The 288358-nt window shown below is 44.8% G+C and overlaps 1 protein-coding gene and 2 long non-coding RNA genes across 6 annotated transcripts; 2 read left to right on the top strand and 1 right to left on the bottom strand.

Annotated features, from left to right (window-relative positions):
• Positions 1–110251: 110251 nt before the first annotated feature.
• Positions 110252–178018, bottom strand: LOC141097661 (uncharacterized). The gene is made up of 3 exons (XR_012234024.1): positions 177678–178018; positions 112900–112962; positions 110252–110744 (listed from the first exon to the last, which is right to left on the bottom strand). It is a non-coding gene; the product is annotated as an uncharacterized lncRNA (long non-coding RNA).
• On the top strand, positions 177424–235716 carry TMEM161B (transmembrane protein 161B). 4 transcript variants are annotated; one of them, XM_073584696.1, is made up of 13 exons: positions 177424–177624; positions 183407–183480; positions 203139–203242; positions 204523–204609; positions 208111–208208; positions 212221–212377; positions 212622–212773; positions 222268–222328; positions 228657–228797; positions 229681–229794; positions 231441–231615; positions 233928–234024; positions 234911–235716. In XM_073584696.1, exons 2-13 carry the CDS (start codon positions 183478–183480, stop codon positions 235177–235179), a joined length of 1458 nt encoding a protein of 485 aa, XP_073440797.1. In that variant the 5' UTR covers positions 177424–177624; positions 183407–183477; the 3' UTR covers positions 235180–235716. The 4 variants fall into 4 exon arrangements, with proteins under 4 accessions (XP_073440797.1, XP_073441023.1, XP_073440941.1 ...); XM_073584922.1 differs by lacking the exon at positions 177424–177624 and adding an exon at positions 177670–177708; XM_073584840.1 differs by lacking the exon at positions 177424–177624 and adding an exon at positions 178706–178774.
• A 2429-nt stretch (positions 235717–238145) lies between these two features.
• LOC141097422 (uncharacterized) lies at positions 238146–244112 on the top strand. The gene is made up of 2 exons (XR_012233960.1): positions 238146–243027; positions 243221–244112. It is a non-coding gene; the product is annotated as an uncharacterized lncRNA (long non-coding RNA).
• The last annotated feature ends 44246 nt before the right edge of the window (positions 244113–288358 follow it).

Genomic DNA, 288358 nt, shown 5'->3' with positions numbered 1-288358 from the left:
AAGACTATATCAGCACTCAGGTAAATTTTGAAGACAGAGCAAAGAGACAAACTAATCAGAGACAAAAATGGAACTCAGCACACCCCCGACCGGGGATGGCAGAACTCCAAAAAACAAGGTAAACAAAACAAAACTAATAAGTTCCATAGCAGAGCAAAAACTTATCTTTGGGAAGCAGGAATCAGATTGGTCTCCAAGAATCCAGCAGAGAAATCACCAGCGACTCAGAAGGGCATCGGCTGCCTTATATCCAGTCAGAATTTCCTGTTACCCAGTCATCATCTACCAGATCAGGTGTTTGGTAATCAGCCTCACTACCTTCCTTCAACAGAAGAGGGAGTTCATCAGACATCGACGGTGAAGGGGAAAATGAACTCACAACACTACCTTATGGCCAGGGTGAACATTGAAACGGCGCATGGCACCGAGTCCCATGAAGTTGGCATCGTTCGGGACTTGTTGCATCCAATAATTATAGGCCGGGATTTCAGTGGGGTAAGGGTTCTGAGATTGCTAGCAAGAGCAGGGAACCCATGAACCCTAATAAGGTATCACCACCATCAGAGGCAGACGGGTTTCCTTTATGTGTCCTTGTTGGGGATGAGGAGGAAGGGTCCCCTGTATCTGACATTCCGGAGTTAGGGGTGACCGGTAAGAATTTTGGGATGGCCCAACATAGGGACCCCATGCTGAGGGAAGCCTTCAACAATGTCACCATCATTAATGGGGTTGCACAAGAGCCGGGATCAGACACAAGATTTCCATATTTTATGTTGAGTGGGGAATTGTTATAGTGCGTCATGAAAATAAGGGAGGAGGTGGTAAAGCAGTTAATAGTACCAGGCCCCTATAGGTGACAAGTGTTGGACATGGCCCATTCACACATCTTGGGGGGACACCTGGGGGTGGAAAAAACACAGGAACGGATTGTACAGAGGTTCTATTGGCCTGGGAGTCACCGGGAAATAGCAAACTATTGCAGTTCCTACATGACATGTCAGTTAACTGCCCCCACATCTCATTTTCAGAACCCCCTTGTGCCACTGCCCATTATTGAGGTGCCATTTGAGAGAATTGCCATGGACTTGGTTGGTCCCTTAGTTAAATCAGCTCGGGGCCATGAGTATAGATTAGTCCTGGACTATGCCACACGCTATCCTGAGGCAATTCCCCTGAGAAACTCTTCTGCGAAGAGTATAGCCCGCTAGCTGGTCCATGCGTTTTCCCAGATGGGTTTGCCGAAGGAGATCCTGACCGACCAGGGGACACCGTTTATGAGCAATGTGATGGGGGAATTGTGCAGAGTCCTGCAAATCTCCCAGTTGAGGACTTTAGTATACCATCCGCAGTCAGATGGCCTTGTTGAGAGGTTTATCAAGACACTGAAGAGCATGCTAAGAAAAGTCATAGAGAACGATGGTAGAGACTGGGATTGTCTCTTACCGTATCTGCTGTTTTCTATCCGGGAAGTCCCCCAGGCCTCCACAGGGTTCTCGCCCTTTGAGCTTCTGTAAGGCCGACATCCGCAAGGTCTCCTAAATATAGCCAAGGAAACCTGGGAAGCCAAAGTCATGCCCCACAGAAGCATCACTGAGCATGTGGCACTGATGCAGCAGAGGGTTGTGAAGGTGATTCCCATGGTTAAAGAACATCTCCGCCAGGTACAAGAGGCGCAGGCCAGGGTCTACAAGCGGTCAGCAAGAGTGAAGCAGTTCAATCCGGGGGACCGAGCTCTCGTGCTAATCCTGACGGTGGAGAGTAAGTTCCTGGCCAAGTGGCAAGGGCCGTATGAGGTGATGGAGAAGCTTGGAGACGTAAACTACAAGATCCACCAACCCGGAAGACGGAAGCCATACCAGGTTTACCATGTCAACCTCATCAAGCCGTGGCTAGATAGAGAGCCAGCGGTAATTCCGTGCCTGCTGGGCAACCTAGAAGGGGAGGTTGGAGCGGTTATCATAGCGGAGACACTATCGAAGGCCCAGAAACAGCAGTGCTGGGAGTTTCTCCAAAAAAACAGGGACCTGTTTTCAGAGTTGCCGGGGTGCACGAAGGTTGTGGAGCACGAATTTCTGACTGAGCCACATGTGCGGGTGAACATGAAGCCTTATCGAATTCCTGAGGCCCATCGAGAGGTAATCTCCAAGGAGGTGCAGCGTATGTTGAAGCTCGGGGTCATCGAGGAATCCAAGAGCAGCTGGTCGAGCCCGATTGTCCTGGTCCCAAAACCTGATGGTGAATGGAGGTTCTGCAACAATTACTGGAAGCTGAATGAGGTCTCCTAGTTCGACGCTTATCCCATGCCACGCGTTGATGAGCTCATCGAGAGACTTGGACCTGCCAGGTACAGAACCACCTTGGATCTGACAAAGGGATATTGGCAGATCCCCATGGTACCGTAAGCCAAGGAGAAGACGGCCTTTTTTTTGTACACCAGATGGGTGCTTCCAGTATGTCCGGATGCCGTTTGGCCTGCAGGGAGCCCCGGCAACCTTCCAGAGGGCTATGGATAGAATCCTTGCGCCTCATAAACTATACACTGCTGCGTACCTGGATGATATCGTCATGTTTACCCCAGACAGGGAGTCTCACCTGGAAAAGGTCCAGGCAGTGTTTGACGCTAGAGTTGAATGAAACGGGTCAGTAAAATTGATAAGTCGCCAACTTTCACTAAAGTCGGGTTTCGCCGATTAAAACCCGACCATAGCGTGAGGTCAGCCATGAGGTCGCCGACACACGCGCCAAAGTCGCGTTTCCCATGATGCTCCCAGGGCCTTTTCTCATCCAATCATCAAGGACGCACACTGTGGGCAACGCGATGACATCGGCAGCGGCCACCACCATCTTAGAGAGGGGCATTCGTGTGATTGGCTTGCTTTGTGTGGCATCACAGTGGCTATAAAAGCCCTGACCGCCGACCGCCATGTTACTTCTGCTGATCTTAGCATAGGGAGAGGTTGCTGCTGCTGATTCTCAATAGGAAGAGCATTAGACAACAAAGAAGAAAAAAACTGTGCTTCTTCTGATAGCGATTTCAACTGTACAGTTAGTGTGCAGTGACAGAGGAGGATTTTTGTGTGTGCAGCAGCGCTGGTGGTTATTAGGCTGCCTTATAAGGCTACCTGATAGCTGCATTGCTGTGTGCACTGCAGACTCCTGTGCAGACTGCTTTTTTAATAGCAAAAAAACTTTTTTCTGATTTTCTGCACAGATACAGAGCATTCATTTTTTCATACACCGTATAGAGGTGTACACTCCTCACACACCACCATGTACCGGCTGGTATCACGGACATATACATGCTATCTTTGTGTGACTCCGTTAAAAAATAGACGGAGATTTTAAACTTTCCATACATACACCGTATAGAGATGTCCGCTTCGCAAACAGTATCGTATATCTGCTGTTTGAATTGCGGTCAAATCTATACAGAGACAGCGTGTGTGTGTGAGACTCTGTAAATACATATATGGACATTTCAATTTTTCCATACATCGTATAGAGCTGTCCGCTTGTCAAACAGTATCGTATATCTGCTGTTTGGATCACGGTCAAATCTATACAGAGACAGCGTGTGACTCCATGAAAAAATAGACGGAGATTTAAAATTTTCCATACATACACCGTATAGAGCTGTACACTCCTCACACACTACCATGTACCAGCTGGTATCACGGACAAATACATGCTATGTGTGAGTGACTCCATAAAAAAATAGACGGAGACTTAAAAATTTCCATACATACACCGTATAGAGCTGTCCGCTTGTCAAACAGTATCGTATATCTGCAGTTTGATTACGGTCAAATCTATACAGAGACAGCGTGTGTGACTCCATAAAAAAATAGACAGAGATTTAAAATTTTCCATACATACACTGGATAGAGCTGTCCTCTTGTCAAACAGTATCGTATATCTGCTGTTTGATTACGGTCAAATCTATACAGAGGCAGCGTGTGTGACTCCGTAAAAAAATAGACAGAGATTTAAAATTTTCCATACATACACCGGATAGAGCTGTCCGCTTTTGATACAGTACCGTATATCTGCTGGTTGGATTACGGTCAAATACATACTGGGAGAGCGTCTGTGACTAAGGAAATATATACATATATATATTTTTGCCTACACCTTATACAGCTGTACGCTCCTCATACAGTACCAAATACCTGCTGGTATTTTTGTTACATTTTCACAAACATGAGGAAGTATGGTGGAAGAGGCCGTGAACATGGGTGGGGGGGCAGCTGGTACTGATAGTGGTGGTGGTGCATCTGCTGGTTATGCCAAAAGCACAATAGCAGCTAAGGCAGGAGGTGTTGAGCTTGCGTCATCGTCTGCCATAAGAAGGCCTGTAAGGTTCCCTTTTCTGGGAGTAGGAAAACCGCTTTTAAAGTCAGAGCATCAGGAACAGGTTTTGGCTTACATTGCTGAAACAGCCACCAGCTCTAATGCCTCCTCTTCTGAACTTTCAAAACCTGCAAGCACTGAGTTGTCAGTGCAGGGTTCTGGTCAGGAAAAACACCTTTCCTTGTGTGTGCTTCACCCCCACCAAAAGTGAAGGATGCGGCAGCCCACACTTCAGATTACTCCATGGAGCTCTTTTCACATACCATGCCTGGGATATTCAGTCAAATCCTGAATTTCCAAGTCCAAGATGAATCTGACATGGAGTGCACTGATGCACAGCCACTGCTAGATGATTCTGCTGGTACATTGATCCACATCACTACATTGCCCTCGCAGTCTACTGAGCCAGAATCTGACCCTGATGAAACTCAGGTGACCCTTCCCGCATACTATACCACCTTACACAGTGACACAAAGGAATGTGCAGATGAAATTGAAGAGGAGGTGACGGATGACCCAGTTGTTGATCCGGATTGGCATCAATTGGGGGAAGAGGCTGCCGCTGGCAATAGCTCAGATGAGGAGAAGGATCCGCAGCAGGCATCGACATCGCAGCAGCGGTTATCTGGCAGGCCTGTAGCTGTCCAAAAACGTGGAACAAAAACCAAAAGAGGTGCAGGACAGCTTGGCCACACGGTCAAATTAGCAAAGCGTGCAAGCCCATAAAATTTATACCATAGTAGGAAGAGTGCAGTGTGGCACTTCTTTGTCCAAAATCCTACTGATGAGGCAAAGGTTATCTGTAAGAAGTGCGGAAGGACCTTTAGCTGAGGGAAAAATCTCAGAAATTTGAATACCAGTTACATGCTTAGACATTTAACCACCATGCACTTGCAAAAGTGGACAGACTACAAAACCACAGGCAGCACATGTGCACCTGCTCCAACTGAAGGTAGCCAGACATGCTCCATTGCTTCCCCCACTGAAAGGCCACCGCTAAGCACACCACCAGCAAGAAATGTTGAGGTTTCGTCGCAAGGCCAAAGAAGTCAGGGAATCACAATGTTTTTGTAAAAAAAGACTGAATTTAGGCCATCACAAACACAACCATCACCAACCCCCTCTCAGTCCTTAATGTCCACCCCTAGTTCCCCCTATGCAGCTCTCAAGTCCAGCTCACCCTAGCACACACTCTGAGTAGGACAAGTATTCATCCTCTCATCCGCGTACGCTGGCTTTAAACGCCTACATTGCCAAACTGATCTCATTAGAGATGATGCCCTTCCGTTTGGTTGAAAGCAAAGCTTTCCGAGAGCTCATGGCATACGCTGTCTCACACTATGACCTACCCAGTCGGCTCTTCTTTTCTCGAAAAGCCATCCCTGGCCTCCACCTGCATGTGAAAGACTGCATTGTCCATGCACTAAAACAATCAGTGAGTGGAAAGGTGCACCTCACAACAGATGCATGGTCCAGTAGGCATGGCCAGGGCCGTTACGTGTCCATCACTGCGCACTGGGTTAATGTGGTGGATGCAGGCTCCACAGGGGACAGCGATGGTGGAACAGTGCTGCCTAGCCCACGGTATAAGAAACAGTTGGCTGTAGGCGTTCGATCCTCCTCCTCCTCCTCCTCCAGATGCGAAAGATCGTCGACAGAGCGGAGTCGCACGAGCACTCCATCCGCGGCTGCCAGTGTTGCACACGAGGTGTCCCACTATCGAACAGCTAGTGGTAAGCGGCAGCAGGCGGTTTTAAAGATGATGTCTTTGGGCGACAACAGACACCACGGAGGTACTGGCCGACTACTTGCAGTGACCAACTGAGTCATGGCTGGGCAGTCTACATCTTGAGCCAGGCAAGGTAGTCAGTGATAACGGCCGGAAATTTATGGCAGCCAGAGCCCTTGCAAAACTCACACACATACCTTGCCTGGCTCACACTTTGAACCTGGTGGTGCAGTGCGTCCTAAATAATTATCCGGAGTTAACAGCCCTGCTCCAAAAGGTTGTGCTCGCACATCCATCGCTCGCCCGTACAATCCAGTCATATGCAGAAGATGCAGCGATTGCTCCACCTCCCCAAGCAGCGCCTAATCATAGACATTGCAACAAGGTGGAACTCCACCCTACACATGGTTGAGAGGCTGGCTGTAATGCATTTGTGGGAGGATACACAGGCAGTTTGAGGGCAGATATGGAGTTGTCGGGTGTGCAGTGGTCAAAGCTGAAAGACCTCTGTAAAGTCCTTCAGTGTTTTGAGGAAAGCACATGGCTGGTAAACGCAGACGACGCCATCAAAAGCATGAGCATCCCACTTATGCATCTGCTCATGCAAAGTTTGACACACTTTAAGGATCAGGGGTTTGCAGCGGAGGAGGAACAGGAGAAGGAGGAGGAGGGAAGCCTTGATGACAGTCAGCCATTGTCTGGTCAGGGAACTGTCCTGGTCAAGGTGGAGGATGAAGAGCAAGAGGAGGAGGATGGGGGGATGATTATTTCGGGGAGGAGGATTCCTCTCTGGGAGCAAGAGAAAATGTTGGTGTGGCAAGGTCAGGTACAGGGTTTGAGCGTGACAGGAGGGATGTGGAATTGCCAGAAAGTGCTCCTCCACCCACCACTGCCAGTGCATCATTAACACCTGGAACATTGGCCCACATGTGTGATTATGCCTTGCAGATCCAAAAAAGGGACCCCCGCATTGCCAAAATGATGAAGGATGACGACTACTGGTTGGCCAGCATCCTCGATCCACGCTATAAAGGTAAATTACACAACATCATGCCACAGTAGAACCTAGAGATAATATTGGCTAACAAACAAGCAACTCTCCTGAACCGTTTGTTTGAGGCTTTCCCAACACACAGCAGCGGTGCTGGTTCTCCCACGAGCCGAAGTGTGCAAAATGGAAGAGGTGTTCGTGGTGCACACAGCCGAAGTGGCGTTGGAGACAGGGGTTTCATGACCATGTTGTGGACTGATTTTTCAAGTACCGCTCACACGACTGCTAATACTGCATCGATTGCAAGTGACAGGAGATAGCAGTTGTCAACTATGGTTACAAACTACTTCTCCTCCCATATTGATGTTCTCCCTCACAGGCCATTCCCCTTTTACTATTGGGCCTCTAAACTGGACACCTGGCCTGAATTGGCACAATATGCCTTACAGGTGCTCGCTTGCCCTGCTGCTAGTGTGCTATCTGAAAGAGTCTTCAGTGCTGCTGGATCAATCCTGACAGAAAAAAGGACCCGTCTGTCGACCCAAAATGTTGATGATCTAACTTTCATTAAAATGAACCATGCATGGGTTTCAAAGGATTTTGTCCCACCTTCCCCTGATGACACATAGGTTGCCAGAAATTTGGCTCGCTTTTGTCCTCCTCTTCCTCGGACTTGTCAAATTCCTCCATTTGCAGCTGCTGAATGCACAGCCTATACATCAACATATGCCATTTTTTTAAACCTAACTGGGCTGCCCCCCCCCAAGGGCTGAGGTCACCACCTGGCGCACCCGGGCAAGTGCCGTTACTCTGAACAGGTGGGTGGGCCCACTTTGGCCGATGGCACTGGCACAGGGCCCCTCATAGTACAATACAGTGTCTCTAATGGTGAGGGGGCCCACACGCCGTCAGACACACCGGCGTACTATGAGGGGCCCTGTGCCATTACCGTCGCCCACGAGTGGGCACCCCCTGCTTGCTCATGGCCACAGCACTTGCAATTTGCAATACTTACCTCTCCCTGCTCCACCGCTGTGTAGTCTGGGCAGTTAAATCCTTCACAGGGACAGCCACTACAAATTTTGTGACCTGATCGATGATGGTTAAGATGTAGCTATGGCCTGTCCTGTTGGCCTCTACCTTCAGATGATCAATGGCTACCATTTGTAATGGACATCAACTCACAATCGGATGCAGGGGTGCTTTATGATCAGCTTTGACAGTTTTCCCAGTCACAGACGTGTGACATTCCTGCCACCATTTTTCAATGTCTTCTCTCTTGCCAATCCAATAGAATTGCCTACGGCCTGTGGCTTCTGTCTTTTGCTCTCCAAAGTGACCAGACACATCATGATAGGCAGTGAGGACCATGTCTACATCTCTCCCTGTGATCACAATTTGATGGAGATGAGTAACGGTGATGGGATCCACGCTACTGCGATACAGCAATCCTTTCTTCACAAATAACCATTTTTGCTGTCTCCACAGACAAAGTAATTCAGGGTCAGCATCGCCTCTGCGAAATCTACCGGGAGGTTTTCCTGTGATCAGTAATTCCCACATTTCTGCAAACACTCGACTTTCCGTCCGCACTTGTATCCATCTAGTTTCCAGTAGCGGAGAGTCTGGACTGGCTTACTGAGACAGAAATATATACGAAGATTTAAAAGTACCCCAACAATATATGCTGCTGTATGCTTCAAATACATTTCCCTTTTTCTACTTTTTATATTCTGGTGTAATCCATATTAAGCCTGTGAGTGTCTGTGTCTGACTCCAGAAATATAGACGGAAATTTACAATTACCCCTAGACTGGATACACCAGGTATCTGCTGATACAGTACCTTTGTTCTAAATTTTTTATTACGGTGATGTGGATTTTTTGGTTGGGTGAATTTACCCGTGTGTACTGTGGCCTGTCCTGATTAGACAGAGTCTTATTGAGCGCTCAAGGAAGGAAAGACGCCACACATTGTTAGCAGCAATACCTTCCAGCAGAACTCTGCAAGTTTATTCATATTCATGGTCTTTTATCAGTTCGTATAAAGGAGTGGTTACTCATTAACATAAAGGCTTTACTTCTTAGCTAATTGGTCAGTTTAAATGCATGAACATATATGGGTGTCCGACCTGGGGTTACTTAGACACCACATGATTTACTGTCCGGAGTCTTGCACTTGTCAGCAAGTCTCCAATATCAGCCGGACCACCTGGCCTGAGTTCCTCATTCCCTATGTCTGCTAGATATTTCTCAAGTCACAAGACAATGAGATGACTGGGTAGCAGGTTATTTCCACCAACTAGTTATAAGGTTCAAACTGTGAATATGTATCTGTGTGCATATAAGAATATATAAGAGTACATAAGTATATAGCAGTATATGGAGTATATAGCCTCTAGCAGGCAAGTGAGATCTATATGAAATACATATACATTTCCATAACAATCCCCACTTAGATATCACTTGCCCTAAAATCCTGCTCCTGGCCCAAAGCGCTGAAACTCTTTTATGCTGCCAGTGGACTAACATATGTCTAGTGCATACATCCTCCTCTGTACAGACTTTCGCAAATGGGCGGTCAGGAGATCTGTCCCTAAAGGGGGTGTGGTGCAATGTGATCAAAGTCTCTTAGTCAGCAGTCCATGCAGTCAGTGCATGTGTATTCTCCATCAGGTAGGTAATTTATTCAGTCAGGGAGGTCATCCACAGCATCATTCCAACTCAGGTGCATCTTCTGGTATGAAGGCCTTTTCCTGCAATGCGATGCGTGGATCCAGGTGGGGTTTTCCCTCCAAGTCGGTGGCATCAGCACTTGGAGAAGGGCCATCGGATCTGGGATTGAGCGCTTCTCTTTACGGACTTTTTTCACCAACACTCAGCAGTGTCCTGACTTCAGGACGTGCATACCAGGCACCGAAACTGGACCTGGCAATGAAGGAGAAAACTCGAGAATGGATATTAGCAAGATTCTTGATAAATTCAAATACACATGCAGACAAAGTATCATATTGCATAGTCAACTGCTAAGTAAAGAATACCCCTAAACTTGTTTTTTTACCCAAATAAAGTCTCATATTGGTGACAGCTTTTTCCTGAGCCTACGGGAGTGTCTAATGCCAGGGTTTGTCTGTCTCTTGGGCAAATTTTTTAGCATGCTGCTCTTAAGTGTCCCACCTAGTCTATGGTGTGGGATGGTGAGTAGTGTGTAGGCCTAAGTCTGACCCTACTGCTGATCAGGTCTCTTGTGTTAGGTTTGCTGTGTATGCGGGTCCCTGATCACTTGCTATTGCTTCTGGAAACCCCATATCTGCACACTATTTTTGAGAGTAGCTTCTTTGCAGTAGTCTTCGCCAACTGGATCCTTACTGGGAAGTATTAAGGCCAGATGATATGGGGGAACTTTTCCCGCTTGTCTGATGTTAAATTTGTCGGAGGCCAAACAGCTGCTGGGAATTTGGTTGTTAAGGTGGGAGTCCAGTCTAATCAGGTCATTCATCTGTGTCTTCAATTCTGTGTGGGGGCCATGTGCCCATTGAACCACCGTAGGGTACACACTTTGAGATAGACTGGGTCTGTCTTGAGGTAGACGTTTTGAGGTAGACGGTTTCTTGGAGCCCAGTGCTTTTGGCCTTAAGCATCTAGCTTTCCTTCTCCTCCTTCCGAGTCTGATCCTGTTACTTCTTGTACAGGTTTCAGGAAGTCATTTTGTCAGGTTTAGTGACTGGGTTGTGGTAATTGACATTCTCTGAGCTCATTGTGGGATTTTAGCTGAGGTTCCGTCTATGTCCGCGCCTCCCTCTGTATGAAGACTCGGGTTAAACTGTGTCAGAGGACTTGGGACTCTTTGCATTGGTACAGATCCAGCCGACATTCTCCAGGGATGAGGGGGAAGGTCAAGCTGTTGTAGCCTTGGGATGCCTTCGGACTCATGCAGGTCGTCTCACAGGGACGGGGTAAGTGTTGCCGTGGACTGCTGACCGTAGGACTGTGCTGGAGAAGAAGCTTCCCCACGAGAGGGTGGTGGAGGACAATCTTCTGGAATGTTCTCCATCAAATACGTCCTTTCTGGAAAGGTAGGCACCATTCTTCTGCCTCAGAATTCATATCCACGTCAGAGTCTTCGTCCTGGAAGTGATTCAGCTTGTTGGCTGGTGGAGGAGGAGGCAGCACTTCTGTCCAATTCAGAGATGGCATCTTCAACGGTTTTCCCATTGACTTCTGTTTGCCAGGTTTTCTCGCCTTCAGTCGTCATGTTGTAGCCGTCGAGCTCTACGAGCTCTCCCATTTTCCATATTGTCTTCATCTGGCTGCTTTTTTTTTTTTTTTTGCTGCCACGTCTGCCATGTTGATGCCCCGTGTCTCTACTGTGTTCAGTTTTCCGTGTGCCTTGACCTTCAACACTGCCACCACTTTTAGTAGTTGAAGAGTGTCCAGCAGGTCTCTGATGGCTCCATGGTGCTTCACGGTCGATACGCTTGCTGTGATGAAGTTTCTTGCAGCCCGGATGGGTCCGAAGTTGGGTGCCATGTCATGCTAGTACCTGGAAGTTTTAGTTCTTCGCAATCTGGCAGGTCTTTTGTCAGCTCTATCAGCTCCGCTTCTTGGGCTCTTGGGCTGACAACCTTCTGGACCATAGAATGTCTTGATTGCTGGTCGCTGCACATCCCGTGTGGAACCTTCCTTCATCATTTGCAAAACTGCAGCCATCTACGGTATCTTGCAGATTTTTCATCTGAGGGCTTTCCATATGGTCTAAGCGGAGGCCCGGATAGCTCAGTCGGTAGAGCATCAGATTTTTAATCTGAGGGTCCGTATCCGCATCCCCCCTTGGGAGTGGGAGTAGAGACAGGTAACGGCTGAGAGCACTGAAGAGTGGTGGAGAGCAGCCTTATCAGGAGGGCGAGTGCTGCAGGTATTGTCTTCATGCAGGAGGGCCCCCCCCTTGCAACTGGATCCAGGCCGGCTGAGAGGTAGTCTAGAGGCCTCTGGTTTTCTTCCTCCATGGGTCTGTTTTAAGCCTGGCCAGTAGCATGACCTTCTCCATCTTGGTCCTTCTTTTTCCATTTGGTCAGGACGGGATGGCTTCTCGTACTCAGTGAGGCCTAGAGTTGGCGCAGGGACTATGAAGTCTTTCAGTTTCCTGTACGAGATGAAGGTTGCAATGCGTTGATGCAATTGTACAGAGGCTGCATTAAGCCTGGAGCACCAGGGATCCAAGTTCTGCAGTACGAGACTAGACTAAGGAAGGACTGCATCTTCGGAGTTGTTGAGGGAGCCATCTTCTCCTCCGTGGCCCTCCGGTTACCTGTCAAGTGTTTCGTCTAGTGGGTGATACGGTGTCTTCAGGAACTTGCTTTTGACACCACTGGACTCTGTTGTGCAGAACTTACGTTGCTGCACCATCAGGCAGAGAAGAGGAGGCATAGAAAACGCTGTGTGGGTAGTGGTGTCGATGACTTCTGCATACTCCGCAATCCAGTTGATGGGGACGGAGGGCAATGCTCTGGCGAGCTGTGAAAGGCTGTTCCGGGCCCTCTTGGGCCTCACTGTCCATTTGTTCTGCACCCCCTTGTGCGTTTTCAGGAACTGGTCATCCAGGTGAGGGGGAACATTGAGGGGAGCTTCGGGCAGACCCATTGCCATGAGCACCGTTGCTGTGGCTGGCACGTTTGTCAGCAGAGTGTGCAGATCTGGCACAACTGGGGTTTCAAACACGGTTGCTTCGCTCACAGCCCTCAGGTTATGCACCATTCAATCTGGTCTGGTTCTCCTTTCACAGTCTTCCTCTTGATCGAGAGAAGCTGGGACCGCATGATGATTCCCGTGGATGAGGCGGCTCAATCTTGCCTTGCTCTTCACAGTGCCATGAGTGACTCCCAACTTCTGGCACAGGGCCGGTAGGAGAACAAACCGTTTGCTGGGGTCCTTTTTCGTCAGAGGTGACGTTCAGCTGTGCTTTCTTGCTCTCACAGGGGGTCTTTTTGCTGGGGTGTCTTCTTTACCAGCCAGCAGCAGTTCCTTTCACCCAGCTTGATTTCAGGTCAGCATCTTGTTAACCAATTTGAGGAGCTGAGTGGCTGTCTTCTGGTCCAGGGCCTGGATTAACTTCAGGGAGCACCTTCAGAATCTTGTCCAAGATGTTCCTCTGGCGCTGGAGCCGGAAGCAGTGCAGTCATTTCACGAAGCGGGTGTGGTCTCTCTGGGTTGAGAGTTTTCCTGGCCCATGCCAAAGTTCTTAGGCTGTTTCTTGAACAGCAGTTCCACTTAGACCTTCAGTTGGTCAGAGACAGTTTAGCTCTAGGCGAAGAGCAGCGGATGCTGGGCCTTCTGAGCGCCCAGGGTTCCAGACTTGAGTGACACCCGCACTGGCGCAACTTGAAGTCTCCCTTGGGCCATAGGCTTCTGGGTGCTATGTCCAGCACCTCCTTGGATAGGCTTGCACCGGTTATTCGAGCGAGGCTCTTGTAGGGCCTCCAGCATGATTGATTCTTCTTGGGTCTGAGGTGGAGAAGAGGTCAAGGTCACATCTTCATGGGACCCTTTGGTCACCTTCAGTTCCTGCAGTAGGTCTGCGCTCATCAGGTGGGGTGGGCAGGTCTCCACCGTAAACTGGAACAGGATGGAGTGTCCTGGCTGTGTCCACATGCTCAGGTGCTTGCGAGCTGGGGAACGTCTGTCTTGACCTTTAATCCCCATACAAGACAAAGAGTGTTCTGATAGACTGGTGGTGTCGGGGATTTTCACTTCAGACTGCACCAGTGTCCACAAGGAAAGATATGACAGCCCCCAGTGATTTGAGGTATTGGGTCCGCTGATGGAGTTTCACATGTCAGGGGCGTGACGTCTGGCGGACCTGGTTTGCCTCTGTCCTATGGACAGGGTTCTTCATTGTCTTCTGTGTTTCTTTCTTGGCCTATTCCTCTGTGGGATGACCTGGGTTGCCGGGGTGCTGTGCACTGGTTCCAGAAATGGCCAAAGTTGCCACAGTTGAAACACTTGCCAGCTCTCCTAACTCTGTGTGATAGTTGCTCCTCCATGTCAGTGGCCACCACAGGAGGGCCTGTCCTCCGCACTCCTGGGAGGGACTCAATTCTTCTGGCTACTGCAAGCAGGACATCCACTGCTATTGTCCTGTACTCAGGCCTGGCCACTATCAGTAGTTTCTTGATTGGTTCTCTTAGTCCATGCACAAAGGCCTGTGCGAACATTTGTCCGTGTACCTGATCATGAATAGTGAAGCCTAAAATTTGGAATACTTGCCTCACTCTGCCATGAAACTTGTCTACAGACTCTGTCTCGGCTTGTCTCATGTTATGCAGGCTGAGTGCTTGTCTGGCGTTGGCCCACTCTCTAAGCTGTTCAATTAGCTTTGATCCTGATTCCCAGGAATGCACATCTAATTCTGATGGAAGCTTGAAGTGTTCCTTCATGATTTTAGAATACTGAACACCTGACTAGGGGTGAAGGGCACATAGTGTAAGAGTTCTGGCTCTATCTGCCCCTGCCTTCTTGGTGTCTGTGAGTTTCCCCTAGTACTATGCAGCATAATCTCCTATTCATGTTCATCAGAGGAGGAACTGTGCCACAGTGTGATTGTCTTTCTGTGTGTGTATAGCACTCCCCCTTCTGAGACTGCAGCTCCGTGTGGCACATAGGATCTTCATTCTCAGCAAGTGCAGTGTCTGATGGCCCACACCTCCCTTCTGCTATCCGTTGTATCGGGAGGGCACCTGTGTTGTCATGTGTGGGGAGTGATTCACTTTCTTCTCCCGGTGTTATAACTGTCTCTTTAGAGAGAGTGCCCTGTGGAACTAGGGACACCTCATTGTCTAGATCTGGCACTGGGCCAGCGGGTGACGATGAACTGAGAGGTGGGAGAGGAAAAGAAAGAGAGGGAAGGGTGGAGGAGAGATTTGGAATAGGAGAAGTGAGAGATAGTGGAGGAGAGTGGGGAGGAGACAAAAAGGGAGGAGATGGTGAAGACAAGGAGGAGGGAAGAGGAGAGGGATGAGAGGTGGGCGTTGGTGTTGAAGATGGAGAGGGAGGAAGAGAAGGGATAGGAGGAGAGATAGGTGAGAGAGGGGAGGAGATTGTGAGAATAGCAGAGAGAGAGGAGAGAGATGGGAGGAGGGAAGAGTGAGGAGAGAGGAGATGGGGGGTGAGTGGACTGCTTCCCCTCTGCCGTCACAGAAGGCATTCTTAGACCTGTGGTCCTTCTCAGACGGCACAGATTAGTATGCCGCTGAAAACACTTTTCCTACACGTAAAACAAAAAAACAATCCTGTCTTGTTCACACTATCTTCTAGCACCTTCTGCGCTGTTAAATCCTCTGTCACTTTAACAAAATGCAGACAGTAATTGAGCTCAACTAGCTACTTCCCTTTTCTTTTCAATACATCATGTCATGCTACAGCTTAAAGAAAAAAACTGTTCTGGCAAAAGAAAAAAACACGTACTATGTCTGTTTTAAAACTGAAAAAGGTGATTAAAACTTTAAACACTTTGCAACCCCTTTTAACCTGCTTAGGCCTGTTTCACACTTCCGTTTTTGTGTCCGCCAAACGGATCCGTTTCCGATTTTTTGACGGAAACGGATGCCAACGGATCCGTTTTTAAAAAAACGGATCCGTTTTTTTGACGGATCCGCGGTAACCGTAATGGAAGTCTATGGGACAAAAAAAACGGATCCTGCAAAAAATGGCGGATCCGTTTTTTTACGGAAAACAACGGATTTTGACGGATTTGAAAAAACGGAAGTGTGAAACAGGCCTAAAAAGGGAACAAAACAAGAATATTTAGTGAATAACCCAAAGCAGGTAAAAATTCTCTTTTTAACAAAACTGAAAGAAGTGAAAACTAAACCTAAAAAACTGATAAAATGTCACAAAAAGTGGAAGAAAACTAAAAAGAGATAAAAAGGGAAAAATGATTTTTCTTTCTTTTTTTTTCCTTAAAAAGATTTTTAAAGGATGAAACCCAAAAAAATTGATAAAATCAAAAAGTATATAAACTTTAAAAAAAAACCACTTAGAAAAATTAAAAAAAATCAAATACAAGTACACTTCCAATAATAAAAGGGTTAATGCAGAATGCAGGCACCCAACTTCCTCTTTTTATGCCTGCGTCTCTGTAAAATCTGAGAACAATGGAAAACCAAAAAAAAAACAGACTGTGACTATGGTGGTATACTCAAAATGACCCAGCTTTCCCGAAAATTCTCATACTACAGTAACAAAAACCACTACCAAAAATGCAAAATAAAACATAAAATAGGGAAAAGCAGAGTACAAAATATGACAATATGAAAAAAAAAAAAAAATATATATATATATATATATATATATATATTGTGAGGTAGCGCTGTCATGTAAGTAAGGGGTTCTCGCTTGCAGCGATCGAAAAACACATCCGGCACAGGATTTTCCAACAAATCATAGTCTATGAGGTTTATTCATCCTTCATAAACCTCCAGCAGCAATATACACAGCATTACAGGAGAGCGTCCATTATACAGGCTATTTAGCCCCAGGGTTATCTCACCCACGTCAGGGTTCCCATATGGCTGTTTCTCCAGGCCGCAGAAGTCCACTCACTCCTCAGGGACTCTCAGATACTGGCCGCCATTACACACACAGCCGCTCCACAGGCTGCTGTTAGTGAGGAGATCCTTCTCCTCACGGGACCTTCCAAACTGGACCAATCAGGTCCCAGCATTCACTCCATGTGACCTAACCTGGCCACATTATATGGTCCATAGCCACGCCCACCGGGTCACATGACTATGACCTCACCACAGGTCCTTCACACAGACATATATACTTTACAATAGCATTCATAAACATACATATGTCTCTATCTCAAGGTCACCCACCTTGAGATACATAATGGCTCTTCAACCACTCACACTCTTGGGACATCCACACAGCGCCCCCTCGTGGACACAGTGGTCATTACACCACATACCTCCCCCCTATGTTCAAACTTGTGGGGTTGAACACACAACATCACACCAGGGTCTCGAGACCGGGCACGTATTGCACCTTGCCCCACAGGTCGAGAGAACTGTCTCCATTTGTCATACGGCCTCATCTCTACATTAGGCCTCCCCCGCCCCCAGCGGTCATAATACCGGTCATTGTCTTTGACCCTCCAGTCACGGTCTGTCTGCATCATCAGACACTGTTTAGTCACCACACTGTTACAGTGCCCCTTGTCACCTGATCTTTCTCTCATTGACCGTCTCTCTCGGTTGGTGCGGTCATAAGTCTTAGTCGATCCTGCTGTCTGGCACGAGTCTGACTCAGTCAACGTCTCACAGGAACTACAGCCCTTCAACCTCGTACGGTTTGTCGAATTGCCACTCGCTGTCATTCTTCAGCCATCTGCCATGTCACTTCTTGGCGGTACCCCTGGGGTCCTTACATCTTGGTATGAAGGCGGCCGCCACCTGGTATTCCGCACTTCTTTATTAATCCGCTGGCGGTCCAGCTTCAACTGTTCAATCTCTTGCAGGTACCCCACTCTATACTCCAAGAGCAATTGAAAGTTCCTCAGGCTTTCCATGGAGCCAACCACCATCATGGGAATCCTTCCCACTTCACCAGACACCTGGTCTTCGTCATCAGGAGGGATCCTCACCCTCACCACACCGGAGACATTCACAAGGTCCTGCATCACCTTCCCGGACCTTCCAATGATTCTCCCAATCAGAGCTTTGGGTACCGGAACCACATCTTTCCTCAAACCCAACCGATCCATAGCCTCTCTTGCTATCTCTAGGCGTCGAGCAGCCTTCATATTACTCCGCCTAACCAATTGTTTGACACGTAGACACTGCAAATGCATCTCTTTCAGGACAGCTACTTGGTTTGATGTGTTTTCCCTAGCTGATACTATCACCAACTGCCGAGTCTCAGGTGCCCAGTGCACCTTACACGCTTTGACCGCCTCTTTGAAAGCCTCATGCACACCTTCCTCAGCACAGGCTTCTTGCATGTCTTCTGGTACATCAATTACAACCTTGAAGGTCGTGGACTTGCTCTCATCCTGGACAGATGGCTCTGGGTTCCCCACGGACACTTCCCTCAAGATATCTGTCATGACCGGGTGACTGTCTTGTGCAGCTCTTGGCTCACCATCTTCCTGAGATTTACAGTCTTCAGGACCCTTTTCCAAGATGGGCTTTGGCAGTTCTGCCTTGCTATCAGTCGGGCAAGGCCACTGTACGTCTTCGCCCCTCCACTTCTCCTGCAGAAGACCTTTTACTACTCCACTGAGTTCTTGCAGAACTTTATCTCGCTCCTCTGCCAGGTAGCGACGCTGATCCTCTCTCCTGAGAATCTCCTGTTGATGCTTCTCTTGGGCCTCTCTGAGCACCTCCATATCTTCCAACAGGGTCTTGTTCATGGTTTTACACGCTGACAGGTGACCTCTGAGCTCAGAGACTTCCTTCTCCAGCTCATCCACTCTGTGCTCAGCTGCTTGCCTTAGGACTCTTTCCCGTTCGACATGTTCTGTTACAGTCTCCTTTATAAGCTGTATCTCACGATCTTGTTCTCTTTTGGCCAGCACGTGTCTCACCACTACCTCTTTAATTATATCGTTAAAGGGTACCACTGGGTCAGTCACCCCAGTCGAGTGATCCCTCCAGTTACCGTCCAGCACCAATGTGTCTAGTCCAGTAGTCTCATCTCCCAGCCCACCATCTGTCTTATCACGAGACGTCAGGTCCGTCAGTTGGGCAGATGTACTTCTTCCTCTGGTCAGTTCTACCTCTGACCTGTCCATGTCAGGAGCCGTCACTGTCTCAGTGTCTGCTTGCCCGACAGTCGAAACATCTCCACCGTCCGACCAAACGTCATCAAACAAAAGAAAGTCCCGGCCCCTCTCCCAGGCATAGACTAAGTCCCGTGGTATTCCTCTACCTTGGCACTCACCACCTTTGGTCCCCTCAAACACTACTGTGTCTACTGCGTAGTTCACCGTGACCCCGTGTTTACAGCGAACCCTGACGTTTTTCTCGGTCAGAGAGAAAACGAGAGGCGTTCCTGTCAGAGTCACCTGACTCTCTGAGTCCAGCCGACCAAAGGCTCCTTCCTGGTGCAGCATCACTGTACACATCTGTGGCCCATCATTACTACCTGGAAAGGATATTCCACATTCTGAAAAAGACCTGCACATACACTGCGGTACTCCAGACATACCTACTGAGTCCCCCAGTGCTGTCACTTCTTCACACTTGGCCACTTTCTGGACCACCACCCCACTTTGGGTTGCCACTCCAATTTGGGTCACTGCCCCCTTTTGTGACTCCACCCCTTTTTGGGTTATCACTCCAATTTGGGTCACCGCCCCCTTTTGGGACTCCACCCCTTTTTGGGTTACCACTCCAATTTGGGTCACCGCCCCCTTTTGGGACTCCACCCCTTTTTGGGTTACCACTCCCTTTTGGGTCACCGCCCCCTTTTGGGTCACCACTCCCTTTTGGGATTTCCCCATGTCCGTCCTGCAGAACCTCTTAGGCCACAGTTCACACCGTACAGTTTGTCTTTTAACGATACCACACAAGTCTTTGCTGGCACCACCACAGCTCCTGCTGTCACTGATCACCAGCACCTCCGGCTGCTGTTCACACACACACACAGCGGCTGGTGTCACTGCAGCTCCTGCTGCGCCATCTTCGTGGACCCGCCTATCCACCGGAAGCCGCTTGTCACCTTCGCAACCCCGCCGGGTTACTGGAAGCCGCTTGTCACCCTCAAAGATAAAAAAAACCACAAAAGCGCACCCATAGGGCCTTACCAGTGTAGGTATAATGGGTTATGCAGCAATAATACAGGGTACTCACCCTTAATAGTTGTGTAAAGCCACAACTACTGTATCCACTTAGTCACATGCAATAAAGCTGCAGCAGGATGGTGTAGACAGACAGCGTCTGCTACCAATGCTCCCAGGGCAGATCCCTTAAAGAAAACACCAGGTCCCTGTGCTGCGAGACCTTTGTGACCCCACTGAGCCGCAGCAAGCACCGTCTCTGCCCGAGACCGTCCAACACCCAGGGCACACCGGGTGCTATTCAGGGAGCAGACCCTCCTCCCAGGGTCTCCCAACACTCCGGCTTCACCAGGTCCAAGGTCATATCACGTGTTCCAGGGATCCGATTCCTCTCCCAGAACCTCCCAACACTGACCCTCCAGGACCTTGCTCACTGACCCAGGTCAGTACAACAACGAACACCTGTCGTTACCTGTGTCAGCCACACAGGTCCTCGGGTACCTCTTATCCGCAGAGGCGCCCTAGCAATCACCAGTCTCTTTCACTGAGCTGCTGTCAGTATACGGCTTCCGCAACCGTCAGCCCTCCAGGCTCAGCGTTGCCAGCACTGCAACATGTGCTGTTGGAACCGCAGCCCTTAGCAACAAAGTTTTTTTTTTTTTTTCTTTTTTTTTTTTTTGGCAGTCCTTTTCCGTTGCCCCCAGCAACAAGGCTACTATATTGCCCGCATTCTCCACCATATGTGAGGTAGCGCTGTCATGTAAGTAAGGGGTTCTCGCTTGCAGCGATCGAAAAACACATCCGGCACAGGATTTTCCAACAAATCATAGTCTATGAGGTTTATTCATCCTTCATAAACCTCCAGCAGCAATATACACAGCATTACAGGAGAGCGTCCATTATACAGGCTATTTAGCCCCAGGGTTATCTCACCCACGTCAGGGTTCCCATATGGCTGTTTCTCCAGGCCGCAGAAGTCCACTCACTCCTCAGGGACTCTCAGATACTGGCCGCCATTACACACACAGCCGCTCCACAGGCTGCTGTTAGTGAGGAGATCCTTCTCCTCACGGGACCTTCCAAACTGGACCAATCAGGTCCCAGCATTCACTCCATGTGACCTAACCTGGCCACATTATATGGTCCATAGCCACGCCCACCGGGTCACATGACTATGACCTCACCACAGGTCCTTCACACAGACATATATACTTTACAATAGCATTCATAAACATACATATGTCTCTATCTCAAGGTCACCCACCTTGAGATACATAATGGCTCTTCAACCACTCACACTCTTGGGACATCCACACAGTGCCCCCTCGTGGACACAGTGGTCATTACACCACAATATATATATATATCAGGGGCACACCCTGCAGGCAAAAGAGGAAGTTTACAATAAAAAGGCAAAACTCTTTCTGCTACAGATCTTTGCGGAAACCTGCAATGAATTCACATATAGACGTCCGGGGAGAGAGATCGAAAGCCCTTCTGTGACATGTCAAACAGCTGCTGACAACCGGTAACTGCCAATCACCCGTGGTGCTTTGGTTAGCACCGGGATGTATCACCCTCCATCTGCTGGGAGACGGGCGCCGTGATATCCCACTCGATTATCACCCCTCCGTGTGCACTCGGGGACCGTGGTAATCTCTCCAGTGATCAGTCTGTGATATCCCTCCAGTCTGCCAGCCTCCGCTTGATGCGGGGACGTGTGACAGCCGAGGGATTCACCTGTGATACCTCCCTTAAGCTGACACCTCCGTGTATGTGTGCGGGGACCGTGACAGCCGTGGGATTCACCTGTGATACCTCCTTGAAGCTGACACCTCCGTGTATGTGTGCGGGGACCGTGACAGCTTTTTCAGAGGAATTCACCTGTGATATCCCGTCTAAGTCAAAACCTCCACGTGGTGCGGGGACGTGATCTGACTTAGTCAGAGAGACTCAGTCTTGTTATCGGTGTCTCAGCAGCCACAAATCAAGTCACATTCTCCACCAACTCTCACCCGGATCTCAGACACACAGGATCACAGTAGACACTTAGCTTATCCCAGGGTTTGGATTTGCGCGTGGACTTGCACATTGGGCACCAATTGATGTGGATTTTTTGGTTGGGTGAATTTGCCCCTCTGTGTACTGTGGCCTGTCCTGATTAGACAGTCTTATTGAGCGCTCAAGGAAGGAAAGACGCCACACATTGTTAGCAGCAATACCTTCCAGCAGAACTCTGCAAGTTTATTCATATTCATGGTCTTTTATCAGTTCGTATAAAGGAGTGGTTACTCATTAACATAAAGGCTTTACTTCTTAGCTAATTGGTCAGATTAAGTGCATGAACATATATGGGTGTCCGACCTGAGGTTACTTAGACACCACATGATTTACTTCCGGAGTCTTGCACTTGTCAGCAAGTCTCCAATATCAGCCGGACCACCTGGCCTGAGTTCCTCATTCCCTATGTCTGCTAGATATTTCTCAAGTCACAAGACAATGAGATGACTGGGTAGCAGGTTATTTCCACCAACTAGTTATAAGGTTCAAACTGTGAATATGTATCTGTGTGCATATAAGAATATATAAGAGTACATAAGTATATAGCAGTATATGGAGTATATAGCCTCTAGCAGGCAAGTGAGATCTATATGAAATGCATATAAATAATAATAATAATAATAATAATAATAAATTTTATTTTTATAGCGCCGACATATTCCGCAGCACTTTACATTTCAGAGGGGATTTGTACAGACAATAGACATTACAGCATAACAATAATCACATACAGTAGATTATAACAAATACCAAGAGGAGTGAGGGCCCTGCTCGCAAGCTTACAGTCTATGAGGAAAGAGGTAGACACGAAAGGTGGGTGGTAACAGTTGCCCTGATTGTATGGACCAGCCATAATGTTAAGTGTGTAACAGTACAGACACAGAGGGCTAATGGATGCATAAAGCATGTGGGAACATGATGCTGGGAACCTGGTTATGGTAAAATTTTTGGCTCTGCCACACAGGGATAGGTTAGGTTAATGTGTTGAGGCGATAGGCCAGTCTGAATAAATGCGTTTTCAGGACACGCTTAAAATTGTGGGGATTGGGGACTAATCGTATTGACCTGGGAAGTGCATTCCAAAGAATTGGCGCTGCACGTGTAAAGTCTTGGAGACGGGAGTGGGAGGTTCTGACTATTGAGGATACTAACCTCAGGTCATCAGCAGAACGGAGGGCGCGGGTAGGGTGGTATACTGAAACAAGGGAGGAGATGTAGGGTGGTGCTGAGCCATGGAGGGCTTTGTGGGTGAGGGTAATAAGTTTATACTGAATTCTGGAGTGGATGGGTAGCCAGTGTAATGACTGGCACAAGGTAGAGGCATCGATGTAACGATTGGTGAGGAATATGATCCTGGCTGCAGCATTCAAGACAGATTGGAGAGGGGAGAGTTTTGTAAGAGGGAGACCGATTAGAAGAGAGTTACAATAGTCGAGACGAGAATGAATAAGAGAAACAGTAAGAGTTTTTGCAGAGTCAAAAGTAAGAAAAGGTCGAATTCTAGAAATGTTTTTGAGGTGCAGATGACAAGAGCGAGCCAGTGATCGAATGTGGGGGGCAAAGGAAAGCTCGGAATCAAGTATGACCCCAAGACAGCGGGCATGTTGCTGGGGAGTAATAGTGGAACCACAGACGGAAATGGCAATGTCGGGTGTAGGTACATTAGTAGCGGGAGGAAACACAAGGAGTTCAGTCTTTGACAGGTTCAGTTTCAGATATAGTGAGGACATGATATTAGACACAGCGTTTAGACAATCGCCAGTGTTTTCTAGAAAGGCTGGCGTGATGTCAGGAGAAGAAGCGTATAATTGGGTGTCATCAGCATAGAGATGGTACTGGAAACCAAATCTACTGATTGTTTGATCAATAGGGGCAGTGTACAAGGAGAAGAGGAGGGGGCCTAGAACCGATCCTTGAGGAACCCCAACAGTAAGGGGAAGGTGAGAGGAGGAGGAACCGGCAAAAGAAACAGTAAAGGAGCGGTCGGAGAGATAGGAGGAGAACCAGGAGAGAACGGTGTCCTTGAGGCCAATGGAATGGAGCATAGTGAGGAGGAGCTGATGATCCACAGTGTCGAATGCTGCAGAGAGATCCAAGAGAATTAGCATGGAGTAATGACCATTTGATTTAGCTGTTAGCAGATCATTAGAGACTTTAGTGAGGGCAGTTTCAGTGGAGTGTAAAGAGCGGAAACCGGATTGGAGAGGGTCGAGAACAGAGTTTTCTGAGAGATAGCGGATAAGACGGGAGTGGACCAGGCGTTCCAGGAGTTTAGAGATGAAGGGAAGATTAGAGACAGGTCTATAGTTAGTGGCACAGTTTTGGTCGAGGGATGGTTTTTTAAGTAGTGGATGTATGATGGCATGCTTAAATGAGGAGGGAAAAATACCAGAAGAGAGAGAGAGGTTAAATATTTTAGTTAGGTGAGGGGTGACAGCAGGGGAAAGGGACTGGAGGAGATGTGACGGAAATGGGTCACTGGTGCAAGTAGTTGGGCGAGAAGATGCAAGGAGCCTGCTTACTTCTTCTTCTGTGACTGGTTCAAAATCAGAGAGTGAGTTAGATGCAGTGGGGGAGGGAGGACAGTGCATGGTATGAGGGGATTTGGAGATAATTTCCTGTCGGATCTGGTCAATTTTTTCTTTGAAGTAATTGGCCAGATCGTCAGCTCGGAGCTCAGTGGTTGGGGCCTGTACTCTTGGATTGAGTAGAGAATGAAAAGTGTCAAAGAGACGTTTCGGGTTATTGGACAGTGAGATGATGAGGGTGTTGAAATAGGTTTGTTTGGAGAGGTGAAGGGCAGTGTTGTATGTTCTAAGCATAAACTTAAAATGGATGAAATCTTCGTGTAGATTGGATTTTCTCCACAGACGTTCGGCGCACCTGGAGCACCGCTGCAGGAAACGTGTTTGCACCGTGTGCCAGGGTTGTCGCCGTCTGCGTTGTGGTGTTCTATTTATAGGGGGTGCAAATTCATCCAGGGCAGTTTGAAGTGTTTCATTGTAATGCTTCAATGCAGAATCAGGACATGAGAGGGAGGAGATAGGGGCCAATGAAGACTGCAAGTTCTTCAGAAGTTTCTGGGTGTTAATGGCCTGTGTGTTTCTATAAGTCTGGACAGTGGGGGTGACCTGAGCAGCCTGGCAGTTCTTTATAGAGAATGAAAGAAGATTGTGGTCAGAGAGCGGGAGAGGGGAGTTTGCAAAATCATCCACTGCACAAAGCCGAGAGAAGACCAAGTCGAGGGAGTTTCCGTCTTCATGCGTTGGAGAATTAGTAAGCTGCGAAAGGCCAAATGAGGAGGTTAGAGATAAAAGGTGAGTAGCAGATGGGGAGAGGGGAAGAGCAATGGGGATGTTGAAATCTACCATGATGAGGGTAGGGATGTCACAGGAGAGAAAATGTGGAAGCCAAGTGGCAAAATGATCCAGGAACTGATGGGAGGGGCCGGGAGGACGATATACCACCGCCACTCGCATGGAGAAGGGGGTGTAGAGTCTGACGGCATGGACCTCAAAAGAAGGGAAGACAAGTGAGGGTACTTGAGGGATAACCTGAAAGGTACATTTTGGTGATAGGAGCAGACCAACGCCTCCACCAGCTCTATTGTCTGATCTTGGGGTATGAGAGAAGTGTAGCCCCCCGTATGAAAGAGCAGCAGCAGCGGTAGTATCTGACTGCTGGATCCAGGTTTCAGTAAGAGCCAGAAGGTTAAGAGAATTAGAAAGGAAGAAGTCATGAATGAAGGAGAGTTTGTTACACACTGAGCGAGAATTCCAAAGTGCACAATTAAGAGAGACAGATGGCATGCAGGGAATATTAATAAGATTAGAGGGGTTTCTGAGTGTAGCAGTGGGGGGGTTTGACTTTCTATAACATGGGGGACCAGGGTTGGGAGCAATGTCTCCTGCAACTAGGAGAAGGAGGATAGAAAGAGTGAGCAGATGGTTAAGTGATTTGTGAGAGCGTCTCTGGTGTTGAATGGTGGGACTGGCTGGATCTGTATATACATATATATTTCCATAACAACGGTGTAATCCATACTGAGTGAGCGTGTGTGGTTTCCTCCTTCTATATGTACGGAGATAAAAATGTTACCCTATACTATATACAGCTTCTATGTTGTTATACAGTACCTTTGTTCGACATTTAGTGTTATGGTCAAATTCCATACTGAGTGAGCATCTGAAGGTGACTACGGGAATATCTATAGGGAGATTTAAATTGTACCCTATAATATATATACTTGCTATCTTGTTATCCAGTACCTTTTTTCAACATTTTGTATTATGGTCAAATCCAGACTGAGTGAGCGTCTGAGGGTGACTCTGGAAATATATAACGAGATTTCACATTTGCCCAACACTGTATACAGCTCTACGCTTCTGATACAGTACCCTTTTTTGCCATTTTGATTCTGGTGTAATCCATAATGAGCCTGTGATTGTCTGTCTGTTACTCCAGAAATATAGTTGGAGATTTAAGATTACACCAACACTGTATACAGCTGTACGCTTGTGATACATTACCCATTTACTGCTTTTTGTATCTTGTCTAATCCATACTGGCCTTAGAGCATTTGTGTCTGCCTCCTGAAATATATACGGAGATTCAGAATGTTTAAACTATACTATATATACCTTGTATCTGGTGATACTGTACCCTTTTTCAACTTTTTATATTATGGTGTAATCCATACTGAGCCTGTGAGCGTCTGTGTATGACTCATGAAATATATACGGAGATTTACAATTATCCCTAGACTGTATATAGCTGTATGCTTCTGATACAGTACCATATATCTGCTGGTATTTTGGGTACATTTTCACAAAAATTAATAAGTATGGTGGAAGAGGCCACGGACGTGGGCGTGGGGGGCCAGCTGGTACTGATGGTGGTGGTGGTGCATCTGCTGGTAGTGTCAAACGCACAATAGCAGCTAAGGCAGAAGGTGTTGAGCCTGCATCATGGTCTGGCTCCGGAAGGCCTGTAAGGCTCCCTTTCCTGGGAGTAGGTAAACCGCTTTTAAAGCCGGAGCATCAGGAACTGGTTTTGCCTTACATTGCTGAAACAGCCTCCAGCTCTATCGCCTCCTCTTCTGAAGTTTCAAAAAATACAAGCACTGAGTAGTCAGTGCAGGCTTCTGGTCAGGAGCAACCCCTTTCCCTGGGTCCTTCACCCACACCAAAAGTGAAGGATGCGGCAGCCCACACTTCAGATTACTCCATGGAGCTCTTTTCACATACCATGCCTGGGTTCATTCTAAATGGGGCACATTATATGTGGAGCATTTTTGGGCCCATCATACACTGGAGCATCATCCATGAGGCCCATGATATACTAGAGCATTCCAAATGGGGGCATCAGACACTGGAGCAGCATCTATGGGGCCCATTACACACTGGAGCATTAGAAATGGGGCCCATTATATATATATAGCATTTTTTGGGCCCATAACACACTGGAGCATCATCCATGGAGACCATCATATACTGTAGCATTATGTGGAGCTCATCATATACTGTATGGAACATGATATGGGACCAATTATTCTGTATGAAGAAATATAGGGGGCTCATTATTCTGTATGGCGCACCATGTGGTGGCCATAATACTGTATAGAGTTATATACGGTCCCTTTTTTGAGCTATTGTAGAATTTAAAATACATATCAGTCATGTCATGTAAGAAGTGAAGTATTTTTCATTGTGCTATACCTATATTTCTGTGCCTTATCGGAGCATCATGAATTGTTGTATGTGTTAAAGGGGCCCACTGACACTCTTTCGCCCGAGGCACACGAAAACCTGGAGCCAGCCCTACCCCCCCACAACTTTAGCCAAATAACCCCCAGTTTTCAATGCGTAACTATTATTATAAAGTAAATTAAGGTTGACAAGCTTAAGTAATAAGAATTGATGTTGTTGGCATTGAAATGGGCACTGTAGGTGTGTTTACTGTCCTCCACTCCCTGCCGACTTTGCTTCCCCATTGACTTGCATTGGGTTTCGTGTTTCAGTCGGACCCCCGACTTTTCACTATAGTCGTCCGATTTCGGTTGACTCGACTTTTGAGAAAGTCCGGTTTCATGAAACCCGATTCGACCCTAAAGTCGCTTATCTCTATTTGACGCTCTAAGGGAGGCTGGGTTTACAATAAACCTGAAGAAGTGTGCCTTGGGTAAAGAAGAAGCCAAGTACCTCGGATATGTAGTGGGGCATGGCGAAATCAAACCCCAAATCAATAAAGTGGAGGCAATTCAAACATGGCCGAGGCCTCTATCAAAGAAGCAAGTTAAAGCCTTCATGGGGATTGTGGGATATTACAGGAGGTTCATCCCAAACTTCACCACAATGGCTGCACCTCTAACTGATCTGCTTAAGGGGACAAAGTCAGTGATGGTCAGATGGTCTGAAGAGGCAGAGTCAGCCTTCCACGAAATGAAAGGAGCTCTATGTAAGCAACCCATTCTGGTGTCCCCAGACTTTAAAAGTGAATTTGTCCTCCAGACAGATGCCTCAGATGTCAGGGTAGGAGCAGTCCTTTCCCAAGAGATACATGGGGAGGAGCATCCTGTTCTCTACTTGAGTAGGAAGTTGTCTTCTTGTGAGAAAAATTACTCAGTTGTAGAGAAGGAGTGTTTGGCCATAAAATGGGCAGTGGATACATTACGGTACTACCTGGTGGGACAGAAGTTTAAATTAATATTCGACCATGTCCCACTCAGAAGGATGAGGGAAACAAAGGGTAAGAATGCTAGGGTCACCCGCTAGTTCTTAGCCCTACAAGACTTCAACTTCCATGTAGAGCATAGGGCCGGGAAACTACATGGTAATGCCAATGCCCTCTCACGAATCCCTTGCCTGGTAGGTGAAAGTACCAAGCCCCACAGCTTTAGGCAGAGGGGGAGGTATGTGGCATGGCTAAGGGTTGTATAATTGATGGGAGATATGTGTCTCAGAGATGGCTGGTCTCCATAATGTAAGGCATAACAGATATTGCTGTATTATTATTGTTTTGCAAGGACCTGTGGTGAGGTCACAGCCACGTGACCATTCAGCTGCTGCTGAACCAGGTAGCTGTATACAAGGAGGGAAGAGCCTCCTGTATGTGTGCTGAGGCTCCAGGACTGAGCCTGAAAAATGGACATTTATATTTTTCCTTTCGAGCTGAAGGCTGTTTTCTTTTGGTGACCTGCTGCTTTGATTTATGATGCAAATAAACCTCTTGAATTTAGGAAGAACTTGCCTCCTGATTGTCTCCCGCTGCACCTGAGCAAGTCGAATCCCTACAAACCCTAAACTTTTGAACGGTAGTGTATAAAAGACAAATATCATATTTGGGCAATATAATATAGTGATGTTCTTAGGATAATTTCAAAATTTACAAAATTATAAAGACCAGGTGATAGAAATTATATTGGCTAGAATACAAGCATACCCATAAAGACACGATACAGTAGCATGTAAAAGTTTGGGCACCCTTGGTCAAAATTACTGTTATTGTGAACTTTGAAGCAAGTTGAAGATGAAATGCTGTCTAAAAGGGCTATAATTAAACACTCCTGCACATCTCCAGTCAGTTCTTAACTCTGCTGCCCAACTAGTTCATTGGCTTTCAATTTCCCAGCGTATCCAGTTCAAACTACTAATATTGACGTACAAAGCTATCCATAACCAGTCTCTTCCATACATCTCTGTACTAATCTTCTGATATCTTCCTTCACGTAGTCTCTGGTCCTCCCAAGCAGGGCAGTTTCTAGGGAATTTTGCCAACAGGGTGAACATCAAAAAAGAGCCCCCCCGAACATTAACATGCTGAATACCCGGACAAATATCGTCACACCATGACCAGACCACATATTACCACCACATAGTCACCGAATAATACCACATACAAGGAACAAATAGCGCCGTACCATGGCCAGACCACATAGTCACCGATTAATACCACATACAAGAAACAAATAGCGCCACACCATGACCAGACCACATATTACCACCAGATAGTGACTGAATACTACAATACTGATCATTAATTAAAAACACAATACTAAGTGCAATTGTATACAGGAACTCTATATTTACTGTCAGTGTGCAGGTAACACACTGACTCACCAGTGACGTCTCTAGCTGAAGTCCTTCATCTTTGCTTTTCTTTTTCATCCAGCACAGACCGGCATCACTTCTTCCAGCCAAGACTCGTCTCTGCATGAAATAACACAGTTACCTAGAGCACGGCTTCCAGAGCACATTCCCCACTTTTCCCTTCTACACTACACATCTGAATACAGACGTGCACCCACCATTAATACATAATTGGTTATCATGCAACCCACCATTCCAAATATAAATTATAAACCACCACTGTGCACCCACTAACTATAAATGTCACTTTCCCCATTTAAAATATAAATTAGCACCTGTACTCTTTCCCCCAATTCATTACCAGGCACTTCAACCTCAACGCCCCCCACTATGTACCTCCCGCTCTAACCCTAACACCGATTCATTATATTTACATGCCCCTCCAGCCTCAATTCATTGTCATGTCTTTCTCTCCCACCCTCTATTCATTATCAACTGCTCTACCCCACATTCAATACATCACTTACTCCCCCACACTCAAAATTCTTCATTTGTTCTCCAGATAGATCATTTGCTCTCCTCTCCCCCCACCTTCAATTAAATTGCTGTGCCCCGTCACTCACACTGAATTCATCATTTGCAGTCCCCCATCCTCTCCCCCACATCATCATTTGCAGTCCCCCACTTTAATTTGATGTCCCCTTCATCCGTTGCAGTCCCCTATCACCCCTCACTTCATCTGCAGTGCCCCTTCATCATGTGCAGTCTCCCTTACCCCCACTTCATGATGAGCAGTCACTCTTACCCCCACATCATGTGCAGTCCCCTTTACCCAATTCATGTGCAGTCCCCCTTACCCCCAAATTCATCCTGTGTAGTCCCCCTTACCCCCCATTTCATCATATGCAGTCCCCCTTCATCAAGTGCAATCCCCCTTACCCCCCATCAAGTGCAGCCATTCCATCATGTACAGCCCCCTCACCCCCCTCCATCATGTACAGGCTCAGCCCCCTGTACCGCTCTCCATCATATGCAGCTATATTCACCCCCCTCCATCATGTACAGGCTCAGCCCCATTCACCCCCCCTCCATCATGTGCAGCCATATTCACCCCCCTCCGTCATGTACAGGCTCAGCCCCTGCACCCCCCCTCCATCATGTGCAGCATATTCACCCCCCTCCATCATGTACAGGCTCAGCCCCCGCACCCCCCTCCATCATGTGTAGCCATATTCACCCCCCTCCATCATGTACAGGCTCAGCCCCCGCACCCCCCTCCATCATATGCAGCCATATTCACCCCCCTCCATCATGTACAGGCTCAGCCCCATTCATCCCCCCTCCATCATGTGCAGCATATTCACCCCCCTCCATGTACAGCCCCCTCGCCCACTGAATTCATTAAAAAAAAGTTTCCCATACTTACCTCACAGCCGCTCCCCAGCAGCGCCTCTCTGCAGCCAGCGTCCGGGTACATGTCGGCGTCTGCGTGATGACATCATCGCGCAGGCCCGACACCTGACCAGGAAGTAGAGAGGGAGCTGCGCAGCTGTCAAGGTGATGGCCGTACACAGCTCCCTGCACGATACACTGTGACGCGGGCGGCTGTATGCTGACGGCCGCATCACAGAACAGAGCGCACGGCCGCACAGTACCGGATCGCGGCTCTGAATCTCCCCGGTTCGGGGAACCGCCAAAATCCGAAAAGTTTGATTTTGGCGCGCACGGCGCACCGTCAAAAGTGCGCAGCGCAGGTCAAAGCGCAACTAGCGCACGGCCTGCGCACGATCTGCGCACCCTATGCTAAAAATAGGGTGCGCCGATCGCAGGCGCCGCTGTGCGCTAGGAGGCGGTGCTACAAGCAAGGGGCGGGCACGCCGGGCAGAGAGCCGGCTCGGGGGCGGAGCTACCCCCGGCCGTGCGTGCGCTTAAAAAGCGCTAATGTGAAACCACCCTTACAGTCCAAATTCAGCTTACTTGGGGGAATCAGCAGTACTGGTGGAGCGGGGTCACAGGAGATGTTTGGTGGTCCGTCAATATGACTCCCAATCCAGGCTGGTGTGGCAGGTGCGTTGGCCTTCGGGAAATCCCATCCCAGGCTGGTGCAGCAGGTATGGTGGTGGTGCTTGGTGCTCCATCAGCATCTTGGGAAAGCCCGGAGACCCCGCAGATTCATTGCTGCGATGTGGTGGCCTCTCGGAAAATGGCCACAGGTGGTGGCGCATGGTCAGATTAAGATCTTGGCAACGGTGTGCAGGGCCACCGGGCTCTCACAAAATGCTGGCGGAGCCCCCCCCGCACCACTGCCGAACCTGCCTCACTTGCTGCACCAGCCTGGAAAGGAAGTGTGGCCATCACCTGCCAGCGTCAGATTGGGACCACCGCAGAATCGCCCGACTCCTGCTGCCCCACAGTATTTATAAGTATATTCCGACTATAAGATGCATCCTCATTTTACCCAAAAAATTTCTGGGAATAAAAGTGCATCTTATAGTCCGAAAAATACGGTATAGCTGTATTTTGTAGGTAACCCCTTCTCATGTACAGCACCATGGAATCAAGGGTGCTATATAAATCTATATATAATCCCCAGTTGGGACTTCAGGCCGCTGTCCCCGAATCCCATAAGGCATCGCGGCAGTGCCACTTACTGACTACATTGCAGCAGCACAGCCAGAATGCACCCACACATGTCCCATGGTCCTGATGTCATTACAGGTCCTTCAGCCCAGCTGCCATCAGTGGTAGTGAGGCTTGTAACACAGACAGGAAGTTTAAGATTCCATCAGACATCTTCCTCCTAGGCGTTCGGTGTGGGTGGGAGCCAGGCAGGGTGGCAGCAGTGCCTGCTGCAGTGTAGGCAGCAATGACCTTCCTGTCTTCGTCCAGTAGTGATCTGCAGAGCAGCAACAGGCAGTCTGCAGTGTATGGGAGAACGCTGGGGGTAGAGTGCTGCTCCTGCTGCTGCTGCTGGGATGATTACAGCAGGAGAACTGACATGAGCTGGAGGCTGGGCTGCTGATGAGCTCACCCACAGCACCCACAGCCCTGGAGTCTTACACTGGCATAGATGCCAACGTGCAGATATCAGTATGGAAACCTGCTACACCAACATGATGAGAGCAGTCAAGGTTCTCTGCAGAGGATTCCTGCTGTCCATCCCAGTAGATGGTGCCGCAGCATCAGACATTAAAGGGGTACTCCATTTTGACTATCTTCCGGCCTCTGTATCCGAATCACATAAGGCACCGTGGCAGTGTCACTTGCGCAGGCAAAATGGGTAGATGCAAAAGTTTGGGCCCCCTGCTTTGTTAGTACTTAGTAGCATCCCCTTTTGAAAGCCGGAACAGCAAATGCCAGGCATAGTAACTAACTACGGTTAGTTAAAACAAATTAGAATGATTATATCTATATATATAAAGCTGAGTGTAGCGCCCCACCCACTCCACATAGCCACATTCACTATAATATCCCACATCATCCCATCAGCCAGATCCCCCAGACAACTACCCCTAATATCCCACATCATCCCATCAGCCAGAGCCACCAGACTACTACCCCTAATATCCCACATCGTCCCGTCACCCAGAGCCAACGGACTACTACCTCTAATATCCCACATCATCCCGTCAGCCAGAGCTACCGGACTACTACCCCTAATATCCCACATCATCCTGTCAGCCAGAGCTACCGGACTACTACCCCTAATAACCCAAATCATCCCGTCAGCCAGAGCTACCGGACTACTACCCCTAATATCCCACATCATCCCGTCAGCCAGAGCTACCGGACAACTACCCCTAATAACCCACATCATCCCATCAGCCAGAGCCACCGGACTACTACCACTAATAACCCACATCATCCCGTCAGCCAGAGCCACCGGACTACTCCCCCTAATATCCCACATCATTACGTCTGCCAGAGCTACCGGACTACTACCCCTAATATCCCATATCATCCCGTCAGCCAGAGCTACCGGACTACTACCCCTAATAACCCACATCATCCCATCAGCCAGAGCCACCGGACTACTACCACTAATATCCCACATCATCCCGTCAGCCAGAGCTACCGGACTACTACCCCTAATAACCCAAATCATCCCGTCAGCCAGAGCTACCGGACTACTACCACTAATATCCCACATCATCCCGTCAGCCAGAGCCACCGGACTACTCCCCCTAATATCCCACATCATCCTGTCAGCCAGAGCTACCGGACTACTACCCCTAATAACCCAAATCATCCCGTCAGCCAGAGCTACCGGACTACTACCCCTAATATCCCACATCATCCCGTCAGCCAGAGCTACCGGACTACTACCCCTAATAACCCACACCATCCCATCAGCCAGAGCCACCGGACTACTACCACTAATATCCCACATCATCCCGTCAGCCAGAGCCACCGGACTACTCCCCCTAATATCCCACATCATTACGTCTGCCAGAGCTACCGGACTACTACCCCTAATATCCCATATCATCCCGTCAGCCAGAGCTACCGGACTACTACCCCTAATAACCCACATCATCCCATCAGCCAGAGCCACCGGACTACTACCACTAATATCCCACATCATCCCGTCAGCCAGAGCCACCGGACTACTCCCCCTAATATCCCACATCATCCCGTCAGCCAGAGCTACCGGACTACTACCCCTAATATCCCACATCATCCCATCAGCCAGAGCCACCGGACTACTACCACTAATATCCCACATCATCCCGTCAGCCAGAGCCACCGGACTACTCCCCCTAATATCCCACATCATTACGTCTGCCAGAGCTACCGGACTACTACCACTAATATCTGTTAAAGATAGGTACGCAGGAAAACGCTGGATGCATGCGGCAGTGGGCGGAGTTTCACGGAGGAAGAAAGGAGGAAGTTGGCTGCCATCCGCAGCCCTCCTGAACGCTAATGTGATACTAGCCTTACTTACTGTTTTTTTAAACAATTGTAACTGCTGCTTCCAGGTCTTTCTGTAGCTCTCCACAGGTGGTCCCTTCTCTTGGACAACTCTTCTGACAATTCTTTTCAGACCTCTGTCAAAATCTTGCAGGGAGCACCTGGCATTGGCCAGTTTATCTCTAGATATAAAAGTGAATGTATGTATGTACAGTATGTGTGCGTGTATTACCAACCATTCACAAAGCATCTTTTATTTCACCAGAGCTGTTCAAAAGAAGCTGAGCTGTGATTGGTTGCTATGAGCAACAGTTTTCCTTGCAACCAATCACTAAGCATCTCTCATTTCACCAGAGCTGGTTAAAAATAGCTGAGCTGTGATTGGTTGCTATGAGCAAGTTTTCCCACTTGACAACACCTCAGCAGACACTGACATGCTGGGAAAAATCTAGCAGCCCCGGGAACATAAGCTCCCAGCCATTGTCTGTCACCCTGAAAGGAGCAGAGGGCACATGACAGAAATGAATAATCCCCTCCCTGCCCATATCCCCATCACACATTATCCATCCCATAGCTACATCTTACCTCTTAAAGGGATCATTGGTATGGAAGCCAGAGCAAATCCATCCAGGGCTTTGGTTTTGACCCCAGGACTCTCTTAAAGGGATCCTTGGTATGGAAGTTAGGACCGTTCCACTCAGCTCTGTGGTTCTGACCCCTGGGTCTCTTAAAGGGATCAGTGGTATGGAAGTTAGGGAAAATCCACTCTGCGCTTTGGTACTGACCCCAGGTCTTTCTTAAAGGGATCTGTTGTGAGTTCATTTTCCCCTTCGTCACTGAGGTCTGGTGAACTCCCTATTCTGGTAAAGGAAGGTAATGAGCCTGATTATCAGGCACCTGTGTCTAATGATGATGACTGGCTGAGTGGAGTCACGGACTGGATATAAGGCTGCCGACGCCCTTCTGCCCTGCGGGTGATTTCTCTGTGGACTTCTAGGAAACCAGTCTGATTCCTGCTCCTCTAAAGCTAAGTTTTCTGCTTTGCCGTTTAGCATTTGTGTTTTGTTTTTGTTTGCCTTGCTTTTCCGGATTCTGCCATTCCCTGCTGGGGTGAGCTGAATCTCCTTTTGCCGGTTGCTCTGTCTTCAGAATATTCCTGAGTACTGACATAGCTTTTTGAAGCCTAGCGTCTTCAGGGCCTTTTTCACTGTCAGTCTGTTGGCTCTTAATTTCATAGGGTTTTTCACGGATTGCAGACAGCAGCCTTCCTGTCCTTTCCTATCTAGTTAGTTTGGGCCCCGTCTTTGCTCAGTCTATCTTTCTGTCTGTGTTGTGTTCTTTCTTCTTGCTTCACCATCATTATATGTGGGGGGCTGCCTTTTGCATTGGGGTCTGCTCTGGGGCAGTTTAGATTTCCCTTTCTGTCTTTAGGCTATTTAATTCTCCGCCTGTGATCGAGGGGTCTAGGGCATCGTAGGAACCCCCCACGGCTACTGCTAGTTGTGTTGATAGGTTCAGGGGTCTCAATCCGATAGCTGCCAACCTCTCTGGTTTTCCGGACTTAGCTAGCATTTCTGTTTTTGTCTCCTACGGTGACTCAATCATAACAGAATCACCCGCCATACCGCAGATCCTAGGGTACTCTATAGCAGGAAAGAATTGCGTTTAAAAAAAAAAAAAAAAAAGAGTGTGTATATTCTTTTCTCTATATCTCTGAGGCCGTAGGGGGAATTTTTTTTTTTTTCTCTCAATGGAGATAAAGCAATTGTCTGATCGTGTGGAGCAGCTCGCTGCGGAAGTGCGGGGAATTTCCGCCTACCTTGCTCGTTCGCATGCTGTTGAACCAAAGATCCCTACACCTGATGTATTTTTTGGGGATCAATCTAAATTTTTGAGCTTCAAAAATAATTGTAAATTATTTTTTGCCTTGAAGCCTAACTCGTCAGGGAGTTCCGCGCAGCAGGTTAAAATTGTCATCTCTTTGCTGCGTGGCGATCCCCAGGATTGGGCGTTTTCTTTGAAACCTGATGATCCTATTCTGACTAATGTGAACGCATTCTTTCAAGCCTTGGGGTTGTTGTATGACGAACCTAATGCTATTGATCAGGCTGAAAAGACCCTGTTGGCATTGAACCAGGGTCGAGATTCTGCAGAGTTGTACTGTCAAAAGTTCTGAAAGTGGGCGGCCATTACTACCTGGAATGATAATGCCTTGGCTGCTCTCTTTCGGAAGGGTTTGTCAGAAGCCGTAAAAGATACTATGGTGGGATTTCCTGTTCCCTCTGGTCTGGACGATTCTATGTCATTAGCCATTCAGGTTGATCGGCGTTTACGTGAACGCAGGATAGCACGAGAGGTGTTGCCACCGGTAGAACAGACGTCTGAACCTATGCAATGTGATAGAGTTTTGTCTAAGGCGCAACGTCAGGAGTTCAGAAGGCGTAATAAGCTGTGTTTTTTCTGTGGAGATGCCTCGCATATTATTTCTGTTTGTCCTAAACGAGAGAAACGCTTTGCACACACGTTTTCTGTTGGTGGTGTTCAACCTAAGTTTCTTCTGGCAATTACTCTGATCTGCTCCCTGTCCACATTTTCCGCCAAGGCTTTTGTGGATTCGGGAGAAGCGCTAAACCTAATGGACTTGGATTTTGCTAAACGTTGTGGATTTCTGATGACACCTCTGCAGACGCCTACCCCTTTGAGGGGGATTGATGCTAATCCTTTGGCGAAAAATAAACCTCAGTTTTGGACCCAGGTGGTCATGCGGGTCGCCCCAGACCATCAAGAAAATTGCAGATTTTTGGTGTTACATGGTCTGCATGATGCCGTTGTTCTGGGGTTTCCCTGGTTGCAAATTCATAATCCAGTCTTGGATTGGAAATCTGTGTCTGTGGTGAGTTGGGGTTGTCGGTGTGCCTGTAGTGAGGCTCTGGATTTTTCCACCTCTCCTCAGTCGCATGATGTTCCTGACTATTTGGCGGACTTTTATGATGTATTTAGTGAGAATGAGTCTGCGTCCTTGCCTCCTCATAGGAGTTATGACTGTGCAATTGAACTGAGCCCGGGATGTAAATTTCCCAAGGGTCGGCTCTTCAATTTATCTGTACCCGAGCACGAGGCTATGCGGTCCTATATTAAGGAGGCGTTGGAGAAGGGTCATATTAGACCATCCTCTTCACCCTTAGGTGCCGGGGGTTTTTTTGTGGCCAAAAAGGATGGTTCTTTAAGGCCTTGTATTGATTATCGTGCCCTCAACAAAATTACTATTAAATATCAGTATCCGTTACCCCTGATTTCGGACCTATTCTCTAGAGTTAGAGGTGCTTGCTGGTTTACCAAGCTTGACCTCAGGGGGCGTATAATCTTATCCGCATTAAGCAGGGGGATGAATGGAAGACGGCGTTTAATACTCCGGAGGGACATTTTGAGTACCTGGTGATGCCTTTTGGGCTCACTAATGCCCCTTCTGTCTTCCATTGCTTCATGAACGATATTTTCCGAGACTTTGTCGATAAATTTTTGATTATCTATCTGGATGATATTTTGATCTTCTCCAAGGATTGGGATTCTCATGTGGAACATATTCGGACTGTGTTCCAGATCTTGAGGGACAATTCCCTGTATGTCAAAGGATCGAAATGCCTTTTTGGAGTACAGAGGATTTCATTTTTGGGATTTATTTTGTCTCCATTAACTATTGAAATGGACACGGCCAAGGTACAGGCCATTTATGATTGGGTTCAGCCCACTTCTTTGAAGGCCCTCCAGAAGTTTTTGGGTTTTGCTAATTTTTATCCGAAATTTATAGCAAAATTTTCTAGTATTGCCAAGCCATTGACTGATCTGACTAAGAAGGGTGCTGATGTGTTGAATTGGTCTCCGGAGGCTGTTGCTTCCTTTCAGGAGCTGAAGCGAAGATTTACCTCCGCTCCAGTTTTGCGGCAACCTGATGTCTCACTCCCGTTCCAGGTAGAGGTGGATGCTTCTGAGATTGGTGCAGGAGCTGTTTTGTCCCAAAAGGATCCTGTAACATCTAAAATGAATCCCTGTGCTTTCTTTTCCCAAAAGTTCTCTCCATCTGAACGTAACTATGATGTGGGGAATCGGGAACTGTTGGCCATGAAATGGGCATTTGAAGAGTGGAGACATTGGTTGGAGGGAGCTAAACATCAAGTTGTGGTCCTCACTGACCACAAGAATTTGATTTACCTAGAGTCGGCTAAACACTTGAACCCTAGACAGGCTAGGTGGGCCTTGTTTTTTACACGTTTTGATTTTGTGGTCTCTTTTCTTCCTGGCACTAAGAGTGTCAAGGCAGATGCCCTCTCTAGGAGCTTTGCTGATTCTCCTGTGGTGACCAAGCCTGCTCCCATCTTAGGCAAAGGGGTAGTTCTTTCTGCCATCTCGCCTGATTTGAGACTTGCTCTGCAAGAGTTCCAGGAGGACAAACCTGAGCATTGTCCCAGTGGAAAGTTGTATGTTCCTGGCCAGTGGAAGAAGAGAGTGATGTCTGAAGTTCATTGCTCTGCATTGGCTGGTCATCCAGGTATTTTTGGTACTAGAGATCTGGTGAGTCGCTCTTTTTGGTGGCCCACCTTGTCTCATGATGTCAGGAATTTTGTGCAGTCCTGTGGTACTTGCTCCCAGTCTAAATCTTGTTCTCGCTCTAGTGGGTTGTTGATGCCTTTGCCGGTCCCCAGGAGGCCATGGACCCATATTTCAATGGATTTCATCTCTGATATGCCTGTCTCTCAGACAATGACTGTTATTTGGGTGATTTGTGATAGGTTCTCTAAGATGGTTCATCTTGTACCACTCCCTAAGTTGCCATCTTCCTCTGAGTTGGTGCCCTTGTTTTTGCAACAGGTGGTTCGCTTGCACGGGATTCCTGAGAACACTGTATCTGACAGAGGAGTTCAATTTGTGTCTAAATTTTGGAGGACGTTCTGTTCCAAGTTGGGAATTCAGTTGTCCTTCTCCTCTGCTTTTCACCCTCAGACCAATGGGCAGACAGAGAGAACAAACCTGACCTTGGAGTCGTATTTGAGATGTTTTATTTCCGCTGATCAGGATGATTGGGTTTCATTTTTGCCCTTGGCCGAATTTGCTTTAAATAATAGAGCTAGTTCTGCCACTTTGATGTCACCTTTTTTTTGTAACTTTGGGTTTCATCCTCGATTTTCTTCAGGGCAGGTGGAGCCTTCTGCCTGCCCAGGTGTTGACACTGTGGTGGAGAGAATGCACCAAATCTGGGACCAAGTGGTGGATAAGTTATCTCTCTCCCAGGAAAAGGCCCAGCGGTTTTCCAATCGACATAGGACCATTGGTCCGCAGTTTAAGATTGGTGATATGGTGTGGTTATCATCAAAAAATATTGCTATGAAGGTGGCTTCTCCTAAGTTTAAGCCTAGATTTATTGGACCCTACAAGATTTTGGAGATTATTAATCTGGTCTCTTTTCGTTTGGCTCTCCCTGTCACATTTAAAATCCATAATGTGTTCCATAAGTCCTTGTTGAAGAGGTTTGTTGAACCAGTTGTTCCTGGGGTGGCACCTCCGGACCCTGTATTGGTTGAAGGTAACATGGAATATGAGGTAGAGAAAATACTGGATTCCCGTCTGGCTAGACGGAGACTCCAGTATTTGGTTAAGTGGAAGGGTTATGGTCAGGAGGATAATTCCTGGGTCTCTGCCTCTGATATTCATGCCAAAAGATTGGTGCGTGCCTTTCATCGGGCTCACCCTGATCGCCCCGGTGGCGTGGTTGAGGGTTCGGTGACCCCTCCTCAAGGGGGAGGTACTGTTGTGAGTTCATCTTCCCCTTCGTCACTGAGGTCTGGTGAACTCCCTATTCTGGTAAAGGAAGGTAATGAGCCTGATTGTCAAACACCTGGGGCTGATGATGATGACTGGCTGAGTGGAGTTAATGACTGGATATAAGGCTGCCAACGCCCTTCTGGTCTGCGGGTGATTTCTCTGTGGACTTCTAGGAAACCAGTCTGATTCCTGCTCCTCTAAAGCTAAGTTTTCTGCTTTGCCTTTTAGAATTTGTGCTTTGTTTTTGTTTGCCTTGCTTTTCTGGATTCTGCCATTCCCTGCTGGGGTGAGCTGAATCTCCTTTTGCCGGTTGCTCTGTCTTCAGAATATTCCTGAGTACTGACATAGCTTTTTGAAGCCTAGCGTCTTCAGGGCCTTTTTCACTGTCAGTCTGTTGGCTCTTATTTTCATAGGGTTTTTCACGGATTGCAGACAGCAGCCTTCCTGTCCTTTCCTATCTAGTTAGCTTGGGCCCCGTCTTTGCTCAGTTTATCTTTCTGTCTGTGTTGTGTTCTTTCTTCTTGCTTCACCATCATTATATGTGGGGGGCTGCCTTTTGCTTTGGGGTCTGCTCTGGGGCAGTTTAGATTTCCCTTTCTGTCTTTAGGCTATTTAATTCTCCGGCTGTGATCGAGGGGTCTAGGGCATCGTAGGAACCCCCCACGGCTACTGCTAGTTGTGTTGATAGGCTCAGGGGTCTGCAATCTGATAGCTGCCAACCTCTCTGGTTTTCTGGACTTAGCTAGCATTTCTGTTTTTGCCTCCTACGGTGACTCAATCATATCAGGGATCTCCGGTATGGAAGTCAGGGCAAACACCAAATCCATCCAGCGCTTCGGTTCTGACCCCATGCTCTCTTAAAGGGATCTCCTGTATGGAAGTTAGGGCAAATCCCTCAGCACTCTGATTCTCACCCCAGGCTTTTATTAAAGGGATCATTGGTATGGAAGTTAGGACAAATCCACTCAGCGCTCTGGTTCTGACACCAGGCCTCTCTTAAAGCGATCCCCGGTATGGAAGTTAGGAACGTTCCACTCAGCACTCTGGTTCTGACCCCAGGCTGATGGGATGATGTGAGATATTAGAGGTAGTAGTCCGGTGGCTCTGGCTGATGGGATGATGTGGGATATTAGGGGTTGTAGTCCGGTGGCTCTGGCTGATTTGATGATGTGGGATATTAGGGGTTGTAGTCCGGTGGCTCTGGCTGACGGAATGATGTGGGATATTAGTGGTAGTAGTCTGGTAGCTCTGGTTGACAGAATGATGTGGGATATTAGGAGTAGTCCGGTGGCTCTGGCTGACGGGATGATGTGGGATATTAGTGGTAGTAGTCCGGTGGCTCTGGCTGACGGGATGATGTGGGATATTAGTGGTAGTAGTCCGTGGCTCTGGTTGACAGGATGATGTGGGATATTAGGGGTAGTAGTCCGGCATCTGTGACAGGATGAAGTGGGATATTAGTGGTAGTTGTCTGGTTGCCCTGGCTGATGGGATGACATGGGATATTAGGGGTAGTAGTTCGGTGGCTTTGACAGGATAATGTGGGAGCACTGGCTGGACTGGCGAGCATACAGGGTGGGGGAGTGTGGGAGACAGGGTCCCCGTCGAGTGTCCGGGTCGGAACCAAGGGGACCGTCACCTGGGTTCCGGGAGAAACTGTTTCCGGGGACAGAGTTCGGGGACGGACCATTGTGACAGACAGATGGGCTGGGGGAGGGACCAGTATAAAGGAGGAGGGGAATTCCCAGGACGATGAGTCAGCAGAACGACACAGAAGGAGCAGGAGATTGTGGGAGCGACTGAGAGCCAAAGCAACTCACCAGAGCCAGAAAGGAGGCCAGAGACAGGACAGATACTTCCTCTGTACATCAGTGGGATGGCGCTGAGATGACCGTCCGAGAAGCGCTGCCCCACGTTGACCAGCGGCCGCCACCTCCTTCTTCCAGCCCGCGGCTACGGCCTGCCCGCGGTCATTCGCGGCCGACCCCACCCCAGCCCGCGGCCACTGCGGCCACAGTTCAACCCGCGGCTGCTGCCGCCTCCCTTCAGCCCGCGGCTGCGGCCTACCCGCAGTCACCCGCGGCCGCTGCAGTCTCACTCCAGCTCGCGGCTGTGGCCTGTTCCCTGCCGCCGCCCTGTTCTCACCAGTGGCCGCGGCAAGTACAGTACCAACCGGCGGCCGCCACTGTCCCGCTCTGGTCCGCAGCAGGGGCCGGGCCTCTGCTGACCGCGGACTCCCCGTCGCAGCCGTTAGTTGTGCAAGTTGCCTGTCAATCGCCACCATACATCGCTGCCACTTGCTCCAGGCCAGGGGCTGTGGCCCAACCGTCCAAGGACTACACCGGAGCCTGTGGGGCTCCAGTGTCATCAGTGCGCCGGAGTGCGCGAAGTCTTCGTCATAGCCTCAGCAACTGGGCCCAGCAACTACTACGCCGAAAGACCACCAACCCGGACAGCGAGGGACGTCTGGAAGGCTAAGTTGACTTTATAATTAAGGACCCGTAGTCGGCCATACCGCGGCCCTATAGTGACCGGCTGTTGCCGGAAGTAGTCGTGCTCTACCCGTTTGTGTGTGCTTGTATAGAACCCCCTGCGAGGGCAACCCGTGTTACCCCTTTTGGTGATCAGGCCGGGACTGAGGAAAGTTCCCTCTGGTCTTTTAAACATTAATATAGAAAGCACCTAACTGTCTCACGACTCGTCACAGCATCCTGCATACCTGCAATCACCACACCTTAATGAGACATGCATTCCAACAATGTAGAGAGAATTCCCCCCACCTCTGTACTGCGCAGCCAGGGATCATCACAATCAAGCAGTGTTAAAATTAATATGCTTTGGAGATCACAGTCACACACCTCAAGAATTGTGGACACCTATCCAGGAAATGGCTGTTTCTACACTGAACCTGGAGCCGTGGAAGGCCATGTGTGATAAAGGTGAAAACCTGGTGGTGGCTCAACACCGGGGCATCCTCACACATGTGCCTTGCAAGGCTCATGTCCTCAATCTAGTGGCACAGCTATTTCTCTGATATTATCCTAGTCTGGATGCACAGCTGAAAAAAGCCCACGGTCTCTGTGTGCTGTGCTCACTTCCGCACACTGCAGGTTATCGACTTGCATTGCTACAGAGGTCTGTCACCCTACCTGTTAACCATTTGATTGGCGATGACATGGTGTAATTCCAATCTGCACATGTTGCAGCGACTGGTGCTGTATATCCTTTTGCATAGCCTGGACCAATGAAGTATGTACATGGTGCAAATCACACTTGCAGATTGGGCACAGGTGAAGGACCTCTGTAGTTTTGAAATTGCTACTAAGATGATTAGCGCTTATCAGCATCACTATTCCGTCACCTACATGCTGGAGCACACTTTGAATAGTCTGTGTGAGGAGGTGGTGGTCTCAGAGGAAGAGGTGGAAGCAGAGAAGGATGCAAAAGGGATAACAATATCTCTAAGTTCTAGACTGTCAATGATCGAGCTGGGCTCATGGCTCCAGACAAACTGTTAGTGAAAGTGCAGGAGCAGAGGAGCAAATTGAGGACGAGGAAGAAAATGTGATGGACGGGCAACAGTCAGGAAATGAAAAGGATAATGATCCCCTCTCTGTTGTCCGTGGTTGATGGGAAGGGACAAAGGAAGCAACCTTGAGTGTTATCCTGCCAGCACATCATGGACTTGGACCTCATGGAAGCATCAAACATGAGTGCCTTCTTGCTGAACTATCTTCAACATGATGCCCATATTCTTAGAGTTATAAATAGTGCTGACTACTGGGTTGTCACTCTGTTAGATACACAGTACAAGAGTAATTTTTGCCAGATGCTTTCTCCCTGGAAAGGAAGGTGTGCATGCTGGCATATTCAAGCACGTTTGTAAACAATCTTAAGAGTGGTTTTCCTCAAGACAGCAGTGAATCACACAATGTGCATTGCAGTTCTAAACTTCCAAGACCAGCTACATGAAGGTTAGAATCATAGAATCGTAGAGTTGGAAGGGACCTCCTGGGCCATCTGGTCCAACCCCCTGCTCAAAGCAGGATTCGCTAAATCATCCCAGTCAGATGTCTGTCCAGCCTCTGTTTGAAGACTTCCATTGAAGGAGAACTCACCACTTCTCGTGGCAGCCTGTTCCACTCATTGATCACTCTAACTGTCAAAAAGTTTTTTCTAATATCTAATCTGTGTCTCTTCCCATTCAGTTTCATCCCAAAAAACTTGGGAAGGTGTCATCACAAAAACATTAGCAGAAACAGTAGTGTAAGTGTCATAAGCAATTTCTTTGAGTCATTTCACACATTTTTTAGACCAGGTAATGCAACAGCAGAACAGAATATAAGTCTGACACGTTGTGAACAACTGGACAGGATGGTGCAAGAATATCTTGAGCTCAATATCAATACCATCAGGGGAAATTTGGACCCTTTTGCATTTTGGTCTTCAAAAATGAAAGAGTGGTCTGAGCTTGCCTGTAATGCCTTGGAGGTTTTCTCATGCCAAACAGCCAGCGTTCTCTCAGAACGTGTCTTCAGCGCTGCTGATGGTGTGCTGATGATTAAATGCATCCAGCTGTCCCCTGAAAGTGTGGACCACCTAACTTTTATCAAAATGAACAAGTTATGGAGCTCCAATGACTTTTGCAACCCAGTCGCAGACTGGGCAGACTAGGCGATGGTGTCCTTTTTAGTGTCATGGATTGATCTTGCATTATTGCAGTCTGTGCCACCTTTGTCATGGCTTCTGTGCCTGCCATTGCTACTGTCGCTGATGTTACAAAAAAATTTTGAAATGTAGAGACTCGAAGTTGGGTCTCCTTCTGGTGGGTTGCCTTTAGTTAAAGGTGTTTCAGAAGACTATTATACACTGTTTCTACTCTGTGAAAATTTATGCCACTTTAGTGGTGTGATAATAATGTTTTGAAATGTGGGGAATCCAAGTCGGGTCTCTTTTATGCTTGTTGCCTCTAGAAGTAGGGCTCCCAGACAGGCAGGCCTGCACTTACTGTCACTCAACTACCTGTGTTACTATCCTTACAGTTTTCTACCCATAGTACTTTATGAAACTGGTGTTGTGCCATCTGGGTGTGGCTGGGAAAAAAATGGAGCTGTAGCTTGAGCTATCAGGGCTACCAGCAAAGAAGGATTACACCGCTCCCTTAACCACCAGGTATTCATTGAAACTTCAATTCAAAGCTGTAAATGCTAGCATAAACCCTGATACCTCATGCATGGCGCATGGCTCACTGCTTCTGTGCCATTATAAAATGTTCTACTGTGGGTCAATTGATCAGTCAACTATTTGTGTCACTTTCCTTCCATTTTTCTACCAATAATACTCAATGAAACTGTTGTTTGTGCCATCTGTGTGTGGCTGGGGAAAAAAATGCAGCGTTGTATGAGGTATCAGGGCTCCCAGCAAAGGAGACTTAGATCTTTTGCATGGCCCATGGCTGACTGCGGCTGTGCCATTAGCAAATTTCTACTGTGGGTCAATTGATGCCATTTTTCATTGTGTCTGACCCTAATGGTGTCTGCCCTGTTTGAGAAGCATTTGGTCATCCCTTAAGGTGATGTGCATACTTTTGGTTTGGCCTCCCATTGAATTTAATGGATTTCGGGTACATTCTGTCACGGGGTTACTGCAACAAAGAGGAGCCAGAAATTTATTTTGGCAGAACTGGGGTTAATTGGCCATATTGGGAGCTCTGGGAGTCTGAGCTCTCATCTGATTTGGTTAGCCACTCCTATCCCCTATATAATCTGGGTGCTTATTGTAATACATTGTCAGAGTTAGTTTATGCTGTGTGGCTTGGAGAAGTGTTTTTGGTGCTTATATGAGGAGTTTGGAGGATTTATCGGTGGCTGTTGCATGCGTTTGTGTGATAATTCCTTTCCCTCCTTTTATTTTGTTTTTTCCCCATCCTCTACTCCCTGGTGCATTCCTATTATATATGAGTGAATATTTGATTGCCTGGTATTTTCAGTTACCCCTTATTCTTGTTGCCTTATTCGTCGAGTTGGTGTACTATGGTGCACTGCAGCTCCCCTTTTCCCTGGGTGGGGGACAGGAACAGAAGGAAGGGAGATACAGGATTTAAGGCAAGGGTGGAGGCCCCGGCACCTTCACAAATATCCCAGGGAATAGGGCAAGCTAGGGCACCCCCTAGTGTTGGGAGCAGGGAAGGAGCTCCTGGTCCCAGGTCACCCGACAGCTGAGTCATGACATGTTCGTCCAACTGTTCGGTGAACATCGGGATGTTCAGTACGCCAAACCATGAAACATTTGCACATCTCTAGAGAAAATCTAAAGTAGAATGCTAACTCTCATTGCAGCTGTATTTCTACACCGGTGATTGGACCTACCTTTGATATCCAATGCCCTTTAGCAGCTAAAAAATGTTTATACAACTAAACAAAATAGTCTACACTTGTTTTGTTATATTGTTTTTTCTCTTCTTTGTCCTTGTATAAAAGAAGATTAAATTTTGCCAAAAAGCCGTTGTCATTGCTTTTAATCTGGAAAAAATAGAACTGTGTTTAAAATAAAACCTATTCAAGCATATTTGCTTTGTTTAATCCTCACAATGAGATTAATGAGTCAATGAGTTAATGAACAGTAATAAACACCCAACGATTCACATATCAATTACTTGTACGCTTAGGTGGGTATATCCTTCTATTATTATTTAGGTTTGTTATAATATTACATAAACATGAAAATAATGGGTTCACCTACAGGTTCAAGTTATTTCATAAAACACTCAAGGGCAACTATTGTTGCCCGCTATATCAGGGCCTCGCTACTACACACTACACTGTACAGTCATGGCCAAAAGAGTTGAGATGGACACAAATTTTGGTTATCACAAAGTTTTCTGCTTCAATTTTTTTAGCTTGACGTTTTTATGGTTACTGAAGTTCAATTGCAACAATTTGACAATTTGACAATTTTTTATTGACAAACAATTTAACAAGTTTACACAAAGATACAATATTTAGTTTTAACCCTTATATTTCAAGAACATTGAAATTCTGCAAATTTCCTGGCATGCTGAATATCAGTTTCTGGGCTAAATCCCTACTGATGGCAATCTGTTCTAGCTTAACCAGTGCTTGGAATTTATCACAATTTGTGTTTTTGTTTCACTACACTCCAGTCTCCACCCCAGTTTTTGGGGATTACCTTGTCCATTGTCCACAGTTCTCAATGGGATTGAGATCTGGGAATTTCCTGGCCACTGATTCAAAATGCCACTATTTTGTTTACAAAGCCACTTAATTTACCAACCCAATTAGTTTTCTTTATGAGATGTTCTCCATCATTCTAGAAAAAAAGCACTGTTCATCGCCAAATTGCTCCTGGATAATTGAAAGAAGCTGCTCTGGGAGGATGTTTAGGTACCATTCTTTATTGCTGGCAATAATCTTAAGCAAAATTGTGATTGACCCTACTTCCTTGATTAAAAATCAATCCTACATATGAATTTTCTCAGGCTGCTTTACTGTTGGCATGACACAGGAGTCATGGTAGCTCTCTACTTATCTTCTCAGTACAATATTCTTAAATATGTAAAAAGGCTGAAGGGGGCTTCATCAGATAAATGTATTTTACCCCAGTCCTCTGCAGTCATCAGTCAATGTACTTCCTGTACTTCCTGTCCCAGTCTGACCATGATGTTTTTCTTGGAGAGGTTGCTTCCTTGCTTCCCTTCTCATGACCATGCCAGCTTCTAAAGACCTTTGCCTCACCTGCATGCTGCCATTCCAGAGCAAGCTCTGCACATTCGTTGAAACAATTCCATAGCTGTATCCGCTTTAGGAGAGAGTTCTCGCACTTGCTGGAGAGCAATTGAACATTTCTCTTTAAAAATATGACTCAATAAATAGTTGATTTAGGAGTAATTTTATAAACAGCAATTACCTTGCTTGCAAAGCATGTTTTTCCTTTGAAGAAAATTTTGAGAGACAACAATTTCAAGTACTATCTCCCTTTTAAACCAAATATTCTGATCTTATAATTGGATCAGCATGACAAAGTGATATCAGTGGCCTTGCCCTTGTTAACACTTTCTCCTGAGCTAATGAGAAGATCACTGAAATGATGCAAGCTGGTCATTTTGTGGAAGTTCTGAAATTCAGTGGAAATGTTTTGCATTCATGTTAATTTTCATGGCAACGAATGACTGATATTGATCTCATCACTCTTCATAAAAATCTAGAGTTAAAGCAACTTGCATTTATAAAAACTGAGGTAGCAAATAGGGATGAGATCATGTTCGGTGATACTTGGATATCACTAAAGTATCTGGGTCTGGGTGCTCGGCCCTCAGCGAGCATTAAACGGTGGTTGAATTTGAAATGCAAATCCCTGCACTGCATGTTTGGTGCCTGTTACACAGCGAATAAGCATGCGGGGATTGCTTGCGAGTCACTAATGCCATAGCCTTCTTGGCAGTGACATTACTGTGATTAGGGAGAGCAGCAGAATACAAACCCTAGACAGGGCTTAGTATTTGCAGTTTGCTGTTAAATAAAAATCTGCTGCACATGACCACATTTTTTTTTCTTTTGGGGTGAAAAAAATTGATATTTATTTTCATCCATAGAGTACTGCGTGCTTTGTGGTACATTTCTGTGGCTTATAATGCTCCAAAAAAGCAGTGACAAATGTTTCTGGATTCAATTACTCACCCAAAGAGTATTACATTTTTGTGGTACATTCTGTGGTATATAACATTCCAAAAAAGCGTTGTCATTTTTTCTGGATTCAATTATGCACCCGTATAGTATTATGTGCTCTGTGGTAAATTTCAGTGGTATATAACACTTCAAATAAACGTAAATTTTTCTTGTTTCAATTACTCATCCATACAGTATTACCTGCTTTGTGTACATTTCTGTGGTATACAACACTCCAAAAAAGTGTGATTTCTTTTTCTGGATTCAATTTCTCATTATTATGTGATTTGTGGTACAAAATGGTGTATTAAGCTAAAAAAAACACTGACTGCTGCAGGTGACCAATTTTTTTTAAATTAAAAATAAACTTGGTTTCAAGAGACATAGCAATTACAAAATGCATAAGGTGTGTGGTAAGGAACAGGGAAGTTTAAGTGCTGATAATGTGGTGCAGGTGCGACTACGCTGGACTTGTATCACAAGAAACATTCCCATCCACAACACATAGGTTACTGTCCCACTTTGCAGGGAGGCACAGTACACCACTTCAAAAGCCAGAGCAGTGTAAAGAGGTGGCCAGTTGGATAGCAGATGCTTCCAGTATGCTTGGCAGCACCACCCAGTCTTTCACACAGTCTAGTCTCACCAGCTAACAGTCTGGATCACTTAATCTCTTTTAAATCTTCTGCCTGAGCGAGTGTGAACGAGCTGAGTGTGACCTGAGTGTAAATTCGAACTGTGGTAAGTGTGTGACTTGAGATTCAGTGACTTTGGATTCAGGGAGTTTCCGAGGGAGGTATTACTGAATTGCTGTTACAGTTTATTAATACTTTTTATTTTTGCTTATCTTTTTGTCTGGTGCAATCCCCATTAGGATGTGCTCCACTATTGCCAATGCCATCCAGTTCACGTCTTGCCGCATGTATAAAATCCTTGAACAGCTGGTCGAGGGTGCATACTGCTGTGCGAGATGTGAGCATGTTGTGCATTTGGAAGCCCAGATACCAGATCTAAATGTGCAGCTGTCAACACTGAGATCCATAGACAATATGGAAAGGAGACTTCTGCTCACTGAGCAGAAGCTCAATGGGATAGATGAGGGGGGATGCTAGGTTGGAGCTGCAGGACAATGAAGCAGCTAGCTGGGTGACAGTTAGAAGGCGGGATAGAGGGAAGAGCACCAGGGATGCTAGTCCAGATCCGGCACACCCCAATAAGTTTGCTAAGTTGGCAGATGAGGGGAGTGTTAGTGCAGGAGTAGCACTGCTGCAGCAAGGCATGTCCTTTGAAAGACGGAGGAGTGTCTGCTCCAGTAAGGGGGGAAATAGGAGAGCAGGGCAAGCCAGACAGGTTCTGGTAGTGGGAGACTCAATTATTAGGGGAACAGATAGGGCAATCTGTCGCAAAGACAGGGATCATCGAATGGTGTCCTGCCTACCTGGCGCTCGAGTCCAACACATCGCTGATTGGGTTGACAGATTACTGGGAGGGGCTGGTGAGGATCCAGCGGTCATGGTGCACATCGGCACAAATGACAAAGTTAGGGGTAGGTGGAAGGTCTTTAAAGATGATTTCAGGGAATTAGTGTGATGGTCAACGTGTGACTGGACACACCGCCTCCAGCAGGGCGAATTTCTCTGACACACGTGACCCTTGATACACTGCCTCCAGTAAGGCGAATTTAAATAATATAACGTGCAGCCGGATACACCGCCTCCAGCAGGCGAATTTCAGCATTACACGTGAATCTGGATACGCCGCCTCCAGCAGGGTGAATTTAAATAATAAAGGGAAACACCAGGGAAACCGATACAATGGAGGGCCCTGCAATAGGGAACGGGGACGTGGAGACCTCCTGCACTCCCCTGAGTCAGTGTCTCTGCACTCCTGACGGTCCCTATGCAGGTTCCGCACCTGGCGCCGAGCAGGATACCTAAAAACCCTAGCTCGCCCTGCACCTAGCCCTTTCTAGTGAAATGGACGGTGCAGAAACTAATCCCATCACTGCACTGAAACACACAAAAGATACAAACAGGGATAACACCACTTAGCTTTGCTCTGTTGCTATTGCTCCCAGCAACAGAGTCCGTCACCAGAATGCAGCTTTCCTCCAAAATCGCTGCTACTTCACCAAGCTTTGTCAGAGCTGCAAGGAACTTTCTCTAGCTCCATCCTCCACCAAGGATGGTTGGAAATGACCAATATCACCAACAGTGAGTGAGAGCACATGACACACCTTTATAGTTAAGCCAGAGGAATCACACCTGTTAGTGATTCCCATTTAATAACGCTAACCACCACCGGTGGCAAATTAGAACAAAAGACACCACTGTGTAATTACCCTAATGGCCACCGGGGGCAAAACTAACTTTAAGCAACCAGCTTAAAGAAAAAAAAAAGGTTACAAGTGCTTTTATCTGTCACAATCCAGCCTGGATCATGACAATTAGGCTGTAAGCTTAAAGCAAGGACTTCCAATGTGGTATTTTCGGAAATGCTTCCTGTACCACGTGCCACGTCAGAGAGGCAACGGGAGATTAGGGAGGTTAATAAGTGGCTCAGGAATTGGCGTAGGAAGGAGAGGTTTGGGTTCCTGCAGAACTGGGCCGACTTCTCAGTTGGCTACAGATTCTACGCTAGGGACGGGCTGCACCTCAATGGGGAGGGTGCAGCTGTGCTGGGGAGAAAATGGCTAGAAGGTTGGAGGAGTGTTTAAACTAGGAACAAGGGGGGAAGGTTATTCCGTTTATAGGAGGGGAAGACAGTGCAGATAGAGACCTGGGCACAAATAATGAAATTGGGGGTGGGGGTGGCATGGGGGTTGGGATTAGAACAGTTAATAATTTAAGAAAGAATAGAGGTACAGAGAGATACATAAAGTGAATGTATACTAATGCCAGAAACCTCGCCAACAAAATGGAGTTAATGTTGTTGGAACATAATTATGACATGGTGGGGATATCTGAGACAAGGCTGGACGAGAGCCATGACTGGGCGGTTAATTTACAGGGCTATAGTCTGTTCAGAAATTACGGTACAAATAAACGAGGGGGAGGCGTGTGTTTACATGTAAAATCATCCTTAAAACCCATCCTTCGTGATAATATATATGAATCTATTGAAAATGTAGAGTCCCTGTGGGTAGAGATAAGGGGAGGGGGGAAAAATAATAAATTACTGATAGGGGTTTGTTATAAGTCTCCAAAAATAATGGAAGCAACAGAGAATATCCTCATAAAGCAAATAGATGAAGCTGCGACTCAGGGAGATGTCATTATAATGGGGGACTTCAACTACCCTGAAATACATTGGGGAAAAGAAACCTGCAGTTTCAGCAAAGGTAATAGATTTTTGACAACTATGAGAGACAATTACCTTTCACAACTGGTTCAGGACCCAACAAGAGGGGGGGCACTGCTAGACCTAATATTAACCAACAGGCCAGACCGCATATCAAATGTAAGGGCTGAGGGTCACTTGGATAATAGTGATCACAAATTAATAAGTTTTCATGTATCCTTTAGTAAGATGTGTAGTAGAGAGGGGTTACAATGACACTAAACTTCAGGAAGGCAAATTTCCAATGGATGAGAGAAGATCTTGGTGCAATTAACTGGGACAATATCCTGAGACATAAAAATACACAAAGAAAATGGGAGACGTTTATTAGCATCCTGAATAGAACCTGTGCACAATATATACCGTATGGGAATAAACATGCTAGAAATAGGAGGAAACCACTATGGCTAAACAGAGCTGTAAGGAGAGCAATAAGAGATAAAAATAAAGCATTTCGAGAATTAAAGCAAGTAGGTAGTGATGAGGCATTAAATAAATACAGAAGATTAAATAAATTCTGTAAAAAGCAAATCAAGGCAGCAAAGACTGAGACAGAGAGACTCATTGCCAGAGAAAGTAAAAATAATCCCAAAATATTCTTTAACTACAAAAATAGTAAGAAGCTAAAAAATGATAGTGTTGGCCCCCTTAAAAATAGTCGGGGTGAAATGGTGGATGAGGATGAGGAAAAAGCCAATATGCTAAATGACTTTTTTTCAACAGTATTTACACAAGAAAATCCCATGACGGATAACATGATCAGGGATAAAAATTCTCCATTAAATGTCACCTGCTTAACCCAGCAGGAAATACGGCGGCGTCTAAAAATCACTAAAATTGACAATTCCCCGGGCCCGGCTGGGATACACCCCCGAGTACTGCAGGAATTAAGCACAGTCATAGATAGACCATTATTTTTAATCTTTAAAGATTCCATAATAACAGGGTCTGTACCACAGGACTGGCGTATAGCAAATGTGGTGCCAATATTCAAAAAGGGGACAAAAACTGAACTTGCAAATTACAGGCCAGTAAGTTTAACCTCAACTGTGCGTAAATTCCTTGGGGGGTTTTCTAAGAGATACTATACTGGAGTATCTGAAGAATAATCTTATGACCCAAAATCAACAGGGCTTTACAAGGGACCATTCCTGTCAGACTAATCTGATAAGCTTTTATGAAGAGGTAAGTTCAGGACTGGACCAAGGGAATGCAGTGGACGTGGTGTACATGGCTTTTCAAAAGCTTTTGATACGGTGCCACACAAAAGGTTGATACATAAAATGAGAACAATGGGGATAGGGGAAAATATGTGTAGGTGGGTTAAGAGCTGGCTCAGGGATAGGAAACAAAGGGTGGTTATTAATGGAGCACACTCAGACTGGGTCACGGTTAGCAGTGGGGTACCACAGGGGTCAGTATTGGGCCCGCTTCTTTTAACATTTATTAACCCCTTTACCCCCAAGGGTGGTTTGCACGTTCATGACCGGGCCAATTTTTACAATTCTGACCACTGTCCCTTTATGAGGTAATAACTCTGAAACGCTTCCATGGATCCTGGTGATTCTGACCTTGTTTTCTCGTGACATATTGTACTTCTTGATAGTGGTAAAATTTCATTCCTATAACTTGCGTTTATTTGTGAAAAAAATGGAAATTGGGCGAAATTTTTGAAAATTTCGCAATTTTCCAACTTTGAATTTTTATGCCCTTAAATCACAGAGATACGACACACAAAAAAACTTAATAAATAACATTTCCCACATGTTTACTTTACATCAGCACAATTATGGAACCAAAATTTTTTTTTTGTTAGGAAGTTAAAAGGGTTAAAAGTTGACCAGTGATTTCTCATTTTTACAACACCATTTTATTTTTACGGACCACATCACATTTGAAGCCACTTTGAGGGGTCTATATGATAGAAAATACCCAAAAGTGACACCATTCTAAAAACTTCACCCCTCAAGGTGCTCAAAACCACATTCAAGAAGTTTATTAACCCTTCAGGTGCTTCACAAGAATTTTTTGAATATTTAAAAAAAATGAACATTTAACTTTTTTACACAAAAAAAATATTTCAGGTTCAATTTTTTTATTTTACCAAGGGTAAAAGGAGAAATTGGACTGGAAAAATTATTGTACAATTTGTCCTGAGTACGCTGATACCTGATATGTGGGGGGAACCACTGCTTCGGTGCATGGCAGAGTTCATAAGGGAGGAGCGCCGTTTGACTTTTTCAATGCAAAATTGGCTGGAATTCTGATCGGAAGCCATGTCACGTTTGGACAGCCCCTGATGTACCTAAACAGTGGAAACCCCCCACAAGTGACCCCATTTTGGAAACTAGACCCCTCAAGGAACTTATCTAGATATGTGGTGAGAACTTTGAACCCACAAGGGCTTCACAGAAGTTTATAACGTAAAGCAGTACAATTAAAAAATCATATTTTTTCCACAAAAATGATCTTTTCACCCTCAATTCTTACTTTCCCAAGGGTAACAGGACCCTAAAAGTTATTGTGCAATTTGTCCTGAGTACGCTGATACCTCATATGTGGGGGTAAACCACTATTTGGGCGCATGGCAGAGCTCGGAAGGGAAGCAGTGCCATTTGACTATTTTGGCTGGAATTGAGATCGGACACCATGTCACGTTTGGAAAGCCCCTGATGTACCTAAACAGTGGAATCCCCCCACAAGTGACCCCATTTTGGAAACTAGACCCCCTAAGGAACTTATCTAGATGTGTGGTGAGCACTTTGAACTCCCCCAGTGCTTCACAGTATTTTTTCCACAAACATGATCATTTAGTCCCCATTTTTTTTATTTTCCCAAGGGTACCAGGAGAAAATAGACCCCAAAAGTTGTTGTCCAATTTGTCCTGAGTACACTGATACCCCATATGTGGGAGAAAACTACTGTATGGGCACACGTCGGGACTCGAAAGGGAAGTAGTGACGTTTTGGAATGCAGACTTTGATGGAATGGTCTGCGGGTGTCATGTTGCCTTTGGAGAGCCCCTAATGTACCTAAACAGTGGAAACCCCCCACAAATGACACCATTTTGGAAATTAGACCCCCTAAGGAACTTATCTAGATGTGTGGTGAGCACTTTGAACCCCCAAGGGCTTCACAGAAGTTAATAAAGCCCGGGCGTGAAAATAAAAAAATCATTTTTTTCCCATAAAAATGATATTTTTGCCCCCAATTTTTTATTTTCCTAAGGGCAACAGGAGAAATAGGACCCCAAAAGTTGTTTTGCAATTTGTCCTGAGTAGGCTGAAACCCTATATGTGGGGGTAAAACACTGTTTGGGCGCATGGCAGAACTTGGAAGGGAAGGAGCACCATTTGACTTTTTCAACGCAGAATTGGCTGGAATTGAGATCAGACGCCATGTTGAGTTTGGAGAGCATCTGATGTGCCCAAACAGTGGAAACTCCACAATTCTAACTCCAACCCTAACCCCAGCACACCCCTAACCCTAATCTCAGCCCTAACCCTAGCCCTAACCCTAATGGGAAAATGGAAATAAATATATTTTTTTAATTTTATTATTTTTCCCTAAGGGGGTGATAACGGGGGGTTTGATTTACTATTTATGGCGGTTTTTATTTTTGGCAGCTGTCACACGCTAAAAGACGCTTTTTATTGTAAAAATAGTTTTTGCATCACCACATATTGAGAGCTATAATTTTTCCGTATTGTGACCCACTGAGTCATATGAGGTCTTATTTTTTGCATGACAAGTTGACATTTTTATTGGTATCATGTTCGGGCACGTGACATTTTTTGATCGCTTTTTATTCCGATTTTTTGGGACGCAGAATGAACAAAAACCAGCGTTTCATGAATTTCTTTTGGGGGGTGCGTTTACACTGTCCCGCATGCGGTAAAATTGATAAAGCGGTTTTATTCTTCGGGTTAGTATGGTTACAGCAAAACCTCATTTATATCATTTTTTTATGTTTTGGCGCTTTTATGCAATAAAAACAATTATATATAAAAAATAATTATTTTTGCATCGCTTTATTCTGCGAGCTATAACTTTTTTATTTTTTCTCTGATGATGCTGTATGGCGGCTCGTTTTTTGCAGGACAAGATGTCGTTTTCAGCGGTACAATGTATATTTATATGCGTCTTTTTGATCGCGCGTAATTGCACTTTTTGTTCGGCAGTATGATAATAAATCATTTTTTGCTTCGTTTTTTATTTTTATTTTTTAAGGGGTTCGCTAAAGGGGTTAACTAATGGGACAGTTTTATAGGGCAGGTCATTACAGATGTGGCGATACCAAATATGTGTACTTTTATTGTTTTTTTTTTTTATTTCCAAAAAATTAATTTATTAGGGAATATTTTTTTTTTTAATCTATTTTTTAAAATTATTTTTACACTTTTTTTTTTTAACTTTATTAGGTTGTCCCAGGGGGGACAGCAATGTCCTGTGACAGATCGCTGATCTGAGGAAGCCAGCTCCCTGCAGGCCCCCGAAGGTCCCCGTCGCCATATTGGATCCGGGGACCTGCAGGGAAAGAGCCCCCCGCAGCGGCGCTGCATATTGCGCTGCTGTGGGGGGCTCAGGGAAGCACGGAGGGAGCCCCCTCCCTGCCGATGCTTCCCTTTAACCCCGGTACACCGCGATCGTGTTTGATCGCGGTGTGCAAGGGGTTAACGTGTCGGGGGCGGTCCGTGACCGCCCCTGACACATTGTGCCGGGTGTCAGCTGTGATAATCAGCTGACACCCAGCCGCGATCAGCGGCGCTCACCACGTGGGCGCCGCTGATCACGCTAGACGTACTATCCCGTCCATGGGCATAGGGGCCCGGGTCCCATGGACGGGATAGTACGTCTGATGTCAGAAAGGGGTTAATGACCTTGTAGGGGGCATAGAGAGTAGAATTTCAATATTTGCAGATGACAATAAACTCTGCAGGGTAATCAATACAGAGGAGGACAATTTTATATTACAGGAGGATTTATGTAAACTAGAAGCTTGGGCTGATAAATGGCAAATGAGCTTTAATGGGGATAAAGGTAAGGTCATGCACTTGGGTAGAACGAACAAGATGTATAATTATGTGCTTAATTGTAAAATACTGGGCAAAACTGTCACTGAAAAAGACCTGGGTGTATGGATGGACGACAAACTCACATTTAGTGGCCAGTGTCAGGCAGCTGCTGCAAAGGCAAATAAAATAATGGGATACATTAAAAGAGGCATAGATGCTCATGAGGAGAACATAATTTTACCTCTATATAAGTCACTAGTGTGACCACACTTAGAATACAGTGTAAAGTTCTGGTCTCCGGTGTATAAGAAAGACATAGCTGAACTGGAGTGGGTGCAGAGAAGAGCGACCAAGGTTATTAGGGAACTAGGGGGTCTGCAATACCAAGACAGGTTATTACACTTGGGGTTATTTAGTTTGGAGAATCGAAGGCTTAGGGGTGATCTTATTACAATGTATAAATATATGCGGGGACAGTACAAAGATCTTTCTAATGATCTTTTTACTCTTAGACCTGTGACGGGGACAAGGGGGCATCCTCTATGTCTTGAGGAAAGGTTTAAGCATACTAACAGATGCGGATTCTTTACTGTAAGAGCAGTGAGACTATGGAACTCTCTGCCATATGATGTTGTAATGAGTGATTCCCAACTAAAATTTAAGAAGGGACTGGATGCCTTTCTTGAAAAGTATAATATTACAGGGTATATACACTAGTTTCCTTAATATTGCGTTGATCCAGGGAGCTAGTCTGATTAACGTATGTGGAGTCGGCAAGGAATTTTTTTTCCCCAATGTGAAACTTACTGTTTGCCACATGGGTTTTTTTTGCCTTCCTCTGGATCAACATGTTAGGGCAAGTTAGGATAGGATATGGGTTGAACTAGATGGACTTAAAGTCTCCCTTCAACCTTAATAACTATGTTACTATGTTACTACCGTATGTTACTATGTTAATCATCACCAGGATCCTCCTTCTTCTCACCATGTTGAGATACAGGAGACTAGCGATGCCACACTAAGAAACACTGAGGAGCTCTTTACAACATCACTTCTTGATTGTGGACTCTCATCCTGTATGTTCCAAGAGGGACAAGAGGAGATACTGTTTAGTGATGCACAAAACTTAAAGCAGCCAGGGCCACAAGAAGATGACGATGGGGAATGGCAAATTTTGGCTAAGTAGAAAGATGATGATGAGACACAGTTACCAATAAGTCAAGTTGATGTTAAGTCACCAAGTCAGGAGAAACAGGATGCGGCAGTGGAACACAAGGGGTGGGTGACAAAGTCACCGTCCCAACCTGGTAAGCTGGCATGCAGAGTGAAGCCAGGAATGCTAAGGGGGAGGGATCAATAGCACCAAAATGGGCAGGAAGAGGCAGTGGGGTGACCAGAGGGAGAAGGTGGGCAACTGTTCCCACAGAGCAGCAACACTCCTGAGTTAGGTTCCCCAGTCTGGAATTTTTTTAAAAAGAGTTCAGAGACAAAAAAAAAGAAAAGGTTATTTGCAACCTGTTCCATGCCAACACAGCAGCAGAGTTACTTAAAGAAATAAGAGACCACACAGATCTTTTGCCGCTGAACCTCCAACCAGACATTGTCGTGTGTGATAATGGGCATAACCTAGCAATGGATGTGCAGCTTAGCAAGCTCACAAACATAACATGCTTGGCACACATGCTCAACTTGATAGTTTAGCAGTTTATGAAAACAATTGTCAAGAGCTTCTGGTCCAGGTACGCCGTGTTAGCGCCAATTTGCGCAAGTCAGCTACAGCTGCTGCCACTCTGGCATTCTTTATGAGTGTAGGAGTACAGTAAGTACCCTTTGTTCACAATATTTGAAAGATATACTACACCTGGTGCTTTTGAGGGTGTATGGATGACACTGCTTAACAGCTTTGGCAGGCTTTGCAGTGTGCAGAACATTTATGAGTGTAGGAGTACCACAACTATACTTTGTTCACAATATTTGAATGAGGTACTACAGTTGGTGCCTTTAAGGGTGTATGAATGAACCTACTTGCAATTTTTGGAAGGCTTTGCACTGAGTCCATAGCCTTCATGAGTTTAAGAGTACCACTACATGACAATTACAACAAAATGTGTATGCCCTCCTTTATGTCTAATACAGGGTATATCTGAGTCCCTCTTCCATCACATTTTTGGAAGTTCTTGTTTCATTCCTAAATTACACTGAAATTTCCAATTTTTTAATAATACTGTCAATTTTGATTTCCTTAAACTATTATTTTTTTTAAATCCTTTTTAAATGTTGCCTTATATACAAGTCATTATACAGGAAAGAATGTTTTTCACATTTTTTTCCATGTAAACTCCAATATCTCGTAGATTTTTAATGTTTTATTTGTTAGTCCTTAAAGTGGAGAAAAAGTGTGACATCATTGTTCTCAGCAGCGATCTAGGAGTCAGAAGTGCTTCCAGGGGTCTTCCCCATTCTGTTCTTCCATTCAGCACATTTTCCATCCATTTCAACATTTTCACTGCCCCACAGACCTCCTTGACAGATCTGCTGGAAAAATGCAGGGATTTCCATTTACTCCCATTATACTCGTTATTTGAAACGAGCATGCAAGTATTAGGAATTGCTCGGTTCGAGTAATGAGCAGCTGAACATTTTAGTGCTCACTCATCTCTAGTAGTGAAGTTTGCGAAAGCCAAAATTTGTCTCAGTCTCAAATCTTTTGATTATGACTGTAACCAATCCAGCAAATGTGTGCGCAACACATGATCAGAACATATTTTATCCTATTCTATGTTCACAAATCTTTTGCAATTTTGATGAAAAGTTCATGTCAAAACTGTCTTATATTGAATTATGGTGCAGATTTGTTTCAACTGCAGAAAAAGTGCCAGTGCCACACATGCATTAGCCCCAATACCTTTGAAAGTGCAAAATTGTAGCAGTAATCACAGGATTAACCTCCGATTTCTATTTTTGTAATTTCCACATAAGTGACTAAAGAAAAGAATAAAGACAAGAATTGTGCGTGTATGGCTGCACCTCTGTTCATAGTTGCTGGGAGATGAGGTCGAGGGTCCACGTTCTTAAAACAGATATGGATAAGAGAGATGGTACCTGCAGACATCATACATTTATGGTTCTGTATATCCAGAAGAAATGTCATAAATGCCAGAGATTGGAAAATCCCTTCCATGTAATCAACGAGAGCCAGCACATATGCAGAATAGAAATGAGGCACACAAATATGATTCATTTTAGACTGTTCTAAAGTCTTCCAGATTGGAAGCAATGGCAAAAGACGTTTTGAGGATTCTAAACTTCTTATAAACATGACAGATGGAAAAAGACTAATATAAAGAGAATTAAAGAGGAAAATGATCTTTGTTGGAAAAAAAGGGAATTTGACCTACTAGTAATTTGATTTCCAGAAGTCCCTCAGGACAGCACTACAGGAGGTCATCCTTCCTTGACCTATGATGGGACAGGATGATAGAGAGGTTAAAAGGCCCCTCCCACCTCCACCTTCCAGTGTTTTTCAAAGTACCACCAAAGGATCGACGTAAATGGTCTATACGAGTCACTAGAAACTAATATGCAAGATAAACCCTTTAATGGCCCCAGCTCGAGCCATGATGACTTGATGAATGAACAATCTGCAGGAAGATCGATCCCGTGTATGCCAAAGATAAACATAAAAGGGAGAGAAATAAGGGTGCTGTCCTAATGGACTTCTGGAAATCGAATTACCCTTTCCCTTTTTCCAGTCCGTCCCTCCGGACAGCACCACAGGAGTAGTACCAGAGAAATAGCACCAGGGTAGGTACAGAAACCATAAAGGACCAAAGTACTGGGTATAACTAGTTTAGATCTAGTAAATGATTTGTAAAACCAGAAGAAAATATAGACAACTATGCAAAGATAGTAGCAAGTGTCAGATATATGTCTGTAATGCCAAATATTCAGGATAAATGTGGTAAACAAATAATACAGCAGAAATGGAGAGTGAGACTCCACTGTTGTACCCCAACAACACTAATAATGAACGGCAGTGATTGGTAGACAGATTATATTTATAACCACAACCGCCATAGAACATACCTTAAACACCTCTTATTGTACAGCAGAAGTATGGTGATGGCCACTGCCTCAACCACCACAAGGATTGTTGCAGACCCATAACCTCACATGTGCTTAATAACACAGGACTGTTCTTTCACTGGTCTTCTGTAATCAAGGTGTAGTCAAAGCCCAGACCATCTTACCATACCACAATAAGTCCTGCAGGACTGAGGCCCTGGCTTGACGGAGGATCAGACCAATCCCTAAAAATGTGTATAAATGGGCAGAGCATCGGGATGCTTATATTTTACACACTGGGAAGCCCACAGATGTCTATTCTGAAGCCTTAAATCGCTAGGTGTCAAGCAAGAAGCTGGACACTATGGAAATACAGTGGGGAAAAAAAGTATTTAGTCAGTCAGCAATAGTGCAAGTTCCACCACTTAAAAAGATGAGAGGCGTCTGTAATTTACATCATAGGTAGACCTCAACTATGGGAGACAAACTGAGAAAAAAAAATCCAGAAAATCACATTGTCTGTTTTTTTTTCATTTTATTTGCATATTATGGTGGAAAATAAGTATTTGGTCAGAAACAAAATTTCATCTCAATACTTTGTCATATATCCTTTGTTGGCAATGACAGAGGTCAAACGTTTTCTGTAAGTCTTCACAAGGTTGCCACACACTGTTGTTGGTATGTTGGCCCATTCCTCCATGCAGATCTCCTCTAGAGCAGTGATGTTTTTGGCTTTTCGCTTGGCAACACGGACTTTCAACTCCCTCCAAAGGTTTTCTATAGGGTTGAGATCTGGAGACTGGCTAGGCCACTCCAGGACCTTGAAATGCTTCTTACGAAGCCACTCCTTCGTTGCCTTGGTGGTGTGCTTTGGATCATTGTCATGTTGAAAGACCCAGCCACGTTTCATCTTCAATGCCCTTGCTGATGGAAGGAGGTTTGCACTCAAAATCTCACGATACATGGCCCCATTCATTCTTTCATGTACCCAGATCAGTCGTCCTGGCCCCTTTGCAGAGAAACAGCCCCAAAGCATGATGTTTCCACCACCATGCTTTACAGTAGGTATGGTGTTTGATGGATGCAACTCAGTATTCTTTTTCCTCCAAACACGACAAGTTGTGTTTCTACCAAACAGTTCCAGTTTGGTTTCATCAGACCATAGGACATTCTCCCAAAACTCCTCTGGATCATCCAAATGCTCTCTAGCAAACTTCAGACGGGCCCGGACATGTACAGGCTTAAGCAGTGGGACACGTCTGGCACTGCAGGATCTGAGTCTATGGTGGCGTAGTGTGTTACTTATGGTAGGCCTTGTTACATTGGTCCCAGCTCTCTGCAGTTCATTCACTAGGTCCCCCCGCGTGGTTCTGGGATTTTTGCTCACCGTTCTTGTGATCATTCTGACCCCACGGGGTGGGATTTTGCGTGGAGCACCAGATCGAGGGAGATTATCAGTGGTCTTGTATGTCTTCCATTTTCTAATTATTGCTCCCACAGTTGATTTCTTCACTCCAAGCTGGTTGGCTATTGCAGATTCAGTCTTTCCAGCCTGGTGCAGGGCTACAATTTTGTTTCTGGTGTCCTTTGACAGCTCTTTGGTCTTCACCATAGTGGAGTTTGGAGTCAGACTGTTTGAGGGTGTGCACAGGTGTCTTTTTATACTGATAACAAGTTTAAACAGGTGCCATTACTACAGGTAATGAGTGGAGGAAAGAGGAGACTCTTAAAGAAGAAGTTACAGGTCTGTGAGAGCCAGAAATCTTGATTGCTTGTTTCTGACCAAATACTTATTTTCCACCATAATATGCAAATAAAATGAAAAAAAAACAGACAATGTGATTTTCTGGATTTTTTTTTCTCAGTTTGTCTCCCATAGTTGAGGTCTACCTATGATGTAAATTACAGACGCCTCTCATCTTTTTAAGTGGTGGAACTTGCACTATTGCTGACTGACTAAATACTTTTTTTCCCCACTGTATATAGTCTGACCGGTAACATCCCTTGTATTACCAACGTTGGGTCATCATCAGAACCTCTGATAAGGAAGCGTGAATCATCACGCCAGTGGTGCCGATTTTAATGGCACAGGGAGTCTGGACTCTGGTACTGATAAAAGTGGCCTAAATAAATGCCCCTACCATTGGTCATGTTATATACATATATATATGTAAATAAATGAGGGCCCAGCACGAGATCCTTTAAATGATATCTGTACAACCATACTGCAAAGGAGACAGGATAATCCTCTTTAGCCTGAGAAAAGGTTTCCTTCCAATCAGAGGGAGATTCTCTAGTGTGAGGGCTGTGGAAAAACGGGTTTTTAAATGTAAGAGCAGAAGCTATTAGTTCTTAATAGTAATGCGCGAACGTGCTCGTCACGACTCGTTACTCATCTGAGTATTGGTATACTAGGCGAGCACCAAGCATTTCGGGATTACTCGGCGGGAACTCGGGTCTCCACCCAGCATTTTTGGCGGTCTTTAGAGACCCAATCACCATGCAGGGATTGTCTGTCAGGCACTGTAACGCCACGGCCATCTTTGTTGTGGTCTTGCAGTGATTGGCTGGCGGCACAGCATCATCAGGGGTATAAGAGACCGGACACTGCCCTGCTCGGTGCATTCAGCTCCGAACTGAGATAGTGTAGGGAGGGCTGCTGCCACGATAGGGTCAGATTTGGAGATTTATTAGTCAGTGTGGGGTCTACCATCCTAAACTATTCAAATCCAGCTAAACCAACAATCCTTCTAAGGACTATTTCCGGAGTATATACTTTGCAGTGTTAGGTAGGCAGGGGATTGTACATTGCTCTATACATATCAGTGCAAGGACTGCAGGCACTGTATGTGTGTATATAGATATCATTGCATACATCAAGAGGGTCCATTCCATTACTGTCTGCTGCTTCTGCTACCTATAGCATATATTGACAGTATATACCTAGCCCCAGGTCTAATTGGCTAGGCAAAATTTTTTTGCCAGGTTAATAGAGATTATTTTATTGCAAAGCAATCCAGAGCCCTTTTTTTTCTCCATTTGCTTTTTGACACTGAACAAAACAGTCAGATCCTTTTCCTAGCACAGCATGAAAATCCAGCAATTTTAAAGGGGTCCCAAAAATCTCTTTTGAGTGCGCAGAGAAATCTTTTATTTTTATGTGGTATGGTAGAGTAGAATTTTTTTTGAGTGTCTTACACAATTTCTTGACATCATTTTGCTGAACCCAAAAAAAAAATACATACAGGCCACATATTTTACAGTGTGGTATTTCTGTGCCATGCCTCATACATCCGTGCACTAAAAATTTGGGCATTTTAGGCCTAAATTCCATTTTTTTTTGCTGTCTGTCACTCTAGTTATATACAGCACTATGTTGCATTAAAAAAAACATGCCACATATTTGGCAGTGTGGTATGTCCGTGCCAGACTTCATATCTGCGTTGCCTAAGTTTGGGCATTTTACGCCGGTATTCCATTATTTTTGTGTCTGTCACTCTAGTTACATACAGCACTATTTTGCATTTTTTAAAGAAAACAGGCCACATATTTGGCAGTGTGGTATCTCCATGCCAGGCCTCTTATATCTGCGTGCTCCAAGTTTGGCCATTTTAGGCCAGTATTCCAGTGTTTTCCTGTCTGTCACTCTAGTTATATACCCGCACTATTTAGCCTAAAAAAGAAAAAAATACAGGGCACATATTTGGCAGTGTGGTATCTCTGTGAAAGGCCTCATATATCTTTGTGGTCTATGTTTGGGCATTTTACGCCAGTTTTCCATTTTTTTTTACTGTCTGTAACTCTAGTTATATACAGCACTATTTTGCATTTTTTTAAAAAAAACAGGCCACATTTTACAGTGTGGTATATCTGTGACACGCCTCATACATCCGTGTGCTAAAAATTTGGGCATTTTAGGCCTATATATTCTAGTGTTTTTGCTGTCTGTTACGGTACTTACTGACACCAATTTTATAACCAAAAAAACATTTTTAACTATAGTCCAGATAGTTTAAAGTGTGGTTTCCCTGCACACGTATCACAAACAAGTTCCCTCTAAATTCATCCATTTGTAGTGAACTTGTAAAATATTCTAGTCCATTTACAATGGTCTAGGCGTGTGACAAGGGACGGGGAAGTGGACGTGATGGTGATGGTGCATGCCGAGGCCGTGGGCAAACTGAAGTTGGGCCACAGAAAACACCATCTTCTCGCTGGACCTTAGTGTCCGAAGTCCTAGGGGACCTCAGCAAGTCAGCACTATTGAAGCCAGAGCAGTGTGGAAAGGTTGTTGGTTGGATAGTGGGTAATACTTCCAGTTACATGGTCACCACCACCAGCACCCTGTCTTACACACAGTCAAGTCTGAGTAGCCGTGAATCTGGAACACATATTCCTCACCCTGATCCTCCTTCCTCCCTCTATGCTGAGTGCCCTGAGACAACTGATCCCACACAAAGAGCTGTTCACTTTTCCATTTATAGATTTGGGCCTCTTGCCCGGGCCACTTGAAGCGGGGCAAGATGATATTCCATGTAGCGATGCCCAAATATTAGAGCATCCACGGTCCCAAGAGGTGGACGATGATGACACACATTTGCCGGAGAGTCAGGAGACAGACCAGGGTGCAGAAGTGGAAGATGAAGTGGTGGATGATATAATAACTGACCCAACCTGTCAGGAGGACATGCAGAGTGAAGACAGCAGCACACAGGGGGAGGGAGGCGTAGCACCCCTTCAGGCAGGAAGAAACCGTGTGGTGGTTGCAGACAGAAGGCAGGCAACTGTTCCCCGTAACACCAACATGATGGATGTTGCCAGTCCAACTGTTAGGTCTTCCCGAGTCTGGTTATTTTTTAAAGACTTTTTTAAAAATAAAAAATACACGCCACATATTTAACAGACTGGTATCGCTGTCAGATGTCTGATGCATTTGTGGCCTACAAATTGTGGAAACTCAGGACTACATTCCACTGTATTTGCTGTCTGTTACACTAGTTCTCTACACTATTTTTTGGGGAAAAATACAGGCCACATATTGAACAGTGCTGTATCTCAGTAAAAATACTTCAGTTTCAAGTTGTTATGACTGCTTCATGACTGTCTTAAATGCTCCAACTACTGCCACCATCATCATCTTCTGCCTAGAGGCAGTCACTGCGCAGAAAGAAAGTCTGAGGAGCAGAGGGTGAACGCTTGGGTGGTGTTGTACTCTGCCTCTGGATTACAAAGGCAAAATCTTCTAGATTAAATCATGACTGGAAGAGCCAGAGCATGTGGAAGAGCCAGAGCATGTGGAAGAGCACGGGGCAATGACTCGCAATTACTGAAGCCTGGTGTTCCTGGGCCGGATTCAGACAAGCCACCACCTACTAATACTGAACTGGTTGGATGATGATGTGAAAAAGGAACCCCTGCATTTTCTATAACAGAAGCTAGAGATTTTGACATTTTGGCTGCATTTCAAGAGGTGTTAATTGGAGAGCGTGGTGGTCGCAGATGTGACTTCTACACCACCACCCGAGCTGCCGCACCCCCAACCTTCTGTCTCTTCCCCATTATCCTGTAGAATGTAATTCTGCAAGGACAAGGTCCTCTCCCCTCTGTACCAGTCTGTCATTGTAAATTTGTTCACTGTAAATGATATCTATTACTTTGTATGTAACACATTCTCATGCACAGCACCATGGAATTAATGGTGCTATATAAATAAATAACAATAATAATACTATATGGGTTTTTCCACTAGACAATCCATCCAACACGTTATAGAATAAAAATCTTGTTTTTATGACAACTCTGTTCAGCTGTGCACAAACTATGTGAAATTGGTAGCTAGACTCCAGTGGGTCTTGGCACAGTGTCATGTTGACTACAGTCCACAGATGTTATCTAGATCCCTAATCTCACCTCTAGTTTACCAGCATGATGAATTAATAGGAGCACGTGGTATTGATGGAGCTGTTTTTTCTTGCCAAAGAAACTCAATAAGAAAATTGAGGTGGTTAGCCGAACTCAGAATGGAGAAATAGTAAAGATGACAATTAGTATCACATTTGAGTTAAAACACACTTCACCAACTTGCTTTCACTTTTACAAAATTATATTCCAAAGCCTTGAAGAAAAAGATGAATATATTGTGAAGCAAATAGGTATGAATAATTATGATCACCCAAGTGATGTTACATAAATCAGAACATACACAACCTATCAGTGGGGAAATGATTTTCCACTGAAATTTTGAAGTATGAGACTAGTGTCATCTTGTGGATTGATATGAGCCACAAAGTTCCTCAAAGTGCAACTGTTCTGGATGTAAAGTACAATTTTCTCTTGAAAAATGAAAGAACATGCCTTCTATGATGCTTGCATTAAAGAACTGATTGCCAGATACGTACGGAGTTAGGATGACCGGGCTGCGGGTACCTGTGCTGCGCCGGGTCCGGAACTGTCAAGACTGCGTCCCCTGTTTCCCAGGGGAATGGATAGGCCCCATAACCCAGGAAGAGGGGGCATGTTTAAACAGGGAGCCTGGCCGGAAGCTCAGGGAAAAAAAACGTAAAGCAGGAGTGAGTCCCCAGCTGTGAGCGTGTGAGCAGGAAAGGGGGCAGTGCACTACGAACCCGAAGCGCTGACGCTGCGGCGAACTGCAGCAGACAGACATACCCGGTGACCTAAAGGCAGGGGGCCTTGGAGTGAACAAGAAGCTCATAGGAGGCTGAGCAGCGTGCTCCGTCCTTAGAGCACTGGCTCTGCTAAGGACTGTCCCCGTTGGCTCACCCCACTAAAAGCAGTACTGCCATTTAGCAAGGCGCAGTGTGCCCAGTGACCGCCAGAGAGCGAGGCATCATGCGCTCCTTAACCATGAGTACAGCGCACGTGCGCAGTAGAGCTAGCCAGTTCATGCCACGTGTTGAGCGTGGCTAAACAATAATTATAAGGCACAGAGGAATGACAGAGGACGTTGGTATCGTCAGCAAGGTACTCCCTCAGCATTTTGCCAAACTTTCCACTCCTTGTGAGAGTCCACCGTGCCTCAGAGCCAGGGCGATGGGAGGATCTGAAAAAAACTCTTCCCGAACTTTGCCAGTGTTCCACTACCTCTGCTGGATTGGAGTTGTGTCTTTCTCACCTGTACTCCTTGCTTGGCCAAAGAACTGTGACCTCAGCTGCCAGCGTTTTCATATGGGAATTTTTTTAATAATTCCGCAAGAAGGGCCCTCTGGTGCTCCAACATTTTAGTAAACCTGTCTGCCTCTGGAATAAGAGATATAAAGCTCTCCTTGTAGCGTGGGTCTAGAAGTGTCATCAATCAGTATTGCCCATCACCCAACATTTTGAGAATGTGAGGGTGATGGGAAAGGCAGCGGAACATCAACTCAGCCATGCGTGCAAGACTGCTAACAGTCAATACTTCTGTGTCCTCACCAACAGGATGACTGAACATGCTCTCCTCCCCCTCTTTAGGATCCATGACTTTCGAATAACCTCAGTAATATAATTGTAAATACATAATTGTAAATACGTTATTGTAAATACACCCCTGTAGTTTTTATCTCCCCCACCTCATTGTAGATTGTAAGTTGTCACAAGCAGGATTTTTTGGGGGGTTTAATTATTGTTATCATTGTTACTTAATGTAGATTGTAAGCTGTCATGAGCAGGGTCGTTTTATTTTGGTTTAATTATTGTATTATTGTTATCGTTGTTACTTAGGACTGTTGTGTTTGAAACTGTTAAACTGTAAATACTGTATGTTTGCGCTATGTAAATAATTAGAAATATTTATATTAGAACACCGAGAAGCTGGATGGAGATGTTAATTATGGCATCATTGATGATAACTATCTTGGTGGATTCCTCAAAGCTTTGGAGGATGGTACATATGTCTGACCTCCATGTCCACTCCTGAGATCTTATGTGTGAAGTCAGAACTGAATACTGACAACCTTGTTGATGTGGTAGACTAGTCACCAACTGCCCTTTTCTGCTCACAAATCCTTTTCAACATCTGCCATGGAGAGTTCCAGAACCCGGGGACATCACACACCAGTCGGTGAGCCAGAAGATGCAAGCGCTGGTGAAGCACAGCAAGGGCAGATGAAGCTGTAGCTGACTTTCTAAAATGGGTAAGCAGAGTGTTGTATTTTCCTAGCAATTCTGACAGCTCCATGTCACTTTTCAGAAAACATTGACCAATGAGGTTAAGCGCATGAGCCAGACATGGCACATGTGTGAGCGCGCCTCACCACAGAGCAGCCACCAGGTTCCAGCCATTGTCACACACAACCATGCCTGGCTGTAGATTCAGTGGTGTCAGCCACAGATCTGCCTGCTCTTTCAGAGCTGTCCACAATTCTTCAACATTGTGCAGTTTGTCACCTAAGCATATTAGCTTCAGCACAGCCTGTTGCCGCTTTGATGAGGCAATGCTGCAGTGCTTCCAGCTTGTGACTGATGTGCTAATTTTCGAGATGGAGGCTGAAGAGGAGGCAAACGAGGTGGAGGAGGAGGTACAGGAGCTCTAGACTGTGGGGGCAACCCAGAATGACGTAGGGCCCCCAATACTCAGGTTTGGGAGAATGTGCACCATACCAAGGTCGGAGTGGCTCCCAGGTTCCACTATGTTAACCCAGTGTGCCTTCAGTGAGATGTACCATCCCTGACCACAAGCACTTGTCCACGTGTTTGTGGTTAGGTAGACTTTCCAAGTAACAGCATTGTGGAGGGCACGGGTAATGTTGTGGGACACATGCCTGTGTAATGCCGGGACTGCACACCGGTATAAATGTTTGTGGCCTCGGGTTGATCCTCGACTCTGCCTTCTCTTTAAAGCTACATATCCAAGCCCTTGTCTCCTCCTGCCCACTACAACTCAAAAACATTTCCTGAATCCATAAATTCCAAGAAACTTCAAAAATGTTTGTGCACGCCCTCATGATCTCACGCCACGACTATTGCATCCTTCTACTCTCTGGCCTCCCCTCTAGCACTCTTGCACCACTCAAATCTATCCTAAACTCTGCTGCCAGAGTAATCCAACTGTCCCTCTGTTATTCCACAGCCTTGCCTCTCTGCCAGGCCCTTCACTACCTTTCTATTGCCCATAGGCTACATTTCAAAACCCTAACTATGACATACAAAGCCTTCCACAACCTGTCTCCTCCATACATCTGTAACATGGTCTCCCAATATCCGACTGGGTCATGACTTCTACGCTAACCCAGTGTGCCATCAGGGAGATGTACCATTCCTGCACACAAGGACTTATCCACGTGTCCGTGGTTAGTTGCACTTTCCCTGTAACTGCATTGTTGAGGGCTCGGGTAATGTGGGACATGTGCTTGCTTGTGTAATGTCGTGGCGGCAGACAGGGAGAAATTGTGGCGGGTGGAGGCCAAGTACCACTATCAGGTTGCAGAAAGTTTCCGTCTACCAGGAGCCTAAAATGCAACATTTCAAGCGAAAGCAGACGACAAAGGTGTGAATTTAGTACTGTGGTGTTTGCTGCTTATTTCCGCTTGTGTTCCAAGGACTGGGGTATGGAAACTGAATGCTGCGTTGGAACAAGGTCGAGTATAAACCGAGATTTTCAGCCCATTTTTTAAGGCTGAAAGTTCCCCTCTTGGTCAGATCATAATCACCCCATCCTGGCACAGTCTCTGCAGCCCCTGCTTCTCCCGTGGTCTCCGGCGCCTGTGTTCAGCGGTCTCGTGGTACCGCTCATCAAAGTCATGAATATGCACATATTCATGACTTTAATGAGTGGTACCACGTGTTCGTTGAAGGAAGAGCTGCGGCGCTGGAGCCCATGGGAGAAGCAGGGGCTGCAGAGATGCACCAGGAGGGGATGAGCATGATGGGGAGGATGGGGGGTGCCATGCGATATTCATCTGTCCTCCGCGTCCTCTGGCTGTGACGTTCAGGTCAGAGGGCGTGATGACGTGGTTAGTGCGCGCACTCTGCCTGAACAGTCACTGCACTGACAGAGGACCAGGGAAACAGAGTGGCGCACAGCGGTGGAAGGGGAGAGATGAATATCTCTGGTGCCAGGGCCCTGAGCCAACGGCGACACCGGGACCTGTCCCACATAGCATGCCAGTGTCCCCACCTGCTCATGACACCAGCACCTGGCCCCCAGTGACAAGCGGTATGTCATTTATTTTTATTCGCAGCAGCAGCATATGGGGCCTATTCTATGGAGCATCTTATGTGGCCATAACTAGAGTTGAGCGAAACGGGTCGAAAAAATTCAAAAGTCCCCGACTTTTGGCAAAGTCGGGTTTCATGAAACGAAACCCGACCCTAGGATGAGGTCGGCCACGAGGTCGGCGACTTACGCGCCAAAGTCGCGTTTCAAAAGTTTGTTTTGCGCTCTTTTTCAGCCAATCAGGATCCACGGACACTGTGGGCAACGTGATGACATAGGCACGGGTCACCACCATCTTTCAGAAGGGCATGCAAGTGATTGGCTTGCTTTGGTGGGCGTCACAGGGGGTATAAAAGGGCGTGCACGCCGACCGCCATCTTACTTCTGCCGATCTTAGTATAGGGAGAGGATGCTGCAGATTCTGTAGGGAGAGCGTTAGGCAGGGAAGAAGACAAAAAAACTGCTTCTGCTGCTAGCGATTTGGCCTGCACAACACAAAAGTCACTGTGTGTGCAGTGCAAGGGGAGGCTATATTGTGGTGTATCAGTGGTGTTGGTTGTTGGGCTGCCTTTTAAGGCTTCCTGACACGCTGGCATTGCTGTTTACCCACTGCTCCGCAAACTGCTTTTTTAAAAGCAATCCAATCTCCCTTATCCTCTCGTCACTTTGGTCACAGGCAGCTGTGCCATCGAGCGTGTCACATAGCGCTCAGATATCAGTGGGCCGCACACAATCCACAAGTGTCCAGTGTCAAAAAGTGTACGCAGAGATTCAAAATCTCCATTATCCTCTCGTCACTTTGGTCACAGGCAGCTGTGCCATCGAGCGTGTCACATAGCGCTCAGATATCAGTGGGCCGCACACAATCCACAAGTGTCCAGCGTCCAAAAGTGTACGCAGAGATTCAAAATCTCCATTATCCTCTCGTCACTTTGGTCACAGGCAGCTGTGCCATCGAGCGTGTCACATAGCGCTCAGATATCAGTGGGCCGCACACAATCCACAAGTGTCCAGTGTCCAAAAGTGTACGCAGAGATTCAAAATCTCCATTATCCTCTCGTCACTTTGGTCACAGGCAGCTGTGCCATCGAGCGTGTCACATAGCGCTCAGATATCAGTGGGCCGCACACAATCCACAAGTGTCCAGTGTCCAAAAGTGTATGCAGAGATTCAAAATCTCCATTATCCTCTCGTCACTTTGGTCACAGGCAGCTGTGCCATCGAGCGTGTCACATAGCGCTCAGATATCAGTGGGCCGCACACAATCCACAAGTGTCCAGTGTCCAAAAGTGTACGCAGAGATTCAAAATCTCCATTATCCTCTCGTCACTTTGGTCACAGGCAGCTGTGCCATCGAGCGTGTCACATAGCGCTCAGATATCAGTGGGCCGCACACAATCCACAAGTGTCCACTGTCCACAAGTGTACGCAGAGATTCAAAATCTCCATTATCCTCTCGTCACTTTGGTCACAGGCAGCTGTGCCATCGAGCGTGTCACATAGCGCTCAGATATCAGTGGGCCGCACACAATCCACAAGTGTCCAGTGTCCAAAAGTGTACGCAGAGATTCAAAATCTCCATTATCCTCTCGTCACTTTGGTCACAGGCAGCTGTGCCATCGAGCATGTCACATAGCGCTCAGATATCAGTGGGCCGCACACAATCCACAAGTGTCCACTGTCCACAAGTGTACGCAGAGATTCAAAATCTCCATTATCCTCTCGTCACTTTGGTCACAGGCAGCTGTGCCATCGAGCGTGTCACATAGCGCTCAGATATCAGTGGGCCGCACACAATCCACAAGTGTCCAGTGTCAAAAAGTGTACGCAGAGATTCAAAATCTCCATTATCCTCTCGTCACTTTGGTCACAGGCAGCTGTGCCATCGAGCGTGTCACAAAGCGCTCAGATATCAGTGGGCCGCACACAATCCACAAGTGTCCAGTGTCCAAAAGTGTACGCAGAGATTCAAAATCTCCATTATCCTCTCGTCACTTTGGTCACAGGCAGCTGTGCCATCGAGCGTGTCACATAGCGCTCAGATATCAGTGGGCCGCACACAATCCACAAGTGTCCACTGTCCACAAGTGTACGCAGAGATTCAAAATCTCCATTATCCTCTCATCACTTTGGTCACAGGCAGCTGTGCCATCGAGCGTGTCACATAGCGCTCAGATATCAGTGGGCCGCACACAATCCACAAGTGTCCAGTGTCCAAAAGTGTACGCAGAGATTCAAAATCTCCATTATCCTCTCGTCACTTTGGTCACAGGCAGCTGTGCCATCGAGCGTGTCACATAGCGCTCAGATATCAGTGGGCCGCACACAATCCACAAGTGTCCACTGTCCACAAGTGTACGCAGAGATTCAAAATCTCCATTATCCTCTCGTCACTTTGGTCACAGGCAGATGTGCCATCGAGCGTGTCACATAGCGCTCAGATATCAGTGGGCCGCACACAATCCACAAGTGTCCAGTGTCCAAAAGTGTACGCAGAGATTCAAAATCTCCATTATCCTCTCGTCACTTTGGTCACAGGCAGCTGTGCCATCGAGCGTGTCACATAGCGCTCAGATATCAGTGGGCCGCACACAATCCACAAGTGTCCACTGTCCACAAGTGTACGCAGAGATTCAAAATCTCCATTATCCTCTCGTCACTTTGGTCACAGGCAGCTGTGCCATCGAGCGTGTCACATAGCGCTCAGATATCAGTGGGCCGCACACAATCCACAAGTGTCCACTGTCCAAAAGTGTACGCAGAGATTCAAAATCTCCATTATCCTCTCGTCACTTTGGTCACAGGCAGCTGTGCCATCGAGCGTGTCACATAGCGCTCAGATATCAGTGGGCCGCACACAATCCACAAGTGTCCACAAGTGTACGCAGAGATTCAAAATCTCCATTATCCTCTCGTCACTTTGGTCACAGGCAGCTGTGCCATCGAGCGTGTCACATAGCGCTCAGATATCAGTGGGCCGCACACAATCCACAAGTGTCCACTGTCCACAAGTGTACGCAGAGATTCAAAATCTCCATTATCCTCTCGTCACTTTGGTCACAGGCAGCTGTGCCATCGAGCATGTCACATAGCGCTCAGATATCAGTGGGCCGCACACAATCCACAAGTGTCCAGTGTCCAAAAGTGTACGCAGAGATTCAAAATCTCCATTATCCTCTCGTCACTTTGGTCACAGGCAGCTGTGCCATCGAGCGTGTCACATAGCGCTCAGATATCAGTGGGCCGCACACAATCCACAAGTGTCCACTGTCCACAAGTGTACGCAGAGATTCAAAATCTCCATTATCCTCTCGTCACTTTGGTCACAGGCAGCTGTGCCATCGAGCGTGTCACATAGCGCTCAGATATCAGTGGGCCGCACACAATCCACAAGTGTCCACTGTCCACAAGTGTACGCAGAGATTCAAAATCTCCATTATCCTCTCGTCACTTTGGTCACAGGCAGCTGTGCCATCGAGCGTGTCACATAGCGCTCAGATATCAGTGGGCCGCACACAATCCACAAGTGTCCACTGTCCACAAGTGTGTGCAGAAATTCTAAAACTCCCCTGTCCTATAGACACCTTGTACCTTGTTTTACATTACTATATAGTTTGTTGGATTTTGTCTACATTTCTACCAAAAATGAGGAAGGCTGGTGGAAGAGGCCGTGGAATTGGGCGGGGGTTGGCAGCTGGTAATGATGGTGTTGGTGGTGGATCTGATGGTAGTGGCAAGAGCAAAATAGGACCGAATGCAGGAGGTGCTGACCCTGCGTCATCGTCTGGCTACATAAGGACTCGAACGCTTAGTTTTCTAGGAGTTGGCAAAACGCTTTTAAAGGCAGAGCATCAGGAAAAAGTTTTGTCTTACATTGCTGACTCAGCCTCCAGCTCTATCGCCTCCTCTTCTGAAGTTGTAAAAAGTAAAAGCACTGAGTCGTCATTGGAGGCTCATGTTCATGAACCACACCTTTCCTTGTGTCCTTCACCCCAACCAAGATTGAAGGATGACGCAGGCCATACTACTGATTACTCCATGGAGCTGTTTTCACATACCATGCCTGGATTATCAAGTCAAATGGTGAATTACCCAGGCCAAGATGAATCTGACATGGAGTGCACTGATGCACAGCCGCTGATGGATGATTCTGCTGGTACATTCACTCAGAGCACTACATTGTCCTTGCAGTGTACAGAGCCAGATTTTGACCCTGATGAGACTCAGGTGCCCCTTCCCGCACACTATACCACCATACACGGTGACACAGAGAAAGGTGCACATGACATAGAAGAGGAGGTGATGGATGACCCAGTTGTTGACCCAGATTGGCATCCATTGGGGGAAGAGGGTGCTGCTTCCAATAGCTCAGATGAGGAGCATCCACAGCAGACATCGACATCGCAACAGCTGTTATCTGGCAGGCCCGGAGCACTCCAAAGACAGGTTCCAAACATCAAAAGAGTTGCTGGACAGCTTGTCCAGAGGGTCAAAAGATCACAGCGTGCTAGGCCGCAAAATGTCTGCCAAAGTAGGAAGAGTGCAGTGTGGCAGTTTTTTGAACAAAATCCTCATGATCAGGCCAAGGTTATCTGTAAGAAGTGCGCAAAGACCTTTAGCCGAGGGAAAAATCTGAAAAATTTGAATACCAGTTGCATGCTTAGACATTTAACCAGCATGCACTTGCAAGCGTGGACACAACACCAAACCTCAAGTGCCACATGTGCAACTGATCACAACGAAGGTAGTCAGCAACGCTACATTGTTTCCCCCACTGTAAGCCCACCGGTTAGCACAGCAGCAAATGTTGAGGTGTCATTGCAAGGCCACAGCAGTCAGGGAATCCCACTGTTATATCAACGAAAGACTGATTCTAGGCCATCAGAAAGAACAACAACTCCATCACCATCATCAACCCTCTCTCAGTCCGCCCTGTCCACCGCTACTTCCACCATATGCAGCTCTCAAGTCCAGCTCACCCTCCCAGACACTATGAGTAGGTCAAGAAAGTACTCAGTCTCTCATCCGCGTACACTGGGTTTGAACGCCCACATTGCCAAACTAATCTCGTTTGAGATGATGCCCTTTCGGTTGTTGGAAAGCACAGCTTTCCGCGAACTCATGGCCTATGCAGTACCACGCTATGACCTACCCAGTCGCCAATTCTTCTCTCGCAAAGCCATCCCAGCCCTCCACCATCATGTGAAAGACCGCATTGTCCATGCACTCAAGCAGTCAGTGAGCGGAAAGGTGCACCTCACAACTGATGCATGGTCCAGTCGGCATGGCCAGGGCCGTTACGTGTCCATCACTGCGCACTGGGTTAATGTGGTGGATGCAGGGTCCACAGGGGACAGCGGTGGTGGGACAGTGCTGCCTAGCCCACGGTATAGGAAACAGTTGGCTGTAGGCGTTCGACCCTCCTCCTCCTCCTCCAGAAGCGAAAGCTCGTCCACAGAGCGCAGTCGTACGAGCACTCCATCTGCAGCTGCCACTGTTGCACACGATGTGTCCCCCTATCGAGCAGCTAGTGGAAAGCGTCAGCAGGCTGTGTTGCAGATGATGTGTTTGGGCGACAGACACACTGCCGAGGTGCTGGCCGAGTACTTGAAGCGACAAACTGAGTCATGGCTGGGCAGTGTACATCTTGAGGCAGGCAAGGTAGTTAGTGATAACGGCCGTAATTTTGTGGCAGCCATAGCCCTTTCAAAACTCAGCCACATACCTTGCTTGGCTCACACCTTGAACCTGGTGGTGCACTGCTTCCTCAAAAATTATCCGGAGTTAACAGCCCTGCTCCAGAAGGTGCGAAGACTGTGCGCGCACATCCACCGGTCGCCTGTACACTCCGTTCGTATGCAGAAGCTGCAGCGATTGCTCCACCTTCCCAACCACCGCCTCATTATCGACATTGCAACAAGGTGGAACTCCACCCTGCACATGGTGGAGCGGCTGTGCGAGCAGAGGCAGGCCATAATGCATTTGTGGGAGGATACACGGCCAGGCACTTTGAGAGCAGACATGGAGTTGACAGGCGTGCAGTGGTCGAAGCTGAAAGACCTTTGTAAAGTCCTTCAGTGTTTTGAGGAATGCACACGGCTGGTAAGCGCAGACGATGCCATCCTAAGCATGAGCATCCCACTTATGCGTCTGCTCATGCAAACTTTGACGCACCTTAAGGAGCAGGCGTCTGCAGCCAATGTTGATGAGGAGGAAGAGGAGGAGGGAATCCTTGATGACATTCAGCCATTGTCTGCTCAGGGACCTCTCCTGGACGAGGTGGAGGAAGAAGAGGAGGATGATGGGGATGATTACTTAGGGGAGGATGCATCTCGTGGGGCAAGTGAAAATGTTGGCGTGGCAAGGTCTGGTACAGGGTTTGTGCGTGACTGGAGGGATGTGGATTTGCCAGAGAGTGCTCCTCCACCCAGCACTCGCAGTGCATCATTGACACCGGGAACATTGGCCCACATGTCAGATTATGCCTTGCGGATCCTAAAAAGGGACCCCCGCATTGCCAAAATGATGAACGATGACGACTACTGGTTGGCCAGCATCCTGGATCCACGCTATAAAGGCAAATTACAAAACATCATGCCACAGGAGAACCTTGACCTAATATTGGCTAATAAACAAGCAACTCTGGTAAATCGGTTTCTTGAGGCATTCCCAGCACACAGCAGCGGTGATGGTTCTCACACGAGCCGTACGGGCCGGGGGCAGCTTGGCAGAGGTGTTCGTGGTGCACACAGCAGAAATGGCGTTGGAGACAGGGGTTTCATGACAATGTTGTGGACTGATTTTTCAAATACCGCTCACACAACTGGTAATACTGCATCGATGGAAAGTGACAGGAGACAGCAGTTGTCAACTATGGTTACAAACTACTTTTCCTCCCATATCGATGTTCTCCCACACAGGTCATTCCCCTTTGACTATTGGGCCGCTAAACTGGACACCTGGCCTGAATTGGCACAATATGCCTTACAGGAGCTCGCTTGCCCAGCTGCAAGTGTGCTATCGGAAAGAGTCTTCAGTGCAGCTGGATCAATCCTGACAGAAAAAAGGACCCGTCTGTCAACCCAAAATGTGGATGATCTAACCTTCATTAAAATGAACCACGCATGGGTTTCCAAGGATTTTGTCCCACCTTCCCCTGATGACACATAGGGTGACAGAAAAATGGCTTGCTTTGGTCCACCTCTTCCTGGTACTTCACCTATTTCGCCTTTTGCATCAGTTGAATGTCCAACATCAACATATGCCACTTTCTAAAACTCCCTAACTGTGCTGCCTCCCCCCCCATGGCCGGGGTCACCACCTAGCGCATGACACCGTGCGAGTGCCGTTGCCCTGGACAGGTGGGTAGGCAGACTCTTGGGCGCGGGCACTGGCACAGGGTCCCTCATAGTGCAATCAAGTGTCTCTGACGGTTGTGGTGCACACCCGCCGTCAGACACACCGCTGTACTATGAGGGGCCCAGTGCCAGTACCGACGCCCACGAGTGGGCCCCCCTTGCTTGGCCAGGGCCCCAGCATTTGCAATCTTTACCTCTCCCTGCTCCTCCGCTGTGTAATCTGGGCCGTCAAATCCATACTGTGCCTGACACCGTCTGAGCCTGCCTCCTGAGACATATATTTTGAATGTGTACGCTATCCATACATGTTATCCAGGGATACGGTACCCTTTCTAACCTTTGTGCAATGACGTGCAATCCATACTGGGCCTAACACCGTCTGAGCCTGCCTCATGCTGTATAGACATATATTTTGAATGTGTACGCTATCCATACATGTTATCCGGGGATACGGTACCCCTTCTAACCTTTGTGCAATGACGTGCAATCCATACTGGGCCTAACACCGTCTGAGCCTGCCTCATGCTGTATAGACATATATTTTGAATGTGTACGCTATCCATACATGTTATCCGGGGATACGGTACCCCTTCTAACCTTTGTGCAATGACGTGCAATCCATACTGGGCCTAACACCGTCTGAGCCTGCCTCATGCTGTATAGACATATATTTTGAATGTGTACGCTATCCATACATGTTATCCAGGGATACGGTACCCTTTCTAACCTTTGTGCAATCACGTGCAATCCATACTGGGCCTAACACCGTCTGAGCCTGCCTCATGCTGTATAGACATATATTTTGAATGTGTACGCTATCCATACATGTTATCCGGGGATACGGTACCCCTTCTAACCTTTGTGCAATGACGTGCAATCCATACTGGGCCTAACACCGTCTGAGCCTGCCTCATGCTGTATAGACATATATTTTGAATGTGTACGCTATCCATACGTTATCCGGGGATACGGTACCCCTTCTAACCTTTGTGCAATGACGTGCAATCCATACTGGGCCTAACACCGTCTGAGCCTGCCTCATGCTGTATAGACATATATTTTGAATGTGTACGCTATCCATACATGTTATCCGGGGATACGGTACCCCTTCTAACCTTTGTGCAATGACGTGCAATCCATACTGGGCCTAACACCGTCTGAGCCTGCCTCATGCTGTATAGACATATATTTTGAATGTGTACGCTATCCATACATGTTATCCGGGGATACGGTACCCCTTCTAACCTTTGTGCAATGACGTGCAATCCATACTGGGCCTAACACCGTCTGAGCCTGCCTCATGCTGTATAGACATATATTTTGAATGTGTACGCTATCCATACATGTTATCCAGGGATACGGTACCCTTTCTAACCTTTGTGCAATCACGTGCAATCCATATTGGGCGTGAGAACGGCTGGCAAGCTGTTAAGCAAGCTACAGCACCTGTCCAGACAAGTACAGGGATTCCCTAGCGAGGAGACTTATTTGATTGTTTTCTATGTTGGGACAGCAATTTTTGGGGAGCACTATACTCTGGAGAATGATAGATGGGGCCCACCATACACTGGAACATTCCAAAGGTGGACATCAGACACTGGAGCAGCATTTACAGGGCCCATTATACACTAGAGCATTAGAAATGGGGCCCATTATGTTTGGAGCATTATTTGGGCCCATAAGACAGTGGAGCTTCATCCATGGGGACCAACATATACTGTAGCATTATGTGGAGCTCATCATATACTGTTTCAAACATTATATGGGACCAATGATTTTGTATGGAGAAATAGATGGGCCTCGTCATGAGATGTAAAAAGTGAGGTATTTTTCATTGTACTATACCGCTATTTCTCTGCCGTATCGGAGCATGATGAGTTGTGGTATGTGTTAAAGGGGCGCTCTTTCGCCCAGGGCACATGAAAACCTGCAGCCAGCCCTCCCCCCCCAAACTTAGCCAAATAACCCCCATTTTTCAGTGCGTAACTTGTATTATGAAGTTAATTAAGGTTGACAAGCTTAAGTAAGAAGAATTGATGCTTTTGGCATTCAAATGGGCACTGTAGGTGTGTTTCCTGTCCTCCTCTCACTGCCGACTTTTATTCCCCATTGACTTACATTGGGTTTCGTGTTTCGGGACGACCCCGACTTTTCCCTATAATCGGACGATCTTGCTCGACCCGACTTTTGGAAAAGTCGGGTTTCACGAAACGAAACGCGACCCTAAAAAAACCAAAAGTCGCTCAACTCTAGCCATAACCTTTATGGAGCAGCATATGGGGCATAATCTATGGGGCCATAACCTTTATGGAGCAGCATATTGGGCATATTCTATGGAGCATCTTATGGGGCCATTATTCAAATTTATGGAGCAGCATATGGGGCATAATCTATGGACAATCTTATGGGTCCATAACCTTTATGGAGCAGCATATGGGGCAAATTATTCTATGGAGCATCTTATAGGGCCATAACCTTTATGGAGCAGCATATGGGGCATATTATATGGAGCATCTTAGGAGACATATTCTATGGAGCATCTTATGGGGCTATTTTTAACCTTAGTGCATCATTACATGGGGCGTATTTTGTATGGAGCATCTTATGAGGCCATCATGAACTGTATGGAGCATAATATGGGGCTCCTGATTCAATATAGATATTCAAAAACATTTAACCTACTGATGTCTCAATTAATTTTATTTATTGGTATCTATTTTTATTTTTGAAATTTACCAGTAGCTGCTGCATTTTCCACCCTAGGCTTATACTTGAGTCAATAAGTTTTCCCAGTTTTTTGTAGCAAAATTAGGGGTGTCGGCTTATACTCGGGTCGGCTTATACTCGAGTATATATGTGTGTATATGTATATATATATATATATATATATGTATAGTATATACATATATATACACACACAGTATATATATTATATATATATATATATACACACACACACACACACACACACACACTACACACACATATACATACGAGTATATACATATATATATATATATAACTAATATAGCCACCATTGTTTTCAATAACAGACTTCAAATCCATAGAGTCTGTAATTTTATTAATCTGTTAACAATCAAGTTTTTGGGCAACACCAACCACAGCCTCCCAGGCACTGTTCAGAGAGTTGTTTTCCTTCACATTAAATTTTCCATTCAAGAAGGGCCCAGGAGCAGTCGATAGGGTTTAGGTCAAATTAAGCCATGTCATTATTCTCTTATTTTAAGACCTTTACTGGCAGCCAAGCAGTGGAAACTTTGATGCATGCAGTGGAGCATTGTCCTGTATAAAGATCATGGTTTTCATGAAAGATACATTTTTCTGTAACACTGCTTGAAAAATGTGTTTTCTAAAAGCATGCAGTAGGGTTAGTAGTTTATTTGGAGTCCACCTTCAACCTGAAAAGGTCAAACTAGCTCATGTTTAATAATACCACCTCCAACTTACAGGCGTCTGAGTCGAAGTGGAGGACAGTGACCATTACTGATCTAGCTATAGGTCCATCTTTCTGGTCACTCATCTCATCAGTCATTAAGACTTTTGAAAGAGCTGTCTTCAGCTATTTCTTTGCCTAGACTTGACATTTCACCTTCTGAGTCTTGTTCATTGGCGGTCAATGCCAGCCTTCTTTACCTTAGCCGTGTCACCAGCACTGAACACCTTGTACTTCTAGACATGCCAGGGAGCTGGGGTGGATTAAGGGTAGCCAGGGCCCCGGGCTGTTCAGACTCTGTGGGCCCCCCGGTCATGTGACGGGGTCGGGAAGTCACTAGTTTTCATGACGCATACGGTGCGTCAAGGGGCAGGAAGGGGTTAAATACTGAGGTAAAAAAAACCTCTGCAAATACACACCTTGAAAAAGAGTGGGCGAAACGCGCGTCGGTTGCGGCGGCTTATGGTCACATACAGCTCATTATGGGTAAGCACTTTGTCTATTACGCTTTACACCTCTGACTATTATCTATTTATCTACTGTGTAAAATGATTTGTATTGGGAGGGGGTGTTAGAATGGTAATTCCCATATGGTGCTTATATCTTGAGGCAACAATGCTTTAATGCTATTATTTGACCCCAGCCATTATTGCCTGATCTAGATATTATATTGTATTTTTTTTATTATTGTAATTGTCATTTTATCTTTATAATAAAATTTCTACATATTTTAATTATGGACTCTGTACTCCAGTGTAGTTCTTTTTGGTTTTCAAATACGCAACGTGTGCACGAGGCCTCACAAATACTGAGGTAAAAAACACCAAATGCTCAGCGTGTCCATGAGGCCTTACAAATACTGAGTGAAAAACTCACCAAATACTCAGCGTGTGCATGAGGCCTTATAAATACTGAGGTAAAAACTCACCAAATACTCAGCGTGTGCACGAGGCCTTACAAATACTAGAAGGCTTCCACCCAACATCTAGTCCTGACTCACCTGTACCTAACATCGAAACCAGCTAATAGTTGCAATCACCTGCTGATCTGGACCCATGACCTGTCAGACAAGTTACTTCACTTGAGTCACACAGAGGCTTCTGCTTCATGAACTTCCCCAGATAGAAGAAGCAGCCTCCGATGTGCAGCCTGTGGCCTGATACACAGGAAGAGACGCTCCTCGTCACAGGCTGTGCCCAACATGTCAGCAGAGGGTTTAATGCCACAGACAAGTCGCCGTCCCCTCACACACTGGACACGACACTGCATCTGGCGACGAACAAGCGCACATTGGGCACTGTTAGTCATGTCCCAGATGTTCAGCATGTGGAGGACCGAGGGGGGACCAAAAAAGACCCCAGGATTGGAACAGGAGCATGGGAAAGTGGACGGCGGTCGGAGAGGCAGGGTTATATAGGGGTCGGAGTAAGTAAATAAATATATGCGGGCAGCGCACACATGCGCAATCCTCAGGTTGTATAACTTTCAACTGGTCAAAACATTTCTCTCAGTAGACCAAGAAAGAAATGTGGCAGGAATAAAGTACACCTCATAGTAACTTATGTGTGAGGCAGAGGTGACAAGACCCGACATCTCATGTCCACCTTACTAGAGGTGGCCACTGCCTACATATAACACAGTTGATGGAAACATGACTTCCACTATGATGATTGGTTACCAGCCGCCCGACCACACCCATTTCACAACTAGTCACACCCATGTCCACGCCCCAACCACACCCATTTAGCACTGCTGTTCACACTGACTGGTACTGAGGGCACAGTGGCTGGTACTGTGGGCACACTGACTGGTACTGAGGAAAAGAAAGAGAACAGAGAGAGAAAAAAGAAAAAAGAGAGAGAAAGAAAGAACAGAGAAAGCAAGAAGAAAGAGAGAAACAGAGAGAAAGGAAGAAAGAACAGAGCGACAGAAAGAGGGGACAGAAAAAAACTGAGAAAATAAGAAAGAAGGGAAAGAAAGAACAGAGAGGGAGAGAGAAAGAAAGAACAGAGAGAAAGAAAGAAAGGGGAAAGAAAGAACAGAGAGAAAGAAAGAAAGAAAGAAAGAACAGAGGGAGAGAGAAAGAAAGAGGGGAAGAAGGAACAAAGAGAAAGAGGTGAAAGAAAGAACAAAGAGAAAAAAAGAAAAAGGGGAAATAAAGAACAGAGAGGGAGAGAGAAAGAAAGAGGGGAAAGAAAGAACAGAAAGTGAAAGAAAGAAAGAACAGAGAGAGAAAGAAAGACAAGGAAAGAGGGGAAAGATTCTATGAAGATACTATACCAGCCCGGCTCACATTGTAGTGCCCACCTGAGCCTCCTGGTGCAGGACATATCGTGATCCACTCACATGGCCGACATCCCCGAGTCCAAGGCGATCCCGCTGTCGGAGGAGGACATAGGACATGGTGATGATCTGAAGCATTCTCTGAAGTGCCTCCATGGTTCCGTCACAATCTCCTACGGTCAGCTTCCAGCACGTCACTTCCGAAGGAATGTCACGTGTGAGTTTTCAAGTGCTACTCGGGGCTCCGCCGTATACTCCTGTGTCCGTGGAAAAAGTAAGCTCCCGGTCAGGGCTGTGGGGCAGACTCTCAAAATCTGGGACGGTTGGGAGGTATGAATGCTCCCCATCATGCACCTTGTACACGCATGGCTCCGCACACCTCGTACACACACGGTTCCGCTTTGTATGCCTTGTACACACGGCTTCGCTCCGTACACCTCGCACACACAGCTCCACTCAGTACACACATGGCTCTGCTCCGTACACCTTGTACACACATGGCTCTGCTCCGTAAACCTTGTACACTTGCGGCTTTGCTCCATACACCTCGTACACATGCGGCTCTGCTCTGTACACTTTGTACACACAGGGCTCTTTTCCGTTCACCTCGTACACACGCAGCTTCGCTCCGTACACCTCATACACACGCGGCTCCACTCTGTACACATGTGGCTCCGCTCCGTACACCTCGTACACACGCGGCTCAGCTCTGTACACACAGGGCTCCGTTCCGTACACCACGTACACATGCGTCTTCACTCTGTACACCTCGTACACACACGTGGCTTCGCTCCGTACACCTCATACACACATGCGGCTCCGCTCCGTACACACGTGGCTCTGCTCCGTACACCTCGCACGCACGCAGCTCCGCTCCGTACACCTTGTACACACGCGACTATGCTCCGTAAACACACGGCTCAGCTCTGTACACCTCGTACAGATGCGGCTTCGCTCCATACACCTCGCACACACGCGGCTCTGCTCCATACACCTCGCACACACGCGGCTCTGCTCCATACACCTCGGACACACGCGGCTCTGCTCCATACACCTCGCACACACGCGGCTCTGCTCCATACACCTCGCACACACGCGGCTCTGCTCCATACACCTCGCACACACGCGGCTCTGCTCCATACACCTCGCACACACGCGGCTCTGCTCCATACACCTCGCACACACGCGGCTCCGCTCCATACACCTCGCACACACGCGGCTCCGCTCCATACACCTCGCACACACGCGGCTCCGCTCCATACACCTCGCACACACGCGGCTCCGCTCCATACACCTCGCACACACGCGGCTCCGCTCCATACACCTCGCACACACGCGGCTCCGCTCCATACACCTCGCACACACGCGGCTCCGCTCCATACACCTCGCACACACGCGGCTCCGCTCCATACACCTCGCACACACGCGGCTCCGCTCCGCACACCTCGCATATTCGCGGCTCTGCTCCGCACACCTCGCATATTCGCGGCTCTGCTCCGCACACCTCGCATATTCGCGGCTCTGCTCCATACACCTCGCACATGTGGCTCTGCTCTGTACACCTCGCACACACATGCAGCTACATCCACCCTGTAAATCCCTCCTGACCTCACACATAATTCCCTCATCCATCACCTTGACAACCAGCACAGCAGTCCCACATACAATACATTGAGAGCTGTGTGCACAGGACCTGTGATGAGGTCACAAAAGGGGAGGAGTCAGGTGTCACATGATCAGGTGCCTCCGACTGAAGCCCCTGATCATGTAACCCCTGACTCCTCCCTCCTGTGACCTCATCACAGGTTCTGTGCGCACAGAGCAGGGATTTATTAGTGAGGGGCTGGTGCTGCAGTGGCAAGTGGGTCTGGGAGGGGGAGGAAGGGGCGCTATTGTGGCGGATTATAATGGGGCAGTTTTCCTTGGGCTGGTGGGCCCCCCCACACCACTGGGCCCTGGGCTACCGCCCAGATTGACCTCATTATAATCCGCCACTGCCAGGGAGATTGTAGCTCTGCAATATGATAGCACTGGAGAATAATGGTTGCTTCAAGTTTGATTCTTCTGAAGTATTTGGCAGCCAATATGCACCTTTTCTCTCGACACGTTTTGCACCCCGTTAACTATTTGCAACAAAACTTTTAATGGTTCTGTGATCACACCCCAAAATCTTAGCAATTTCATGAGTGCTGCATCTCTGTAATACTTAAACATTTTTTTTTACTTTTCAGAGTCGGTTAAATCTCTAATGAGAAATCTCTTAGGGAAAATATCTTATACGTAAAAAAAATTCCAGTAAAAATTTCATCTCTCACAGAGTGCAAAATAGTAAAAATTCTATGGCCTTTTTTCACGTAATGATTGTGAGAAGAAACAGGTAGTTGGATATGCAGTATAATATTAAAGCAGTTGTCCTAAGGATAGGTCAACAATGTCTGACCGGTCAGGATCCTACACTCGGCACCCACTCAGATCAGCTGTTAGCAGTGTCGCCAACTGCTGGCCGGAATTATTCACTTGAGGAGCGGCTCCATCTTCTGATAGTGGCCAAAACGGGGTAGTACACATCTGCTTCATTTTCAAATCAATAGGAGTCTCCTATCAAAAGACGGCCAGCTCCATAAGTGAGTACTACTGGTCAGTGGCAGCCACCAACACCATTGTCAAGTAATCGGTAGGGGTGCCACCTTAGCCAGACAGACAAGACATTGCTGACCTTACCTATGGATAGGTTATCAATGCCAAAGTAGTGAACAACCTCTAAGTCTCACAAACTCATAATAATAATAACTTTTATTTCTATAGTGCCAACATATTCAGCAGCATTTTCCAATTCAGAAGGAGCATATATATAGACAATATCAGTCATTATTGAGTAACACATAGTTTAAAACATACCAAGAGGAGTGAGTGCCCTGATCAAATTTACAATCTATGATGAAATAGGGGGGACACAAAAGGTAAATGGGAAAAAGGGCTTGTATTGTATGGTCCAGCATTCAATATATAAATAGGGTAATCAAATAATGCTGCATGAACCAGTCACCAGACAGTATCTGTACAAGTGCAGAGTGTTACTAAGTACCTTAGACAATGTCCAAACAGTTGACCAGATTCTGAGGAAAATTTAATAAGAGCAACAATAAGTTTTTGGAGAGTCAAAGGTAAGAATAGGTCGGATTCTAGAGATGTTTTTGAGGTGAAGGAGACAAACGATTGATCAGATATGGGAATGAAGGAAAGATCTGAGCCAGTTATAACTCCAAGACAGTGAGGATTGTGCTTGGAAGTTATGGTAGAACCACACACAGAAATAGTAATATTGAGTTTAGGTAGGTTAGTAGAGGGAGGAAACAAGGAGTTTAGTTTTTCGCAGATTCAGTTTTAGATAAAAGGAGGACATAATGTTAGGGAAAGCGGAGAGACAATCCCTAGTATTTTGTAGTAGTGTAGGGGTTATGTTAGGGGTAGATGTTTATAATTAGGTGTCATCAGCATAGAGAGGGTAGTGAAAACCAAATCTGCTGCTGTCTTTTCAATAGGGGCAGTGTATAGTGAAAGAATAGGAGCCTATGACTGATCCCTGTGGAGTAAAGACTGTAAAGCGTTGACTAGAGGAAGAATAGCTGTCAAAGAGATAGGAGGGGAACCAAGAGAAAGCAGTATCTTTTAGGCTGATAGAATGGAGCATAGTTAGGATCACTGGTGGTCCAGTGTCAAATGCTGCAAATAGCTGAACTAGAAGTAGAGTAGAATAGTGAGCAATAGATTTAGCTGTTACTACTGTACATTGTTAGAATTCAGTAAGGGCAGTTTCTGCAGAGTATAAGGAGCAGAAACTGGATTGTAAAAGGTCAAGAAGGGAGTTATCTGAAAAAAAAGCAGATTACATGAGAGTGTACCAAGTGTTCCCGAAGTTTATCAATGAAGGAGAGTTTTGAGACAGGTCTATAGTTACCAACACAGCTCTGGTTGAGGGATGTTTTTTAAGTAATGGGTGTATGATGGCATGTATGAAGGAAAAGGGAAAGATATCGGATGAAAGAGAGTGGTTAAATATTTTATTATATGAGAGGTGACAGCCAGGGAGAGGGACTTGGGCAGTTGAGAAAGAATAGGGTGATGCAGGTGGTAGTGTGATAAGTGAGTTGCCTGATAACTTAATCTGTGACCCATTTAAAGACAGAAAGTGATCTGAATTAAGTGTGGGAGGAGAGCGAAAGCATGATATTAGGGGATTTGGAGAAAATTTCCTCTTGGATATGAACATTTTTTTCTTTTAAATAATTGGCCAGATCATCAGCACTAAGATTGGTGGTTGGGGCCTGCACTTTAAGACTGAGCAGGTATAGAATAGTGTCAAAGAATCATTTAAGATTGTTGTATAGTGAGGTGATGAGAGTGGTGAAGTAATCTTGTTTGGAAAGCGGAATTATAGGTATGAAATCTTCAGCCAAAAGGGATTTTCTCCACAGTCACAGGCCCGATTTGGGGGAGATCTTATATGACCAGGAGAAGGAGAATAGCATGTGAGCAGAAGGTTCAGTAAATTGTGTGAATGTATCTTTAGTTGTAAAGTGGAAGTCAATAGATATGTGTGCTTTAAGATTGTGAAATGAGCATGTGAGCTGTACAGAGGAGAGGAAAAGAGTTAGGGATAAATATAGATGGCACCCATCTATACGGTATGTGAGAGAAAAGTAGATATGAAGAAATGTAGCAGCTAGAACATAGAAAAGTAAATAGACATGGTAGAACCATCTTGCAACACAAGTAAAGTAGAAACAAGTTTCAATGTCTTGCCTAGTCTGCTTATCAAACTGCCTTATACTTTAAAAAATATGATTCTTCAACTTCAATAAAATCTGCCCAAGTGCCCTCCAAGCTCATAATTTAGTACACAGAAAAGTGATCAATGCTTTCACATAAAGAAACCTATACAACCATGCATGTCTTTTTCGGTTTGTGTGTATAACATAGTTTGAGCTTGAGATGTAGGTCTGACTTCAATACAAATCTACATCTATCTCTAATTTCGTATTCATTGAGATGTAATGAACCCAGTGAAATGCGTTTGACATTTCATGTGCAGTTTTCATTGTAAACCTGTTACAATTACATTTCTTAATATGTCAGGCCTGCCAATAAAAGATGCATTTTGTGCCATAGTTAATGGAATCCACTTTTCTAGCTGTGGTGTGCTCCAAGGCTAAAACAAATGCATTGACTTTCAATGTTTCTTATTAGTGCTCATTTTCTGTGTACTGAAGGAATATTCTGACCCTTTAGAAAAAATGATTACTCATGTTTTTTCATCTAATCTATCCAGCACAAATACTTTATACTACCATTGATGCTGGATGATTTTTTTATACTCGTATATGTCAATAAGATAATGGAGAATATTTGATAATTTAGAGAAGCTGGATTAAAAGGGATGAAAATATTCAGGAAATAATATACTGCTAGTAAAAAAAAAAAACCACCTACCATTTCATGTGTACAGTTCTTTTATAAGCCTACATTTTCAATTATAACAGACTATAACACTGTGCTAACTACTGAATGTTTAGCAGAATGGATAAAAAAGGGAGCATAAGCTTAGGATCAGACTACACAAGACATGTTTGTAGTCTGTAACCATGGAAATACATTGATTTGCTTTAGAGCTGAACCTTCAGGCTTTTTTTTTTTTTTAGAACAGCGTGATCATAAACTTGCCTCATTTTTCATTTGTAGCAATAATGCAGAAAATTGCTTGTAAAGGAATTTTACTATATTTATGTATATGTACTGTGGCATATATGACTTTTCAACATTCCTAAGAGTCAAAGGCCTGAAAGGTAAAGTTCGGCATCCGTACCGAACACCTACTGTTCGGGCACGGACACTGAACACGAACTTCACAAGGAAGTATGTGTTACTTTTCGGGTTCAGCCCCCCAAACACCGGGTGTTTGTCGCGCTGCCATGTGCAATTACCTGTGTGGCATACACCGCTTCTGATCGGTGGTAAAATCATCATCACTGGTTAGACAACCGCAATTCCCATGCTGTCAAAAGGCAGTGTGAGCAAGCAACTGTGATCGGAGGTAGAATGTTTTCCTCCAGTCACTGGTGTCAGCTGATGGGACTACTGCTCTCAATAGCCAACGCCTGCTGCCGCTAAGAACAGTGAGAGCAGGAGCGGCTGATGAAAGTATTCATCCAAAGCAGAAACAACATTAAAGACACAGGATTTAACTAAATATAAGACCAATCTAAGATAAACTCATGAATGTTTTGTCTGTAAAAAGCCCAGCTACCTAAAAGCAGACTGCAGAATTTGGAAAGCAAGAATGAGTCAGCTTATAAAGCAGAACAGTCATCAATGGTTAAAACAGCTGTAAAGGAAGATTCTGCATTTGTTAAAACTGCATTTATTGCCAGTACAGGTCCATCTGCAAAGCATATATGGTGTATAGATTCTGGTGCAAGCAGACATATGACAAATAGCAAGGATTTCTTCACTGACCTTAATGAAAGCAAGTCAGAAAAGGTCATCTTAGCTAATGGTCACTATATGACTTCAGAAGAAGTAGGAGATGGCTACCTCCACTGTCCAGTTTCCTCAGCACAAAGCAGAAAGTTCGCAATAAAGGATGTTCTCTATGTTTCCAGCCTTGAAAGCAACCTTCTGTCAGTAAAGAAGCTCACGCAAAAGGGAATGTAGTTTGTTGTGAGTTCATTTTTCCCTTCACCATTGAGGTCTGATGAACTCCCTCCTCTAGTGAAGGAAGATAGTGAGACTGATTACCAAACACCTGGGCAGCTAGATGATGACTGGGTGGCTGGAATTGAGGACTGGATTTAAGGCTGCCGACGCCCTTCTTCCTGGCTGATTTTCCTGCTGGATTCTTGGAGACCAGTCTGATTCCTGCATCTCAAAGCTAAGTTTTTCTGCTCTGCTTTATACTCTTCACTTTTGTTTTTGTTTTGCCTTGTTTTTTGGGAGTTCTGCCATCCCCGACCGGGGGTGAGCTGAATTCCATTTTTGTCTCTGATCTGTTGATATTTTGCTCTGTCTTCAGAATATACCTGAGTGCTGATATAGTCTTTTGAAGCCTAGCGACTTCAGGGCCTGTTTTTCCTATCAGTCGGTTGGCTCATTTGATAGGGTTTTTGCGGATGGCAGACAGCAGCTTTCCTATCCTATCCTATGTAGTTAGCTTGGGCCCCATCATTTGCTCAACCTATCTTTCTATCTGTGTTAGTGTTTTCATCTTGCTTCACCATCATTATATGTTGGGGGCTGCCTATTGCTTTGGGGTCTGCTCTGGGGCAGTTTAGTTTTCCCCTTTCTGTCTTTAGGCTATATAGTTCTCCGGCTGTGATCGAGGGGTCTAGGGCACCGTAGGAACCCCTCACGGCTACTGCTAGTTGTTGTGGATAGGTTCAGGGGTCTGCAATCCGATAGCTGCCACCCTCTGGTTTTTCTGGACTTAGCTGGTATTTTGTTTTTTCCTCCTTCGGTGACTCATCATAACAGAATCACCAGCCATACCGCAGATCCTAGGGTACTCAATAGAAGGAGAGAATTGTAAGAAAAAAAAAAGTGTCAGAATTTTTTTTTTTTGTGTGCATATTTTTTCCTCTATATCTCTGAGGCCGTAGGAGGAATTTTTCTCTCAATGGAGATGAAGCAATTGTCTGATCGTGTGGAGCAGATCGCTGCTGAAGTGCAGGGAATTTCCGCCTATCTTGCTCATTCACATGCTGCTGAACCAAAGATTCCTTCTCCTGAAGTATTTTTGGGGGATCGGTCTAAATTCTTGAATTTCAAGAATAATTGTAAATTATTTTTTGCCTTGAAGCCTAACTCGTCGGGAACTCCGCGCAGCAGGTTAAAATTGTCATCTCTTTGCTGCGTGGCGATCCCCAGGATTGGGCGTTTTCTTTGAAACCTGATGATCCTATTCTGAATAATGTGAACGCATTTTTTCAAGCCTTGGGGTTGTTGTATGATGAACCTAATGCTATTGATCAGGCTGAAAAGACCCTGTTGGCATTAAGCCAGGGTCGGAATTCGGCAGAGTTGTACTGTCAAAAATTCCGAAAGTGGGCGGTCCTTACTACCTGGAATGATGGTGCCTTGGCAGCCCTCTTTCGGAAGGGTTTGTCAGAAACTGTAAAAGATACTATGGTGGGATTTCCTGTTCCCTCTCGTCTTGACGATTCTATAATAATAATAATAATAATCTTTATTTATATAGCGCCAACATATTCCGCAGCGCTTTACAGTTGAACAGTTTCAAACACAGTCATAAGTAACAACGTTAACAATACAATAATTAAGGCGAAATAAGACGACCCTGCTCGTGGAGCTTACAATCTACAATGAGGTGGGGGAGATACAAAGCACAGGTTTGTATTTACAATGATGTATTTACAATGACCGTCCAGCCATCTTCAGGGGGTGGGGGTTAGATGGAGATAGTGAATGGGCTACACACACACAAACATAAGATGACTTTGATTACTGAATGTGATAGGCCGCTCTGAACAAATGTGTTTTGAGCGAGCGCCTAAAACTATGCAAATTGTGGATGGTCCTAATATCTTGGGGTAGAGCATTCCAGAGGATTGGCGCAGCACGGGAGAAGTCTTGGAGTCGGGAGTGGGAGGTACGGATTAGGGCAGAGGTTAGTCGAAAGTCATTTGCAGAGCGCAGCGGTCGGTTAGGCCGATAGACAGAAATGAGGGAGGAGATGTAAGGGGGTGCCGCACTGTGGAGAGCTTTGTGGGTGAGAACAAGTACTTTGAATTGTACCCTGTAATGAATTGGCAGCCAGTGTAACGACTGGCGAAGAGCGGACGCGTCTGAGTAACGATTAGCCAGATGGACAACCCTGGCTGCTGCATTAAGGATAGACTGGAGAGGGGAGAGTCGAGTGAGAGGGAGGCCAATTAATAGAGCATTACAGTAGTCTAGGCGGGAGTGGATCAGGGCGACAGTGAGAGTTTTTGTTGTTTCCATGGTGAGAAAAGGGCGGATTCTAGAGATGTTCTTTAGGTGTAAGCGGCATGAGCGGGCAAGAGATTGTATATGGGAGGTGAAGGAGAGATCGGAGTCGAACATAACACCCAGACAGCGCACCTGCTGTCGGGGTGTTATTATGGTGCCACCCACAGAGAGGGAAATGTCAGATTTAGGGAGGTTAGTAGATGGTGGGAGCAGAAGAAGTTCAGTTTTGGAGAGGTTGAGTTTCAGATAGAGAGCAGACATGATGTTGGAGACTGCAGACAGACAGTCAGTGGCGTTCTGTAGTACAGCAGGGGTAAGGTCAGGGGATGATGTGTACAGTTGTGTGTCATCAGCATAAAGATGGTACTGAAAGCCAAATCTGCTGATGGTCTGTCCAATTGGGGCCGTATAGAGAGAGAAGAGAAGGGGGCCAAGGACTGAGCCCTGAGGTACCCCAACAGTGAGAGGAAGAGGAGATGAAGTGGAGCCAGAAAACAGAACACTGAAGGAGCGGTCGGAAAGATAGGAGGAGAACCAGGAAAGAGCAGTGTCCTTAATGCCTAGTGACTGGAGCCTAGAGAGTAGGAGAGGATGGTCAACAGTGTCGAAAGCTGCAGAAAGGTCGAGAAGAATGAGCAGAGAATGGTCACCATTATGTTTTGCTGTCAGAAGGTCATTGGTCACTTTGATGAGTGCAGTTTCTGTCGAATGTAGGGGGCGGAAACCGGACTGTGAAGGGTCTAGGAGGGAGTGAGTGGAGAGGTAATGAGTAAGGCGTGAGTATATCAGGCGCTCCAAGAGTTTAGAGATGAAGGGGAGATTGGAGACTGGTCTGTAGTTGTTTGTGCAGGATGGGTCAAGGGTGGGTTTCTTTAGTAATGGAGTAATGATAGAGTGTTTGAAGGAGGAGGGGAAAATGCCAGAGGAGAGGGAGAGATTAAAGATTGTAGTTAGGTGAGTTGTGACGACTGGGGAGAGAGACTGGAGGAGATGTGAGGGAATGGGGTCGGTTGTGCATGTAGTCGGACGAGAAGAGGAGAGGAGCCTGGAGACTTCTTCTTCTGTGATGGGAGCAAATGTGGAGAGTGAGCCAGGGGAAATGCAGGGAGGGATGGGAGTCACTGAACTTGGTGATTGGGAGCGGATTTCCTGACGGATATTGTCTATTTTCTCTATAAAGTGGGAGGCCAGGTCATCAGCGCAAATGTCTGTGATAGGGGCTTGTGCTTTTGGCCTGAGGAGGGAGTGAAAGGTGTCAAAAAGTTTCTTGGGGTTGTTGGATAGTGAGGAGATCAGGTTGGTGAAGTAGGTCTGTTTGGCGAGGTGAAGGGCAGAGTTATATGTCCTTAACATAAATTTGAAGTGTATGAAGTCTTCTGGTGTGTGTGTTTTCCTCCATAAGCCTTCAGCACACCTAGAGCATCGCTGGAGAAATCGGGTTTGCGATGTGAGCCAGGGCTGTTTCACTCTGTGTTTGGAGGTTCTGAGGGTGAGGGGAGCTACTTGGTCAAGGGTGCTTCTAAGAGTGTCATTGAAGTGATGTACAGCCAGATCAGGACAGGACAAAGAAGAGATTGGGGACAATGATGAGTGTAGGGAGTCTGAAAGTGTATGAGGGTTAATGGCTTGTAGATTTCTGACTGAATGGTAGGTAGGAGGGTGCTGGAGTGAGCGAGGATTTGTGAGTGTAAAGGAGAGAATGTGGTGGTCAGAGAGGGGAAGCGGTGAGTTATCTAGGTAGGAGATTGAGCAGAGCCGGGCGAAAACCAGGTCCAGGGTGTTACCGTCTTTGTGTGTTTCAGAGGTTGAGAGCTGAGAGAGGCCTAGAGAAGTGGTTAGTGATAGAAGCTGGGATGCAGATGTGGAAGTGGGGCTGTTAATGGGGATGTTGAAGTCTCCCAGGATAAGGGTTGGTAGTTCTGAGGACATGAAGTGCGGCAGCCAGGCAGAGAAATGGTCCAGGAAGTGGGTGGGTGAGCCTGGGGGCCGGTATATGACCGCTACTCTGAGGGAGAGGGGACGAAAGAGCCTGATGGTGTGGACTTCAAAAGAAGGGAATGAGAGTGATGGAACTGAGGGGATGACCTGCAAAGTGCATTGTGGGGACAGGAGTATGCCGACTCCACCACCAGGTCTCGGGGAATGGGAGAATTGTAAGCCACCATGGGAAATGGCAGCAGGAGAGACAGTGTCAGAATGATTCTATGTCATTAGCCATTCAGGTGGATCGGCGTTTACGTGAACGCAAAACTACGAGAGATGTTACCACCTGTTGAACAAATGTCTGAATCTATGCAATGTGATAGAGTTTTGTCTAGGGCGCAACGTCAGGAGTTCAGAAGGCGTAATAAGCTGTGTTTTTTTGTGGAGATGCCTCGCATATTATTTCTGTCTGCCCTAAACGAGAGAAATGTTGTGCACACACGTTTTCTGTGGGTGGTGTTCAACCTAAGTTTCTTCTGGCAATTACTCTGATCTGCTCCCTGTCCACATTTTCCGCCAAGGCTTTTGTGGATTCAGGAGCAGCTCTGAACCTGATGGACTTGGATTTTGCTAAACGTTGTGGATTTCCTATGACACCTCTGCGGACGCCTATCCCTTTGAGGGGTATTGATGCTACTCCTTTGGCGAAGAATAAACCTCAGTTTTGGACCCAGGTGGTAATGCGGGTCGCCCCAGACCATCAAGAAAATTGCAGATTTTTGGTGTTGCATAATTTGCATGATACCATTGTTCTGGGGTTTCCCTGGTTGCAAATCCATAATCCAGTTCTGGATTGGAAATCTTTGTCTGTGGTGAGTTGGGGTTGTCGGTGTGCCCTTAGTGATGCTCCTGTTTTCTCCACCTCTCCCCAGTCACATGATGTTCCTGACTATTTGGCTGACTTTTATAATGTATTTAGTGAGAATGAGTCTGCGTCTATGCCTCCTCATAGGAGTTATGACTGTGCTATTGAGCTGAACCCGGGGTGTAAATTCCCCAAGGGTCGGCTTTTCAATTTATCTGTACCCGAGCACGAGGCTATGCGATCCTATATTAAGGAGGTATTGGAGAAGGGTCATATTAGACCATCCTCTTCACCCTTAGGTGCTGGGTTTTTTTTCGTGGCTAAAAAGGATGGTTCATTAAGGCCTTGTATTGACTATCGTGCCCTCAACAAAATTACTGTTAAATATCAGTATCCGTTACCCCGATTTCTGATCTATTCTCCAGAGTTAAAGGTGCTTGCTGGTTTACCAAGCTTGACCTCAGGGGGCGTATAATCTTATTCGCATTAAGCATGGGGATGAATGGAAGACGGCGTTTAATACTCCGGAGGGACATTTTGAATACCTGGTGATGCCTTTTGGGCTCACTAATGCCCCTTCTGTCTTCCAGTGCTTCATGAACGATATATTCCAAGACTTTGTGGATAAATTTTTGATTATCTATCTGGATGATATTTTGATCTTCTCCAAGAATTGGGACTCTCATGTGGAACATGTTCGGACTGTGTTCCGGATTTTGAGGGAGAATTCCCTGTATGTCAAGGGATCGAAATGCCTTTTTGGGGTACAGAGGATTTCATTTTTGGGATTTATTTTGTCTCCGTCAACTATTGAAATGGACCCGGCCAAGGTACAGGCCATTTATGATTGGGTTTAGCCCACTTCTTTGAAGGCCCTCCAGAAGTTTTTGGGTTTTGCTAATTTTTATCGGAAATTTATAGCTAATTTTTCTGGTATTGCCAAGCCATTGACAGATTTGACTAGGAAGGGTGCTGATGTGCTGAATTGGTCTCCAGAGGCTGTTTCTTCCTTTCAGGAGCTGAAGCGAAGATTCACTCCGGTTTTGTGGCAACCTGATGTCTCACTCTCATTTCTGGTGGAGGTGGACGCTTCTGAGATTGGTGCAGGAGCGGTGTTGTCCCAAAAAGATCCTGTGACATCTAAAATGAATCCTTGTGCTTTCTTTTCCCGAAAGTTCTCCCCATCCGAATGTAACTATGATGTGGGGAATCGGGAACTGTTGGCCATGAAATGGGCATTTGAGGAGTGGAGACATTGGTTGGAGGGGCCCAAACACCAAGTCGTGGTCCTTACTGACCACAAGAATTTGATTTACCTGGAGTCGGCCAAGCGCTTGAATCCTAGACAGGCTAGGTGGGCCTTGTTTTTCACACGTTTTGATTTTGTGGTCTCTTTTCTTCCGGGCACTAAGAATGACAAGGCAGACGCCCTCTCTTGGAGTTTCCTTGCTGATTCTCCTTTTGTGACAGCCTGCTACCATCTTAGGCGAGGGGGTAGTTCTTTCTGCCATCTCGCCCGATTTGAGACGTGCTCTGGAAGAGTTTCAGGAGGACAAACCTGAGCGTTGTCCCAGTGGAAAGTTGTATGTTCCTGACCAGTGGAGGAAGAGAGTGATGTCTGAAGTTCATTGCTCTGGATTGGCTGGTCATCCAGGTATTTTTGGTACTAGAGATCTGGTGAGTCGATCTTTTTGGTGGCCCGCCTTGTCTCGTGATGTCAGGAATTTTGTGCAGTCCTATGGGACTTGCTCCCGGTCTAAACCTTCTTCTCGCTCTAGTGGTTTGTTGATGCCTTTGCCGGTGCCCAGGAGGCCATGGACCCATATTTCAATGGATTTTATCTCTGATATGCCTGTCTCTCAGAGAATGACTGTTATTTGGGTGATTTGTGATAGATTCTCTAAGATGGTCCATCTTGCACCACTCCCTAAGTTGCCATCTTCCTCTGAGTTGGTGCCCTTGTTTTTGCAACAGGTGGTTCGCTTGCACGGGATTCCTGAGAACATTGTATCTGACAGAGGAGTTCAGTTTGTGTCTAGATTTTGGAGGACTTTCTGTTCCAAGCTGGGAATTCAGTTGTCCTTCTCCTCTGCGTTTCACCCTCAGACCAATGGGCAGACGGAGAGAACAAACCAGACTTTGGAGTCGTATTTGAGATGTTTTATTTCTGCCGATCAGGATGATTGGGTTTCATTTTTGCCCTTGGCCGAATTTGCTTTATATAATAGAGCTAGTTCTGCCACTTTGATGTCACCTTTTTTTTGTAACTTTGGTTTTCACCCTCGATTTTCTTCCGGGCAGGTGGAGCCTTCTGCCTGCCCACGTGTTGACACTGTGGTGGAGAGAATGCACCAGATCTGGGACCAAGTAGTGGATAAGTTGTCTCTCTCCCAGGAAAAGGCCCAGCGGTTTTCCAACCGGCGTAGGACCGTTGATCCCCAGTTTAAGGTGGGTGATATGGTTTGGTTGTCATCAAAAAATATCGCTATGAAGGTGGCTTCTCCTAAGTTTAAGCCTAAATTTATTGGACCTTACAAGATTTTGGAGATTCTTAATCCGATCTCTTTTCGGTTGGCTATTCCTGTCACATTTAAAATTCATAATGTGTTTCATAAGTCCTTGTTGAAGAGGTTTGTTGAACCAGTAGTTCCTGTGGTGGCACCTCCTGACCCTATATTGGTTGAAGGTAACATGGAATATGAGGTAGAGAAGATACTGGATTCCCGTCTGGCTAGACGGAGACTCCAGTATTTGGTTAAGTGGAAGGGTTATGGTCAGGAGGATAATTCCTGGGTCTCTGCCTCTGATATTCATGCCAAAGATTGGTGCGTGCCTTTCATCGGGCTCACCCGGATCGCCCTGGTGGCATGGATGAGGGTTCGGTGACCACTCCTCAAGGGGGAGGTACTGTTGTGAGTTCATTTTTCCCTTCACCATTGAGGTCTGATGAACTCCCTCCTCTAGTGAAGGAAGGTAGTGAGACTGATTACCAAACACCTGGGCAGCTAGATGATGACTGGGTGGCTGGAATTGAGGACTGGATATAAGGCTGCCGACGCCCTTCTTCCTGGCTGGTGATTTTCCTGCTGGATTCTTGGAGACCAGTCTGATTCCTGCATCTCAAAGCTAAGTTTTTCTGCTCTGCTTTATACTCTTCAGTTTTGTTTTTGCTTTGCCTTGTTTTTTGGGAGTTCTGCCATCCCCGGCCGGGGGTGAGCTGAATTCCATTTTTGTCTCTGATCTGTTGATATTTTGCTCTGTCTTCAGAATATACCTGAGTGCTGATATAGTCTTTTGAAGCCTAGCGACTTCAGGGCCTGTTTTTCCTATCAGTCGGTTGGCTCATTTTGATAGGGTTTTTGCGGATGGCAGACAGCAGCTTTCCTATCCTGTCCTGTGTAGTTAGCTTGGGCCCCATCATTTGCTCAACCTTTCTATCTGTGTTAGTGTTTTCATCTTGCTTCACCATCATTATATGTTGGGGGCTGCCTATTACTTTGGGGTCTGCTCTGGGGCAGTTTAGTTTTTCCCCTTTCTGTCTTTAGGCTATATAGTTCTCCGGCTGTGATCGAGGGGTCTAGGGCTCCGTAGGAACCCCCCACGGCTACTGCTAGTTGTTGTGGATAGGTTCAGGGGTCTGCAATCCGATAGCTGCCAACCTCTCTGGTTTTTCTGGACTTAGTTGGTATTTTGTTTTTTCCTCCTTCAGTGACTCATCATAACAGTAGTTACTTTTAAAGATAACAGCTGCATCATCTCAAAGAAGGGTCACACGATGAACTTTATCAGCTAAAATGCAAAGAAAGAGTGTACAGTTCTAGACAAGATCTACGTAAGAACTTCATCCATGTATGGCACAGACGTCTTGGGCACAGAAACCCAGAAGCAGTAGGGAAGCTAGCTCAACTTGCAAATGGTATTGAAATCAACCAGTGCAGTCAAATGATGAAATGCACTAGCTGTCTTAAAGAGTTAGATGTCCAGAAAACCCTTTCCTAAAATATGTACCCCTAGATCTCCACAACCTCTGGATCTGATACATACAGATGTATGTGGTCCAATGAGTATTCAAACTTCTGGCAAGAAGAGATATTTTCTCACATTTATTGATGACTACTCCAGATATATAGTCGCCTACCTGCTTCACAGTAAGGATGAAGTTCCACGGAAATTTGAATAATATCTTGCTGTAGTGTTTAACAAATCTGGAAGAATGCCAAAAGCCCTGCGTGCAGATAATGGAGCCAAATATACAAATGGTAAGGTGCAAACCATTTTGAAAAAGGATGGAATCGTGATCCAAACTACCATTCCATACAACCCAAAACAAAATGGCATTGCAGAGAGAACTGTACTCTCTGTGAATGTGGAAGAAGTATGTTGTTTGATGGGAACCTACCTACAACATAATGGGGAGAAGCCATCATGACAGTTTGCCATCTTCACAACAGAGTGCCAGGTAAAGCCACAAATAAAACTCCATATGAGCTGTGGAACTGCGAGAAGCCTAACCTGTAGCACCCCAGGATATTTGGAAGCAAAACGTTTGTGTATGTTCCAAAAAAAAACATTCCAACTGGGAATCACATGCAAAGCATGGAGTCCTGTTGGGCTATAGCGAAACTCAAAAGGGATACAGAATCCTGCACCCAGAGACCAACACAGTAGCAATCAGAAGAGATGTAGTGATTGATGAAAACTTTGTATCGCTCAAATTCTATGTAGTTACACCAGTTATTCAACCTAATAATCAAGAACAAGAATCTCAATCACCAAACCCAAACACCGAAAAGGAAAAAATTGAATTGTGGATAAGCTCTGAAGCCACCAAAGAAAATTCAGAAGAACCAATTCAACCTCCAGTCAGGAGATCAGAAAGGCCAAACAAAGGTTTCCCAGCTAGACGCCTTTCTTATATGGTCAGAACACTTCCTGAACCAGAGCCACAGTCATGGCAAGAGATGCAAAAATCTGCCTGTCCACAAGAAGCAGAAGTAGATAAATGCTGTTAATGAAAAGATGGAGTGCCTTCACCAATTCCAGACATGGGAGGTTACTGAGCTACCACAATGAAAAGGAAATTGCATAGTTAGGTGAAATTCTCAACCAGCACTTTGAGACGAAGGACCTTGGAAATGTGACATATTATTTGGGAATCCAAATCCAGAGACAGGAAGATGGGAGTGTTCTTCTCAACCAAAGTTCTAAAATTTCTGCAATACTAGACCAGTTTGGAATAACAGAAACCAAAGGTGCATCAACATCAATTGATCTGTTCTACTTAAAGTTGGAAGGAGAAGATCTGCTACCCAGCAATGAGAGCTACAGACAAGCAGTGGGGGCGCTTCTGTACATAGCAACCACAACTCATCTAGATATCACAGCCACAGATGGAATTCTCTGCCAATGTGTAAACAAGCCACGCCAAAGAGACTGGAATCCAAGTTAGAGAATTCTTCAATATCTTAAAGAAACTCAAAGGCTAAATCTTAAGATATCTGCATCAGGAGATCTCACTCTCAGAGGTTATGTGGATGCAGATTGGGCTGGAGATCAAGTGATTGGAAATCAACAAGTGGTTACTTGTTAAAGTTAGGAGAAAATTAAATTTCTTGGTCCAGCAGAAAACAAGTGTCAGTCGCATTATCTTCTACAGAAGCAGAATATATGTCTGCTGCTTATGCAAGTCAAGAAGCAATTTGGTTGAAACAACTTTTGGAAGATTTCGGCAAGCCAACTCAACCAACAATTATGTACGAGGACAACCAAGGATGCATTAAACTTGCCAGCAGTGAGATTAGTGCAAGGACTCAGCACATTGATGTAAAACATCACCACTTAGGCCTCTTTCACACATCAGGTTTTCGCCGTCAGGCGCGATCCGGCGCTTTTGACAAAAACCGGATCCGGCGAAATGCAATGCCAGATCCGGTTTCCCCCCCATTGACTTGCATTAGAGTCGGATTGAGACGGAAGGCAATGCGTTTCATCCGGTTTTCGCCGGATCCGGCAATGTGCCGCGAACCGGCGTCTGGAAAAAACGGCTACTGTAACGTTTTTTGTCTCCGGCGAAAAAGCCGGACACGCCGGATCCGGCGTGTCCAGCTTTTTCACACAATGAAAGCCTATGAGCGCCGCAATGCGCCTGATCCGGCGACAGCCGGATCCGGTGGCCGGATCCATTTTTTTTGGTCTGAGCATGCTCAGTAGCTCTGCCCACAAGACATATATAAAAGCAAGACAGTGGGACCCTCAGCCACACCCAACATGCCACCCAAGCCAAGAACCAGGAGCAGGAGAAGGCAGGAGACATCTGCAGCAGCACCATCAGCACCACCACCACCACCACGCCAAATGGAGCAGCAAATGGAACATGCTGAGGAGGGGATTCCAGCAGCAGATGAGAGACGGTAATTATCAAATCCCCCATTCCTCCAAACTAGGGCCATGGAATATCAAGATATTCATTGGCCCTTTGTTTCTCTTTATTCAACAGCCGCCCAAGAGATGCAGCAGCAGCAATGGCAGCAGCAGGAACACCACCCACAGCCATGGAGTCTGGCCAGCAGGAAGACAGCACATCTTCTTCTGGGAGCCCTCCCTCGCATCGTCAGCATTTGACGGTAAGTTTTTATTTCCAAAATCCATCATCTCTGTAATATATGTCTATTCATTGCCTTTTATTTCAAAACAGGAATCACAAGATGAAGAGGAGCTCCCAGAAGAAGAAGGAAGGGGTCGACAGACACCTGGAGTGGGCTCACAATTGGTAAGATTTTGGCATCAAACGCAGAAACACAACATCACACTATACACAACACATAGAAAACAATGTTCTGCAGACCACACACAGCAAACAAATGCCTACATCCAAAGACATAACATTTTTTGTTTTCTTCTCTAGTCTTCCCAATCTGGTGCTCGGCCAAGAGGTCCTCGCAGTGCCTCCCAGGGTCGTCGGCGACAGCAACGCGGCGGTCACCAGCGTGTAAGTATAAATATTTTTGCTTTGTTTTTTTGCACTTATTTCATTTCTTTTGTGGAGGCTAATTATGTTATTTTTGTCTTTTTCTTTAACAGCCTTCACAGCGTGCTCCCGACTCTGACGGTGAGGATGGAGGAATCGATGTGGACCACCTCATCGATCTCGTCAGAGAAAGGGAGCCGCTCTGGAATATGGCTGACCGCCGCCACGCTGACCTGATTGTTACCCGGCGACTCTGGGAGGAAATCTGTTCGCTCCTTGTGGACCGCTGGGAGGACCTCGATGCTCAGGCCCAGATTAAAGAGCGTAAGTATATACAGTATCGGTTGCTTGATGTAAACCAGTGTTTCCCGAACAACAGTCCTCGTGGTCCCCACGGATCATGTGTTCAGGATTTCTATTTACTATGGAAATCCTGAAAACATGACCCCTGGGGACCATGAGGACTGGAGTTTGGGAAACACTGATGTTGTATACTAACCACTCCTTTCTCGTTTCAGGGAACAGAATTGTGAAGCAGTGGCGGTCTGTGAGGGATCGTTTCAAGAAGGAGTTCAATAAAGAGATGCGGGCCCCGAGTGGATCTGGAGGACGCAGGAGCAAGTACAAGTACGCACAAGCCCTGTCGTTCCTCCGGGAAACAATGGTCACTAGAAGGTAAATATTACACACCACATGTGAAAAAAAATGTTAGATGTAACTTTTTTTTTTTCAGCCAGGGCCATACCATGTCACTATTTTAATTGTTTTTTTTTCTCTTTATTCCACAGCACGGTGAGCAGCACTCGGGAGCCTGCATGATTGGACCCTTCTGAGGCGATCCCTGAGGAGACCGGCACCGAGGGACACTTCGACCGCCCCGGTACATCTGCACCTTCCCAGCCTTCCCACACATTCGACCCATCTGTCCCATCCACCAGCACAGGAGCATCGTGGCCGCCTACATTACATGAAGCTGCTGGTGAGGAGATCGATTTCCCTTTACCCCACCCTTATGCCCCTGCCACCTCTAGTACACCTGCGGGTACTGGGCGGCAGTGGCAGAGGGGTCAGGAAAAGACTTATGCGCCAGAGTTCTTGCATCTGAATGCATCTTTCCAGAACTGTCTAAAAGTCTTGTCAGAGCAAATCTCCGCAGGCTTTCAGCAGATCAACTCCAGCATTCTGGAGGTGAAGACACTTCTGCAAACCATGCATTCAGAAGCAAGATCTTCGCCAAACCACACCTTTTTCAGGTCTGTTGTGGAGCGCATGGAAACGCTATCTCCTACCCAGCAGATGCATGTAATGCATTCATGCCACGGTGCTCTCCAGCAAGTTACCTCCCAACCTCCTCCTCCCACCACAGTAGTTCCTCCACCTGCACCCCCTCCAACCACTTTCCATCCTCCCCCTCCTATTACATCTGCACCCCCTCCAGCCACTTTCCATCCTCCCCCTCCTATTACATACCATCCACCTCCCCAGTACCAGCAACCTCCCCAGTACCAGCAACCTCCCCAGTACCAGCAACCTCCCCAGTACCAGCAACCTCCCCACTTCCAGCAACCTTCCCCGTACCAAACTCCTTCCCCGTACCAAACTCCTTCCCCATACAACTTGCCATCAACATCATCTGCTCCTACAGTCCCTGCCCAACCCTCCACTCCACCGCCCACCACCTCTTCTGCCTCCCACATGTCCACCCATTCTGTAGCTTTTTCCACACCATCACCTCTAACTGTTCCTTCCCCACCACGATCCCAATCCTCTCTCCACACTCCCAGTGTCGAAGTGTCCCGCAGCCCCTCCAGCAGTATTTCCACCCCACACTACACAGATTTATGATGTGTTTTGTAATAAAAATGCCCAGTTGGTGTTGGTATTAAAAAAGTTTTTTTAACTTTAAAAACAGTTTACAAAAAAAAAATATTTTAAATAAAAGTTAAATTATCGTTTCACAATGGTTGTCTGTCATTTCTTTCTGCGGCGAAATATGTTTAAAAAAAAGGTTAAATACAGGGTATTTAAAAGGTAAAAAGGTATTCAAAACCAGGTATATAACTGTGGGTAAATTTTAGCTTTTTGCCATAGTTGTGTTCCTGGTTGTGTTTGAAGCAAAGTATTTCACCTAAAAAGTTGTGTTTATTGTTGGTGATTTCCTAACAATGTACACAACTTTTGTTAAAAGGTGAAATACTTTGCATAAAACACAACCAGGTACACACCTGTGGCCTAAAGCTAAAAATAGAGACCATGACAAGATAGCCAACTTTGGTTGGCAAAGGTATATACTGTTGGTACAGAAGGTACACAAGTTTGGTTGGGCACAAATCTTTCACACTCTGTCATCCTGCCAGTGTACTCTGCCTTGAGGTGACAAAGTATAGTGCAAAATTGTCCCTCATTACTGAAACGGTCACAGAACTTCTAGTGGTAATGTCATGGTAATCTTGCAAGGTGGTTTCTTCAGAGGTGTCCTCAATGGAAATGGGTTCCTTGCAGATAACAAAATTGTGGAGTACCACGCAAGCTTTGATCACCTCGTCCACAGTTTCTGTCTTGAGGTTGATCGCAGTCAATAGGACCCACCATTTGGCTGTCAGAATACCAAAGGTACATTCAACCATTCTTCTTGCTCTTGTGAGGCGGTAATTAAAAATGCGTTTTGTTCTTGTCAATCCTCTGCTAGAGTACGGTTTCAAAAGCTGTTCTGACAGCTGGAAGGCTTCATCCCCTACACAGACAAATGGCATAGGTGGACCAGATGTTTGCGGCAGCGGTCTAGGGGGTGGGAACTGGAAGGTGTTTCCATACAGTTTACGCCCCATGGCAGACAGTTTGAAAACTTGAGAGTCATTTGAGCGGCCATAGGCCCCAATATCAACAGCAATAAATTTGTATTCCGCGTCAGTGATGGCCATGAGGACAATTGAAAAATATTTCTTGTAATTGAAATATTCCGATCCCGATCCGGCTGGCTTTACAATGCGGATATGTTTCCCGTCCACAGCGCCCAAGCAGTTGGGAAACAGACATATCTGTTGAAACTTTTCTGAAATTTCAATCCACCTCTCTGTTGTGGGCTCTGGTAAAAACTCTTCAGCTAAGGAGTCCCACAGTGCACGGCATGTGTACTTCACTATTCCAGATATGGTGGAAATCCCGAGTCTGTACTGGAAATGCAGTGACGAAAGGGATTATCCAGTTGCAAGAAATCTGTGTGGAATTAAAAAACAATCAATTAGTTTTAAATCACAGCATTACATACCAAAACTCAGCTATAACACTTGGAGATACAAACTACCACCAACAAGATTGCAGTGAAAGTGTGCTCTGATGCGAGCACATCCAATAAATGTGGCTTACCTTAAAGTCACCATCAGACGCTCTGTGGGTGAAACAGAGAAGCAGCAATAGGTGTCCGCTTTTCTTATGAGGTGTGCAATGCGCTCCACCAAGTAATCAAAATTCTCCATTTTCATCCGAACATATCCAAAAAATGTATCCGGGTTTCGTCGAAGGTCCATGCAGAGTGTAGAATAGACCCCACGCGTCATTCTCTTGGCTGTGATGGGGTGGATCCACAAACGTCGTCTACGATGCCTGATGCGCTGCTGTCTCGCTCTCTCCTTCTCCAGAACAATCACCCTCAAACGATTCACCTCCGCTGTAAAATCCGCCAAATTCTTCAAAATATTTCCAATCACAACATCCATCTTCGCCAGTAACTTGCTCTTCTCTCCAACCTGCACTTTCTCCTCTACAACCTGTCAAAGAAGGGCTGTAGGAACACGCTATATATAGTTTTCCAGTAGCCAATCCCGTTCGGAAGGCCACAAGGGGTGTTTTTAAAAACCGGATCCGGCGTAATCCGTCGAAAAACGGATAGAAAAACGGATGAACCGGATGAGACGGATCCGGTTTTGTCTGTCAAGAACAAGACGGATCCGGCAGAAAACCGGATCCGTCACATCCGGTTTTACAAAACATTTGCCGGATCCGGCGTTCCGGCACAACGCCGGATCGCGCCTGACGCCGAAAACCTGATGTGTGAAAGTAGCCTTACATAACTTAGTGGAATGTGGTGTACTCGAGTTGTTTATTGCGAGTCTGACAAGATGACAGCTGATGGTATGACAAAGCCATTATCAAGAGCAGAGTTTGTGGACTTCAGAACGGCAATGGGACTAACAGGATATGTAGCTGTTGATTGGGGGTGTTGGAATATGTTTGGTGCAAAAACTCCATTCCTGTCTATGAGTGTTTAGTTCCTAGATTTGTATGATGTTCATAAAGTTAAAAAAAAATGCCCAGAGGCTCACACAGGGATAACATGTGACTGTATTTCCTGTTTTTTCCTGTGTCTGTGTATGAAAGAAGCAGTCTGCTGTAGATGCTGCACAGATAGAAACACACACGATTTATTCCTGATCTATTAAGCTTATCATATACTGTTCCTGTTTGTTCCTGAATAAAGAAGCTCTGTTGTCACATGCTTGGAGAGTATCCTGAATAACCCGCTGCCAAGAGGAATCATAAGACTAATGGGTACAGATAGCAGTTTAATGTTAAATAAACATAAATCAACAGTTTCACTTAAAATACAAAGTATTTGAGGGCTAGTCAAAGTTACATTGAGAAGGGTATAAGAGCATAGAATATCTCTTGAAAGAACAAAAAGTAATAACAAAATCCATAAACTGCTTGTGAAACGGATTGGAACCCTTCTCGTGCACTCAACTGGACCAGGAGTACCATATACTTTCCTCATGATTTTGGAAATATTCTTACATGTACATACATGGACATTCTAAACCTCAATCATTCAAAGAAAAAAAGTTACTTTTTCATTTTGACTATTGTTATAACCTAAATTGATAGCTCCGTGTAAGAACTGTAGTCAAAAAGATATGTAATAAACAGGAGAAAGACATAGTATATGTGGGGGCAAGAAGTAACTAGCCTAAACAAGTGCAAAAAATCACATTTCCACATACACATAAGAACATTATATATATTGGGACTTAAATAGGAAAACTGCACAATTTTGAAATAGCTCCAAGGAAGAAAGCAGTCAAAAAATCCATAAAATTAACAATTTTATTGAAATCACATATATAAAAAAGGACACAACAGTACATGGAATGGGGAGGAGAAATATCAAAACGTACACAGTGGTGCAAAGGATCAAAACACACTGTATCCACAATCCCAGGATTTATGTAAATAATCAATATATCAATATATATCCCTGGTAGGGAAATTAGAAGCAGCTTATCATGGGCACACCAATGGATAATCAATATCTATCCCTAATAAGGGTTTAAACAGTTCATCATAAACACATCAGTATATAGGCTAAAAGCTCAACCCTCACTGCTGCCCATAATTCCCCAACAAGGCACAATAGAGAAATCTACAGAGCGAATGCTCAAAAGAAGCGCCCTGACAGCATCATCAGTATTAAGGCAGCATTAGTTGCATAAGTGCCCAGAGAACAAGCCCCTATACGACGGATGCTAGAAATAAACATTGCAGTACAAGTGCTGTGAAGGCGTCATTACCCGGGTCTAGTGAAGGCGGTGTGGTAGATCCAGTCCCCAACGCGCGTTTCGGAGCCGTGGCTCCTTCCTCAGGGGGCGTGGTAAGTGGGCGCAACCACCCAGTTTAAGTAGCGCGCCCACCGGAAGTCCCACCGGTGTGCAAGCTGCCCGCCAATCAGAGGACGACTCGTCACCACGGCGACGCTGAATACACGCGGGCCCACGTGATCAGACGCCGCCGGGTGGGAGGAGTCAACCAGCTGGTCAGCAGACAGCACACGCGCGCAATGGATGTGGCTATAAAGCCACCATTTTGATAGAGGGCAAAACGAAGGGCAGAGATTGACAATATGGTATAACAAGACAAAAAGCATATACAATGCAGCCGCATAGTGCCTACAGAACGAAGGACAATATAACAACTCTGCAGAGCAATAATTAAAATAAAATAAAAAAGAGGCACATGCACACTAGAATATACACAAAATCTGCATTAAAGGGACATATAGGAATTATAGAATACTAGAACCAATACCCACAATTAGTAATCATATAAAGCGTACAAAATTGTATTGGCAGCAAGGTGGAATACAGCATGCATATGCCAAATAGACACCTATATCATATTATATAAAGCGTACAAAATTGTATTGGCAGCAAGGTTGAATACAGCATGCATATGCCAAATAAACACCTATATACATGTTAGTAAACTAAAATCATCTAACATGCAAAATATACACTAACTAGTATACTACCATATTAAAGCAGAGTATATATATGTGTAGCACCTCTTATACAGAAAATATATAAGACAACCATTAATGATGTAATGGACATATATTAACACATCATGTCACATCAACAGAATGGGAATGTTTAGTTGGGGATGTTTAGTTTGCAAAAGAGAAGACTGAGAGGAGAAGACTGAGAGGAGACTTAATAGCTGTCTACAAATATCTAAAGGGCTGTCACATTGTAGAAGGATCAACTTTATTCTCATTTGCACAAGGAAAGACTAGAAGCAATGGGATGAAGCTGAATGGGAGGAGACACAGATTAGATATTAGAAAAAACTTTTTGACAGTTAGAGTGATCAATGAGTGGAACAGGCTGCCACGAGAAGTGGTGAGTTCTCCTTCAATGGAAGTCTTCAAACAGAGGCTGGACAGACATCTAACTGGGATGATTTAGCGAATCCTGCTTTGAGCAGGGGGTTGGACCAGATGGCCCAGGAGGTCCCTTCCAACTCTACGATTCTATGATTCTATGAATATGTAGGTCAATTCAAGCCAGTTGTCTTCAATATCTTGAAACAGACTCTGAACTTCATCCACATTCTTCAAGCAAATAGATGATGTAAATAAAGCTACAAAAGTAAAAAATAAAATGAATAAAATAGCAAAAACCACTATAATTACGTAAACGTTTACCAGACCATGACTATAGGAATGGGACATATGAAATATTTTCGTTTAATCCATATGGTTGGATAGTACCTAATGTCCAGATCCACCTGGTTTCGGACCTGGCTAAACGATTGGACAGTTTACCTCCTCTTATATTAATATTAAGGGCATCAATGCCACGAACACTAAGTAACGTGGCATTACACCCATGGTATTCCTTAAAGTGTCTGGGCAGAGTTTTCAGACTCGAGTTGTCAGTGCAGGCAGAGGCGGCCTGTATACCCAGGACATGTTCTCTTGTACGAACCTTCAATTGCCGTGTTGTCATACCCACATAGATTAAACCGCAGGGACACGTGGCATAGTATATCACGTACCGAGTGGTACATGTTATACGATGCTTGATGGTAAATGTCTTAGTACCATCGTAGTTAGTAAATGAAGTACTCCGTACAATATTGGGACAGGCCACACATCTGCCGCATGAAGCACATCCCTGCCTAGCCGGAATATCATCCAAAAAGGTGTGCGCCCGATGGTCAACATAGTGACTGGCTACCAGTTGATCCCTCAGATTTCTAGCCCTCCTAAAGGTGATGGATGGATATTGCGGGAGAAATTTATTTAGAACTGAATCAACTTTAAGGATGGGCCAAGCTCTTGCCATAGCATCACGCATCAACCCATGTTGCGAATGGAAGGAAGTGACAAAGCGAACCATGTCATTCCCTTCAGATCTCTTATGATTCCTGTAAAGCAGGTCATTGCGAGCTGCATACTTCGCACGTTGGTAGGCCCTTTTAACACTCCATCTACTATAGCCACGTGTCAAAAAAACGTGTTTTCAATTCGTTAGCTCTAAATTCGAAATCCGCATCGGTGGAACAGATGCGGCGTAGTCGCAAAAACTGCCCCACCGGAATGGCCTTGATGAGATGATGCGGATGGCAAGAGGAGGCATGGAGTAGGGTATTAGTAGATGTTTCCTTACGGTAAATATCCGTTTGAATTATACCTCCCACATCCTTACGAATAGAAACATCCAAAAAGTTGATTTTAGTCGGATCCCATACCAACGTGAGTTTGATATTAAGATCATTACTGTTCAAAGTGGACACGAATTGCTGAAGGTCGATGGAGCTGCCCTGAAAGATAAAGAAGATATCGTCGATGTAGCGTGCCCATAACTGGACACGCTCAATCAACCCCTCTCCATCAGACAGGAAGAGGTCCCTCTCCCACAGCCCCAGGAAGAGGTTGGCATAGGACGGCGCAAAGGCCGCACCCATGGCAGTCCCCTGGAGCTGCAGGTAGAAGGACCCCTTAAACGCAAAAAAGTTGTGTGTGAGAGTGAACTCCAAGAGCTCCAGGATGAGGTCTCTAAGTCCAGTTGAAAGAGTGGATGTAGTAAGAAAAAACATGCTGCACGCAATCCATCTAAGTGCTTAATGCTGGTATATAGAGACTCAACATCAACTGAAGCAAAAAGAGAATCACTCTCCATGCAGAGTCCATCGACCTTCCTCAATAGATCCCCTGTGTCCTTGAGGAAAGAGGGAAGACTGGATACTAGCGGCTGAAGATGATGATCTATCCATTTATTGATATTTTCAAGGAAATTCCCTCGTCCAGATATAATAGGTCTACCCGGTGGTGACTTGATGTCCTTATGAACTTTAGGCAAAAGATACAATGTTGCTATAGTGGGCTCTTTAACGATAAGTGCCGAAGCCAGCTGTTTGGTGACAATGCCGTCAGTCACGGCCTTATTCACAATCCGATCTAACTTGTCAGCAAATGCAGAGAGGGGATTATATGTCAATTTTTTATAGCATTCCAAGTTGTTTAACTGACGGAACGCTTCCCTCTCATACATTGCTGTAGGCCAGACTACCACATTGCCACCCTTATAAGCCGGCTTCAATACCACATCAGGAAGATTTTGTAAATATCTCAGCCTCACTCTCTCATTTTTAGTCAAATTATCCACCTTGCTGAATCTGGGGATTTTCATAAATTCATCAGTCACCACACGTACAAATAGATCTATATTAGGACATGAAGTGAAAGGAGGGAACTTCATTGACCGTGGACGGATAGATGGGGGAATCTTACCTCCCTCCTCGTCATGTTCAGCCGCCAGTTCCTCCAGAGTTCTTATAGCCTCCTGTTCCTCCTCTGTAGGAAAAAGATGTTGGAGATCATTGTTAAAGAAATAACGTTTGAACAGTAATGATCTAGCGAACAGATTAAGATCCTTCACAGCAGTCAAGGTATCGAAATTGGAAGTTGGTGAAAAAGTGAGGCCTCTTCCCAATAAAGACAGGTCCACCTCAGTGAGGTTGTGGCTACTTAAATTAATCACCTTACTATCTCTCTAATTCATATGAGAGTGGTTAGTTAGATGTCTTTTATACGGATGGAATGAGTGATCACGTAGCCTACGAGACCGCCATTACCATGGGATGAGGCTGAGGTTTGAGATGTATCCGACTGACCACTCAGAGGTGATTGAGGCACTGGAAACCGTACGATGTAAATTGGACACCTTTCTCCATAAATAGACCTTCTTGGTCTGATAATCTTTCAGGTCTCTATTGAATTTGGTCAGCTGGTTATTCTGGATCTTTTTAACCACCAGATCCATAGTTTTATCTACTTCGGCTTCAAAAGATTGAATTCTGGTAGGTGGACATGCTTTACGCAGTTCATCTTGGACCAAATCAATAGACTTATCCAGTGTCTCAATGTTAGTAGAGTAAAAATTCACAAGGAGCTGTAAGAACGTTAGAGAGCATTGATTAGATGCTTTCTCCCACTTTGAAATGAACATATCATCTTCAATTAGAAATGTGGGGATGACTCTCACTCTCAACCCCCTGGGAATCATTTTATTAGATATATACAGTGGGGAAAAAAAGTATTTAGTCAGTCAGCAATAGTGCAAGTTCCACCACTTAAAAAGATGAGAGGCGTCTGTAATTTACATCATAGATAGACATCAACTATGGGAGACAAACTGAGAAAAAAAAATCCAGAAAATCACATTGTCTGTTTTTTTTTCATTTTATTTGCATATTATGGTGGAAAATAAGTATTTGGTCAGAAACAAAATTTCATCTCAATACTTTGTCATATATCCTTTGTTGGCAATGACAGAGGTCAAACGTTTTCTGTAAGTCTTCACAAGGTTGCCACACACTGTTGTTGGTATGTTGGCCCATTCCTCCATGCAGATCTCCTCTAGAGCAGTGATGTTTTTGGCTTTTCGCTTGGCAACACGGACTTTCAACTCCCTCCAAAGGTTTTCTATAGGGTTGAGATCTGGAGACTGGCTAGGCCACTCCAGGACCTTGAAATGCTTCTTACGAAGCCACTCCTTCGTTGCCCTGGCGGTGTGCTTTGGATCATTGTCATGTTGAAAGACCCAGCCACGTTTCATCTTCAATGCCCTTGCTGATGGAAGGAGGTTTGCACTCAAAATCTCACGATACATGGCCCCATTCATTCTTTCATGTACCCGGATCAGTCGTCCTGGCCCCTTTGCGGAGAAACAGCCCCAAAGCATGATGTTTCCACCACCATGCTTTACAGTAGGTATGGTGTTTGATGGATGCAACTCAGTATTCTTTTTCCTCCAAACACGACAAGTTGTGTTTCTACCAAACAGTTCCAGTTTGGTTTCATCAGACCATAGGACATTCTCCCAAAACTCCTCTGGATCATCCAAATGCTCTCTAGCAAACTTCAGACGGGCCCGGACATGTACAGGCTTAAGCAGTGGGACACGTCTGGCACTGCAGGATCTGAGTCCATGGTGGCGTAGTGTGTTACTTATGGTAGGCCTTGTTACATTGGTCCCAGCTCTCTGCAGTTCATTCACTAGGTCCCCCGCGTGGTTCTGGGATTTTTGCTCACCGTTCTTGTGATCATTCTGACCCCACGGGGTGGGATTTTGCGTGGAGCACCAGATCGAGGGAGATTATCAGTGGTCTTGTATGTCTTCCATTTTCTAATTATTGCTCCCACAGTTGATTTCTTCACTCCAAGCTGGTTGGCTATTGCAGATTCAGTCTTCCCAGCCTGGTGCAGGGCTACAATTTTGTTTCTGGTGTCCTTTGACAGCTCTTTGGTCTTCACCATAGTGGAGTTTGGAGTCAGACTGTTTGAGGGTGTGCACAGGTGTCTTTTTATACTGATAACAAGTTTAAACAGGTGCCATTACTACAGGTAATGAGTGGAGGAAAGAGGAGACTCTTAAAGAAGAAGTTACAGGTCTGTGAGAGCCAGAAATCTTGATTGCTTGTTTCTGACCAAATACTTATTTTCCACCATAATATGCAAATAAAATGAAAAAAAACCAGACAATGTGATTTTCTGGATTTTTTTTTCTCAGTTTGTCTCCCATAGTTGAGGTCTACCTATGATATAAATTACAGACGCCTCTCATCTTTTTAAGTGGTGGAACTTGCACTATTGCTGACTGACTAAATACTTTTTTTCCCCACTGTATTTCTCCAGGAATAGCCTGTTCCACCATATTCTGGATCTTTTGAGGAGTAATGTCTTAGTATGTTGTAACTTCACATCCCAACTAGAGTCACCCGTCTGCGGAAAATCACTCCCCCCCGAACCAAAAACCTGGTCCACTTGATCGAGCCAAACTTTATCTTTCGCTCGAAAGTCCATTTTGTCCAAAACCAAGATACCTGTGCATAACACAGCAAAAACGTAATGTAATAAACAGGGGAAAGACATAGTATAAGTGGGGGCAAGAAGTAACTAGCCTAAACAAGTGCAAAAAAATCATATTTCCACATACACATAAGTACATTATATATATTGGGACTTAAATAGGAAAACTGCACAATTTTGAAATAGCTCCAAGGAAGAAAGCAGTCAAAAAATCCATAAAATTAACAATTTTATTGAAATCACATATATAAAAAAGGACACAACAGTACATGGAATGGGGAGGAGAAATATCAAAACGTACACAGTGGTGCAAAGGGTCAAAACACACTGTATCCACAATCCCAGGATTTATGTAAATAATCAATATATCAATATATATCCCTGGTAGGGAAATTAGAAGCAGCTTATCATGGGCACACCAATGGATAATCAATATCTATCCCTAATAAGGGTTTAAACAGTTCATCATAAACACATCAGTATATAGGCTAAAAGCTCAACCCTCACTGCTGCCCATAATTCCCCAACAAGGCACAATAGAGAAATCTACAGAGCGAATGCTCAAAAGAAGCGCCCTGACAGCATCATCAGTATTAAGGCAGCATTAGTTGCATAAGTGCCCAGAGGACAAGCCCCTATACGACGGATGCTAGAAATAAACATTGCTGTACAAGTGCTGTGAAGGCGTCATTACCCGGGTCTAGTGAAGGCGGTGTGGTAGATCCAGTCCCCAACGCGCGTTTCGGAGCCGTGGCTCCTTCCTCAGGGGGCGTGGTAAGTGGGCGCAACCACCCAATTTAAGTAGCGCGCCCACCGGAAGTCCCACCGGCGTGCAAGCTGCCCGCCAATCAGAGGACGACTCGTCACCACGGCGACGCTGAATACACGCGGGCCCACGTGATCAGACACCGCCGGGTGGGAGGAGTCAACCAGCTGGTCAGCAGACAGCACACGCGCGCAATGGATGTGGCTATAAAGCCACCATTTTGATAGAGGGCAAAACGAAGGGCAGAGATCGACAATATGGTATAACAAGACAAAAAGCATATACAATGCAGCCGCATAGTGCCTACAGAACGAAGGACAATATAACAACTCTGCAGAGCAATAATTAAAATAAAATAAAACAAGAGGCACATGCACACTAGAATATACACAAAGTCTGCATTAAAGGGACATATAGGAATTATAGAATACTAGAACCAATACCCACAATTAGTAATCATATAAAGCGTACAAAATTGTATTGGCAGCAAGGTTGAATTCAGCATGCATATGCCAAATAAACACCTATATACATGTTAGTAAACTAAAATCTAACATGCAAAATATACACTAACTAGTATACTTGACACGCGGCTATAGTAGACGGAGTGTTAAAAGGGCCTACCAACGTGCGAAGTATGCAGCTCGCAATGACCTGCTTTACAGGAATCATAAGAGATCTGAAGGGAATGACATGGTTCGCTTTGTCACTTCCTTCCATTCGCAACATGGGTTGATGCGTGATGCTATGGCAAGAGCTTGGCCCATCCTTAAAGTTGATTCAGTTCTAAATAAATTTCTCCCGGAATATCCATCCATCACCTTTAGGAGGGCTAGAAATCTGAGGGATCAACTAGTAGCCAGTCACTATGTTGACCATCGGGCGCACACCATTTTGGATGATAATACGGCTAGGCAGGGATGTGCTCCATGCGGCAGATGTGTGGCCTGTCCCAATATTGTACGGAGTACTTCATTTACTAACTACGATGGTACTAAGACATTTACCATCAAGCATCGTATAACATGTACCACTCGGTACGTGAGATACTATGCCACGTGTCCCTGCGGTTTAATCTATGTGGGTATGACAACACGGCAATTGAAGGTTCGTACAAGAGAACATGTCCTGGGTATACAGGCCGCCTCTGCCTGCACTGACAACTCGAGTCTGAAAACTCTGCCCAGACACTTTAAGGAATACCATGGGTGTAATGCCACGTTACTTAGTGTTCGTGGCATTGATGCCCTTAATATTAATATAAGAGGAGGTAAACTGTCCAATCGTTTAGCCAGGTCCGAAACCAGGTGGATCTGGACATTAGGTACTATCCAACCATATGGATTAAACGAAAATATTTCATATGTCCCATTCCTATAGTCATGGTCTGGTAAACGTTTACGTAATTACAGTGGTTTTTGCTATTTTATTCATTACTTTTGTAGCTTTATTTACATCATCTAATTGCTTGAAGAATGTGGATGAAGTTCAGAGTCTGTTTCAAGATATTGAAGACAACTGGCTTGAATTGACCTACATATTCTGTTGATGTGACATGATGTGTTAATATATGTCCATTACATCATTAATGGTTGTCTTATATATTTTCTGTATAAGAGGTGCTACACATACATATACTCTGCTTTAATATGGTAGTATACTAGTTAGTGTATATTTTGCATGTTAGATGATTTTAGTTTACTAACATGTATATAGGTGTTTATTTGGCATATGCATGCTGTATTCAACCTTGCTGCCAATACAATTTTGTACGCTTTATATGATATGATATAGGTGTCTATTTGGCATATGCATGCTGTATTCCACCTTGCTGCCAATACAATTTTGTACGCTTTATATGATTACTAATTGTGGGTATTGGTTCTAGTATTCTATAATTCCTATATGTCCCTTTAATGCAGACTTTGTGTATATTCTAGTGTGCATGTGCCTCGTTTTATTTTATTTTAATTATTGCTCTGCAGAGTTGTTATATTGTACTTCGTTCTGTAGGCACTATGCGGCTGCATTGTATATGCTTTTTGTCTTGTTATACCCTATTGTCGATCTCTGCCCTTCGTTTTGCCCTCTATCAAAATGGTGGCTTTATAGCCACATCCATTGCGCGTGTGTGCTGTCTGCTGACCAGCTGGTTGACTTCTCCCACCCGGCGGCGTCTGATCACGTGGGCCCGCGTGTATTCAGCGTCGCCGTGGTGACGAGTCGTCCTCTGATTGGCGGGCAGCGTGCACGCCGGTGGGCGCGCTACTTAAACTGGGTGGTTGCGCCCACTTACCACGCCCTCTGAGGAAGGAGCCACGGCTCCGAAACGCGCGTTGGGGACTGGATCTACCACACCGCCTTCACTAGACCCGGGTAATGACGCCTTCACAGCACTTGTACTGCAATGTTTATTTCTAGCATCCGTCGTATAGGGACTTGTCCTCTGGGCACTTATGCAACTAATGCTGCCTTAATACTGATGATGCTGTCAGGGCGCTTCTTTTGAGCATTCGCTCTGTAGATTTCTCTATTGTGCCTTGTTGGGGAATTATGGGCAGCAGTGAGGGTTGAGCTTTTAGCCTATATACTGATGTGTTTATGATGAACTGTTTAAACCCTTATTAGGGATAGATATTGATTATCCATTGGTGTGCCCATGATAAGCTGCTTCTAATTTCCCTACCAGGGATATATATTGATATATTGATTATTTACATAAATCCTGGGATTGTGGATACAGTGTGTTTTCATCCTTTGCACCACTGTGTACATTTTGATATTTCTCCTCCCCATTCCATGTACTGTTGTGTCCTTTTTTATATATGTGATTTCAATAAAATTGTTAATTTTATGGATTTTTTGACTGCTTTCTTCCTTGGTGCTAAGTCAAAAAGATATGTAGACATAAAGATGGCTCCAGATAGTCTTAGTTTACCAAAAGAACAGTTATCTACCAAATTGATGATTTGGAGTCACTGGACAAATCCAATACTAGCTGATAATGCATAATGCATACCTGTTCTACCATAAAGGTAGACAGAGGTTTAGCATTAGACAGAGGAGCAGAAAAATAAAGATGGGTCACTTCAGGCTTAGGCGTCACATAATAAAGCACTTCATGAGCCAATGCATAAAATACCACATCCTAAAAAAAAATAGTAACGAACTACAATAAAAGGAACTACAAGTGTCAAAATTAAATAACTACAGTGCCTTGTGAAAGTATTCGGCCCCCTGGAACTTTTCAACCTTTTCCCACATATCATGCTTCAAACATAAAAGATACCAAATGTAAATTTTTGGTGAAGAAACAACAAAAGTGGGACACAATTGTGAAGTTGAAAGAAATTTATTGGTTATTTTAAAATTTTGTGGAAATTCAAAAACTGAAAAGTGGGGCGTGCAATATTATTCGGCCCCTTTAACTTAATACTTTGTTGCGCCACCTTTTGCTGCGATTACAGCTGCAAGTAACTTGGGGTATGTCTCTATCAGTTTTGTACATCAAGAGACTGAAATTCTTGCGCATTCTTCCTTGGCAAACAGTTCGAGCTCAGTGAGGTTTGATGGAGATAATTTGTGAACAGCAGTTTTCAGCTTTTTCCTCAGATTCTCGATTGGATTCAGGTCTGGAATTTGACTTGGCCATTCTAACACCTGGATACATTCATTTGTGAACCATTTTATTGTAGATTTTGCTTTATGTTTGGGATCATTGTCTTGTTGGAAGACAAATCTCCGTCCCAGTCTCAGGTCTTTTGCAGACTCCAACAGGTTTTCTTCACGAATGGTCCTGTATTTGGCTCCATCCATCTTCCCATCAATTTAACCATCTTCCCTGTCCATGCTGAAGAAAAGCAGCCCCAAACCTTGATGCTGCCACCACCATGTTTGACAGTGGGGATGGTGTGTTCAGGGTGATGAGCTGTGTTGCCTTTGCGCCAAACATATTTTGCATTGCTGCCAAAATGTTCGATTTTGGTTTCATCTGACCAGAACACCTTCTTCCACATGTTGGGTGTGTCTCCCAGGTTTCTTGCTGCAAACTTTAAACACTTTTTATGGATATCTTTGAGAAATGGCTTTCTTCTTGATACTCTTCCATAAAGGCCAGATTTGTGCAGTGTGTGCCTGATTGTTGTCCTATGGACAGACTGTCCCACCTCGGCTGTAGATCTCTGCAGTTCATCCAGAGTGATCATGGGCCTCTTGACTGCATCTCTGATCAGTCTTCTCCTTGTTTGAGATGAAAGTTTAGTGGGACAGCCGGGTCATGGTAGATTTGCAGTGGTATGATACTCCTTCCATTTCAATATGATCGCTTGCACAGTGCTCCTTGGGATGTTTAAAGTTTTGGAAATCATTTTGTATCCAAATCCGGCTTTAAACTTCTCCACAACAGTATCACGGACTTGCCTGTTGTGTTCCTTGGTCTTCATGATGCTCTCTGTGCATCAAACAGATCCCTGAGACTATCACAGAGCAGGTGCATTTATACGGAGACTTGATTACACACAGGTGGATTATATTTATCATCATTAATCATTTAGGATAACATTGGATCATTCAGAGATCCACAATGAACTTCTGGAGTGAGTTTGCTGCACTGAAAGTAAAGGGGCCGAATAATATTGCAAGCCCCACTTTTTAGTTTTTGAATTTCTACAAAAATTTAAAAAAACTAATAAATTTCGTTCAACTTCACAATTGTGTTCAACTTGTTGTTGATTCTTCACCAAAAATTTATATTTGGTATCTTTATTTTGAAGCATGATATGTGGGAAAAGGTTGAAAAATTCCACGGGGCAGAATACTTTTGCAAGGCACTGTATATATAATCAATAGCAAATTTCACCTTTGTAGGTTCACCAGCAATCACTGTAACTAGTGGAAGCCCATTGCTGTACAATGACTTATAGTGCTTGCAGTTCCAACTTAAGGACCCCCTGAAACTACCTTGAATCTTGTAAAAAGAAAAAAAACACTTTTCAAAAGCAGTGTTTTTCAAATAGGACATCTTTAATCTTACACAAATTTAAGGTTATATCTTTGTTTGTGCAGTATCTGCTTGTCTGACTTCCCGAATTTTTTGGTACCACATAACTAATCTTGTCAAACCTGCATTACCAACCACATTGCTTCATTACAATGCTCCACTATTACACAACCTCTAATCGTACCTCCAAATATTGCTATTGGTGTCTTTTTTTTTTACTTCGGTTAGACATTAAATAGACAGTGAATCAATAAACCAGCTAGAGGCGCATAGGGCCTAGGACCAGCCTTTATCATAGCAGAAGAGGTGGAAAAAAAAGTATCATAGATGCACTCTTTTGTCTAATTGAAATTTTGCATGGGTATCACAATTACCAAAACATTACATCAGTAACAATAAAAAAAGATAATAGAAAGATTAGCATTTAAGGGGACATGTGAAGGAGAACCTTGAAGCAACATGTGAAAAGTAATTTATATGTTATTGATTTTGGCAGCAGTGACATCATAGTTAGAGAAATTTATAAAGACAGTTATAGTAGAACAGTATGCATTTGTTCCTGAATGTCAGAACTGCAGAGGTTATCTAAGAAGTTTTATGTCTTGGCTTTATTTTTTTTCAGTGAGACGCAATATCTAAGGCACATACAAAGACTGACATCTCATCAATAACAGCAGCTAACATCAAATATAAAATTCTGTTTATCCATAAAAATTCTAGAAAATGTTCACATATTATGCTGAAAGCTCATTGATAATTGTAATAGGAACTGTGAAATTTTTTTATTTGCTCTATGCTGGCGCTGTAGGGAAACTGAAAATTTTCAGCTGAACTACTTCACAAACTATGGCTGATTGCTGGGTTCTCTGCAATAATTCTGCTATTAGCTTTTTTTTGTTGGGCAACATTTTCAATGTTTTCTTATACTGCTAGAAATGCATATAAGTTTTAGGTAAAAAGAATGGTGCCATCACAACATGATGACAGCTGTGATACACCGTATTTGGAAGATTTTAAAGTGAGGCACACACAACCATTAAAAAAACGGTCCCATTTTAACGGTTTGAAATCGCACAAAGGTATCTTAACCACTGATCCGTTTTTGATGCGATTTTTCTTAATTGATGCAATTTTAATTGCATGTAAGGATCCGTTTGACATCCATCTGGCGAGATTTTCTCGCAGGGTAGCTAAATGGACATATAATGGAGCCCAATGACAGGTTTCCCAACACAAAGAATGAATAGATCTAGACACATACATACATATATATATAATTTTATACATGTCATAGAGACACATTAATATATATATTACAAATTCATACAGTTCATCATAGCAGAATAGCCGCAGAAACATTTGCCAGCTTTTGTATAATTATTCTCCTGCCCGACATGAAATGACACATGGTTTACATATAGTTAACCATTTAATTTCATGTTTTTTTTGTTATGTCTATCACTATTAATTAGATGAGGGTTTGTGGTTAAAATTTTGGACTTGTAGGGGTTAATTCGTTGTATTAAATTGCAGGGACTCCAGCTGACGTCACTGAGGCTGCAGGGAGTCACCGTAATTTCATACAACGAATTAACCCCTTAAATTAACACCTACAACTTCAAAATTTTAACCACAAACCCTCATCTAATTAATAGTGATAGACATAACAAAAAAAACATGAAATGAAATGGTTAACTATATGTAAACCATGTGTGATTTCATGTCGGGCAGGAGAATAATTATACAAAAGCCGGCAAATGTTTCTGCGGCTATTCTGCTTTGATGAACTGTATGAATTTGTAATATATATATATATTAACTAGATTATGGCCCGATGCTATCTCATCGGGAGGATGCGATAGCATCACACCTCTTGCCATGTTAACCCTCAACACACACACTCCTCTCACCTTTCACCATCTCCACTCACTCTTTCACTCCACATTCGACCCCTTCTCTCACTCCGTCTCTCATACTCACGCCGTCATCGCCGCTGCTCCACGATCCCCGACATCTTCTTCCGCCGGCACCATCCTGGATCCAGACGTTGTCCACGCCGGCGACATGTTCTTGCGGTGACGCCATCTTGAGTATCGTGAAATCCCGCGATAATCAAGATGGCGTCGCCGGAAGAACATGTCACCGGCGTGGACGCGTCAGGATCCAAAACGGCGTCAGCGAAATCTCGCGAGTTTTCGCCGACACCATTTTGGATCCGACGTCGTCCTCGCCGGCGACATGTTCTTGCGGCGACGCCATCTTGAGCATCGCGGGATTTCGCCGATCCAAAATAGCATCGCCACAGGAACATGTTGCCGGCGTGGATGCGCGCGGGATCCAAAATGGCGTCGGCGAAATCTCGCGAGATTTCGCCGACGCCATTTTGGATCCCGACGTCCTCCACGCCGGCGACATGTTCTTGCGGCGACGCCATCTTGACTATCGCGGAATTTCGCCGATCCAAAATGGCATCGCCGCAAGAACATGTCGCCGGCGTGGAGGATGTCTGGATCCAGGATGGCGCCAGCGGAAGAAGATGTCGGGGATCATGGATCAGCGGCGATGACGGCGTGAGTATGAGAGACGGAGTGAGAGAAAGGGTCGTATGTGGAGTGAAAGAGTGAGTGGACGTGAGTGGAGATGGTGAAAGGTGAGAGGAGTGTGTGTGTTGAGGAGGAGTGGTGTGTTGAGGGTTAACATGGAAAGAGGTGTGCGGTGACGGTTACAACTGGACGGAAGTTGTTACAACCGGAAGCTGCTTAGGGCATTTATTATTATAGATGTGTCTCTATGACATGTATAAAATATATATATTTATGTGTTTAGATCTATTCATTCTTTATTTAACCGGTCTCTGTGATTTTACTGTATTGGAAGAATTGCCGGCTTTTGCTAAAGGACACCGGGTGCGATTTTATTGCAAGTCACACATCTAGTCCGTATTTAGTCCCATTTTTTCTCGCCCCCATAGACTTGTATTTAGAGTTGAGCGACTTTTGTTTTTTTAGGGTCGAGTTTCGTTTCGTGAAACCAGACTTTTCAAAAAGTCGGGTCGAGCAAGATCGGCCGATTATAGGGAAAAGTCGGGGTCGTCCCGAAACACGAAACCCAATGTAAGTCAATGGGGAATAAAAGTCGGCAGTGAGAGGAGGACAGGAAACACACCTACAGTGCCCATTTGAATGCCAAAAGCATCAATTCTTCTTACTTAAGATTGTCAACCTTAATTAACTTCATAATACAAGTTACGCACTGAAAAATGGGGGTTATTTGGCTAAAGTTGTGGGGGGGTAGGGCTGGCTCCAGGTTTTCATGTGCCCTGGGCGAAAGAGCGCCACTTTAACACATACCACAACTCATCATGCTCCGATACGGCAGAGAAATAGCGGTATAGTACAATGAAAAATACTTCACTTTTTACATCTCATGACGAGGCCCATCTATTTCTCCATACAGAATCATTGGTCCCATATAATGTTTGAAACAGTATATGATGAGCTTCACATAATGCTACAGTATATGTTGGTCCCCATGGATGAAGCTCCACTGTCTTATGGGCCAAAATAATGCTCCAAACATAATGGGCCCCATTTCTAATGCTCTAGTGTATAATGGGCCCTGTAAATGCTGCTCCAGTGTCTGATGCCCACCTTTGGAATGTTCCAGTGTATGGTGGGCCCCATCTATCATTCTCCAGAGTATAGTGCTCCCCAAAAATTGCTGTCCCAACATTGAAAACAATCAAATAAGTCTCCTCGCTAGGGAATCCCTGTACTAGTCTGGACTCCTCGTCGTCCCCATCTTCCATCTCACTGCACAGTATTTCAACCTTGCAAGTGCTGTGATCCTGAGCAAGCAGGGGGGCCCACTCGTTGGCGACGGCACTGGCACAGGGCTCCTGATAGTACGGTGGTGTGTCTGATGGCGGGTGGGCCGAACCTGCACTTTCATCTGCAGCTTCCTCTTTGTCACCGTGTAAGATGGAACTGTATATGGGAAGGGTAACCTGAGTTTCATCAGGGTCAGATTCTGGCCGTGTAGCGTGCGAGGGGAATGTAGTGGTCTGGGTCAATGTACCAGCAGATTCATCGAGCAGTGGCTGGGCATCAGTGCACTTGTGTCGCCCCCAGGAGTACGGTCGCCACAGTGGCATTACCTTCCTCCTAGGGAGTGTGATGTCATGCTTGGGAGCAACGAAGGATCTCTCTAGCAGGTTAACTGATTGGGCAGCGTTATTCCCACGAGTCATGACCCTCCAAACAGCGTTCATGAAGGCAAAGTGTTTGTTTTACGTGGGCAGTATGGTTGCAAAGCTGAACCTTAAAGGAATGTCCAGAAGGGCACCACCAGGAGTGGAGCCTACGGTTAAATTCGACTCCACCTGGGAAACCTCAACCATGCCAGCTACAGAAAAGATGCACACATTGCAAGCTTAAATCCGTTAACGAACGAGACTCCGTCATGCCCCGCGGTCTGAGTCCGGCTTACTAGAGGGACACGTGAGGCTCTGGCACATGAGATTGGCCAATAACTGGTGTGTCATGCCCTTACATGTCCGTGGCTGTATGTGCGCTACACTGAAAAGGCCAGCGTTTGTCGCTTACAGGTGCAGATAACCCGCTGAACAACGTTAGTGATGGGGATCAATGATTACAATTATTACCCGCGAACGATGATTTCCCAGTAAGTGCAGGTCAACCGCAGTTCCGGAATTAGGCCTAACCGTCATTCCTGAAAAAATGAAAAACTTACGTGTGCAAACCACAGGTGCTGTAGCTTGCTTAACAGCTCGCCAGCCGTTCTCACGCCCAGTATGGATTACACGTGATTGCACAAAGGTGAGAAAGGGTACCGTATCCCCGGATAACATGTATGGATAGCGTCAGATTCAAAATATATGTCTATACATCAGGAGGCAGGCTCAGACGGTGTTAGGCCCAGTATGGCTTGCACGTGATTGCACAAAGGTGAGAAAGGGTACCGTATCCCCGGATAACATGTATGGATAGCGTACACATTCAAAATATATGTCTATACATCAGGAGGCAGGCTCAGATGGTGTCAGGCACAGTATGGATTTGACGGCCCAGACTACACAGCGGAGGAGCAGGGAGAGGTAAAGATTGCAAATGCTGGGGCCCTGCCCAAGCAAGGGGGGCCCACTCGTGGGCGTCGGTACTGGCACTGGGCCCCTCATAGTACGGCGGTGTGTCTGACGGCGGGTGTGCACCACCACCGTCAGAGACACTTGATTGCACTATGAGGGACCCTGTGCCAGTGCCCGCGCCCAAGAGTCGGCCTACCCACCTGTCCAGGGCAACGGCACTTGCACGGTGTCGTGCGCTAGGTGGTGACCCCGGCCATGGGGGGGGAGGCAGCACAGTTAGGGAGTTTTAGAAAGTGGCATATGTTGATGTTGGACATTCAGCTGATGCAAAAGGCGAAATAGGTCAAGTCCCAGGAAGAGGTGGACCAAAGCAAGCCATTTTTCTGTCACCCTATGTGTCATCAGGGCAAGGTGGGACAAAATCCTTGGAAACCCATGCATGGTTCATTTTAATGAAGGTTAGATCATCCACATTTTGGGTTGACAGACGGGTCCTTTTTTCTGTCAGGATTGATCCAGCTGCACTGAAGACTCTTTCCGATAGCACACTTGCAGCTGGGCAAGCGAGCTCCTGTAAGGCATATTGTGCCAATTCAGGCCAGGTGTCCAGTTTAGCGGCCCAATAGTCAAAGGGGAATGACTTGTGTGGGAGAACATCGATATGGGAGGAAAAGTAGTTTGTAACCATAGTTGACAACTGCTGTCTCCTGTTACTTTCCATCGATGCAGTATTACCAGTTGTGTGAGCGGTACTTGAAAAATCAGTCCACAACATTGTCATGAAACCCCTGTCTCCAACGCCACTTCTGCTGTGTGCACCATGAACACCTCTGCCAAGCTGCCCCCGGCCTGTACGGCTCGTGTGAGAACCATCACCGCTGCTGTGTGCTGGGAATGCCTCAAGCAACAGATTTACCCGAGTTGCTTGTTTATTAGCCAATATTAGGTCAAGGTTCTCCTGTGGCATGATGTTTTGTAATTTGCCTTTATAGCGTGGATCCAGGATGCTGGCCAACCAGTAGTCGTCATCGTTCATCATTTTGGCAATGCGGGGGTCCCTTTTTAGGATCTGCAAGGCATAATCTGACATGTGGGCCAATGTTCCCGGTGTCAATGATGCACTGCGAGTGCTGGTTGGAGGAGCACTTTCTGGCAAATCCACATCCCTCCAGTCACACACAAACCCTGTACCAGACCTTGCCACGCCAACATTTTCACTTGTCCCACGAGATGCTTCTACCTCCCCTAAGTAATCATCCCCATCATCATCCTCCTCCTCCTCCTCTTCTTCCTCCACCTCATCCAGGAGAGGTCCCTGAGCAGACAATGGCTGAATGTCATCAAGGATTCCCTCCTCGTCAACATTGGCTGCAGACGCCTGCTCCTTAAGGTGCGTCAAAGTTTGCATGAGCAGATGCATAAGTGGGATGCTCATGCTTAGGGTGGCGTCGTCTGCGCTTACCAGCCGTGTGCATTCCTCAAAACACTGAAGGACTTTACAAAGGTCTTTCAGCTTCGACCACTGCACACCTGTCAACTCCATGTCTGCTCTCAAAGTGCCTGGCCGTGTATCCTCCCACAAATGCATTATGGCCTGCCTCTGCTCGCACAGCCACTCCACCATGTGCAGGGTGGAGTTCAACCTTGTTGCAATGTCGATAATGAGGCGGTGGTTGGGAAGGTGGAGCAATCGCTGCAGCTTCTGCATACGAACGGAGTGTACAGGTGACCGGCGGATGTGCGCGCACAGTCTTCGCACCTTCTGGAGCAGGGCTGTTAACTCCGGATCATTTTTGAGGAAGCACTGCACCACCAGGTTCAAGGTGTGAGCCAAGCAAGGTATGTGGCTGAGTTTTGAAAGGGCTATGGCTGCCACAAAATTACGGCCGTTATCACTAACTACCTTGCCTGCCTCAAGATGTACACTGCCCAGCCATGACTCAGTTTGTCGCTTCAAGTACTCGGCCAGCACCTCGGCGGTGTGTCTGTCGCCCAAACACATCATCTGCAACACAGCCTGCTGACGCTTTCCACTAGCTGCTCGATAGGGGGACACCTCGTGTGCAACAGTGGCAGCTGCAGATGGAGTGCTCGTACGACTGCGCTCTGTGGACGAGCTTTGGCTTCTGGAGGAGGAGGAGGAGGAGGAGGGTCGAATGCCTACAGCCAACTGTTTCCTATACCGTGGGCTAGGCAGCACTGTCCCACCACCGCTGTCCCCTGTGGACCCTGCATCCACCACATTAACCCAGTGCGCAGTGATGGACATGTAACGGCCCTGGCCATGCCGACTGGACCATGCATCAGTTGTGAGGTGCACCTTTCCACTCACTGACTGCTTGAGTGCATGGACAATGCGGTCTTTTACATGATGGTGGAGGGCTGGGATGGCTTTGCGAGAGAAGAAGTGGCGACTGGGTAGGTCATAGCGTGGTACTGCATAGGCCATGAGTTCGCGGAAAGCTGCGCTTTCCACCAACCGATAGGGCATCATCTCAAACGAGATTAGTTTGGCAATGTGGGCGTTCAAACCCAGTGTACGCGGATGAGAGACTGAGTACTTTCTTGACCTACTCATAGTGTCTGGGAGGGTGAGCTGGACTTGAGAGCTGCATATGGTGGAAGTAGCGGTGGACAGGGCGGACTGAGAGAGGGTTGATGATAGTGATGGAGTTCGTGTTCTTTCTGATGGCCTAGATTCAGTATTTCATTGATATAACAGTGGGATTCCCTGACTGCTGTGGCCTTGCAACGACACCTCAACATTTGCTGCTGTGCTAACCGGTGGGCTTACAGTGGGGGAAACAATGTAGCGTTGCTGACTACCTTCTTTGTGATCAGTTGCACATGTGGCACTTGAGGTTTGGTGTTGTGTCCACGCTTGCAAGTGCATGGTGGTTAAATGTCTAAGCATGCAACTGGTATTCAAATTTTTCAGATTTTTCCCTCGGCTAAAGGTCTTTGCGCACTTCTTACAGATAACCTTGGCCTGATCATGAGGATTTTGTTCAAAAAAGTGCCACACTGCACTCTTCCTACTTTGGCAGACATTTTGCGGCCTAGCACGCTGTGATCTTTTGACCCTCTGGACAAGCTGTCCAGCAACTCTTTTGATTTTTGGAACCTGTCTTTGGAGTGCACCGGGCCTGCCAGATAACAGCTGTTGCGATGTCGATGTCTGCTGTGGATGCTCCTCATCTGAGCTATTGGAAGCAGCACCCTCTTCCCCCAATGGATGCCAATCTGGGTCAACAACTGGGTCATCCATCACCTCCTCTTCAATGTCATGTGCACCTTCATCTGTGTCACCGTGTATGGTGGTATAGTGTGCGGGAAGGGGCACCTGAGTCTCATCAGGGTCAGAATCTGGCTCTGTACACTGCGAGGACAATGTAGTGCTCTGAGTGAATGTACCAGCAGAATCATCTATCAGCGGCTGTGCATCAGTGCACTCCATGTCAGATTCATCTTGGCCTGGGTAATTCACCATTTCACTTGATAATCCAGGCATGGTATGTGAAAACAGCTCCATGGAGTAATCAGTAGTATGGCCTGCGTCATCCTTCAATCTTGGTTGGGGTGAAGGACACAAGGAAAGGTGTGGTTCATGAACATGAGCCTCCAATGACGACTCAGTGCTTTTACTTTTTACAACTTCAGAAGAGGAGGCGATAGAGCAGGAGGCTGAGTCAGCAATGTAAGACAAAACTTTTTCCTGATGCTCTGGCTTTAAAAGCGGTTTGCCAACTCCTAGAAAACTAAGCCTTCGAAGCCTTATGGAGCCAGACGATGACGCAGGCTCAACACCTCCTGCATTCGGTCCTATTTTGCTCTTGCCACTACCATCAGATCCAACACCATCATTACCAGCTGCCAACCCTCGCCCAATTCCACGGCCTCTTCCACCAGCCTTCCTCATTTTTTGTAGAAATGTAGACAAAATCCAACAAACTATATAGTAATGTAAAACAAGGTACAAGGTGTCTATAGGACAGGGGAGATTTTGAATTTCTGCACACACTTGTGGACACTGGACACTTTTGGATTGTGTGAGGCCCACTGAATATCAGAGCGCTATGTCACAGGCTCGATGGCACAGGTGTGAAAAAAGTGACTACAGGATAAGGGAGATTTTGAATTTCTGCACACACTAGTGGACACTGGACACTTTTGGATTGTGTGAGGCCCACTGAATATCAGAGCGCTATGTCACAGGCTCGATGGCACAGGTGTGAAAAAAGTGACTACAGGATCACAGAGATTTTGAATTTCTGCACACACTTGTGGACACTGGACACTTATGGATTGTATGAGGCCCACTGAATATCACAGCGCTATGTCACAGGCTCGATGGCACAGGTGTGAAAAAAGTGACTACAGGATAAGGGAGATTTTGAATTTCTGCACACACTAGTGGACACTGGACACTTTTGGATTGTGTGAGGCCCACTGAATATCAGAGCGCTATGTCACAGGCAGAAATTGGCTAGTGTATCACAAACTACAAGGTGTATGTAGAATTGGGCAGAATAGGAATCTCCCTAGAGTGTAGGTCTGTAAGAACGGAACAAGTCCTCCACTTATCCTTCCACAGTGACACACAGATAGCTTCACTGTGGCCGTGATAACAGCCGTTACACGGTACTGAGAGGAGCGTGCACGTACACGGCTGTCCGGTGTACGTAAAATTGTCAAGCTCCGTGTTTTTTAAGTATACGGACTGACACACGCTGTCTCTCTATAGTTTTGAATGTGATCAAACAGCAAATATATTTAACTTTTTGAAAGCTAGATAAAACTAGTCGGTGCAGGTCTGTAAGAATGGAACATGTCCTCGACACACAGATAGCTTCACTGTGGCTGTGATAACAGCCGTTACACGGTACTGTGTGAGGAGCGTACACCGCTGTATGGTGTGAAAAAATGCACGCTCAGTACCTCAGCAGAACAAAAAAAAAAAAATTGGGATTGCTTTTAAAAAAGCAGTTTGCAGAGCAGTGGGGAAACAGCAATGCAGCTGTCAGGAAGCTTTAGAAGGCAGCCTAACAACCAACAACGCTAATCCACCACAATATAGCCTCCCCTTGCACTGCACACACAGTGACTGGTGTGTTGTACAGGCAAAATCGCTAGCAGCAGAAGCAGTTTTTTTTTCTTCTTCCCTGCCTAACGCTCTCCCTACAGAATCAGCAGCAGCAACCTCTCCCTATACTAAGATCGGCAGAAGTAAGATGGCGGTCGGCGTGCACGCCCTTTTATAACCCCTGTGACGCCCACCAAAGCAAGCCAATCACTTGCATGCCCTTCTGAAAGATGGTGGTGACCCCTGCCTATGTCATCACATTGCCCACAGTGTCCGTGGATCCTGATTGGCTGAAAAAGAGCGCAAAACAAACTTTTGAAACGCGACTTTGGCGCGTAAGTCGCCGACCTCGTGGCCGACCTCATCCTAGGGTCGGGTTTCGTTTCATGAAACCCAACTTTGCCAAAAGTCGGCGACTTTTGAAATTTTTCGACCCGTTTCACTCAACTCTACTTGTATTGTCGAATCCGATCCGAAAATCTGTGACAATCGCAGCATGCTGCGATTGTCTCGGTCCAAGGATCGGATCCGATCAAAAATCGCATGATGTGAGCAGCAACATGAATAACATTGGGACGAATGCAATACGATTTTTTATCGCATTGCATTCGTCCGATTTAGTCGCCAGTGTGACCCCGGCCTGACAGATGTTATGGGTTGACGAAAGCTCCAAAATATAGGGGGAAATGCAAGAAGGCCTTTAAGCAAAAAATGTGCAAAGACGATTTAGGATAGTATATGTGTATTAGAGATAACAAAAAGCAAAAAACACAAATATCCTAAACTAAAAAGTAAAAAACAAGCTGCAAATAATGCATAAAGGTAATAATAATAATAAGGGTATTTACTAAACATAATTTTGATCAAAATAATGTACAAGCCATCCCGCCACGTCACGGCAACCCTTGTGGGACAGTCCCTACTCTAGTATTTAAAACCTTTTCACTTGCCAAGTGACGTGAATGTGAACAAGGATAGAGGGACTGAACCACTAGTAAAAGCTTAGGCCCGACAGGATGGTTTTCCCAGCTCAGAAAGAGGGCGGTCATACCCTTATATGCACTGAATGCACAATGAAATGAATAAAAAAACTGGAGTCTGTGTATGCACAATGTAAGTGCATATTAACACATGACCATTAACCAGAGAAAACAAAAAGCAAAAAACACAAATATCCTAAACTAAAAAGTAAAAAATAAACTGCAAATAATGCATAAAGGTAATAATAATAATAATAATAATAATAATAATAATAATAATAATAATGGTATTTAGTAAACATAATTTTGATCAAAATAATGTACAAAGAATTTTTTATTCTTTTTTTGTGTATTAGAGATAGAAAGATAGGCTGACACAATGTTAAGCCCCTTTCTCACATAACGAGATCGCTAGCGAGCTCGCTGAAGCGTCACCAATTTTGTGACGCAACAGCGATCTCGCTACATGTGACATGCAGCAGCGACCGCCCCCCCCCCCGCTTGATATCGCTGATCATGCTCGAATGTCCTGGGCCAATTTTTCATCATCCTCGTTGGAGACGCAGAACTCAGGGATGGAGGCGGGAATCGTTTGAAAATCTGCTGTGTGACAAGGTACCAACGACCGGTGAGGTCGTTACAAGGATCGCCGGATCGTTGCTGCGTCGCTGAAGAGATCTGCCTGTTTGGCAGCTCACTAGAGACGCACCAGCGATGCTTTCCAGGTCGTATCGTTGTCTGGATCGCAGGTGCGTCGCTAAGTGAAATGGGACCCTTAGATAGGGCTTTGTAGAATAAATGAAGAATATTGGATTGGATTCTGATTAGAAGCCAGTAGAAGGAATAACAATATGGTGGTATTGGATTAAGAAAAAAAAGGTACATAAGTGGAGCAGAAGAGTTAAGTTAGTCATTTAAAAACAATCTTGCCATGAGTAAAAAAATAAGCTTTAGATACCTGTAAAAGCTCCAGCAGTTTTTGCTGACACAGCTTACAGTGGTGGATTATCGCTAACAACCCATAAGTGCTGTATAGCCAATGATTTGCCTCATAGATCTTGTGCTGTCTACCTCTGCACCACCGCTAATCCCATTGATTGACTGGGAAGGCATCACTGTAGTGGTAAAAGCTTTAATACACAAGTAAAACTTGTTTTGATATTTTCAAGCATTACTCACGGCCCATTTTGGTTTTAAAACAAACAATCCCTTTAAATATAGTTTGGAGATTTATTGAGCGCCATTCACACTGAAGTATTATCATGAATGAGTGTTCTTAAGAATGCTCTCTTAACGATAATTTTTCAGTGTAAACAGTGTTATTATGCAAAGAAGCAGCAAAATGTTCAATGAGTGAAATGATTTTTTGTGCAGTATATAAATGATCGTTATAGACCGTGTATCGCCCTGTGTAAACAGGATTCGAACTGCCAAGATCCATGGCAATGGTTGTGTGGGGAATAGTTTACAGATTATTTGGTGTGCTTTATTTACATCGGTCTGCCTGCATAAACAGGCTATTCAACAACCGCCAATCGGTAACTGATTACTGATATACTGTCATCTGTCATTTATGTCTGTGAGTTGCTATGTTTAAACGGACCCCCAGTCATTTTATCGAAGGCAACTAAGAAGTTGTTGAGCATATGCCAGCACTTTCTGGAAATTCCAGCCGAAGGAATGGATGGTTACATTAAGCTTTTTTCTGTTTGAATTGGAAGATGTAAAGATATTGTAGAATTAATGGTGATCTCAGCTGCTGGACCTTTACTGATAAAACACTGCTGTTGGCATGTCACAATAGTATTCTTCGGAATCCCCTTTAAGCTCTTTAAGAAAATACAACAAAGCACTAGTGGAGTCTCCATAATGAAATGACTATAATATATTGTTTATCACTTGCTATTTTAAAATAGACTTGGCCATCTGTATCCTTTTTACTAGCCTTGTTGTTTCATATCTCCAAACTGATAAATAATATAGCCAAGGTTTGAAGTTATATGTGAGTAGTTTAGGTTTCCTCTTGAGGTAATGGTCTCAAATAAAGGTCATTCAAATGCAAATTACTATAGTTCTCAAGATGAGCTGCCATGCATCAAAGAGTAAGATCAAAGGCTGAGTGCATAAAAAAGGCCTAGGAGATATTTGCAAAACATTTTTTTACATATGGTATTTGATCAAAACAACGCAAACTAAAATAAATAAATAATGTCATTCACATCAAACAGTTACATTCTATATGTAAATAACGATTTTGATTGACTTTTTTTTCATATACATCACAAAACATCACAGGGCACTTCAAACCAAGAACGATAACCCTCGTTTATAGAAAACATAGTCACTCCCTTCTTAATCATTCATGAAGCAGCGCTAACTAGATTAGTGCGTACAGTAGAGCTTCACAATGTATATTACAATTATCCTGCTGTAAGTTATCTTCTGTACAGATAGGAAAGCCACAGCTCGTTCTTGTGAACAGTGCTCCTGATGCTGGTTAATATGTAAATATATTATAATGTACCAGTGTGGTGAATGTAAGAGCAGCCAGGTTTCCAGGGTAAACATTAGAGCTACAGGAGGATAAAAGTATGAGTACAGAATACTATCACCCTCCAAAGGACTATTTCTAGTTGAAAAAACTGTATACAAGTAATTTTGAAGGTTTTAAAATGTCAACATGTTTAGAACACAAAATTATATTTCAAATTCTGGAAAATGGATTAAAGCTCACTAAGAATGGAAAATTATGAATCAATTACGGTAAGTGAAAATGGCTTAAAGTAGCAGGTCAACCTATGGTTCTTTAACTACAGCTAAAGAGTTGATGTCCCATGTTTGACATGCTCTATCCTCTGGGAATCCAGCTTAGGCCACTTTATTGACAGTAAGTGATGATTTCCTAGTCATCAGTCACCTGAATGCTGAAGCTTGTGAGTAGCTGCAGTGGTCAGGTGTCTGGAGTGGGATGTCCTCAGAGAAACATCTGATGATGACTTTCTGTTATAGTCACCTGGCCTCAACATGCCAATAACCAAAGAAAGGAATGTCCTCTCGGCTATCTCCTGAAGTGCCATAGAAAATTATTATGAATGAGTGGGCAGTGCATATGTTGATCGCAGTTCCATTTGAATGGGAGACAAAAGTCCTCTATTTGATTATCAATATGGGTCTCAGAGGATGGAGTTTCCAGAGAAACCCAGTCAGCTGGGTATTTCCCTTCCTGCGGCTGCTGCAGAGAAAATGCATTATTCCTAAATGTATGTCCATGTATAAATGTGCACTGGTGAAATCCGGACCATGATGGCCATATATCCTAATGGATAGGTATTGGCTTTAATAGAGCTCTTTAACCTCTTAGTGACAGAGCCCATTTGGTACTTAATGATCAAGCCAATTTTTACAATTCTGACCACTGTCACTTTATAGCTCTGGAACGCTTCAACGTATCCCATGGATTCTGAGATTGTTTTTTATGACATATTGTACTTTATGTTAGTGGTTAAATTTATTCAAAATAACCTGCTTTTATTTATGAAAAAAATGGAAATTTGGCAAAAATTGCAATTGAAAATTTTCAAACTTTCAATTTTTGTGCCCTTAAATGAGAGTGGTGTCACACAAAATAGTAAATAAATAAAATTTCCCACATGTCAACTTTACATCAGCACAATTTTGGAATCATAATTTTTTTTTTGTTAGGACATTATAAGGGTTAAAAGTTGACCAGCGCAATTTCTTATTTTTCCAACAAAATTTACAAAACCATTTTTTTACGGACCACCTCACATTTGAAGTGAGTTTGGGGGGGTCAATATAACACAAAATACCCAAAAGTGACACAATTTTAAAATCTGCACCCCTTAAGGTGCGCAAAACCACATTCAAGAAGTTTATTAACCCTTCAGGTGCTTCACGAGAACTAAAGCAATATGGAAGAAAAAATGAACATTTAAGTTTTTTCACAAAAAAATTACTTTGGAGGCAATTTTTTTTTCACAAGGGTATCAGGAGAAAATGGGCCACAAAATTTGCTGTACAATTTCTCCTGAGTACGCAGATACCCCATATGTGGGGAAAAGCCACTGTTTGGGTGCATGGCAGGGCTCAGAAGTGAGGGAGCACCGTCTGGCTTTTTGAACGCAAAATTGGTTGGAATCATTGGTGTCGCCATGTCGCGTTTGGAGACCCCCCGATGTACCTAAACAGTGTAAACCCCCCAATTCTAACTCCAAACCTAACCCCAACACACCCCTAACCCTAATCCGAACCCTAACTATAACTCTAACACACCCCTAACCCTAATCCCAACCATAACCGTAATCCCAACCATAACCACAACCCTAACTTTATCCCCAACTCTAACCCAACCCTAATCCTAACCCTAGCCCAACCCTAATCTTAAACCTAGCCCAACCCTAATCTTAACCCTAGCCCAACCTTAACCGAAGTCCCACCCTAGCCCAACCCTAACTGAAGTCCAACCCTAGCTCATCCCTAACCGAAGTCCAACCCTAGCCCAACCTGTTATGATTGGGTAACCGAGGAGGAAAGCAAGACCAAGCTAAGCCACAGAAAACCAGAGAGGTTGGTAACTAAGCGGATTGCAGACCCCTGATCCTATCCACACAACTAGCAGTAGCCATGGAGCGCACCTACAATGATCCTAGATGCCTCGACACAGCCGGAGAACTACATAAGCCTAAAGCAAGAAAAGGGGAAATCTAAACTGCCCCAGAGCAAACCCCAAAGGAATAGATAGCCCTCAAACATATATTGTTAGTGAGACAAGATGAAAACACAAACGCAGGTAGGAAAATAGACTGAGCAAACGATGGGGCCCACACTAACTAGACAGGACAGGAAAGGAAAGACTCTGTCTGCAATCACACAAAAACCCTGGTTCAAAAAATGCCCAACACGTCTGATAGAAAAATACTGAAGTCACAAGACTTCGCCCACTATATCAGCACTCTGGTATATTCTGAAAGCAGAGCAAAAAGAGGCCAATCTAATAAGGGACAAAAACAAACTGGCACAAGCAGTAACAGAAGGATGGAAATTCAGCACAGCCCCAGCCGGAGCTGGCTGAACACACAAAACTAAAATAGACGAAACCAGATCAAATGTGAACAATAGCAAAAGAACACTTACCTGATCATGCAGGGACTGAGCTGGAAACTAAGACCTCAGGAGGCAAGAAAAAATCACCAGCAGGGATAGAGGGAGTTGGCTGTCTTAAATCCAGTCAGAAACTCCAGATCTACAGTCATCCTCCTCATTATCAGGTGGCAGGCCTCTGTTAATTTGATCAGCTCCATTACCTCCAGTAACCACCAGAGGGAGCATGGAAAGAGAACTAGTGGCCCCTCTGTCAACCAGCTCCACTACCTTCACTAGTAATTAGAGGTAGGCCAGAAAGCGAATTCACAACACCAACCCTAACCCTATCCCAACCCTAACTCTAGTCCAACCCACTTTAGCCCAACTCCAACCCTAATGGAAAAATGGAAATAAATACTTGTTTATTTTATTATTTTTGGCTAACTAAGGTGGTGATAAAGGGGGGTTTGATGTACTATTTTTTTATTTTGATCACTGTGATAGATCATATCACAGTGAGCAAAATGAACCAATAGGAAAATTTTTCTATTGTTGCCGGGTGCTGGCCGGCAGATCTTGGAGGGCGCACTGCGCATGCGCCTGCCATTTTCTCCCAGAAGAAGACGCCAGGGGACTTCACAGGGGGTGGCGAGGACAACAGTGGTACTGGGGAGGGGATCGGGGGACCCTATTTCTCTCTCCTCTCACTAGTTGCAATCTCGACTGCAGAAATTCTAGAATAGCCCCTACCTGAGCTTCATCCCCCCAAGGGCTGTCCTAAAAACTCCAGGTATTTCTTCCATGTTCTACCATAGATCCTTGATGTAACTGACTTTCTACTTTTCAACAAGGTGGAGACTAGCCCTGGTGAGAATCCCTGCCAACTCATTAATGCCCTCTCAAATTCCATGCTGCCAAATGGAAGTCCTTCACCTGAGAGTTGCACACTCGTCCTTGGGTAAGGAGGTCTGAGATCTCTGGTAGAATTGATCTGTAACAGACATCAACCTTAAAAGGGAGAACCTTGGTCTCCTCAGCCAAAATGGAGCAATGAGAATAACTCTCAATCGATCCTGCCTGATGTTCCTCATGACAGTTGGAATCATCGCTATTGTAAGAAATACCTAAGCCATACTGAACTTCCAAGGTATCTGAAAGGCATCTACTGCAAATGGATTTTCCCTAGGGTTTAATGAGCAGAAGTTCCTCACTTTCCTGTTGTGTAAACTGGCAAACAGATCCAGCTTGCCCCATGCACGGACTATTTGCTGGGAAATTTGAGGATTTAGAGACCATTCTCCCTGTCTCAATTTCTTGCGACTCAGGAAGCCTGCTTTTGTGTTTTCCATTTCACTTATGTCGAGTGTCGTAAGGGACAGTAGGTGTTGCTCTGCTAGCTGGAGTAGGATATTTGTTGCCTCCATAAGAGTATTGGACCTCGTTTTCCCTGTGGTTGATATTAACCATGACCGTGTCATTGTCCAACATGACCCAGGCATGGCAACCCCAAAGGAACGGGAGAAAGTGTCTTATTGCTCTTTCCACAGCCCATAAGGAAGACCAGGCTCCCTACACTGAGGATCTCAGAGGTACCCCCTATCAGGTACTGCTTACATCCGTCGTGATAATATCCTCCACCAGCCTCAACCACTGGACTCCTGATGCCAAATGCACTCTTACTGTCCAACAGGATAGGGATTCTCTTACTGCTAAGGAAAGATGCAACTTTCCCTCTAAATGCCCTTTTAACAACCGCTGTGCTAACAGGACCTCCCACTATAGTAGCCTCAGGTGAAATCGGGCCCATCTTACTGCTGGTATACAAGATGTTATGGATCCTAGCAATGACATTGTCTTTCTTAATGTCATTATTGGCTGATGTATTGCTGACAGTGCTGGGCCATTATTTTGGCTTTCTTATGCTCTGGTAGGAGACAGACCTGGCGCTTGGAGTCCAGAACCAACCCCAGGAAGGATTGTATCTTTTCCGGTCTTAGCTTTGATTTGAGGGTATTTACCATCCAGCCTAGCTCCTTTAGGACCATCATCAGCTCCTTCGCCTGTTCTACACAGTGATTTTTCAACCTCTCGACTATAAGGAAGTCATCCAGGTACTGGATGATAATGAGGTCCTGAGAATAAAGGTAGGACATCACCTCTGATATTACATTGATAATACTCTCGGAGCCACTGACAGACTGAATGGAAGGGCTGCATACTGAAAATGCCTGACCTGTCCTTGGACTTACAGAGCCACCCTCAGGAATTTTTGATGGTTCCGATGAATTGGGATGTGGTAATAGGTATCTTGAAACAATAGATTTATAGCTGTGTTTACTAACTCCATTTTGAAAGAATAATTCACAATCCATCGGTACAGCTTCCTCAGGTTGACGATAGTCCTTAGGGAACCATCTGGCTTCTGTATCAAAAAGAGGGGGGAATAAAATCCCCTTCCTATCTCTTCCACCAGGACTTCGCGCAAAACTTGTTTTTGTACCAGTCCCAAAATCTCCGCCTCCAGGGTCAGCTATTCTCCTTGTGATTTCTTGTGGGGTGTTAATATAAATGATTGGTGGGGTGAATGGATGAAGTCTATCTTCAGACCGTCCTTGATGACACTCAAGATCCAGCGACTAGGGGAGATGTTCACCCAGGCAGGGAGAAAGAGAGAGCCTTCCCCCTACCTCTGACCTGACATCATTAGGGGTTTTTTTTGAAGATGTAGATGATTCTCTGAACATATATCCAGACCCCTTCCAATCCTTGAAGTCCCAGTTCTTTCTCATGGAGGATGTCCCCTATAAAATTTCCTCCTTAAAAAAAGCCTCTTAGCTTCAACCGAGAAATAAGGAAACGCCTTCTTGTCACCTGCCTTCTCAAAGATGTCCTCTAGCTTCTGCCTGAAGAGAAACTGGCTGTCACACAGGATGGAGCACAGTCTATTTTTTGAAGACAGGTCTCCCACACACCCCTTCAACCATAAGGCCCATCTAGCCGCGCTGAATAGGCTCACCGACCTAGCCGCTAACCTTACAGAGTCTGCTTAGGAGTCTGTTAGAAAGGCCGCAGCTCCCTGCAACAGTCATATTGGCCAATATTTCATCTCTTGGAAACTTACTCCTAAGTTGTTAGTCCATCTGTTGCAGCCAGACCATCAGGGAGCAGGCAGTACATGTCCCAGCTATCACCAGCTTCAGACCCCCTGTGGCTACCTCCCAGGTGTGCCTCCGGAACCCATCAGATTTCTTATCCAACGGGTCTCTAATTGTGCCAGAATCCTCCAAGGGCAGGGATGACTTTATAGAGACCTTTGCTACTAGCCCGTCGATCTTAGGGATTTTATCCCAACCCTGAGTCCTTCTAAAAGGGGTATCTCCTTTTAGAAGATGAGGTCAGGCTACCAGACATCTCTGGCTTCTTTCACTCCTTATCTATGAGCGCCTTCTTCCTGGAATTAACCGGAAAATGCACTTCCTTTTCTTCTCCAAGCCCCCAAACATAAGCTCCTCTAGGGATTTAGGTGCCCTTTCTTCCTTTAGGCCCATTGTCGACCTGACTGCCCTAACCAGTCTATTTGTGTCCTTGGCTGGAAAGCAGGGTCGGCTGCCTACATCACTGTCCAAGGAAGAGGTGGAGGATGAGGACGGGGACTCCACATAATATTCCCTACTGGATTGCGAGGCCTCTGAATCCGTGACAAGCCCCCGAGCTTTCTTGCTTCACTTTTTTAATGCTGTCTTTAGGGAACCTCGCACCTCCACCCTGATTATGGCCCTAAGGCTCGTGGCGAAGTCGGGGGTCTCTTGTCGTATTGTTTTTTGCATGCAGTCAGAGCAGAGATATTTCTGCCACTGAACTGCCAGCGGGGTTTTATGAAGGGCACACTTTATTCTTTCTCTTGGCACTAGCTTTCCAAGGCCCCTATTGATTTAAGCAGAAAATGACCCCTATTAACAACAAAAGTGACATTCTCATAGATCATTCACCACTGATTGTCAAATCAAAGTACTGGATTTGGAGGCTTATCAGGGGTACATACAATGTCCCTCCTGGATACCGAGGAGTCCCATGATCGTTGGTGGGGATGGCTGCCACTCCAGCTGCTGCTCCTCTTAGTGCACCCAAGCTGGAGACCAGGCATAAACACTGGTGATTGCTCCTGCTGCTGTACAGGCTGCTGCTATCCATTGGGATCCTCCATGATGGGGAGCTTCACACACAAGCACTTCCTCTGTGGTCATCCCTCCTTATAAAATGAATCCACTGTGCTTACCGCCTCCTCCGGTGCCCAATCGATCCCCCTCCCCCTCCAAGACGTGCCAAGCATCCAGGCATCTCAACCGGCTTTTTTGCACTGGGTGCCACCATCTTGGCCCCAGTGCGCACCCACCGACGTCACGAGGGCACACCCATTCCCAGTGTCACGCGCCCCCGGAAGCTGGGCTCACTACGGAGTGATGGTCAGAAGGCAGAGGGAGAGCAGCGCGGCAGATGCAGAAGAGCCACCTGGCCTATGACTGCACTGCCCCACTCCTGCCCGTACATAGTAGCCCCACCGGCACTGCTGACGGCGCTTCCACCACGTGAAGGCCGGCATACAGGTGCTCTGCCTTTTCTTCCAGGGCTGGGACAGGCGTGGGTGAGTAGATGAAAAAAAAACCTTTAACCCGTCCCGGGTTTCAGCACGAGGGTTCCCGTCAGGACAGGAAATCCAACTGAAGCGGGGGAGAGGTAGGCCCCTTTTATTTCAGTAGGTTTACTGTCCTGGCTGGTCGGATGCCTCTCTTAGTTGTGCTGTCATGGGTGAAGGAAAAATACTTGCTGTTGCGCTCATGTCAGGAGAGCAGGCAGCCAGTACGAGGATTGCCATGTCATCCTTGGGTGAGTAACACAGCAGTCTGACTGAATCAGTAATGCCCTCGGAGAGGGGTGAATAGTCATTTCACATTTACATACATTTAACTTGCTGGTGCGCATTTCAGCACAAAATGAACATTCAACCCTTCTCCCTCCCACGTCACTGATTCTGTCAGACTGCCATGTTACTCACCTGAGGATCACATCGCAATCCTTGGACTGGCCGTCTGAATTGCTGACAGGAGCGTTAAAGCATATAAATCTATGCAGCTGTCACTCTCAGGTCAAGAGAGTAGACAGCTAATACGAGGATAACAATTCAGTACTCTGTCATACGTCAGTCTGATTCAGTGACATCGGCGGAGAGGGGTAGGCGGGATAGGGGTGAATATTCACTAACCAAACACACAGTAACAGAAGAGTGAATATTCATTTATCATTTACATATGCTTGACTTGCCGTCGCGAAAAAAATTTGTCCAGGGCGTACAGCAAGAGAAGCGGGCCATGTAGAGAAATAAAACTTACATATCCTGAAAGGACAGCCCAAGCCTTGTTTCAGGATAATATCAGTATGCTACAAAGAAATTACAAAACTAGAATCCCTATAAGTGTGCCTGGAGTTGTGTAGCAGTCATCATCTGGTTCCGAAGGGCATTGTTCACAATGAAACGGTCATCAGTGATGTGGCCAAAGAATATCCACTTCTCTGCCTTTCTGTGACTCTTCCAGTCTCTCTTGGTGCAACCTGCTGATGACACTGACACGCTAAGCTCAGTGACCTCTTCCGCCTCTTTCACACTTCAGTTTTCTGGCGTCAGTCAAAATCCGCCAGAGTGTGAAAAAACGGATCCTTTTCCGTTAAGTGACAAACGGATGAGAGAGAGAATTTTTACGCCGGCACTTCCAGGACGCTATTGAGGGTTAAAATGCTTGGCAGAGCAAATCTTCCGGGCATGCGCACTTGCATGTAGAGGTCCACCGCTACAAAAAAACATTTCAGAGTCCGTCTGCTCCGCCCGGGAGATGCTACAATTCAAACGGATCCGTCCAAAAACGGATGCAACGGACGACCGTCAGTCAAAATCCGCCGCTAATGCAAGTCTATGGGGGAAAAAAACGGATCCGACAAAAAAGGGGCAGATCCATTTTTTTCTAAAACTGGCGGATTTTGACTGACGTAAAAAAACTGAAGTGTGAAAAAGGCCTAAGAACATCATGCTTGAAACCTAGCAATGGCGCATTTAAACAATTGTTAGGTGTTGTTTTGGTCTCATGATGTCAAAATGTGCACAGCACAATGAAGACTGTTTAATACCAATTCTAATTGAACACTGAAATTTATTGGGTGACTCATAGATCAAACACCTGTTGTGAATTTTGTCATGAAGCTCCTTGTTAGAGAACAGTAAACTTTGCAAAAAGTACTGAAATATACTGTAGATAATTTGGACATGTGTATTCAAAAGTTTAGAGACTTTTACATTAAGTTCACCTGAAAAGGTTACACTGCATTTTAGAATTATCCTGAAATGTCACCTAAAAAACAAATAACCCTAATTTTTTGTGAGTAGTGTAGATAGATAATATACATACATAGCGTCAAACACATAAAAATACAATCTAAATGCACAGCCCCTCCACCATATGATAAAATTGCACACGGTGGAGCCTCTTATAAGTACATTAATAAATGAAAAAACGACATTGGGTCACCATTAGTGTTGAGCGATACCGTCCGATACTTAAAAGTATCATATCGGATGGTATCGGCCGATCTAAAAAAAATATCGGGTATCGCCGATTCCGATACCGGAAGTCCCATTCAAGTCTATGGGACTTCCGGTATCGGAATAAGAAAAACCCTATTTTTGCCTTGTACAGCCTCTCTGGGGTCTGTACGGGCCTTTCGGGGGGCTGTGCCGGCCTGCCGGGGGGTCTGTGCAGGCTCCGGTGGTCTGTGCAGGCCTGCCGGTGGTCTGTGCAGGCTCCGGTGGTATGTGCAGGCCTGCCGGGGGGGCTGTGCCGGCCTGCCGGTGGTGTGTGCAGGCTCCGGTGGTCTGTGCAGGCCTGCCGGTGGGCTGTGCAGGCTCCGGTGGTTTGTGCCGGCTTGCCGGGGGGCTGTGCCGGCCTGCCGGTGGTCTGTTCAGGCTCCGGTGGTCTGTGCCGGCCTGCCGGGGGGCTGTGCCGGCCTGCCGGTGGGCTGTGCAGGCTCCGGGGGTCTGTGCAGGCATCGTCCGATGGGACTACAAGTCCCATCGGACGATGCCTGCTACCATGACAGTGATTGACACATTAGCCAATGATGGGACAGTGGTAGTCCCATCATCCGGCTAATGTGTTGAATGTAAAAAAAAAAAAAAAAAAAAATTACATGCTACATACATGCTACATACATACTACATACATACTACATACTTACTACATATATACATACATGTAACATACATACTACATGCAACATGCATACTACATACATGCTACATACTACATGCATACTACATACATATATACTACATGCATGCAACATACATACAACATATATACTACATGCATGCAACATGCATACTACATATATACTATATATACTACATGTAACATACATACTACATATATACTACATGCTACATACATGCTACATACATACTACATACATAATATATATACTACATGCATGCAACATACATACAACATATATACTACATGCATACTACATATATACTTTATATACTACATGTAACATACATACTACATATATACATGCTACATACATGCTACATACATGCTACATACATACTACATACATAATATATATACTACATGCATGCAACATACATACAACATATATACTACATGCATACTACATATATACTTTATATACTACATGTAACATACATACTACATATATACATGCTACATACATGCTACATACATGCTACATACATGCTACATACTACATACATAATACATATATACTACATGCATGCAACATACATACAACACATATACTACATGCATACTACATATATACTATATATACTACATGTAACATACATACTACATATATACTACATGCTACATACATACTACATACATGCTACATACCACATGCATGCAACATGCATACTACATATATACTGCATATATACTACATGCATGCAACATACATATATACCGTTCTCTACCAGCTCCAGGAATACAATGACGGAAGGTAGGTATCCTTCCGCACTGTATTCCTCCACCACTGTAAAAAAAAAAAGTCCCTAGTCTCACTTTATGCCATTGGGAATTTCCCACGCAGCAATGGCATAAAGTGAGACTAGGGACTTTTTTTTTTTTTTTTTAAAGTGGTGGAGGAATACAGTGCGGAAACCTACCTTCAGTGCGGATACCTACCTACAGTGCGGATACCTACCTTCCATCATTGTATTCCTGGAGCTGGTAGAGAACGGTAGCATCAGCTGATGCTGCTGTTCTCCACGCAAGATGGACGTGGGACCCTCGTGGACTTCTGCGGATCGGGGTAAGTATATTGGTGTTTTTTTATTTTGATATTTATTCCTCAAGGGGACAATGGCTTCGGGGATCAAAGTGACAAGTGACGGTGAGTATGTACTCTATGTTATATGTACTGTATGTCTATATGTATGTATTGTATGTAGTATATATGTATGTTGCATGCATGTAGTATATATGCAGTATATATGTAGTATGCATGTTGCATGCATGTGGTATGTAGCATGTATGTAGTATGTAGCATTATGTATGTTGCATGTATGTAGCATGTATGCAGTGTGTATGTTGCATGTATGTAGCATGTAGTGTGTATGTTGCATGTAGTATATATAGTATATATGTAGTATGCATGTTGCATGCATGTAGTATATATGTTGTATGCATGTTGCATGCATGTAGTATATATGTATTATGTATGTAGTATGTATGTAGTATGTATGTAGTATGTATGTTGCATGTATGTAGCATGTAGTATATATGTAGTATGTATGTTACATGTAGTATATATAGTATATATGTAGTATGCATGTAGTATATATAGTATATATGTAGTATGCATGTAGTATATATGTTGTATGTATGTTGCATGCATGTAGTATATATGTATTATGTATGTAGTATGTAGCATGTATGTAGCATGTATGTAGCATGTAGTATATATGTAGTATGTATGTTACATGTAGTATATATAGTATATATGTAGTATGCATGTTGCATGCATGTAGTATATATGTTGTATGTATGTTGCATGCATGTAGTATATATGTATTATGTATGTAGTATGTAGCATGTATGTAGCATGTAGTATATATGTAGTATGTATGTTACATGTAGTATATATAGTATATATGTAGTATGCATGTTGCATGCATGTAGTATATATGTTGTATGTATGTTGCATGCATGTAGTATATATGTAGTATGTATGTAGTATGTAGCATGTAGCATGTATGTAGCATGTAGTATATATGTAGTATGTATGTTACATGTAGTATATATAGTATATATGTAGTATGCATGTTGCATGCATGTAGTATATACACTCACTGGCCACTTTATTAGGTACACCATGCTAGTAAGGGGTTGGACCCCCTTTTGCCTTCAGAACTGCCTCAATTCTTCGTGGCAGAGATTCAACAAGGTGCTGGAAGCATTCCTCAGAGATTTTGGACCATATTGACATGATGGCATCACACAGTTGGCGCAGATTTGTCGGCTGCACATCCCTGATGCGAATCTCCCGTTCCACCACATCCCAAAGATGCTCTATTGGATTGAGATCTGGTGACTGAGGAGGCCATTTGAGTACAGTAAACTCATTGTCATGTTCAAGAAACCAATCTGAGATGATTCGAGCTTTATGACATGGCGCATTATCCTACTGAAAGTAGCCATCAGATGTTGGGTACATTGTGGTCATAAAGGGATGGACATGGTCAGCAACAATACTCAGGTAGGCTGTGGCGTTGCAACGATGCTCAATTGGTACCAAGGGGCCCAAAGAGTGCCCAGAAAAAATTCCCCACACCATGACACCACCACCACCAGCCTGAACCGTTGATACAAGGCAGGATGGATCCATGCTTTCATGTTGTTTACGCCAAATTCTGACCCTACCATCCGAATGTCGCAGCAGAAATCGAGACTCATCAGACCAGGCAACGTTTTTCTAATCTTCTACTGTCCAATTTCGATGAGCTTGTGCAAATTGTAGCCTCAGTTTCCTGTTCTTAGCTGAGAGGAGTGGTACCCAGTGTGGTCTTCTGCTGCTGTAGCCCATCTGCCTCAAAGTTCGACGCACTGTGCGTTCAGAGATGCTCTTCTGCCTACCTTGGTTGTAACGGGTGGCAATTTGAGTTACTGTTGCCTTTCTATCAGCTCGAACCAGTCTGCCCATTCTCCTCTGACCTCTGGCATCAACAAGGCATTTCCGGCCACAGAACTGCCGCTCACTGGATTTTTTTTTCTTTTTCGGACCATTCTCTGTAAACCCTAGAGATGGTTGTGCGTGAAAATCCCAGTAGATCAGCAGTTTCTGAAATACTCAGACCAGCCCTTCTGGCACCAACAATCATGCCACGTTCAAAGGCACTCAAATCACCTTTCTTCCCCATACTGATGCTCGGTTTGAACTGCAGGAGATTGTCTTGACCATGTCTACATGCCTAAATGCACTGAGTTGCTGCCATGTGATTGGCTGATTAGAAATTAAGTCTTAACACACAGTTGGACAGGTGTACCTAATAAAGTGGCCAGTGAGTGTATGTTGTATGTATGTTGCATGCATGTAGTATATATGTAGTATGTATGTAGTATGTAGCATGCATGTAGTATGTAGCATGTATGTAGTATGCATGTTGCATGTAGTATGTATGTTACATGTAGTATATATGTAGTATGTATGTAGTATGTATGTAGCATGTATGTAGCATGTATGTAGCATGCATGTAGTATGTAGCATGTATGTAGTATGCATGTTGCATGTAGTATGTATGTTACATGTAGTATATATGTAGTATGTATGTAGCATGCATGTAGTATGTAGCATGTATGTAGCATGCATTTAGTATGTAGCATGTATGTAGTATGCATGTTGCATGTAGTATGTATGTTGTATGTATGTAGCATGTATGTAGTATGTAGCATGTATGTAGCATGCATGTAGTATGTAGCATGTATGTAGTATGCATGTTGCATGTAGTATGTTACATGTAGTATGTATGTAGTATGTATGTAGCATGTAAATTTTTTTTTTACATTCAACACATTAGCCGGATGATGGGACTACTACTGTCCCATCATTGGCTAATGTGTCAATCACTGTCATGGTAGCAGGCATCGCCCGATGCCTGCACAGACCCCCGGAGCCTGCACAGCCCACCGGCAGGCCGGCACAGCTCCCCGGCAGGCCGGCCGGCACAGACCACCAGAGCCTGCACAGACCACCAGCAGGCCGGCACAGCTCCCCGGCAGGCCGGCACAGACCCCCGAAGCCTGCACAGCCCACCGGCAGGCCGGCACAGCTCCCCCGGCAGGCCGGCACAGACCCCCGGAGCCTGCACAGCCCATCGGCAGGCCGGCACAGCCCCCCGGAGCCTGCACAGACCACCGGCAGGCCTGCCCAGACCACCGGCAGGCCGGCACAGACCCCCGGACAGTCGGCACAGCCCCCCCGAAGGCCTGAACTGACAGTGCATCATGATGACATCATTTCGGCAGCCAATCAGAGCCACAAAAGTGGCTCATTGCATTTTGGACTTCCGATTCCGGTATCCGATACGAAAAAAGTATCGGTACTCGGTATCGGAATTCCGATACGGCAAATATCGGCCGATACCCGATACTTGCGGTATCGGAAAGCTCAACACTAGTCACCATTTGTGAAACCAGGAAAGGTTAGGCAGTTGATATCAGCTTGGAAGGGTCCATGTATTCTGGTCCCTTTCCAGCCTAATAAGACCAGCCCGCAGCCAAACCAGAAGTGGAGCATCACACTCTTCCTGATCGCCATGGTGCATTGGCAATCGGGGTAATGGGGCTTGGGATTCATGTATTTTTGGACAATTCACAGCCGACATCAAACCCTGGTATTAGTAATGGAGTGGCGTCTATCAGACACGAACAATACTAACCCAGTAAGTACAAAAAAGACAAAAAAAACACAACTTGATTTAAACACTCCACACTTTTACTGGTTGATGTCGTGTTTTTCACATATTCATAAAAAGCTGTCCAATAAGCTACACAGGGTGCGATCTTATTATATGTTTTTCTTAGGAATGAGCAGTCCCGTATATGTTCAGTTTCTACTACCAGACAGAACTTTATGTCCAAAGCTCGTTTTGGGTACAAGAACTTCACCTGAACCCCATTGAAATGTATGGGGACATGAACTTCGGAGATAGAAAATTCTCTTTCCTCCCAAACTACCCCTAAAACTCTGAACATTAAAACAGAATTCTTGGAAAAGTCTGCATTCAGAGTTCAGCACTGGACACTAAATGTCAGGTACGATCCCCGAACTTTAAAGTTTAGATCTGCTTATCTGTAGTCTGTGTCTGTCGTTCTACACGTCAGACTGAATGTCCATTTATCTATTATCTATCTCTATAGCATTGAGTTTTTACCACTGCATTTTTTCTGCCAAGAAATGCAGAAATAGTGCAGAAATTTCTGCATACAAACACATGTGCACGTGTGGTCTGACTCCATAAGTGTGCAGCAGAAATATATGCCAGAAATGGACCAGAAGTGAACAGAAGGCATGCGTAACCACCAGTGTTATTAAATGTACTTAGTTTTTCTTTTCCCCCACACTTACTTTCACCATGCTTACCTATGCCCTTACAGTTTTTGCTCCACTAATCCTCATTCTCTTTTGCTATCTCCAAATCCCAGCATCCTCTAACCAAATAATCATCTTTCTCCCTCTTACCTCCCAACCTGACCTCTGCCGACCTGTTCCTCAACATCAGATCTCTCCTACTAAAACATAAAACAGACCGGCCACTCTTCTTCTCCCACCTGTCCTCGCTCTGCTTCTCCTCACTGCTGGCGACATATCTTCCAATTCTAGGACTCCACGGCTGATACGTCTCATTAATTCACATTCCTATAGCTCGCTACCTAATATAAACTACCGAAAACTTTCCTACGTAAAACCTGTGCCCTTGACACCCATCCCCCTGCTGCCTCTCTCTGGATCACTCTAGAATGCCTGCTCTGTCTGCAATAAGCTCCATGTGATTCATGACCTCTTTACTGCTCGTAATTTTCCCTTCCTGTGCCTCACCAAAACATGGCTGATACCCTCTGATACGGCCTCCCTGCTGCGCTATGTTATGGCAGCCTCCACTTCACCCACACTACTCCCACTAGCAACACTGCATTTTAAGTTAATTTGTTAGAATATCACATTACTTTCTGCCGCCGACAAAACTTTGTCTTGCCAACAAAACTTTTGTCTTGCCAAAATGTGACCATTCTGTGTCCATTAAATGATCAATATTTCTGCTTTGATGCCAATTTATTTTCTTAACCTAAACCACATTTCGGAGGGTTTCAGCTTTCAAAAGAATAATTTATACAACCAATGGATGAATTTAACGTCAAGTTATAAGCTTTTATTTGCATAACATGGATAAGCGACATAACTTATGTCAGGGAGTGTACATAGTGGAGGAGTGGGTCTTCTCCTTTTTACCAACTGCACTTTCAACTCAATTCCACCTCTACCCTTCGTTCTTTTGAAGTCCACTCTGACTGCATCTACTCTCCCTCCAACCTCCAAGAGGTCGTCACATACTGACCTTCAGGCCCGTCCTCTGCCTTTATTGAACAGTTCTCCACCTGGCTTCTTCACTTTCTCTCCTGACATTCCCATTATCATGGGTGACTTCAATATCCCTATTGACACCTGCTAGTCAGCATCCTCCAAACTTCTGTCGCTCACTTCATTTTTTGTGCACTTAGTGGTGCTCCTCACCCTCCCACACAGACGAACATACATTCACCCGTCTCTACTCCATAACTTCACAACTTCTCCTCTACCTCTATCTGACCACCACCTACTCATGTTCTCATCACTGGCCTCCTCACCTGTCACCCATGTCCAACAACTAGCACACCCCCGAAGAAACCTTGCATATCTAGACAGTCACATGCTCTCTGACTATTCTACCACCAGGCATCCATATCCTCATTCCACAACACAGACAGTACTTTCTTACAATGCCACTCACATCCCATCGCACCTCCTCCACAACCTCACGCTTACCCCATCCCTAACCCATCTCTTCAACCTATCACTAACTTCTGCTCTGCTTTCAAACATGCCACAATGGCACCTATCCTCAAAAATCCATCTCTCGACCCAACAGCTATGTCCAGGTATTGCCCCATATCACTGCTCCCATTTGCTTACAAACTCTTTGAGCAGCACGTCCTCGCTGAACTTTCTTCTCACTTTTTATCTAACTCTCTCAACAACCTGCAATCTGGCTTCTGCCCCCACGATTCCACTGAAACTGCTTTGACCAAAATTACTAATGACTTACTTACAGCCAAAGCTAACAGACAATACTCCTTCTAGATATGTCCTTTGCCTTCAACACAGTTGACCACTGCCTCCTACTACAGATCCTTCCTTTGGCATGAAAGACCTTGCCCTATCATGGATCTCCAAATTCCTTACCAATCACAAATTTAGAGTCTCCGACCCCACACTACATTCTCATGCCCTCTGTTGGTGTCCCTGAAGGCTCTATCCTAGGACCTTTACTCTTTTCCATGTATACACTTAGCCTGGAACAACTCAGTCCTATGGCTTCCAGTACCATCTATACATGGATGACACTCAGATCTACCTCTCTAGCCCAGATATCACCTCTCTGCTGTCCAGAATCCCAGTGTCTGTCAGCCATGTCCTCCTTCTTGTCACGTGCCCCATCCTGAGTGACATGGCCAGCAGGCCGGTAACTAATACAACAGGACGCGGCACGTGTAATTGTCCTATGTGACGCGGCCCGCAGGCCGGTAACTAATACAATAAGACATAGGGGAAAAGGGGAAACCTGGGTAACAATAACAATGGTGGCCCTGCCATAGGGAATGGGGACATGGAGACCTCCTGCACTCCCCTGAGATAGTGTCTCTACACTCCTAATGTTCCCTAGGCCGGTTCCGCACTGGGCGCCGCTCAGGATACCTTTTAACCCTAACTCGCCCTGCACCTAAACCTTCACTAATGAATTGGTTGGTGTGGAAACTAATCCCACCACTGCACTAAACACACATAAGGAAAAGTAACAAAACAGGGGAAACACCACTTAGCTTTGCTTACGGTCCTAGCAACAGAGCCCTCCACCTGCGTGCATCTTTTCCTCTACCGTGTCCAACATCTGAGTCCAGCTTTTCTGCCAAAAAGTCCAGCATGCTTGACTCCAGCTCTCAGCAACCAAGTCCAGCACCGTGAGTGCAGTTCTACACCGCAACTGCCACTCCACCACGCCATGCCAGCACTCCTTGCAGACACCATCGCTGACTCCACCAATCCACTCTAGGACTCTCTCTGAGCTGCCTGTGACTCTCCTTTAGCTCCATCCTTCACCCAGGCTTGCTTGCAAATGAATACTTTACAATATCACCAACAGTGATTAACACACCTGATACTCTCTTATAGACCTATCACACCTGATACTTAATTAAGTGCACAAACTAAGATAACCAGAGTGTAATGACCCTAATGGTCACCGGGGGAAAACTACAACTGAAATCACCACAGTGCAATGACCCTAATGGCAACCGGGGGCAAAACCACCTTTGGCACACAGCCAAGGGAAAAAAAAAGGTTACTTTTGTGCATTTACTCTATCAGATCCAACCTGGATCATGACACTTCTCCCGCTTCCTAAAACTCAATGTGGACAAATTTGAACTAATTATCTTTTCTCCATCCCACGTATTTTCCCTACCTAACCTTTCACAATAAATGACATCACACTTTCCCCTGTACCAGAAATCTGCTGCCTCAGAGAAACCCTAGACTTTGATATGTCCTTGAAACCACAAATCCAAGCTCTCGCCACCTCCTGTCACCTCCAGCTCAAATTATCTCCAGAATCCATCCTATCCTCAACCCTTTCTACTAAAATGCTTGTACATGCCCTAATCATCTCCCACCTCAACTACTGCAACATTCTCCTCTGTGGCCTACCTGCTAACACTCTCACACCTCTCCAGTCCATCCTTAACTCTGTTGCCTGACTAATCTCTCTCCTCACTACTCTCCTGCTTCCCCCTTTGCAAATCCCTTCACTAGCTCCCAATTCCCCAGCATATCCACTTCAAACTCCTAACACTGACCTACAAAGCCATCCTTAACTGGTCTTCTCCATATATCTCAGAACTAATTTCCAGATATCTTCCTTCATATCATTTTCGGTCTTCCCAAGACCTCCTTCTTTCCTGCACACTTCTTCGTTCCTCATCAAATTGCCTCCAAGACTTCTCACGAGTATCCCACATCCTTTGGAATTCTGTGCCCCAACACGTCCGATTATCCATCACATTCAGATCTATCAGATAGAACCTGAAAATCCATCTCTTCAATAAAGTTTACAACCCGCAATCACCATGCGGACACCTCAACAGCATTGGAGCTACTGCCATTCCCAACCTACCCTCTGCTTCCCCATCATCCTGTAGAATGTAAGCCCGCAAGAGCAGGGTCCTTTTCATCTGTACCAGTCTACCATTGTTAGTTTGTCTACTGTAAGAGATATTTGTATTTTGGATGTTACCCCTTCTCATGTACAGCACCATGTAATCAATGATGCTATATAAATAATACCCTTACTCGAAAACATTTCAGGGAAATTATTCTTTTAAAAACCAGCAGGAGACTATGCTCAGGTGAATAGTCCAAGAGGCCAGTCCCCACATGCTCCTCAGAACTCCCCTAGACCAACATGTGGAGAGACATGTCAAATTAAGGGAACATGGCAAGGAGAGAAAAACGGCAGTGATTCGGAGTGAAAAGTACCTGGCTGAAAGAACATAGGTCGGACTCTAATGAAGTATGTAAGGTTACACCCCTACTTTCATATCAAAGACCAGAGAACATACCCTCCAAATATAGACCCCTCTTCACAGATCCCTGATCAGATGCCCTAATTAATGCAGATTTCAGGTCCAGCAGGGGCAGGTTCATTCAAGCGATTTTTTATTCCAAGTACAGTCTGTTAAAAAAAAAAAATCAGTACTACTGCCAAGGTCTTTCAAATGGGCAGTTTAGAGGAACAAATTATTTTCCACTTGTGAAAGCAAATAAAATATATATACATAAATACACACACAGGGTGGGCCATTTATACGGATACACCTAAATAAAATGGGAGTGGTTAGTGACCCAGATTGGCGCGCTGAATTTGCAGAATGGGCAAACAAAAATTGGAACAGGACCCTCAGTTTGCACAGAACATTATGTTCAGTGAGGAGGTAAACTTTTTTGGGTGGGCCATTCATATGGATACACATAAATAAAATGGGAATGGTGAGTTTTTTTGCGTAGGGTGTCTTGCATTGAAATCTGCTGCAATAACCCGGGTACTGCGTTCACCAGACATCAACACAATTTCTATCCGCTCCTCACGTGTTAACCTCTGCCACATATCAATGGCTGTAAACAAAAAGAAACTTGTAAATAACTCATTAAAGAATAAAGTTACGTTAAAACTAAGCACACCATTGTTTTTCTGGTGAAATTCTCAATAAGTCTGATGTGTCACATGACCCTCTTCCCATTGAAAAAAATAAAGTTGGATCCAAAATGGCTGACTTCAAAATGGCCGCCATGGTCTCCACCCATCTTGGAAAGTTTTCCCCCTCCCATATACTAATGTTCCACAAACAGGAAGTTGATATCACCAATCATTTCCATTTTATTTAGGTGCATCCATATTAATGGCCCACCCAGTATGTGTACATACACTCACTGGCCACTTTATTAGGTACACCATGCTAGTAACGGGTTGGACCCCCTTTTGCCTTCAGAACTGCCTCAATTCTTCGTGGCAGAGATTCAACAAGGTGCTGGAAGCATTCCTCCGAGATTTTGGACCTTATTGACATGATGGCATCACACAGTTGGCGCAGATTTGTCGGCTGCACATCCCTGATGCGAATCTCCCGTTCCACCACATCCCAAAGATGCTTTATTGGATTGAGATCTGGTGACTGAGGAGGCCATTTGAGTACAGTAAACTCATTGTCATGTTCAAGAAACCAATCTGAGATGATTCGAGCTTTATGACATGGCGCATTATCCTGCTGAAAGTAGCCATCAGATGTTGGGTACATTGTGGTCATAAAGGGATGGACATGGTCAGCAACAATACTCAGGTAGGCTGTGGCGTTGCAACGATGCTCAATTGGTACCAAGGGGCCCAAAGAGTGCCCAGAAAAAATTCCCCACACCATGACACCACCACCACCAGCCTGAACCGTTGATACAAGGCAGGATGGATCCATGCTTTCATGTTGTTTACGCCAAATTCTGACCCTACCATCCGAATGTCGCAGCAGAAATCGAGACTCATCAGACCAGGCAACGTTTTTCCAATCTTCTACTGTCCAATTTCGATGAGCTTGTGCAAATTGTAGCCTCAGTTTCCTGTTCTTAGCTGAGAGGAGTGGTACCCAGTGTGGTCTTCTGCTGCTGTAGCCCATCTGCCTCAAAGTTCGACGCACTGTGCGTTCAGAGATGCTCTTCTGCCTACCTTGGTTGTAACGGGTGGCAATTTGAGTCACTGTTGCCTTTCTATCAGCTCGAACCAGTCTGCCCATTCTCCTCTGACCTCTGGCATCAACATGGCATTTCCGGCCACAGAACTGCCGCTCACTGGATTTTTTTTCTTTTTCGGACCATTCTCTGTAAACCCTAGAGATGGTTGTGCGTGAAAATCCCAGTAGATCAGCAGTTTCTGAAATTCTCAGACCAGCCCTTCTGGCACCAACAATCATGCCACGTTCAAAGGCACTCAAATCACCTTTCTTCCCCATACTGATGCTCGGTTTGAACTGCAGGAGATTGTCTTGACCATGTCTACATGCCTAAATGCACTGAGTTGCCGCCATGTGATTGGCTGATTAGAAATTAAGTCTTAACACACAGTTGGACAGGTGTACCTAATAAAGTGGCCAGTGAGTGTATATATATGTACACACATATATATATATATATATATATATATATATATATATATATACACACATATTTATACACACACACATATATTATATATATATATATACACACACATATATAGACATATGCATACATATACATACATACAAACATACATACACACACACACATTAGGGTGCCAAGGAAATGCATGGTAAAAATTAAGTAGCAAGTTTTTGAAGGTCTTACCTCCTAATTTTGTTCCTTTTTGGTCATAGATATTTTATAATTTTTTTTTTTAAGATTAGTTATCATTTACTGGTTCCTCAATGGCACATCATATTGCAGTTTTAAATGTTTGTTTAGTATTTACCGTCATGCATATCCCGCGTTATGTATGGTATGTTATGCCATATACCGATCAGATTAATTGATTTTATATTTTGATAGATCGGGTGTTTCTGAACGCGGTGATACCGTGTGTGTGTGTGTGTATATATATATATATATATACTTGAACAAGTGGTAAATCTAAATTTAATGTCAACATATTTTACATGGTGAATCCTTATGCCAAAAGGAACAAATTTGAGGGGTAATTACACTTACCAATTTGCAAATTACATTTTTCCTTGGCATCCTTATATATATATATATATATATATATATATATATATTAATTAAAAACCCAGCATGCAGTAGCTCATTCCGTATGTTGGGTGAGACTCGTCCATTACCTTTTATCAGTGAGCAGAAAAGACGCAGTTACTTACCGGTAACAGGATTTCTCAGAGCCCATGACAGCACCACGGAGAGAGGGGATCCACCTTTCAAGGACAGGAAACCTACCGATAAAAAGGGTGTTACCTTTCCCTCGCATCAGCTGGTTTACAGAGCACAAGAGGCCCACCAAGTTATTACAACAATAAACATTTTAACCATAATACTTAAGAAAATACCCTATGGGCTATACATAAATCACACACAACCAGAAAAGAAGATGCTCATCCACACATGACGGGAGGGAATATATACAGTGGGGCAAAAAAGTATTTAGTCAGTCAGCAATAGTGCGGGTTTCACCACTTAAAAAGATGAGAGGCATCTGTAATTTACATCATAGGTAGACCTCAACTATGGGAGACAAACTGAGAAAAAAAAATCCAGAAAATCACACTGTCTGTTTTTGTTTCATTTTATTTGCATATTATGGTGGAAAAATAAGTATTTGGTCAGAAACAAAATTTCATCTCAATACTTTGTGATATATCCTTTGTTGGCAATGACAGAGGTCAAACGTTTTCTGTAAGTCTTCACAAGGTTGCCACACACTGTTGTTGGTATGTTGGCCCATTCCTCCATGCAGATCTCCTCTAGAGCAGTGATGTTTTTGGCTTTTCGCTTGGCAACACGGACTTTCAACTCCCTCCAAAGGTTTTCTATAGGGTTGAGATCTGGAGACTGGCTAGGCCACTCCAGGACCTTGAAATGCTTCTTACGAAGCCACTCCTTCGTTGCCCTGGCAGTGTGCTTTGGATCATTGTCATGTTGAAAGACCCAGCCACGTTTCATCTTCAATGCCCTTGCTGATGGAAGGAGGTTTGCACTCAAAATCTCACGATACATGGCCCCATTCATTCTTTCATGTACCCGGATCAGTCGTCCTGGCCCCTTTGCAGAGAAACAGCCCCAAAGCATGATGTTTCCACCACCATGCTTTACAGTAGGTATGGTGTTTGATGGATGCAACTCAGTATTCTTTTTCCTCCAAACACGACAAGTTGTGTTTCTACCAAACAGTTCCAGTTTGGTTTCATCAGACCATAGGACATTCTCCCAAAACTCCTCTGGATCATCCAAATGCTCTCTAGCAAACTTCAGACGGGCCCGGACATGTACAGGCTTAAGCAGTGGGACACGTCTGGCACTGCAGAATCTGAGTCCATGGTGGCGTAGTGTGTTACTTATGGTAGGCCTTGTTACATTGGTCCCAGCTCTCTGCAGTTCATTCACTAGGTCCCCCCGCGTGGTTCTGGGATTTTTGCTCACCGTTCTTGTGATCATTCTGACCCCACGGGGTGGGAATTTGCGTGGAGCACCAGATCGAGGGAGATTATCAGTGGTCTTGTATGTCTTCCATTTTCTAATTATTGCTCCCACAGTTGATTTCTTCACTCCAAGCTGGTTGGCTATTGCAGATTCAGTCTTCCCAGCCTGGTGCAGGGCTACAATTTTGTTTCTGGTGTCCTTTGACAGCTCTTTGGTCTTCACCATAGTGGAGTTTGGAGTCAGACTGTTTGAGGGTGTGCACAGGTGTCTTTTTATACTGATAACAAGTTTAAACAGGTGCCATTACTACAGGTAATGAGTGGAGGAAAGAGGAGACTCTTAAAGAAGAAGTTACAGGTCTGTGAGAGCCAGAAATCTTGATTGCTTGTTTCTGACCAAATACTTATTTTCCACCATAATATGCAAATAAAATGAAACAAAAACAGACAATGTGATTTTCTGGAATTTTTTTTCTCAGTTTGTCTCCCATAGCTGAGGTCTACCTATGATGTAAATTACAGACGCCTCTCATCTTTTTAAGTGGTGGAACTTGCACTATTGCTGACTGACTAAATACTTTTTTGCCCCACTGTAGGTGATGTCATGAGCTGAGAAATCCCATTAACGGTAACTACAACTTTTTCCTTCACCTATGGCAGCACCATGGAGAGAAATGTATAATAGTGAGGGACTATAGCCTGTAGAGCCCTCCTCCCAAAGGTGAGATCAGAGGAAGAGGCTGGGTCCATTCGATAGTGATTGTAAAAGGTAGGAGATGACCAATTGGCAGCTTTACAGATCTGTTCTATAGAAACCTCTGACTTCTCCGCCCAGGAGTTTGCCACCGCTCTCATGGAATGAGATCTCAATCCCTCCGGGATGACATTCCCACTGGACGAGTGGGCCAACGAGGTTGCATTCCTTATCCACCTTGCTAATGTGCTTTTGGAGGCCTTGAATCCTTTTCTGGGCCCCTGAAAACACACACATAGACCTTTCCTTCCTACACCCCTCAGTGTTTGCTAGGTATTGGACTAAACACCTTCTTACATCCAATGTATAGAAACTTTCCTCTTTTCCGTTCTTGGGGGTTGGAGCAAAAGGAAGGGCGGATTAGTTCATGGGACCTATGTAAGCGAGACACCACCTTAGGTAAGTAGGCAGGATCAGGATTCAGGATGACCCTATTCTCTAAAATTTGAGTGAAGGGGGGCCTGCAGACAGTGCCTGAAATATTGCTCACCCTGCGGCTAATGTCAATGCCATTAGAGCAGTGTTCCCCAACTCCAGTCCTCAAGAGCCACCAACAGGTCATGTTTTCAGGATCTCATTAGTATTGCCCAGGTGATGGAATTATTGCCTGTGCAGGTACAGCAATTACAGTGCCTTGCGAAAGTATTCGGCCCCCTGGAACTTTTCAACCTTTTCCCACATATCATGCTTCAAACAAAGATACCAAATGTAAATTTTCAGTGAAGAATCAACAAGTGGAACACAATTGTGAAGTTGAACAAAACGTATTGATTATTTTAACCCCTTAGCAACAGAGCCAGTTTGCAGCTTAATGACCAGGCCAATTTTTACAATTCTGACTACTGTCCCTTTATGAGGTTATAACTCTGGAACGCTTTAATGGATCCCGCTGATTCTGAGACTGTTTTTTTCGTGACATATTGTACTTCATGTTAGTTGTAAAATTTCTTCGATAAGTCTTGTGTTTATTTATGAAAAAAACGGAAATATGGTGAAAATTTTGCAATTTTAAAACTTTAAATGTTTATGCCCTTAAATCAGAGAGATGTGTCACAAAAATTTCTTAATAAATAACATTTCCCACATGTCTACTTTATATTACCACAATTTTGGACGCAAAAATTTTTTTTGTTAGGAAGTTATAAGGGTTAAAAGTTGACCAGCGATTTCTCAATTTTACAACAAAATTTACAAAACCATATTTTTTAGGGACCACATCATATTTAACGTCATTTTGAGGGGTGTACATGACAGAAAATACCCAAAAGTGGCACCATTCTAAAAACTAGACCCCTCAAGGTGCTCAAAACCACATTCAAGAAGTTTATTAACCCTTTAAGTGCTTCACAGGAACTAAAGCAATGTGGAAGGAAAAAATTAACATTTAACTTTTTATGGCAAAAAATTTAGTTCAGAACCAATTTATTTTATTTTCACAAGTGTTAAAAGAGAAAATCAACCACAAACTTTGTTGTACAATTTCTCCTGAATATGCCGATACCCCATACGTGGGGGTAAACCACTTTTTCAGCACACGGCAGAGCTCGCAAGGGATGGAGCGCCATTTGACTTTTTCAACGCAGAATTGGCTGGAATTGAGATCGGATGCCATGTTGCGTTCGGAGAGCCCTTAATGTGCCTAAACAGTGAAAACCTCCAACAAGTGAGCCCATTTTGGAAACTAGACCCATTTAGGAACTTATCTAGATGTGTGGTGAGCACTTTGAACCTTCAAGTGCTTCACAGAAGTTTATAACGTAGAGCGGTGAAAATAAGAAATCCATTTTTTTCCACAAAAATGATCTTTTTGCCCCCAAATTTTTATTTTTACAAGGGTAACAGGAGAAATCATACCCCCACAGTTATTGTGTGATTTGTCCTGAGTACGCTGATACCCCTTATGTGGGGGGGAACCACTGTTTGGGCATATGGGAGAGCTTGGAAGGGAAGGAGTGCCATTTTGGAATGCAGACTTTGATGGAATGGTCTGCGGGCATCATGCTGCATTTGCAGAGCCCCTGATGGGCCTAAACAGTGGAAACCTCCAACAAGTGACCCCATTTTGGAAACTAGACCCATTAAGGAACTTATCTAGATGTGTGGTGAGCACTTTGAACCTTCAAGTGCTTCACAGAAGTTTATAAATGCAGAGCAGTGAAAATAAAGTTTTTTTTATTTCCACAAAAGTGATTTTTTTAGACCCAATTTTTAGACCCCCAAAGTTGGTAAATAGTGGAAACCCCTAAATTCTTGCTCCAACCCTAACCCCGACACACCCCTAACCCTAATCCCAACCCTATCCTTAATCCCAACCCTAATCCCTAATCCTAACCCTAATCCTAGTTCGCCCTAACCCTAATTCTAACCCTAGCCCGAGTCCTATCCCTAGCGCAACCCTAACCCAACCCTAACGGAAAACTGAAAAAAAATATATATATTTTCTTTATTTCGTTATGTTGCCCTAACTAAGGGGGTGATAAACAGGGGGATTATGTACCATTTTGTTTATTTTGATCACGATGATAGTTTATCATCGTGATCAAAATGAATGAATGGAATCTGCCAGCCGGAGCCTGCAGATTCCCGGCGGGCGCACTGTGCATGCACCCGACGTCGGCGGGACGCAGGACCACCGGGAGGGGACAGAGGACCACGGAGAGGTACCGGGGGGGGATCGGGGACCCTCTTTCTCTCTCCTCTGATGTGCGATCACATCAGAGGAAAGAGAAATTTAATGCACAATCGCGGCTTTTTTTTGCTGTCGCCGTTATAGGGTTAATAACGGCGATCGCAAAAGCGGGGACGGTAAAAACCGACCGATTCATGTTCTCTGGGGTCTCGGCTACCCCTGGCAGCCGAGACCCCAGAGAAAATCCGACACCGGGGGGCGCTATTCACTTTCTCCACAGTGCCATGAATTAGCGGCGCTGTGGTTTTAGTACCCTTAATTACCGCCGTTAAAAGGCGTATCGGCAGTCGCTAAGGGGTTACATTTTTGTGGAAATTCAAAGACTGAAAAGTGGGGCGTGCAATATTATTCGGCCCCTTTAACTTAATACTTTGTTGCGCCACCGTTTGCTGATTACAGCTGAAAGTCGCTTGGGGTATGTCTCTATCAGTTTTGTACATCGAGAGACTGAAATTCTTGCCCATTCTTCCTTGGCAAACAGCTCGAGCTCAGTGAGGTTTAATGGAGATCATTTGTGAACAGCAGTTTTCAGCTCTTTCCACATATTCTCAATTGGATTCAGGTCTGGAATTTGACTTGGCCATTCTAACACCTGGATACGTTTATTTGTGAACCATTCCATTGTAGATTTTGCTTTATGTTTGGGATCATTGTCTTGTTGGAAGACAAATCTCCGTCCCAGTCTCAGGTCTTTTGCAGACTCCAACAGGTTTTCTTCAAGAATGGTCCTGTATTTCGCTCCATCCATCTTCCCATCAATTTTAACCATCTTCCCTGTCTCTGTTGAAGAAAAGCAGGCCCATACCATGATGCTGCCACCACCATGTTTGACAGTGGGGATGGTGTGTTCAGGGTGATGAGCTGTGTTGCCTTTATGCCAAACATATCGTTTGGCTTTGTTGCCAAAAAGTTTGAGTTTGGTTTCATCTGACCAGAGCACATTCTTCCACATGTTTGGTGTGTATCACAGGTGACTTGTTGCAAACTTTAACCCCTTCACCCCCAAGGGTGGTTTGCACGTTCATGACCGGGCCAATTTTTACAATTCTGACCACTGTACCTTTATGAGGTCATAACTCTGGAATGCTTCCATGGATCCCGGTGATTCTGACATTGTTTTCTCGTGACATATTGTACTTCATGTTAGTGGTAAAATTTCATTCAAATAACTTGCGTTTATTTGTGAGAAAAACGGAAATTTGGCGAAAATTTTGAAAATTTCGCAATTTTCCAACTTTGAATTTTTTTGCCCTTAAATCACAGAGATACGGCACACAAAAAACTTGATAACCAACATTTCCCACATGTTTACTTTACATCAGCACAATTTTGGAACCAAAATTTTTTTTTGTTAGGAAGTTATAAGGGTTAAAAGTTGACCAGCGATTTCTCATTTTTACAACACCATTTTATTTTTAGGACCACATCACATTTGAAGCCACTTTGAGAGGTCTATATGATAGAAAATACCCAAAAGTGACACCATTCTAAAAACTGCACCCCTTAAGGTGCTCAAAACCACATTCAAGAAGTTTATTAACCCTTTAGGTGCGTCACAGGAATTTTTTTGAATATTTAAAAAAAAATGAACATCTAACTTTTTTTCATAAAAAAAATACTTCAGGTTCAATTTTTTTTATTTTACCAAGGGTAACAGGAGAAATTGAACTGCAAAAGTTATTGTGCAATTTGTCCTGAGTACGCAGATACTTGATATGTGGGGGGGAACGACTGTTTCGACGCATGGCAGAGATCAGAATGGAAGGAGCGCCGTTTGACTTTTTCAATGCAAAATTGGCTGGAATTCAGATTGGACGCCATGTCACGTTTGGAGAGTCCCTGATGTACCTAAACAGTGGAAACCCCCTACAAGTGACCCCATTTTGGAAACTAGACCCCCCAAGGAACTTATCTAGATATGTGGTGAGAACTTTGAACCCACAAGGGCTTTACAGAAGTTTATAACGTACAGCGGTACAATTAAAAAATCATATTTTTTCCACAAAAATGATCTTTTCACCCCAATTTTTATTTTCCCAAGGGTAACAGGACCCTAAAAGTTATTGTGCAATTTGTCCTGAGTACGCTGATACCCCACATGTGGGGGTAAACCACTATTTGGGCGCATGGCAGAGCTCGGAAGGGAAGCAGCGCCATTTGACGTTTTTGGCTGGAATTGAGATCGGACACCATGTCGCGTTTGGAAAACTCCTGATGTACCAAAACAGTGGAACCCCCCCACAAATGACACCATTTTGGAAACTAGACCCCCTAAGGAACTTATCTAGATGTGTGGTGAGCACTTTGACCCCCCCAGTGCTTCACAGAAGTTTACAACGCCCGGGCGTGAAAATAAAAAATTCGTATTTTTTCCACAAACATGATCTTTTAGTCACCATTTTTTTGTTTTCCCAAGGGTACCAGGAGAAATTGGACCCCAAAAGTTGTTGTCCAATTTGTCCTGAGTATGCTGATACCCCATATGTGGGAGAAAACTACTGTATGGGCACACGTCGGGGCTCGGAAGGGAAGTAGTGACGTTTTGGAATGCAGACTTTGATGGAATGGTCTGCGGGTGTCATGTTGCCTTTGGAGAGCCCCTAATGTACCTAAACAGTGGAAACCCCCCACAAATGACACCATTTTGTAAACTAGACCCCCCAAGGAACTTATCTAGATGTGCGGTGAGCACTTTGAACCCCCCAGTGCTTCACAGAAGTTTACAACGCCCGGGCGTGAAAATAAAAAATTCGTATTTTTTCCACAAACATGATCTTTTAGTCACCATTTTTTTATTCTCCCAAGGGTACCAGGAGAAATTGGACCCCAAAAGTTGTTGTCCAATTTGTCCTGAGTATGCTGATACCCCATATGTGGGAGAAAACTACTGTATGGACACACGTCGGGGCTCGGAAGGGAAGCAGTGACGTTTTGGAATGCAGACTTTGATGGAATGGTCTGCGGGTGTCATGTGCGTTTGGAGAGCGCCTGATGTACCTAAACTATTGAAACTCCCCACAAGTGACCCCATTTTGGACACTAGACCCCCGACGGAACTTATCTAGATGTGTGGTGAGCACTTTGAACCACCAAGTGCTTCACAGAAGTTTATAACACTCGGACGTGAAAATAAAAAAATCATTTTTTTCCACAAAAATAATATTTTTGCCCCCAATTTTTTATTTTCCTAAGGGTAACAGGAGAAATTGGACCCCAAAAATTGTTTTGCAATTTGTCCTGAGTAGGCTGATACCCTACATGTGGGGGTAAAACACTGTTTGGGCGCATAGCAGAGCTTGGAAGGGAAGGAGCACCATTTGACTTCTTCAACTCAGAATTGGCTGGAATTGAGATCAGACGCCATGTTGCATTTGGAGAGCCCCTGATGTGCCCAAACAGTGGAAACCCCCAATTCTAACTCCAACCCGAACCCCAACACGCCCCTAACCCTACCCCTACCCTAACCCTACCCCAACACACCCCTAGCCCTAACCCTAGCCCTAATGGAAAAATGGAAATAAATACATTTTTTTTATTTTATTATTTTTCCCTAACTAAGGGGGTGATAACGGGGGGTTTGATTTACTATTTATGGTGGGTTTTGTTTGGCGGCTGTTGCACGCTAAAAGACGCTTTTTATTGTAAAAATAGTTTTTGCATCACCACATATTGAGAGCTCTAATTTTTCCGTATTTTGACCCACCGAGTCATGTGAGGTCTTATTTTTTGCGGGACGAGTTGACGTTTTTATTGGTACCATTTTCGGGCACGTGAAATTTTTTGATCGCTTTTTATTCCGATTTTTGGGACGCAGAATGAACAAAAACCAGCGTTTCATGAATTTATTTTGGGGGGGTGCGTTTACACCGTTCCACGTGCGGTAAAATTGATAAAGCGGTTTTATTCTTCGGGTCAGTACGGTTACAGCGATACCTCATTTAGGTCTTTTTTTATGTTTTTGTCGGTTTTATGCAATGAAAACTATTTTATATAAAAAATAATTATTTTTGCATCGCTTTATTCAGCGAGCTATAACTTTTTTATTTTTTCGCTGATGATGCTGTGTGGCGGCTCGTTTTTTGCGGGACAAGATGACGTTTTCAGCGGTACCATGGATATTTATATGCGTCTTTTTGATCGCGCGTTATTACACTTTTTGTTTGGCGGTATGATAAATCATTATTTTTTGCTTCGTTTTTTATTATTTTTTTAAGGGGTTCGCTAAAGGGGTTAACTAATGGGACAGTTTTATAGGGCGGGTCGTTATGGACGCGGCAATACCTAATATGTGTACATTTATTGTTTTGTTTTTTTTTTATTTCCAAAAAATGGATTTATTGGGGGAATATTTTTTTTTTTCTAATATATTTGGCGATTTTTTTTTTAAATTATTTTTAACTTTTTTTTATTTTTTTTTTTACTTTATTAAATAGTCCCAGGTGGGACATCACTGTCCTGTGACAGATCGCTGATCTGTCACATCACAGATCACTGTGACAGATCAGCGATCTGACACAGGCACTGCAGAAGGCTTCCTCATGCCTGCGCTTTGCAGGCACTGAGGAAGCCAGCTTCCTGCAGGCCCCCGAAAGCCCCCGTCGCCATCTTGGATTCGGGGGCCTGGAGGAAAGGAGTCCCCCGCAGCAGCACTGCACATTGCGCTGCCGTGGGGGGCTCAGGGAAGCACGGAGGGAGCCCCCTCCCTGCCGATGCTTCCCTTTAACCCCCGGTACACCGCGATCGTGTTTGATCGCGGTGTGCAAGGGGTTAACGTGTCGGGGCGGTCCGTGACCGCCCCTGACACATTGTGCTGGGTGTCAGCTGTGATAATCAGCTGACACCCGGCCGCGATCAGCGGCGCTCACCACGTGGGCGCCGCTGATCGCGCCGACGTACTATCCCGTCCATGGGCATAGGGGCCCAGGTCCCATGGACGGGATAGTACGTCGGATGGCAGAAAGGGGTTAAACAACACTTTTTATGGATATCTTTGAGAAATGGATTTAGTCTTGCCACTCTTCCATAAAGGCCAGATTTGTGCAGTGTACGACTGATTGTTGTCCTATGGACAGACTGTCCCACCTCAGCTGTAGATCTCTGCAGTTCATCCAGAGTGATCATGGGCCTCTTGGCTGCATCTCTGATCAGTCTTCTCCTTGTTTGAGATGAAAGTTTAGAGGGACGGCCAGGTCTTGGTAGATTTGCAGTGGTATGAGACTCCTTCCATTTCAATATGATCGCTTGCAGTGCTCCATGGGATGTTTAAAGTTTTGCAAATCATTTTGTATCCAAATCCAGATTTAAACTTCACAACAGTATCACGGACCTGCCTGTTGTGTTCCTTGGTCTTCATGATGCTCTCTGTGCATTAAACAGAACCCTGAGACTATCACAAAGCAGGTGCATTTATACGGAGACTTGATTACACACAGGTGAATTATATTTATCATCATTAGTCATTTAGGACAACATTGGATCATTCAGAGATCCACAATGAACTTCTGGAGTGAGTTTGCTGCACTGAAAGTAAAGGGGCCGAATAATATTGCACGCCTGACTTTTCAGTTTTTGAATTTCCTCAAAAATTTTAAATAACCAATAAATTTCATTCAACTTCACAATTGTGTCCCACTTGTTGATTCTTCACCAAAAATTTACATTTGGTATCTTTATGTTTGAAGCATGATATGTGGGAAAAGGTTGAAAAGTTCCAGGGGACCGAATACTTTCGCAAGGCACTGTATCACCTGTGCAGGTACTGCAATTATCACCTGGGCCATACTAAGGAAATCCTGAAAACATGAACCGTTGGTGGCTCTTGAGGACTAGAGTTGGGGAACACTGCACTAGAAGAACAGTCTTAAGAGATCGGATCTTAAGGGAAGTGGATTTCAAGGGCTCAAAGGGAGCACTAGTTAGGGCTGATAATACTAAATTCAGATCCCATGGTGGTAATTACTGGCTGGAATTGGGCCTAGATCTAGTGGAGACTCTAGTAAATCTGGTTACCCAAGGATTACCGTCACATCAGGATTATACAGGGATCCTAATGCAGCCACCTAAACCTTTAAGAGTGTTAGTAGCAAGGCCCCATTTTAATCCCTTTTGTAAAATTTTAAGGATGGCTGTGATTGGAACTCTCTCCTGTGCTCTCGCCCCTGAGGTGGACAAAAATTGCTTCATTGTTTTCCTATAGGCCCTAGTAGTGACGAGTTTTCTACTTTGGAATAGCATAGTACAGTAGTCAAATTTGGTGTAAAACCTCTGAACCTCAACAGCGTCCTCTTAAATTCCATGCTGTCAAGTGTAAACTTGCTGTCTGAGGATGATGTACTGGCCCCTGCGAGAGAAGATTCGGAACCTCTAGCAGCACCCAAGGGTTGGTGATGAACATCATCCTCAGCCAGGAGAACCATGTTCTTTTTGACCAGAAGGGGGCTTTCAGGATTACCCCTTGCCCTGTCCTCTCCGATTTTTCTTAGGACTGCCGGAATCAAGATAACTGGAGGGAAGGCATATGTCAGAGAATGATTCCAAGAGATCATGGAGTCCAGAGTTCGACAATTTCCCATGGAATCTATCAAGCAAAAGGTCTCCAACCTTTTGTTCCATTCGCCCTGTTTTAACTGGGTCTGGCTCAAGAAATCTGCATTGTAATTCTCTATCCCCTTATGTGGAGGGCTGACAGGGAAAGGTAATTGGTCTCTGCCATTCGGAAAAACTGTGCTGTTATGTCCATCAAGGGACAAGACCTAGATACGCCCTGATGGCTCAGATAGGCTACCACTACCTGGTTGGCCGAAAATACCCTTACATGCTGACCCTGGAGATAATCTAAGAACTCTACCAGAGCCTGTCTGACTGCTACCAGTTCTTTCCTGCAAAACTGGGAGAACAAGGAGTAAAGAGAATCTGCTTAAAGGATGTACAAAAATATTTTATTATATTTACATCATAACACAGTACATAAATCAATACAATAGTAGTAACAGAGACAAAGGATTTATGAAAGAAGGACTCAGAGTAAGTCTGAGGTCAACACGTAAAATATAAAGATCAGGGAATCACATTCCTAAATTCAAGCAAAAGGGTTTATATCCCAAAAAGATGAAAATGTAACAATCCCTAATGATGATAAATATAGCCGCATAAGGTTAGATTTGAGAATGGGTATCACCAAAATATCCAAAAATAAAAAGGGATAAACCTCTAATCAATATGTAACTCAGCTAAGTGCTGTAGGAGTGCTCATTACTAGTGATGAGTATACTCGTTGCTCAGGTTTTCCCGAGCACGCTCGGGTGTCTGAGTATTTTGGTATCCTCAAAAATTTAGTTTGTGTTGACGCAGCTGCATGATTTGTGGCTGCTGGACAGGCTGAATACATGTGAGGAATGCCTGTTAGGGAATCCCCACATATATTCAGGCTGTCTAGCAGCTGCAAATCATGCAGATGCTTCGACAAACTAAATCTCCGAGCACGCCAAAATACTCGGAGGACACCCGATCATGCTCGGGAAAACCTGAGCAACGAGTATAGTCTCTCATCACTACTCCTTACCCACGAGAATCTCCTTGGGACACAAGACCACAGAGCCCCAACGCACGTTTCATGTGGGCCGTGACAGTGTATGTGTATCTACCACTTTATATTTACCTATCAGATGTGTTAATCAGGACATAATTGGTGGTGCAAGCGCACATGACGCGAGCGCCAGAAGTTGTATCACACACCCAGCTTCCATGCAACGTGAGGAGCTAGAGTCACCACTGTGGCAACCGTGGAGCCGCACGTGCCTCCCACCAAGCGCTGTAAGTGATGATCCGGAACGCAAGCGTCACGGTTATGTGCACATGTCCATCTCAGAGAAGGTATCGCAGGATCAATAATGACACAAACAAGTCCTCTAAGCTGTGTGGCGGATCCATTTGGTTAGCCATACATAAGCATAAACCCATAAAGAAAGGCCTAGCAAAAGTGGCACTCCCAACATATATGTATACCAATGGAAAAAATAAATAAGTATATACCATAAAATAGATTATTCTAATATGATTCAACAAAAATTAACATTAAAAAGTTTAAAAATGTGGGGACATAATTGGCAAAAAAAAACAAAAGCAACAAAGCTCCCAAAAATATTTACAATAGCTAGTGCTATGGAAAATTCACCAAAAAAATATCAGAAAGTTATTGCATCATAAAAAAAAAATTTTGGGGGAAAATTTTTTTAAAAAACCGATTTAAAAGAGGTACTTATTTATTTAAAAAATATTTTTCGATGTGAGTAAAGAACAGAATAAATATATAATAGTTGTAGGCAAAACATGCCTTACATAAAAATAGGAGCAAGTAAATAAAAATCAGATATTCCGGTCACATGGGTGAAATAAATTATAGCAGCAGCCGCAGATACAAATAAATAGCATAGGAATAGTAACTGAGTGAACCAATTCAATAAGAAACACTGTCAATATATTAAATTGAGATCAACTAAAACATAACTTAGAGGTAAGTAAAAGAAAATTCTCAGCAAATATCTTTTCAATTAGCATTAGCAGCAGGTAAATCCATGAAGTGCGGTGCACAGATAGCTATTAGCAAATATGGCAGTGAAGAACTTATACATAAAACACAGTGAAGCGGTATCAGAAAGTGCTGAAGTGGTGAACTAACCTTGGGAGGAGAGTTGCAGCGGTTAAGAAGTGGGGTTATGACTAAGAACATTTTTGTTCGAAACGCGTAATCCCCTGGATTTACAATTTTAACAGTATGCATTGCAATAAAGATGAAGTTTTAACGTCTATTCCACAATCTGATTTGGATGTTTGTTGCTGGAACTTTTTTGTTTTATCTAAATACTTAGACCCATGATGGACAGCAAGATATAGAAATCTTAGGGACATCCTGGTGAACAGCTACTATATAGCGAAGCCTCTGGACTGCTTTGGGACAGGGAAACCCAAGACTTGGCTTCTACCCATGAGGAGGTTGCCTGGCCTGCAGCAACCTGGTGAGGGCCACCTCGTTCACCTCAGCAGATGGCTCCCGTGAGTTTAAGATCAGGGATCATATTGCGTGCATTACAGCGCACGTGGTATGCTATGCTAAATGCACATGTAATCTGATCCATGGATAAGGGACTTGCATCACGAGAGCTACGGGTAAGAACATGCAAACATGAGAGGGACATCATAGTAGCCCATGAAGTGTCTAAAAATCTCTTCCAAGGCTTTTCAGAGATATGCATAATTGTAATCCTAAAGATCTTAGGATATGTGGCATTGATAGGTTCTGCACTGGGATAAGAGGGGGTGATAAGTAAGTGCATACTGGCTCAAAGGGAATGCAGATGGATTGCAGTTCTGGGCATCAGTTTACTGTATGGCCGGAATGAGCAACTTAGGAGAAAAAGCTATCTATAGTTATATATGTCTGGATTTGGTTTTCAATGTGTGTTCTGGCTTTGTTTCATCTATTAATTTTAACCTCTTGTTTGTAGCTATATGTGATTGGTCTTTGACTGACTCATTACCACTGACACATATCTTTCAATATTGGATCAATATTTTCTACTGTACAGACCACCTATACTTACAGTGAGCATGTTATCTACCAACTATTCCTTCTGTGTTATAACATTCAGCAGCAGGAAGATCATTTTCTAGGAAGCCATGTTATAACAAAGTATGAAGCATACATGGACTTATAGAAGTTTATCGTCTCCATGAATTGTGATACCATCGAGTCAGTGTCACCTTATTATTCACTCAGCTGGTTATGATACTTACCTTGTACTTTGTGAGAAAACTGGTTTACTCTATAACTTCACTATTTTTATTCTGTTTTCATTATTTACCTTTTATCACTTGCATTATCCTGTATCATATGGATTTACTTGATATGATTATGTTAATTTATATATTGCACAGACTTATGTTTCAATGCCTTGTATCTTTTCATGCTGAATACTAGTATATGCACATATTTTCTTTATTTGCACTGTTTACTTTATGGTCCCCGGTTAACCTGTTATGCATATGTATGTGTACCAATGGAAAAAATAAAGCATATACCATAAAATAGATAATTTTTATTGAATCACATTAGAATAAACATTAAAAAGTTTTAAAATGTGGGCACATAATTAGAAAAAAAAAACAAAGGCAACAAAGCTTACACTAGCTAGTGCTATGGAAAATTCACCAAAAAAATACCAGAAATTTATTGCATCATAAGAAAAAATTTGGGGGGAATTTTTTTTTTTAAATAATTTAAGAGGAACTTACATCGCAAAAAAATATTTTTTTAAATGAGTAAAGATCAGAATAAATACATAAGTAATAGTTGTAGGCAAAATGCCTTACATGAAAACAATCTGATTTGGATGTTTGATGCTGGAATTTTTTTGTTTGATTACTACAGCCGCTTTTTCCGAGCACCATCCTGGAGTCCACACCCAATTCCACAGGAATTTATCCAATGGTGAGCTGAATACCTTTTTTATTCTTCTATGTATTTAAATAGTATATGGTACGTTCTAAAGGGGGACGCACACATAGCGATATCGCTAGCAATATCGCTAAAGTGTCACCGATTTTGTGACTCAGCAGCGATATCGCTACATGTGATACTTACCTCCGAACGGCTCCCCCGCTGATTATCGCTGATCGCGCGAGATCGTCCTGGGCCGTTTCTCATCGGCGGCTTCCTGCTGGCACCGATGAGCGACGCGTGGACGCGGGCGGAGGACTTCATCATCGCCGTGTCTGACAGGTAACGACCGCTGCTGCGACGCTGCATCGCTGGTGAGATCTGCCTGTTTGGCAGCTCACTAGCGACCATTTAGCGATGTACCAGCGATCCTGACCGGGTCGTATCGTTGTCGGGAATGCATCGTTGTTGGGATCGCTGGTGCATTGCTAAATGTAATGGGGCCCTAAGTATGGACCAATGTTTGGACAAGATTGCTCGCATATTACCCCATTGTGCATTGAGGTAAACCTGGTCACAGCCTGATAGACTTTTTAGTGGCATTTCTAGAGGAACGGTAAGGCTGATTACAGGAGAGCAGGGAATTTCTCGTTTTTTTGGCCCATTCAGATTCTTATCACTTCTCCTACTGTACCCACGTTCTAGGAATCTCTCCACATCATGGGCATGCGTTTCAGACCCTGTGGTCATTAGTCATTGCCTAAAGACCGCAGGGTCTGAAATGTGACTGCCGATGTGTGCAACCCCCTTGGGGACTCGTGACTCTTTATGCCGATTGTGATATTTTTTAATTAATTACAATAAAATACACTTTTATGAGATACCTGGAGCTTGACTCTTTCGCCTTCAACGATTGGTTTTCCTACTGCACCGCTGAATTGTCAGTGCCTCGGGTCCCTTTCTACATTTGGGTGAGCTGACAATTCCTTTTTTCTTTACTTTCCTGCTCTGCTGGGTAGATCTGCTACTGGAACATCAACTCCACATGGAGGAAAGCTTCATGCTGCCCAACTCTTTCCTTGGTCTCCTAGGTTATTGCTGCTGCAGTGATACACCCTCCAGGACCTCCATTCCTACAGGGGATCACCTATGCTGCTGGGAGCATCTTACCACACTCCCCTTTTGAACGCAAGCAGCCTTGGCGCATCCCCTGTATAAAAATGATTATTATTCCTGTTTCATCACAAGTTACTACCCGCTAGCCGTGTCATCAGGGAGCGATTTCAGCGCATCCCCGCGCATGCGTAGAGATGGACAACTGGAAGGCGGCAGCGGAGCATGGTGCGGTGGCTGCACGCCTCCCTCACACCCTGAAAGGCCCATGTGGTGGCGGCTTCAGGACACCGCACCAGCTGAGGCAAGGGCACACCCGATGCCTGTATACGGTCTTGTCAGGCCTGGATGGGTCCATAATTTCTTCAGTCTTTTCTTCAGGTACACACCCACAACTGAAGGTTCCCCGTCAAGGACAGGAAACCAACTGATGCAAGGGAGAGGTACTGCCCTTTTTATCTGTAGGTTTCCTGTCCTTGAAGAGCAGATCCCCTCTCTTCATTGTGCGGTCATGGGGAAGGAGAAATAATGGATCGCATATAAAACATCCGATTTTTATGTTAATTTACATGAGCATTTATTATTTATTTATATAGCACCATTGATTCCATGGTGCTGTACATTTAGTTTCTTATGTTAAAGATTTCTGCATGATTTTTTTTTTTTTTATACACTTGTGTGAACCAGGCCTAATAAAGACTCCAAATAAAATGCAAACATAAGTACACTTTTAGGTCAGACTCTAGACACTAAGAACTAAAACCCTCCCAAAATATATATTTTTTTACTAACTTATATAGCACCATTGATTCATGGCACTTTACAGACATTATCAATCACCATCCCCATTGGGACTCAATCTAATTTCCCTCAGTATGTCTGTGGAGTGTGAGAGGAAACTGGAGACCACAGAGGAAATGTACGCAAACACAAGGAGAACATACAAACTCCTGGCAGAATTTGTCCTTGGCGGATTTAAATACCTCAGCACAGCACAAAAAAAAAAACACAGACCCCACTAGAAAGAACAGGCTGCCTTACATCACAGACTATAAGGCTTCCTCTAGAACTGAGACCATAGGTCTTTATTAACCCCTTCACGACCTTTGACATTCATGTACAACTGTCATGTCCTTACCTTTGATGCGACCTTGGCGTGCGAGCCCGCATGTTTTCCAGCTGTTGATGGCTGATTTAATCTCCCCTCATGTGGCTTTAACAGATGCGGGTGGGGTGGAGCTGAGCGCTGCATGTGGCTACTAACCTGTTAAATGTTGCTGTCAATCTCTGACAGCAGCATTTAACGCATGCCATCAGGGAGCGCATCATTCCATGCGATGGGTTGCCATGAAAGCCGTAGGTCTGCTGAAGACCTCTGTGCTTATGACAATTCTCCTGTGAAAGCCAGCCTTGTAGCTAGCGTTCATTGTGATTTTCTCTCTACATAGCAGTGAATGCTGATGCACGGCTATGTATAGCACAAGCGATTAGACAATCGCAGCGTTGGGTCCCACCTAAAGGGACTAGAAAATACAGTGTAAGACCAGGATTTATATTTTATCTACCCTGACATATTTTAGCTTCTTTCTACATCCCATTGCTTCTAGGAAAGACTAGAAGCAATGGGATGAAACTGAATGGGAGGAGACAGATTAGATATTAGAAAAAACTTTTTGACAGAGTGATCAATGAGTGGAACAGGCTGCCACGAGAGGTGGTGAGCTCTCCTTCAATAGAAGTCTTCAAACAGAGGCAGGACAGACATCTGTCTGGGATGATTTAGAGAATCCTGCTTTAAGCAGGGGGTTGGACCAGATGGCCCAGGAGGTCCCTTCCAACTCTACGATTCTATGTATTTCTTTCCTTCCTAGATGAAGTCCATGATCAGATAAGGGGGCTCTAGAAAGCCTTTGTGTAAAGACTAGTGATGAGCGAGTATACTCGTTGCTCGGGTTTTTCCGAGCATGCTCGGGTGTCCTCCGAGTATTTTGGTGTGCTCGGAGATTTAGTTTGTGTAGATGCAGCTGCATGATTTGCGGCTGCTAGACAGCCTGCATACATGTGTGGATTGCCTGTTTGATAGGGAATCCCCACATGCATTCAGGCTGTTTAGCAGCCGCAAATCATGCAGCCGCTTCGACACAATCTCCGAGCACATCAAAATACTCGAAGGACACCCGAGCAACAAGAATACTCACTCATCACTAGTAAAGACAAGAAAAAAAAAAAAAAAAAAAAAATCAGAGAAACTAAACTTAGGGGCTAGTATGACCCCTAGACCACAAGCTGGGTGTCAACAGTGTTAACTTAGCCAAATAGAAGTATATTAATGCTAGCACATATTTACAGATAACATGAGCCAATTATATTGTTACAATGCATACTAATAACCTATATAAGATGATGTTATGGGGTAATAAAAGATCTGCTTTGATTCTTAATGTATTAGAGTGGCTCTTCCATGCACGTATTTGAATTTTACAATTTTATTTGGAGCAGGCACAACGTCTCAGAACGTTCCACATTATGTGGCAACGACAACAGTAAAGATTTTAAAAATAAAAATATACAAGTGTTCAAATAATCCCCTTTTACACCGTTAAAAATATAAAAAAAAAAACCCACATATTTGGTATTGCAGCATTCATGAAAGTCCAATCAAAACATAATCCAATTGGTAAACAGCTTAATGGGAAAAAAAAAGAAAATACGGCGGAATTACATTTTTGAGGTCAGGAATATTGCAAAAAGAGGCACCCAAAACATTACATATACCCCAAAATGGGCATCAGTAAAAACATCAACTTAGGGTGCAAAAAATAAGCCCTCACCCAGCACCAGCCAAGAAAAAAATCCTATTTTTTTTATCCTAGTCTCCGCAAGATACATTTTACCCGTAGTGTATTGGACGCGGTGATTCCGCCCTGTTCAGAGATCACCTGCGGATTCACCTGTGTTCAAAAGCCGGCAGCACTGCAGAAGGGGCGGGCATGTAATTCCTGGCCGTGGGGACCCAGCCTAACAACTCTGATCTATCGGAGGCCCCACACTACTCAGAGACCCCTCTACACGAACACTGGATGCGCACGGACCCCTCATACCAGAACTCTTCCTTATTGCTGTCAATCCTCACTATAAGGCTATGTGCACACGCTGCGGATTCCCCTGCGGGTTATTCCGCGCGGATCCGCATGTAAAGTGACCTGCAGTTTATCTGCGGATTAGCCCCTCTACTATGGTAAAGGTGTGAAACCGCTGCGGAATCCGCACAAAGAATTGACATGCTGCGGTTTGTAAACCGCAGCAAAACCGCACAGGAAAAACGCAGCGTGAGAACAGCGGATTTGAAATGCCATAGGCTAACATGGTACTGTGCCATGTCTGCGGAACTGCTGCGTTTCTGCAGGGCCAAAAACGCTGCGCAAACGCAGCAGAATCTGCAACGTGTGCACATAGCCTAACACTCCGCAGACCCCACCATGTACATGCCCCTGCCATGTTATACTCAGAAGTATCTTCCCTAGAAGCCCACTATAGAAATTCCAGGCCACACACAGACCACCTCCACTCTACACCCTGCATTTTGTACAGCCCGCAGATCCCAACTCCTAGTTTCTGAACGGCACGGACCCCCTGAGACCCCATCCTTTTACACACTGCAGACCCCGGCCCTTCATCATCTCAGCTGGAGCACTGAACGCGCAGTCTTTGGCTGTGCCCGCGTACGTTGCCGTGCTCGTACTCAAGGCCCGCGCTCACATGACGGCCAGCCTGCTCTACTGACCGTGCGCCTGAAGGCGATCACGTGACGGCCTCGGCACGTTACAGAGTGACGTCATAACCACAAGCCGCACTCTAGCATTTCCTTCACACGTGGTCTTTTCCCACCCAGAACAACACTGCGCTTCCTGATCACTAGCTCCTCCCACCCAGGAGTCCGGTCACGTGAGTGTGACGTCGCCGAAGGTCCTTTTAGCCCACTAGGATTTAACATCTACTGGAGAGAACGGTGTGTACCGGGGGCAGGAGGATGCATGTGGGGTTTATGGAGCCTTGCCTTACCCGCTTCATGCTCAGGGCACAGCAGTGAACGGTGTGCAGCTCCACAGTCAGACCCTGGCCAATGACCTCTAAGGAACGGCTATGAATGGGAGCACGGAGTAACCCTGCCTCTGTCATTGACTGTGCAAAATGGCGCGCAAGAAGAGGGGGCTGATTTGTAAAGCTCTGAAAGTAATGTCGCCCTTAGCACCAATCACAGCGCAGCTTTTGGTCTTCAACTGCTGACTACAAATGAAAGCTGTGCTGTGATTGACTGATGTCTCCCATAGCAACCAATTGCACCACAGCTTTCAGTTTTCAACAGCAGACTAAAATGAAAGCCTTGCTGTGACAGGCTGTGGCCGCCTATAGCAACCAATTGCAGCATAGCTTTCAGTTTTCAACAGCAGACTAAAAATGAATACTGTGCTGTGATTGGTTACTATGGGCATCAGTCTTTCCTTAAGTGCTTGACCTTATTATCCATATGAGTGGTGTGATCTGATAAAACATGTCTGATTCTTTTTTTTCCTTGTGCTGACTGAAGAATATCACAGCATGCACGGTTTGCATCCGGTTTTCGGATCGCACTCGCTCATGCATGTCAGTGAGTACATGGAAAGCATCAGACTGCACTCAGATGACATCTGATTTTCAGACTGACAGAATAGAGAAGATGGAAAAAAAAGTTTTTCTCTTTTCTATAACCGGGCAAATCTGAGAATCCTATATCCTACCCTGCTCAGTGACATTTATATAATTGGCCCAGTTATCTCTGATGTGCGTATACAGTGGTGTGACCTCAGCCTTAGGCCTTCACAAATCGCCCTGCAGATGACTGGGACGGGCCCAGCTGGTCATACATCCGGGACGTGACATGTGCGTCACCTCGCTCCTGACTTACACCACAAATGTCTGTAGATAACGTCATTTGCCTTTCCCCTTCTTGTGACCCTGATTCTGATACTAAAATTGTTGTGCAAATCAGAAAATTAAAGGCAAACACATTGTACTCTACAGACTGCAGATCTGGGCAGTGATGTGTAGCTGACATGTACCCGAAAAGGACCTTCCTACCGTCCACAGCGGGTGATCACTGGCATCGGGCACATGCTGGGGTCAGTGTGTGCTGGCATTTCTGCAGGTTTTATTTTCCAAACTTTTCCAGTTATGGGATGTGCCAAAGATTGCACTATGGCGATGCTTCATCACTGCCGCTTATCGTATTTTTCGGACTATAAGACGCACTTTTTCCCAAAAAAATTTGGGTGCAAAATTATAGTCCGAATGCAGGCTTACCAGGGGGTTGCGGCAGTGGTGTAGCAGCGTCCCTTCATCAGGGCACGGCGGTGGGAAAAGTGTGACAATTCTGAAGCTCGATGTCGGCGGTGAGCAGTATGGAATGCATCATTGGTCTCCCTGCAGCCATCTTCCTGAAGCTGTGAGCCCGTGCGCAGATTTAGATATCGGCTGGGCTTCCCGCGCTCCGTTTTCCTTAGGCTGTGGGCTTCAAGGAAATGGCCGCTGGAGGCCACGCTTGTGCAGATTGAGATCTCGGTGGCCCTCGGCTTCAGGAAAATGGCCGCCGAGAAACCAGTGATGCATTCGGCTCTGCTGACCGTGGATACCGGGCCTCAGCATCGCCACATTTCTGCCTCCAGTATCCTCATGAAGGGACCCTGCTCCATGCAACGCACTCTGCTCTGCCTCACCGCCGACACCGGATCTGCAGCATCACACCGCTGGACTGCAGCATTGCCCCTCTTCTGCCGCCACTGGCTTCCTGATGAAGGGACATGCCTCCTGTGACCCCGCTCTACCACCACAGGCCCTCAGGTAAGATACCTTAAATTCGGACGACAAGATGGACCCTCGTCTTATAAAAATCTTTTATTTTTTGCTATTTTCCACCCCAAAATTTGGGGTGCGTCTTATAGTCCGAAAAATACTGTACTTCTATAACCAAATTCAGACTTACGCATCTCATGGTCCACTTACAAATCATACTCGCTTTCGGGCTGCCAACCCGAACTTGCAATCTAAGGCCACATTCTCACTTTGAGTATTTGGTCAGTATTTTACCTCAGTATTTGTAAGCCAAAACCAGGAGTGGTTGAAAAAGACAGAAATGGTGACGTGTGTCCATTATACTTTTCCTCTGTTCACTCCTAGTTTTGGCTTACAAATACTGATGTAAAATACTGAACTTGTGAATGTGGCCTATCTCAGATACTGGCCAAGATTCCTCATTTGCAATTTTTTTTTAAGTCATTTAAAGTTGTTCATAACAAATTAGAACTCCGGACTTAAACTGAACTTGTCAGCAGGATTTTGCTCAGTAAACTACAGAAAGTGTCAGGTTGGTGCCGTTATACTGATTAAATTGATACCTGGGGTGATGAAATCCATCTTGTGGTTTAATCTTTATTTTCAGTTAATGATATGCTCGTGCTCCGGGGCGACCTGTGGAGGGGGGGTCTTTTATGTGATGCTCTGCTTTCATATTCATCTGTATGGCTTATTAGAGGTCACTGAACCTTCAGTGACCGTCCCCCTATATTTCATACTGCATGGAATATTTTGTGTGTCAAAAAAAAAAATTCATCATGCAGGTGCCTGAGCTGTAGCATGATACGATGGATAATATGCATGTTTTAGTTTAGACATATCATTTTTTTCCAGCAAAAATATCTTAATATGATGCTACTATCAGGGCTGTGGAGTCGGTAAGCCAAACCTGCAACTCCGACTCCGACTCCTCAATTTCTCTTACACCGACTCCGACTCCACGACTCCGACTCCCACACATATTGCTTATATTTAAGTGAAAAATTTATTGTAGTACAATGTGAACCTCAGACATTTAATCATTTTTATGATCCCATAATCAAGATATTTAGATAGAACAGAATATATATTGGTGTACTACCCGGTTTTCATTCTTTTTGGTACAGATACGATATGGATAGACAGATATGGATAAATGGATAGAGCAGATTTCTAATCTGCTTTTGCTATTGAAAACATTATCTATGAGCTCAAAAACCTTTCAGGTGATGCGGTTTTTTAAAAAGATGATCAGCTTTTGCAGCTGAAAAACGTATCCTCAAAAAACACAGGAAAAACGCTGTGTGTGAATGTAGCCTTAGATCACGAATAGAACAGCCATTTATAGGACATTTCATAACTTTCCCAAATTCCTATGAAAAAATATTCAGCACATCCTGCATTGAATTACTGTACCCAATTTATTATATATTTTAGGAGTCGGAGTCGGTCCATTTTATACCGACTCCGACTCCACCAAAATGAGCACCGACTCCGACTCCACGACTCCGACTCCACAGCCCTGGCTACTATGCAGGCACCACCGGCGCCATTTTGCTGGAGAAAAAAAAAATGGCTCCATCAAGATGGCGCCCTCGCAGTAACATCTATTGAACGCGATACATGCTACTGCGCTTGTGTCATTTTGATGAACATTATTTATTTTTTCCCCACAATACTATATGACTGAATCATAAGTAAATATATTGTGCATATTATCCATTGTATCGTGGCACAACTCAGGCGTCGCCCAAGGCACTATTTTGGTGAATGTTAATTTTTTTTTCCCCACACAATATTCTATCCAATATGTAAACTAGGGGGCAGGTCACTGAGGGATCAGAAGCCATTAGTATGAATAGTGAATAGGTAAGCAGAGGACCACATGAAGACCCCCCCCGCACACAGGCCGCCCCGGAGCACGAGCATATTATTAACTGAAAACTGAAAATAAAGATTAAACAACAACCACAAGAGAAACACCCATGATGAACTGTTTTTTTTTAAATAAAGATATGTGAAAAGCCCCAGAGATCAGTCAGAATGTCTTCTTGTTCTTAACCTGTCTGAACTCATTTTAACCATATGAAATAAAGGAGACTTTTTTTTATCCATATCCAGCTGGTCGATCCTTCTTTCTCTTTTTTATCCCCAGAATGAGTAATGTGTACATGTTCTAACTTGGGGGAAAAAAAGGAGCCAAGTAAAGATGGCTGTTCTCTAATACCGTCCTAACGGGGTTGATTGAATGAGATGTCCTATAAATGTCTGTTCTGTTCCTGATCTAAGGATCTCGGCTTTTAGTTGAGATGAATCTGTGCTGCACTTTATGTACGTTTGGGACTCAGGGAAATTGAGGAGTTGGATGTTTGGCTTCCCGAGACTCCACAGTCCTATGAACAAGTAAAATGGGTGTTATACACCAGGATATAAATTGTCGTTATTGGCAGAACTTCTTCCTGCTGGTAACCTAATAGGAAGATCAGATTAACACATATTGTACATATGGAAACTTTGGCTTCTTGCAGGCCAGTAAATTATGGTGATTAGCTGTCGTTTTATATACTGGATCAACTCATGTACAAAGGCCATTAGACATTGCTGATTAACTGGGATTTGCCAGTGTGGACTATGCCTACACTTTATGATCACCAGGGTCTGGGACCAGTGGACTGAAGTGCAGGTTTATCTCTGCATCCCCTGGCACCCACCTCCTTATGACTGCACAGCCAGGAAAGAGTAAGGGGCACAGTGCTATGCTAGTTCTTCCACTTCCTTCCTTGGATTGTGCGAATGCCAGCGGTCATAAAGTGATGGCCAGTAGCCAAACTTGAAATTCTATTGGCCAATTCATCAAAGCTTTTATGTTATATGGGAAGTGATGCAAAAATGTTCCAACTTTTGGCTTTTTTCCCCAAGTTTCACTCAGCTCTGCCAAAATGGGCAGAGGCAGGATGGGAGCGTGGCCATGCATACCCATCAAATTCATGAAAGATGCCAGTGCTTTGTACGCCATAAATGCTACTCCAGTCTCTCAGTGAATTCGTTACGTAGCTCAATTGTGTGCCAGGCTAGTCTTGGTGAATCGGCCCGAGTGCAGAAACGCTCAACTATCACAAATCTATAATAGAATTGACCTCATAAGATCAGGGGACCGTTTCACCTTCCCCAGACTTCAGGGCCTGGGTGCAACTTCAAACCCTGTACTCAGTATAGTTATGCCACTGTTCATGGCATAGCCAAGCAAAATCCTATCACTAGATAAAATAGAATTAGGCTTTAAAATATGCTCTGGACATAGTGTCTAATTTGCTAGAGTATGACAGATACATGTGAAGTAATGTACATAAGTGATATTTGGACAAGTAAAAGCAATGGCTGGATTCAGAGCATGGCAAGTCTAAAGTTGCATTTACTCTGGCCGACCACAGCCATTAAGGCCAATTGGCGGACATTTAGTTGCCAGTTTAGACAGGCCGCCTGCACTTCCATTCCCGCAGAACTATCGGTAATAGATCATTCTGTGCTCGCAGTAAATCATTATGCTGCCGAGAACAGTTTTGCAAAACGCTTGTGGATCATTCTTAGGAACGCTCATTCCCATTTATCGGCCAGTGTAAGTGCAACCTGACAGAGAGTTTCACTGCGTCTTTACACTCCATATTGTGTGCTAATATCGCCCATTGAATGCTCTGGTATCTGTACACAGTGGTGTCCATTGAGTGCAGTATTGGTCCTCCCTGCAGACACCTTGGGTATTCCAGCAGGGGCGTGCTTATTGTCTGCAGACCTGTAGCTTCAGATTCCCACACTTTCCTGTGTAAGGTGCCCTTCAGAGCCTCACCTCTGCCTTCCTCTCTGTTACCTGTGAGTGCATCTAGTTTGGCGTATAATAACTTCATGCAATCTTCTTTTTATTCCAGTGCCTATATATGATCTCCGAGCAAAGCGCCACATATCTTAGACTCTTGGAGAACAAGCCTTCACTACAAAGATGGTAACGTAGTCTTCATGTCCCTCTGTCCATTACTTCATAGCCTGTTTTCCAAGCTTTAGCAATGGTTTCAGCTGTATTGATATTGTTAAAGTTGTTATACTGGTAATCACAGTTATTCATTTGTTTGATCATAACTAAAGAATTTTTGGCTTTTTTTTAAGTTTCAAGGTGTTTTTTACACCTGGTTTATTAGGAAATACTTTCTATTGCAAGTATGCCCTACTTCAGGTTCCTGGTCAGTGTGGCCTCCAGTGTTTCCTCCATAGCGTCAACGCAGAGGCCCCATCATGTCGTCTTTTCTCATTGTATGTTTGTTCAGTATCCGACCCCACATTCACCTGGTGCATGAGACAGGCAGGCAGGTCACACAGGGTAACAGTGACGTGTGTGATCGCAGGAGACCTCGGACTCTCGTGTGACCCTATCCAACGTTTCAGTGGCCATGTGAAGCATTAGGGCCAGTGCTCATGTGCTTCCTTTGGTTTGGTACTGAAATGCTGGGGAGACGTTTATCACAATCATGCTCCCATATTTTAGCTTTGTTACATGAGCCATCAGGTTTTGTTATTTGTAAAGTTGAGCAAATTGATTCTAAGCAAATAGAATCTCCATGAATTTGTAGATTGTAGCAAATCTGAATTTTGGAGAATTTACTTTGTGTAAATTGATTGTTGGCCAGTCAGTCAGTATTTTGCTGGTTTCATATTGACTGGGAAGGGATTAAGAAGCAATATAATATCATGCTCACTTTGCCTCTCACTTGTCCCTGCTGGTCCTCCTTCCAAAGACCCTTTTCCAGTGCTTCTTACGCCCGCTAGGCTTCAGTGCATGTTCTGTAGTCGTTGCCCCATGTGGTCACATAATGACATCATAAAGTGTGTTGAGTCCTACCCAGCGACACGACCGCAGGGGACCAGTGGATTACAATGGCAGTCTGGGGCTTGATGAAGCCATCTATCGCTGTCATCTCAGTCCTGTAAAGCTCAGCCATATGCAACAAAGATTCTCATTGTGACGCCACGTTCACACATTCAGTATTTGGTCAGTACTTACATCAGTATTCATAAGCCAAAACCAGGAGTGGGTGATAAATCCAGAAGTGGTGACGGGTTTCTGTTATACTTTTCCTCTGTAATTCTCCTGATTTTGGCTTACAAATACTGAGGTAAAATACTGACCAAATACTGAACGTGTGACCGGGGCATTATACTGTAGTATTGCTGTAAATAATACAAAAATATATAAAAATTCAAATAATCTCCTTTTTCCACAGTTAAAAAATTAAAGAATGAAAACATATTTAGTATCATTTTGTCCATAAAAATCCAAACTATCAAAATATGGAATTAATTAACTTCCATAGGAAACACCGTGAATGGAAAAAGAATCAAAATGCCAGAATTGCAGTTTTCCTGTCATTTCACTTTCCTAAAAAAATGTAATAATAAGCAATCAGCGCATCGTATACGTGAAACTGGTGTCTACAAAAATGTCAGCTCCTATGCCTATCCTCCAATAGGCATATACGACGGAAAATGATGCACGTCAGAGCACACGGCATGCATCATTATAGTCAATTGCGCCATCGGCTCATATACCTGAAATCCGTTTTTTGCAGGGGTGGGGGGCAGAATGTAAACCCCAAAAGAGCTGTTTAACATAGGAAGAAGGGCCCTTACTCGATGCATTAAAGAAAAATGCTGCAGAGATGTCAGGGATAGGATGAGTAGAAATTTGCTGTGGTATTTTATTAATGCAAACAAATTGGCAAATGTGAACACCGCCTATAGACCCTGCAGGCAGTTTTCTTATTGGTGTCCTATCTGGTCAGGGTGGTATATCAGGCTTGTGCAGTTACAAATCAATGTCTAGTTTCTTCCAGTTACACTTTGAATTGGTAACAGGAGTCAATTAGATGAAATGAGATGAAAAAAGCGACCTGACAGGTCATTGGTATGTGAAGTCGCCATTGTCATGTGTTCAGCTTGTTAATGTAGATGCGGAAAGATAAAAGTGATCAAATCTACACAGAATGTGGTCCTGCTCCATGATCACCTCTTCCCACGCCGCCATGTCTGGGCAGATTAGCTTCCCTATTGTTAATGATACCATTTTATCTCCTGAGATCAAACTCTTGTGATCGTTGGCACTAAGGGCCCCGTCACACATAGCGACTCACCAGCGATCCCGACAACGATATCAACGTGTCAGGATCGCTGGTGAGCTGTCAAACAGACAGCTTCTCCAGCGATCAGGACCAGCGACGCCGAGTGCGCAGTGTCGCCGTGTACTTTAGTTACCAGCGCACTGATGCAGGGAGCTGGTAACTAAAGTGCACATCGGGTTTCTAAGGGGCATGCGTCACTCAGAAACTCGATGTGTACCTTGGTTACCAGCTCCCTGCATCAGCGCGCTGGTAACTAAGGTACACAGAGGGTTTCTAAGCACCGCCCGGTGCTTAGAAACCCTGCGTTTACCTTAGTTACCAGCGCGCTGATCGCTGGTCTCCCGCCTGTCACACGCAGCGATGCGTGCTGGCCAGCGGGAGACCAGCGATCAAAAAAATGTCCAGGCTATTCCAGGACGATCAGCGATACCAGCAGGGGGGCCCGGTCGCTGATCGCTGTCACACATAGCGATCTTGCTGGTGAGATCGCTGCTGCGTCACAAAACTTGTGACTCAGCAGCGTTCTCGCTAACGAGATCGCTATGTGTGACGGGGGCTTAAGGCCCCCATGCACAGTAGAGTCAGCTGAACCCTCCGATATCTGTGGGATCGTCCGACAGACTAACGTGTATGGGGCCTCCTGACTCTCCATCAACTGGTGATTAGAAAAGGATTCAGGGTGTTTAATGGCCGGTGTTATTTTTTTTCCCTGGATGGATATAAGGCTGTCGGAGGAGTGTGACAGCTGTTATCCTGTAGAGAACACAGGAGCACTTAGCCAAACCGAGCGTTCCTGTGTATGGGGTAATTGGAGAGACAGCTGTGGGCGAATGATTGTTTGGTCGACCGTTATCTAATGTGTATGGGCCCTTAACTTGTAAAGTGGAAGATTTCAGCTCAGTCACTTAAAAAAAAATGGAGTGGTTGATAAAGTGCCCCCTCTTTTAGTAGTAACTTTATCCGGTTATAACTTCCTTTCCTGTAATGACTTATCATAGAATAATAGAGTTGGAAGGGACTTCCAAAGTTATGATGTCCAACCCCCTGCTCAACACAGGATGCATTAAACCATCTCTGACAGATATATGTCCAGCCTCTTTCTGAAGACTTCCATTGATGGAGAACTCATTGGTGACCCTCACTGTCAAAAAGTTTTTTATAAAATCTAATCTGTATCTTCTCCCTTTCAGTTTCATTACATTGCGTCTCGTGTTTCCATGTGCAAATGAGAATAATGATGATCCTTCTGCACTGTGACATTCCTTCAGATATTTGCATACTTGCTCTGGGTTAAAATAAAATCATGTTACTCGCCTTTCACAGGTCTAGCACTACCTCTCCGCCACTGCGCAGGTCCTCATTTAATGGCAGTAGCCGTGATGACTGCAAAACACATCACCTTGAGGCCAATTGCTTAGCTCAGCAGCTTTGCCGGTGCAGACGACAAGAACCGCTGCAGCCGTGGTGTGCACTCTAGTCGTGATGTCACCGCTGCAGCCAGTAAACACAGTATGAAGCAGCGGCGGAGAGGTAGTTCTGGACCCAGTGAGGGTAAGTAATGGCTGATTTTAGAATTTTATTTTTGGGCAAGAAGGTATAACTGGACTGGCCCTTTTACTTCACATTTGAAGACTACATCCCTTGCACGCATTGGAGAGTTCCCAAATATATCCAATGAGCACCATTTACGCAAGATGTGTTAAAAGTGCATACCCCATTCAGTGGCATACTGGGCCAGGTTTCCCTTTTTTTCTGCACAGAGTAGTGTAGTCAGCAGGGCTGTGGAGTCGGTAAGCCAAACCTGCGACTCCGACTCCTCAATTTCCCTTACACCGACTCCACGACTCCGACTCCCACACATATTGCTTATATTTAAGTGAAAAATTTATTGTAGTACAATGTGAACCTCAGACATTTAATCATTTTTATGATCCAATAATCAAGATATTTAGATAGAACAGAATATATATTGGTGTACTACCCGGTTTTCATTCTTTTTGGTACAGATACGATATGGATAGACAGATATGGATAAATGGATATATAGATAGAGCAGATTTCTAATCTGCTTTTGCTATTGAAAACATTATCTATGAGCTCAAAAACCTTTCAGGTGATGCAGTTTTTTTAAAAAGATGATCAGCTTTTGCAGCTGAAAAATGTATCCTCAAAAAACACAGGAAAAATGCTGTGTGTGAATGTAGCCTTAGATCAGGAATATAACAGCCATTTATAGGACATTTCATAACTTTCCCAAACTCCTATGAAAAAATATTCAGCACATTCTGCATTGAACTACTGTACCCAATTTATTATATATTTTAGGAGTCGGAGTCTGTCCATTTTATACCGACTCCAACTCCGACTCCACCAAAATGAGCACCGACTCCGACTCCACGACTCCGACTCCACAGCCCTGGTAGTCAGCTTTTTTTTTTGTATAAAGGATGACCATGGTCCTGTTATGCAGCGTACCATTGATTCCCCATACAGCGACATGTTGCAGCCTTCCATGGGGAATAGGCCCTGACAAATACCTCAGTTCAAAGGGTCATACCCAGTTCGAGGGTAATGGCAGTTGTGAGCTATCACTCATTTACCACTAAAACCTATATGACTAAAGCATTGCACGGCATTCTTTAAGATGGTGACATTTGTCCATTTTTTATTATTTTTTTACTATTTTTTCACTGACTGAAATGACTGACGGGCATAGGGTGCATTTTTGACATGGTGCCAGTTCTCCTGCTATACCAAGTACATATGCTCTGTAACAAGTACCTAGGCACTTGGTGATTATAAGAGCTGGGACATATCTCATCATTACAGTATGTGCACACAACATCTTTTTCAAGCACTGTCTGGAACCCGCCTAAGAAAACGGTAAAGGTCTGCTGCAAGGGATGAACATAATACGCAGTAATGTAAAAACGACGTTCTGTGCACATGTTATGTCACTTCTTTTAACCACTTCAGGTTTCGAATACTTAGAAGCGTTTAAAAGGAGTAGATTGTTCGTTCTTTAAGTGGTTTCCAATAGTAAGCCAAACCTCTGACTCCTCAGTTTCCCTGACTCCGACTCCTAAGCTCTGGTCACTACTGAACAGGTACATAAAGCACAGCACAGATTCATCTCAACTAAAAGTTAATCATGAACAGAACAGACATTTATAGCACATTTCATAGCTTTCCTAAATTCTTATGAAAACATTTACAGCACTTCCTGCATTGAATTCATGTACACAATCTATATATATAAAGCTGAGTGTATTTGTGTGTGTATGTATCAAGCCACACCCACTCAACATAGCCCTGCCCACTGGTGGCTGGAGAGCGGGGTTGCGAAGGGAAAGTGCGGGACGTGGGTGGAGAGCGGAGCTGCGAGGGGGAGAGTGGGACATGGATGGAAAGCGGGGCTACGGAGAGATGGGACGGTACACAGAGAGCGGGGCTGCAGAGAGAGAGAGAGCGGGACGGCGGGTGGAGAGCATGATGGCGGGTTGAGAGCAGGGCTGTTAGGGGAGAGAGCAGGATGCTGGTGGAGAGCTGAGCTGCTGAGGGAGAGAGCGAGACCGCCACTGGAGACAGGGGCTGTGGAGGGAGAGAGAGGGACGGCCAGTGGAGAGCGGGGCTGCGGAGGGAGAGAGCGGGATGGCCAGTGGAGACGGGCTGCTGAGCGATAGAGCGTGGCTGTGGAGGGAGAATGCAGGATGGCGATTGGAGAGTGGGGCTGTGGAAGGAGAGAGCGTGACGGTGGATGAAGGGCTGAGCTACGGAGGGAGACAGCGGTGCTGCAGATCGAAAGCGGGGCTGCTGAGGGAGAATGCGGTATGGCGGGGTGGAGAGCTGTGCTTCAGAGGGAGAGAACGGGATGGCAGTTAGTTACTATGCCGGGCAATGCCGGATTCTTCAGCTAGTTTATTATATATTTTAGGAGTCGGTCCAGTTTATACCAGGTCGGACTCCATCAAAATGGACTCTGACTCCACAGCCCTGGTTTCCACTTGTATGCCGCTTGCTATTTAAAGTTTAAATGACAGGAAAAAAAGATGTGAAAGCAAAGTAAAAACAACGACTCTTCAGAAACAGCTTTGCTGCATTTTCCTTAAAGGGAATCTGTCACCCTTTTTTTCCCCTATTAGCTGCCGGCATAGACATCGGGGGCTTATCTACAGCATTCTGTAATGCTGTAGATAAGCCTCCGATGTAACCTGAAAGAGAAGAAAAACACGTTATATTATACTCACGGAGGTGGGCGGTCCGGTCCGGTGCCTCCCTTCATGCGATGACGTCCTCTTCTCCGTCCTGAAATGGCTCCGGCGCAGGCGCATTGCTCTGCCCTGTTGAGAGCAGAGCAGAATTCAGCAGTGCGCAGGCGCCAGACCTCTCCCGACGCCTGCGCACTGCAGGACTCTGCTCTGTCCTCAACAGGGCAGAGCAGTATGCCTGCGCCGGAGCCATTATAGTTATGGGAGAAGAGGATGTCATCGCATGAAGAAGGGAGGCGCTGGATGGGACGGCGACACCCATCGGACCCCACCGCCCACCTCCATGAGTATAATATAACGTGTTTTTCTTCTCTTTCAGGTTACATCGGAGGCTTATCTACAGCATTACAGAATGCGGTAGATAAGCCCCCGATGTCTATGCCGGCAGGTGAAAGGCCAAAAAAAGGGTGACCGATTCCCTTTAAGAGTCTTTGCCTTGGAGAATGCGACGAGTATGCCAGCATCTAAAAGATGCCATGTGCACACATCTTTAATTTCACATCACCAGCAGGACAATGATTATTAAAACCTATAAGTGTAATTCAGATCCACAAAAGCACCTGGTGCCGTGCGAAAAGAGTGTCGGGATTTTTTTTGCCTCCATTATCGGTAGTATGCCAAAGACAAACCGGTATCACTAAAGGCCCCGTCACACTAAGCGACTTACTAGCGATCCCGACACCGATATCAAGGTGTCAGGATCGCTGGTAAGTCGCTATGTGATCGCTGGTGAGCTGTCACACAGACAGCTTCACCAGCGATCAGCACAGCGATGCCGCGCACCCGGCATCGCTGGCCATCCCTGTAAAAAATAGAATCAAAATAAAAAATATAGTTATTCTCACCTTCCGACGTCCCATTCAGCCATCCTGCCTCTCTCCACGCTCTGGTCCCAGTAATCCTTTGCGAGAATGACCGCGAGATGTCACGGTCTCGAGGGATAACAAAGTCTTGCGGTCATTCGTGCAAAGGATCACTGGGACCGGAGCGTGGAGAGAGGCAGGATGGCTGAACGGGACGTCGGAAGGTGAGAATAACTATATTTTTTAGTTTTTTTATTATTTTTTACACCTGATCGCTGGTCTCCCGCCTGTCACACACAGCGATGCGTGCTGGCCAGCAGGAGACCAGCGACCAAAGAAATGTCCAGAGGTTTCTTCCAGCGATCAGCGATACCGGCAGGGGGGCCGCTCGCTGATCGCTGTCACACACAGCGATCTCGCTGGTGAGATCGCTGTTTCGTCACAAAAGTTGTGACTCAGCAGCGATCTCGCTACCGAGATCGCTTAGTGAGACGGGGCCTTCAGAAAAGCTGTTTCCCCGACCTTGTGCTTGTTACCATCTTTACTTCTCCTTGCTCATGACCTTCTGTAACTCGTCAGCCCTTGTGTTGACATAAGTAATCTCGTCCTTCATCAGTCCATATTTGCATTTTTTCATTATTGTAGAGGACACACTTCTTAAGATAACATTTCCTTGTTCGTTAGTACAAAGCAATGTTCTCCCTCTGTTGAAGGCATGTAATGGCCGTGAAGTATGTAATTCAATGTAATGCAATAGCTCTCAGCTTTGTAGAACATTCACTGGAAGCGCTACAAGTGTTTATGGCTTTTATGTGAATAAGATTACTGTTAATTTTTGCATAATTAAAAAGGATGTCCCCCTTCAGCAAACTTTTTCAATCACCCTGAGCTGGTGAGCTCAATGATTGGCTGCAGTGCTGTTGACTTGACGTTACCTGTGCAGTCCATCAGCAGTGACTGGGGTATCGGCAAAAAAGCAGAACTGGATCCAAAGAGAAACCATAGTGAAATTTGGTGACAATGTGTAAGCCTTGCTTGACCTAACTCGGAGTACTTTTACTGGTTCCAGTAACGGTGTGGCTGAAAGTGGTTGATGTACTTGTGCATCATTCTGAGGGAACTCCTTCTTGAAGATGAAGTACAAATACGTCTTGACAATTGTATGGGCACAGGAGCAATGATTTATAGTTGCCGATGGTTGCTAGAAGATCCCAAGGCCAAGCATTGGCCTCCAATTCTGCTAGTAATCTGTTAAGCTCCCCATAAATGTTAGATGGCTGTCGACCGAACTATAATTTGGCTGACAGTTACAGCTGCCTCTCACAAAATTAGAATATCATCAAAAAGTTAATTTATTTCAGTTCTTCAATGCAAAAAGTGAAACTCATATATTATATAGAGTCATTACAAACAGAGTGATCTATTTCAAGTGTTTATTTCTGTTAATGTTGATGATTATGGCTTACAGCCAATGAAAACCCAAAAGTCATTATCTCAATAAATTACAACACTTTACAACACCAGCTTGAAAAATGATATTAAAATCAGAAATGTTGTCCTACTGAAATGTATGTTCAGTAAATGCACTCAATACTTGGTTGGGGCTCCTTTTTCATCAGTTTCTTCTTCATCAATGCGGCGTGGCATGGAGGTGATCAGCCTGTGGCACTGCTGAGGTGTTATGGAAGCCCAGGTTGCTTTGATAGCAGCCTTCAGCTCGTCAGCATTGTTGGGTCTGATGTCTCTCATCTTCCCCTTGACAATACCCCATAGATTGTCTATGGGGTTAAGGTCAGGCGTAGAGTTGAGCGATACCATCCGATACTTCAAAGTATCGTATCGGATGGTATCGGCCGATCTTTAAAAAAAGTATCGGTATCGCCGATTCCGATACCGGAAGTCCCATTCAAGTCTATGGGACTTCCGGTATCGGAATAAGAAAAACCCTTTCCTGCCCTTGTACAGCCTCTCTGGGGTCTGTACGGGCCTTTCGGGGGGCTGTGCCGGCCTGCCAGGGGGTCTGTGCAGGCTCCGGTGGTCTGTGCCGGCCTGCCGGTGGTCTGTGCAGGCTCCGGGGGGCTGTGCCGGCCTGCCGGGGGGCTGTGCCGGCCTGCCGGGGGGCTGTGCAGGCTCCGGGGGTCTGTGCAGGCTCCGGGGGGCTGTGCCGGCCTGCCGGTGGTCTGTGCAGGCTCCGGGGGTCTGTGCAGGCATCGTCCGATGGGACTACAAGTCCCATTGGGCGATGCCTGCTACCATGACAGTGATTGACACATTAGCCAATGATGGGACAGTAGTAGTCCCATCATCCGGTTAATGTGTTAAATGTAAAAAAAAAAAAAAAAAAAAAAATTACATGCTACATTCATACTACATACTACATACATGCTACATTCATACTACATACTACATACATGCTACATTCATACTACATGCAACATACATACTACATATATACTACATGCATGCTACATATATACTACATGCATGCTACATACATACTACATATATACTACATGCATGCTACATACATACTACATGCTACATGCATGCTACATACATACTACATACATGCTACATATATACTACATACATACTACATATATACTACATGCATGCTACATATATACTACATGCATGCTACATACATACTACATATATACTACATGCATGCTACATACATACTACATGCTACATGCATGCTACATACATACTACATACATGCTACATATATACTACATACATACTACATATATACTACATGCATGCTACATATATACTACATGCATGCTACATACATACTACATATATACTACATGCATGCTACATACATACTACATGCTACATGCATGCTACATACATACTACATACATGCTACATATATACTACATACATACTACATATATACTACATACATACCACATACATACTACATGCATGCTACATATATACTACATGCATGCTACATACATACTACATATATACTACATGCATGCTACATACATGCTACATGCATGCTACATACATACTACATACATGCTACATATATACTACATACATACTACATATATACTACATGCATGCTACATATATACTACATACATACTACATATATACTACATGCATGCTACATATATACTACATACATACTACATATATACTACATACATGCTACATACATACTACATATATACTACATGCATGCTACATATATACTACATGCTACATACATACCACATACATACTACATACATGCTACATATATACTACATGCATGCTACATACATACTACATATATACTACATGCATGCTACATACATACTACATGCTACATGCATGCTACATACATACTACATACATACTACATGCTACATACATACCACATATATACTACATACATACAATACATTCATACAATACATACATAGACATACAGTACATATAACATAGAGTAACATACTTACCAATACTTGTCACATTGTTCCCCGAAGCCATTGTCGTCTACGGAATAAATATTAACATAACAAACCAGAAAAATACTCACCCACGATCCGAAGCAGTCCACGAGTGTGTCCCACGACGATCTTGGGTAGAGAACTGCAGCATCAGCTGATGCTGCCGTTCTCTACGGGCTGCAGGAATCCAATGACGGAAGGTAGGTATCCTTCCGCACTGTATTCCTCCGCCACTTAAAAAAAAAAAAAGTCCCTAGTCTCACTTTATGCCATTGCTGTGTGGGAATTTCCCACACAGCAATGGCATAAAGTGAGACTAGGGACTTTTTTTTTTTTAAGTGGCGGAGGAATACAGTGCGGAAGGATACCTACCTTCCGTCATTGGATTCCTGCAGCCCGTAGAGAACGGCAGCATCATCTGATGCTGCAGTTCTCTACCCAAGATCGTCGTGGGACACACTCGTGGACTGCTTCGGATCGTGGGTGAGTATTTTTGTGGTTTGTTATGTTAATATTTATCCCGGAAAAGACAATGGCTTCGGGGAACAATGTGACAAGTATTGGTAAGTATGTTACTCTATGTTATATGTACTGTATGTCTATGTATGTATTGTATGAATGTATTGTATGTATGTAGTATATATGTGGTATGTATGTAGCATGTAGTATGTATGTAGCATGCATGTAGTATGTATGTAGCATGCATGTAGTATATATGTAGTATGTATGTAGCATGTAGTATGTAGCATGCATGTAGTATATATGTAGTATGTATGTAGCATGTAGTATGTATGTAGCATGCATGTAGTATATATGTAGTATGTATGTAGCATGTAGTATGTATGTAGCATGCATGTAGTATATATGTAGTATGTATGTAGCATGTAGTATGTATGTAGTATTTTTTTTTTTTTTTTTTTTTTTTTTTAACATTTAACACATTAGCCGGATGATGGGACTACTACTGTCCCATCATTGGCTAATGTGTCAATCACTGTCATGGTAGCAGGCATCGCCCGATGGGACTTGTAGTCCCATCGGACGATGCTTGCACAGACCCCCGGACATCAGCACAGCCCCCCGGCAGGCCGGCACAGCCCCCCGGCAGGCCGGTACAGACCCCCACAGGGTGCACAGCCCCCCGGCAGGCCGGCACAGCCCCCCGGCAGGCCGGCAGAGACCCCGGGCAGTCCACACAGCCCCCCGGCAGGCCGGCACAGCCCCCCGGCAGGCCGGCAGAGACCCCCGGAAGGCCCGAAATGACGGCGCATCATGATGCGCACACACCGCGCATCATGATGACGTCAGGCCGTCAATCAACTGAACTTCCGATTCCGATGCCGAATTCCGATATTGAAAAAATATCGGAAGTCGGTATCGGAATTCCGATACAGCAAGTATCGGCCGATACCCGATACTTGCGGTATCGGAATGCTCAACACTAGTCAGGCGAGTTTGCTGGCCAAATCAAGCACAGTGATGCTGTTGTTTTTACACCAGGTATTGGTACTTTTGGCAGTGTGGACATGTTCCAAGTCCGGCTGGAGAATGACATTTCCATCTATAAAAAGCATGCCGGCAGAGAGAAGCATTAAGTGCTCAAAAAATTTCCTGGTAGATGGCTGCGCCGACTTTGCTCTTGATAAATCAGAGTGGACCTACACCAGCAGATAACATGTCTCCCCAAACCATCACTGATTGTGGAAACTTCACACTAGACCTCAAGCAGCTTGGATTGTGTGCCTCTCCACTCTTCCTCCAGACTCTGGGACCTTGATTTCCAAATGAAATGCAAAATTTACTTTCATCTGAAAACAACACCTTGGACCACTGAGCAACAGTCCAGTTCTTTTTCTCCTTGGCCCAGGTGAGACGCTTCTGGCGTTGTCTGTTGGTCATGAGTGGTTTGACACAAGGAATGTGACACTTGTAGCCCATGTCCTGGATACAACGCCCTCTTTTTGAATAAGCATATGGCGAAATGGCGTCGTCGGGGGTTGACACGTTACAATCTACCTCGTAAGCACAGGACACTTTGTGTAGGTACTTCTATCTATTTAGGTGGAACCGCTGTCTTCCTTGTACTTAGACAGCATTTTTGCTTCAGCAATACAATATAACAAGTACTTTCAAAGCTGTCTGATGCAAGCACATGCACTTTACAAAGTAATCTGGTGATTTGCTTATATTTCTGTCTGCAAGTGAGGAGTCCAAGGTTAGGACTGTTTTGGTCACCTTACTATACAGCTTGTTTTGTCCATAATGAAGATTCTGAATATGATATATTAATTTGTACATGTCGCTTTTTTGTTTAACCTGCTTGAATTCTATACTATTTTAATATTTTGAATTCAAATTTAGTGATTTTAAATATGTTTTTTTGCAATGGATCCTCCTTTTCCTAAACTATGCCATATTTAGGGTTGTGTTGGTCTTGACATATCCTGGATACATCTGTGTGTGGTGGCTCTTGAAGCAATGGCTCCAGCAGCAGTCCACTCCTTGTGAATCTCACCCACATTTTTGAATGACCATTTTTTTAACAAGGCTGCTGTTATCCCGGTTGCTTGTGCACCTTTTTCTACCACACTTTTTCCTTCCACTCAACTTTCCATTAATATGCTTGGATACAGCACTCTGAACAGCCAGCTTCTTTAGCAATGACCTTTTGTGGATTACCATCCTTTTTGGAGTGTGTCAATGACCGCCTTCTGGACATCTGTCAAGTCAGCCGTCTTCCCCATGATTGTGGAGCCTACTGAAACAGACTAAGGGACCTTTTTAAACGCTTAGGAAGCCTTTGCAGGTGTTTTTTTTTAATTATTGAAATTTACTGAGATAATTACTTTTGTGTTTTCATTGGCTGTAAGCCATAATCATCAACATAAACAAATAAACACTTGAAATAGATCACTCTGTGTGTAATGACCCTATATAATGAGTTTCACTTTTTGTATTGAAGAACTGAAATAAATTAACATTTTGATGATCTTCTAATTTTGTGAAAAGCACCTGTATCTTCCCCTCCCCCCCAACTCCACCCTAGACGGGAGCACTCTGCTCCTGTTTTCTCTGAGCGAGCTGTTGATAGACTCTTCCTGTAACTTATCACCCACACAAAAAAGGATCTGCCATTGGATATCCAACGTGCAGGATCATTCTCTTCACTGACATTAGGCCCACATGTATTTTACACTGCCGAGCGTTCCCTATGATATCAGCGGATTTGAATGACTTTAATATGTATGGGGACTTCTAGATTCTGCTATAACGATTGTGTAACAGGTCATATGTCATTGTGAAACTGTAATAATACAAAAATATTGCAGAGTACTAGACCAACAATCAAAGTGTAAAGAGTTCAAGTCCCATACTTGTACTAAATAGAAACATGAAGAAAAAAAGTTAATTACAATATGTTAAAAGGTAAAAAAAAGAAGATACAAAAAAAACACAGACAAATGTTTTTCCAGTAAAACGTAACTTTTATGTAAAAAAAACAAAAATTGTAATAAAAAAAATAGTATACAGTATATAATTGGTATTTCCACATCTGGAACAACCCAAGGTATAAAACGGTCAAATCCCGAATGGAAAACCATGCCAAGAATGCTGTTGTGTCATCATACAGCCACACAAAAATGGAATAAAAAATGATCAAAAATGTATATACAGTATTAAAAAGCATAGTACCATTGCACATGATCAAAAGAAAGTAGCCAGAGTGTGGGCATATAATGCTGCAAGGTGTAACACTATGGGAGTCTCACAAAGGGATAACTACAGTGGCAAACAAAGGTTTTGGCACCCCTGGTGAAAACTACTGTTATTGTGAACAGTTAAGCAAGTTGAATATGTAATGATTTCTAAAATGCCTACAGTTAAAGATCATAGAATAGTAGAGTTGGAAGGGACCTCCTGGTCCAACCACTAAATCATCCCAGGCAGATGTCTATCTAGCTTCTGTTTGAAGACTTCCATTGAAGGAGAACTCACCACCTCTCATGGCAGCCTGTTCCACTCATTGATCTCCCTAACTGTCAAAAAGTTTTTTATAATATCTAATCTGTATCTTCTCCCTTTCAGTTTCATCCCATTGTTTCTAGTCTTTCCTTGTGCAAATGAGAATAAAGATGTTCCTTCTACAATGTGACAGCCCTTGAGATATTTGTAGACAGCTATTAAGTCTCCTCTCAGTCTTCTCTTCTGCAAGCTTAACATTCCCAAATCCTGTAACCGTTCCTCATAGGACAGGGTTTGCAGACCGGTCACCATTCTGGTCGCTCTTCTCTGAACTCGATCCAGTTTGTTGATGTATTTTTTTTTTAAATATGTTGCCCAGAACTGGACACAGTATTCCAGATGAGGTCTGAAATTATTGTGCAAAAGAAGGAAATCATTAAAAAAAGCCTATATACAATGCTCAGTATAAATGAGTACACCCCATTAAAAAGTACGATTTGAATCAATATCTCATTGAATCAAGAACCATTTCCCAAATTTTGACAAGATGGTGTTTCAGAAAACATTTACCGCATTTTTCGCTTTATAAGACGCACCACAAATTTTGAGGAGAAAAATAAAAAAAAATATTTTTTTAATAAAATGGTGGTGCTTCTTATAATCCTTGCATTTTATTGCTTACCGGGGTTGGTGGCTGCGGCGTAGCGGGGTCCCAGGCTCGCTGCTGGAGGAGGCAGGAGTGGAGTTATGCTGCAGGCCACATTCAGGGATGAGGGTGGGCTCCGATGTGTTCCGTTGCTGCGGGGGTCTTGTGCTGCTGCCGGGTTTCTCCGGTGCCTGGCGGTTGCTGGCCGGTGCTGCAGGTGCCTCCGATGCCCAGCGGTGCTGCGTGTGTGTCCGATGCTGCCCGGGGCTCTGCCGACATTGTGCGACAGGCCAGAGCCCTGGGATTTCCACGGTTCCCCTATGTGTGCGGTGGTTCTGGTAAAAAACGGCCGCCGGCGCTTGCGCAGATGGGATCTCGGGACCCAGCTCTCGAGAGATGAGATTTCAGATCTCATCTCTCGAAAGCTGAGTCCTGAGATCCCATCTGCGCAAGCGCCGGCGGACATTTTCTACCGGAACCACAGCACACACAGGGGAACCGTGGAAATCCCAGGGCTCTGGCCTGTCGCACAATGTCGGCAGAGCCCCGGGCACACACGCAGCACCGGAGGCACCCGCAGCACGGGCCAGCAACCGCCGGACATGCCCTGATCACGGCCTATGGTAAGTCATGTCCGCTTTGTAAGCCGCACCCCCATTTTCCCCCCTAATTTGGGGGAAAAAAGTGCATCTTACAAAGCGAAAAATACGGTATTTAACCTATAATATGAAAGTAAAATTAATAATATAACATTCACTATAAAATCTTCAGTTTTACTCAAATTTTTTGATGCAAAAATGAATAGACCCCACATCAAAAACTACTACATCTAGTATTTTGAGGAAAGTGACTGAAGGGAGAAGAGGACAATAGGGTTAAGACAGTAAAATCAATAGGTTTGCTCACCTTAGGTGGTTGTGTGAAGACACAACAGCTATAAAGGTTTAGATAGCCAGCTGCTGCTGCCCTGTGGCAGGGGGAAAATCTGCCAGATGGAATTTAAACATCTAGTATTTTGTATGGCCGTCATGATTTTTAAGTACTGCACCAAGTCTTTTAGCCATGAAATGAACAATTTGGTGATATTGCAGCATCTATCTTTTTCCATTCCTCAAGAATAACCTCTGTTAGAGGTTCCCCATAGGTGTTTGGTTGGGTTTGTGTCAGGAGACATACTTGGCTACTGAATCACTTTCACCCTGTTCTTCTTCAGAAATGCAACAGATGCCTTAGATGTGTGTGTTTTGGATCATTGTCATGTTGGAAAAGTGCAAGTTTACCAATGGCAAGGAGTGAGGGTAGCATCTTCTCTTCCATTATAGAGCAGTACATGTATGAATTCAAGATCTCAATGAAATGTAGCTTCCTGACACCAGCAGCACTCATAAAGCTTCACCTAAGTACACTGCCACCACCATGTTTTACTGCAGGCATCATGTATTTATAAAAAGACTGAGAAGTGGTGGTGGCAGTGTCCTTACGTGGGGCTGTATGAGTGCTGCTGGTGTCAGGGAACTACATTTCATTGATGATATCTTGAATTCACAGATGTACTACTCTATAATGAAAGATATGTTACCATCACTCCATGCCCTTGGTAGATGTGTACTTTTCCAAAACAACCACAATATAAACACACATCTGTTCCATTGCTGAAGAACAGTTTGAAAGTGATTTGGTTGCCAAGTTTGCCTCCTGATCTGAATACAACCGGTCACCTATGTGGAATTCTGAAGATACAAATTGAGCCTCACTCATCCAGCATCCACTCTCTAAAAGAAAATATTTCGCCAACTTGTTCATTCCGTGACTTGAAGAACTTCATGCTGCCCTTTAATAGTCATGGAGTTCATGCAAATTACTTGATGTAGTAGTTCTTGATGATGTGTTTCCAAATTTTTGGATATTGTTCTTGATTTAGCGAGATTTATTTTGTGCTCCGTGCCGAGCACTTACATCTGAGTTTTGTCCAAAATCATAGAAACGGGGATTCAGTGTCTCCAGAAGGACCTGCTGGGAAGAACGTATGGTCACATATTTGGCATATTTGCAGTTGATATTCTGCAATGACGTGGACCGTTATTCATCATTGTTTTTAATCAAAATGTCATTAGTATTTGGTCAGTTTATCAGTTTTTGCCATCAGTGTTACAGTCAGTGTTACAAACGGTGATTATTAACTGATGGAAAAGCAGAAAAAAACAAACTGCTAAGCTTATCCTATACATTACAGTGTTAATCACAGATTGCACATAAATGCCGTCCGTCACCCATAGACTTCTATCGGTGATTTTTTTCTGGACCACTGAGTCTACCAAAAGCACGGACATGTGGACAACCTTATAGATTTATAATGGGAGTGTGTCATTTCCATGAAAAACACAGAACACATATGTTACTCATGTTCGTCTGAACGAGGCTTTTGTAAGGTGTCATTTTCAAAATCTGTTCTCTTTTTGATTTTCCTGCTATTCTGGCACCTCAAGGACTTTGCAAATGGCACCTAAAAACTTCAGCAGAATCTGATCTCCAAAAGTCAGAGAGCATTCTGCACCTCGTATGCCTGTCATGAGCCTGAAAAGTGATTTCTTACCACGTGTGGGAGAAATTCGGTGACAAATTGTGGGGTCCATGTTCTCCCATTTACATTTCGTGAAAATGAAACATGTAGGCCTGAAGCAACATTTTATTGGAGAAAATGATCATTTTAATTTTCACAGTGAAATGTTATAAAATTCTGTGACAACTTTCAAAATGCTCATGCTCACTACAACCCTAGACGAATTCCTTGAAGGGAATTGGTTTCCAAAATAGGGTTCCTTTTTTTGGTGGGTGCAGCTTTTGGGCCCTGCAGATTCACAAATTTACAGCAAAATGTGCCTTAAAAAAGCCAGACAACACTCCTTCCTCTCCAAGCACGGCCATGTGCCCAAATAGAAGGTTTTGACCATGTATGTGGAGAACGTGCTAAACAAAATGTTGGTTAGATCTTCTTCTCTCACTCTCTTCCGTGAAATAGAACTATGGGGCTAAAGCTGCACTTTAAGAAAAAAAAAATAATTGTTACAGATAATTGTGATTTTGGTGTTTTCAGTTTTTGTTCTTTACAACTTTTACTATGCAGGTTAATTAATTTTATACTACAGCGAACACAGCAATACTGAGTGTTTATTTTTTTTTTTCTTTACTTTTAGGGCGAAAAAGGGGTCACTTGCATTTTTTTGTTCCTTTTAAATTTGTTAAAGATTTAAAAAATATTTTGTTATTACTTTAATTTTAGAGTCCTTTAATTGAACCTGTGACCATCTGATTTGATCCTACAGTGGGGTTATGAATCCAGCCAAGTACAATTCTGCACTTCTTATTAAAGGCAAAGATGAGAATAGCCCTTTAATGAGTGCAGGGCATGGAAGCAGGTGGTCTCCATTTTCACCATTAAAGCGAACCTGACACTTGGGAAAAAAAAAAAACGGTGTTAATCTGCAGGTTAATGGCTTTCTGCACCTGCCCGGCCCTTAGACCCCCACTGCCGGGAGGAAATGAAGTTTATTCCTCCCGGTAGCGTGCCGGTTTCAGTCATGGGGTTGGCGCCGGCGCGGGTTCAGTCACTGCTCTGTGTATAGAGAGCGCTGGCTGTAACCGCTCCCCCGACGCTGACTGACCGCCGGCCCTAATGAAGAGCTGCTGTCTCTCTACACAGAGCGGTGACTGAACCCATGACAGGACCACTGTTACTGAAAGTGGAATACTACAGGGAGGAATAACGTTAATTTCCTCCCCATAGCAGGGAGTCTAAGTGCTGGCACCGGGCAGCTTCAGAACATTGTTAACCTGCAAATATCTGCAAGCTCATAGCGTTTGTCACGTGAGAACCTCTGCAGAGGACTGGCTGTAACCTCAATTCTGCCATTGTTGGACTGCACGGTGTCTGCTGAGCTATTACCAAATCCCTCTTTCCCATCAAGGAAGCAAATCTGAAACTAGGAATATATTCACGCATTGCTGTATGTATAATTATCACCCTGAGCATATAATTCAGGATAAGTCGAGAATGCTCCAGCCTGCAGAAAACGTGTGTTACACGAAGTTTAGTGACTGACCAGACCTCAGTGTTCTGCTGCACTTCCAGCGTGTCTAGTACTAGACATCCTTCCCCTTTGCTTGCGTCACACAGTCAGTTGTGCGCCATAACGGCATTCCTTGCTGTTTTTTTGGCCACAGTTTTATTTTCCTTATGCATCTTTATTACAGCTGAATGGCAGAATGCTACATATTGCTTAGAGTGATTACCTGTGTATGTACATCGCCATGAATGCTCTGTGCTGCCATCTCATACGTCATGTCCCCTCTTCTCTGCAGGGTGTGATAGGTATGCAGCTGGTTGTCACAATGGTGATGGCCAGTGTCCTACAGAAGATCATACCTCACTACTCGCTGGCCCGCTGGCTCCTCTGCAATGGCAGGTAACGTCTAGTGTTCTCGTAAGACCTGAGTAGAACTGTGAAGTTTACATACAAACCATCTGTAATGTCAGTCACCTGACTCTGGGCGAGTCTTTAAGATGATTGAATATGGACAGTATGTTGGAACTGAAAATTAGTCCTGGCAGATCTGGTTTGTATAATAGAGGTGGTCTTTAGGAGAATGTCATGTACTTTACAGATTTCCCTTTTCAGAGTATTCCTCTAAGAGCGCAGTCAGATGACCATGTAAATCGGACCAAAATTGGACCGTAGTACAAGGACTGGCCGGCGGGTCTCCCAACTCAAGAGCGACAGCTTCATATTAATATATGGAGCTGTGACGCTCTGGTCAGGAGAGCCGCCGGCCAGTCTGTGCAGTGATTTCCAATTTATACGGTCGCCTGACTGCGCTCTAAAGCAGCTGTCCGGTGACGGTATAGGTGATAAGTTATTGATCCCTGACCACCACTCCATTTATTATCTATAGGGTTGTCTGCACTAAGCATTTTCTGGCAACCCAATAGAGAACAAATAGAGCGGCGGTCAGACATCCTGGAGTAAAAGTGCTCCGTTCTGCCTATTCGTGTGATTTCTAGCTGTCGACCCCTCCAAGTGATCAATACGTTATATAACCCGACAACCCCTTTAACCTCAGTTTGGCCCCTTGTGTTCTCTTTTGAAGGCCTGTCCCCTCGCCACATTCACTTTAGGCTTGTTAGGTTGTGTGACCCTAACCTAAAAATGCAAACAACAGCACCATTCACAAGGAGAAAAGCGATCAGGACACCCAACTTATTTCTACTTGTTTTTACATTTCTCAGACTACTACTAATGTGTCAGAATAATTATTTCACAAACACTGTGTGTTCACTATACGGATGTTAGGAATTATTTGCTAATGTCTTCTTTACATCTACAGTATTGCAGCTTTAGGATGACTTATTTTAAAGGGATATTCCAGTTTCATGAAATTCCATTTTATTCTTCTTATATAATAAGCTAGTCATGAGTTTTATGTGTCAGGACATTAGTAGTAGTAATAATACAAATTATGAATTCCTAGGGGCGCAGTGAAGGTGTACTTACTTTTTCCCACATCGACACTGTATTTTAGCACAGATAAATCTGCCATCTGAGGTTGTGTCTACCTAGTTTTAAGTGGTAAGTGAATGCGCAGGGCTTAGTTTGTGCTCGCTTCTTCTCATGGCTGCATATGAAAATCCTCCTGAATGTAAGTCAACTGATTTCCCTAATATTACGTCTATGGTTATATTATGCAGCTTATACTGGTACCAGCATCCTACAGAGGACGAGTTACGGACACTTGCTGGAAAGCAACAAATAAGAGGAAAGAGCAAAAAAGATAGGTAATGTTTTATTGTGCATGTTCTTGTAAGTGTTATCACTTTTATATTGATAATGTATCAGCAGGATAAGTCATCAATATCAGGTCGGTGGCAGCTGACCCCAGCACTAACCATTTGTTTTCAACGCAGGCGGCGGCCATATGTAAATAATGTATGGGGCCGAAACGGCCCAGCTCCTTACACAGGGTAGTGGCTTCTGCAGGTTACTACAGATCAGCTCCTATTGAAGAGACTAAGACCTGAGCTGCAGTATACAGGAAATACAGATCTCTATGTTAACAGAAAATGCAGTTGACACAGGTACACACTGGGCACTGAGAAGCTGTCAGATGATAGATTGCACGTGTATGCAGAGGCCTGTCAGTCAGTGTCAGTGGGAGGGGAGAAGCTGCCAGGTACCCACCTGTCCAACTAGTCTACAGACAGTCTCGGTCCGCAGCAGCCTTTAAAGTATGTTTTCTCTGCATTTCAATGCCAAACATACCTGACTGAGTTTATATTCAGTCCCTGATGCATGCTGCCCATGGATTAGGCAGTATGTATCATCTGTCAGGTTCTTGTTAAAGAAGCACTCATCCCATCAAAGTTTTTCTCCTCTTAATACAGTTGTGGCCAAAAGTATTGACACCCCCTGCAATTTTGACAGATAATACTCAGTTTCTTCCTGAAAATGATTGCAATCACAGATTCTTTGGTATTATTATCTTCATTTAATTTGTCTTAAATGAAAAAACAGAAAAGAGAATGAAGCAAAAAGCAAAACATTGATCATTTCACACAAAACTCCAAAAATGGGCCAGACAAAAGTATTGGCACCCTCAGCTTGGTTGCACAACCTTTAGCCAAAATAACTGGGACCAACCGCTTCCGGTAACCATCAATGAGTTTCTTACAATGCTCTGCTGGAATTTTAGACCATTCTTCTTTGGCAAACTGCTCCAGGTCCCTGATATTAGAAGGGTGCCTTCTCCAAACTGCCATTTTTAGATCTCTCCACAGGTGTTCTATGGGATTCATTGCTGGCCACCTTAGAAGTCTCCAGTGCTTTCTCTCAAACCATTTTCTAGTGCTTTTTGAAGTGTGTTTTGGGTCATTGTCCTGCTGGAAGACCCATGACCTCTGAGGGAGACCCAGCTTTCTCACACTGGGCCCTACATTATGCTGCAAAATTTGTTGGTAGTTTTCAAACTTCATAATGCCATGCACACGGTCAAGCAGTCCAGTGCCAGAGGCAGCAAAGCAACCCCAAAACATCAGGGAACCTCCGCCATGTTTGACTGTAGGGACCGTGTTTTTTTCTTTGACTGCCTCTTTTTTTCTCCTGTAAACTCTATGTTGATGCCTTTGCCCAAAAAGCTCTACTTTTGTCTCATCTGACCAGAGAACATTCTTCCAAAACGTTTTAGGCTTTTTCAGGTAAGTTTTGGCAAACTCCAGCCTTGCTTTTTTATGTTTCGGGGTAAGAAGTGGGGTCTTCCTGGGTCTCCTACCATACAGTCCCTTTTCATTCAGACGCCGATGTATAGTACGGGTTGACACTGTTGTACCCTCGGACTGCAGGGCAGCTTGAACTTGTTTGGATGTTAGTCGAGGTTCTTTATCCAACATCCGCACAATCTTGCGTTGAAATCTCTTGTCAATTTTTCTTTTCCGTCCACATCTAGGGAGGTTAGCCACAGTGCCATGGGCTTTAAACTTCTTGATGACACTGCGCACGGTAGACACAGGAACATTCAGGTCTTTGGAGATGGACTTGTAGCCTTGAGATTGCTCATGCTTCCTCACAATTTGGTTTCTCAAGTCCTCAGACAGTTCTTTGGTCTTCTTTCTTTTCTCCTTGCTCAGTGTGGTACACACAAGGACACAGGACAGAGGTTGAGTCAACTTTAATCCATGTCAACTGGCTGCAAGTGTGATTTAGTTATTGCCAACACCTGTTAGGTGCCACAGGTAAGTTACAGGTGCTGTTAATTACACAAATTAGAGAAGCATCACATGATTTTTCGAACCGTGCCAATACTTTTGTCCACCCTCTTTTTTATGTTTGGTGTGGAATTGTATCCAATTTGGCTTTAGGACAATTCTTTTTGTGTTTTTTCATTTAAGACAAATTAAATGAAGATAATAATGCCAAAGAATTTGTGTTTGCAATCATTTTCAGGAAGAAACTGAGTAGTATTTGACAAAATTGCAGGGGTGTCAATACTTTTGGCCACAACTGTACATTGCAATCATCATATTATATAGCACCGTGTACTTAAAATTGCTCATTTTGCTTTTCTGCCCAGTTATTCTTTTCTCTGCTCTATTTAGAAACAGGAATTCTCTTGTTCCTTCATTTATCTTTCCCCTCTTCAACTCCTTACTCAGCTGCTCCCTCCCTCACCCTGCCAGGGACTTTTGCAGTCACTGAAGAGTTATACAGGGAAAATTGACCTGCTGTTTCTACATAGAGCTTAGATGGATTCAGCTAGTCAGTTTTTAAAGCGAACCTGTCAGGTGTTTTGGCCGCTATAAGATGCGGCCACCGCCTTTCAGGGCTTTTCGACAGCATTCTATAAGACCGCGTATAAGCCCCCGATCCGACCTGCAAGATAAGAAAAATAACTTTTATTCTACTCACCTGGAGGGGTCGTCCGATGGGTGTCGCAGGTCCGGGTCCGGCGCCTCCCATCTTCTTGTGACACCGCCCTCCTGCTTGATTCATTCCTCCCGGGCATCGCACTCCTGCACAGGCGTACTTATCTGTCCTGCTGGGGGCAGAGCAAAATACTGCAGTGTGCAGGCATCGAGAGGCCCACCGCCTGCACACTGCAGTACTGTGCTCTGCCCTCAACAGAACAGATAAGTACGCCTGCGCAGGTACGCGATGTCTGGAGCGAGGAAGCAAGAGGGAGGGCTGCAGTGAAAGAAGATGGGAGGCACCGGACCCAGACCTGCAGCACCCATCGGACCGGACCGCAGCGCACCGCGCCCCGGGTGAGTGTAATAAAACTTATTTTTCTGGTCGGACCGGGGGCTTATCTACAGCATTATAGATTGCTGTAGATAAGCCCTGAAAGGCAGTGGCTGCATCTTACAGCAGCCAAAACAGGTGACAGGTTCGCTTTAATCACTTGATGTCATAGACCTAATGGAAATGAGAAAAATTAGCTGGGTAGAAAGGCAAAATGAATAATTCTAAGTACACAGTGCTGTATAATATGAAGATGTCTCATAGTGTGGGCTCTTGCTGAACAATGCAAATATTTAAAAAAAAAAAATATATAAATATATATTTAAAAAAAATTCTGAAAATGTCTTAATTCCCACATATACACCTGCAGTCGTCATACAATTTCAATAGACCAAATACAAGAAGCAGCAGCCAGGCGCAGATCCCTCTTGTGCGTCTTTAGGGAGGGGGATATGTGGACCTGCTGATACTTTTAAGTTAAGTGTATCTTCTTTCTCTTTGGGACCTTTGTGCTGATGTCACCCGTGATTTTCTTTCTGTTGCAGAAAGTATAACGGCCATATCGAGAATAAACCTCTTACCATTCCCAAAGATATTGACCTCCATTTGGAAACCAAGACTGTTACAGAAGTCGACACTTTAGGTGAGGAATTCTGGTTACACTTGACAAAACACTGCCAAATGGTGCAGAACAAGTCGCTAAGAATCCATTCTGTCCGAAAATACAAAATTCAGAGTTAGGTAAAAATCTGAAGCAAATTGGAGTCATAATTTGTCATACTTCCTTCCTGCTCCCTGTCTCTCTTGCGCATATAAATTTAAAGAGGGGACTGCTTTTAGAAACCACGACAGCAGGTTCACCCTACCTTTACTTATAATATGTAACCGTAGAGACACAGGGATAAGAGCAGCAGACACAGAAGATTGAATTTTTGATGAAAAAAAATCAAGATTTGTAATGTTGCTTCAGGTTTTTATTATAAATAATTGGAACAATAAAACATAAATTCTTTGCAAATGTGCACATGGCCTCGATAAACGGAAGCATTGCTCACCGTGACTCAGTAATAACAATGAAGCAATAATCGCAACACACAAAACAAGAAAACATAGCAAAACCTTTAAAGAGGTTGTACACAAGTTTTTGATTGATGACCTTTCCTTGGGATTAGTAGCTACTTGAGTGAAACTGCTTGGCTCCAGTCCGAAGTGGTATTAACATCGGCAGTCCTTAACATGGAAGAATCAGTGGTGCTTCACCATAGAAATTACACAATGAAGTAAAATTGTGAAGTGAAAAAAGAAAGGTGGCATTCTCCATAAGCTCCAGTAAGAGCAGTCTTTTATTGAAACTAAGATATCAGGAGGAGCAGTAGACAGGGGCTGTGCGGGATAGTGAAAAGCTGGACGACGGCCATTTCACACTGAAAACTGTTCTTCTATGGGTCCACAAGTTCTTGACAAGTGGATCTGTAGAAGCGCATTTTGCAGAGCGAAACGGCCGTCGACCAGCTTCTCACTATCTTGCACATCCCCTGCCTACCGCTCCTACTGGTGTCTTTGTTTCAATAAAAGACTGCTTTTATTGGCGCTTATGGTGAGTGCCACCTTTCTTTTTTCACTTCACTATCCTTGGGATAGGTCATCAATGTCTGATCGGCTGGGCTCTGACATGCGGCACCCTTGCCGATCAGCTGATATTGGTGTTGGCCGCCAGCCGGAAGTACTCACTTGAGCTGGCGGACTTTTTGTCGGTCGCTGCAGGGCACTGCACATCTGCCTCCTATTGATTAGAATAGGAAGCGGATGTGCCTCTGCCAGAAGATGGCAAGCTCTGAAAGTGAGTACTTCCAGCTGCCAACACCGATAACAGCTGATTGGTGGGAGTGCCGTATGTTGTTCCCCGGACGATCAGACATTGATAGGTAATCAATCAAAAAGTAGTGAACAACCTCTATAAGTGTGACTGCACTAAATGAAAACTCCATTTTTACATACTCTTTCTACTGTAAATGGTTTGTTTCTCTGTGTAGGTGTCCTATTATCAATTAGTTTGGCTACCCAGTTTTTTATGTCTGCAGTGAAGGCCAGATTTTCTATGCAGTGAGCAACAGACAGCCAGATATTGTTTCCACTGTCTGACAAGGTTTATACACAGCTCTGCTGTATACAGATGTATAGACGCACAACTCTGCTGTATACACCCACAACTCTGCAGCTTACATATGTACACACACAGTGATGTGCAGTTTCAGCTTTCTCTCCTGCTCTGCGCTGACCAGACTGATCTGTGCAAGACAGGAGGAGAAAGAACTGTGCAGCTGCATACACTGCGTGCAGAATTATTAGGCAAGTTGTATTTGAGAGGTTTCTTTTTATTATTGAACAACACCTATGTTCTCAATCAACCCAAAAAAGACTCATAAATATCAAAGGTTAATATTTTTGGAAGTTGGAGTGGGTTTTTTTTAGATTTGGCTATCTTAGGAGGATATCTGTTTTTTCAAGTAACTATTACTGTGCAGAACTATTAGGCAACTTAATAAAAAACAAATATATACCCATCTCACTAGTTTATTTTCACCAGGTAAACCAATAAAACAACACAAAATTTAGAAATAAACATTTCTGACATTCAAAAAAAAAAAAACAGTGACCAATATAGCCACCTTTCTTTACGATGACACTCAAAAGCCTTCCATCCATAGATTCTGTCAGTTGCTTGATCTGTTTACGATCAACTTTGTGGGCAGCAGCCACCACAGCCTCCCAGACAATGTTCCAAGAGTGTACTGTTTACCCTCCTTGTAGATCTCACATTTTATGAGGGACCACAGGTTCTCTATGGGGTTCAGATCAGGTGAACAAGGGGGCCATGTCATTATTTTGTCTTCTTTTAGACCTTTAATGGCCAGCCACGCTGTGGAGTATTTGGATGCATGTGATGGAGCATTGTCCTGCATGAAAATCATGTTTTTTTGAACGATACCGACTTCTTCCTGTACCACTGCTTGAAGAAGGTGTCTTCCAGAAACTGGCAGTAGGTCTGGAAGTTGAGCTTCACTCCATCCTCAACCCGAAAAGGTCCCACAAGTTCGTCTTTGATGATACCAGCCCATACCAGTACCCCACCTCCACCTTGCTGGCGTCTGGGTCGGAGTGGAGCTCTCTGTCCTTTACTGATCCAGCCTCGGGCCCATCCATCTGGCCCATCAAGAGTCGCTCTCATTTCATCAGTCCATAAAACCTTAGAAAAATCAGTCTTAAGATATTTCTTGTCCCAGTCTTGATGTTTTATCTTATGTTTCTTGTTCAAAGGTGGTCATTTTTCAGCCTTCCTTACCTTGGCCATGTCCCTGAGTATGGCACACCTTGTTCTTTTTGATACTCCAGTAACGTTGCAGCTCTGAAATATGGCAAAACTGGTGGCAAATGGCATCTTGGCAGCTTCACGCTTGATTTTCCTCAATTCATGGGCAGTTATTTTGCACCTTTTTTTATCAACACGCTTCTTGCGACCCTGTTGGCTATTTGCCATGAAACGTTTGATTGTTCGGTGATCACGCTTCAAAAGTTTGGCAATTTCAAGACTGCTTCATCCCTGTGCAAGACATCTCACAATTTTTGACTTTTCAGAGTCCGTCAAATCTTTCTTCTGACCCATTTTGCCAAAGGAAAGGAAGTTGCCTAATAATTAAGCACACCTTATATAGGGTGTTGATGTCATTAGACCACATTCCTCCTCATTACAGAGATGCAAATCACCTGATTAGCATAATTGGCAGTTGGCTTTCAAGCCTATATAGCTTGCAGTAGGACAACATGTATAAAAATGATGATGTGATCAAAATACTCATTTGCCTAATAATTCTGCACACAGTGTATAGTTCTCAGTGATCTGGAAGGATGCTACAAGAGCAGAGGAAGCTCCTCCAGTTTATAAAGCGCCCACACTTTATCAGGAAAATCTCCTTTCTATGGAATGAAATGGCCGGAGACAGCTGAGGTCCAATCACCACCCAGGTTTATTTCTCATATATGAGGAGACAGCTCAAAAATCGCCTCAGAAAGGATAAGGCAGAGTGTCTCCCTCTTCTGGGGTTACATCTGTTTTTATAATCAACATTGAAGGACGTAGTTATACACGTTACATACATTTGAAACATTTCTACAAGACAGTCTATATTTTCAATGAGTCCATTGTTTTAATAAACCATCCACATGTCTTGGAGTAAGAACATTTCCCCGCCTTGAACATCCCACACAGACATTCTGGAAAAATCACCACATAAGGAAATCTTCCATGTCAGCAAAATAATGAATATAGACTTATAGAAGATTCTATTATATTAAGCTATTAAAGATCAACATAATATATTAAGATTTCTAGAACACACTTTTTAGCATGATTTTTTTGTTGCTACAAAGTGTGACTTCTGTTCCTATATGTGTGTTGCACATCCATGGCTTTAGAGAATGCCTGTTATGATTTAATTGATTTGTTGCGTTATTTTTGGTTAGACTCTGTTGACGCTTATGTTGTGTATTCCGCATTACTGTGAACTATTACAATAGAATATACTGGCGTATATTGTATGCGTGTTATTACCAGGCAACATACTCGGTGATTCTCTAAGGTTTTTCTTTTCTTCCAGCCCTCCATTACTTCCCCGAATATCAGTGGCTGGTTGACTTCACCGTTGCTGCTACTGTCGTGTATCTGATAACTGAGGCTTATTACAGTTTAATGGGTCCATCACAGGAGATGAATATCAGCATAGTGTGGTGCATGCTCGTCCTGTCATTTGCCGTGTATCCTTTATCATTATCAATGATCATAGTTACATTTCTTTATTTTAGAATCGTAAAGACACATTTAATATTTCAGCTTCTACTTACACAGATTATAAGAGTAGGTGGATAAAGGCAAAGCGGTGGTATTTCTAAATTTGGCCGAAGTTTTATAAAGGTGCTCAGCAGTTCACACTTGGATGGTGACAGCTGAGCATAAAGCTGCAATATGAAATCATCTCTTTCCTTGACTGTTCGTGTCCAGCAAAGTGCTGTTCTCTCTGACAACCCATTACTTTAAAGTTGAAGATGGCGGTGAGAGATCTGTCTGTGTTACCTTTGGATTCTTTTTCTTCGTCAAAGCCATGGCAATTCTTATTGTAACAGAAAACTACCTGGAGTTTGGCCTGGAGACTGGTGAGAAATTCACATTTATAATTTTTTTTTACAAACTACAAAGGAATAGTGAATGTATAAATGATGTGTTCCACCGTCCTTTCCCATGTACATATGCTGCTAAAAAAAATAAAGTAATACTTACACATCACAATGTAATCCAAAGTTGGTTACGGTTCAGGGCTATCAATCTGCCCAGTTAGGAAGCATGATGTGAATCCATCTCACCTGCTGTCATGCACTGGAGAGGCAACCGCAAGACAACCCCCAAAAAAGGGAATGGTCACACCGTCACAGGCAATTACACTCCCTTATCTTCCCTGACTGATTCTTCTCTAGTTTTGCATTTTGCTAGTGTTCTCGTCACCACTGGTAGTATGTGGTATTTGCAGCCCATTCAGGTTGCATGCATTCTCCAGCTCTTCTAGGATGGCACATCCATACACGCCGTCATGGTTTGCTTCCTCACAGCACACTGTCTAACCATGGACCGGAAAACAGGATGTTACACAAGGAGAGCTGGACAGGGTCGTAGAAGGGCATCAGCCGAGTAGCAGGACCTGTATCTTCTGCTTTGTGTGAGGAGGAGCACTCTCAAAGCCAGGGCTGTGGTGTTGGAGTTGGAGCCCATTTTGGTGGAGTCAGAGTCATGGAAATTGAGAAGTCAGAGGTTTGTCTTAACGACTCCACAGCTCTGGTATGAGGGAGTTGTGGAGTCGTTGTCATGGAAATTGACGAGTTGGAGTCGGAGATTTGGCTTACCGACTCCACAGCACTGACCGGAGCTCAACAAGATTACTTCCAGGCTACTTTCTGACCAAACAGTCATAAACACACTCCATGAGGGCCTGGAGTCCTAGAAGGAGTCCTGTGATCACAGCCCAACACCAGCTTGGTTGGCATATGCCAGAGAACAGCAGTATTGGCAGATCTGGCTCCCGTTTTCTTCACAGATGAGACTGAGCACTTGTGACAGACATGAAGGAGAGTGGAGACACTATGGTGAACCTTATACTGCCTGTAATATCATCCAGCATAAATGGTTTGGCAATGGGTTGTTGATATGGGGAGTTATGTCTTTATGGGATGCTCAAACTTTCACACGATAGGCAACAGTACCCTGACTGCTGTTCGATTTCTAGGGTGAAATCCTGAGAACCATTCTTACACCTTTCGAGGGTGCAATGGGCCATGGGTTCTTTGCAGTACAGTGCCCGGCCTCTGGGGAGCACAGTGTATAGGCCGTTCCTGGATGATGGGGGGATTGATGCCATTGACCTATATGTACACGTTTAGAGATGGGGGACGCAGCTTAGTAAGCCCCTACAAGCTTTATCCTGACATGATAATGACTGTGTACGCAAATAAGCTTTTACTGCACATTTAGGTTTTTAGTTGGTTTAATAAAAGTGACGTTTTATATCTCTTATTAGCGTGCAGCATATCCGTATATATAGCGGTGTTAGTTGTGTGGAAAATATAGGTAATCTGCTGGCAATTTGGAAAATAACGCATTTTTCAATGTAAACCACGCATAGCTGACCAATGAACAGAACTCTTATTCAACAGCTGACTGGATCAGTGTTGACGTCATGAACATCATTGGGTTCAACAGCCCTCCCCCCATGAAAGAAAGGGGTGTGCTGCCCACGATACCCATTCTGTATAAGGATGGAATTATAGCGTACTGTCACCATACAGTTTGTAGCGGCCTATGTGAACTGGATTATCAGTGGGCGCCGATTGACTCAGTGTTGGAATTTCACCAAGGATGAAAAGTCGCAAAATTGTGAAAATCACAGGATCAATAGAAATGTTAGTGATATGCAGATGATGAGAAAATGGAATTAAAATGTTTAAAACCTTTTGATGTATTCAGTATATGCTCTTCACTCATCTTACTGTGAGCGGCCTGCAGCCTAAACAAGGCCTGCAGTGTCTCCAGACTTGTCTCCCATAAAGCGCATCTGAGAAGTTATTGGTCGGCAATTGGAAAGGGAGCTGCCAGTAGCGGATCTTGATGATTTGCCCAAGTTCATTTATGCCAGGACAACCATCAATAACCTCATTGATAGGAGCCATAGCGTGTAAGTGCGGGGATTTCAGTATGTGGCAGTTTTACTAGATATTGAATACTTTGAGATGCTTTGAAGTTTTTGTTCCTCTTTTTCATCATTTTCATATCATTAACATGTCTATTCATCATGTGATTTCCACATTCACAACTTTTCCTTCCTGTTACAATTTCATTGCTTAGGAATGTGTATGTACTGTATAGTCCAACAGCACTTCTTTATGGGCACAAATCTACCTGAGTAAATGCAGCTTAAAGGGAACCTGTCAGCAGGATTTTGCTAAGTAAACTAGAGACACTGTCAGGTTGGCGTCGTTCTACTGATTAAAATGATTCTTGGGTTTTCAGTTAATCATGTGTTCATGCTTCGGGGCGGCCTGTGTGGGGCTTTATGTGGTGCTCTGCTTAGATATTCATCCTTATGACAGGTCACTGATCCTTCAGTTACCTTCCCCCTATTTTACATAATGCATAGAATATTATGGGCTTAGATAAAAAAATTACCATCCAGCATAATGGCGCCTGCGCAGTACCATCTATCTGTTGCCAATAGATGCTACTGTGCAAGCGCCGCCGCAATTTTGCTGGAGAAAAAAAAGTGGCTATAGCAAAATGACGCCTGTGCATTAGCACTTATCAGCAAGCGGATAGATGCTACTGCGTCGGCGCTATTTTACTGGATGTAAAAAAAATTTCTTAGCCCACAATATTCCATTCATTATGTAACCTAGGGGGCAGGTCACTGAGGGATCAGACCTGTCATAAGGATGCATATGAGAACAGAGCATAAAGCCGCTCCGAAGCACGAGAATCTCATTAACTGAAAACTGCAAAAACAGCCACACAACCAAGGTGTTTTATTCAGTAACATATTCCGCAGCGCTTTACAGTTTGCACACATTTTCATCACTGTCCCCGATGGGGCTCACAATCTAAATTCCCTATCAGTTTGTCTTTGGAGTGTGGGAGGAAACCCACGCAAACACGGGGAGAACATACAAATTTCTTGCAGATGTTGTCCTTGGTGGGATTCGAACCAAGGACAACATCTAACCACTGAGCCACCGTGCTGCCCATAGTAGTAAATGGCATTGGGTTGTGATCCTTGTGATCGCTAACCTTTCTCCTTCGTCTCATTGGGGGACACAGAGACTGTGGGTGTGTGCTACTGCCGTCTGGAGGCCGACACTAAGTATACAAAAAAACAAGTTAGCTCCTCCTCCGCCGCATACACCCTCGCCCCGATAGAAACCAGTTTTTGCTTAGTGTCTGATGGAGGCACACGCAGTCTGGGTCTCCCCAGACTTTTTTTTTTTTTTTTTTTTATATATTTTCTTGCTATGAAAAGGAGACGGGCGACGGACCCTATTGAAAGGGTCCGATCTCCCCCAAACATCAACGGGCGAGCACGCGCGAGTATCGCCTCCGCGTATCCTTTCCCGCACCGAGGGACATCTCTGGGACTTTTCCCCAGACATCTATTTTTTCTTTTTTATTTTTGAGAAGATATGACAGGGGCAACGCATCCTATTGAAAGGATCCGATTTCCCCAAACCATCAACGGGCGACCACGTGCGAGTGTCCCTCCACGTTTCCTCTCCCACGACGTGGGACAATATGCCAGACTTAGCCCTGTCCACCCCTAGGTAGCGAAACCATGGGCTTGCACAGAGGCAAAAGACTAGTCTGTGCGGCCCCACTGCTACACCAATGCTAGACGGCGGTACTGCGTGGTGGCGGACGGTCCCTCTCCTCGCCTAGACGAGGCGAACGGAGCTAGGGTGCCTGCACCGTCCGAAGACGGATTACCTTCAGGGTAAGAAGGTATGGTAGCAGGGGAAGGAGGAGCTCCTGGGCAGCGTGAGGATCCAGGCGAGGGCTGCTCGACGAACGCTCCAGGTGCTGGAGCCGCTCCCCTTTCCTGCCTGCGGTGTGAGCAGGGGAAGGAGCGCGCGGCAGGAGGCTCCCGCAGTTTCCTCCCTCCTTCCATCCAGGTACCTGTCAGTGGCCAGGCTGGGGAGGGAGCGCGCGGGGTAGGGTGAAGCGCCAGGATGGAGCGCCCGACTCCGGCGGGCGGTGCACAAATTTAGCCCGCGGCTTCGGCCTAGGCCGCGGGGGAGAGGCCCGCCCCCCGGCTCCGGCGGGCGGGCAGTGCCTAAATTTAGCCCGCGGCTTCGGCCTAGGCCGCGGGGGGAAGGCCCGCCCCCCGATGTGACGTCAGATCAGGCGCCCGCCCCCCGATGTGACGTCAGATCCGGCACCGCCTCCGGCGCTGGATAAAATCGACGCCCCGGCTTCAGAATGGGGTAGGCCGCGGTCAGAAAGCATCGCAGCCTACCTAGGGAGATCAGCAGCAGGAGCACGGGGAGACAGCAGGAGCCCGGGTAAGTGCGACCCCATCTTGGCCACACTAGGGCAGGTTGTCCTCCTTCTCCTCATACCCCTGTATCCCAAAAAAAAAAAAAGAGAGAAAGTTGGCCATTTTTTTTTTTTTTTTCTGCAAGTATGTCTGGAAAAGGGAAGAAACACACTTTCCTTTATACCGCATGCGTTTCCTGTGGGGCTGTGTTCCCGTGAGCACAGACTAATAAAATATGTGAAGCCTGTAGTTCCGAATGCGCCCAGGAGCCCTCCCCTCCAACGGAGCCCAGGGGGTCGGATCCCCCGGAATCGGCGTTATCTCTGTCTCGGTCTATGGCTTCACTTACGAAGGCGATTGAGACCCTTCAGGCCCCGGATAGGGGTAGAGACGACGGCTCGCCTGTTTGGGAGGGTTCATCCACCTCACATGAGCCGCCGGCCTGCAGGGGCCGCACTCTCTCTAAGGAGACGTACAGGAAAAGATCCCATATGGCGTCTCCGGCCCCCTCCGGTGCTTCAGCATCCGTGAGTGCGGCGTCTCGCTCACCGTCACCATTGTCTGGGAGCGAGCAGAGTTCAGATGAGGACAGGCAGGAATCCTTGGATCTGGATACCCCCCGGGTGTCGGGAGACGGTAGACAGTCTCATTGAGGCGGTCAATCAAACGCTAGGTATTGAGGAGGATGTCTCCCTGACCGCAGGGCATAAGATATCTTTTAAGAAGGCCAGGCGACCACACAGGGTGTTTAGCACTCATCCAGAATTCGAGGACATGGTGCAACGGCACAGGGAACGTCCAGACAAGCGTTTTTCGGGACAAAAAACGCTAGAGACGAGGTACCCGTTTGCACCAGAGCTCTGTAAGAGATGGGCGGAATCTCCGATTGTGGATCCCCCAGTGTCACGCCTGGCCTCAAGATCGTTGTTGTCAGTGCCTAGTGGTTCTTCCATTAAGGACCCCACGGATCAGCTTATGGAAGGTTTAGCCCGCTCGGTGTATGAGGCATCGGGATCAGCGCTTTTGCCTTCATTCGCGGCAACATGGGTGGCCAAGGCCACGATGTCATGGTCAGAGTCTTTGAATAGAGTCCTGCAAGATAGAGACTTGCCGGTAGAGGTATCTGAGATAGTCACTCGCCATCGCGATCTGATTTGCTATCTAATTAATGCATCCTTGGATGCGGCTAATTGCGCGGCGCTAGCAGCGGCAAACGCTATCGCCATGAGGAGAGCCTTGTGGCTAAGGCTATGGCGGGCTGATTCGATTTCTAAAAAATCGTTAACGTCCCTGCCATATCAGCGTAATCGGCTTTTTGGAGAGAAGCTAGACAAGCTTATTTCAGATGCCACAGAGCAGCTTTCTCCCACAGCAGAAGAGTAGACCGCCCTTTCGTCAACCGCAGGCGCGCTTTCGAGCATTTTGCTCCCCAGGATGGGCGGCAGCGGCCGGTTCTACTGCCCCGGCTCGTCACAACCAAGACAGAGCGGCAGGTCACGTATAGAGTCAACCCGCTGGGGAGGATGCGGGGCCGTCCACCCAGGTCAAGGGGAGCTAGGTCCCAGAGGCCCGCAGCAAAATGACTTGAGGCATCAGGTACCCGAGGACAGCAGAGTAGGCGGTCGTCTGCTCAGGTTCCGCCACGTCTGGGTCAAGGTGGCACACGACGCATGGGTGGCGGAATTGGTGTCATTCGGGTACAAGATAGAGTTTATCGGACACCCTCCAAAGCGTTTTTTTCATTCCCAGCTTCCCAAATCGGAATCCCGGGCAGAGGCGTTGCCAGGATCCATCAGGATTCTTCTGTGCAACGGGGTCATTGTCCCGGTACCAGAGGGCGAAGAGGCTCAGGGATTTTATTCCAACCTGTTCGCGGTCCCCAAGAAGGACGGAACAGTAAGACCGGTTCTGGACCTAAAGCTCCTAAACAGGTTCATCAGAGTCAGGCACTTTCGGATGGAATCCCTCCGGTCAGTGATATCGGCCATGGAGCAGGGAGAATATTTGGCCTCAATCGATGTTCAGGATGCCTATCTCCACATCCCTATTTTTCCCCTGCATCAGAAGTTCCTTCGTTTTGCGATCGATGGCCGGCATTTCCAGTTTGTGGCTCTGCCGTTCGGGTTGGCCACGGCACCCAGGGTATTCACGAAGGTAATGGCGGTCGTTATGGCCATTCTTCATTCTCGGGGCATAGTAGTGCTGCCATACTTGGACGACCTTTTAGTGAAAGGGCCGTCCTTTCAAGCATGCGAGGAGAATGTCAGAATCACGCTGGATACTCTATCCCGCCTGGGATGGTTGGTCAATGGGAAGAAGTCATCCCTTACTCCGGCTCAGAGGATTCCATTCCTAGGGATGATTTTCGACACTTCCCGAGGGTTGGTAATTCTCCCTCAAGACAAGGCTCAGGCGCTCCGGCAGGGAGTTCGGAGTCTTCAGCAGCCAGGCCCTCACACTATTCGATTTGGGATGAGGGTTCTAGGGAGGATGGTAGCAGCAATAGAAGCAATTCCGTTTGCGCAATTTCATCTTCGCCCCCTGCAGCACGCTCTTTTAGCAGCATGGGACAGGAGTCCGTTCTCCCTAGATCATCAGTGCAAGGTTGTCCTTTCAGGTCCGGCGGGCACTTCAATGGTGGACGCGCGACTCCTCTCTCCTTCAGGGGAAACCATTTCCTCCAGATCAATGGTTGGTGGTCACAACCGACGCGAGTCTTCTCGGTTGGGGAGCAGTATTTAGTCATCACACAGCACAGGGGCAGTGGTTCTCCCCAGGAGGCTCATCTGCCGATCAACTTGTTGGAGATTCGAGTAGTGCGGTTGGCGTTGCAGCATTTTCAGCACTGGCTAGTGGGTCGCCCAGTCCGGGTCCAGTCAGACAACGCCACGGTAGTGGCGTACGTGAATCACCAGGGAGGCACGCGCAGCAAGGCAGCCATGCGCGAGATAGAACATGTTCTCCGTTGGGCCGAGAAGCACCACTCAGTAATCTCAGCGGTTCATATACCAGGCGTGGAAAATTGGGCAGCAGATTTCCTGAGTCGGCAGGGGGTCGTGGCCAGAGAATGGTCCCTACACCCCGAGATTTTCCAGCAGATTTGCCAACGGTGGGGAACTCCGGACGTGGATCTGATGGCCTCCAGGGAGAACGCCAAGGTGGGCAGGTTTGTTGCCCGGTCGCAGGACCCACGAGCAATCGCAGCGGATGCTTTGGTTCTTCCATGGAGCCAGTTTCGGCTCCCATACCTGTTTCCCCCGCTGCCCTTCTCCCGAGGGTAATCAGAAAGATCAAGATAGAGGGTTCCGGCAATTCTGCTGGCTCCAGACTGGCCCCGTCGAGCTTGGTACGCGGATCTAGTACAGCTCCTTGCAGACGTGCCATGGCGTCTACCGGAACGGCCAGACTTAGTGTCCCAGGGGCCGATCTACCACCCGAATCTAGGGGCCCTGTGTTTGACGGCATGGCCGTTGAATCCTGGATTCTGACTCAGGCGGGGTTTAGGCGTGAAGTGGTGGCTACGATGGTTAGCGCCCGGAAGCCGGCCTCGGCGAGGATCTATCATAGTACTTGGAAGGTTTTCTTTCTCTGGTGTCGAGAGCACGGGGTTGCGCCTCTGTCCTTCTCGGTTCCCAACATCCTGGCTTTTCTGCAGTCAGGCCTAGACGCAGGTTTGGCCCCGAGTTCCCTGAGGAGACAGATCTCGGCCTTGTCTGTCTTGTTCCAGCGAAAGATCGCTAGCAATATGCAGGTCAAGACATTCATTCAGGGGGTCTCGCATTTAGTGCCCCCCTTTAGAGCTCCCTTAGACGCCTGGGACCTTAATCTGGTTCTGGGTGTCCTGCAGGAAACTCCTTTTGAGCCATTGCAGGAAGTCGGATTGCCATACCTTACCAGGAAGGTCGTGTTTTTGGTAGCTATAACCTCTTATTAGGCGGGTCTCGGAATTGGCAGCCCTATCCTGTAGAGCGCCATTTCTGACCTTTTTTAAGGATAAGGTAGTCTTGAGACCACCTCCGCCGTTCCTGCCGAAGGTTGTGTCCTCGTTCCATATTAATGAGGACATCGTTTTGCCTTCGTTTTGTCCAGCCCCAGTACACAGAGTAGAGAAGGCACTCCACATGCTGGACCTAGTAAGGGCCCTCAGGAGGTATGTGTCGAGGACAGCACCTTTTCGCCAGACAGACTCGTTGTTTGTGATCACCAAAGGGCGCAGGAAGGGGCTCGCAGCCTCACGGTCGACTATAGCCAGATGGATTTGCCTTACTATTCAAGAGGCTTACCGTATTAGAGGTGCGCCGATTCCATCTGGAATAAGGGCGCACTCGACTCGGGCAGTGGGCGCCTCTTGGGCGCTTCGGCATCAGGCTTCGGCAGAGCAGGTATGCAAGGCGGCAACGTGGTCAACCCTGCACACGTTCTCTAAGCATTACAATGTGCATACTCGGGCTTCGGCGGATGCGAGCCTGGGTAGGAAAATTCTCCAGGCAGCGGTGGCACACCTTTGAACAGGTAGGCATGCGGTTTGGATTGATGAGTTGCTCCCACCCAGGGACTGCTTTGGGACGTCCCACAGTCTCTGTGTCCCCCAATGAGACGAAGGAGAAACATGGATTTTTGTGAGTACTCACCGTAAAATCCTTTTCTCCGAGACGCTCATTAGGGGACTCAGCACCCACCCTAATAGCCAGTTGGCTTTTGTTTATTTTAATTGGCATAATTCTTTATCGTAGGGTGGTCTTTTTTTTCAGACATATGATTTTCTGCGGTAAAGCTAATTCGCTTTCAGCTTCTCCTACTGCTTTTGCACTAAACTGGTTTCCACCCGCTATCGGGGCGAGGGTGTATGCGGCGGAGGAGGAGCTAACTTGTTTTTTTGTATACTTAGTGTCGGCCTCCAGACGGCAGTAGCACACACCCACAGTCTCTGTGTCCCCCAATGAGCGTCTCGGAGAAAAGGATTTTACGGTGAGTACTCACAAAAATCCATGTTTCTTATTAACCCCAGATTACAAAGTAAAGCAGCGTGGAAGGATTTAAATGTTCATAATCTGACTTTCTGAAATGTTTTTTTTTTCCTAGGTTTTACAAATTTTTCAGAAAGCGCTGTAGAGTTTCTTCAAAAACAAGGCTTGGAGTCTCAGTAAGTATTTTCAGCATGAACATTTTTGTACCTGACTATCAATCTCCGGGACAATTGAGAGTCAACAGATCTGACAGATGAAATGTAAATAATGATATGGTAGTCTGTGCTGTGAATGATTTTTACTTATATAGTTAAAGGAGTTGTCTGATGATATAAAGTTGTCACATATGCCCAGCATAAAGGTGGTAACTTGTGAATCAGTGGGGGTCCAACCAGTGGGACCAGCATTGATCAGCAAAATGGGGGAACTTTTCTCCCTATTAGAGTGGAGCGGCAGTGCACACGCCTGACCAGTACTCCATCTACTCCTTTTGGGGCTGCCAAGCACTGCACTTCTTTTTCCAGCAGCTCCATAGAGAATGAAGGGAGCATAAGTCCCAGACTCCACATAATTTTTTAAGGGGGACTAAGATTTCTTACCTGCCAGACCGTGCAGGTTCCAGCTGTGGAGCGGCCACTGAACTGATCAGCAAGTTATCACCAATCATGTAGATAGGTGATAACTTGTTTTATCTGGATAACCCCTTTAAATTGCAAAATGTATACATCAGCATATTAAAATCTATTAGGGCATGTGCACACGTTGAGGACTTGGCCCTGCGGATCCGCAGCAGTTTTCCATACGGTGTACAGTACCGTGTAAACCTATGGAATACCAAATCCGCCGTGCACATGCTGTGGAAAATTCCACGCAGATTTGCTGCGGTTTATTTTCTGCAGCATGTCAATTGTTTGTGCAGAATCCGCAGCGTTTTTACACCTCTTCCATTATAAGAATCCGCAAGTGTAAAAACACAGGCGAAATCCGCACAAAATCTGCAGGAAATCTGCACTAAATCCGCAAGTAAAACGCAGGTCATTTTACCTGCGGATTCAGCCAAATCTGCAACGTGTGCACATACCCTTATTCTAGTATTTGTGAAACTTTCCTCCTTAAATTATAAGGATTTATCATCAGTGTTAAAGTGAATCTGTCATCTGAGAGGAGCATGATGTAGATAGGGCACAGACCCTGATTCCAGCTATATATCACTTAGTTTACTAGATACAGCAGTTGTGATACAATCACAGTTTTCTCTGCTACATACAGTGGGGAAAAAAAGTATTTAGTCAGTCAGCAATAGTGCAAGTTCCACCACTTAAAAAGATGAGAGGCGTCTGTAATTTACATCATAGGTAGACCTCAACTATGGGAGACAAACTGAGAAAAAAAAATCCAGAAAATCACATTGTCTGTTGTTTTTTTTTTTTCATTTTATTTGCATATTATGGTGGAAAATAAGTATTTGGTCAGAAACAAGCAATCAAGATTTCTGGCTCTCACAGACCTGTAACTTCTTCTTTAAGAGTCTCCTCTTTCCTCCACTCATTACCTGTAGTAATGGCACCTGTTTAAACTTGTTATCGGTATAAAAAGACACCTGTGCACACCCTCAAACAGTCTGACTCCAAACTCCACTATGGTGAAGACCAAAGAGCTGTCAAAGGACACCAGAAACAAAATTGTAGCCCTGCACGAGGCTGGGAAGACTGAATCTGCAATAGCCAACCAGCTTGGAGTGAAGAAATCAACTGTGGGATCAATAATTAGAAAATGGAAGACATACAAGACCACTGATAATCTCCCTCGATCTGGTGCTCCACGCAAAATCCCACCCCGTGGGGTCAGAATGATCACAAGAACGGTGAGCAAAAATCCCAGAACCACGCGGGGGGGACCTAGTGAATGTACTGCAGAGAGCTGGGACCAATGTAACAAGGCCTACCATAAGTAACACACTACGCCACCATGGACTCAGATCCTGCAGTGCCAGACGTGTCCCACTGCTTAAGACTGTACATGTCCGGGCCCGTCTGAAGTTTGCTAGAGAGCATTTGGATGATCCAGAGGAGTTTTGGGAGAATGTCCTATGGTCTGATGAAACCAAACTGGAACTGTTTGGTAGAAACACAACTTGTCGTGTTTGGAGGAAAAAGAATACTGAGTTGCATCCATCAAACACCATACCTACTGTAAAGCATGGTGGTGGAAACATCATGCTTTGGGGCTGTGTCTCTGCAAAGGGGCCAGGACGACTGATCCGGGTACATGAAAGAATGAATGGGGCCATGTATCGTGAGATTTTGAGTGCAAACCTCCTTCCATCAGCAAGGGCATTGAAGATGAAACGTGGCTGGGTCTTTCAACATGACAATGATCCAAAGCACACCGCCAGGGCAACGAAGGAGTGGCTTCGTAAGAAGCATTTCAAGGTCCTGGAGTGGCCTAGCCAGTCTCCAGATCTCAACCCTATAGAAAACCTTTGGAGGGAGTTGAAAGTCCGTGTTGCCAAGCGAAAAGCCAAAAACATCACTGCTCTAGAGGAGATCTGCATGGAGGAATGGGCCAACATACCAACAACAGTGTGTGGCAACCTTGTGAAGACTTACAGAAAACGTTTGACCTCTGTCATTGCCAACAAAGGATATATCACAAAGTATTGAGATGAAATTTTGTTTCTGACCAAATACTTATTTTCCACCATAATATGCAAATAAAATGAAAAAAAACAGACAATGTGATTTTCTGGATTTTATTTTCTCCGTTTGTCTCCCATAGTTGAGGTCTACCTATGATGTAAATTACAGACGCCTCTCATCTTTTTAAGTAGTGGAACTTGCACTATTGCTGACTGACTAAATACTTTTTTTCCCCACTGTATCTAGAAATGCTTTATTTGTTGTGTCCAGTCCACATCATTGATTGGCAGCTTTCTCTGTGCTCTGTACATTAACAGAAAGCTGCTAATCAGTGTTGGGGGCTGGGGTTATGCATAGTAGTTAACCATGACCAGCTAGACTCCTAGTCCTGTATGATAATCTCCTGCTGAGAAAATACTGATTGCATTGAAACAGCAACACACAGCCTAGTAAATGACACATTTCTGGAATCAGTGTCTCCACCCCTTCTTCATGCTGCTTTTAGGACTACACTGTAAAACATGCCGAGAAATCACCTTTAAAGGAGTTATTTCAGTGTCATAAAGTGATTGCATGTCTCTTGGATATGCCATCACTTTATAATTGATCAGTGGGGCTTCAACTCTTGGGACCCCTTGCTATTATCGGAAACAACATCACAACTGTTTTCAAGTGAATAGGGCCTATAGCCTGGAGCTGGGAGTGCTACTCTGTAGGGTAAGATAAATGCACCCAAAGCTTTACCCTGATATTATTAAAATGACTGTGTACCCATATAACCTTTCATTACACATTAAGAATTTTAGTTGGTTGCTAAAAGTTAAGTTTACATCCCTCTGTTAATGTGCAGTGTATGTCTGTGTATATATAGATATATATATGTATATATATATATATATATATGTATATATATATATATACAGTACAGACCAAAAGTTTGGACACACCTTCTCATTCAAAGAGTTTTCTTTATTTTCAGGACTATGAAAATTGTAGATTCACTCTGAAGGCATCAAAACTATGAATTAACACATGTGGAATTATATAATTAACAAAAAAGTGTGAACCAACTGAAAATATGTCTTATAGTGTAGGTTCTTCAAAGTAGCCACCTTTTGCTTTGATTACTGCTTTGCACACTCTTGGCATTCTCTTGATGAGCTTCAAGAGGTAGTCACCGGAAATGGTCTTCCAACAGTCTTGAAGGAGTTCCCAGAGATGCTTAGCACTTGTTGGCCCTTTTGCCTTCACTCTGTGGTCCAGCTCACCCCAAACCATCTCGATTGGGTTCAGGTCTGGTGACTGTGGAGGCCAGGTCATCTGGCGTAGCACCCCATCACTCTCCTTCTTGGTCAAATAGCCCTTACACAGCCTGGAGGTGTGTTTGGGGTCATTGTCCTGTTGAAAAATAAATGATTGTCCAACTAAACGCAAACCGGATGGAATAGCATGCCGCTGCAAGATGCTGTGGTAGCCATGCTGGTTCAGTATGCCTTTAATTTTGAATAAATCCCCAACAGTGTCACCAGCAAAGCACCCCCACACCATCACACCTCCTCCTCCATGCTTCACGGTGGGAACCAGACATGTAGAGTCCATCTGTTCACCTTTTCTGCGTCGCACAAAGGCACGGTGGTTGGAACCAATGATCTCAAATTTGGACTCATCAGACCAAAGCACAGATTTCCACTGGTCTAATGTCCATTCCTTGCGTTCTTTAGCCCAAACAAGTCTCTTCTGCTTGTTGCCTGTCCTTAGCAGTGGTTTCCTAGCAGCTATTTTACCATGAAGGCCTGCTGCACAAAGTCTCCTCTTAACAGTTGTTGTAGAGATGTGTCTGCTGCTACAACTTGTGTGGCATTGACCTGGTCTCTAATCTGAGCTGCTGTTAACCTGTGGTTTCTGAGGCTGGTGACTTGGATGAACTTATCCTCCACAGCAGAGTCGGCCTCCGCTCCCACGCCGCAGCCTCTCTCCACCCGACGGCCACGGCGGTCACCTCTGACGGGCTCGCGGCCGACGCCATCCCTGCATGCAATGCGCATGCGCCATAGGCCGCGGCCGCGCCTCCCTACTGCTTCTTGTGCTCCGGCTGTACCCTGACCAGGAAGCACCTTCGGACCAATGGCAGACCAGACAGGGCTATATCAGGCCGCTTCCCCCTGAGGGAGGTGCCTGATCGTTGTGTTACCTTGCACACTGGGCCCTGCTTCCTCCTGTACTCTCTACAGTCTCTCGGTGCCGTCCTCAGTGGTTCCTGCAGCAGCCTCGCAGCCTGTCTTCCGTGTTCGCTAACAGTTATTCTCAGTCCTGCTCCAGTGTTCCTGTTTCCTCCGTCTCCTGCCTCCGGTGTTCCTGATCCATCCTGCTCCAGTCCTGCCGTCCTATTCCAGTCCTGCCTCCGGTGCTCCTGTTCCAGTCCTGCCGTCCTACTCCAGTCTTGCCTCTGGTGTTCCTGTTCCATCCTGTTCCAGCCCTGCCGTCCGACTCCAGTCCTGCCTTCGGTGCTCCTGTTCCAGTCCTGCCGTCCTACTCCAGTCTTGCCTCCGGTGTTCCTGTTCCATCCTGTTCTAGTCCTGCCGTCCTACTCCAGTCCTGCCTCCCTCCTTTATTCCTGTCTCCTGTGTTCCAACTCTGTCCTGTCATCTACACTTCAGTTCCTCCACGTTCCAATCTATAGTCTTACTCCATTCCTGTCTCCTGTGTTCCAGCCCTATTCTGTCATCTACACTTCAGTCCCACTGTCCTACTCCAGTCCATCCTGAGCTGCCCCTCTCGGTACCAGCTACCGTGGTACTCGAACCCCTGGCCTGCTCCTAATGGTCCCTGTATAGGGGTCGGTTCCACCTGGCAGCTCGCCCGGGGCCCCTCGGTGCCACGGTCCAGAGGGTCCACTCCTGGAGATTCCGGCTCCTGACCACCCACGCTAACACCTTCATTTCTTAAAGTAATGATGGCCACGCGTTTTTCTTTACTTAGCTGCTTTTTTCTTGCCATAATACAAATTCTAACAGTCTATTCAGTAGGACTATCAGCTGTGTATCCACAAGACTTCTGCACAGCACAACTGATGGTCCCAACCCCATTTATAAGGCAAGAAATCCCGCTTATTAAACCTGACAGGGCACACCTGTGCAGTGAAAACCAAAAAAGCAAAAGGTGGCTACTTTGAAGAACCTAGAATATAAGACATATTTTCAGTTGTTTCACACTTTTTTTGTTAATTATATAATTCCACATGTGTTAATTCATAGTTTTGATGCCTTCAGAGTGAATCTACAATTTTCATAGTCATGAAAATAAAGAAAGCTCTTTGAATGAGAAGGTGTGTCCAAACTTTTGGACTGTAATAAATATATATGTGTGTGTGTGTGTGTCGCCCAATGTTAAGATGTACAGTTAATGTATGAAATGTTTACATCCACCTATTGAAATCTTTTCCAGTATTTGTTATACAGCATGTTAGTAAATAGGTGTAACACATTAGATCGCTGACGGTAGAACGATCTGATGGCCTTCTTTCCTGACTCCCTCACACACACTAACATTGAGTGCTCCAGTGTCCTCTTTGAGACAGCAGCTGTCATACTTCTGCAGTAGCCGCTGATCTTGCTGAAATTGAACAAATCATTCTCTCCAACGGACATCATTTGTCAGGACTTTTGGGAAACCCCCATACACATTAGACTGCTGGCTCTATATCTGTGGGTTTGGCTGACTTTTTCACCTCTTTTACCATAAGAATACTTCTTGAGAACCCCTTTGAGAAGCTAACTGTGATCCATTCAGTAGACTTGTAGTAATCTGTTGTATACCACCTTTCATTAATACCTGTAACAGTAGCTTGCTTTCTTCTCTCACACAGAGGTCCGGTGTCCAAGCTTACCTTTAAATTCTTCCTGGCGGTACTGTGTTCTCTCATCGGAGCCTTCCTTACATTCCCGGGCCTACGTCTGGCTCAGATGCACCTTGATGCCCTCAGTCAAACAAGAGGAACAGTGACACAGTAAGGAGCAGTCTGAGTCTTCCAGTGCAGCAATAAATGTACTCTGGATCACATGGATGTCTTATAAAAAGGGTGGTCTCATGCAGCTAAATAGAAAAGGAGGCCATCCATTTCATTGCGTCCACCATACAGATCTATGGGGATTGCAGAAACCTCAGCACAGGCACAGCCTCTCCATTCAGTCTGCGGCTTGGTGCAGCCGTTGGTGGACTCGCTTATCACGTATCAAAGTGCAAATAAAAGTCTGTGGGGCTTGAGAACTTGAAAGCAGGCATCTTTTTTTGTTATAGCTTTCTCCTGCTTTGCGAGTTAATTGTCTTCATTGTCAGATTCTCATACGCGCCCATGGGTACTGAGTGCAAGCGCAGCAACCCGTTATCCAAACTACTACATGACCTGGGAAGGTGCACAAACTATTCAACATGTCAGTTGTCTTGTTTCACTGTAGTTAATTAAGGATATAAACCTGAACAGTTTCAGAAAGAGATGATCTGCACCGTAAGCGTGTCCTGCAGAGGTTTTATTTCTTTTTTACCAAACATTCAATTAGAGGAAACAAGATATGAAGATAGAAAAATGAAAATGTAGCTTGTTGATAACTATGTGCAGTGACCGCCATGAAAAGATTGGGAGCCGCTTCCATTCCCGCACACCCCGAGCTGCTCAGCATTGTAACAGGATACAATAGAGATCCTTTTATTTACGATGCCCGTTGTCTTCTATAATGCATTTTTTCACCTTTTGTTTCTTCCCAGAGAACCTTTTATATATTATACGGATATTTGGCCTAATTTCACCTTTATTTAACAACTTGAAATACAATATAAATGCTGTAGCTTCCAGGAAGTGGGAAGTTTCATGTATTTTCTTGCTTCACTTATAGGTTTTTGCTGCATGTTAATTTTTTATCGCCTCTGTTGATGGTGCTGCTGTGGGTGAAGCCCATAACCAAGGACTACATTCTGAATCCACCCATGGGCAAGGAAAGTGTACCTCTGTAAGTGTATTCCCATATATCCGGCCATCAATTGCTGTAGTGATTGTCACAGTGAAACGGACGCCAGGACTGATAGTTTACCCATAGTTTACATTGGGAAACAGGTGGGGGTAGATACATCAGGTGTTGTGCTGGTCCTAGAGTTGGATCAGAAATGTTGTGTGCCATGTTTTTTATGTCTATTTGTTTGTCTAGCTATGGACGCCACAGCAGTGCACAACTTTGTCGTGAGTTGTATCCAGCTTGGGCATAAAACAGTCTGGACACAACTTATACATATATAAACCCAGCTTTACTGTTCTGATTATACTTTAGAAAGTGCAGTGCCTAAATGTGATCAGCTTTCCTAGCAAAAAAAAATCTACCAACACTTATCTTTGAGTCATTGGTGCTGATTGGAAGCTTTAAATCTTGTCTATAACATTGTGTAATATAGAAAAGCTATGATTTGTTCCCCTTGTCTAGAGCAGTCTCAAAGGGCTTATCCAGTTTCAGAAAACCCTTGTCCCCAGGTGCAATTGGTTAAAAAAAAAAAACTGACCTTGTCGAGGTAGCTATTTTGGGAGGGCTACATTAACCCTTCACGGTTGATCCAGTGATTTCCAAATTATTCCACAGTGTTGCTAGCAACTCAAACGACCACACGGAGACGGGGGTCTCTGTACGGCAGGATCGAGGCAGATCACTAAGCCCCTTTATTTTAGTCACATCTTTTATAATCTTTTGCTTAATTATGCAAGGTTCTCAAGTACCAATAGCATCATTTCACTTTGTAAGCCAATAATATTGCAAGAAAACCGGAAGCTACATATATGTCCGTATCCAAATAGAAAGTAGTATAATGGCATATTCAGAGCAATACACTCCCGCCTCCCTTATCTTTGCACCTGATGAGAACAGTCTGGTTTCATGACAGCCCTTGCCAATTACAAAAATTTATCTTACAGCAACAAAAATGAAGAAACAAAACCTTCAGAGAATGTACAAAACGAAACTTCAGCTCTGATTTTAGTATTAACCCTTCACAACCTTACCTTTCCCAGGTTTGGCTTAGATTCCCTTCCACTGCTCTCAGTGTCTGTTATTGTCTTAACAGCACTGCAGCCAATAACTGAGCTCAGCAACTCTGCCCACCGAGCTCACTGATTGGGTGGAGCGCTGTTAACGAGATGGCACCGCTGCAGACAGTAAGACAGCATCAGATACTATGTGCTGGGTGAGGGTATCACACTATCTTTCTTTCTATAGGCTATAAGGCTCTGTGTACACTATATGGGCATACACGGGTGGCACAGATCACCTACAGGATCCTATAATTAAAGGCATGCACCACGCTGTATATGGTAGTTTCTGAAGGTCCTGTCTATAGAAATGTGAAGAATATATTCTGACCCATATCACCATATTAGAGACCAAAAGGATTCTCGTTTCCCATCTGCTTGGTGGTTATGTTGAAGGAGTTCCCTGGAGCTCTTCCTGGCATGTGCACAATCTGATGCCATGTGCACAAAGCCTATTAGAAGGTTTGGCCCGACATCACCTTTATTTCTCCTGCCCTTTAGTCCAGACCTAATGGCTCAGTGTTAGGGTTTCATGACATCCAGCAATACGTAACTCCATGTTTGTTTGTTTTTTTACATTGGCAGAATGACTGAGGATGCCTTTGACACCGTCCGACTCTGGATCATCATTTTCCTGTGTGGTTTGAGGTTAATTATGATGAGATACCATCTTCAGGCGTACTTAAATTTGGCTCAGAAATGTGTGGATCAAATGAAGAAAGAAGCTGGGAGGATAAGTACTACGGAACTACAGAAGATGGTAAATCTGCTCTGTCTGACCCTATTCTGTATTGTTCTCTGTTGAGCCCTTATGTAAAATATATATTATTTATTACTTGCTACAGTACCGACAAAAATACTCTTGACAAGTTCAGTGAAACCACAAATTCCGTTAGTATTAAATCGTGTCAACCTCTGCAGTTGTCTAGGCATGGATTCAGCATGACTGGTGAAGTACATAGAGTCCATGGCTGCCCACAGTGTCTTCAGCGCCTCCTTTAGATCGTTAATGTTGCCCGGTCGCGTGTCTTGAACCTTGTTTGTCATTAAATTCCAGGCATTTTCTATTGGGTTAAGGTCAGGGGGATTACCTGGCCACTCTAAAATGTTAATGTTCTAGTCATTGAGAAACTTTGTCACGGCCTTGGGTTTGTGGGCACAGGCTCCATCATGCATAAAGTATGATGAATGACCCAAAAATTAATCAAATGTTCATCCAAAACACTAATATAACTACTTGCTTTCATACTTGCATTCTTGGGAAGCAAGTACAAACCTGCCTTGCCCATCTATCCGCTGATTGCACCCCGCACCATTTTCAGGGTGTTTGACAGTCTTAACCATGTATATTTCGGGTCATTCTGTGACGTGGTACTCGGGCAATACACAGTCTTTGAGCCTCCCCTGGCCAATCTGAAAGGGCTCTCATCACTAAACCTCACTTTCTTCCACTTTTCAGATGTCCAATCTTAATATTCCTTACAAAAGGCAATCCTGTTCTTCTTCATTGCTGCTGTTAGCAGGAGCTTCTGTGTAGCATGGTGACTTGGTAGACCCAGGTCCTTCTGCAGGCGGTGATGAATTGTCTTAGTTGCGATGTTCTGGATGAGCGTAGGGTACTAGTTTTTGAGTTCAACGACGGTTATAGAAGAACTTCACATCACTTCATGCTGCAAAAGCATATCGGTCCTTGGTGAAGTCTTCTTAGGTGCGCCAGAGCCTGACTTCCTCTGCGGTACCATCCCAGGAGGCAATGACACCGCCGACCTCATCAGTTGATAAATTGCCTATTGAGACATGCCCAGATCTCTAGCTACGTCAATCACCCAGTCATGGCACGGGATTTCTGTTGCATTTTAATCTTTTTCCGACTCATTGAGGGGAGATAATCAAAAACTGTCTAATAGAAAAACTAGCTTACTTTCTCAATCCGAGTGCAGCTTTCATTTTACCAGACCACTGTGAAAGCTGAGCTTTGGTTGGTTGCTATGGGCAACTAAGCCAGTTTTACTATGACAGTTTTTGATCATCTTAAAAGTGCACACAACGGTGGAGAAGTGAAATCGTGATGCAGATATTACTTGTAAAGTTTTAGGTTTCTTGCTGCCCAAGTGTAAAGATTTTTTTTTTGCGGCATTGTATACAGATGACAGATGACATTTATTTTATGGAAACTTCACTTAGTTGGAAAATGTTTTGGTTAACCCAGAACAAGCCTTCCTAATATTAGTGTCTCATCTTTAGCCCTATGAGAACTTACTATTAATACAGGTTATGATGTAGCTACGGACATTACACACTCAAGTGTCAAGTATTGCAATGCATGAAAGTCATGGCGTCTTATGAACATAGGCCTAGACCAGTAAAAGGGTGACATCTAGTAGCCATTGTAGAGTTGTGTCTATAATGCAGCTGACAATTTAACAAGGGGGTGAAGAATTTGAGGCTTTGTATATTTTCGTTCTTCTATACTAGTGACAATAGGCTCTCCATGTGGATGACACCATATGGTTGTCGATTACCTTCTAAGTGATGTTTCTGGTAGTACAAGTGTTACAGCTGGCTTTTAATACAGACAGCCTGGTTTTTCTATTAAAGGGGTGTATTCATCTTCTGTCTTCAGAAGTGCACCGTACCGTTACCTCCCATCTTCCTGCCTGCCAGGGGACTGAATGCTCTTTAATATTAACAGATTGGACCGGTGGCACCACCTGAACTGTGTAGTCTTCCATGCTGAAAGCAGTGACCGCTTGGCCTCTACAGAATCTGAGGAGCCTAGAAGAGCTTTCAGGCATGCGCTCCTTGTCTGGGAAACCAACCACCTCTAATACACTGCATCAGCAGTGGCCGGTAGCCTAGACAACAAGCAGTAAAATATACAGTTAAAACATTCTTGAGAACAGAGAGGATTTTTAATGAAAGGTAAACTGAGAAATTCTTTGTTTTTTCAAGTACTTTGCAATGTTATCAATTTAACAACAAGAACAATCCCTTTTTAAGGTCCTTTCAGAATTGAGCACTTTTTTGTACTGCTCATTCGACCACACAATGATGGATTCTGTCTTATTTTAGGTGGCTCGAGTGTTTTATTACCTTTGTGTCATTGCACTTCAGTATGTGGCACCTATGGTGATGCTCCTGCACACGACCCTGCTCCTGAAGACATTGGGTAAGCATGAATGTGGCAGCGGAATTCTCCAGTAACACCGCACACGCTCATATTAAAGTGTTGAATTCTGTTTTTAATGCGTGTTAAAGGGAACCTCTTCACCAAGATTGTCCCATATGAAGTAATGCCAGTACCTTTCAGCCTTGATATACAGCATTCTAATATACTCCCAATCCGATCTGCAAGACAACAAAAACAGCTTCTATTATACTCTCCTACGGGGCGTCTGGTCTGGTGGGTGTTGCTGTTTTGGTCCAGTGCCTCCCTTCTTGCAATGCCTTCCTTCTTCTTGCTTCGTGTGGATGACGCATGCTACACCATCCACACAGTGTCTCCCAGTATCACGCTCCTGCGCGGGGGCATTTCTCTGCTCTGACCAGGGCAGAGTAAAGTACAGCAGTGCGCATGCGCTTAATTGTAAAGTGTTGCGGAATATGTTGGCGCTATAGAAATAAAATTATTATTATGCACCACGGCTCTTTGACCTTTCCCAGCGCATGCACATTGCAGTACTTTGCTCTGCCCTCAACAGGTCATTGAAATACGCCTGCGCAGGAGTGCCGAGGACACTTTGTGGGTGACGCAGCGCGTGATGCCGGGGACACTTTGTAGATGACGTAGGGACATGTCATCCACACAAAGCAAGAAGGAGGATGGCATTGCAAGAAGAAGGGAGGTGCCTGACCAAGACTGAATGCACATCGGAACCGACGGGCCCTGTAAGTGAGTATTATAAAATATCTCTTTCTTGTCTTACAGATCGGATTGGGGTCATATATACAGCATATCTGAATGCTGTATATCAGGGCTGAAAGGTGGTGGTGGTATCTCATATGGGACATTCCTGGTGACAGGTTTCTAGTCATTAACTCCTTTTTCTTGTTAGGTAATCATTCTTGGGGGATCTATGAGTCCAATTCTCCATTAGAAGCAGCGCAAGGATCTAGCCCGGCTTTCTCTGAAGTGCCATGCCCTGAAGAAAAAATGAAAGCGACAGTAGCACAAATTACCGTAGCACTCGGGGGATTGAAGAACGTTTTCTCCCCTCTTCTCTTCCGGGGACTCTTATCCTTCCTTACGTGGTGGATAGCAGCTTGCCTTTTCTCTACAAGCCTCTTCGGTTTGTTTTATCATCAGTATTTAATAGTGGCATGATCAACCCCATGGCATTATCCTAAAAGGACCAAGTATGAGACAAGAAGCTGCACCGACAAGAGCACATGGATATCGGCAGCGTCATGTCTTGTATCAATGTTTCCTCTGTTTTCTCAGGGTAAATATTGTATCAAATCACTGTTGTGAGCTTAATCTTCATTACCTCAGATGACGAAGACGACTGCTGATTCACATAATAGTTAGTTTTGTTTTTTCTTTGTGATTTTTCTTTTTTTTTTGCTTTTTATAACAAGTTTCAGACTGAAGTAAGATAACCTAGTCATCTTTTCTTAGCTGGTATTGCTCTCACATCGCTTAGTGTCTTTTATTTTCTCCTTTAAATATGGACGGCGTGTCAACAAAGCTTATGAGAAATTCCCCTGCATTTTTACGACAAGGGCTGAGCCATACAAAGAAAGTTGAGGCTTGAAGATGACTTAATTTATTTCTGCTGGGTCTGTCCATTTTTAGTGACACAAGTTCCAGCAGGACAGAATATATTGCTACTGTATATTACAGTAAATGTATGTGAACAACTGTGCGGTTATCTGGTGACTTTTCTATGTCTGACGGATATGTGTGCTTGAAGGAAGGTAAGTAGAGATGAGCAAAAAGATTCCCAGGACCCAGGTCCAGCGGCCACATCGGTGGTCTTCGGCTGCCAGACATCGCGTCGCGCCTAATAATCGGGTTCCGGCAGGACATTGGTTGGCGGCCACAGGCTACTGACGGGATCAATCAGCCAGGATCCTGCAAATCTTTTTAATCATCTCTACTGGTAATCTAATCCCATCGTATCGTCACTGCCCACATAAACACTTAACAAGTGTCGGTGCTAGATGTGTCAGACATGGGATTGTGTGTGTGTATATGGGTGAAGAGTGGGGATGACACTGCGAAAGTTATGTATCGTTTTTACTAAAGCTTAATCCAAACATCACTCTAAAATCACATATTAGAGAGCTTTTAAATGTTTATTTTATAGGAAATACTTAATCAGACCTTTTTTTTTTTTTTGCAAAGGTGTATAAAACTTGTGATCTGACTTTTTATTTATTTTTTAAATCCTTTTTTAAAGGGTTCAATGCAAAACGCTGCTGTAAACATAATATAAATGTTTCTTTCAGATCAAACGTATTTATATGCAATCATTTAAAAGTAAATCTTTATCAAGTTTCTAAACTGTAGAATTCATGATGTTTCCTAAGGTATTAAATGCTCGGTGGTCCTGCTTTTTGTCTAGCTCAGCTACCTTTGTAACCAGGGTTATATAAAGGCATTTCATTGTTGCGTTACGATAACCATTGGAGATGGAGATATTTTAAAGTGCCCTTTTTGTAAGTTGGACAAATATACGTCAAACACTACAGTACTGGCAGCCAAAGGAATGAGTTACAGACCATTATTTGTTTAGCTAGCCATACAAATGAGGTTGTCTGGTGAATGATAGGCCAACAGCTTTAGGCACCCATACATATTGAGTGAAAGTTAGCCAAACACGCCGATGGTAATGCCAATCATCTGATACGTATGGGTACTGCCATACTGATCTGCCTGTAGAATGTAAAAGGGCAGGACAAAAAAAAGCAATTGTGGAAAAAGATTCATCATAAGGCCTCATTCAGATGTCCGTAAAGCACTTACATGTTCTACCTGTGGTTTTCACGGATAGAGCACATAGCCATTATAGTCCATGGTGCGGATCTGTTCACATGTCCTAGATTTTTTGTGACCATGTGCTGAAAATGGTTTCTGGAGACATGTCCGTTTTTGATCCAAGACTTGGATCAAAATGACTCTTACAAGTCTATGGGTTGTGAAAATCACCGACGGCACACATTCAGTAATACAACATGCTTGGAACTTGCTGATATTGAGAACTGGGTGCTTTGGTAGGGAAATCCCCTATAGATTTTAAAAGGTGTCACCAAGCCTCTCCAAATGAGACTGAAAGCTTTATATGATCATCAGCAGGGATAAATGCATACAAACAAATGGGCCAACGTTTCATCCCACACGGACCCTTTTCTCAGCCACATCGAGGGAGAGCTGAAGAGTTGGATGCTGATTTATGACCCACATGTCACACTTCCCCATCCTACACTTCAGCTCCATCTCCTATGGCTGAGAACAAGGTCCAATGTGGGCCGAAACATTGGCCCATTTGTTTGTATGCATTTATACCATATAAAGCTCTCATTCTACTCTGGAGTGCTTTGGTTATGCCTTCTGACAGCACACATTGTGGTCCAAGCATTGCCCGTACGTCATTAACATTGCAACGTGGTAGAAGAACCTTGCAGAGAAAATCTAATGAAGAAACACTGATGAAAATGAGATCTACAACACCGATGAACAATGGTCCGCATTTTAACAGAAGTCTGAATGAGGCCTAACTTGTATTTTATTCACCGAGATTCTTGCTCCTTCTGGAGTCGGCAGTTCAGGGGGTGGTCCCAATCAGTGATCGGCAGCTATTTCTATATGCACACGGCTCTACAAAAGGCCGCCTATAGATTACACAACATTTTTGTTCCCTTTAAATGTCTGGCGTTGCCGTTAATCTCCATGAACCTTCTTTTTAAGGAGTATTCATTAAGGCTACATTCACACTTGCGTTAGGAGGCGCAGCATACGCTCGGCATGAAGCTCTGCCTCCTGCCGCGCCTCCTCCGGTCAGCTCCGCCTATGGGCGCATGACACTGCACGCGACCTGCGTACCCTATCTTTAGCATTGGATACGCAGGCCGTGCGCAGGTATGCTTTTGCCGACGCATGCGTCCTTTTGACGATGCGCCGGCCGCACCAAAATGCAACACGTTGCGTTTGGCGCAGGTCGGCGCACCGTCAAAAGGACGCATGCGCCGGCAAAAAGATACCTGCATATGGCCTGCTTACCCAATGCTAAAGATAGGGTACGCAGGTCGCGTGCAGCATCATGCGCCCATAGGCGGAACTGACCGGAGGAGGCGCGGCAGGGGGCAGAGCTTCACGCTGAGCGTACGCTGCGCCTCCTAACGCAAATGTGAAAGTAGCCTAAGACGTTCTCTACACAGTCTCCTAAAATTAGCGCAAAACCTGCCGAAATCATTTGATTTGTTAATATATATATTTAAGAAATGTGTTACGAATTCATCGATTTGTTACTTTGTTTGTGTGTTTTGTTTTTCAGAACAGAGATCTTTTTTTAAAGTTGGTTTTGTTTAAGCATTCGATTCATTAGTTGAGGCTTGTGATCAATCAGAGCTTGGACCATGTGAATAGTTGCTGTAAGGGACATTTGGAGAAAAGGGCTTATAGAGTAGAAGATTGATTGGGGAAAATTCTGGATTTTACATAAAATACTGATTATTTTTAATTCATTTTGAATGGTTATTAAATGTGTTTTAGGTTTTTATAGTGGTATTCCCATTACGTACATTTGTGTAATATTCAAAATATAATCCGTAATATATAGTACATGCGTATTTCACCAAGGGGACACGCATCGATCCTGAGAACTGGACCCGTCACGCACCCTTCTGTCCATGTATGGGAACTCTGACCTTTCGTCCATTTAAAACAGCACATGGCTGATCCCCATTACTAGACACATGCTGGTCCCATTGGTGGGACTCCTATGTAGTTCACATTTACTGCATATGCTGTGAATATGCCATAAATACACAAAATGGGAGTAACCCCTTAAAGGGAACTTGACAGCTATGCCCGTGGATCTGACACTGGCTGCACGATTTCAGCCATATATTTTTAACTTTGAAAACGTTGTGGCATTTCAAAGAAGAACAGTCAAATTGCCGCTGGACTGAGCCGCTCTGGCGATTAGTCGGACAGGCGGATCCCCGGCAGCTAGTCCCCGCCCTCTGCCTTTGAGTGATAGGTCTCTATACACGCATGCAGGGAGAGACCTGTCATTCCAGGGCAGCAGGCGGGAAGAAGCCACCGGGGAGCCGCCTGCCCGACTAGTCTCCCGTGGGGCACAGCCCCTCGCAGCTATTAAAGCATTTCAGAATTAACCAGATGTGGCTGGAATCGTACAGCCACTGTCTGATACATGCAGAATGTTGGCTGTGGATTGGACAGCATGTATCAGCTGTCAGGTTCCCTTTAAATGTTAGAGGCATAAAGAATATGAGGCTTTATGACTACAGTACTAAAGAAAACTTGTCTGTCGCATACATGTTGTTGACAAATCTATGCATTAAATTGTTAATTTGACACTGGTCCCCAAATCTATTTGTATTATGTATATTTAGCCGAATTTGCAGTCTTTCAACCTCTATTCGGAATGACTGCTGTCTGGATTTTCCACCCGTGCCAGCATTCTATGCCAGCAATGTGTTGTGTGGCTGCACATGGGTTTCTGACTTTTAGTCTACCATATTGATCATACCTATGTTATGTCAGTCATTCACCTACTACCTACCTTGATTCCTTGTCATTGTTGCTGATTACGTTTTTCTGACCATTGCCTCCCGCATGAACTTCAAGTCCAAGCTGCATTATGTTAAAAGGCACTTAAGGGAGTCTGTAAGCAGGTTTTGGCTATGTAATCCAACCACAGCATGATGTAGGGATAGAGACCCCCGATTCCAGCGATGTGTCACTTAGTTGACTGGGTGCAGCAGCTGTGATAAAATCACAGTTTTCTCTGCAGCAGATGTAGCAGAGCTGTTAATGCTGAGCCCTGTAAAACCCCGTACACGTCACTGATGGGCAGTTTTCTGTGTACTGTGTATGGTGGCAGGGAGCTGCTAATCAGCTGTGTGGGTGTGGTTGGACTTGGAGGTATGAGGAAGTTAATTCTGTAATGATGATCTCCTGCAGATAAAACACTGATTGTATTGAAACAAAAGCATAGCTTAGAAAGTGAATTGGGCGCTCAGCCCCTACCATCATGGTGCTCTTAGATTACATAACAGAAACCCACGGACAGATTTCCTTTACAGGAGCACCAAACAGAAAATTCACACGAAATTCAAAAATGAAATCTTGTATGTGTGTACCATTTCCCTCCTCACATCATGCTGTGGGGATGCTTCTCTTCAGCAGAGACAGGGAAGCTGGTCAGAGTTGATGGAAAGATGGATGGAGCAATATACAGGGCCATCCTGGAAGAAGAACCATTAGAGGCGGCAAGACTCTTGAGACTTGGGGTGTAGGTTCATGTTCCAGCAGGACAACGACCCTAAACATACTGCCAGAGCTACAATGTATGGTTTAGATCAAAGCATGATATAAAATCCCAACAAAATACATTTAAGTTTGTGGTTGTACTAGGTGAAAAAATGAGGAAAGTTCATGGGTGTATGAATACTTCTTCAAGGCACTCTATAGGGATTGGCTCAGGCAGGGTCTGCAAGTCCACGCAACCACCATTTTTCACGGATTTGTGAAATCAGCCTTCACTTAACATTTGTAAACCTGCTCTGAGACCTGTGCAGAGGTTATCATTATTCAGGTATTCAGCTGTGACATCACCTATTGTGTATGGGGGATCCTGTTCTATCTCCTGTATATAGAGGCGTCATCTGCCAATATTTTCCAGACAGTGATGATAATAATAGGACTTCTAAAAAAAAATGTTCTAATGTTATAGTAAGTAGCCAGTGGGAATATGTCAAGATATCGTTATTGAATATTTTAAAAAATAGATCGCTGTTTGGAAAATGGAAAAAAAATATGTAGGTTTTGCATAAAAAAAATTTCAATTTTAGGCAATTTTGTAATGACAAGCAAGTTACCTTTTTAAGGGGTGATAATAACAGCAATCCACCACCTTTGGACTGAAAAATGACTATTTGTCATGTATACTTTCCATACCGACTGCGTCCGCTGCGATAATATACTTTCTGATCCTCCTACTTCCAAGATGGCTAGTGCAGTGGTGATTCCGGGGTCACATTAGTGTATAGCATCTGATGTGATATGCTAATGACACTGCTGCGAGCATTAGCCGAGTGTCAGTGCTCTTTGCTCCAATACTTTCGCATTTGAGAATCAGATCACAAGTGAGAAGAAGGGATTAATTTTTCCATTGCCTTATATCAGACTGCACTTGGATGACATCGGAGTGCAGTCTGATGTTTTGCACATACCAATTACTTGAATGGGTGTGCACCGTGCGAGATACGCTGCCAATTACAGCATGCTGCAATATTTTTTTTTTTCTTTCTCATGCCAAATCAGCAAACTTCACAGATTTGCTCTGCCTCATTCAATAACATTGGTCAGAGTGCAATAACAGATTTTCTCCTCTGTGTTATACGCCAGTGTGAGCGTGCTCTTAACCGCTTTCCAATATCGGGTGTAATAATCTGTCGACATCGGACACCCTCCCTTTGATCTGAGCTGTTTTGAACAGATGACGTGCCCGGAACAGCCGAGGGTGGAATTGCGATTCACCCACAGCTATTAACCCGTTAAATGCCGCTATAAAACTCCCAACAGCGGCATTTAACATGTGCTTGCGGCAATTGCGCCGGAACTCCGCCCATCGGTGACCCCCATCAGGTGATCGCAGGTCACCGACGGGTTGACATGATAACCAGAGGTCTTCTGCAGACCTCTATGGTTGTCAATGCCGGATTACTATGAGTGCTGCCCGGTGGTTGGCGCTCCTAGCAAGTCAACAATTCTGTTACAGGCGATCTGATCATCACCTATCTGTAGCAGAGACGATCAGGTTGTGGCAGCTTCTAGTCTCCTATTGAGACTATTGAAGCATGCCAAAAGTTAGAAAAAAAAAATTAAAATATAAATAAAATATGAAAGTTCAAATCACCCCTCTTTTGCCCCATTCAAAATGAAGCAATAAATAATAATCAAACATACACATATTTGCCACGTTCAGAATCATCCGCTCTATCAATATAAAAAAAGAATTAACCCGATCGATAAATGGCGTAGTGAGAAAAAAAGGCAAAGTGCCAGAATTGTTTTTTTGGTCGCCGTGACATTGCATTAAAATGCAATAACGGGCGACCAATAGATCGTATCTGCAGCAAAATGGTATCATTAAAAACATCAGATTGGCTCTCAAAAAAATAACCTCTCGCTCAACCCGAGTTCACAAAAAATGGAGACGCTACCGGTCTCGGAAAATGGGGATTTTTTTTTTTAACAGACTGGAATTTTTTCTCACCACTTAGGCTAGTTTCACATTTGCGCCATTTTGCAAAACATTTTATGCGCACATAAAATGCATGCAAGAAAGCTTGCAAATGCTTGTAAATGCTGCGATATTTTGTCGCATAAGCGTGCGCATTACGACAAAAAAACGCAGCGTTTGTATGCGATTTCAAGCATTTTTGCATGCGTTTGCGTTTTTTATGCGCATGCGTTGTCTAGGTGTCAAATTTCACAGGAGGAAAATCATTGCAAAATTCTTCAAACAGACTCCACCAATGGGACATCAGTGAGCGTGTGTTATGGGAATTGTTTATATATAGCCTGTTTACAGCCAAATTCTTCAGATTTGCTTGCTTTTTCCTTTGTCAACATGGATCTGTGCTGGAAGAGTTTTCACTTCAACTTGGATCTGGACATCGCAATGGCTCAGACTTTTGCATTTGCTTGCCAGCAACAAAGGGAGAGAGAGAGACTTCAAAGATGGCAGCGGGGGCGTTTGTGGATACATCCGATTATTGAACTCCGGGAGAGCCGTGGAGCGTACCACACCCTCTACAGCGAGCTCCAGGCAAACCCGGAGAAATTTACTGACTATACCCGGATGTCCCAAGAAAGCTTCAGAGATTTGCTTGCTCGTGTCCAAGAATACATCTGGAGACGAGACACACAGCTCTGTCGTGCGATTCCTCCTGAGGAACGGCTCCTGGTCACATTACGGTACGTAATATTTACAAACCAATATGTGTATAATTTTCTTTGTTCTGCCATGTACTGTTCCAAAGCCTGCAGAATTATTGTTCTGCCATGTAGTAAACCAAAGCCTGCAGAATTATTGTTCTGCATGTACTAATTATTGTTTTAAAAAACCATATACATAAATATTAATTTTTGTTCTTTCTCTGTTTCACAGATTCGTGGCTACTGGAGAGACCCTCTCTTCACTCCACTTCCAGTACCGGATTGGAATATCAACCTTGTCGGGAATAGTTGCGGACACCTAGTGGGCTTTGTGGGACGTTCTCTGTCCAGAATTTATGCCCCTGCCCACCGCTGAAAAGTGGATTGAAATAGCTGACAAATTTTGGACAGTCTGCAATTTCCCCAACTGTTTGTGAGCGGTGGATGGGAAACACATCCAGATAATAAAACCCAAAAGAACTGGCTCTGAGTACTATAACTACAAAAAGTACTTTTCTACAGTACTCATGGCCATTGCGGATGCAGACTGTATGTTTGTTGTAGTGGACATTGGGGCATTTGGCCATGGGAATGACTCCCAGACTTTTAAGAACTCTGACATTGGCCGGAGGTTGTATGGAAACCATTTCAATTTCCCCATGCCACGGCCTCTTCACCACAGCGAAGGTCCGCCACTGTCATTTGTAAGGGTTGGGGATGAGGCATTTCAAATGTGCCAAAACCTGATCAAACCATACTCCAGCCGGGACTTGGACCACACCAAAAAAATCTTTAATTATAGACTGACTTGGGCCAGAAGAACTGTAGAGTGTGCCTTTGGTATTCTTGTCTCTAGATGGCACATTCTCGGCACAGCCATTAATCTTAAAAATGGAAACAATGGATGAGGTGGTGAAGGCGTGTGTGGTTCTTCATAATTTTGTGATGGCTAAAGAGCACTGAAATAGCACAAAAAGAGGACTTAAAAATCCTCCAATAATACAAGAAAAAAGCAGAGAGGTTTACCCGTCCAAGCCTCCAGTAGGACGGGTGGAATGGCGAGATCAAATGGTGTAAAAAAAAATTTCTTGTGTATGTTAATATAAAACCTGTTTTGATACCTGTACCGAGTGCACTCTGTTTTTATACACTCCAATACAATAATCAACTGCCCAGGTGTACCAGTGACTTCATTATGCTGTGTTTTGTGCATCATGAATTTACTAGCACTCCTGTCCAGGTGACTATACATACACACGTTGTATTTTATCATCTCTACAGTTTGTGTTCAATTTGCAGCAACGGTGGAGATAATACAATTAATATTTGTATCACATGGCCTGATATTACAAATAGTGATTTGGGGATGCACTAGCATCACTCACTTTGACACCTGACCATGTGAGTATAACTATTATTTGTAGGATCACCACTGTGGCTTGAGTTTGAACGCAGACTGGAGAGATAATAAAAGTTATACTTCTACAATACCCAGGCCTGGTGTCATGCTGAAGTGAGGATGCCAAAAATAACGCATCCTGACTTCAGAATGTTATCACACATGGGCAGGTGAATACACATATGAGTTAAACTGCAGCGTTGCTCCAGTCTAGTAGATAATGCAGACTGAAGCGATGCTGCCGGTTAACTTGTGTATTCACCTGCCCAGGTGTGATAAATAGTTATGATAGGAGGCCAGTGTATTGTATATATGATGTGTATTTTCCCTATCTCAGTTTATTCAACACACACTGAATAGAGGATGTGGTTAATTACAAGGTATATCTAGAATCCCCTGGCCTTGTGTCACAAAAAGTGAATTGATGGTAAAAATACACCATCCTCAATTAACTTTTTATGATACCTGGAAGGTAACAATAGATATGCCTTGCAATCAACACCACCCTCTATTCAGTCTGTGCAATATTAGCTGACTGAAGACACTAATGTTGGTGAAAATACAAGTCATAAATTTGTGTTTTTGACTACACATCTCCAGGAATGACACAAGAAACTTGTCAGTAATGGAGCTATGTGTTGGCAAAAACGCAAAGTGTACAGCGCAGTGTGTGTAGATGGCAAAAGACTCAGTGACCAAACAGTATTATAGTAAGCCATAATTTCACATTTATTTTAAAATGGAAAAAAAAAATTATTGGGAATGACGGTTGGGGAAGATGGTGGCACTTTGGGGGTGTGAAGAGACGAGGAATGGCTGGAAGGCGAGGAAGGGATTCTAGGGGAAGGTGCAACGAAAGTAGTGGGGGAAGGGAATTCAGGGATGGAACTGGAGGCAGGGTGAGACACATTAGGAGGAGAGGAGGGGACAGACAAAATCTTTAGTCTTTTTTTATTCTTGGGTTCTTGAGTCTTCTGCCTGGACCGTTTGGCACTGTGTGACCACCTTAAAGTGCTTGACCGCCTGGAGCTGGTGGACCTTGGCCTTGTATCAAAAAAGAGGGAATGCGGGTTACCCCGCTGATGCTCGGTGGTGGCGGTGGCATTGCTCCTAGAATGAGGAGTGGTGGCGGTGCTACTAGGAGCGCTGGCGGTGCTCCTAGCAGGATGAGGATTGGTGGCAGTGCTCCTAGGCAGAGGAGCGCTGGCGGTGCTCCTAGCAGGATGAGGAGTGGTGGCGGTGCTCCTAGCAGGATGAGGAGTGGTGGCGGTGCTCCTAGCAGGAGAATAGGTGGCGGTGCTCCAAGCTGGTGGACTGGTGGCAGTGCTCCTAGCAGGAGAATAGGCTGCCGTGCTCCAAGAAGGTGGTGCGGTGCTCCAAACAGGTGGCGGTGGTGGTGCTCCAGACAGGAGCAGCACTTGCCATGGTGGTGGCGGTGGAGTGTCCAGCAGCACTCTAACTTGTGGTGTACGGCTTGGCTGGGAATGCAGGTGGCCGTGCAGTGGTATGCAGCAGAAGTCGGTACTGTGGTGAAGCGAGTCAGTTGAAAATGACACCACCGACTGCTGCACGTACTGATTTTGCTGCATAGCCTGCAAGTAAGCAGTGTTGCAGGCCTGCATCACATTCAGCTGTTGATCAGGATTAAGGTGTTCCACCATAGTCCGTTCAATTTTGTTGAAAAAATGGTGCGCTGGTCTGTTGATCGGCCTCCAGATGGTCAAGGCGACTGTCGACAGAGTGGAAGCGGTGGTCCATGTGGTTAAAACCACGTTCCATGCGGGCAAACCCACTTTCCACTCTGACAGCGCCTTCAGGCTGTTTGAACTCTGGCATGACAGTCCTGTCCAAGGCCCTCTGCCGCTGGTGGGAAGTGCCCGCAAAACCATTGGCAGACCTGGGACAGTGGAAGACCTGATATACCAGCTTCCTGATCTCCAGATGTCTGTGTTGCAGACCTGCAAGCTGCTTCCTGGCTGTCGGATGGCTGGGACGGTTTGAGGTCATTCGATGAAGGACCGCTCCAGGGACAGGTTGCAGGGTGCTGTGAAAAGAAAAGAAAAAAACTTTAGTATTATGCATTTACAAGCGCCAACTGCTGTGAAATAAAAAAAAAAATCAAAGAGTAAAAAAATTACAATACAACAACATACTTACGCTCTGCTGGCAAGGACCGGTCTTAGGAACGCCAACTCCCGATGATAACGGTATTTTTTTCTGGTCCTTGCCGCTGAACCACTGCGAACCTGGCCCTCATCATGAACATCCCTGTTGAAGCGGTCCTTCATCAAGCGCCAACGGGTTCTGACTTTCTTCACTGTGGGAAAAACAAAGAAAAAAAATTAGACCATGCACTGATAGCAAAATCTCTATCATCACACACACATGAGTGAACATGGCAAACAGTCAATGTGGCATCACACAGCAATGCAATATACAATGCACTCACTGTTGACCATGATAACACAATTGTGTTTCATGCTAGATATATTCTAGCATGAAACACAATTCTGTCATCACTCCCAAGAGGCAATGCTGCATCATAAAACAATTCAATAGACAATGCACTCACTGTTGGCCATGATAACACAATTGTGTACCATGCTAGAAAATATCTAGCATGACATGCCTGTGTCATCACGGCCAAGGTGACTGCGGCATCACAGCAATACAATATACAATGCAGTCACTGTTGCCCATGATAATTGTGTTTCATGCTAGAATATATCTAGCATGACACACACCTGTGTCATCACGGACTATAGTCACTGCGGCATCACAGAGCATTGAAATACTTACTAAACGCCTTTTTGTCACTTTGAGAAGCGGTGTCCCAGCCATCCATCAGCGTTGCGGCCACCTCACTCCAGAGCCTCCGGGTCACCACCTTGTCTAAGTGATACTGGTCACGGCTGTCCCACAACTGGACATTGTTAGGCATCAGTTTTCTGCATCTGCTCTGCAGGAATCTAGAGCCTCACATTCTGCAGTCTCCTGCTGTCTTTCTACTACAGAGGAGATTACTTTGCAGCAGACTGCTCCAGAGACTAAGTCCCTCTGTGTTCCTACTGGGCATGCTCACGAGACAATCTCCCATTGGAGATCGGGAGTCATGTGCCCAGGTCCAGTTCCAGATCTCATTGGTCCATCTCGGAGATCTGGAAGGTCCCACACGGCTATAAAAAGCGCACATGGCCGTTCCGCCATGCGCTAGTATAGACTACTGCTGTGTGTGAATGGTGACTGATGTATGATTCTGGTGACTGACTCATTTGAAACCCCTTTCCTCTGATATTACGCATGGTGATAGGGAATTAGTTTAGTAGTCAGCGCCAGTCAGGGGCAAGTCTTAAGCCACTGTGCTCACTGCTACACTAGCGTCCGACATCGCACTTGCCTTCCAGCCTTGTCGAGCGGCAGTGTCCTACTCCGCGCTGCAGTTGCAGACCCCCTTGGCGCTCGCAGTAGCGACGCCGCACACACGGTAGGTCTAGAAGGACGCAGCTCCTCTGTCTTAGGGCCTGCTCCTGTGACCATACACAGTGTGTGCATTTTGACTGAACTCTGTGACACTAACAGGTTCAGTGTTCTTTGTGTTTTGTGTTGCGGCGTCTCTGTGAACAGAGCCCGCTCTGCGCACTACGGGTGAAGTTGAACCCGTGCGCATTATACCGCTATATTGCTCCTGCCATCACTCAGCAGTGGTTGCAACACCTACTGCACGGTGGACCCTGAGCGGCGAACGCACTTTATTATCATTTTTATTTAGTGCGTTCCGCCGTTCCTAACAGACATGCTCCTGGACCAGGTGGATCAGGGCCTCACTGTCCAGATAGATGTCTTCTTCACATTGTGGAACCTAGAAAAAAAAAACAAAACATTATAATCTTAGAAATATTTGTGAATGAAAAAGATAGAAAAAGCTACAGAAAAGAAGAAAGAGTGAAGATGAAGTCCGCCGGAACTTGGCTCCACTGCTCCTGCACTGCGGACTCTGATACCGTGTCCAATGATGTCTGAAAAAGAGCAAAAATTATTTGCAGATGCAGCAGCTGTACTTAAGCAAAATGTACGGCAGGAAGATATTCACATCACACTTTGCTTGGGCCAGTTCATCACGGGATGGCCGATATTCTTCCTCAAGACATGCTGCAATTAACCCCCTTCACTACCTAGGGTGGTTTGCACGTTAACTCCCGGGCCAATTTTTACAATTCTGACCACTCCCTTTATGAGGTAATAACGCTAAAACGCTTCCATGGATCCTGGTGATTCTGACAGTGTTTTCTCGTGACATATTGTACTTCGTGTTAGTGTTAAAATTTCATTCAAATAACTTGCGTTTATTTGTGAAAAAAAATGGAAATTTGGCGAAAATTTTTAAACAGGAGACGGCCAAGGGGAACCCATGCCAGGGTTCAAGGCAAGGAACAAGGTACCGAACTCGGAGCGGAACACAGGCAGAAACAGAGCCAGGTCAGAGTGAGGACAGAGTCTAGCAGCAGAGCGTAGGCAGAAGCCCAGAGCCGGGCCAAGGGAAAACCTTGGGACTAGACTTGGAAATATGCAAGAGAGCACCATAGGACAGAGTTAGGAAAACCAGGCAGAAACGAGAACATAAGTACTACAAGGCTCAGAATAGCAAAGACCAGACATGGCGAAACAGGTAAGGCAGAGAACAGAGGAAGGACTACAAGTCAAAGAATAGCGAGAAAAGGCGAGACATAGCAAAACAGACTTAGACAGAGAACAGCAGAAGGACTACAAGGCAAAGCAAGGCAAATACAAACATGGCACGAGAGACAACACAAGACATGGCACAAGACAAGAGACGGAATACGAGCATGGAGTGTGTGCAGAGAAGCACTAGAGAGCAAAGTGCAAGGGCACAGAATAGAGGGAGCAACCCCACAGACCAAGAGCCGTGCAGGGAAGCCACACAATAATCAGGCCCTGAGCAAAGGAAGGAGTGGTCTGATATAGGGCACAGCACCTCCTCTTCCGGGTCAGGACCAGGGGAGAACTTCCTAGTTAAGATGCTCCAGGATCACAGAGCGCAGTCACATGATCAGGGTTTCAGACATGACGAGATGATCACCGAACCAGACAGTGCAGGATCCTAGGAAGGACACATAATCAGGGATTCTAGACATGACGAGATGATTGCAGAACCAGACAGTACAGGATCCTAGGAAAGGTCACATGATCAGAGTTTCAGACATAACGAGATGATTGCAGAACCAGACAGTGCAGGATCCTAGGAAACGTCACATGATCAGAGATTCTAGACATGATGAGAAGATCACAGAAGGCAAAGCAGAAATGCAGGCATATTGCAGCTCAGCAGACATGAGGTGAGTGTGCACAATGCTCTAGGGAACAAGCAGAATAGCAGACACAAGGTGCGTGTGCACACCGCTCCAGGGGTTTATGAGGCAAAACAGACATGGCGGACGTGACAGGTAACAGGACCCTAAAAGTTATTGTGCAATTTGTCCTGAGTACGCTGATACCCTACATGTGGGGGTAAACCACTATTTGGGCGCATGGCAGAGCTCGGAAGGGAAGCAGCACCATTTGACATTTTCGGCTGAAATTGAGATCGGACACCATGTCGCGTTTGGAAAGCCCCTGATGTACCAAAACAGTGAAAACCGCCCACAAATGACACCGTTTTGGAAACTAAACCCCCTCAAGGAACTTATCTAGATGTGTGGTGAGCACTTTGAACCCCCCAGTGCTTCACAGAAGTTTATAATGCCCGGGCGTGAAAATAAAAAAATTATATTTTTTCCACAAACATGATCTTTTAGTCACCAATTTTTTTATTTTCCCAAGGGTACCAGGAGAAATTGGACCCCAAAAGTTGTCCAATTTGTCCTGAGTACGCTGATACCCCATATGTGGGAGAAAACTACTGTATGGGTACACGTCAGGGCTCGGAAGGGCAGTAGTGACGTTTTGGAATGCAGACTTTGATGGAATGGTCTGCGGGTGTCATGTTGCTTTTGGAGAGCCCCTGATGTACCTAAACAGTGGAAACCCCCCACAAATGACCCCATTTTGGAAACTAGACCCCCTAAGGAACTTATCTAGATGTGTGGTGAGCACTTTGAACCCCCCAGTTCTTCACAGAAGTTTATAACGACCGGGTGTGAAAATAAAAAAAATCGTATTTTTTCAACAAACATGATCTTTTAGCCCCCATTTTTTTATTTTCCCAAGGGTATCAGGAGAAATTGGACCCCGAAAGTTGTCCAATTTGTCTTGAGTACGCTGATACCCCATATGTGGGAGAAAACTACTGTATGGGCACACGTCGGGGCTCAGAAGGGAAGTAGTGACATTTTGGAATGAAGACTTTGATGGAATGGTCTGTGGGTGTCATGTGCGTTTGGAGAGCCCCTGATGCACCTAAACTATTAAAACTCCCCACAAGTGACCCCATTTTGGAAACTAGACCCCACACAGAACTTATCTAGATGTGTGGTGAGCACTTTGAACCCCCAAGTGCTTCACAGAAGTTTATAACGCCCGGGCGTGAAAATAAAGAAATCATTTTTTTCCACATTTTTTATTTTCCTAAGGGTAACAGGAGAAATTGGACCCCAAAAGTTGTTTTGCAATTTGTCCTGAGTAGGCTGATACCCTATATGTGGAGGTAAAACACTGTTTGGGCGCATGGCAGAGCTTGGAAGGGAAGGAGCACCATTTGACTTTTTCAATGCAGAATTGGCTGGAATTGAGATCAGATGCCATGTTGCATTTGGAGAGCACCTGATGTGCCCAAACAGTGGAAACCCCCCAATTCTAACTCCAACCCTAACCCCAACACACCCCTAACCCTAATCTCAGCCCTAACCCTAATGGGAAAATGGAAATAAATACATTTTTTTAATTTTATTATTTTTCCCTAACAAAGGGGGTAATAATGGGGGGTTTGATTTACTATTTATGTCGGGTTTGGTGTTTTTATTGGTATCATTTTTGGGCACGTGACATCTTTTGATCGCTTTTTATTCCGATTTTTGGGACGCAGAATGAACAAAAACCAGCGTTTCATGAATTTCTTTTGGGGGGTGCGTTTACACCGTTCCGCGTGCGGTAAAATTGATAAAGCGGTTTTATTCTTCGGGTCAGTACGGTTACAGCGATACCTCATTTAGGTTTTTTTATGTTTTGGCCCTTTTATGCAATGAAAACAATTTTATATAAAAAATAATTATTTTTGCATTGCTTTATTCTGCGAGCTATAACTTGTTTTATTTTTTTGCTGATGATGCTGTATGGTGGCTCGTTTTTTGCGGGACAAGATGGCGTTTTCAGCGGTACCATGGATATTTATATGCGTCTTTTTGATCGCGCGTTATTTCACTTTTTGTTCGGCGGTATGATAATAAATCATTATTTTTTGCTTTGTTTTTTATTTTTATTTTTTAAGGGGTTCGCTAAAGGGGTTTACTAATGGGACAGTTTTATAGGGCAGGTCGTTACGGACGCGGTGATACCAAATATGTGTACTTTTATTTTGTTTTTTTTATTTCCAAAAAATGAATTTATTAGGGAATATTTTTTTTTTTTTTTTTTAGCGACTTTTTATAAAATTATTTTTACACTTTTTTTTTTTTTTAACTTTATTACATTGTCCCGGGGGGGCATAACTGTCCTGTGACAGATCGCTGATCTGTCACATCACAGATCACTGTGACAGATCAGCGATTTGTCACAGGCATAGATGCAGACTTGCTCATGCCTGCGCTTTGCAGGCACTGAGGAAGTCAGCTCCCTGCAGGCCCCCGAAGGTCCCCATCGCCATCTTGGATCCGGGGACCTGCAGGGAAAGAGACCCCGCAGCTGCGCTGCACATTGCGCTGCTGTGGGGAGCTCAGGGAAGCACGGAGGGAGCCCCCTCCCTGCCGATGCTTTCCTTTAACCCCCGGTACACCGCGATCATGTTTGATCGCGGTGTGCAAGGGGTTAACATGTCGGGGGCGGTCCGTGACCGCCCCTGACACATTGTGCCGGGTGTCAGCTGTGATAATCAGCTGACACCCGGCCGCGATCAGCGGCGCTCACCACATGGGCGCCGCTGATCCCTATGATGTAATATTCTGTCCATGGGACTTAGGGCCCAGGTCACATGGACGGAATATTACGTCCAATGTAGGAATAGGGTTAAAAAGAAAAGGCATTAGTACATAATACATTTGAAAGGACAGGCAGACATTAGGTAGAATACTCACATTCTTGCTGCTGCAGCTTGGATCCAAAATGTCTCTGGTCTGTGGCAGGCTGTAAGGTCTCCTCCAGGCTTGCAGTAGATAGTGGTCTTCCAGTGCACACACCTTCTTTTATGGACGCAAGCCCCAAACAATGTTGCTTTGTGTAGGAGGTGGTTTAACACTAGAACTACCGGAGGGGTCATTTTGACCCTTTTGCTATTTCTTTTTCTTATAATTTCTAAAACTTTAACAAATGAGTTCTAACTTTTTGTGACTTTTATTTATTCATGGTAGTGTATATTTTAGGACACAAAAATGAATTGTAACTTTTTCAGGGGCCCGGATTTTACAATTCATACCTATAAGTACTGAAGGGGTCAATTTGACCCCATACATAAAAGTAGTAGTAGGCAAGTCACCTAATATTAGAGTACAGAAAATCACAGTGCTTCTCCCTAGTTGTAGAGTGTAATTGTATCTTTGTATATCAGGGATGACTCAGCATTTTGTTTTGTTTAAACTTGTCTGAACATGTTTGATCCATGTCTCTTGTAGAGATTTCTGTCTGCACTTGAGTAGCAAACATTACAGTTGAAGGTACAACTCTGCATGTTTGTACAGTGTTGTTTTATTACTTCTGCGATCTTACAAGTCCCTTTTTGTGAAGTATATTTGAAGCATGAGGGGTCTGACAAGTGATGAAATTTTGAAATGTCTTCAGAATTTATCTGAAAATGAGTCAGAAGAAGTGGCCCATCATCCGCAATGTCTGAACCACAAACAAAAGGACAAGAAATCCGCAAGCGTCGAAAATGTGGAGTTGGAAGATGCAAACAAAACAACTAAAACTTGCGCAAGCTGTAACAAACCAGTTTGTGGAAAATGCACTGGTAAAGTGGAAGAAAGTACTGTTTGTGTTAACTTTTGGACACAGCATGCTATGACCACGTAAAAGGAAAATGCGTGCTGTACTTGATCTTAACACTGTTCCTACTAAGTTAAAATAAATGTTCTTTAATTTGTTGGCAGCAAAAAAGTTATTTTTACTCCAGAATCAGTACTTTTGAATGGTGTTCAAAATGACCCCTAATGGTAGTTATAGGTATTATGAAACATGCGGTAGTTCTAGTGTTAAACCAGCATCTAGACATTGTTTACTCAAAAATCACATGTGCTCAAAAGCGTTGGAGTGTGCATGACCAAGCGCACGCCAGTGACCCCATAGACTGTAATGTGATTTTTTTTGGGCACATTCCGTGCACACGCGCTTTTTTGCCGAGGTTGGGCGGAACACAAAATGCAACATGTTGCGTCTAGCGCGTCTGGGCGCACACCTGGAAAAAGCGCAGTGCACGAAAATGCTGATGAACACGTTCAAGCGCTAGACCATGCGCCTGCCATATTAAACATAGGGGAGCATGGCGCATCCGCCCAATAGCGCTCGATGCGCTGCGCTATAAAACGCTAATGTGAAACCAGCCTTAGATAAAAAAGAGAACCTAGACATGTTTGGTGTCTATGAACTTGTAATGACCTGGAGAATCATAATGGCAGGTCATTTCTAGCATTTATTGAACCTAGTAAAAAAAAATAAAAAAGCAAAACAAAAAACAATTGTGGAATTGCACTTTTTTTGCAATTTCACCGCACTTGGAAATTTTTTCCCGCTTTCCAGTACATGATATGTTAAAACCAATGGTGTTGTTCAAAAGTACAACATGTCCCACAAAAATAAAGCCCTCACTTGGCCATATTGACAGAAAAGTAAAAAAGTTATGGCTCTGAGAAGAAGGGGAGCAAAAAAGAAAATGCAGTGGGAAAGTATAGGAAAGGCAGGGATGTGCCTTACCACTACTCTGGCCATCATGGAAGCCAGAGGAACAGAATGCAGATCTGAGCAGTAGATAAGCAGAGGACACCAGGCGGAATGACTATGAATAACAAATGCAGTGCCACTTTTCAGTACTAGTGTGAAGGGTCACTTTGATTAAAAATTATGCTCCATTTCAAAAATGTTCTTGGCCTTTTGGTGTTTGTAGTCCTTTTTGTAAACTAGACCATGAGAGTAGTAGCCCATCCTGAGTTTCTAAGGGTGTGTTCACACAGTGTTTTCTTAGGCCAACAAAAATGACAAGGTTTTTAAGCAGAAATGCTTGTCCTGAAGCATTTTCGTTTTATTAACATTTCCTAAAGCTGTTTGTTAATGTTTTTTGTGAGTGTTTTTGCCCTTATATTTTGTGGGCTAATTTCAGGCATTTTTGAACATCCGTTCATCAATGACTAGAACCTGAGCATTTTTAAGGCAGAAACTCTGACCAATCTCTACATAAGGCGCCCAAAGGTTTTCTGGCGCTTGGAAAATGCTTTATGGAGTATCTTCCGAATGGAAAATGCCCAATTAATGGTCTTCTTGCTTTTAAACACTTGGTGTTCTTGGAAAAATGAAACAGTTAAAGACACACAAAAGCCTGAACATTCATACAAGTAATTTTTACATAGAAATGACACACAACGTGAGCAAAAGCTCCAAAAACGTGACAGACCAGGTCCACAAACTGGTGTAATAAAAATATATAAATTTATTGGTATATATAATAATTTAATACATACAGGGACACATAGCAAAAAGAATGAGGAGACAGGGATACTGTCACATCCAAAACCACATGGGTAACAACAAAGGGGGCTGGAATAAGACAGCCTAACTGGCAAATAATATTATAATCATTATATATTCATATAAAATGAGTAGACATCATAAGAATCCACAGGGAAATGTAATAGTCACTACACTGTGCTCATTTCATACAAGGTACCAAAAAGGCCACCAAAAAGCGTCATGATGAAAAGCAAGTAAATACAATGTACCTGAGGACAAATGCCAGCGGCTACCAACGTCCAGACACCCACCCCGACGCGCGTTTTGGAGGGTCAGTCCTTCATCAGGGGACGTGACAAAAAGAAAACCAAGCGCTGTATATGAACCGGAAGTGGCGGCGCCGTCTGACCGGAAGTGACGCATCCGCCATCCCAGCTCCCACCGTGGCGAGCGGCATCGATGTCATGCAACAGGGAATCACCAGGGTAACCCCTGAAGCATAGAGACGCCGAGAGCCGCGCGACAGTGAGGGTGCGGGATGCGCAAAAGTCACGTCAGAGGGGGAAACCACATAGGAATCAAAATGAGGTAGTGCGGCATATAAGGAAATGATAACAACTGCACAGAGTGCAGGGTATTCACATTATAAAGCGGTCACATAATAGACATGACATCAGAGTAATAGATATAAATGGTGCACATATAGACAACTCCCTATGCATCCAAGAATTGTTCATATGTAATAAATAAACATGAAGAATTACAAAGGTATGTCATACACATATTAATAAATATATAACCAGTGTATTATGGAATAACGATACATTTAGTAATAATCCTCATAGATAGAAATCACATAATACACAATATAAATACAAAAATTATACAAAAAGTATATATATATGACAATACAAATTATATACTCGAGAAATATACAAAAAAATAATAAAATAGTAATAAATCAGTTGAATAAGCATTTATAATGTATAAAAAGAAAACAAAAGAAAAAAGGAAAGAGAAAAACTAAAAAAAGAAGAGACGGGAAAGAAGAAAGGAAAAGACAAAGAAGAAAAAAGAAAGAAACTGAGAAAAAGAAACGCCGTCCAACATCAGAATCAAATCGTGTGAATCCACCAGGTAACCGGTACAGTAACAGCGATGTCAAGGTACAACAAACTAAAAAATAAAAAGAATAAAAACAATTAATAAAAGTACACCATTGGTGATGGAAAATGACACAAGTGTGCAGCAAGAAAGACAATCACAAAAAGGGAGCAAAACTGAGACTCTCATTCAGGCCATTGGGGTGCACTGTATTCAATCTCCAAATCCAGTGGGTCTCCATTTGTGCCAGGCGTTGTGAGACCCTACCTCCACGGATACCCACCTCCAGTACATCAATCCCCCTAATCCTCAAACCACCTGCTTCGCATTGATGATGGATTTTAAAGTGGCGGGGTAGAGTCTTAAGCGTGGACACATCCTCGTGTCCCACAGCAGCCTGTATACCTAGCACATGCTCCCTGACACGTATCTTAAACTGTCTGGTGGTCAGTCCAACATATATCAGGGAGCAGGGGCAGGTAGCAAAGTAAATCACATTCTTGGTGGTACACGTAATAAATTTACGTATTTTAAATTCCCTTGACCCAGAGGAATCAGTGAATGTCGTACTTCGTTCGATGTTTGCACAAGCCACACAGTGGCCACAGGGGACGCATCCACGCCTGGGGCGATGTGACTAAAAAAATGCGATTGAGGAGCTGCAGCATAGTGACTGTGCACCAGTTGATCACGCAGATTCCTGGCTCTGCGGAAGGTAATAAGTGGTTGATTTGGCAGGATTTTAGAAAGAATCGGGTCAACCAACAAAATCGGCCAGGATTTAGACAGGACCATACGTAATTCATCCGCCTGACTATGGAAGTTGGTTATAAACCTGGTAGGTTGTGAAGTAGTAGCCTGATCGGAGTGTTTACATAAAAGCATATTTCTAGAATTAAATTTAGCCTTGTGGTAGGCCCTTTTTACTACCCAATGACTATTCCCCCGATCAAGAAGACGTGTTTTGAGTTCGTTTGCCTGTAATTCAAAGTCGTCATCTGCAGAGCAGATTCGCCTAAGGCGAAGAAATTGGCCAGTTGCTACTGCGCGAATCATATGAGCAGGATGAGAGGAATCAGCATGAAGCAACATATTAGTTGATGTCGGCTTCCTAAAGATATCAGTTTGTATATTTCCTGATGGATCTCTCCTTAAATTGACATCCAAAAATTCAATGTGGTCAGGATCGTATTTAACAGTAAGATGGATATTACGGTCATTGTCATTAAGCCTCAGAATAAATTGTTCAAGGGACAAGGCAGAATCCTGCCAGATTAGGAGCACATCATCAATGTAGCACGTCCACAAGAGGACGCGCTACATTGATAATGTGCTCCTAATCTGGCAGGATTCTGCCTTGTCCCTTGAACAATTTATTCTGAGGCTTAATGACAATGACCGTAATATCCATCTTACTGTTAAATACGATCCTGACCACATTGAATTTTTGGATGTCAATTTAAGGAGACATCTCCTGATCCGACAGGAAGAGGTCCCTCTCCCACAGCCCCAGGAAGAGATGTGCGTAGGCGGGCGCGAAGGCCGCGCCCATCGCAGTCCCCTGGAGCTGTAGGAAGAAGGACCCCTTAAACGTAAAAAAATTATGAGTGAGAGTAAATTCCAGGAGTTCGAGTATGAGAGCCCTCATACCTATACTTAGATTGGACATTTCAAGAGAATACCTCATAGCATACAACCCATCACTGTGTCGTATATTCGTATACAGGAACTCAATGTCCGCTGCAACAAATAAAGTCCCTGGATCTAATGAAAGCCCATCCATCCTGCGAAGTAATTGGTTCGTATCCTTCAGGTAAGAAGGGAGCTCCTCAACCAATGGTTGTAGCATAGAATCTATCCAACCATTAACAAACTCCAGGTAGTTTCCCCCACCCGACACAATGGGGCGTCCCGGAGGGTTGATAGAGTTCTTATGAATTTTAGGGAGTAAATAGAAAGTTGGTATCGTGGGTTCAACCACGACCAGTGCTGAAGCCAGTTCCCTAGTGATGGTGCCATTAACAGTGGCTGACGTAATAATCTCCCTGAGTTGAGTCATAAAGGCGGACAAGGGGTTATAAGTAAGTTTCTTGTAGCAGATAGTATTATTTAACTGCCTATAAACCTCCTTTTCATACATAGTCACAGGCCAAACTACAATGTTACCCCCCTTGTCCGCCGGTTTGATGAGGACATCAGGGAGATTTTGTAAATACTTTAAGGCGTTGGCATTCATCACTGGTTAGATTATGCCGCACTATCTGTTTTTTCACCTGTATCAACTCCCGAGAGACCACCTTAACAAACAAATCGATGTTACTGCAAGTTGAAAGTGGGGGAAACCTCCTAGAGCCCGGCCGAATGGACAGGGGTATCTTACCTCCCTCCACCATATTATGTTCGCAGGATAGATCCTCCAAAATCCTCAGGGCTGCTTGCTCCTCATCTGTAGGAAAAATTTGAAGTGAATTATCATCAAAATAAAAACGCTTAAATAGCAATGATCGCGCGAAAAGATGAAGATCTTTAATCGCGGTAAAAGCATCCAGACCTCTAGCTGGAGAAAAGGAAAGACCACGTGAGAGTAAAGACATATCAACACTAGATAGATCGTAATTACTTAGGTTAATTACCTTATTGTCATTACTGATATCCTCAAAGGCCCTCTTATTATGGCGTATATACGGATGATATCCATAGTTCCTCTTTTTCTTGTTTCCTGCCCTGGTATTCATAGAAGGTGCAGAAGCCTCGGATTGCACACTTAATGATGAAACCGAGGTCACTGAAGTGGCTCGATGCAATGAATGGATTCCGGTGTTCGATTTTTTACGCCATTGATACACATTTTTTAGATGAAAATCCTTAATGTCCCTACTGAATTTGGTAGATTGGGATTCCTGTAACTTTTTAACAGTCTCATCAAGTATTTTCTCAAGTTGTGACTCAAATTTTTGTAATACACCCTGGGGGCAACCATTCTTTAACTCGGCTTGTGCTGTATCAACTGTTTTATCCAGCTCCGCTATTGATTTAGAGTTTAAATCAATCAATAGTTGCATAAAAGTCATTGAACATTTATTACATGCATCTTCCCAATTAGTCGTGAAATCTTCATCATCAATTGGGAAGGCTGGAATTACACGTATCCTTAGCCCTCTAGGTATAATTTTACGAGTCACATATTTTTCTAGGAACGCACGGTTCCACCAAATTTTTGTGCTTTTAACCAATGAAGCCTGAATAGAATCACATAATGCATCCCACTTATGATCACCAAGCTGCTGCACACCAGTCCCATCATCCCCGAAGACTTGATCTATTTGTCCAAGCCAGGAAATGAGTAGAAAGATTCTTTTGGGCCATTTTTTTATTTGCTTTTTCAGGCATTTTTCAAAACGAATGTACTCCAAACCCACCTGAATAAAAGCGTGTGCACATACCCGATCTGTGACCTGGTATTCTTCTTGGAAACACACTTCATTCGTGTGCAGTTCCTCTCTGTCTGGTTCATTCTTCACGGTTTTTTTGTTTGAAGTGCCTCCTTCCTCATTCCCCTTCTTGCTCTGTGGAATGATGAGGTTCCCTTGGAGGGCTCACCCCAAGTGGTAGACTTAATTTTAAATAATATTCTTTACTTTTGGTTCATGTATGCTAATACTGTATATGGAGGAGGTGGAGACACCAGCCACTGCTTACTATTTGGTTCAATGAGATAGCATTTGGTGGAGAACAGTGAGCAGCGTCAAGCAGTGGTTCTCCGCTTGCACTCCCTTCTGTTATTTCTCTTCATGTCCTTCTGGTCTAAAAATCTAAAGACCTGATGGGAGTTTTTCTTTAGGGTTCTAGTTTTAATTTCCTACTCCTCTACAGTAAGTCTTGGGAACCCACACAGAATGAGAGCTCTAGGAGAGGCAGTATGACGTGTATGAGGGAAGTCCTATCACACCAGGATAGTTCACCCATCCCCTGAGTAGTGCTGTGACAGCCGGTAGGGAACTGCTTCTGTTGTGGAAAAGCTAATATTGATGTGAAAAAGAAATGGAAGGTATAATATTGAACAGTGCTCAGTTACAGGCTGCTTAGTGGACAACTCCACAAGGAGTTGCTGAAGATCCTGTTAGGTTTTAGGTTCTGATTTCTAAGCTTAAATCCTGGCATATATCCGTGACATTCCTCCAGAAATTCATATGAATGTATTTTGTATCTTATTAACATGTTAAGGATAATATCTGTTTGGAAAAAAATGGGCTGCAAATTTTACTACCCAAAAGCAAATTGACTGTTAGTGTAGACTTCACACACAAAAGTTGCGCCATTCAACTGCGATCCCAAAAGGCATTTTTTTCTCTGGACTTCTCCATTGATAAAATGATGCTGAACAGCAACAAATTTTTCCTTTTGAATTGCAAAGTGTCAAATCTGCGGAATAGACTGACAATATTTTCAGTGCTGGGCAATCTAAGCTTCAGCTGCTGTTTTTCGCAGAGCGTGTAGGAAATTTCTTCCTAATCTCATGCACAATGCTGGCACTGTCAAGTGCTGTTACGTGGCAACATAGCCTAAAACTACGAAGGGCCTAATTCATGTGGGGATCTGTGGGTCAATGTACAAATGATATCAGAGTTTCAACTGCAAATTCTCTTCAAAATCCACAATTAATTTGCTTATGTGCTGTGGGAAGAAAAAAAAACAAGTTGCTTGTACACTTTTACTTTAAATGTAGCTTTTCTGTTTTGATCCGTTCATTTGATACATTCACGCTATGGTTCCTTACCAAGCAAGTTGGCTTTTTGGTTCCTTACCAAGTAGGTTGGCTATTTGGTTCCTCTTCAAGTACTTTGGCTCTCTGTTTCCTCACCAATATGTTGATTCCTCCCCAAGTACATTTTCTCTTTGTCCAAACTATGAGGGAGAAGGTATTAATTCTGGCACTTTTAGCAAATAATACAATAGGAAAAGGGTAAAGCAGCTAATTTAGAGAATATCATTAATTCTACATGTATGAATCATATTTCAAACCTCCAGTGTGTCAGAATAATTTTTGTGTGATGACATCTAGACCTTTTTTCCGTGTATGACCTGTGACAACGCTGTGAATTGTATAGGGAGGTTTGCGCGGCTTTATACAGGGTGAGGTGGCATTTTGCGCTGTGTAACTTTTGATTGGTAGCTGTGAATAAATGCCAACTTCTCTTACCAGTGAAGCTATCATAAAATTGAAGCAAGTAAACCAATTCAAGTTGGCAGCTATTGACTCTTAAAAGCGGCACATTATACCTGAGTGACTAACTCAAATAATCCTTTCCAATTATATCTTTGTTGAGGGGTCGCAGACAGATTGGTTTCACGTTAGATATTTGGTGGGCTTCTCCTGTTAGTCACACATACTGTCAGAAAAGTCTTTATTGTGTTCAGCCTAAAATAGATGCTGGAATTCTCTTTGATCTGTTCCTTTTCCTTACATCTAAACCAGAATACACTTTAACAAAGTCTTTTTGACATGAGAATCTGAGAGAAAGACATTCATCTAGAGAAAGTCATACTGAAGCTACAATGGTGTGATACACAGTATTCCCAACAAATAGAATGTGTGCAATTCTAAATCTATAAGCGGCTGGCATTCACAAGGTCTGTATCTCCTCCACAAAGGTCTCGTGCTTATAGATCAAAGGGGGAATGTTGTATTTATGTGCCAATGAAAAGATTTCATTTCAGTATACAATATAAGACACAAATTATTTGTATTTCCACCTGCTTTTACATCCTACAAAGTAGGAGTCTACACGTTGGATAAAACTTAGCTGCTTACATGGTATGTGGGGTTACTCTTCCTGCCTTTCCTTTCCCTTTGAAGTATTAAAGATGAGCAAATCTTATGAAATTTAAATTTGCAAAAAGTACCTCAAAATTTAATTTTTTTGTCAGTACTCTTATTGCTTAGTAAATACATGTATAACACTAATGTCTCCTAGGACTATATTCAATCCCGTTCAAGTTGTTTAACGCAAAAACCGCCTTAGTAATGTAAGTGAGCTCAAAATATATAGCTATAGCTTAACAAATGGTAACAGTTCTTCACTGTTGGTATTCGAAGAAGAGAAGAAAAGCAGCTCTCCCCAAATCCTTGGAGCTTAGATGTCCTTAATTCCATTTAGTGCTGACAATATTCAGCGGTATGCAGGCAAGTAGGAAAGGTGTGTAGGGGAAGGTGGACGACGGCCGTTTCTATATGGCACGTCTATGGGTCCATGTCATGTCACTAAATGGAATGAAAGACATTTTTAAGCTACAAGGATTTGGTTTGTGTTGCTTTTCTTCTCTTCTTTGAAGCATGTAGGTACTAGTCTTCTGAAGCCAAGGCTCATGTTTAACTCACATCAGGTTATAACAACTTCATATGGATTAATTACGGTGCACATGCGAAGATTTGCAATGCTTCTGCACTGCAGAGCATCAGAGCAGCATCTGACAGGCAAGGGAGGAGGTGTGTCAGCTCCTGCGGTCACTATGGAGACCATCAGCACTGCTTTGTGATGCTGGAAGCACACAGGGAGCTCCCTCCCTGAGCTATGCTCCTGTATGTCACTGTCACTATTGACAATGCTGGGGTTAAATGCCCGCTATTGGTCTTAGCACTGATCATGGGTGGTGCTGCAGGGTATCAGCTCTCACATAGAGCTGACACCAGCACCCGATTGCAGTGGTGCTCAGTGTGACGCTGCGCGATCGTGACACCGTACGAGTATGACGCATGTTGGGAAGAGGTTAAGGGCATAAAAATTAAAAGTTTGAAAATTGCTAAATTTTCATCAAATTTCTGATTTTCAAATTCAAATTATACAGAAGAAATTTATTTTACAGCTATCATGAAGTACAATATGTCATGAGAAATCATTTTCAGAATCAGTGGGATCTGTTGAAGCGTTCCAGAGTTATTATCACATAAAGTGACACTGGTCAGAACTGTAAAATTTGTCCTGGTCATGAAGGCGAATACAAGCTCAAGTTGAATGAGTTAATAATTACTTTTCCTAAAGTTATTTATTTAGAAGCTCTTTAAAAAATTTTCATGCAAAACATTTTTTTAAAATTCTCCAAACTAAGAGTAATGAAATGGCATTCAACTTTGTCTTAAAACCTGACTGGAGATCATTATTGCTAATAAAATTGCTAATCAAGTTTGTTTGCATGTCTTCATTGTGCTAGCATCGCCACACTTACATGGTAATTGATCTCAATCCTCATAATGAAAGTTCTTGAGTGTTCTGATCAGATTACCATCCGTGTTCTGATTCAGGTTATCATCAGTGTGTGTTTGGCCAGTGTATCAGTTTTTACAATCAGTGTTTCTTTTGCTCAAATGCAAAAAGAAAATTGCAAAACCTCTGCACATTGTAATGTTAATCAAGGGCATGTAGAAATATATATATATATATATATATATATATATATATATATATATATATATATATATATATATATATATATATATATTACCTATTGGACTTGTTCTATGCCCAGCTGGCAAGCATTCTCGTACAGTGTCTTCAATAAAATGGTGGTATGCGTATATTCTGACTCCAGTCCCAAGCTGCGCAGTCAACATAGCAGCACGCACTCGCTGGCCATACGATAATGGTGCCAGCCGGCGTGCGCACACTGCTATTTTGATGTTGTAGTACAATTCTTCAATAAAATGGTGCTGGAGTCAATGCATGCACAGCCTGCGATATTCAGCACCATTTAGTTGAAGACCCTGTGTCTGCAAATTCGCATATACACGGTCTTCAATAAAATGGTGCCGTATGCACACGTGCTGACGCCGGCGCCACACTGTACAGGCGCCGTACTTCCTGGCTTCGGACAGAAGGATGCATCCACCATTATATATAAGACTAGCTATTGAATCCTTTCTACACCTGGGGAGGCAAGTATTTTTATTTGTACATTTCCAGCGCCATTTTTTTAAAACACTGTGCGAATTTGCATATACAGTGTCTTCAATAAAAATGGCACCAGAATTCATAGTATGCGCACACACTTACTCGGGTGGCATTTTATTGAAGTAATGTACTACAACGTCAATATAGAAGTGCACCTGTGTCGCCCATCACCTTTGGTTTGTGAGTGCGCATTGCTGTGTTGATGTTATAGTACATTACTTCAATAAAATAGCATGTGGGAGTCAGTGCGTGGGCTTACCGTGATCTCCAGTGCCATTTTATTGTAGTAATGTACTACAGCGTTAAAGGGATCTGAATACCGAATGCTGGCGGGGAGAATAAAGTAAATTTTCTCCCCGATGCATTTGGCTCTGTCTAGGCACTGGGCAGCTTAACGCTGTTAACCTGCAGATTAACCACATATCTATTATTTCTGGGGATGGGTTCCCTTTAATTCTGTAGTACATTACTTTATAAAATAGCACCAGAGTCAGCGTATGCACATACCGCGCTCTCAGGCGCCATTTTATTGAAGACTGTATATGCAAATTTGCACAACATGCACACTTCTTCTTGATGCTTGTGCTGTCCGGTCTGAATGGTGTGCAGTATCCACAGTCCCAGTTGAAGCACCAGTTGGTGATAAACGGCTGTCATCAAGCAAGCATGCCATTCACCCCTGCAAATTTTATGTTTTAATTTTCCAATAAAGAAGAAATGTTTTAAAGGACGGTGAGAGCATTTTATCCTCAGTGTCTAACCAGCAGCGTAGCACACCCAGTCTCTTCATCACCTTCGGAAAGGAGGTGCGGTATCCACAGTCTCAGTGTCTCACTGGCAGTGCAGCACACGCTGGTTTTCTCATCAGTGCCGACGAAGCCGCTGCCACAGAGCCAACATCGTGGAGATGACCCAGATCACATCAGACAGCACTGTACTCTCTTCAATAAAATGGCACCATAGTGCGGTATGCGCATTCCCTGACTACGGCACCACACTGCGCAGGCTCCAGAGGCTTCGGACAGAAGGAGGATGCATCTCTGGTTATATTATGGATATACAGTGAAGGAAATAAATATTTGATCCCTTGCTGATTTTGTAAGTTTGCCCACTGACAAAGACATGAACAGTCTATAATTTTAAGGGTAGGTTAAATTTTAACATTGAGAGATAGAATATCAAAAATAAAATCCAGAAAATCACATTGTATAAATTATATATATAAATTTATTTACATTTTGCAGTGAGAAATAAGTATTTGATCTCTCTGGCAAACAAGACTTAATACTTGGTGGAAAAACCCTTGTTGGAAAGCAGAGCAGTCAGACTTTTTTATAGCTAATGGTAAGGTTTGTGCACATGTCGGGAGGAATTTTGGTCCACTCCTCTTTGCAGATCATCATCTGAGGCTGTCGCTTGGCAACTCGGAGCTTCAACTCCTTCCATAAGTTTTATATTAAGGTCTGGAGACTGGCTAGGCCGCTCCATGACATTAATGTCCTTTTTGAGCCACTCCTTTGTTGCCTTGGCTGTATGTTTTGGGTCATTGTCTTGCTGGAAGACACAGCCACGACCCATTTTTAATGTCCTGGCGGAGGAAAGGAGGTTTTCACTCAGTATTTTATGGTGCATGGCTCCATCTATTCCCTCATTGATGCAGTGAAGTAGTCCTGTGCTCTTAGCAGATAAACTCCCCCAAAACATAATGCTTGACACCGTCCCTACCTCCATGCTTTACAATGGGGACGATGTTCTTTGGGTCACAGGCAGCATTTCCCTTCCTCTAAACACGGCAAGTTGAGTTAATGCCAAAGACCTAAATTTTTGTCTCATCTGACCACAGCACCTTCTCCCAATCACTCACAGAATCATCAAGGTGTTCATTGGCAAACTTCAGACAGGCCTGCACATGTGGCTTCTTGAGCAGGAGGACCTTGTGGGCACTGCAGGATTTTAAACCTTGACGGCGTAATGTGTTACCAATGGTACCAATTACTACATGATGATGTGTTGCCCTGTTTATACACTGAAGATGGCATGTTCCCTGAGTTTTTCCAGCAAGATGGTGCACCACCACATTATGGGTGTCAGGTCCGAGCATACTACAAGGAATCTGACCCCCTTAGACTAGCATTTCTTCTGTGGTGTTGCTATCAGTGTGTCAAGAGTGGGAGAAGAGGGTTGCATTGACAATCCAACACAATGGGAAGCACTTTGAACACATTTTATAAGTGGTCATAAACTTGTAAATAACTCATGAAAGAATAAAGTTACATTAAAACAAAGCACACCATTGTTTTTTCTTGTGAAATCTAATATATAAAGCTCAAAGTGTGTATGTATGTATGTGAGTCTGTATGTGTGTCTGTATGTGTGTCTGTATGTGTGTATGTGTGTATGCCCGGGATAGGCATCCGCACCGTCACAGCTACAGCCACAAAATTTGGCACAGTCACACGTCTGGATCCCGAGAGCGTCCTAAGCTATGTTGTGAGGCGAAATTTTAACCCTGCATGTTCCAATTTACCAAACAATTTTGCCCCTATCTACATACTGGGGGAAAAGTGTTTGTGTGTCAAGCCCCGCCCCTCATTATGATGTCATAATGCCCCTATTTGCATAATGGGGAAACAGTGTGTGTGTATCTAGCCCCACCCCTCATTGTCATAATAGTTGCCATGGTGACGCTGATGTCATCATAGATTGCAAGCCCCGCCGCTCATTATGATGTCATAATGGTTGACTATTTGATGGAGGATGTGTGATGGGTATATGGGCACTGAACTATGGGATGGCGGATATGTATGATGGGTATATGGGCACGGGACTATGGGATGGAGGATATGTATGATGGGTATATGGGCATGGGACTATGAGATGAAGGATGTGTGATGGGTATATGGGCACTCGACTATGGGATGGCGGATATGTATGATGGGTATATGGGCACGGGACTATGGGATGGAGGATATGCATGATGGTTATATGGGCATGGGACTATGGGATGGCGGATATGTATATGGGCACGGGACTATGGGATGGAGGATGTGTGATGGGTATATGGGCACTGGACTATGGGATAGAGGATATGTATGATGGGTATATGGGCACGGGACTATGGAATGGCGGATATGTATGATGGGTATATGGGTGCGGGACTATGGGATGGAGGATATGTATGATGGGTATATGGGCATGGGACTATGAGATGAAGGATGTGTGATGGGTATATGGGCACTCGACTATGGGATGGTGGATATGCATGATGGGTATATGGGCACGGGACTATGGGATGGAGGATATGTATGATGGGTATATGGGCATGGGACTATGGGACGGAGGATATGTATGATGGGTATATGGGCACAGGCCTATGGGATGGAGGATGTGTGATGGGTATATGGGCACGGGACTATGGGATGGCGGATATGTATATGGGCACGGCACTATGGGATGGAGGATGTGTGATGGGTATATGGGCACTGGACTATGGGATGGAGGATATGTATGACTGGTATATGGGCACGGGACTATGGGATGGCGGATATGTATGATGGGTATATGGGCACGGGACTATGGGATGGCAGATATGTATGATGGGTATATGGGCACGGGACTATGGGATCGTGGATATGTATGATGGGTATATGGGCATGGGACTATGAGATGAAGGATGTGTGATGGGTATATGGGCACTCGACTATGGGATGGCGAATATGATGGGTATATGGGCACGGGACTATAGGATGGAGGATAATTATAATTTGCTATAACTAACCACAGTTAGTTACTATGCCCGGGCAGCGCCGGGCTCTTCAGCTAGTTCTCAATAAGATTGATGTGTCATATGACCCTCTTCCCATTGAAGAAAATAAAGTTGGATCCAAAATGGCCAACTTCAAAATGGCCACCATGGTCACCTCCCATCTTGAAAAGTTTCCCCCTCCCATATACTAGTATGTGCCACAAACAAGAAGTTGGTATCACCAACCATTCCCATTTTATTTAGGTGTATCCATGTAAATGGTCCACCCTGTATAATGGACCACAGAGAATATGATGACAAGGTCAATTATAACAATAGTACACCCATATAAATGTGTCAAGGAAGTGCATCCAAATAAACACAATACATGGTCCATAAGACAAAATGGTGTGCACAATCTCCTATACAACATACCATTGCACCCAATACCTGAACGTCAGAAAAGAAAAAAAGAATCTGAACATAAGGGGATCGCCGTGTGACTTCCCCTGACAAAGCCGTGCTTCATACGGCGATACGCTGGGGTCTGTATTCTGCCTCACCATGTCTCGGTTTTCCCTCCTCTTAGACTGTACCCTGTCTTTAATCCATGCTTGTTTGCAGATAATATCATACACAGGGCCAGTTGTACTAAGAAGGATTTGGGATTTATCCCCTTATGTTCAGATTCTTATTTTCATGGCAGAGACTCGCGGTTTTTTAAATGGTTTTATAATGTTTGTTCATGTTTTCCCAATAAATATTGAAAAGTTTCCAATATTTCCGGTGTGCACATAACTCCGTAGTTCATTTTTATCCTCTTATACAGTGTTTCATTACTTTATGTAGCACTTATCTTTCGCTTTTATTGAGATCAATAATAAAATGTAGTGCACTCTTCTCATTTGTTCAGTTAAATATGTATTTCTACATAGTTGAAAAGTACCGCAGTTGCAGCTAGAGCCGCAGAATACCAACATGTTCTAGATGAACTTAGGCCAGGAAGACACCCGATAATCTCCATGCGCACAATGAAAAGTAGCATTCATGATGTCAAGAAGCTGTAATGAATCATGTTTTATTGTATATCAACATAACATAATAAAAGATTATATTTCAAAATGTCAGCGGGGGGTGAGAGTATCATGATGCTTTACGTATTGATATTTGTGTCTGAGGCTTCTTGCTTGTTCCAAGTGATGCTGTTGCAGTCAGACAATATGGCGTTTTGTGCAGGTTGCCGACAATGAGCCGCTTCGGCAAAGACCGTAAGAAAAACTCAGGTGATTAGAAAGCTCCTGCGATGCAGGCCTTGAACCGTCTTATTCTGTGCAGACATCTAAGAGGTGCCTGTCCCCTTTTGCCCGCTCTCGTTCTCTACCAAATGCTGACTGCTGTCATTTCAACGGACATCTTCATCAATTTCACAATTGCAGAAAAGAACACATTCACACAATACGTTGTTACCAACAGACTTCAAGCTATGGAAATGTTAAGAAAAATAGAAGACGGATTGTTACATAAATAGCTTTCATTTCTTACTTTACTAGATCAGGAACAATTATGCAGAAATGTAAAATTAGATTACTAAAAACATACCTCTATAGAAGTCACTAGTGCGACCACACTTAGAATACTGTGTACAGTTCTGGTCTCCGGTGTATAAGAAAGACATAGCTGAACTGGAGCGGGTGCAGAGAAGAGCAACCAAGGTTATTAGGGAACTAGGGGGTCTGCAATACCAAGACAGGTTATTACACTTGGAGTTATTTAGTTTGGAGAATCGAAGGCTTAGGGGTGATCTTATTACAATGTATAAATATATGCGGGGACAATACCAAGACCTTTCTAATGATCTTTTTACTCTTAGACCTGTGACGGGGACAAGGGGGCATCCTCTACGTCTGGAGGAAAGAAGGTTTAAGCATACTCACAGACGCGGATTCTTTACTGTAAGAGCAGTGAGACTATGGAACGCTCTGCCATATGATGTTGTAATGAGTGATTCCCTACTAAAATTTATGAAGGGTCTGGATGCCTTTCTTGAAAAGTATAATATTACAGGGTATATACACTAGGTTCTTTAATATTGCGTTGATCCAGGGAGATAGTCTGATTGCCGTATGTGAAGTCGGGAAGGAATTTTTTTCCCCAATGTGAAGCTTACTGTTTGCCACATGGGGTTTTTTTTTTTGCCTTCCTCTGGATCAACATGTTAGGGCAAGTTAGGATAAGATATGGGTTGAACTAGATGGACTTAACGTCTTCCTTCAACCTTAACTATATAGAAGACAATGCTGTATGGTGAAACACATTGTGGACCCCCCTTCCACAAGCTAGGTTGAAAAAATAAGTCAGTCATTCTTAAAGTGTAACTGTCATTTTAATTTTTAATTAATAGATCAATAGTGCATATAAAATTAAGCAACTTTGAAATATATCTTATTAGAAAAATCTGTTTCTTTCTCTGCCAGGACTGATCATTTATTCTCAAAATTCTCAATTCACAGGTAAAATCTGTATTCAGCGAAAACTGAATGTTACATTACTGAAACAGAAGATGACAGTTAGTACTGATAAGATTCTATGTAGAGGGAGGGGGTGGGAGGAGCTAGATACAGAGCTCATTGCTTGTGCAGCACAAGCAATTAGATGATTGCAACTTCAAGTCTCTTATGGAGACTATTGAAGCATATATAAAGTGAAAAAAAAGGTTTTAAAAATATAAAAAAATATAAAAGATCAAATCACCCCAATTCAAGACAAAATAATAAAAAATTTAAAAAATATACATATGGTATCGACAAGTTTAGAAACGCCTGATCTATCAAAATATAAAAAGAATTAATCAGATCGGTAGACGGCATAACTCATATGTGAAGGAAAACTACCATTTGAGTGCATAGCAGTGCTCAGAGGGGAAGGAGTGATATTTTGGAATGCAGACTTTGATGGCATGGTCTGCGTATGTCGTGTCGCATTTGAAGAGCCCCTGATGTGCCTAAACATTGGAAGCCCCCCAGAAGTGACACCATTTTGGAAAATAGATGAATAAGGACCACATAGTAAACCATTAATGAAAAAATGCCAAAAAGACTGCAAGCCATGTGGCTAGGTCTTAGGCAAAAAGGTAAAGATAGGACACTCCTAAATGCACAATTGAAAACAAGAAAAATCTGAGTACAAAGTCAAGAAAATCCATAAAAATGTATAAATTTATTTGGCTCATAATTATTTCAATGACACATTACATGTAATAACCACGTCAAAAAGAAAGTACAAGAGACACAACAGCAGGATCAGGTAAATAATGGATAACAGTGTCAAGACATAAACGGATAGATACAAAGTAAAGTGCTAAGTGCTAATATTATTTTGGGATTAAGTAGGATTAGTATAAGTACTTGGAACAAAACTTCATCTTGGTGTGCACACAAGTCATGAAAAGTTCTGCTTTCCCTACCCTAATAGTGCTTACCCATAACCCGTACAGAGAGGACACATGCCACGCCGCCATCGACGTGCGTTTTGCTTTTTCAAAGTGTGGTAAAGAAACTAGACCGCTGAAGGAATTTACAGTTGTGCTCAAAAGTTTACATACTCTGGCAGAATTTTTGTTTCCTTGGCCTTTATTTTCAGAGAATTTGAAAAACACCAAAACTTTTTCTCCATTCAGGGTTAGTGTTTGGGTGAAGCCATTTATTGTCAAACTACTGTATTTTCTCTTTTTAAATCATAATGACAACCCAAAACATCCAAATGATCAAAAGTTCACAAACCCCATTTCTTAATACCGTGTATTGCCCCCTCTAACATCAATGACAGCTTGAAGTCTTTTGTGGTAGTTGTGGATGAGGTTCTTTAATTTCTCAGATAGTAAAGCTGCCCACTCTTCTTGGCAAAAAGCATCCACTTTCTGTACATTTCTTGGCTGTCTAGCATGAACTGCGTGCTTGAGATCTCCCCAGAGTCGCTCCATGATATTGAGGTCAGGAGACTGAGATGACCACTCCAGAACCTTCACTTTGTTCTGCCTTAGCCAATGATAGGTCGACTTGGCCTTGTGTTTTGAATTATTGTCATGTTAGAACATCCAAGTACGTCCCATGCGCAGCTTCTGGGCTAATGATTTCAAATTTGCCTCCAGTATTTGCTGATAACGTGCTGCATTCAACTTTCCTTCAAATTTGACCAAGTTTCCTGTGCCTTTGTAGCTCACACCCCCCCAAAACATCAGTGATCCACCTCTGTGCTTTACAGTAGGAATGGTGTTCCTTTCATAATAGGCCTTGTTGACCTCTCTTCAAATGTAATGTTTATGGTTGTGGCCAAAATGTTCAATTTTGGTCTCATCACTCCAAATTAGCCTTGTTCCAGAAGTTTTGAGGTTTGTCTCTGTGCTGTTTTGCGTATTGTAGGAGAGATGCTTTTTGACATTTGAGCAGTAATGGCTTTCTTCTGGTGACTCGACCATGCAGCCCATTTTTCTTCAAGTGCCTCCTTATTGTGCATCTTGAAACAGCCACACTGCTAGTTTTCAGAGAAAGTCCAGTAATTCAGCAGATGTTATTTGTGGGTTTTTCTTTGCATCCCGAACAATTTTTCTGGCATCTGTAGACAAAATTTTTGTTGGTCTACCTGACTGTGGTTTTGTTTTTAGAGAGCCCCTGATTTTTAATTTGTTAATCACTGTTTGAACGCTACTGACTGGCATTATCAATTCCTTGGATATCTTTTTGCATTCCTTTCCTGTTTATTCAGTTAAACTAACTTTTCCCATGGATCTCTTGACAATTCTTTTGCTTTCCCCATAACTCACAATCAGTAGTGTAGCTACTGGGGGGTCAGAGGGGATGGCTGCCCTGGGCCCCGTCACATGAGGGGCCCACTGGGAGTCACTGCCACTTCTTTGATGAGGCAGAACACAGGACAGGAGGAGAACAGTATAATGCCTGCTCCTGTCTGACAGAGACTCTGCACACTGACAGTATCCAGTTGCAGTGTCTCCCTCCTGCTGTGCATGGTGCTGTCTGACCTGATGATGATGCTGGTCCCGGGCTGCAGATTTCTTCACTCTGTGGAAGCTCGGATTGACTCACAGCAGGCACGCTGGGTCCTAGTGCCCACTGCCACCTTGCATTTCACTCACACACTTCCTCATCCTGCCTCACTGCCTGCAAACTTCATTGGTAAGTGGGGATAAAATGTATTAGATTGAAAGAAATGTCATGGTCACTGTGGGGTGAATGTGAGAGGATGGGGGTAATATGGGGGCTGAAGTGGTTAAGGGGACAGCACTGGGAGTTGAATGTGAGAGGATGGGGATATTGTGGGGGAGGGGCGATAGGGCACTGTGGGGATGAATATAAGAAAAAGGGGTATTGTGGGGGAAGGGTACAGGGCACTGGGGGTTGAATGTGAGAGGATGAAGGTATTGTGGGGTCTGAGGTGTGGGAGGTGTTCCAGCGCACTGGGGGGCTGATTATTATACTGTTTCGTTATGAGACTATAAACACTCCATCACATGTAATAGTTGCTGTCTTGGATGGGTAGGTTGGGGGCTTTTTATACCTATCAGCTGGGTATTTTACAAGTATTAGTATAAGAAGCCCCCATATAGAAACCATGAGCTGCATCACATTTAAAGCACCACTCCAGCAATTTTTTTTATTTCACTTCTACTGACTGTGTGATACTCACCTTCTGGTGTTTTCATCTGTTTTCACCACTGCACCGCTTGGGTTCATCTCCTGCAGTTTGTGACCTGTCCGCTGCTCCAGTGTTTCATGGAGCAGTGTGGAGTTCACTAATCAATTTGAGTCTATGAGAGCCTCATTCTGACCTCTTCCTGGCCTAGTTCTGACCCTCATAGACTTACATTGAGCGCTTGTGATATAGCTTTCAACTTCTGGCCAATCAAAAGCTACGCTCACATGATTGAGCAGTGGGACTGGTGCCAAAAAATGGTGACTACGCTGGAGGATGAGTATATGACCGGGGCAGGGAACTTGCACTTAAAACACCACTCCAGAGGTGAAAAAAAAAACCCTGCTAGAGTGGTGCTTTAACAATTTTAATAATAAGCAAAATGCCAAATCATGACATGGAGCGCCTGCTATCCCCAATATCACTGGCATTATCAGGCGGTCATGCGACCACATGTTTGCTATGTGCATGTGTAGACTAGAGAGGTTTGACTTCTCTCAATAGAAGAGAATTGAGAGAAGCCGAAAGAGTTGTCACATGACCGCCTGCTGACATCAGCGATGCTGGGGCCATTGTTACTGTTTATGGTGGGACTCAGGAGACATTATTAAATGTGAAGTGGGCACTTAAGCATTAATGTTTATAGGGGCACCAGTAGCAAAGCTCCCGGGTGGTAGAGGTTGCTGAGCCAGCTGTCAGTCAGAGTCAGGGGCGCAGTTACAGCTTCTGCTCTCTAGCCCCTATGACTGGAAGAGCGAGGCTGCCTGGGGGAATAAAATTAATTTCCTCCTGGCAGTGAGACTCTCAGTGTGGGCGCTGCACGGTGTCAGAATGCTATTAACTATTATACTGTGTTTTGGGGGAGCAGTGGGAACATCATTCTATGTATAGTGGAACTCTAATGGAAATCATACTGTATGTATGGGAGCTGTGGGCCCACCATACTGTGTATAGTGCAGCTGTGAAGGCATTATACTTTGCATAGGGGAGTCAAACAAAAAAGTTCCAGCAACAAACATCCAAATCAGATTGTTGAATAGACGTTAAAACTTCATCTTTATTGCAATGCCTTTAAAAACGTACTGTTAAAATTGTAAATAGAAACTCGTAATCCCCTGGATTTACAATTTTGACAGTATGTTTTTAAAGGCATTGCAATAAAGATGAAGTTGTAACGTCTATTCAACAATCTGATTGGATGTTTGTTGCTGGAACTTTTTTGTTTGATTACCACAGCCACTTTTTCCGAGCACCATCCTAGAGTCCACAACCAAAGCCACAGGAATTCATCTAATGTGGCTAATGAACACCTTTTTTTTCTTCTATTTCCATAGGGGAGCTATTGGCCCATTATACTACATAGAGGGGAGCTCTTGGGGACATTATACTTTCTATAGTGGAGCTCTGTTGGCAAAGACTGTGTATAGGGGAGCTGTGGGCTCCTCATACTGTGTATAGAGTAGCAGTGGGATCATCATACTGTGTAGAAGGAAGCTTTGAGCTCATCATACTGTGTATAGGGTAGCAGTGGGATCATTATACTGTGTAGAGGGAAGCTGTGGGCTCATACTGTTGATAGGGAAGCAGTGGGGACATCATGCGTGGTATAGGGGAGCAGTGGGATCATCATACTGTGTGTATGTGAGCTGTGGGGGCATTATGCTGTGTATAGGGAAGCTGTGGGCCCATCATACTGTGTATAGTCAAGCTGTATATGGGGGCTACTTAGGGTCATTATTAAATGTTAAGTGGGCACTTAAGCATTATTGTTATAGGGGCACTCAGAGTATTGTGACAATTGTGGAGGGCAATAGCACAGGGCATTAATGTTTTCTAGGGGGGAATTTTACTATCTAGAAATCACAAAGGAGTCATTATTACTATGTAAGGGGCCCAGTGGTGGCATTATTATGTGGGGCAGTAAGAGGAACCGTTATTGTACCACACAGCAGGTGCTGTAGGACACATGGCAGCGGCTCAGTATGGGTATCAGCAGAATGATTAATTTGTGCAAGTTGGCAATAGATATGGACGGTGCTGGAAATGTGAGAAGTCACATGGAGTTGTTCACTTTTCTTGTCTTCTCCATCTGGCCCAGAACAGCATGAGAACTTCTCCAGCCAGGACTCATCTGCAGAGATTACAACAAAGTTTACATACACTATATAAAAAGACATATATGCATGTTTTTCTCAATATCTGTGAGGAAATCAAAATAAACCTTTCCCATTTTAGGTCAATTAGGATTACCATAATTACCATAATTATTAATATTTGCCAAATGCCAGAATAAAGAGAGAGAGCGAGAATGTTTTAATGCATCTAATTACCTACTGCAAAGTCAAAAGTTTACATACACTAAGATTACTATGCCTTTAAACAATTCTGGACTGCCCATATGATGATGTCATGTGTTTGGTAGCTTCTTTTAGATTTTTTTGGCAACATTAACCCCTTCCTGACATCTGACATACTATCCCGTCCATGGGACCCAGGCCCCTGTGCCCATGGACGGGATAATACATCATAGTGATCAGCGGCGCTCTCGGGGGGAGCTCCGCTGATCGCGTCCGAGTGTCAGCTGATTATCACAGCTGACACCCAGCACTATGTGTCAGGGGCAGTCACGGACCGCCCCCGACATGTTAACCCCTGGTACACTGTGATCAAACACGACTGCAGTGTACCGGGGGTTTAGGGAAGCATCAACAGGGAGGGTGCTCCCTCCGTGCTTCCCTGAAACCCCCGCAGCAGCGCGATGTGCAGTGCTGCTGCGGGGGCCTCCTTCCCTGCAGGTCCCCGGATCCAATATGGCAGCGGGGACCTGCAGGGAGCCGGTTTCCTCACTGCCTGCAGAGCGCAGGCATTAGGAAGCCTGCTGCAGTGCCTGTGTCAGATCGCTGATCTGTCACAGCGCTCTATGATGTGTCAGATCAGCGATCTCACACATGACAGTGATGTCCCACCTGGAACAATGTAATAAAGTAAAAAAAAAAAAAAAAGTGTAAAAATAATTTATAAAAAATCGCTAAATAAACTAAAAAAAAAATATTCCCTAATAAATTCATTTTTTGGAAATAAAAAAAACGAAACAATAAAAGTATACATATTTAGTATCGCTGCGTCCGTAAAGACCCACCCTATAAAACTGTCCCATTAGTTAACCCCTTTAGCGAACCTCTTAAAAAATAAAAATAAAAAACATAGCAAAAAATAATGCTTTATTATCATAGCGCCGAACAAAAAGTGCAATAACGCGCGATCAAAAAGACGAATATAAATAACCATGGTACCGCTGAAAACGTCATCTTGTCCCACAAAAAACGAGCTGCCACACAGCGTCATCAGCGAAAAATAATAAAGCGATGCAAAAATAATAATTTTTTATATAAAATGGTTTTCATTGCATAAAAGCGACAAAACATAAAATAATGACATAAATGAGGTATCGCTGTAACCGTACTGACCCAAAGAATAAAACCACTTTATCAATTTTACTGCACGCGGAATGGTGTAAACGCACCCCCCCAAAAGAAATTCTTGAAATGCTAATTTTTGTTCATTCTGCGTTTCAAAAATCGAAATAAAAAGCGATCAAAAAATGTCACGTGCCCGAAAATGGTACCAATAAAAGCATCAACTTGTCCCGCAAAAAAATAAGACCTCACATGACTCGGTGGGTCAAAATATGGAAAAATTATAGCTATCAAAATGTGGTGATGCAAAAACTATTTTTACAGCAGAAAGCGTCTTTTAGCGTGTGACAGCTGCCAAAAATAAAAACCCGACATAAATAGTAAATCAAACCTCCCTTTATCACCCCCTTAGGAAAAATGTATTTATTTCCATTTTCCCATTAGGGTTATGGCTAGGGTTAGGGCTGAGATTAGGGTTAGGGGTGTGTTGGGGTCAGGGTTGGAGTTACAGTTGGGGGGGTTTCCTCTGTTTGGGCACATCAGGTGCTCTCCAAACGCAACATGGTGTCTGATCTCAATTCCAGCAAATTCTGCATTGAAAAAGTCAAATCGTGCTCCTTCCCTTCCAAGCTCTGCCATGCACCCAAACAGTGTTTTACCCCCACATATGGGGTATCAGACTACTCAGGACAAATTGTACAACAACTTTTGGGGTCCAATTTCTCCTGTTACCCTTAGGAAAATAAAAAATTGGGGGCAAAAATATAATTTTTGTGGAAAAAAATATGATTTTTTTGTTTTCACGCCCGGGCGTTATAAACTTCTGTGAAGCGCTGGGGGGGTTCAAAGTGCTCACCACACATCTAGATAAGTTCCTTAGGGGTCTAGTTTCCAAAATGGGGTCACTTGTGGGGGGGTTTGCACTGTTTAGGTATATCAGGGGCTATCCATAGGCAACATGACACTCGCAGATCATTCCATCAAAGTCTGCATTCCAAAACGTCACTACTTCCCTTCCGAGCCCCGACGTGTGCCCATACAGTAGTTTTCTCCCACATATGGGGTATCAGCGTACTCAGGACAAATTGGACAACATCTTTTGGTGTCCAATTTCTCCTGTTACCCTTGGGAAAAAAAAAAAATTGGGGACTAAAAGATCATGTTTGTGGACAAAATATGATTTTTTTAATTTTCACGCCAGATGTTATAAACTTCTGTGAAGCCCTTTGGGGTTCAAAGTTCTCACTATACATCTAGATAAGTTCTATTGGGTGTCTAGTTTCCAAAATGGTGTCATTTGTGGGGGGTTTCCACTGTTTTGGCACATCAGGGACTTTCCAAACGCGACATGGCGTCCGATCTCAATTCCAGCCAAAAAAGTCAAATTGCACTGCTTCCCTTCCGAGCTCTGCCATGCGCCCAAATAGTCGTTTACACCCAGATATGGGGTATCAGCGTACTCAGGATAAATTGCACAATAACTTTTAGGGTCCTGTTACCCTTGGGAAAATAAAAATTGGGGGTGAAAAGATCATTTTTGTGGAAAAAATATGATTTTTTAATTGTACAGCTGTACGTTATAAACTTCTGTGAAGCCCTTGTGGGTTTAAAGTTCTCACCACATATCTAGATAAGTTCCTTGGGGGGGTCTAGTTTCCAAAATGGGGTCAATTGTGGGGGGTTTCCACTGTTTGGGCACATCAGGGACTCTCCAAACGTGACATGGCGTCCGATCTAAATTCCAGCCAATTTTGCATTGAAAACGTCAAACGGCGCTGCTTCCATTCTGAGCTCTGCCATGTGCCGAAACAGTGGTCCCCCCCCATATATCAGGTATCAGCGTACTCAGGACAAATTGCACAATAACTTTTTCAGTCCAATTTCTCCTGTTACCCTTGGTAAAATAAAAAAAATTGGACCTGAAGTAATTTTTTTCAAACATTCAAAAAATTCCAATGAAGCACCTGAAGGGTTAATAAACTTCTTGAATATGGTTTTGAGCACCTTGAGGAGTGCAGTTTTTAGAATGGTGTCACTTTTGGGTATTTTCTATAATATAGACCCCTCAAAGTGACTTCAAATGTGATGTGGTCCGTAAAAATAAAATAGTGTTGCAAAAATGAGAAATCGCTGGTCATCTTTTAACCCTTATAACTTCCTAACATAAAAAAAATTTGGTTCCAAAATTGTACTGATGTAAAGTAAACATATGTGAAATGTTACTTATTAAGTTTTTTGTGTGCCATATCTCTGTGATTTAAGGGCATAAAAATTCAAAGTTGGAAAATTGCGAAATTTTCAAATTTTTCGCCAAATTTCCATTTTTTTCATAAACGCAAGTTATATCAATGAAATTTTACCACTAACATGAAGTACAATGTGTCATGAGAAAACAATGTCAGAATCACCAGGATCGATTTAAGCATTTCAGAGTTATTACCTCATAAAAGGACAGTGGTCAGAATTGTAAAAATTGGCTCGGTCATGAACGCGCAAACCACCCTTGAGGGTAAAGGGGTTAATTAGAGACACACTTATATATGTATTTTAATGCACACCTTTGTTTATCATCATGGAAAAGTCTCCAGAACTCAGCCAAGATATCAGGAAGAGAATTGTGGACTTGCACAAGTCTGGATAATATTTGGGTACAATTTCAAGATTCCTGAAGGTGCATCATTCATCTGAAAAAACAATTATACGTAAGTACAAACAAGATGGGAATGTCCAGCCATCATATCGCTCAGGAACTAGATGGATTCTGTGGTCCCAGAGATGAACGCGCTTTGGTCCGACTTGTACATATCAACCCAAGGACAACAACAAAAGACCTTGTAAGATTGTGTCAATATCCACAGTGAAATGAGTACTGTATTAACATGGGCCATTCTGCCAAGAAGAAGCCATTACTCCAAAATAAACATAAAAAGCCAGATTAATGTTTGCAAATGTTTGCAAATGCACACAGGAGCAAAGACCTTAATTCCTATTGAAAATGTTTGTGCAAAGCTGAAAGGGCCGGTGTGAGCAAGGCGACCTACAAACCTGAATCAGTTGCACCAGTTTTGTCAGGAGGAATGGGCCCAAATTCCGACCAACTATTGTGAGAAGATTGTTGAAGGATATCCGAAACGTTTGACCCAAGTCATTCAGTTTAAGGGCAATGATACCAAATACTAATGAAATGTATCTAAAATTTTAACTTTGCAGTAAGTAATTAAAATGTCTTAAAATATTCTCTCTCGTTATTCTGGCTTTTGGCAAATATTAATAGCTAGCTATATCTATAAAGCTGAGTGTAGAGCCCTGCCCACTCCGCATAGCCACATTCACTATAATATCCCACATCATCCCGTCAGCCAGAGCTACTGGACTACTACCCCTAATATCCCACATCATCCCGTCAGCCAGAGCCACTGAACTACTACCCCTAATATTCCATAACATCTCGACAGCCAGAGCCACCAGACAACTACCACTAATATCCCACATCATCCCGTCACAGCTGCCAGACTACTACCAGTAATATCCCACATCATCCCATCAGAGCCACCGGACTACTACCCCTAATATCACACATCATTCCATCAGAGCCACCGGACTACTACCCCTAATATCCCATATCATCCCATTAGCCAGGGCTACCGGAATACTGCTCCTAATATCCCACATCATCCCATCATCCTGGGGTCAGAACCAGATCACTGAGTGGAACGGTCCTAACTTCCATACCAGGGATCCCTTTAAGGGAGGCCTGGCGTCAGAACCAGAGAGCTGAGTGGGTTTGCCCTGACTTCCATACCAATTATCCCTTTAATAGAAGCCTGCGGTGAGAAAATCAAAGCACTGAGGGATTTACCCTAACTTCCATACCAGAGATCCCTTTAAGACAGGCCTGGGGTAAGTACCAAAGCGCAGTGGATTTGCCCTCATTTCCATACTGGGAATCACTTTAAGAGGGGCCTGGGGTCAGAATCAGAGTGCTGGGTGGAATTGCCCTAACTTCCATACCAATGATCCCTTTGTCATGGTATGCCTAGGTTACTTTAGGCAAAAACCCCGGGACCCCTGCGATGTCCCTCAGACTAGGGGAACCCTGTCTGTCCCTCTACCCAGGGTTTACACTGAAGGTGTGCCTGCCTGAGCCTCCAACCTGTCCCTGTCTCCTGTCCAGCCCTAAGCTGAACCCACCACCCTCCACCCAGTGAGGGGACCAGACACCAGACCCCACAAATACGTATGGACAGGGGTAAAAGAAACACCACACAGTTAATACACAAGGGAATACAATAATGTGCAAGGGCAACCAAATATATATATAACAGATTGGAGAAAGAACCACAAAGGGATATACTGCACCAGATATCAGACGCTCCAACACCACCACTGCTGACCGGTATTGCTAGCACTAGGCTAAAGCTATAGTCGGCGACGCCCATAGTCAGGACGAACTATTTAAAGACCAAGGGCGTGGCCCAGCCCTCAGCCAGCATGACAACCTGGTTAACCCTATCCCGACTGGAACAGAATACCCAACAGGGTATTACCGCTGTCTGCCGGACACCCTGGTGTGAACAGTGTCCGACATGACACCCTTTTAGAGAGTCTGGGGTCAGAACCAGAGCGCTGAGTGGCATTTGCCCTGACTTGCATTCCAATTATCCCTTTAATAGAATCCTGGGGTCAGAATCAGAGTGCTGAGGGATTTGCCCTAACTTCCATACAGGAGATGCCTTTAAAAGAGCCTGGGGTCAGTACCAGAGCATTTGAAGGCAATTGCCCTGACTTCCATACCGGGGATCCCCTTAAAAGAGCTTGGGGTCAGCACCAGAACGCTGAGTGGAATTGCCCTAACTTTCATACTGGGGATCCCTTTAAGAGAGGCCTGGGGTCAGAACCAAAGTGCTGGATGGATTTGCCCTGACTTCCATACCAATGATCCCTTTATTAGAAGCCAGGGGGTCAGAATCAAAGTGCTGAGGGATTTGCCCTAACTTCCATACCGGAGATCCCTTTAAGAGAGGCCTGGGGTCAGTACCAAAGCGCAGAGTGGCTTTGCCCTCACTTCCGTACTGGGGATCCCTTTAAGAGGGGCCTGGGGTCGGAACCAGAGCGCTTAGTGAAATTGCCCTAACTTCCATAACAATGATCCCTTTAAGAGACCCTGGGGTCAGAACCATAGCGCTGAGTGCAACGGTCCTAACTTCCATACCGGGGATCCCTTTAAGAGAGGCCTGGGGGTCAGAATCAGAGCGCTGAGGGATTTGCCCTAACTTCCATACCAGAGATCCCTTTAAGATGGAAGATGTGCCCATGGGATGGAGGATGTGTGATGGGTAAATGGGCAGGGAGGAGGGGATTCATTTCTGTCATGTGCTCTCTGCTGCTTTCTGGGGGGCAGACAATGGCTGGGAACTTATTTTCCCGGGGATGCTAGATTTCTCCCACCCGGTCAGTGGCTGCTGAGGTGTTGTCGTGGAGTGGGAAAACTGTTGCTCATTGCAACCAATCACAGCTCAGCTTCTTTTAAACAGCTCTGGTGAAATGAAAGATGCTTAGTGATTAGTTGCAAGGAAAACTGTTGCTCATAGCAGCCAATCACAGCTCAGCTTCTATCAAACAGCTATGGTGAAATGAAAGATGCTTCATGATTGGTTGGTGATACACACTTATACACATACATTCAATTTTATATGTATAGATTAATTATGATAATCCCAATTGACCTAAAATGGGAAAGGTTTATTCTGATTTCGTGACAGATGTTGAGAAAAACATGAGTATGTTTTTCTTTATATAGTGTATATAAACTTCCAGTTTCAACTGTATAAAGACAAAAAAAGGGAACAAAAAAGAAGGGGCATCTTGTCACGAGGGTCAGTCTTCAAATACCAGATGCTTGATTGGAAATACAGGATAGCTCTGCAAGCGACATGCAGAATGAATAATGAAATTTGTGATAATGCCATCTAAGGCCATCTCAGAAACATGGAAACTCTTCCACGTTGTGACATCGGCGGCTATGCCCGCCGATGTCCCTTCTGTTGCAGCGCGCACTGCAGCGTTTCCCTACCTGCGCGCTCCCGTCCGGGCTCGCGCCCGTCGTCCACGCTCCCTCACGGCGGCTCCTGGCTCCCGCTCTCTGTCGCGCGCACGCCCCCTCCCGTCCTCTCTCTCCAGCTGTGGGCGGCGCTGAGGGGCTGGCCTGGGGCACGCACTTCCGGGGGTTGGTATATTTCAGGCGTCCTCGCTGTTAGGAGGACGCCTGATGATTGTGTAGCAATCTGGCCCCTACAGTTCTCCTGTAGTTAGTCCAATCTCTGCCTTATCCTTCCTGCCTTCCTCTGTGTCGTTCCCTCTCGCTCTCCCCAGTCTGTCCAGGCTCTCCTTTCCTTCCATTCCTTGTGGCCGTTCCCTGTCTCCAGTTCGCCCTGATCCTTCCTCTTGCCATTCCGTATTGTGTCCTTCCCTGAGCCACCTTTCCCTGCTAGTATATCTGTCCGCTGCCTTCCCAGGCCTTTTGTTCGTGGAGCCGTCCCTCTTGGTTCCGGCTATCGCGCCTCCGTCCTCTGTGGTCCTGCCCCAAACGGTCCCTGTATAGGGGTCGGTCTTCACCTGGTGTGCTCGGCCCAGGGGCTCCGGATCCGCGATCCAGAGGGTCCACTCTCTGACATAGTTCTCGTCAGCATTACAGTATCATCAGGCCATGGACCCCGCCGGTGCCGCGGCGGCCACTCAAAAGGAACTGCTTTTCCTAAGAGAAAATCAGACCCGTATCATGTCATTCATGAAGTCCATGGACACCCGGCTCTCCGCCTTGCAAACCGCTGACCCAGCGCATGCACCTCTCTTAGTCAGTCTTCAGCAGGAGCTCGCACAGCAGCGCGAGGCGCAATCTCACATTTTGGGGTATATGGCGTCCGTGGATGATCGGCTGCTTTCTTTGCAGTCCTCTGCGGCCGCTTCTAACCAAGCCCGGGACGCTGTCTCTTTCCCTCCTCCCCGTCTTGGTAAGCCGCCTAGGTACTGTGGGGACCCAAAATTGTGTAGGGGATTTTTAAACCAGTGCAGATTGCACTTTGATCTTCTGCCCCAACAATACCCCACGGACCATGCTAAGGTGGCCTTTATAATCTCCCATCTAGAGGGGGAGGCGCTGGCTTGGGTGAATCCGTTGTGGGAGAGGGATGACCCTGTGGTGACTAACATCCAGAGTTTTTTGGAAACATTCCGTAAGGTTTTTGATGAACCCGGACACCTTGCTTCCTCTACAGAGGCCCTTTTTAACCTCTGCCAGGGGTCCCTTACTGTAGGGCAATACGCCATCCATTTCCGGACCTTGTCCTCGGAGCTGGGGTGGAATAACGAAGCCCTGGTTGGTGCTTTTTGGAGAGCCCTTTCTAGTAAAATCAAAGACGAGTTGGCCGGGCGTGACCTTCCTACCACCCTGGAAGATCTCATCTCCCTGGCTACCCGTATTGACCTGCGTTTTCAGGAACGCACTAGAGAGTCAGCCAGGGAGAAGAGGTCCTTTAGATTATACCAAGCTCCCATTCCGCGCACCGTTGCCCTTCCTAGTAACACTGTCCCCGAGCCTATGCAGGTGGATCGCATCAAGCTGTCCGAACAACGGCGTAAGGAGAGGATGACTAAGGGACTCTGTCTATATTGTGGAGGGGCCAATCACTTCGTACGCACTTGTCCTGAGAGACCGGGAAACGCATCCGCCTAGGCCAGGTAGGAGAGGGCCCCCTAGGTGATCTGTCCCCCTCTCTCCCACTTACTCTTTCAGCTCTGCTTATTACAGGTCGGGGGCGTGGCTCTGTGGAGGCGTATGTGGACTCGGGCGCAGCAGGCAACTTCATCCGCCAGGAGGAGGTTGACAAACTCCAGATTCCCGTGGTCGTCTTAAGTAACCCTCGAGCAATCACCTCCGTCGATGGCAAACCTCTTCCTGGGCTCATCACCACGGTTACCATTGAAGTAAAGCTACAAATTGGCGCACTTCATTCTGAGAAGATTGCCTTCTATGTCCTGCCTCAATTATCCCATGCCATTCTCTTAGGACTTCCTTGGCTTAGGCGGCATGAGCCAGTCATCGACTGGCGCTCCGGAGAGATCCTACGCTGGGGGCACACCTGCCATGCTAGCTGTTTACGTACCTTGGTTCGTTCCCATCCTCAGCCTAGGCCAACGGACCTCCCCGGCCTTCCTGCTCCATACCACGCCTACGCTGATGTTTTCTGCAAGAAGGAGGCGGATTCCCTGCCTCCGCACCGGTCCTATGACTGCCCCATCGACCTGATTCCTGGAGCGGTTCCTCCCAGAGGTAGAACTTACCCTCTTTCTCCTGCCGAAACCTCTGCCATGACGGAATATATCCAAGAAAATCTGTCCAAGGGGTTTATCCGGAAGTCCTCCTCTCCTGCGGGCGCGGGTTTCTTCTTCGTCCGGAAGAAAGATGGATCACTGCGGCCTTGCATTGATTACCGGGGTCTAAACAATATCACCGTTAAAAATCGTTACCCCCTTCCGTTGATTCCTGAGCTCTTTGACCGTCTGAGAGGAGCCCGGATCTTCACGAAGTTAGATCTGCGGGGAGCTTACAATTTGGTCCGGATCCGTGCAGGGGATGAGTGGAAAACGGCCTTCAATACCCGTGACGGGCATTATGAATACCTAGTTATGCCCTTCGGCCTCTGCAACGCTCCCGCTGTGTTTCAAGAATTTATCAACGAGGTATTCCGGGATCTACTCTATTCCTGTGTGGTCATCTATCTTGACGACATTCTCGTTTTCTCGCCCGACCTGTCCTCCCATCGCAAAAGCGTACGCTTGGTCTTGCACCGCCTTCGAGAGAACCAACTCTACGCCAAGATTGAGAAATGCCTTTTTGAGCAGTCGTCACTGCCCTTCTTGGGATATGTCGTCACCGATTCCGGCCTAAAGATGGATCCCGAAAAACAGTGCGGTACTCAAGTGGCCCCGTCCAGTGGGGATTAAGGCCATCCAGCGGTTTCTTGGGTTCGCAAATTATTACCGTCAGTTTGTGCCTCATTTTTCTACGGTTACCAAACCCATCACGGCCTTGACCCGCAAGGGAATGAAGCCCAACAGCTGGTCCCCTGAAGCTGAAAACGCTTTCCAAGCCCTGAAACGTTCCTTTGCGTCAGCACCCATTTTGCATCGGCCTGTGACCAGCAGGCCCTTCGTCCTGGAAGTGGATGCCTCCTCCACTGGAGCTGGAGCGGTCCTGTCCCAGCAGGCTTCATCCGGACGGTTGGTTCCTTGAGGCTTCTTTTCTAAAGTCTTCTCACCTGCGGAGTGCAACTACTCCATTGGAGACCGAGAATTACTGGCCATTAAGATGGCCTTGGCTGAATGGCGGTATTTACTCGAGGGGGCTGTACATCCCTTTACCATCCTCACTGACCACAAGAACCTGGCTTACCTGCAGTCTGCCCAAAGACTCAATGCCCGGCAAGCCAGGTGGGCCCTGTATTTCTCCCGCTTTGACTTCCAACTTCACTTTCGACCTGGTAATAGGAACATCAAGGCCGATGCCCTTTCCAGGTCATTACAGTCATCGGAGAGGGATGAAGTCCCATCCCATATTATCGAGCCTACTAAGATGATCACCGTGGCCCCTGTGAATTTTGCTATTCCTCCGCCCGGTAAGACTTTCGTCCCTCAAAACGGACGTACAGAGGTGTTGGGCTGGGGGCATTCCTCCAAAATTGCAGGACACGTTGGGACTAAAAAGACTCTCTTGCTGCTGTCTCGGTATTACTGGTGGCCCACGCTTCGCCAGGATGTGATGGACTATGTTGCCTCGTGCACAATCTGTGCCCAGAACAAGGTGGCTAGGACTTTGCCCGCCGGTCTTCTTCACCCATTGCCAGTTCCTGAGGTCCCCTGGCAGCAGATCGCCATGGATTTTGTAACTGATTTACCCCGCTCAGCCGGATGTACCACCATCTTAGTCGTGGCAGATCGTTTTTCCAAAATGGCCCACTTCATTCCCTTACCGGGACTACCATCCGCCCCGAAGTTGGCCGAGATCTTCATCCACCAGGTCTTCAGGCTGCATGGTCTTCCTCAGCGGATTCTGTCGGATCGGGGGGTCCAGTTCACCTCCCGCTTCTGGAGGGCTCTCTGCCAGCTTATGGGTACATCTCTCGACTTCTCCTCCGCATACCATCCTCAGACCAACGGGCAAGTGGAGCAAATTAATCAGGTGTTAACCACCTACCTACGTCATTTCGCCAACGCCCATCAGGACAATTGGGTCGCACTCTTACCTTGGGCTGAATTCTCGCACAACAATCATCCCAGCGAATCTACCACCAAGTCACCTTTTTTTGTGGTAACCGGTCAAAACCCAGGTATTCCGTTACCTTTCTCCACGTCTACAGGAGTACCCGCAGCCGATTCTCTTGCTAAAGAATTCTCGCAGATTTGGAGAGAGACCAGGGACGCGCTCAAGGGTGCCAACAACCGAATCAAGAAGCATGCAGACAAAAGACGGAAGGATGTGCCTCCGTACCATCCAGGTGACAAAGTCTGGCTTTCTACTCGACATATCCGTCTGAGAGTTCCCTCTTATAAGCTGAGCCCTCGGTACATTGGGCCGTTTGAAGTGATTGGACGCATTAATGAAGTGGCTTACAAACTGAGGTTGCCTGCTTCGCTCCGGGTTCCCAACGCTTTCCATGTCTCGCTCTTGAAACCCGTAGTCCTGAATCGGTTCCAACCAGTTTCCATCGTCCCTCCTTCACCTGTTATCTCGGACAACGTCTTCGAGGTCAAGGACATCTTGGCTATGAAAAGAGTCCGGGGTAAGACCCTTTTTCTTATCGATTGGGTGGGTTTTGGTCCCGAGGAACGGTCCTGGGAGCCCCGGGAGAATGTCAATGCTCCCCGGATTCTGAAAAAGTTTTTTGCCAATCTCAGTAAGGGAGGACGTAAGGAGAGGGGTACTGTGACATTGGCGGCTATGCCCGCCGATGTCCCTTCTGTTGCAGCGCGCACCGCAGCGTTTCCCTACCTGCGCGCTCCCGTCCGGGCTCGCGCCCGTCTTCCATGCTCCCTCACGGCGGCTCCTGGCTCCCGCTCTCTGTCGCGCGCACGCCCCCTCCCGTCCTCTCTCTCCAGCTGTGGGCGGCGCTGAGGGGCTGGCCTGGGGCACGCACTTCCGGGGGTTGGTATATTTCAGGCGTCCTCGCTGTTAGGA

Source organism: Dendrobates tinctorius, unplaced genomic scaffold (genome assembly GCF_039654945.1).
Source record: "Dendrobates tinctorius isolate UK_male_01 unplaced genomic scaffold, ASM3965494v1 ptg000003l, whole genome shotgun sequence".
In the NCBI taxonomy this organism is placed as follows: domain Eukaryota; kingdom Metazoa; phylum Chordata; class Amphibia; order Anura; family Dendrobatidae; genus Dendrobates; species Dendrobates tinctorius.
The sequence above is the reverse complement of the archived record's forward strand: the minus strand, read 5'-3'. Positions and strand labels throughout refer to the sequence as shown.

Bases quoted from the DNA above. Each gene is read 5' to 3' on its own strand.
- TMEM161B (XM_073584696.1), top strand. The intron at 212,774-222,267 runs GTGAGAAATTCA...TTTTTTTCCTAG, and splicing joins GGAGTTTGGCCTGGAGACTG to GTTTTACAAATTTTTCAGAA. The intron at 229,795-231,440 runs GTAAGTGTATTC...TTACATTGGCAG, and splicing joins GGCAAGGAAAGTGTACCTCT to AATGACTGAGGATGCCTTTG.